The sequence below is a fragment of the Mytilus californianus genome, unplaced genomic scaffold (genome assembly GCF_021869535.1).
Source record: "Mytilus californianus isolate M0D057914Y unplaced genomic scaffold, xbMytCali1.0.p SCAF_5, whole genome shotgun sequence".
Lineage (NCBI taxonomy): Eukaryota > Metazoa > Mollusca > Bivalvia > Mytilida > Mytilidae > Mytilus > Mytilus californianus.
Genome location: NW_026262701.1, coordinates 78,588,301 through 78,828,295, shown reverse-complemented (window position 1 = coordinate 78,828,295; position 239,995 = coordinate 78,588,301). Strand labels below are relative to the sequence as shown.

General features: G+C 32.2%; 5 protein-coding genes, 2 long non-coding RNA genes and 1 pseudogene across 28 annotated transcripts; 5 read left to right on the top strand and 3 right to left on the bottom strand.

Annotated features, from left to right (window-relative positions):
* Positions 1 to 2,714: 2,714 nt before the first annotated feature.
* Positions 2,715 to 5,456, bottom strand: LOC127701529 (uncharacterized). Of its 3 annotated transcripts, none has more exons than XR_007982090.1 (4): positions 5,414 to 5,456; positions 4,146 to 4,593; positions 3,503 to 3,807; positions 2,715 to 3,037 (listed from the first exon to the last, which is right to left on the bottom strand). It is a non-coding gene; the product is annotated as an uncharacterized LOC127701529 (long non-coding RNA). The 3 variants fall into 3 exon arrangements; XR_007982092.1 differs by having other exon boundaries at positions 4,490 to 4,593; XR_007982091.1 differs by lacking the exon at positions 5,414 to 5,456 and adding an exon at positions 5,385 to 5,413.
* Positions 5,457 to 5,549: 93 nt separating this feature from the next.
* LOC127701510 (D-aspartate oxidase-like) lies at positions 5,550 to 41,541 on the top strand. Of its 3 annotated transcripts, none has more exons than XM_052205401.1 (11): positions 5,588 to 5,737; positions 6,986 to 7,197; positions 34,520 to 34,640; positions 35,105 to 35,175; positions 36,932 to 36,997; positions 37,214 to 37,268; positions 38,516 to 38,617; positions 39,046 to 39,107; positions 40,013 to 40,130; positions 40,751 to 40,849; positions 41,311 to 41,541. In XM_052205401.1, exons 2-11 carry the CDS (start codon positions 6,992 to 6,994, stop codon positions 41,434 to 41,436), a joined length of 1,026 nt encoding a protein of 341 aa, XP_052061361.1. In that variant the 5' UTR covers positions 5,588 to 5,737; positions 6,986 to 6,991; the 3' UTR covers positions 41,437 to 41,541. The 3 variants fall into 3 exon arrangements, with proteins under 3 accessions (XP_052061363.1, XP_052061361.1, XP_052061362.1); XM_052205402.1 differs by having other exon boundaries at positions 5,602 to 5,737; positions 6,990 to 7,197; XM_052205403.1 differs by lacking the exon at positions 6,986 to 7,197 and having other exon boundaries at positions 5,550 to 5,737.
* A 7,387-nt stretch (positions 41,542 to 48,928) lies between these two features.
* On the top strand, positions 48,929 to 89,876 carry LOC127701482 (neurochondrin-like). Its single transcript, XM_052205358.1, has 19 exons — positions 48,929 to 49,018; positions 51,590 to 51,698; positions 52,394 to 52,493; positions 52,762 to 52,847; positions 53,329 to 53,393; positions 53,871 to 54,001; positions 54,717 to 54,844; positions 55,503 to 55,568; positions 70,008 to 70,083; positions 71,165 to 71,334; positions 74,772 to 74,957; positions 75,725 to 75,846; positions 79,611 to 80,196; positions 80,655 to 80,778; positions 84,152 to 84,235; positions 86,686 to 86,847; positions 87,389 to 87,487; positions 88,048 to 88,165; positions 89,785 to 89,876. The coding sequence occupies exons 2-19, from the start codon at positions 51,606 to 51,608 to the stop codon at positions 89,825 to 89,827; spliced, it is 2,439 nt and encodes an 812-aa protein (XP_052061318.1). The 5' UTR covers positions 48,929 to 49,018; positions 51,590 to 51,605; the 3' UTR covers positions 89,828 to 89,876.
* A 1,371-nt stretch (positions 89,877 to 91,247) lies between these two features.
* LOC127701474 (zinc finger protein ZFAT-like) lies at positions 91,248 to 117,145 on the bottom strand. 2 transcript variants are annotated; one of them, XM_052205345.1, is made up of 15 exons: positions 117,034 to 117,145; positions 106,419 to 106,579; positions 104,453 to 104,674; positions 102,433 to 102,525; positions 101,450 to 101,581; positions 100,088 to 100,606; positions 98,573 to 99,514; positions 97,264 to 97,815; positions 95,951 to 96,173; positions 95,256 to 95,371; positions 94,585 to 94,864; positions 93,827 to 94,154; positions 92,916 to 92,994; positions 92,302 to 92,381; positions 91,248 to 91,703 (listed from the first exon to the last, which is right to left on the bottom strand). In XM_052205345.1, exons 2-15 carry the CDS (start codon positions 106,564 to 106,566, stop codon positions 91,428 to 91,430), a joined length of 3,990 nt encoding a protein of 1,329 aa, XP_052061305.1. In that variant the 5' UTR covers positions 106,567 to 106,579; positions 117,034 to 117,145; the 3' UTR covers positions 91,248 to 91,427. The 2 variants fall into 2 exon arrangements, with proteins under 2 accessions (XP_052061305.1, XP_052061306.1); XM_052205346.1 differs by lacking the exon at positions 117,034 to 117,145 and adding an exon at positions 116,849 to 116,963.
* An 8,896-nt stretch (positions 117,146 to 126,041) lies between these two features.
* LOC127701511 (acyl-coenzyme A diphosphatase FITM2-like) lies at positions 126,042 to 132,453 on the top strand. 9 transcript variants are annotated; one of them, XM_052205411.1, is made up of 3 exons: positions 126,042 to 127,557; positions 127,733 to 127,820; positions 127,921 to 132,453. In XM_052205411.1, the coding sequence occupies exon 1, from the start codon at positions 126,059 to 126,061 to the stop codon at positions 126,968 to 126,970; it is 912 nt and encodes a 303-aa protein (XP_052061371.1). In that variant the 5' UTR covers positions 126,042 to 126,058; the 3' UTR covers positions 126,971 to 127,557; positions 127,733 to 127,820; positions 127,921 to 132,453. The 9 variants fall into 9 exon arrangements, with proteins under 9 accessions (XP_052061371.1, XP_052061372.1, XP_052061370.1 ...); XM_052205412.1 differs by lacking the exon at positions 127,733 to 127,820; XM_052205410.1 differs by lacking the exon at positions 127,733 to 127,820 and having other exon boundaries at positions 127,821 to 132,453.
* A 3,844-nt stretch (positions 132,454 to 136,297) lies between these two features.
* On the bottom strand, positions 136,298 to 215,669 carry LOC127701499 (b(0,+)-type amino acid transporter 1-like). Of its 9 annotated transcripts, XM_052205385.1 has the most exons (15): positions 215,567 to 215,669; positions 214,137 to 214,211; positions 179,939 to 179,998; positions 166,596 to 166,817; positions 165,148 to 165,249; positions 158,786 to 159,046; positions 157,373 to 157,498; positions 155,919 to 156,018; positions 155,065 to 155,109; positions 154,004 to 154,127; positions 152,502 to 152,605; positions 151,915 to 152,011; positions 150,399 to 150,548; positions 149,625 to 149,793; positions 147,954 to 148,427 (listed from the first exon to the last, which is right to left on the bottom strand). In XM_052205385.1, the coding sequence occupies exons 3-15, from the start codon at positions 179,970 to 179,972 to the stop codon at positions 148,354 to 148,356; spliced, it is 1,608 nt and encodes a 535-aa protein (XP_052061345.1). In that variant the 5' UTR covers positions 179,973 to 179,998; positions 214,137 to 214,211; positions 215,567 to 215,669; the 3' UTR covers positions 147,954 to 148,353. The 9 variants fall into 9 exon arrangements, 7 of the variants coding, with proteins under 7 accessions (XP_052061345.1, XP_052061347.1, XP_052061346.1 ...); XR_007982067.1 differs by lacking the exons at positions 179,939 to 179,998; positions 214,137 to 214,211; positions 215,567 to 215,669 and adding exons at positions 136,298 to 138,177; positions 168,000 to 168,085 and having other exon boundaries at positions 142,552 to 148,427; XR_007982068.1 differs by lacking the exons at positions 179,939 to 179,998; positions 214,137 to 214,211; positions 215,567 to 215,669 and adding exons at positions 136,298 to 137,674; positions 168,000 to 168,085 and having other exon boundaries at positions 142,552 to 148,427.
* Positions 215,670 to 217,657: 1,988 nt separating this feature from the next.
* On the top strand, positions 217,658 to 220,830 carry LOC127701534 (uncharacterized). Its single transcript, XR_007982096.1, has 3 exons — positions 217,658 to 218,124; positions 218,966 to 219,114; positions 220,676 to 220,830. It is a non-coding gene; the product is annotated as an uncharacterized LOC127701534 (long non-coding RNA).
* Positions 220,831 to 225,906: 5,076 nt separating this feature from the next.
* On the top strand, positions 225,907 to 230,993 carry LOC127701491 (uncharacterized; annotated as a pseudogene).
* Positions 230,994 to 239,995: the final 9,002 nt, after the last annotated feature.

Sequence of the window (239,995 nt, the reverse complement as noted above, 5' to 3'; positions counted from 1 at the left end):
TCCATCTGTCGGGTACTTTGTTTTCAATTCGCCACCTGGGCTACCACAACTGAATAAAAAGATCGCTCAGGTCAATTTCTGGTCGCCATGGGCGTCCGTTAAGTTTTTTCCCTGGACATGACCAACAGAAAAAGTAATTTTCAATGCATTATGGGAGCTGATTTATGAAAATGACCCTTATTCAATAGGAAAACATAATCTAACACCTCGTTCATTTATGATGCAAATAAGCTGAATGGCCGAGTGTGTTCAATTTGAAAATAAAAGAGTTAAAATGCAGGAATCGCAAAAACAGATGTTGGACATCAGAGTAATCTCGGCCTATGAGTATGAGTTTTAGGCAATTTGTAGTGGGGAGGGTTCAAGGGAAGCAAATGCTCTTTATAATAATAATAATAATAATAAATTCTTTATTTAAAGAGGGTAAACTCAGTTAGTTACAATAAACTAATCTTCCCTGAGGCCCTCACATACAAATTACAATACAATCAAAAACAGATATTTACACATAGTTAATTTACAGTCAATTAGTCAATGTAATATTACTAACATGATAAGATATAAGGCTGTTCAAGATGTACATGTAGTCAAAAAATCAAATACAAATAAAAATAAAAGAATATACAAATACATTGTAGAAAATATAATCTTATCAGGACTGTGTTAAGTACTTCTTGATACTTTGTTTAAAAGTATAAGTGTTTATAAATTCTATATAATTCTTTAAATTATGCATGTTTCAAAAATTGGGGAAAATTACAGCGTTGAGTCATTTTTTTCAGACTTAATTTAAATAATGACTAATGTAGACTTACCTTCTAATTCTATAAAAAAATCACAACTACTGAACAGGAACAATCATGGTACTTTTTTGTCTATGAAACTACACTATGACATCTGATCTTCAAAACCTACAAACAGACACAGAAATATCATCAAATAGTGAAATATAATATTGATTGCACCTTGTATGGATAGTTCCGACACGTGTTGCATGGGGAGCCCGTTTGTTTACAAATAATAATGTCACGTGATCACGCACTGACCGTCACAAATTTTTATCCTCCGCCATTACTCGTATTACACAATATTACTGTACTTGCACAATTCACAAATGCTTATTAATGAAGATTGAAGATTGAAGACAAATGCATAACCCATTATCTTGCGGACATGCAATGGGAATGTGCACGGTTATCAAAAACTACAAAAATATTGCATGTACAGTTAATGAAGAAGTTATTTCATCAAATAGAAATTTAGATAAGATTTTCACTCATGTCATGACATAAATTGACTGGGTGCCATCGCCATCGGGGATAATTGATAAATGGGATTAAATTGACCGCCAAGAAGGTGTAGATAACCACCTCTGGAGAACCTTAACATTAATAAGTAATACTCACCAAAATTTCTCTATAATTAACGCTATTTTCTGTTGGAAAATTTCAGAAAGATGCTGATAAACTTATTTGGTGACACAGATTATTTTCTTGTTTAGGCGCGAAATATATTCTTACTCTTAATGCTTGACGTAACAAAATTTGTATATAATTATATTTTACTAAAGCTGAGCGTAAATATGCAGAAGCATGACAATACATTAATGATAAAATGTGTAAATATTTCTGTAAAAGAATATAATTTAACTTTCCCAGTATACTTCACTTAGAATTACATTTGAGCGCAAGAAAGTCTCCTTGTGAATAGGCCCTGGGTCGAAGTTCAACATACAATGTATCAACGGAAATTTTTGCGTGTGCTTGCGTTGCTTTACATCGAGGCTACAGCTTTTCAACCAATCGGGGAATGTTTACCTAGGGCATACATCTATTTTTACTGCAGGTTTTGACATGTTTAAACTCGGGATTATAGAAAAATGGAATGTTGTTGGTAAATACAAAACAGAAAATGATGAACACTTTTAGCAAAAGATAAATTGGATCGGGGGTCTGTGAATTCACATCATTTGTACAACTCTCCTTACTCTTGGGAAGCGTGTGCTTTACATCGAGGCTTGCGTTGCCTTACATCGAGGCTTACATTGACGCCATAGTAGTTCAACCAATCGGGGAATGTTTATTTGGGGCATACATCTATTTTTACTGCAGGTTTTGGCATATTTTAATCGAAATTAGAGAAAAATGGAATGATGTTAGGAGATATAAAACAGAAAATTATAAATATTTTTAGCAAAAGATGAATTGGATCGGGGTTCTGTGTATTCACATTATTTGTACAACTCTCCTTACTGATGGCAAAAAATGGAATTTCCGTGACCTAAATGGTTCGCGAAAATTAATATTTTTATATATATATAGTAATCAGGCTGTTAGTTTTCTCTCTGGAATTGTTTTACATTTCTCATTATTAGCCTTAAAGATAAAAGTTTATTACAAGTTAAATATTATTAATGATCCATGACAATGAGGTCAAGGTCAGATAAACCAAGCTAGACAGACTAGTACACCTTACAATCATACCATAAACCAAATAGACATTTATAGACATTTTGTTTATAGTATCTTAGAAGAGGATCCAACATTTGAAACATTCCACTGACTTATGATCCATGAACATGAGTTCAAGGGCAGATAAAACATGCCAGTCAGACATGTAAACTTTACCATCAATCCAAATGATAGCATCTTTGGTGTTCATTATATTTCATTAGGTAAATGTTGTCACTTTTTAAACAAATTGAAAACTCAACACAGTTTTAATCATTTTATAGTTCATAACTTGTTTGTTTTGCACCATTGAAAATATTTACAGCTTTTTCTTGTTCAATGAAGTAACTGTCATCGCTATATGAATTTCATTAATGCATCCAAATTTGATTTAGTCATCATCCACAGCAAATTTCAAAGATCATTCATAGTGCTGAATCTCCTCTCTTCTCCTGCTATTGATGGTAGAATTAGTAAGCAATAGTAGTGTAATGTAATCTAAAGGGCTGGAGTTATAGCTCTGGAGAACATTGTAAATATCAGTATCATATATATACTTCATGAATGGTTCTCTGCATCTTATTTTCCTAAAAAGATATGACACAAGATCAGATTTATTAATTGGAGACACACATTATGTATTTGAAGAATTACTGCATGCTTTTACTCTTTTAATTGCTTGGAATTTGACTATATGAAGCATTAGGTTTAGACTGTTAAAACTGTATATTGATATGTTCCTTTGGTTATTTTTGTAGTTGAGTTGCTGTCTCATGGGACCCCACATCTCTTCAAACAGTGTTAGCTCCATTTAATGATCTTCAAAAAGGTTCATATGAAAGCTAAAATCAAAAAGGTTATCGTGTATAAAAGTGCTTTACTTCTTCCAATTAAAGAGAGGTGTATCAAAATGCATTGAACAAAGTTAAAACATTATATTTTTCATAAAATATGTCTAAATAAAAAAGTTAAAGACTTAAATTATATTAAATGTTTTTATGGAAACTTAAGACAGGACCATATGTATATACATTAATTTCTTAAAGCCTTACAATTTCAGCTTTTAAAATCTTAGGGCATGGAAAGTCTCCTGTCCTTTGACAAATGAAATTATTCTCCTTTAGTTGTCCTTTGACAAATGAAATTATTCTCCTTCAGTTGTTCTTTGACAAATGAAATTATTCTCCTTTAGTTGTCCTTTGACAAATGAAATTATTCTCCTTCAGTTGTTCTTTGACAAATGAAATTATTCTCCTTTAGTTGTCCTTTGACAAATGAAACTATTCTCCTTTAGTTGTCCATCATGTCCATAGATCTGTGGTAACTTTTTGCAACTCCATCATGTAAAAAAGAAGTGCTAGAAAAATACAAGTAATGGAATAATCAATAGTTATAAAATGTAGAATTTTGAGTCACAATTTATCATTATAAATGGTTAATTTTAATAAGTATACAATGAATAAGGTCTCTGTTCTAATTTGCATGGTGGCAAAATAATGAATAATAGCCCACAGCCATAATATTGATGGTTATTATAAACAAATGAAATTATATTCACTCATTGTCAAACATGGTTGTGGTTGAAACAAAAAAAAAAAAATTACATAATTACTACGGTATTATTTCTTTAATCGATAAGTTCATCATAAATATTTTGCAACTTTCTATGATCTAGAATACCAAAATATCACTAACCAGTGAGTTGTGGAATGCATGCTTGTAGAGTTCTCGAAATCTTTTTTTCCCTGGTGGTTCTACAAGAAAACCTGCTGGTCCTCACTATAATTTCTGTTGCAAAATAATAACCAAAGTTGTGACGGTCCTTTAAAAAGTTTGGTGGTCAAATCTTTGGACCACCAGTTTTTCGAGAATTCTGTGCTTGGTTACATTATAAATGATTAAATCAGCTTGTAAATGAAATGAACTATATGTACATGTTGTTATTGAAATTCTATTGGTTATTTCAAAGTCATTTAATCAAGTATAGATTCACCATATCATTAAATTTATCAAAAAAAAGCAACATGCAGTAATTATACCTCTGTTCAAAAAATCTTCATATTCAGCACTCATCAAGTATAATGTCCACTTTGCTACATTCCATTGTTTGTTTTAATTTCTCTTCAAGATGTGCAAAATTGATCTGGAATAAATATTAAATCTTTAAATGACAAAATTGTAACTTTAAAGTAAAGGGACTGTCAACAACAAACAGACATATCTACAAAAAAGTAATGCATGTACTTGAGTTATACAAGGACGTATAACTAACAATATATGTCCTTGAGTTATATAATGCAGTTTTTTTAATTTCTTTAAAGGTAGTTTTAATAAATGAAGTATTTGAAAGTATATTTACAAATGCTCATTACTTCAGATACATGTATATTGACCTAGATTTAAAAATTTAACACATGCATAATTATATAATTTTAAACATGTTTGTACATAAATAATAACACAGTTGCTTGAATTTTAGTGATAAAAATATGATTTTTTTTTTTAAATATTTATACCACTATTTTTTAAAATTTTCTTCATATTTTTATCACTAAAATTCAAGCAACTGTAATAATAATAATAATCATATTAATATATACATTTAAAAATAATAATAGTGTTTTTTGGGGTTATAGAAGCTACCAGTAATTGTCCTGCAGCATGTGTTTTTAGTTGTAATTTCTGTCCTGCCTTTTTAATTTTCACTCTATAAGGTCCTGATTTTTTTATGGTATTCTGACTATTTTAACATAAATAATTTGTCATCCTGCCTTATTTTGCAAATTGTCTCATCCTTCTATTTTTTTACTCAGTCATAACTCCTGTCCTGCCTTTTTAAAAAATTTCATCACAAGTAATGCATATAACGTTATTTTCCGTGCAGAAATCGGAGTGTGTGTTGTATAGATATAAGATATATAAGATATATATAACAGTCTGTAGCTCTTGATGTTACTTCCAACCTGCACCAGGCATGATGCTTGCTACTTCCTCCGTGTGTTTTTGTCTAGTGTTACCGCAAGGGAACCTCAAGTCATGAAAGTTTCCGAAAAAATCCAGCTCGCGTGTTTGCATATTTGGACACGCCTTCGCATTACAATCATTCGAACCGATTGGATCCAGACTCTACATATATGCATATGGAGCGTCTGGATAATCGAGACTACATTGGTGACGGGTAACTCTACAGACTAAAAACTGTTGAAGGAATTATATGTTCTGCATATGGACGCAAGATATAGTTTGAAAGATTTCTGGAACCCAGATTTAAAGTTGAACTGCAAAGGGTTAGTTTTTCTTTTTATTTTATCAAAATATTTGAAATGTTTTTAAGTTTTTGGTGTTAATTTATAATTCTGTGGAAATTTAATTCACAAGAATTTTTCTGAGAGTTTGGGTGAATCATTCCATGTTTTAATTTGTACCAGAAGCCCAAGTTGTACATTTGATTTAATTTAATTCAATTCAAAAGGATTTCAAAATGATCACGATTAAAGATCATTAAAAATCACATTTAGACTATAGATATTAAATTTAAACAAAAAGTTCACCTTTATTTAGAGTAACCAGACGCTTTCTATTCTTAACGGCCCAACATTATAGTTATTACTTAAGCAAATCGTTAAATTAAGATGTATATAAAATCTGATACGGATCCAGGATTTTGAAAAGGAGAGGGGGGGTCTAGCCATCCAACATTTGGAGTAATAATACGAATTATCTATGCATTTACCATGTATAAAGGGCATGCCTTCTCCCTCCCTCCCCCTTAAAAAAGCCACCACGGCAAATTTCAACCTTTACATGTAGCTATACAGTTGAGCCTAAGGGACTACAATCCAAGTATACATCTCAATAACCGAAAATCGAATCATATTTTCAAGTATAATATAATAATAATATATTTATATATATACTTTTTTTTAAACTTTGTTCTTGAATCGAATTTTCATTCATTTAAAAATATAGGACAACGGAGTTGGTGTATGTTGGTTCGATTCCCACCCTATGCATTCATTTATATCGGCTGGTGCAAAGCGGGCAGTTTAGCTTAGTGGCCGCACACTGACTCTGTTGTTCCTATTTCAAAAAAATCAGGCGACCTCGAGTAGGCCTTGCTATCTTTCTTTTTTTTCTTTTCGAATACCAAATACAACAAAACCATGGTATAATTGTGAACATTATACCATAGATAGCTATGGTACAATTTTCGGTTATTGAGATTTATACTCTTGTTGCATTCCCATAGGTTACATAGTACAGCTATAGGTTAATATTCTGGTAAACTGTTTCTCACATATAGCTCTCTATCAGTTCGACATTACGATAATATTGGAATTTTAAACCAACCCTGTTTCTGGACGATGTCCTATCGGGGACAACTGACCAATAGAGATTATTTAAATAGGATATACATTTTCGCTTTCTTTATTTACACTACTTAAAATATACGATACGCTGTACTTTTGAATGTGATCGCTAGTAAGTGAGATAAATCTGCTCTGTGTAAGGAATTACTGTTTTATCATTGAAAGGAAGACATGGATAACAATCGGAGAAAATCGATCGCTGTTTTAGGAGCCGGTGTCGTAGGTTTATCTTCAGCAATCAATATACAGAAACTCTACCCCCGGGCAGAGGTGACCATTATTGCTGACAAATTTAATTCTGACACAACAAGTGATGGGGCTGCAGGAATATTCAGACCAACTAGTATCAAAATTAATGGGGATACGGCAATAATTAGGTAGGTTTAATATTCACATTATTAATTATGTTGACTTTGGCAGAGCACATTCAAGGACAACACAACATTCACTGCACTTGTTGTTGTCTAATTATACTACTAAAACAATTTATATTTATAATCTGCACATGATTAGTGCGTGATCTAGGAGCAAGGTTGATTTCAGATGCTAATCTTCATAATTTTTGAAAAGCGTATGACAACAGTAAATGAAATAGCTGAAGTGACACTATGTACGAAGAAGAATTAAAAAAAAAGGAGAAAAAATGGGGCATCATTTGAACCATAATTTTTCAATCGCATCGTTCTGGTTAAAAAAGAAAGCTAACCACAGCTAGGTTAAAAAAATATGCTTCCCGTGTTATACATTTCTACTGTGAATAATTTCCAACCAAAAGTGTTACACATAATAGGTACAGTTCGGGTTATAATAATTTTATGTATACTGCACTCGTTCTATTTGAGCAGTCAAAATGCGTTGACTGTATATTTCTGTCATATACAGTCACTGACCCGATATGACTTTTCCTCATGAATATTCAAATAGTACAGCCGAAACTATTTTTAATTATTCATGACGACCTCTTCAACCTGTCCTTGTTTCCAATGAATATGTACAACGAAGCAATTTTTGGAAAAGCATATTTCGCTTGTTAATATTTTTTGTTTGAAACCTAGAAATCATTATGTTTATGCTTATTGTTGATATTTTAGACCATACTCAAACGAATTCGTTCACCATCGATTGGTTTCAACAGGTTATGTACATTTCATTGTGCAGTGTTGTATATTTCTCCGCCAGGTATGAGGACTTTTTAAAGGGGGATTTTTCCCGATATTTAAATCGAATAAATAACATTAACACAATAAACAACAATTGAAAATGTTTTTATCTAGATTGCAGTATAAAGACAATAAAAGTGTATTGGCTTGACATATCAACGATATAAGGATTCGGCCCGAAACGGGGAAAAAGCTCGACAGAGCCTCGCATTTCCCCGTTTCTAAGCCTCATCCTTATATCGTTGATATGTCAAGTCAATGCACTATTAGACCTTTTCAACAATTGTCTACACCTACAGCTGAAAACGACTACGACAGGTAAGATGTAAGTGGTCGTCTCAAAGTAGTAATGGTTGTATATAATGGTTACCAGTAACTGAATTGAAAGGATTTATTTGTTGCCTATATGTATTTACCACAACGATATTTTTTTCTTTTTTCTGGTTGTAAACCATTAACTGATTTAAATTCTTTAATTTTATTTTTGAATTGAGTATGAATGAGGGTCTTGATAGGGTTTACAGAATAGACATAAATGGACCAATACTACAGAATCGTGGGGCAAAAAAAATAAAGAATAGAGAAAAATAGGCAAAAAACAAATAAAGAATAGAAAACAATGGGGTGCTAAATTATAAAGAATAGAGAATAATGGGCAAAATAAATAAAAATAGAAAATGGCTTAAAAAGTAAGAGAATACAGAATTGATGGGACCCCATCATGACCCCCATGAATGAATAAAAAGGAGATCTTTAATATTCTATGCAATATTTTTAGAAGATGAGATTAAAGCTACTTTAAACTAGGAAAATGAAAAAAAATAAAAGTAGTTTAAATATTCAAACAGACAATTGTTTTATGTATATTGACATGGGCGGCACATTTCTGTACAAAGGCTTTATTTTTGGACTCAAGATTCCTTCGTAATGTACTTTATACTTAGCAGGGTTTTTTTTTAATTCACTCATACTATGTTCAATATAAATTTGTATTCAGTGACAAGTTGTACAGAACATTTAGATAAAGCGAATGTCCTATTTCATATTTTGGTTATATTTTGTTTTTAATTCAAAAAGCACAAAACAGACTTTGACAATAATGGGAAAAGGCAGACACGGGTTATGGACACGGCACGAATAATGCATAAAATCACACAATGCAACACATAAAACAGATATTTAGAGTTACCGTGTGATCTTCAATACTGTCGGGTAATCATTACCAAGCAGCGAGATCTGATCGGCCCCGACCCCAAAAATAAGAGATCAAATCCAATGCCGCAGCATAATATTGTAAAATAAAAATTCTTCAGAGAAAAGAATATACCAACATATTCCGGGCTTGGAACAGTCGCATAACATATTCGTTGGGGGTTTTACTTATAAAATTAGATCCCTTATGTTTGGTCAGAGGTGAAATAAAAAGACAATTGGGAAGCATGGTGAAACTAGATAAGAGTAGAAAACCGAAGCGTAGATCGACAAAAGGGAAAGTCAAGAAACAAAAACAAATCCGGGGACAAGAGAAAAGGGCAATTTATAAGTTATATGAGTAAAAACTGACACGGCGTGACGCTTAAACGCAAGTGCTTCGACAGGCTATGTAGTACTAGCTTCTGACAAGACACTAAACGTGTTTCTCGTAAATGTTATGCCCGGTAACGGAGAAAATGTATCAATAACAAAGGGACAACTTATAACAGTCAATTATATTTAATATGTACAGGAGTATAGTGAAGATTTGTTGAGAAACGCAACATCTACGATGTCCACAAGTGTGTTTTGGACGCGTAACGGACAGACAAAAGTCTCGTTACAATGTCCTCTCCGTAACTTAATTACTACGGGGATGATAAAATGTAGAGTCAAAAAATAACATTCCAAAAACGAGTTAACGGCTATATATTGGCAAGCGGTGTGGTCTTCCATGGAAAACTCGTACAACTAAATATTAATAATGATATTACCGGAAAAGCAATGGATTCGGATGTGAATAGATTGCCGATATTTTTTTTTTATTTTTTTTTTTTTTCGATTTATAGAATTGAAAGAGAAATGTTTTATAAATAAATGCTTACATATTATAAGTTTTATATGAAAGAAAGGAAAAAAACACAGAAAATCCACAATAGCTATATTTGCTTAATATCCGTCCTTTTTTCAAAATAATACCGTTCAAATCGAATGTGTACGGCGCAGAGCTCCAGATAAGAATTCACAAATTGGGGTTTTTACCCACCATTTTTTTATGTAATTGGGTGATAAAGTTTTTTAATTGCATTATCAATTCCAATTCACCCCTCAAGCAAATATCAAATTGGGTTTTTCACCACAAGCTCCTTAATGTATTGGGTTTTTTCATCAACACAATATTGAATATTTAGGCATGTTATAATCACATTATATCAACCCCAGATGTGTTTCCATCTTAAATGTGTTTCTTTCTTTGTAGAATATGTGCTAGCTGTTTTATTTGGTTTATTCACTGACGAGCAATTGTACATTTAATTTGTGTCCCGTTTTAAACATTCTGTCAGTTTTGTATTTTCTCAAAACTTATGTAAACTGCAGCTGGTGTCACTAGTTGGACAGGAACTAATTGCATGCCTTTCTAGATCCCATATGATCACCCTACAGTTTAATTATAGTTGGGGTAGGTGTGGCTAAGTGTTTAGATTTTTGTGTAATATATGTGAAATTTAGGTGCTGTAAGAAAGTTTTGCCAGTCCTTTCACCTATTTGCCAGATCTACTTTTTAATAAAAATAAAAAGTAGTTTCCAGATTTAAGATATACCCCCAAAACCTTGAGGTTTATAGGCCGTGGATTATAATGACGGAGACCACATTCAACTTAAATTTACAAATAATTCTGCAACATCAAGTAAATAAATGACAATGTTATACTGCACTTGCCAATAAGACAACTATCTTAAGCATCTAGAACAATTAGACCAAAAACAAAGAAAGTGTCAAGCTGCATTGACGTAAACAACGGATATGTGTATTCACTCATCAACTAAAATGAAAAAAATAATATATAAACTGTTTTCGTTTAATTCAATTTACATAAATCTGGGTTAAGTTGTCCCTTATCAGAACTTTTGGTTTCCGATGCTTTCAAACTACATATCATGTCATAATTGATTTGGCCTTTCACTTTTTCCAACTGATTTCGTTCAAGTTTTGACGGAACCCCGTGTTTATCGCTCTAGCAATGTTCTCGTTATGGTTAGCAAACACGCCCGTGCGTTCAATGGCTGCTTCCTAAAATCACTAGCTGAGTCTTGTTATCATCATAACTTTCCCTCAGCTATCAAAAAGAAGCCGAAAACATGCTTCTATTCAATATTTTTACCGGACATTTACTTTCGTTTTAATTCATTGTATGTTATGATAAATCCCGAGCAATTCGAAAAAATATGACAGCATGTCACACGCTAATTGGATAAACGCCGAGAAGATCGAAATGTTTTCATAAACACGTGTACCTTTTGAGCAACGGAAAATTCCACCAGGGACCCATTACAGCTACTTGATGCAGGGCTCTATTTTTAGAACGAAAGGACATTTCCAATTATAAATATTATAAAAATAGATTTCCGCGACGACTGTATTCAAGTAAGGGTAAATAACGCAAACGATAGCGAATAAAAGCGTTAAGAACCCATGTTTTTGGCATATAATTGGGTTTTCTTTTGAATTAATTGGGTTATTGAACCCTGCAATGGGCAATTGCATTGGGTTTTTAATTATTTTTATTGCGTGATCACGCAAATACGCAGCTTATCTGGAGCTCTGGTCCACTACGTATATGTTATGTATGTTATACCTGAAAGATTTTTATCTTTGATACGGCGACCCCTCTATTTTTCCAGTAAACTTTAGGTGTCAATAGTCGGTATCGAGAGTTGTTGAAAAGGTCTATTATTGTCTATGTATTGTTTTCTACACAATTCAATACGGATAGTGTGTAGACCCCCCCTTTTCCTCCTTCTAAAACAAGGGTACCACCACCCACCCCAAATACAGCCGAGAACTGAATGTAAAGTGCTTAACGTCACAGTACCCAAATTGCACCTATTTAGCAAAAAAGCAGCGGAAATCTAACAAGTTTGTTTTAGAGACTAAACAATTTGTATTTTTATGATTTGACATTATGCACGTCTTTCAACATAGCTAATTATATGTAGATATGCACAAAACTTTCACAGTATATATCAACAGATGAAGTATTCACTGGAAAAAGTAAAATCTATGGAAACGTCTCCATGCGACGTCCACAAAAAGTCATCTTTTAAAAATGAGAAAAATAAAATATTTTACAAGCATCAATTTCTTAAAATATGAATAGTAAGCATGGACTAATGTCAAATTGTTCTAAATATTTGAAGAAATAAAACAAAACATCTGTTATACGATTTTTAAGGATGTGAATTTAAGCATGTATAATCGGGGGTTTTCCGGCAATAGTAATTCAAAGACGGAATATCAATACTTTAAACTTTATTAGCAAGGTCCGGACAGTACCAGACCTAAGACCAAAAACTGACTTCAAAATATCATACAAAAGCATATATAAAAAAACAGTATCTATAGAAAGGGATCAGTGTCCAACGGATTAACTTGTCATCGTCAAAGTGATTTCCATTACGACAAATATATATTTAACAATAGAATTGATTACACACAAAGAAAGGTAAAAGGTGAGATAAACGGATTAATAAATTGTCACTTTAGCACTTAAAATATATTGTCTGAATTTGATTTATTTCTAATTCGCATTTGTCCAAATCTTCTGGGTTATATTCGCCACTACTACACCTAAACTCGGTCTCCCGAGTTTGCTGAATTGAGACAATTTTACGTCAGTTATCTTCGTGGGTATCCTCCTTGTCGTTGGCGTTGATGCGAATTGTGGGAATAGTTTGTACGCAAGCTTTCAATTTTATTCTCGGCGATTGAAAGTTCATGAAGCAAATTTTGATGTTAACGTATATCTGGCACGCCTGAACCACTTTTATTAATTAATCTTAGATTATCTCAGATAATTCCGGGTTATCTCAGATAAATTAAGATTATCTCAGCTTAATTCAAATTCGAGAAAATCCTAGTTTATCTCAGAAAATACAGAAAATTCATTATGTGGAGAAATTCCCGGTTTATCTCAAAATATTAAGAAAATCTAGGTTTTTCTGATCGATTTTCAGATAATCCTAATTAATCTCCAGATAATTAATTTTCTCAATTTCAGATAATGAATTATCGCATTTCTCGAGAAAATCTAGGTTTATCTCGGATTCTAAATATACAAAAGAACTGTAACGAGTGTTTTAATTGGACGACAATCCGGCCTTTAACGTTTTACTTTCTCTTTGAAACCATATCACTTCCTATTATTGGGTGAACGGGGATGTGCCAAAATATTGGTCATAATTTTGCGAGATTTTATATAAAAATTATCGTCCTTTTTCAGAGGAGGGGCAACATTCAGCATACGACACGCAATTTTTACTTATATTATTGATCGATCGCTGTGTTATTGTGTCATTCATCACTACTCGTGGTGTGAACATCACCGTTATTGACACCTGGACAAGCGAAATTTGTTGAATCAATTATAAAAACAAGTAATATACAGAACAGGGATGGGCACGATTACTGACAAATGTAATCGAATAATTATCGATTACTTGGAGGATTTTTGTGTATTCGATTAATAATCGATTACTCTGATTTTTGTATGTAATCGATTGCAATCGATTACATTATCAAAAGTAATTACATTACTTTTCGATTACTGTCAATTACATGCTACAAAATTGCAAAAGAATAATAAAGAAAGTTAAAACACAAATATGTTGTTCAACGTATGTATAGGGGAAATTTGGAACTTTATAAAAACAGCATTTAAAGCATTGTTTTCAAATTTTAAGTTGACAGTTGTTTTCTAGATAGAAGCTCTTACTGAGGATCCGAAATATTCAAAAACTCTTGAAATTTTGGTTTTCAACCGGAGTGAGTGGTGATAAAGTTCTTGCAATGACATCACATGGATTCAGTCACTTCTTTATATTTTGCAATTTTTTACTGTCATACTGACTTAAGTTAGGTATTTTGTATTAACTCATTTTTAACTATATTTGAATATAGCTCATTACAATGTTAGAAGTTTCCTCTGAAAAAATATAAAAAAAGTAGAATAATTAACTAGTTCAGCTAATTTCAAAGATGTAAATTTATAATTAATACATGCATGCATGCATTAATCCTGTTGTTTGGATAACCTCCCTAATTACAGGTTATAAAACTGCCAATGGAGAACATTTTATAACCTGGGGCAATATAATGTAAATCTGTTCTTAATAAGACATAATTGAAATCAAAACAAAGTTGGCATCTCATTGATTAGAAATCCTTGATCATCTGATTAGGAAAGACAAGAAGTTTGTTGAGAATTTTTTATGCTCTATTCAAAATTATAAACAATATGTATTTTTAGTGTCAAAATGGGATACATGTATCTACTTCTGAACAAGAATTTCAATGCATAGCCATTGGTACATTGTCAAAAGGATTACTTTCTAATTTTTTATATCATAATATTATGACGAATCAACTGTTTATCTATTCTAGCTAAAATTCCAACTCTTATTGATAAATACGCTTTAATGTCAATGTAGTACAGAACTTAACATAAGACTCATTTCTTATTTTAATCTATTTTCTTTTTTATTGAAAAGCATTGAAGACAGTAAAGTCAATTGTTTCAAAAGCTGGATATACAGTAAAATTTGGTGGGAGATCTGGTTGATCATAATCCAGCTTGAGACAATAGATACAAATAAGGCATTTGATAGACTCTGAAGTCTTATTAATACATTCTGTTTTATATGTACTATAAAGTGAATACATACATATATTCATTTGAAATAGGTTATATTTCATCAAACTATTTTACTAAAGTAATCGAAAAGTAATCGATGATTACATCATCATTTTTGCTGTAATCGATTAAATTACGATTACATGTAATCGAAAATGTCTTCGATTACAGATTACTGTCGATTACTGGAAAAAAATGTAATCAATTACAATCGATAACGATTACAGATTACGATTACCCCATCCCTGATACAGAAGGGCTAATTATATACAATGTACATATACTTTGTACAGTCATACATAATAAACAAATTTGGTAGCATATTTTAATTCATTCAGTCGGTTTTAATTTTTTTAACGTGACAAAGTTTTGTAAAATATTTAATTTTAACTATTGCATTATTTCGTCATTTGTCAGTTAACAAAATAGATAGCACTAAAAAGAAGGCAATTAAGTAATCCAATACACATAATCAAGGATTTGTATAGTGAAATACAAATCCTTGACATAATGCACGATTCAATTATGGAAAAAACAATTATTTCATCATGGTTATTGATTAGACTTGTTTTCAAAATAATTAAATACATAAGAGTTTATATGCCACCAACCTTAATGCGCCAGTTATTAATTGTAGAATATAAACAATACATGTACATTGTCTGAATACAAAATGTGTGTGTACTCGCTAACACGGGTGTCATTCGGTTTATCGAGAGAAATGATCGTGAAAGAATATCTAACGGAGGTCAAGTATTGCGAGACGATCGTGAAAGCTCTGGTACCGGATCGTGAAAGAAATTTAATCGAGAAGACATATGAAAAGTCATTAAATAATCTAATTTAATTAATTACACGGACTAATTTACAACAAAATAAAACTGTCTGTCTCTTTTTTATTTCTCATAAAGCCAATGCATTACATCAGTACAGAGATAACAACAATAACTATTTACAATATATACAAAACAAGGAGAAAGGTTACAGAAGTCACTAGCCAGGAGGACAAACAAAAGTATTAACATTTTTTATGAATAAACAAAGTTTCTTCTGGACTGGTTTCCGTGTACTCGACATAAGTTCCGAGAATTTAAATGTATTATGTCGTTGTACAAAATAGGAGGATAAATACTCTGTACGTTTTTGATCGAAAAAAGTACATTCAAATATATAGTGATATTCGTCACCAATTTGTCGATTGTTACATTGATGGCAAACACGGTTTTCTCTCAATACGTCTTGCCACCTTCCTGTTTCAATCGGCAATTTGTTATTAGTCGTTCTAAATCGACAAAGAACAACGGCATCTTTAAAGTTCAAAATATTAAAATATTCCTCAAATTCCAAGTTTTTCTTAAAAATTTTGTAGTTTATAGCTTTTGACGAATTTTGAATTAGGGAATTCCAATTCTGAAGAAACTGGTCTAATAATCTTTGCTTTATAACAGTTTTTAACCAATCTTTATCTATAAAATTCTGTGTTTCCCATATATATGAAAAACCACAATCTTGAAATATTTTTTTGACAAATAGAATCCATTTAGTCTGCATATTATAATGAGCATTCATATGGCGAGAAAGTTGATACAATATAAAGGAAAACTTTGCTTGTTTGCCGTAATCAAATTTGCCCAAAATAATACTGCTCGAACTTTTATATCTATGTCAACCGGATGGCGACCTAGTTCCCCGTAAACCATATAATTTGGTGTTGAGGATTTCAGATTTAAAAGTAATTTACAGAATTTTAAATGTATCTTTTCTAATACCTCATTATTACTAAAACCCCATACTGTCAAAATGGTTGAACATTATGATCAGTATGTGAGAAAATCCAGTTCTAAAAGTACATAGTTTAATTTACAAAACAACAAAAGGCATATTGCTCCTCGACATTTCAGTGACATCAAAAATGTAAACAAACATGATTTTTTTCACAAATTCCAATAAAATAAACTTGTTCTTCGAAAAAGGGCATTCTATTTGAATGCATCAAATGGTTCTCATAGTTATTTTGTGTAAACATAATCTAAAACTTGGTAGAAAAAGAAATATTTACACAAAATTGATATTTCGGATCGTGAAAGATCACGTACCGGTTTTTGAAGATCGTGAAAAGGATCGTGAAAGATCTAATGCTACGATTCTTCAATTATATGATAATTGATATTTGTTATTGGTATTAAAAAAAAACTAGATTGGCATGACTGACCCGGGTCTCTTTTGCTGGTGAATAGGGCTATGATCATGCAATACCATTGGATCTAATATCTTATAATACCACACAGACTTGGTAAATTGTATCAATACCAGTCCATTTGTCCGTCCTTCATAAGTATTGTTTTTTTATACATTAAGATGTTTTATTTTGTATTTATAACTTTGAATTCTCATTTTTATGCCCAATATTATTTATAAAGCTTACATACCTGTATGCTATAGGGCCAAGGTATTTGGTGTATGGTGTACATGTCTGTCTGCATGTTCCATATATGACGTCAATTGTATTTGATATATTGAATGATAGTAAGATGTCCGTGTCTGACTGTCGGTCAGGGTTCATATACTTTCGACCTCATGTTTCGAATTAATTGGCCAAACATAACTTTTACATTTGTCAGTTTCTAAGGTACTGTAAGCATCGGACTCTTATATTTGGTGTACGGGATTTTTGTAGAGATCTGTATGTCATGGTTCATCTGACCTTGACCTCTTTTTATGAATCATTGACACTTTTAAGAGTATGTGACACTTCTAGTAAAACCCTTAATATTACAGAAGTTCAACAAATATACTATCATAAATAAAGCAGACGAGACATTTCAGCATTTGCGCTCTGGTATTCTTTATTCTGTAATATACAGTTATCTCATTGGAAATCAATCCACATCTGCTACGTTGTATACAAAGATACATATAACAAAATGTTGGTTATCGTTCAATCTAAAAAAAATCATGAAAGACGCTGTTTTTGCTTTAAGTTTTTGGTTGATGGTTAACTTTTTGGTTTAAACGTTGCATACCCATATTATTGGCTAAATAATGGCGGTCTGCTTAATTTGTACTAGTCCGATTCTCATAGCTGAATTTTTCACACTGATTTAGATACGTTTTAAGTTAATTTTTTTTAACTTTAGAGGTAAAGTGTTGAATTTAAAAAACAAATGATAGCTTTCATGTTCGTTCTTATCAAAAAAGTTACAGGCTTCAACCAGTTGCAGGTATATCAAATGGTAAAAGAAATATTGATTTCTGATTATAAAGTCTGATCACGCATTATCTTTCACGATCAAAATAATGCGTTGCCCGATCTATCACGATCAAGTTTGATGAAAAAATCAACAAAATTCAAGGTTTTCATAAACAAATGAACGATTTTAAGGGAAGAGCATACTTTTATTATCATGACTGTACTTTCGGACACAACAAAGATTAAATTTCAAATATATCATGATATATTGAAACATGACCATTATAGGTACAAAAACGTGTTTTTTAATTAATCCCATAGACATGCATTGTGCCTTTTGTGTTTTTTTCATAAAGTACTGCATTTTTTTCTTTATCTTATTGCACAGTAATGTTGAGGAAGTTGAATCATTTTGAGACACATATTTTTTGTTCGGATTTGTTCCGCATTTTGAAAATTCAGCGATTTTTTCACACATTCTGAAGTAGAATTTACATTCAATTACATTCACGATTCGGTACCAGAGCTTTCACGATCGTCTCGCAATACTTGACCACCGTAAGATATTCTTTCACTATCATTTCTCTTCGTTTTGTTTCTAAATCTTGAACCAAAACGTTTTATTCTTACAGGTAAATGTAATTACAGGTGACAAGATTGTCAAAGCTTTACCTGTTATAGTGCTAATATATAACAACTGCCCCCATTAAATGTTCACATAACAGGAAAAAAGTGGGGGCGTTAGGTAACTTCTTAAAAGCTTTATATTTTAGAAGGTGGAAGACTTGGATGCTTCAAACTTTGTATATAGATGCCTCATGTTACGAAGTTTCCGTCTGTAACATGTCCATTGTCTTTTACCTCATTTTCATGGTTCAGTGACTACTTGAAAAAAAAGTTAAGATTTTTTGTAATGATAATTTCTCTCTTATTATGAGTAACATGGTAACTATGTTTTGTATTTGCGTACCTTGAAGGTCCTCATGTCCCTCAGACAGTTTTCACTTGACCTCGACCTCATTTCATGAATCAGTGAACAAGGTTAAGTTTTTGTGGTCAAGTCTATATCTCAGATACAATAAGCAATAGGTCAAGTATATTCGGTATATGGAAGGACTGTTAGGTGTACATGTCCAACTGGTAGGTGTCATGTGACCTTGACCTCATTTTCATGGTTCAGTGGTTATAGATAAGTTTTTGTGTTTTGGTCTGTTTTTCTTATACTGTATGTAATATGTTTACTATAGTTGGTGTATGGAATGATTGTAAGGTGTACATGTCTAGCTTGCAGGTGTCATCTAACCTTGGCCTCATTTTCATGGTTCAGTTGTCAAAATTAAGTTTCTGAGTTTTGGTCTTTTTTTCTCATACTTTATCTTTATTCTCAATAAACTATATACATAGGTATAGAGAAGACATTTATGTACAATAATTACAATAAGACAGAACAAACAGAACTATTGCTCAGACAATATATGAAGTACATTTTAGCCAGGAGCACATATACCTGTGTTGATAATCGTTATAAATTTACATAGTTTAATCAGTTCTGATTTGTGTTTTGAAGACATAATCTGCCTGTATTTAACAGTATTTGCATTTTTAAAATAATAATGAGACATACAATGTTTCCTGTTTCCTTCAAAGTATTATCATTCTAATATGTAATTAAATTCATCACCAATGTTATTTTTATTACATAGAAGACACAATCTATTATTTCTAACTATATCATTCCATCTACCCTGTTCAATAGGGAACTTGTGCCTTGTGGTCCTAAATCTACAAAAATCAATAGACAGTTTGTTCCCAAGAATTTCAAAAATAAACTTCTTTTCCAAAAAAATCTTTAAATAGTTTATAATTAAGTGCTTTTGGTGAGTTTTCAAGCAAAGAATGCCAGACTTGTACAAACTGATCTTTAAGTCTGAGCTTGATGAATGAAACTAATCATTTACAATTCATAAAAGATTGCATTTCCCACACATTGGGGATACCACATTCATTTAAAATAGTCTTTACTCTGTTTTACCATGAAAAATGCACATTGTCATTAATAGACATGTAATAACACAATTCATGTAAAGTATATGATAGTTTTGTCTCTTTACCAGAATTTAATTACCCCCAAAATGAGATCAATCTAGTTTTTATGTCCAAGTCTATAGGATATCTTCCAAGCTCCCCATAAATCATGTAAGAGGGTGTTGATGTTTTCAGACCTAATAATGATTTACAAAATTTTAGTTGTACCCTTTCAATTATCTCATTATTTCCAATACCCCATAATTCACAACCGTACAGTAATATTGATTTTACCATTTTATCAAATAAGTCCAACTGACTACATATAGAAAGATTATGTAGACGGATTTTGAAAATAAATAACTCAGCCTTGATAATCACAAAAATAAATGGTTTGTTCTGTGGTAGTTTGAAAATAAATTACCTGACTTGCAATGTATTGAAAATAAATAACTCAGCAGGTCTAATCGAAAGTATGAGATGGCACCAGATTCTTCATAAATTCATCTTTTTTCCAAAAAAAAAATCGGGAAACACTTCCCATATCTTTTAATAATAAAAGTATAAATATTATTTAAATATACTTGAAATCAAGGCTTCCAAAACGGTCATATATTCCGGACATTTGTATAATGTCCGGTAAAAGTCCGGCTGGGCAAAGCACGAAACGGTCATCTACTTTTTAGTTTTCAAGGCTTTTTTAAGAGACGGTCATAATAATATTTAACATAATTCGCGATCTTTTTGACCCAACCTTTTGCCTTTAACAGCCACACATTTCCGGTCATAAAAGTGACATGATCATTAAGTACTATCAAAACAACCCCTACTTTAATACCTTCTCATTTTAATCAAGGCTAATTAGTTGTCGAACAGCTGAAATTGACCTGTTCAAGTTGAAATGTCAGAAAATTGGTTTCATTTAACTTGAGGTTAATTGTCTCAGGAACACTTACCTCACTTTTATTAAATCAGGGCCGTAACTACATTGAGACAAATGCCTCATGTAGGAAATTTCAAAACCAAACGCTTGTCTCCATATCAAATTGTGTTCACCGTGAGTGCCTTGCAAGAAGCAAGTTCTGTTCTCCCTCAGACGTAGCCCCTGATTTTTCGGGATCAATGTTTCTTATTTATTTGTCTTTTGTTCATTGATTGCCCTTCTGTATTCTGTTAGTGTTGCATTCATTTTGTAATTTAGTAATTTTATTATTAACTTGATCATGAGTTTAAAAAAACACAGCAGCCACAGACTTAACTATGTGAATTACATTTTTGCTTTATCATGCATATTTGTCTTTTGATGTTGTTCCTAGAAACTTAAGTCTTACACTGAATCTATAACGTGATTTTGCCTTGAGACCAAAATATTGTCATAAAATTATTAAAACAGAACTTGCATTTTCAGTTTAAGAAAGGGTCTGGGGAACACTCAGAAGGCATGATTTTGCATCATTTGTTCTATAGCTTCTTGGGCCTTCAGCGGTTCAAAAACCCTTCAAAAAAAATTTTGCCTCGCTCCGCTCGGCGAAACATGTTTGCCAATACTTTTAAAAGAGCCTTAGTTACAACCAAACTTTAATACTGTGTATGTATGCAATACATGTATATGCATTGGGGAATATAGAAGATTCATTTCTGCAGAGGTTAATAATTAATTCTAATTAAATGGTACATAATGACTTGACTATACATGAATTATTTATAATAAACAAATAATTTAAAAATTGTATGTTTTCGAATATTATAAATATAGTTGTGAAAATAAATAATCAGTCCCTTGCTTTAATGAAAATGAAAAATCTTTCTTCAATAGTGCAGAAAATAGATAATCTGTCCTCTTAGTTTACAAAAATAAATAACCGATCCAAAACAAATCCTCCTGCCCCCCCCCCCCCCCCCCCCAGAATATCAAATGGTCGTCCCCTTATGCCCAAATAGTTAAATTCATCAACGATATCCATTTTTTTTTCATTAAAGAAAAATTGAAAATTACATGATGGTCGTCTCCTTGAAAAAACCACGACCTTTGTTTTATCAACATTTACTTTTAGCCTCCATACATCTGTGTAATCTAGAAAACAATCTAATAGATTTGGAGTTCAGTTGCGGATTCGGCCATCAACACAGTATCATCAGCATACAGAATAATAAAAAGTTTTAAAGATATGTCAAGTTATTCTTCAAGCTCTTTTAAGACTGATTTTAGGCCCTCTATATTACAGGTTTGGAAAAATGAATCAAGATCATTCAAAAATAGAGAAAAAAGAAAAGGAGATAAATTTTCGCCTTGTCTAACCCCGTTATTACATGGGAAAAAAATCAGACACGGAATTGTTATATGAAATACATACATGACTTAGTACCTTGATACATATTTACAATAACATTATACATACATCCATTCATATTATTCAAAAGCATTGCGTCTCGCCAAATCGTGTCAAACGCTTTTTCAAAGTCGACGAATGCACAAAATAATGTTTTCTTTTTTTTAATTTTACTAATACTATATGCGATAAGTCTGTTTTTTGGAATTTATCAGCAATAGGTTAACTATATGTAGTGTATTGAATGATAGTATTTAAAACATGACATCTTCAAAATTTCGGTGTTAAAAAATACAGTCTTTAAAAACATATAAACTTTATCAAATACAATAATATTTATTTAATAAACATTTACACAAGCGACGACCAAAGACATCGTTCATCGTTTGTTGATGTAAAAAAGGGAGAAATAGAAACCATTTTGTAAAATTTTTTATTAGAAGGTATAAAGTTCAGAGAGATTTTCATAAATATATTCTTCATGGCCATATATTTCACGGAATGATGATATACTTTTATTACAATTACATATCGAGGTTATCTAGACAGGTATATTATCTGTTTCATCAAACAGCCCAACGAAACATATACCCAAAAGACAGCTGTGCAGTACTTTTTTTTATTGCACCTTTTTTTTATTGCACCGTGTGCACTTTTTGTTCCTCACAGCAAATTAAGATTCATAAAGTAAGAACATTTCTGTAGATTCTTTGTTTTTGTCCAAAATAAGAATTGATAAAGCAAAGCATATATTGACATTTCTGAAATACAGATTTAAAAAAATACTATTTCCTTACAAAACAGTGATTATAAGGTCCTTTGTGCTCTTATAAACTCCTTTGTGGTCCTTTCTGCTACATTGTGTTTTTTTGTGCTCAAAGTATGTCCTTTGTGGTGTTTACGAGACCAAAAAAACATGCTGTCATAGTGTATTGGAATGTCGAAAAATAAGTCTCAGAAAAAAAATCACTGTGTGGGATTCTTTCGTGAATTTGGTTTATAATTTTTAAATGTATAAATGATTTGGTCCATTTTAGAGGTCAATGCCTAACTCTATCTCTACCTCTATTATCATGGCCGACAGCCGGTAATAGTTCAGGTGGTCGTTGTGACAAACCAGACACCTTCTACCTTAATGCTTCAAATCGTTTACTGGTCTTGTGCTATGGGTAATTTTAGATACCATGCATATCTCTACTTCTGGTAACCATAACCCACACGGGAAATCAATAGGACATTCATCGAGTACCATCTATGACTAGAGGACATTCAACAAGTACCTGCTATAGCTTTGGGACATTCACCAAGGAACTGCTATAAATATAGGACATTCAACAAGTTCCTAGTATCACAATAGGAATTCAACACGTTCCTGTTATACTACTATATAGAACATTCAACAAGTATCTACTATACCAATAGGATATTCAACAAGTACATGCTTTAGATATAGGACATTCAACGTATATTTGCCATCACTATAAGACATTCAACAAGTTCCTACTATAACTATTACTGCTCTGTATATCTATCACCACTCTGTATATCTATCACTACTCTGTATACCTATCACCAATCTGTATATCTATCACCACTCTGTATATCTATCACAACTCTGTATATCTATTACCAATCTGTATATATCTTCCATCACTCTGTATATCTACCATCACTCCGTATATCTACCACCACTCTGTATATCTATTTCCACTATATCTATCTCTCGTTTGTATATCTATCAATACTCTGTATATATATCGCCACTCTGTTAATCTACCACCACTCTGTAAGTCTATCACCACTCTGTATATCTATCACCACTTTGTATATCTATCCTCACTTTGCATATCTACCACCACTCTGTATATCTGTCCCCGCCCTGTATATCTACCAACATTCTGTATATCTATCACCAATCTGTATATCTATCACCACTTTGTATATCTATCACCACTCTATTTATCTATCACCACTGTATATCTATCAACACACTGCATATCTATCTTCACTCTGTATATCTATCACCACTTTGTATATCTATCACCACTCTGTATATCTACCACCACTCTGTATATCTATCAACACTCTGTATATCTATTACCACTCTGTATATCTATCACCATTCTGTATATATATCACCACTTCGTTTATAATTCACCATTGTGTATATCTATCACCACTTTGTATATCTATCACCGCTCTGTATATCTATCACCACTCTGCATATCTATCACCACTCTGTATATCTATCACCACTTTGTATATCTACCACCACTCTGCATATCTATTACCACTTTATATATCTATTACCACTTTGTATATCTATCACCACTCTGTATATCTCCCACCACTCTGTATATATATCACTACTCTGTAAATCTATCACCCCTCTGTATATCTACCACCACTCTGTATATCTACCACCACTCTGCATATCTATCGCAACTTTATATATCTATCACAACTTTGTTTATTTATCACCACTCTGTATATCTACCACCACTCTGTATATCTATCACTACTCTGTATATCTATCACCACTCTGTATATCTATCACCACTCTGCATATCTATCTCCACTCTGTATATGTATCACCACTTAGTATATCTATCACCACTCTGTATATCTACCACCACTCTGTATATCTATCAACACTCTGTATATATACTACCACTCTGTATATTTATCACCATTCTGTATATCTATCACCAGTTCGTTTATATATTACCATTCTGTATATCTATCACCACTTTTTATATCTATCACCACTCTGTATATCGATCACCACTCTGTATATCTATCACCACTCTGTATATCTACCATCAATCTGCATATCTATCTCCACTATGTATATCTATCACCACTCTGTATATCTATCACCACTCTGAATATCTACCACCACTCTGTATATCTATCACCGTTCTGTATATCTATCTCCACTTCGTTTATATATCACTATTCTGTATATCTACCACCACTCTGCATATCTATCACAACTCTGTATGATCTATCAAAGTTTACTGACTTTGAACATGTTGAACTAGGTTATAAAATGCTAGTACTATCAGATCGTTCTTTTGTGTCCTATTTATTGGTATATTTTTTTTGTCTGTATTGTGTTGATCTGGCCACCGTTTCACAAAGCCTTCTTAACTTACGTTCACCGTATCATTTTACGATCCGTTTACGTGTGGTTCTACGTTCCCGTTACGTGTGTTTCACAAAGGCATCGTAAAGGATTACTAAGTTGATCGCAAGTTAAGCACTGTGTATCATCGTAAGTGTATCGTAAAACGGAACTCTAGCTGTAAACAGGAGGTGTGAATCGTAGTTTATTTACATTGGAATATGACACACTCTTCTTTCACAGATCGATGAGTCGAGCATGCCGATGAGAGCGGACGTGAAAATGTTTGCAGAGAGAATCCTTCAACATCATTGAAATTGTTTTGCCAAATTGGTTTCATGGATAAATATTGTTATCCTTACATCTTATATTTTATGTTTTGGATTATATTTTTTTGTTGAAGACAGTTTCTGCGGATATTTTCAGGTTTGTTTGAGACATGTGGTCAGATGGAATCCATTAGTAGTTTCCATGTGGGAAACTATCAGACCAATCTATTTGATGTCTGAGGGTTTTAGCTGTTGTTCCCCTAATGGATCGGTAGTTTCTTTCCGAGATACTTTATTGTAGGATTTTCGGCTTTCCTCTACCAGGAATACAGCTGGGCATTTAGCGGTATCGGTTTTGGAATCCTAGTATGTCCTTTCCGGTTTCTCGTTCGTTGCTTTGACATTTGTGCGGCATCCAGGGTGACCTTATCCTTTATTTTGTATATAATTGTTTTTATATTTTGAATTTTTATATTTGTGAGGACGAACGAATCAGGTGTGGGTGTGTTCGTATGTTTTTCATTTGTAGACGAAACACAAGCCTTGTATCTTTGATGGGTTACTTCCTTTGATATTAATTAATACTTTTTTTCTTTGTATCGGAAAATTGAAATAATAGGAGAGTGACGAGACGTGTTTATATCTGATCAAAGAATTAAACGATTTTTTTTTACGATTATTTGATAATGTCTAAAGTTATTATGTAATTTTAGAGGAGATATGATTGATTGATTGCTGTTTTCTGAACGTACAGTGGCAAATATTTCATGCAGATTTATGAGCAAGAGAAGAATTTTCAAACAAGAAATAAGAAGTTGCATGCGTTGTCGTAGAAAAAGAATTAAAAGAAAGTCCAATAAATATAAACAAAACCAGTGTATATAATGTGCGAATCCTGAAATACCATTTTCACTGTATCCGTTATGAATTTCTAATGTAGAATGATAAATAAACAGACGACAAATTCATGATTTTTGAATAGAATAAGAAATAAGATATAATGTGTACTGTTTTTATAAATTCATGATATAGGTATGAGATGCGGACGGGTTTTCATCGCGCCTACAGCCATCCAGGTGTAAAATTGATACACAAATAGATAAATATTAAGAATAATTCACGAACAGAGCGTGCAAGAGATTTAAAAGCAGAAGTTAAGTTTCATTTGCAGAAAAATGTACCTTTTAACATAATTATTAATGTTGTATAACTTAAAACAGGTTTTGTTATTCAGCTTGTTGATATTAAATTAAATTCCACTATGCTGTTTTCGTTATGCGATTCATGTTTTCTGTCGAATAATGATACTAGACTTTAATTTTCACTGTAGGGGCGATTCATTTCTATTGTACATGCGATGCATTTTCACGGAAGGAAATTAATTAATTTTCATCATATAACGTCTCAATTCAGACGACTCTCTAACAAAATTTATGAAGTCAGAAGGATTAATTATATGTGACCCGCCACGACATTTCCAGGCTTATGAAGGTAGAACATCATTGTGAGAAAAACGCTGTTAGTTTAACTATATGTGACTAGCCACTTCCAGGCTTATGAGGGTACATTGTCTAAACTTTGCTTTTTGTATATTTATCTAGAACATTCTGAAGCAAAAATAACTCTGTTATGTTATTATGACCTATTTTTAGCTCACCGGGAGCTTTGGCGTCCGTCGTCGTCCGTCGTCTGTCGTCGTCGTCTGTTGTCGTAAACTATTTCAAAAATCTTCTTCTCTGAAACTACTGGGCCAAATACCTTCAAACTTTAACTAAATGTTCCTTAGGGTATCTTGTTTATAAATTGTATCCGAAGTTTTGATCCATCGACAAACATGGCCGCCATGGCTAAAAATAGAACATAGGGGTCAAATGCAGTTTTTAGCTTATATCTCAAAAACTAAAGCTTTTAGAGCAAATGTGACAGGGGTAAAATTGATTAATTGGTCATGATCTATCGGCCCTGAAATTATCAGACGAATCTAACAACCCATTGTTGGGTTGCTGCCACCGAATTGGTAGTTTTAACAAAATTTTGCAGTTTTTTGTTATTATTTTGAATATTATTATAGATATATATAAACTGTAAGCAGCAATAATGTTCAAACAAAGTAAGATCTACAAAAAAATTCCCTTAAGGAGTTATTGCCCTTTAAAGACAATTTTACACAATTTGTTCATCAAGTTTGCTAACATTGAAAATCTTCTCCTCTGAAATACAGGTGAGCGATTCAGGCTCTTGAGAGCCTCTTGTTTGTAATAACAATGAAACGAATCATTTCGAATACCGACATGATAATGAGACTGTTCGATGACGAATTTTTCATTATCGAAGACATTAATTTATAAAATACAAAATTATTGATTTCTATTGACGCTTAGTAATCTTCAACAGCGTATTTGAATAAAAATTTCAAACGAATTAAATTTACAACATTACAAACAGTTCTTAGTCCTATTTTAGAAAATGTAATTTAAACTTGTTAAAATGAAGTTAGTATAAAATTTGTCAAAGAAAGCTTTTAGAATTCCTTTTTTTTTAAATTTGTCTTTTAACTTAGATTTATGATGCATGTCTCTATACATAGTATGCGACACGTAGCAGTTGTTCTCATATATGCATTTGATACAGTGCATTTATTATGGATATATTTTAGACTCCATTTATGAAAATCTATAGATCAGAGAATTTTGATTTTTTGTATCAATTTAAAATGTAGATTCAAATATTTATAGGTCGTTGATACAGACAAAAAGATCTTATCATGTCAAAATCATGATACAACAGGAAATTTTCATATGCACGGTCTGAACACAAGAATTTACAGAATAAGCACATTTCTTACTGAATAGAGAAAAATGGCCAAAAGAATTACAGAATACAGAAATGTAAAAAAAAACCCACCAACCCCCTTCCCCCCCTAATCCAGACCCTCATACATCATTGTGACGGATAGTTTTGTTTGTTCTATTTAACTGTTTTTATTTTCGAAAAGAATATTTGTACAAGGTGTTGTTAATAAACGGACAATTATACACCATGCTCTCTCAGCCGACGTCGTAATTTCATTTTTAATGAAAGAGTGTATTTAAAAGCTTCTCTCCCTGTGCAATATGATTTATTAAACTCATTAGGCAGATCAATTTTTATGACTACTTGCATAATTGTTTAATCGTATTAAATTCTGTATCAAATTTATATAAATAATAAAAGTTTCAGATCTTTAATATTGAAAACGGGTTAAAATTATTTACTTGCATTAATATTGATATGATAGCATCCAGTTCGTTTTTTTTTTTGGTGTTTTTTTGTAGATCTAAGAAAAAAGCAACTCTGTTTCACTAAAACAATTGACTAATTAAAATTGTCACATGGTGTCTTCTTATGTCGTCTGAATTACAATGTAAGTTATTGATCTGTTATTTATATATTCGCCATCCGTAATTATTATCTAAAATATTTATTTGGCATGCCATACTCGATAGAAGTGCGGACGTGAAAGAAAGCACTCTTCACAAAAACGTGAACGGAGATTACATTTCGATGATTTCGTCATTTATAAAACATAATACGCGAATCTGAAGATCTGTATTAAAATTGAATGTTGACAACGATATCGATCTGTTGGATGTAGAATTTATTATCAAAATAGGTGTTTGTTTAGGATATACCTTCCACGGAGATTACATGCTTAACAAATCTCTGCAGTTTTCAACTTTGTTTAGTTTTCAGGACTGATATATGATTTGGAATAAATGACGATTTTACAAAATTATTTATTGTAACCTTATAAACAAAATTACTTATGGTAACCTTATAATCAAATTTAACTCATATCACACTCTATGTTGTGCTTAATATTTAGTCTTGCTTGGTGTTCTATTCGTTAACGGGAATTACAGGTTTACGAAGAAAACATTATGACGGCCGGAACGATCACTATCGTTGTGCAATATGTACTAAACTTTATAAAAATTAAAAATATGCATATGGATAATAAAGAAATATAAAAATCTCAGATATAAGTATAACAAGCTACGGGTATATAACTCGAAGTCGTTAATTTTGCTTTGTTACGGTGGGACAAATCAGCGTCATAAAATGGGCGCTTTACCGGAGAACCAGTGAGTAGCGCAAAGCTAACAAAACCTGCGTTTCAGGAGTAAGTGCATGGGACCTATTTGTCATGTTTTATATCTGGTTCTATTGCCAATGTTATTTCATTGATACTGTGTCTATCCAGTCTGCATCTGGATATATCCTCGTGTATTGTGTTTTCGACCTACTTACATACAGAGACATATAATATTATATGTCTCTGTAACATATCATGTTTCTGTTCAATATACTTTAGTGAAGGCATTGTAAAGTGAGGTTGGTGAGTATTGTCTGTAATCTCCCCTGACATACTGCTGTTTCTGTGAATTAAAATTAATTGATATTTTATTTTTTTTAGCAAAAAGCTGTAAGGATTGTCCACATTTCCGTATTAAAAATAACTTTAAGTATTACAACTAACCACATGACAGTCATGTGACGTAATGACCGTAAAGTCCTCGGTCATATTTCTAGAATATTTTTTTATTTTTGATAGATTCTTGTGGAAGGTAAAAATAGTTTTATTGAAAAGGTACAAAAATGTGATATCAAATAAAATAACGTAAATACTTTTAAAATTATAATAACTTTACTTGAAACATCAATACCACACGTGGTATTATTTGCTATTGTTACTAAATATAGCAGTCAAATGTGACGTCACACTGGCATGCGCAGCATACGGGAAGTGAAAGTAGAATTAGGTCGAAAACGTAAGACGGTCGAAAACACAATACGAGACGATAATATCCATTTCATTTTCAAAATGATCATACGAAGAAAGTGTGGTTCTAATAGTGAAGAATCTTCTTCGTCTTCTAACATTTGCGGCATCTTGATCGAGAATAAAGCCATCTTAGATATGGTTTAATTCATATTCGCGGAAAAACTACGATCGAGATATGACAGTGGGTATAGCTGTAGTAATCAGGTAATTGATTTTAACACCTGGATTTACGTATTATTTACGCTCATCTTAACTTACGACGGCTTTGTGAAACGGCTGTAAAACCTACGATTTATTTACGATGAACGTACGATGACACGTAGACTTACGAAGGCTTTGTGAAACGGTACCCTGGACTTTTTCAACAAATTTTTACTTTAAGTTCTGACTTCGGTCTTATCCCATGTGTACAGTTTCAGTTTAAGGTATGGTTTGGCACTAGACCTTTTTTAAGCCCCTTCCAAAAATGCATGTGCCTTCCTCCGTCATGACATATTGTCACGGTGTCATTGAGTCTTTCTTCCTGTATTTCATTTTGTTTTTGTTGTAAATATAAATCAGGCTGTATGTTTGCATATTTGCTTTTTATTTACACTCGTTGTTTTGGAAATTAAAAAGAAGATGTGATATGATTGCCAATGAGACAACTTTCCACATGAGACCAAATGACACAGAAATTGACAATAGGAGAAGACGTTACTAAGTTGAAAAACTTGTGTCTAATCCATTTGTCATTTTTGAACAATAAAATCTGTTTAAACTAACAATCATAGGTCACCGTACGGCCTTCGAAGCTAGAATACAGTGTTGCTATTTACTGAAGTTACTCTTAGACTAGTAGCTCTGTACTGTTTTGTTGATGTTGGAGTTCCATAATATTTTTTGACGATGTTGTCCATGTACCATTTTGTAGATTGTACTTCTTGGGCATATGTTTTATAGCGACACGCAACTAGAACTTTGGCTATTTTTCAGTTTAAGTTGTCGTCAGCTAGCAATTTATCTATGCCCTTTTCGGGCTGATTTCAGATGTTGTTCAATAGTCCAAGTACTCGGATATGTAGTTGGGCTTCTACTGGTAGTATTCCGTTTAGGATGTTGATAGTAACATCTGCTTCATAAGTTGGTAATGAGAGTATAAGCTTATTAGTAGCTTTTTCTGGAAGTTTTCGATTAATTCTGGTGAACTTGTTTTTAGTAGTTTTAGCTCTTATCCATAGAGAAGTACTGGAGATACGTAACACGAATGACCGAATGACACTTGGAATGACCGTATGACATATGAAATTTTAATCTTAGTTTAAAGAGTATTTATTAATGAAAAATTTTATAAGAATAAAGTATTGAAATATTACATGAAGTTTTAATCTTAGCACATATATGTGAATTTTAAACATTGATTTATAAATAATAGTACATTAAAAGTGTATGTTATAACTAAAACATGATTTATTTAAGCAGGCAAGTTCATAAAATGTTAATATGATTTCGTGGATACATCTGTTCCTGATTGCATATATACGATCGCTCAATGTGTTCAAGTTGGACTACCAAAGTGGGGCCCTCATTTGTAAAATATATTATAACTCACTGACACTCCATGAATTGAAATGTATTTCATTTAACAGTCAACAAAAATTATTTTAAGTAATAATTTTGCGGTACGTTTTAAAACCGCTCAGGTTTATTTGGAATATGTCATGCATGACCGATGATCATATTCGATACCAATTATCATGTTGATTAGGTCTATACAAAGTTGAAATACACCATTTCGAAGTTCTAATGAGTTTCCTTTTAGAAAGTTATAATCTTTAAAAAAAAAATATCACGCGCCAAGTAAGTGCTAAAATGTAACACTTTGCAATAAATGGATGATAAATTCCTGCACCATATTTTACTCTTTTAATAGAGAAAATTAAGGAAAGAAAAACGGCGCGTGATATTTTTTTTTAAAGATTATAACTTTCTAAAAGGAAACTCATTAGAACTTCGAAATGGTGTATTTCAGCATCTCAGCATTTTTCAAATCCATGGTTAAACGGTATCTAGTGTTAGATAAATTAAGGTTTTCCTCTTTCAAACGCACTATTTCTTTTTCAAAATTTTCAGTTCTACTGGTATGCTCGGCTAACTCATGTTCGATCTTTTGGATTAGCCGAACATGTTGCAAACGTTCCAAATTTAATTCGTCCAAACTGTTCCTTAACATCACATTATCGTTTATTACGGTATCCAATTTTGAATTTTCACACTTGAGCACGGCGATTTCTTTCAGGGAGTTTCGGTGAGACGCTTTTAACTTGTGTAGGTGTTGTTTCGCGGATTCGTCCTGTGTGGAGCACGTAAACGGGGAGAGTTCCTTGTTCTCAAGTTCTTGAAACGGAAATTGAGACATTTGTTTCTTCTCTATAAACTTTCTCATTCGGTCGCTGTCTCTCTGAATTTTTGACTTCGACTTCTTCTTTGGTTTTGGGTTGCTGACAAATGACTTCACGTGAAAATTACACATGCGGGCAAAATGTCCATGATGTCTGCACTTGTAACAATAAGCGTTTATTGCATAACACCGATGGTATGTGAAAACATTCAATGTCTTACTGCAGTATTTGCACAGAAAGTCCAAACAGGTATCTGATTTTCTTATGGGAAACGGATGTCCATTTCTGCAAGGCTTGTAATTCCAAGGTCCTTCCATTCTGTTGCTTCTGAAGGTATTCATTTGCTAGTTTGGGGGAACTAGCTCAGGATCGTGTCGCGGGTTACCTCAACCAATATAAAACCGGGGTTTTTCCGGCTATAGTAATTCAAAGACGGAATACCAATACTTTAAACTTTATTAGCAAGGTCCGGACAGTACCAGACCTAAGACCAAAAACTGACTTCAAAATATCATACAAAAGCATATATAAACAACAGTATCTATAGAAAAGGATTAGTGTCCAACGGATTAACTTGTCATCATCAAAGTGATTTCCATTACGACAAATATATATTTAACAATAGAATTGATTAAACACAAAGAAAGGTAAAAGGTGAGATAAACGGATTAATAAATTGTCACTTTAGCACTTGAAATATATTGTCTGAATTTGATTTATTTCTAATTCACATTTGTCCAAATCTTCCGGGTTATACATGGATGCAATTTGGGAACTCCTCATTACAGAATCATGGATCGTTTGGAGGTCGGTTCAAACCCATTTTTCTATGATTCAATATTGATTCAAAATTAAATTGGTGGAATTATATAGTAAATAAGGATACATCTACAAAATAACCACAGAATGGAAACTTTTGTCTGGATCATAAATAAACGTAGGGGAAAAACTGTCAAAATAGGTGCAATTTGGGTACCCTCACGTTAGAAATCAGAACATCGATAATATAAATCTATATTCACTTTTTATATTTATTCAGCCATTATTTTGCAAGTCAGATTAATCTTTTTGCGATAAGACTTCTTAATTTATGTGGGACACTTAAAGACGTCAAACGAGTATACTGAATGTAGATGTGCAAACACAACTTGTTCAAATATTCCGTGAATCATTTTTTACAAATGTAAGATACTTTTAAACAGCAGACTGCTTACACAATCAGAATGAAAAAGTCCGCCGAACTCAGATGCGGATCCAGGATTTTGAAAGGGGGGGGGGGGGGGCAAACTAGGCAACGTTTGGAGTGGGACATGTTAAAAGTCTATGCATTAACCATACATGTAGCTCCATAAGAGGACACGGACCCCCTGCCCCCCTTAAACCCGCCTCTGGAACTGAAATTCGTCTTGTATTCTCTATCTAATGCAGCAAGTTTCACCCGAACTGTGGGCTACACATTCTGTTAACGTTTTCAAATATAATTGAGTTTCTGTCACTCTTTTAAAAAGGAAGTGGTGTAAAGATTCTTTCAAATGGTACCATAGTATCTGGAAGTCAGAGGAAGCTCCTACGGCAGGAGTGCATCGTGTTGGAGGATATTTGTATGGAAGAGACGAATGTGAGGCCCATGTGAGTAAAATTGCCTCGCTTTTTATCAAAATATTAACGGACGTAATAAATATCCCTTGTATTCTATTGACAATATTAGAAATTGATGACATGGGAGTTGCTGCACTATTAGATTAAAATATAATTCAAAAACAGAAGCATGCATGCTCACGGTATACAATACTAATCGTTGTCTTTCCTTCTTGTGTTATCAAACAGCCCTAGGGATGTAAATATTTCGTGTTTTTGTCCCTATATCACTCCTTATTTTTCTCTAAGTTATGATTGATATTTTTCGTTGCATGGTCCCTGAGACCGAATCAATATTTTTAATGAAAACCAAAGACTACGGTGGGATTACATATAAGTTTGCATAAAAAGGGCGATCAGTATAAGAATGACGATATATATATGATGTCACTATTGACCTTGACTTTTGAATAATTATACTTGAATGTTTATTTTTAATTAAATATTTCTTACAGACACCCCTGTATTGTTATGAGACGAGAAAGTTGTCAAAAGATGAATTAAGCTGTCTTCCAGGCGAACCAAGGTTTGTATTTGTGTAATACAAATAAGATCAGATGTAGGATATTAATAATTAATTCAGGTTATGGGACAAACAGAGACTTAAATGCCTGTATATGTTTAGCACCGGTAACCAAAGGCTAAATTTTGTTGCTAGGTTTCGCTTAATAATTTACGCTCAGTATTGACGGAATAAAAGACTAGTATGGAATATCTCTGAATTGAACAAGTACCCTGTTTTGACATGTTTGCTGCAGGTTAAGGAGGTACAAATGTTTTAGTGCCTATTTTCCGTGTTTTTGTTTCACAAACAGGTAGTTGGTTTTCTCTTTTGAATTGTTTCACATTTTGTCATGTCTGGACCTATACCGTATGAATTTTGCTCATTGTTAAAGGCTGGTCGTTGACCTATAATTGTCCACCTCTTTGTCGTTTTGTCTTTAATGGATAGTTGCATCAATGGCAATCATACCACATTTTCTTATTTCTATAAAAATCCTTATTTTTATAAAAAAAAATCGGAATTTTGATACTACCGAATGGGACTTGAATACTGGATTTCTAGTAATACTATATTATACACCTTACACGGAGGTTACACTAATTTGAGTAGCGAGCTGCACAGAACCAACACTTACGTGTTACGTTAGTGTGAAATCACACTTAGATGATACATAACACGATTTTTGGTGTAAAACACTCAAACACATCGATTTTCTTGAATAGTTGTCCTTAAAATGGTATAACTTTTGGTGTAACATTTTATCCTTTTTTATATGGATAAACGTTGTTTTTCACATATTTTTAATCATTTATTGGCAGACTGAGTTCAGGTTGTCACGGAATAGAAGTTCCTTTATAATATAAGTTCCAAAAGGAAAAAATGTTCTGGAATATTATTTCCACAGGAATAAATATTACAGTATATGTTCCTAACGGAATAAATGGTATAGAATATTTGTTCCAACAGGAATAGATATTATGACATTGTTTATAACAAAGTTTCCAGTGGAACTTCTGTTAGGCGGAACAAATATACGTTGACAAGGTGACTGTTCTATATGACAAACGATGTTTTGCAAATATCAATGTCATCAATAAAATGAAAATATTATTCAGTCCTCCACCGAAGACAATCCAGAACAAAAACAACGCAATTTTCTTTAAAAAGCATATTAAGTTACTGGAGAGACAGATTAATAAAAGCAATTTTGCTTGTTTCTGAATCCTATTTATTTCATGTATCAGAATTGTATACTATGTATATATAATTATATTGATTTATTTGAATAAAATATTGTTTAAACTAAGTTACTTTGGACCAAATTTTGTTGTTTTAGTTTGGAGTATCATTCCTGCTAAAAAAAATATAAAATACTCAAAAGTTGACATAATCTATCAATGTTATTTACGGAGCTGCAATACTGTGAATTATTGTACAGATTTAAGATTTTTTTAATCGGCCCTGCCAGTGAATAATTATGGGGACATTGCCAACACCCCTTCTTTTGGGACTGTTTTAAAATGATAACAGATTTGCCCTGATATGGATGTTAGTCGGCGTCGAATTTGTATTAACTTATAGTACATGTAAGCAGATCAACGAAAATATTTTAAAAAAGATAAACATTGGAAAGACATGACTAGCAAAGTAGACTCGAATAAACTTGATATGAGGTTTGTCAAAATCAGAGACGACTGGTAATCTTATCCATTTGATTTTACAGAATACTAGCTTGTTGTCAAGTTCCTGTGATCAATTTAATTGATTTATTTTTCAGATATGGATATTTTAGCGACACCTTGATGATTGAATGTCGACGGTATTTGCCATGGTTACTTCAGTGGTAAGTTTATTTGCTTTGTTTCTTTTGCATTTAACATGCATTGAATCATTGCCAAATTCAGCTTTTTAACTTCAGTTTTTAATTGAAATGAATTTCTTCTTTACTTTAATCTTATAATGTCTTTCTACTTTACACTTCTAACGTTATGTTATTTTAAAAGTTCTAAACCAGTTTTCAAAATATTGTGTTCGTGCTGAAAAAAACATTGCATTTCAGGTTTCATAAAAATGGCGGAAAAACAAGAGTCGAGAAAATAGAGTCACTTTCACAAGTAAGCTTCCCGTTTCATACTATATGTCATGAATATTTATTAACACGACAAACTTCAGAGCAATATAGAAGTATATATATATATATTTGAACACTTTCAATATTTGTAGAGATATTTATCATATTTATTTATATCAAGGTGTTGAGTTGCAGCTATAGCATCACGAGCCAATTGGTATTTATTTCTACAACAGTCCAAGCTAACATTATCATTTTTTATACAATGATGCCAAGGATAGAAAGATATTGTTTTCAATCTTTCTGCAAACGATATTAAAATCGTGCTGTGTGTGTTAAGTATTTATAAATCATTGTCGATCTTCCTTTTCAAACTATTTGTCTATTTTAGTTGATGCGTCGTTATACACAATGTACAAGTTTACACATTGTCGTCCGTAGGTCTGTCCGTATAACATTTCAGTCGCATTTTTTCTCTCTCAACAACTACAAGTTATAGCTTCTTAATATATTGCACCAAGCCTCTTCTGGGTAAATCATACCTTGTAATACGTTTCAGTGCCTTCGATGTTTTACTTCCTGATTGCCGACATATGATATAAAATTTTCATACTATCTGCAGAATACAATCCAAAACATTGGACAGGAGTAAATTGGTGACCAATGCAAACAATACATCCTCAAAAAGTTGGTGAAAGTCGTTTCAAGTTCAAAGGGCGTGACACGCTTCCTTTACGGGGCATCGGATTTAACGTCCCCATTCCGACCGAACGTGACTGGATGCGATCAATTAAGGATTTCAAACTTTCTGGTCAATCAATATACATTTAGTTATTCCTACAGAATCACACTGTGCCATGACTTTATATAATAAATTTCAGATTCAATCTGGGTTCTGTCATCTTCGCTAGCCAAGGGTTACGCTAGTGGATCGTAACCCTTGGCTCGAAGATGGGGCTCTGTATTGTTCACGATTTATTTCTTTAATTCTGTTTACTAGTGATTTACTGCTACTTCTCCAAGCCTTGATTCAGATACGTTAGTAGAATATATGTCTGCTGCATCAGCCATTTTCATAAAAAAATTCCAAAAATCATTGAAAAAAAAATCACAAAAGTCACGAATTATTCAGTACAACTTTCGATAAATTTTGGTCAAAATGCATTTGGTGAAAATAACTTAAAAAAGTACCTATAAAAGTAATATTGTTTGAACATTTATGTTTCAAAGTTTTATAAACACCTAAGTGATTTCAGATTTTACACCAGTACGATAATTGCGTGATTTCAGATTGTACACCAGTACGATATTTACGTCAACTGTCTTGGACTGGGAGCCAGAGAATTGTTTGAAGACAAAGAAATGTTTCCTGTCAGAGGACATCTCATAAGAGTAAACAATTATAATTTTCTATTAAATTGTTTCGATGAATATATTATATATATGACTTTTATGTAATAACAACAAAGACCATTCTACCGTATGAGCCTGTGTCATTTACATTGTATTTTAAAATAATAGTTTGCTGACTAATTGGAACTCTATAGGACATGAGCGTTGTAATTCTGAGTTCCACATAATTATATTATTTAGTTCCTAAAAATCTGAAAAGAATTACATCTAGACGGTAACATATAAAAGCACCTTATGTTCTCAATTCAATATTTTAGAGAACGAGTAAAGTATTGATGTGAGTTTTATGTTATACAAATAATTAAAAGTGATTTTTTTGTTGAGAAAGAGAACCTGAGACTTCTATAAAGTAGTCTCAGAGTGAACGTATTTCTGTAATCTATTAATCTAAAAACTATGATTATCAGGTGCAGGCACCATGGGTGAAGAATGCCTATTTTTCTGACTCTTCAACATACATATATCCCGGGTAAGATAAAATACCACACTAAGATTTTTAAATTACAAGAATAGTGAGGTCCATTTTCTCTTTATTTTTTTAAATCAAATTATAGCCATGTCGTCCCTTTAATATATACAAACTACAATATAATGGAATTTTGCAAAGACTATAATTTTACATATATTTTCATTGCAGTTTTTTAGATAGCATCAGAGACATATAATACAATTGTATTATATGTCTCTGATAGCATGTTATAAACAAAATCATTTGTTTAATCGAAGGAAGACCGCAACACAATAGCGTACACAAAAAGACGTCATAAGAGGTCAACAATACGCCTTTCATCCCATCTGTACCTTCTTTAGTATACACATACATATATTGAATAAATCGTTGTGTATTACTTGGTATTATTTTGGAAAGCAACATCATACCAGAGACATATAATACAATGTATTATATGTCTCTGATCATACTGACACGGGAATTCATTTGGCTGCTTGGGGTATATGAATACAGGCATGCCTCGTCTGATTTGGAAGAGAAATAAATTGCTAAAAGGGCGTTTTTGAGAATGCCAGTTCCGTTTGCACACGTTGAAAAAAACCCGGGCGTACTATAACTTTCACAAGTATTCTATAGGGGACTTGCTGTAAAGCTTAGTTTCTTCAATTGACTGTATTCATTGCACCAATGTTTTGTTTTCTAGTGACATAGACAATTATTTGACCATTTATAGTCCACCTATTGGTCAGTTGCTAATAATTGTGTTCTCTTCCTGAATGTGCAAAATTGATTGCATCTGGATTCGAAACACGTTTTTTTTTGCATAGACATCAACACGAGAAAAACATTAAATGTAAAATACGTTAATTATACTAATATATCGATTTAAACATATTATATCACATTCTTATTTGTTCATGCAGACAAGACGACGTTGTGTTAGGAGGAACAAGACATGTAGGAGAGGAGTCTTTAGATTATAGTGAAGATACATTTAATGACGTCTTACGCAGATGTTGTCAAATATTACCAGGTCTTAAGGTAAACTCTGATCTTCGTCTCTCTTTCGTTCTTTTTTTAAATTAATACATGTTTTCGTCATAGGCTCTCAGTTAGTGGATACGATTTAATATTGTTTCTTATTAGGACAATACATGTCGCTGTGGTTCCTATCTCTCTACCTTGTATGGTCATTTTGGTAATGAACCGTTAAAGTCTAAACATTTTTGGTTAAGTATCGTTGCATTTCAAGTCTATTTTTACCGTTATGACCGTTATCCTATGATGTATACCATCTTTCTCCTATAGGATTTTTCAGTATACATATCCTGTGGATGAAAAACATTCAAGACCAGTAAATTGATTTTAATGAAACCGTCACAGAATCATCATTACATGTTACCAATTCACATCTCTTTCATTATTTTTTTCGAACAAAATTACTAGAGAATGAATTTGGAAAATATTTTGCTTTGACGACACATGCACTTGTCTCTGACAAAAAATGTTATACTTAGGGATATAGGAATTTTTATTTCAGAGACAAGTGCCTGTGTCTGACGAGAGGAATGGAATGGGTGCTTGGAAAGACGATATGATATGTTGTCTCTGCATTTTTCTACTGAGTGCGGTTTAAATTGACAGTAACTTCTTTTTTACAGAGTGCTCCAATTGTGAAGAAATGGGTGGGAATAAGACCACACCGGACATCAATCCGAACAGAGATAGAACTTAAACAAGTTGACGGTCATATCATGAAGGTAAATCATAAAAAACACGATCGATCAAAACGGATATGCATAAAAAAATGACATTGTAGCATTGTCAACATTTGTAAATAAAAAATATAAATCCTGCAACTACTGATCATTGCAGGACATCATATGGGATAACTCTTGTCCATTATAAAATGTTGGATCAGAACCTTATTTCGTGCGATTTCTTCATAGCTTGATCACACCTCTTTGTTGTCATGATTGAATGTCACATTTAATAATGGAGGTATTAATTAGTTTTAGTAAAGTTATGACTAATTGGATAAAACTAGTTTGTCGAACAGTTTTCTGACGAATTTTCTGATTTTCCACAGTTACTTACACAAATTGCAGTTGATGTCAACAAAGCTCTCTTCAAACTCGCAAATTATACTAACTATATGTTTGGTGCACTTCTATTTTCATCAACATATGCTTCTAACTTATTATTTTACTTCTTCATACAGGTTGTTCACAATGTGGGACATGGAGGAGATGGTGTCGCCCTGAGTTGGGGGAGTGCGATAACTGCTACCAAACTAGTTGCACAGATTCTATACTCCGATGTCACAATCCCAAGATCAAAATTATAAACCAAAGCATATCAAATCTATGTTGTATACAAATAATCTGTTGATAACTGTATTTTTGTTAGAATAAATATTCCTGTGAAAATGAATTTTTACAATTTAAGATAATGTATTGTATTGTTATATGCTAGTATATAGGCTCACATACCGCATACTCACCAATGCACCACCCACAAAAACATTACCCGATTGAATATGTCTATACTTAATATGTACGAAAGACATAACAGTTTACTAGTATACCTGCATGCTAGCTCTCAGTTTTGATGATGAACATTTAACAGATGATTTATATACAGCAAACAAAGAGTTATGTTCAAAATAAAGTTGGAAATTTTGAATGCCTGCATGTAGCTTTTAATCAAGAGATTCAGAGGATTTTTTTCGATATTTCAATAGGTCTAGGTATGCGAAATGTGTAGGATTGTAAATGCATTGCCTCCCTTTGACCAGAAGCTCCAGAATGATTTGGGAAAATAAAATACATTGGAATTAAAGACCAATTCCCAATTAAAGCATCATAGTAAACATAGTTTAAATAGTTCAGGATATAAATTTTGATAAAAATAATACAAACTCCCGCAACCCTTGTAAAATGACACATATCCTCACATAAATGAGACTATCACTGAATTAGCACTTGCCATGAGCAACACATGTGGTGCCACATTTGGAGCAGGATCAGCTTACCCTTCCGAGTCTTACGGTTTTTTGTGGGTTTCATGTTGCTGAGTCCTTACTTTTCTATGTAATGTTGTGCACACTTTTCTGGATTTTCATTGTTCAGTGGCAAATATTATAGCATACCAGTACGAAAACATGATAATGTGTTATGAATAACGAACCCTGCATTGTAAAAGACTGAGACGCTGAGCCGGATTTTTTAACGTGCTAATTCACAAGGTAACAATCAACAGAAAGAAATCAAGACATCGCCTATATAGCGGTGTGTGGAATTAAAGGATAAGGCTAGCTTCTTTTTGTTCTTCTTGAGAAGCTTATATGAAGTCTGTCTCATAGTAAATGGCACACGTTGGTGATTTGAGGAAAACATGGTAATAAAATTGAGAATGGAAATGGGGAATGTGTCAAAGAGACAACAACCCGACCACAGAACAGACAACAGCAGAAGGCCACCAACAGGTCTTCAATGAAAACTGAATGTATTTTGAAAAAAAGAAAGTGTATGAAATAATTACGCATGAAGGTTTTTTTAAGTAATTTATGTTAACGAAATCCCCAATTTTATAATTTAGAAGTTACACATAGAATTCGTTAATCGAGAAAGCAAGAATTCGCTATATACAGACACAGGTAGGGCAAACGAATTTGGAAATATACCATAAGATTAGAGTTTACCTTGTGAAACAGAAATATCCAAATCAAGGAAATGACGTAAAGTTCTTGCAGGTTATATAAGATTTGTTTAACTAAAATTTACTATTGCCCCCTACATACTTTCAATATTGTAACTGTATAAAATGATGGCATAAACAAACTGTATATCTAGTTATAACAGCATCTGCTGAGATGACCCCTACTTAAAATTATTGTATAATCTGTTGCTATAGACCAAATTTCTATAATGTAACATCTCTTTCTGAAATGGCCCCATTCCAATAGTTAAAGTGAAAATTGTTGTTAAAAATCCTGTGTGCTACATTATCTGTTAATACATTTATCTAAAGTAAATGCATAAAACGTTTTTTACCCATATATTCTCTTACTGTAGCATCACTGCTGATACGGTTCTACCTCTATTTACTTTAACAACACTTACTGAGCGATATTACACATATATATACCTTTAGTTACTGTATATATATATGAAGTTTAACAGTGTTGTGGTAGACCTTGTCTCACTGTAAACTTGTTTGCTGATATAGTATCTTCCAAAAGTTAGTTTTAACTGTTAAATATTGCGTCAACACTATAATTTATCTTTGAATATTGTTTTATTGGTATTAATATTGATTGTGTTATCAGTAAATTAAAATCAAACTAAATATCATTTTTATATACATATGCACATTTATGGATCTACAAGCTGTTGATGCCTGTATCTTGGCATTGTACAAGGTCCTGTTTTTCTCTGACTGTTAATGTCGTCTTTACACTAAATTCATTGGACGTTGGATGTGTACTGATTGATATTTTAGTCTTAGATGCATGAATTTTTTTATTAGTTGTTATTGTTATTGGCTTTGAACTAGCTGTCAGTAACTGCGAGTACTCTCAGATCTGTACTTAGTGTCTTTTTCCTGTTGGGATGTATAAGTACCCTGCCACGTCCACTCTGTGTTTTTGTTAGATGTATTTCTGGTTTGTATCAATCTGATGAGTTAAGCCCTTTTCAACTGATTTTTATAGTTTGTTCTTATGTTGTACTGTTACACCACTGTCCCAGGTTAGAGGGAGGGTTGGCGCCTTCAAACTAGTTTAACCCCGCCACATTCTATATCTGCCTGTCCCAAGTCAACTGAGCTTGTAATTCAGTGGTTGTCGTTTGTTGCTGTATATCATATTTGTTTTTCGTTCATTATTTTGTAAATAAATCAGGCCGTTAGTTTTATCGTTTGATTTTTTTTTTACATTTTTACATTTGTCATTTCGTGGCCTTTCATAGCTGACTATGCAGTATGGGTTTTACTCATTGTTGAATGCCGTACGGTGACCTATAGTTGTTAATGTCTGTGTCATTTGGTCTATTGTGGAGAGTTGTCTCATTGGCAATCCTACCACATCTTATTATTTTTTATTTATACTGTATAAATGTTGTCATCTTAATCATCAGTATCAAACCCCCACACAATCGGATACTTAGAACTGACAAAGAACAAACTACAGAAAGGGGGGGGGGGGGGAGGGTGTATTCTATAACTAGTGAAATAAAAACAATTTTGAACGATTTTATGCTAACAAATTATATATTTCCAATTCAGGGGGACGCCCTCTATGCCCTCCTCTGAATCCGTCACTGCCTGGCGTAGAAGACAGAAAATTTAAATCTCCATTAGAACACTTTGTGGAAGAACAAGACCCAGTTGAAAAATATTTACTTTAATTAAATGGTATTAAGTCTATGGGGCCGGATAAAATTCACCTTTTTATTATAAAGACGGTGGTAAATTTTGTTTTCGAAACTTTAACTGTGATATATCAAAAGTCCATTGTAGCTGTAAATATTCCGAAGGAATGGAATGATGTCAGGGTTACACCTCCTTTTACAAATAAATGTGAGCTGGATTCCGGTAACTACAGGCCAGTCAGATTAAGTTCAATTGTATGTAAAACTTTAGAGAATATTATCCGTAAGCAATTGATCAATAATTTAGTTTCAAACAGCTCAATATCAGATTCCCAGTTTGACTTTCGTTCTTGTAGATCGTTTATTTAACAGTTGCCCGACGTCAATGAAGATTGGTCAGTGTTAATGAATAATGGTATATCCTGGGATACAATATATCTTGACTTTGTAAAAGTTTTCGATAAAGTGCCTCATTAAAGATTAGTTATAAAACTGCATTCATACGGTATCTACTTGGTGGTTTTTAACGACCTTGACTGGCTGTTAAGCCCTTGCACGGTCGGTTAATTATCCGTGGATCCATCTCAGGATTGATACCTGATTTTTTTAACTGAAGTAGCAGTGAAAGGCGAAAAATCTGACTGACTGGCAAAATGTTACAAGTAAAGTACCCAAGGCAGTGTATTAGGACTTAATAATATTATTTAAAATTTTATACATCAATGATTTACCAGATGTTAAATTTTTGCAGATGATACCAAAATTTATATGCCAGCGACTCTTTTCACAAAAACTCTTAAGAGTAAAGATACTCGTAAGTCATACACATTTCAGTATAACTTACGATCAATTTTAATCGTAACTTCGGATTTTTGTGAAAAGAGTCGCAGGTGCTACGTTTGCGTCAAAACGCCCAGGCGTACACATGAATTTTGGAAGATTTTTTATTTAAATGAATTAAACGAATTGGTTAAAAGCATATGAGCCTTGTAATTCTTTATTTAATGACTTGTAATTGAAGATAAAAGTGACAAAATTTAGTTTTTAATCAAACGGTATCATATTATATATGTCTGTTCATTTTCTGTCAAAGTCTGAATCATCTGTGAATTCAACTCTGTTTCTTATTGCTAATTTTTAAAGCATTTCGTTATATATAATAATCATATTGACATTAACAATGAGAGTGGGTCTTGGTGGCGGTGTTTGGCAGTCTGAAGGAGTCAACATTAAATATTAATTAAGTAAAGCTTTTATTGAAAATCTTAACTTAGATATAAGATGATGTGGTATGAGTGCCAATGAGACAGCTCTCCATCCAAGTCACAATTTGTAAAAGTAAACCAGTATAGGTCAAAGTACGGCCTTCAACACGGAGCCTTAGCTCACACCGAACAGCAAGCTATAAAGGACCCCAAAAATGACTAGTGTAAAACTATTCAAACATGAAAACCAACGGTCTAATCTATATAAAAAAAACGAGAAACGAGAAACACTTATGAACCACATCAACAAACGACAACCACTGAACATCAGGTTCTTGACTTAGGACAGGTGCAAACAAATGCAGCGGGTTTAAACGTTTTAATAGGCGCCAACCTTCACCCTACATGAAACAATAGTGTAACATCACAACATAGAAAGACACACTATAAAATATCAATTGAAAATTGAAATGGCTTAACTCAATCAAAAGACATATATTAACAAAAACAAGTGAACATACACTGAACAAATAAATTTGATCTATGGCACAATGTAAATACAAAATTAGTAAAACAATGGGGTTAGATGTAAAACAATATCAGAAAGACAACCATAACCTTGGACAAAATGCCGCCAAATAAAATAAAGTACACAGGTAAATAAAAATAATTTTGTTGTAAGGTATACATGGAATACGGAAATAATTGTGTTGTTCCTAGTACGAGAACATTATTTAATTGTAGATAGGTGACTGAGTTCAGATTTAAAGCCCAGTATCTGTTAACTATATACAAGCACCAGGAATCAAATTCCACATGCTAAACTTGAAGAAATATTTTTAAAGCGTACAGGAATGAGATCCATGGAGATTCGAACTTCTTCAAAACAGAGGTTGATCGTTGGATCGTCCGTTAGAGAACTTTCTTTTTTGTACAAAACTTTAAATATGATAAGATAATGCTTGTATCCGTGTGTTTGGATCATACTCACCGTACTGCTTACCATGCCCGTTGCTACACCGAGAAATGCCAATTAATGTAAAGGGAGATATAAAAAAATTTGCTTCGCGTAAAAACAGGAAAATGTCTCTGCTGAACTAATACCGATTTTGTACTTCAAGTATATTTTATTTCTTAAGTATTGAATGTCGATATTCATGTTCTCTGGTTCTAAGATTACGTTGCATATGCAGTGATTTATACAATTCTGGTAACTTTTATTCACAATACTGTACAAATCTTTACAATTGATTGTTTGATAAATGTATATTGATATAAGAAGATGTGGCATTAGTGCCAATGAGATAACTCTCCATTCAAATCTTAATTTGTAAAAGTAAACCATTATAGGTCAAAGTACGGCCTTCAACATGGAGCCTTGGCTACCTATTTTGACTGACGTTTTCTATATTATATATGGAAGCTAAGATACGATATGTGCTTTGAACTTTTATATTACACCTGAACATCTATGAAAATTAATTATTTCATATGTGCATTAACGAAATTTGCGCATAAAAAGCCACGGTGAAAAAATTAGAGGAAGTCAAAATAATTGATAGAATGACAACATTGAAATGAAGACTTGCTTTTTTAAAACTATCTTTAAAATTTTGGATTTTTTTTCGATTGATTGTTTAAGCCCTCATCTCCTTTTAAACATATTTTACAGAAACTGGTTTTGAAGTTCTTCTCTAAAACCAATGATCATTAGATTCCAAACCAACACAGTGAATAAATCAAACAGAAATATAAACATATGAATCTCCAATTGGACAAGTAGGCTGCTATTGATGAGTTTTTGATGACAGAATGGTATCTGTTTCTCGCTAACGCGCGAGCTGCCGGAAGGCTAAGCGCCCCCTGGACCACACTGCCGGGGCTCTGCCCTGGATCCTCTGAGGGGCATGAAGCGACCCTATATTCGGGTGTAAATTTGAAAATGGCATAGCTATGCCACTGTACTTCTGTAAGCGCGATCACTATGGAAGAAATAATCCTGAAAATGCTTATACTATGACCAATGCAGATATCATTGAAGAGGAACAATAAGAAAAGGATCTTCAACGAAATTATTTTTCAAAAGACCTTAAATTTACACGGCATTCTTTAAGTAAAATCAATATAGCCATCGTATTCTTGGTTTGATTAACCGGACATTTAGTTTTAAAGATCAATCTATATTTTTAAAATTATATATTGGATTAGTACGACCATATTTGGAATATGGAAACACCATATTATGATACATGCATTTAAAAAAGAGATATAATTTCTGTTGAAAATGTGCAGATGAGATCAACTAAATTAATTCCAGATACAGTTAACTCTGTTTGCCTCGAACTCGGGTTTCTCGAAATATTTCTCTGATGAAAGATTTTTGACATTTTTTAAACACTTAAGTGTCTACTTCAGTCGATTCAATTGGTTCATGTAAAAGATTTGAACTGATTTGGTCTATAAGACGCTCAAGTTCAAGCTTAAATATGAAAAATCTATCAAACATGCCATATGTAAGTGGCCGTACTGATTCATGTTCAGTCTCAACCTTTATATATGTTATGCATTATCATCAAATACAACATAGATTTAAATATTAAGACTGAACACAAGTGCGGCCACTTCCATTTTAGCCGTCTAAAATTAGCACAAATGCTAAAATTGTGAAGTTTTTAGTAATCTTGCATGAATAAATGATGCTAGAACCTGATGCATGTGCATCGTATTGTCAAAAAACAGCCCATATTTATGTAACAAACGTATTCTTCTTTCCAATAACTAGCTAAAAGTTTACGTTTTAACAAATTTGTGAAAATGCTATATTTTTGGGCCAAAAAGGCTTTACCGGGCCCAATCCTTTGTGCAGCTGCTATGAAGCTTGAAAGATTAAAAGTACTCAAACTTCCTCCTCGGCTAACTTACAGAAGTTGTCGTTGTGATATGATACAAACCTTTGAACTTATAAAAGGATTTGAAGATATAGGTACCGTCAGAGACATATAATATGTATTATATGTCTCTGGTACCGTGTAAAAGATTATGTCTTCAAACTATGATTTTGTCATTTTTCACCATTCTACTAATAGTCATAGTGATGGACATCTAGATATATTTATACTCTTTTTCTGTTTGGTAATTAGTAACATTCAAATAACTAGCATATAAAACTCTGAGACAGAGAACAATAAGTATACGGCCCTCTAAGACTTAACAAAATTGTCGGATATATCTCATATCGTTCCGTCCTCGGTTCGAAATTTATCATACCGCGTGCAGCTTCCGTTTTAAAGTCGAACAGAAGACGACTTTAAAAAATATCTATCTTTTATCAGTTTATTACATTTCTCTTCAGGTAAACTACATTCTCAGCTTGATGTATTTTTACAGTCCATCGTATGTGTAAAATCTCAAATTTATCGTGACCCTCCCTAAAATAGATCATCCTGATGACCCTGTGTCTCAGAAAAAGCAACAGATCAAGTTATACAAATTTTATGTTATAAGCTCACATTTTGGCCTCAAATCACAATTATTTTTACTATTGCTTACACTGCATTTCTTTTTTAAAACAAATTGGCTTTCAAAAATTGCACCTGTTATAACGTGAAATAATGAATTAACCTGCTTACATTGTAATATCCATTATTATTTTAATCATGTTAATAGAATATGCACGTCCCAGCAAAATCCATTGGTGTTTTCTCTCTTCAGAGCTTGGGCCCCAAAAATATTCAAAGGATATAATTTGAGTCTTGAATAAATGCTGAATATTTATATTTCTACCCAACTTTCACTTTGGCCAAATTACTACTTTCACTTTCAACAGTAAACTTTTTCACAATGTTATATTACTACATGTATATACAAACGTTACATGTCTATAGGTACCTGTACCATGTAATTATAATTGATAATCATATGTTATCTGGGATTAGTATAATATAGTAATATGTTATGCCCCAGGTGTAACATATGAAATGCAGTTTCATTTTTATACGCCCGTTTACAGGATGTATTATGGTATACCGTTGTTTGTTCGTCTGTCTGTTGTCAACGCTTCGGACAATAACATCAAAATGCTTTTACCAATTTTCATGAAACTTTGGTGAATTGTTTATATCTATTGACGTAAGCTCTCTGTCAGTTTTAATTAATTTTAGATTTTAAGTTTCCGTTTTGGGACTTTATTCATAAAATGTGGGATTTTCCAGATTTAGGGCAATAACTCAAAAATGCTTTGAGCAGTTTATAAAACTTTGAAGGCTCGTTTATATCTATTGAAATAAACTCCCTTTTGTTTTTGATAAATTTCTGATATGACATTGTGGTGATATGTTTCTTTATTCGTTGACAAATTGTTGAAAACTGTCCATTTTATAATTTCCACACTTTGGACGGTTGCAGAATTTTATTGGTTTAAAAATCGATGCCACAAACTTAGTTAAACATGAAGTAGCCCTCATCATGCTCATAGTGTCAAATTATTCATGTTTTGTGTCAATGGGTACCACTATGTGTTCATGTTGGTTTTTTTTTTGGGGGGGGGGGGGGGAGGAGGGGTCTATTCTAGCAGTGTTCACAGTATTTCTAGTTGATCATCATAAATACATTTAAAGCATAATGATGAGCTAAAAGGGCAACGGGCGTAGCATGTGCTCATGGCGCAGCTCTTTATTATATAAAACCCAACAACACCTTACCTGCAATACACTTATAATTTAATGTCCATTCCTTATCTAATAACTTTATTATTTATAGCATTTTTAATTTTGCTGAGGTCAAGTACTCCTTCCCATTCTTGTGTTTAGGGTAAGCAAATTGTAGGTTGGGAAATAGATGTTTAGCTTGTTTATAATTTTTTCACAAAACTGTTATGGCGACTGCTACTATGACGACACTTAAAAGTCACATCACAATCACAATCTAAGGTAGATAATTGGAAAAACCTGTCTATTTACAAAAGGGGCACAGGAAATAAAGTCACAATGAAAATCAAACTTATATAGTTCATTTGTTGAATTAGATCTTAAAGTAAAATGTATTTTTTAAAAATTTTTTTTAAAGAATTTCATTAGTAATTTAGTAAGTAAATGCAATATTATTTGAAAAAATATTTTTATTTTGATCAAAGTCTCTCTGATCATTCTTCAACAAAGACTAAACTCAATACAGTTGATATTTTTAAATATTAAAGTATAATATATTTTTGACCATGCCAGTGACAATTTTTTTCTGACTCTGACACTCTAGAATCTGATCGTTTTGTCTTTGATTTTTTGAAGTAACATATTGGACAACAAGATCATTGTGATCATGACCTTTGACGGATCTAAAAATAGCCATAAGAGCGTAAAATAACTAAGTCTTTATGTAACTTCGGCACAATTTAATTTTGCATATTTGGTTTCTTCGATGTTAAATGTTTATCTTATCTACATTTGTAATGTGGAAGCAGAATATAAGCTAAATTAAAATCTGAACTACAAAATTATAGGTTTCCCAACACAGTTTTCATGTGATTTTCAAATTCACATTTATTTTTAATGGCGGATTAGGTTGTAAAACGTAGTGATGTCTTTTATGTTTTATAGACTTGTTGTGATGATTTTTTTGTCTTTAAATGTATTATTGAATTTAGATAATATGCATTTTCTATGTGCAATATATATTTAACATATTACATCTATGTTTCTAAATATTCATGTAGGTTGTACCTATGAGATTGGATATCAGTTCGAATAAATAGGGTAATTGATATTGGTTTGAACATGTACATTGTATAACTCATATTAAAGTACAATGGCACATAAAATTGTAGTTCGAGATTCCTTTGGCATCCCTGTGGCCCCTACCAAGCCTGAAAAACAGGCAATTGGATGGCAAAGGAAATGAAATATAGATTATTTATGATATTTTTTTTCAGGATAATTGTCATAACCATGGCAACATCTGATGATAAAAACATAAGAAAAACATTTTCTGTACTTGAAAATGCTAAGACAGATAATGAAAGATTTGCAGCCTTGCTTCTGGTAAGTTTTTTCATACATGTACTATGTGAATATATACTTTTACCTCATCATGCTTTATATAATACATTAGCTATATACATGTAATGTCATTACTTCATATAAGTTGTTTATTAATAATCTTTGAATATTCCAAATGTATAGTCTTGTGTGCATTGTACAATACGGAAAGATCTCTTCAGAGAATTGTCATTTTATGTCAGATAATCAGATGAATTACATGACCCCTTACAAGCAGTTCTTCAATCTGATGAGACACTTAATCTACCCATGTCAAATGTAATTAAAAGACTACAGTACTACTACTATTAAGGTCTAAATGACTTAAGTTGATTTATATGTATAAATTATTCTACTACCAGTAATTAACCTAAGACCTTTGGAGCCGAGTTTTCTTGGTCATTAGGTTGACAACTACTTTTACACTGTATGCTAGCCTATTACCACTGCATGTACCCAATGTATGTTGGGCTGGAGTTTCAGAACCAATTTGTTCACATAAAAAATATCAAGGTTCAACTGATCTACCAATATATGTGCTAGAGATTACTAGTTACTCTCAAATTGTCAATAGTTTTACATGGACACACAGGTCCCCAACCCACCCAAATAAAACTTAATGACATAATTTGTATTGAAATTTGCTTCAGTTAATAAACAAACTAATCATTTTCATAATATTCTTTTGATATTTGTAGTTTGCAAAGACTACCAATGCCAAACAGTTGTCATTGGAAGACAGAAAAAGAGCACTTGATGCCATTGGAGTTACGTTCTTCAATAGATTATTGAAATCAAGTAAGATTGTAATTTTAAGCTGATATGAATTTTTTTTGCCAATGAATGCTAATTAAATTCCAAAATCTGAAAGCTGTCATTTTGTTATATGTATTGGTAAATCAAATAAGCATGAATTTGTCATTTCAGTAAACAGGAGAAAAATTATATAAAATATTCTCAAGAAATTTCATGTTTCAGGTAAATATATAGATAGGGGCTGATTAATAGAAAAATTGATTGCTTTACAGAATTTTTCATTGAATTTAAATGAATTGTTTATTTACAGAAAACATTCCAGAAGATTGTGAAGTCGATGTTTACAGAAGTTTAGCATTGAAAATTCTATCAGGCTTATGTGGTGATAATCAGCTGGTTTGTATTACTAACACATGTACTAAGCTAGGAAAACTGACAATCCTCACAACCAGAAACTGTTTTTACCATTTTTTTTTTTTAACTATAAGTATCTCCTTTGAAAAGCATTATGTGAGATGTTATCTAACTTGCTGTAAAAAAAATGTTGTGAAGATACTTTTTGTTGTTGTTGAATAAAAATAAAGCAGCAAAAGAAAGATTAAATTCATATTTCAACCATTTAAAAATTTCTTTAAAATTGTTTTAAGATACTCAAAATCAAACCAAATTTAAACACACACCAATTATTTTTGAATCTCATTGGTTCAACAGATCCTATTTAATGTCTCTGTATGGCAAACATAAAAAAAGATATGTATAGAAACAAGACTTTTAATAAGCCATATGTGTGATTTTATTTACATTTTAGTATAAGTGTGACAAAAATTGTCCACAAAATACTTTATTTTTTCAATTATCATATTTTATTTTGTTTCAGGTATTAGAATTTGAAGTTTATAAAATCCTTAGAAGTATAAATGACATTATAACAGACAGTGACAGGTAATATATAACTTACAATGTATAATTTCTTCAGAAAAAAACATATTTTCAAGATGTATTATTTTCAGTTGTATTTGATGGGGGCAAATTTTACAGCTCTTCCCAAAAATGGTTGGTAGGCATAGAAATAATTGGCTATTTAGTGTTTAACTCTGCCTTAAAGAAACCCAGAACTGACATGAAATTGAGAATGAAAATTGGGAATGTGTCAAAGAGACAACAACCCGACCAAAGAGCAGAAAACAGCTGAAGGCCACCAATGGGTCTTCAACACAGCAAGAATATCCCGCACCCGGAGGCGGGCTTCAGCTGGCCCCTAAACAAAAATGTGTACTAGTTCAATGAAATTGGACGTCACACTAAACTCCAAAACATATAAATGAACTCAAATTAAAAAAATGTTTCTAAATGTTATTTCATAATTTGAAGTTTTAATTTAAGAATATCATGTAAAAAATCTTTCCTTGTTTTTTCCAGTCAGGAAGATATGATAATAGATTGTTATGATTTACTGTCAGCTTTTGCACAAACAGAAGAAGGTTCTATAAAACTGGTGGATTATGGGACAGTAACTGCCTTGTCTGAAGTAATTACAAAACATTTACCTGGTAGGTCTTTATCGGATCATTCTAGAATAGAATCATTATTGAAACACTTGAATGAATTATGCATTAATAGTTTATACTGGAGATGTTTGCTTAAATACAAATGTAACTTCAAATATTCATAGTGGGACTTAATAACACATATGATAAAAATTCCATATATCTTCCGTTTTACTGTAAATTCATAAATTTTTGAGTGCAATTAACATTTTGATTGTTAAACAATGGAAATAAATGTAAGATTTAATATTGTAATTTTAGAAAAACCCACAGACCATTAATGCTTTTGAAATTTAAAATGCAAGTTTTATATTTGTGAAATCTTTCTCATTGCAATTTTTCACGATTATGAAAACATAGCAAAAAGTTCTGAATTGACAGTCTCTTGAATGTCTGGTGCAAGAGTAAAACATTTAAAAAAAAACATATACAGTACAGTTATCAATAAATTCATCAGAAACGTGACAGAAAAAGGTAGAAATGGAACTGAGTGCTCTCTAAATACATGTAGTCTCTATGAAATATATTCACAACTTTTCTCGACTCACTTGTCTTGTTGAAGACCATTTTGTTTACCTTAGACATTTTCTGGTTTCTGGTCTTTTGTGTCATTGGGTTGTTGTCTCTTTGACATATACCTTACATATCCTTTATTCATGAACACATTTTCTCTATAAAAGTCTGAATATATTGTTACTTTTAATACTTTTTTAAACAGGCTGTGAAAAAGGACAAGTTATCTTACAATCAGTACTACATCTTTGTGGTGATTATGCATGGAAGAAAGATACTCCATCAATGCAGGTTGTATTAGAACATTTCTGTAATCAACTGGAAACTTTTCAGGTATGCATTAACTTGACAAATAATAAAATGAATTGTGGGTATTGATTTTCTGCAACTGATCAGATTGCTACAGTAGATATTGAAAGTGAGAACTAACCTATCATTCCCTCACAATTTTGTTTTAGGCAATTGGCACTTTCTATAAAGCCTAAGACTAAGTAATGTATACTAGTCTGCAAAAGAAAAAGACTGTTGCACCCTCTGAAACAAATTTTTAGCAAGCCAAAAGTAAATTCCTTTAGCCCCAAATGAATTTAGGATTTCTGTTGGTATTACAACTTTTCAATTCATGACCTGTTAACTTAAGAAAAACTGTATATAAAGATATGAAAATCCTACAGTTGCAGTAATGACTTCCATTCTGCAAACCAATGCTGTTATCATATAATTTGTTTAAACAATGCTAATCTTCAGATGAATAAAACAGGATGTATATTTATAAGCATATTAAAGGCCTAAGATATGTTATTTATTTGAAATGAATATAGAAAGACTTTTAGAGTATGCATTTGTTGTTTTTTTAATTAGAGTATTCAACATTTAAAGTGGGCAAGCTTTTTGATTAGACCTTAAAAAATAATATACAGCACATACAATACATTATATATAAAACATCATATTGTTGTTATGTTTTTTTCAAATTGCCTTTATATTTTAGGATGAAAGAAAGTTTGAGCTATGTGCTGTTGTGTCTGGAATAGTGTCATCTTTGCCTAAAGATGTGGTTAGTTCTTATTTCTTAATGTAACCTATAGAAAGCAATGCATCTCTAAGCTTACAAATTAAGTTCTATATGTTCACAAATTTTGAGGAGAAAATGCTGTGCTCTATATTTTATTTGTAAATTATCAAGTAAATTAGTATAAGATTTAAACTTGAAGAAAGAAAATGTGAACTAGATTTGGGAAGGTAATTCATTTCTGTGATTTCAGTTTATGAAGCTGTGTAAAAGGATGTTATTTCAAGTTTCTAAAAGCAAACTTTTTTATTTTAATATTGATTGGTATATTATAAATACTTCTTTTGCCTTATAATTAGATTTCACACAGAAAGTAGAAACATTTAATCATTATACCTCTGGGTATGTTTATTTTTAATCATGTTAAAAATCTTTAGAAGCGCTAGAAAATCATGCAGACTATGACTTTCTTTGAAAAAAGATTAATTGTTTAATAGTAAATTTTCTAAAATGTATTATGTTAACAAAGAATAGGGAAAAACTTTGGTGATATTACTCCTTTATTTTTGCTGACAATGAAAGGTCTTGATACATATGTAGGATAAAATAGGCCCCTTCACGGTTAGTTCGGCCATATTGGATAGGGGGCAGATTTTCATAATGGAGGTAAAAATAGTATAAAAAATACGGGAAAACATCATTAAAACAGAGCAGTTGCTTGGAAACATGCATAGGATTTCCTGTACTATCATACTATTTCCACCTCTTTAAAAAAAATCTGCCCCCTATTCAATATGGCCGAACTAACCGTGAAGTGGCCTATTGTTTCCATTTTTGTTATGTGGTCAAACTATGTAAGGATTTGCTGGTTTCAGAGTGTTCTTTACATATTATCTGTCATACTGTATTCATTTTGAATCAGATTTTTGTGGATCTACAGATTCCAATCAATGGTATTCACCAAAACTTGTTTTAGCATTCAACAAAGGGAGATAATTATGGCGATCAACAGAAAATAAAAGTAAATTTTTTCATCTTTTAGAGCATTCTATGTAAATGATTAAACAAATACATGGTTCTTAAGTTTTCAGTTTCATTTAACAATAAATATTGTAAAAAAATTATTATTGAGCAGTCGGAAAGCACTGTTCACTGGAATTTAATGATGCATGTTTGAAAGTCCTTAATTCATTTTTTATACGACCGCAAAAAAATTTTTGCGAATATATATTGGTATGACGTTGGCGTCGTCGTCATCATGGTTGTCGTCGTCCGAAGACACACTGGTTTTCGCACTCTAACTTTTGTTTAAGTGAATGGATCTCTATGAAATTTTAACATAAGGTTCAATACCACAAAAGAAAGGTTGGGATTGATTTTGGGGGTTATGGTACCAACAGTTAAGGAATAAGGGGCCAAAAATAAGCATTTTTGTAACTTCCAGACATAACTTGTGTGTTAGTGTATGGATCTCTCTGACATTGTACCACAAGGTTCCATATCACAAAGGGAATGCTGGGATTGATTTTGGGGGTGATTGCCTCAAAATTTTAGGAATTAGGGGCCATAAAAGGGGCAAAAATCAAGCATTTTTATATGGACAAATACTTTAGTACAAAACATAATTTAAAGCAGTGTAAGGGAGATAAATCAAATACATCATTTGAATTACCTCCCTTACACTGCTTTTAAACTATGTATAAAGTAATGGTTAATGAACAATTAAGACAATTTAAAACAGTGTAAGGGAGGTAATCCACATACAACGCTTTGATTACTTCCCTTACACTGCTTTTAAATTATGTTTAAAGAAATGCAAATTTATAAAGGAAGACCAGTAAAAATTTCTGCAAATGTTGCATCTTTTTTTTTTTTACAAAAAAATCCATATGAAAGATTTGACACCATATTTTAAATTCTATTATAAAATAAATTAAGTTAGCACTAAAGTAAATTTAAATGGGTAATTATGGTTGCAATTCCATTGGAAATTTGAATTGAGATTATGACCATATCTTGAGGGAAAGAATTGAGGGGGGGGGGGGGGGGTAAAAAGAAATTATGGGGGGTCAATTTTTTCTCATTTCAGATTTCAGAAATTAAAAAGAATTATTCCTCAAATATTATTTTTTTTTCAAATTTCAAATATTGAAAAATTTCAAGAAGTAATCTTTAATTGCACAGTATGGCGCATTAGATTTGTAAAATCTTTGACCACATTTATTTATTTGTTATGCCAAATCTGACCGTGTATTTAGATTTTTAATTTTGTGTCCAGTTTTCAAATTGGTCTACATTAAGGTCCAAAGGGTCCAAAATTAAACTTAGTTTGATTTTAACAAAAATTGAATATATGGGGTTCTTTGATATGCTGAATCTATACATGTATTTAGATTTTTAATTTTGGGCCCAGTTTTCAAGTTGGTCCAAATTGGGGTCCAAAATTAAACTTTGTTTGATTTCAACAAAAATTGAATATATGGGGTTCTTTGATATGCTGAATCTAACCATGTATTTAGATTTTTTATTTGTGTGCCCTGCTATCAAATTGGTTAATATTGAGGTCAAAAGGGTCCAAAATTAAACTTTGTTTGATTTCAACAAAAATTGAATATATGGGGTTCTTTGATATGCTGAATCTAACCATGTATTTAGATTTTTGATTTTTGGGCCCCGTTATCAACTTTGTCCACATTGAGGTCAAAAGGGTCCAAAATTAAACTTAGTTTGATTTTAACAAAAATTGAATTCTTGGGGTTCTTTGATATGCTGAATCTAAACATGTGTTTAGATTTTTGATAATGGGCCCAGTTTTCAAGTTGGTCCAAGTTGGGGTCCAAAATTAAACTTTGTTTGATTTCAACAAAAATTGAATATATGGGGTTCTTTGATATGCTGAATCTAAACATGTATTTAGATTTTAGATTTTTGGTCCAGTTTTCAAGTTGGTCCAAATTGGGGTCCAAAATTTAACTTTGGTTGATTTCAACAAAAATTGAATATATGGGGTTCTTTGATATGCTGAATCTTACCATGTATTTAGATTTTTTATTTGTGGGCCCGCTATCAAATTGGTTCATATTGAGGTCAAAAGGGTCCAAATTTAAACTTTGTTTGATTTCATCAAAAATTGAATTCTTGGGGTTCTTTGATATGCCAAATCTAACCGTGTTTTTAGATTTTTAATTTTGGGTCCCATTTTTAAATTGGTCTACATTAAGGTCCAAAGGGTCCAAAATTAAACTTAGTTTGATTTTAACAAAAATTGAATTCTTGGGGTACTTTGATATGCTGAATCTAAACATGTGTTTAGATATTTGATTATGGGACCAGTTTTCAAGTTGTCCAAGTTGGGGTCCAAAATTAAACTTTGTTTTATTTCAACAAAAATTGGTTTTCGCACTCTAACTTTAGTTTAAGTCAATGGATCTCTATGAAATTTTACCATAAGGTTCAATACCACAAAAGGAAGGTTGGGGGTTATGGTACCAACAGTTAAGGAATTAGGGGCCAAAAAGGGCCAAAAATAAGCATTTTTGTAACTTCCAGACATAACTTGTGTGTTAGTGTATGGATCTCTCTGACATTGTACCTCAAGGTTCCATATCACACAGGGAATGCTGGGATTGATTTTGGGGGTAATTGCCTCAAAATATTAGGAATTAGGGGCAAAAAAAGGGGCAAAAAACAAGCATTTTTCTAGTTTCATGACAATAACTTGTGTGTAAGTGTATGGATCTTTCTGAAATTGTACTACAAGGTTCCATATCACAAAGGGAAAGCTGGAATTGAGTTTGGGGGTAATTGCCCAAAACGTTAAGGAATAAGGGGCCAAAAAGGGGCCAAAAATAAGCATTTTTCTAGTTTCCAGACAATAACTTGTGTTCAAGTGTATGGATCTCTCTGAAATTGTACCACAAGGTTCCATATCACACAGGGAATGCTGGGATTGATTTTGGGGGTAATTGCCTCAAAATATTAGGAATTAGGGGCCAAAAAAGGGGCCAAAAACAAGCATTTTTCTAGTTTCATGATAATTACTTGTGTGTTAGTGTATCGATCTTTCTGAAATTGTACTACAAGGTTCCATATCACAAAGGGAAAGCTGGAATTGAGTTTGGGGGTAATTGCCCTAAACGTTTAGGAATAAGGGGCCAAAAAGGGGCCAAAAATAAGCATTTTTCTAGTATCCAGACAATAACTTGTGTTCAAGTGTATGGATCTCTCTGAAATTGTACCACAAGGTTCCATATCACACAGGGAATGCTGGGATTGATTTTGGGGGTAATTGCCTCAAAATATTAGGAATTAGGGGCCAAAAACAAGCATTTTTCTAGTTTCATGATAATTACTTGTGTGTAAGTGTATGGATCTCTCTGAAATTGTACTGCATGGTACCATACCACAAAGGGAAGGCTGGGATTGAGTTTGGGGTGATGAATCATAAGGGGGTTCAAAAAATTTGGGGGGGGGGATTTTTTGTTTTTTTTCCTTTTTTTTCTTTTTGCTCCTTTTTTTTTCTTTTAAAATTTTCCATTTTAAGTTGGTTATTTCTGTTTTATATTTAAAAGCAAATAATAATGATATGTTAGGAGATACACACCAAACAGGATGTGTAAATTATTATATAGTAAGTATTGTGCAATAGCAAGAAATTTTCAATTGCACAGTATTGCACAATGGCAAGAAATCTTCAATTGCACAGTATTGCGCAATAGCAAGAAATCTTCAATTGCACAGTATTGTGCAATAGCAAGAAATATCCAATAGCACAATATTGCGCAATAGCAAGAAATTGTCAATTGTACAGTATTGCGCAATAGCAAGAAATATTCAATTGCACAGTATTGTGCAAAAGAAGATACTTCATATAAATTGCTTATTTCTTGACCAATTTCAATGGGGTTTTATTCTTGAATTCTTGGGGTTCTTTAATATGCTGATTCTAACCGTGTATTAAGTTTTTGGATTTTGGGCCCCGTTTTTAAATTGGTCCATATTGAGGTCCAAAGGGTCCAAAATTAGACTTTGTTTGATTTCATCAAAAATTGAATTATTGGGGTTCTTTGATATGCTGAATCTAACCGTGTATTTAGATTCTTAATTTTTGGTTCCGTTTTCAAATTGGTCTACATTAAGGTCCAAAGGGTCCAAAATTAAACTTAGTTTGATTTTAACAAAAATTGAATTCTTAGGGTTCTTTGATATGCTGAATCTACACATGTATTTAGATTTTTGATTATGGGCCCAGTTTTCAAGTTGGTCCAAATCGGGGTCCAAAATTAAACTTTGTTTGATTTCAACAAAAATTGAATATATGGGGTTCTTTGATATGCTGAATCTAACCATGTATTTAGATTTTTGATTTTTGGGCCCCATTATCAACTTTGTCCACATTGAGGTCAAAAGGGTCCAAAATTCAACTTTGTTTGATTTCATCAAACATTGAATTATTGGGGTTCTTTGATATGCTGAATCTAACCATGTATTTAGATTTTGGATATTGGACCATAATAGGTGAATGTCCAATTTAAAATTTTTAAGTTCTTAGACCACATTCATTCTGTGTCAGAAACCTATGCTGTGTATAATATTTAATCACAATCCAAATTCAGAGCTGTATCAAGCTTGAATGTTGTGTCCATACTTACCCCAACTGTTCAGGGTTCGACCTCTGCGGTCGTATCAAGCTACGCCCTCCGGAGCATTCTTTTTATTTTTACCCGTTTTTTAAATTGGTCTACATTAAGGTCCAAAGGGTCCAAAATTAAACTAAGTTTGATTTTAACAAAAATTGAATTCTTGGGGTTCTTTGATATGCTGAATCTAAACATGTATTTAGATTTTTGATTATGGGTCCAGTTTTCAAGTTGGTCCAAGTTGGGGTCCAAAATTAAACTTTGTTTGATTTCAACAAAATTGAATATATGTAGTTCTTTGATATGCTGAATCTAACCATGTATTTAGATTTTTTATTTGTGGGCCCCGCTATCAAATTGGTTCATATTGAGGTCAAAAGGGTCCAAAATTAAACTTTGTTTTATTTCATCAAAAATTTAATTATTGGGGTTCTTTGATATGCCAAATCTAACCGTGGATTTAGATTTTTTAATTTTGGGTCCTGTTTTCAAATTGGTATACATTAAGGTCCAAAGGGTCCAAAATTAAACTTAGTTTGATTTTAACAAAAATTGAATATATGGGGTTCTTTGATATGCTGAATCCAAAAATGTATTTAGATTTTAGATTTTGGGCCCAGTTTTCAGGTTGGTCCAAATTGGGGTCCAAAATTAAACTTTGTTTGATTTCAACAAAAATTAAATATATGGGGTTCTTTGATATGCTAAATCTAACCATGTATTTAGATTTTTTATTTGTGGGTCCCACTATCAAATTGGTTCATATTGAGGTCAAAAGGGTCCAAAATAAAACTTTGTTTTATTTCATCAAAAATTGAATTATTGGGGTTCTTTGATATGCCAAATCTAATCGTGTATTTAGATTTTTAATTTTGGGTCCCGTTTTTTAAATTGGTCTACATTAAGGTCCGAAGGGTCCAAAATTAAACTTAGTTTGATTTTTGGCAAAAATTGAATTTGTGGGGTTCTTTGATATGCTGAATCTAAACATGTATTTAGATTTTTGATTTTGGGCCCAGTTTTCAAGTTGGTCCAAATTGGGGTCCAAAATTAAACTTTGTTTGATTTCAACAAAAATTAAATATATGGGGTTCTTTGATATGCTGAATCTAACCATGTATTTAGATTTTTTATTTGTGGGCCCCGCTATCAAATTGGTTCATATTGAGGTCAAAAGGGTCCAAAATTAAACTTTGTTTTATTTCATCAAAAATTTAATTATTGGGGTTCTTTGATATGTCAAATCTAACCGTGGATTTAGATTTTTTAATTTTGGGTCCTGTTTTCAAATTGGTCTACATTAAGGTCCAAAGGGTCCAAAATTAAACTTAGTTTGATTTTAACAAAAATTGAATATATGGGGTTCTTTGATATGCTGAATCCAAAAATGTATTTAGATTTTAGATTTTGGGCCCAGTTTTCAGGTTGGTCCAAATTGGGGTCCAAAATTAAACTTTGTTTGATTTCAACAAAAATTAAATATATGGGGTTCTTTGATATGCTAAATCTAACCATGTATTTAGATTTTTTATTTGTGGGTCCCACTATCAAATTGGTTCATATTGAGGTCAAAAGGGTCCAAAATTAAACTTTGTTTTATTTCATCAAAATATGAATTATTGGGGTTCTTTGATATGCCAAATCTAATCGTGTATTTAGATTTTTAATTTTGGGTCCCGTTTTTTAAATTGGTCTACATTAAGGTCCAAAGGGTCCAAAATTAAACTTAGTTTGATTTTGGCAAAAATTGAATTTGTGGGGTTCTTTGATATGCTGAATCTAAACATGTGTTTAGATTTTTGATTATGGGTCCAGTTTTCAAGTTGGTCGAAGTTGGGGTCCAAAATTAAACTTTGTTTGATTTCAACAAAAATTGAATATATGGGGTTCTTTGATATGCTGAATCTAACCATGTATTTTGATTTTTGGGCCCTGTTATCAAATTGGTCCACATTGAGGTCCAAAGGGTCCAAAATTAAACTAAGTTTGATTTTTAAAAAATTGAATATATGGGGTTCTTTGATATGCTGAATCTAAACATGTATTTAGATTTTTGATTTTGGGCCCAGTTTTCAAGTTGGTCCAAATTGGGGTCCAAAATTAAACTTTGTTTGATTTCAACAAAAATTAAATATATGGGGTTCTTTGATATGCTGAATCTAACCATGTATTTAGATTTTTTATTTGTGTGCCCCGCTATCAAATTGGTTCATATTGAGGTCAAAAGGGTCCAAAATTAAACTTTGTTTTATTTCATCAAAAATTAAATTATTGGGGTTCTTCGATATGCCAAATCTAACCGTGTATTTAGATTTTTAGTTTGGGGTCTTGTTTTTTAAATTGGTCTACATTAAGGTCCAAAGGGTCCAAAATTAAACTTAGTTTGATTTTAACAAAAATTGAATTCTTGGGGTTCTTTGATATGCTGAATCCAAACATGTTTTTAGATTTTTGATTATGGGACCAGTTTTCAAGTTGGTCCAAGTTGGGGTCCAAAATTAAACTTTGTTTGATTTCAACAAAAAATGAATATATGGGTTTCTTTGATATGCTGAATCTAAACATGTGTTTAGATTTTTGATTATGGGTCCAGTTTTCAAGTTGGTCCAAGTTGGGATCCAAAATTAAACTTTGTTTGATTTCAACAAAAATTGAATATATGGGTTTCTTTGATATGCTGAATCTAACCATGTATTTAGATTTTTTATTTGTGGGCCCCGCTATCAAATTGGTTCATATTGAGGTCAAAAGGGTCCAAAATTAAACTTTGTTTTATTTCATCAAAAATTGAATTATTGGGGTTCTTTGATACGCCAAATCTAACTGTGTATTTAGATTTTTGATTTTGGTTCCAGTTTTCAAATTGGTCTACATTAAGGTCCAAAGGGTCCAAAATTAAACTTAGTTTGATTTTAACAAAAATTGAATATATGGGGTTCTTTGATATGCTGAATCCAAACATGTATTTAGATTTTTGTCGAGCCTGCGACTTTTGTCGCAGAAAGCTCGACATAGGGATAGTGATCTGGCGGCGGCTTTTACGGCAGCGGCGTTAGCTAACTTTTTAAAAGCTTTATATTTTAGAAGCTAGAAGACCTGGATGCTTCATACTTTGTATATAGATGCCTTATGTTACGAAGTTTCCGTCTGTCATATATATCCATTGTCCTTGACCTCATTTTCATGGTTCAGTGACTACTTGAAAAAAAAGTCAAGATATTTTGTAATGTTGATTTCTTTCTTATTATGAGTAATAGGATAACTATATTTAGTTTGTGCGTACCTTGCAAGGTCCTCATGCCCGTCAGACAATTTTCATTTGATCTCGACCTCATTTCATGGATCAGTGAACAAGGTTAAGTTTTCGTGTTCAAGTCCATATATCAGATACTATAAGCAGTAGGTCTACTATATTTGGTATATGGAATGATTGTAAGGTGTACATGTCCAACTGGTAGGTGTCATCTGACCTTGACCTCATTTTCATGGTTCAGTGGTCAAAGTTAAGTTTTTGAGTTTTGGTCTTTTTTTCTAATACTATATGAAATAGGTCATCTATATTTGTTGTATGGATATATTCTATGATGTACATGTCAGTCTAGCAGGTTTCATTTGACCTTGACCTCATTTTCACGGTTCATTTCTCAGTGTTAAGTTTTTGTGTTTTGATCTGTTTTTCTTCAACTATAAGCAATAGATCAACTATATTTGTTGTATGGAAGGATTGTAAGGTGTATATGTCTGTCTGGCAGGTATCATCTGACCTTGACCTCATTTTCATGGTTCATTAGTCAATATTAAGTTTTCATGGTTAAGTTTGTTTCATAGATACTATAAGCAATAGGTCAACTATATTTAATGCATAAATTGATTGTAAGGTGTACATGTCTGTCTGGCAAGGTTCATCTGACCTTGACCTCATTTTCATGGCTCATTGGTCAATGTTAAGTTTTCTTGGTTAAGACTGTTTCTTAGAAACTATAAGCAATAGGTCAACTATGTTTGGTTTATTGAATGATTGTAAGGTGTACATGTATTTCTCGTTTGGTTTATCTGACCTTGACCTCATTTTCTTGGTTCATGTTAAGTTTATGTGTTACTTGTAGTAAAGCTTTATATTAAGAACTATCAACATAAAATCAATGGTTAGTAAAGAAGGCGAGACATTTCAGTGTGTGCACTCTTGTTGATTTTGGGCCCAGTTTTCAAGTTGGTCCAAATTGGGGTCCAAAATTAAACTTTATTTGATTTCAACAAAAATTGAATATATGGGGTTCTTTGATATGCTGAATCTAACCATGTATTTAGATTTTTTATTTGTGGGCCCCGCTATCAAATTGGTTCATATTGAGGTCAAAAGGGTCCAAAATTAAACTTTGTTTTATTTCATCAAAAATTGAATTATTGGGGTTCTTTGATATGCCAAATCTAACCGTGTATTTAGATTTTTAATTTTGGGTCCAGTTTTCAAATTGGTCTACATTAATGTCCAAAGGGTCCAAAATTAAACTTAGTTTGATTTTAACAAAAATTGAATATATGGGGTTCTTTGATATGCTGAATTCAAACATGTATTTAGATTTTTGTCGAGCCTGCGACTTTTGTCGCAGAAAGCTCGACATAGGGATAGTGATCCGGCGGCGGCTTTTACGGCAGCGGCATTAGCTAACTTTTTAAAAGCTTTATATTTTAGAAGCTAGATGACCTGGATGCTTCATACTTTGTATACATATAGATGCCTTATGTTACGAAGTTTCCGTCTGTCATATATCCATTGTCCTTGACCTCATTTTCATGGTTCAGTGACTACTTGAAAAAAAAGTCAAGATATTTTGTAATGTTAATTTCTTTCTTATTATGAGTAATAGGATAACTATATTTAGTATGTGCGTACCTTGCAAGGTCCTCATGCCTGTCAGACAATTTTCATTTGATCTCGAGTCCCAAGGGTCCGGAAACAGTCATATTTTCCAGTCATGTCCTAAGATGAAACTTTTTGTCCTAAACGAGTAATTGGGATTTAGGACAAATTTAATTTTTTTACAGAAGTAATTTCGGTCATTTCATTGACTCAATGTTTGAAATCGGATTTCTTAATCGCCATTTTGCACTTGTGATCACTTGTTTTTGTTAATAATCCCTTTCCTGTAATAAAACTGCCACTACAGTAGTTTGATAATCCTGAGGGCCCTTCTAATATCTATATCAATGCCTCCGGGAAACATTGGCTAATGATCGCTAATCACTTTTTACCTGTGGTTTTAATTCACACCTGACAGTGATCACAAGCCCAGAATAATATCTTTAAAACATTAAAGTTCCCTGACAAGTGTATTCATTATTTATTTACTTTTCATCAAAGACAGTCATCAATTCTGATTTAAAAATTAAATCTAAATTTACGTAGAAAAAAGTATTTTTTCATGAGTAACACATGTGCTTTATTTACTATGTAATACGCATGCGTGAAATTGTCTTCAGCAAATTTAATATTTAATCGTAAAATGCAAATTAATTTCATGCTAAATTAAACGAGTGCAACTATTATCTGTTATATTCAAACACTTTTAAAGGTAATAAAATAAAAAAGCCATAAAAAGCCAGTGATTTCCTGTCAATTTGATAAACAAAACAAATCCCAAAAATGAATCCGGAATTATTCGTACTTTAAAATATCGCAAACTTCCGGTTTTAACTTTTGTCAAATCGAAAGAAACGTAAGCAATGTCTGAGAAATTAACCATTTTGAGTCATTAAAATCATTTCAGTTTTAGACTGTTGCCTTCCCTAAACTGTCCTTCATGGTAATGGTAAGACATTTACTTAGTAAATGCGATGAAACAGCAATACAAGTTCGTCATGTTCCTTGATGCTATGAATATAGTCAAGTTGATATCGACAATTTGAAAAGGGGCACCAACTTTTCAAACATCTCAAAATGACCGAAATTGTCTGGAAAAATTTCCGGATCCTTGATCTCGACCTCATTTCATGGATCAGTGAACAAGGTTAAGTTTTCGTGGTCAAGTCCATATATCAGATACTATAAGCAGTAGGTCTACTATATTTGGTATATGGAATGATTGTAAGGTGTACATGTCCAACTGGTAGGTGTCATCTGACCTTGACCTCATTTTCATGGTTCAGTGGTCAAAGTTAAGTTTTTGAGTTTTGGTCTTTTTTTCTAATACTATATGCAATAGGTCAACTATATTTGTTGTATGGATATATTTTATGATGTACATGTCAGTCTCGCAGGTTTTATTTGACCTTGACCTCATTTTCACGTTTCATTTCTCAGTGTTAAGTTTTTGTGTTTTGATCTGTTTTTCTTCAACTATAAGCAATAGATCAACTATATTTGTTGTATGGAAGGATTGTAAGGTGTATATGTCTGTCTGGCAGGTATCATCTGACCTTGACCTCATTTTCATGGTTCATTAGTCAATATTAAGTTTTCATGGTTAAGTTTGTTTCATAGATACTATAAGCAATAGGTCAACTATATTTAATGCATAAATTGATTGTAAGGTGTACATGTCTGTCTGGCAAGGTTCATCTGACCTTGACCTCATTTTCATGGTTCATTGGTCAATGTTAAGTTTTCTTGGTTAAGACTGTTTCTTAGAAACTATAAGTAATAGGTCAACTATGTTTGGTTTATTGAATGATTGTAAGGTGTACATGTATTTCTCGTTTGGTTTATCTGACCTTGACCTCATTTTCTTGGTTCATGTTAAGTTTATGTGTTACTTGTAGTAAAGCTTTATATTAAGAACTATCAACATAAAATCAATGGTTAGTAAAGAAGGCGAGACATTTCAGTGTGTGCACTCTTGTTGATTTTGGGCCCAGTTTTCAAGTTGGTCCAAATTGGGGTCCAAAATTAAACTTTATTTGATTTCAACAAAAATTGAATATATGGGTTTCTTTGATATGCTGAATCTAACCATGTGTTTAGATTTTTTATTTGTGGGCCCCGCTATCAAATTGGTTCATATTGAGGTCAAAAGGGTCCAAAATTAAACTTTGTTTTATTTCATCAAAAATTGAATTATTGGGGTTCTTTGATATGCCAAATCTAACTGTGTATTTAGATGTTTAATTTTGGATCCCGTTTTTTAAATTGGTCTACATTAATGTCCAAAGGGTCCAAAATTAAACTTAGTTTGATTTTAACAAAAATTGAATTCTTGGGGTTCTTTGATATGCTGAATCTAAACATGTGTTTAGATTTTTTATTATGGTCCAGTTTTCAAGTTGGTCCAAGTTGGGGTCCAAAATTAAACTTTGTTTGATTTCAACAAAAATTGAATATATGGGGTTCTTTGATATGCTGAATCTAACCATGTATTTTGATTTTTGGGCCCCGTTACCAAATTGGTCAACATTGAGGTCCAAAGGGTCAAAAATTAAACTTAGTTTGATTTTAACAAAAATTGAATTTATGGGGTTCTTTGATATGCTGAATCTAAACATGTATTTAGATTTTTGATTTTGTGCCCAGTTTTCAAGTTGGTCCAAATTGGGGTCCAAAATTAAACTTTGTTTGATTTCAACAAAAATTAAATATATGGGGTTCTTTGATATGCTGAATCTAACCATGTTTTTTGATTTTTGGGCCCCGTTATCAAATTGGTCCACATTGAGGTCAAAAGGGTCCAAAATGAAACTTTGTTTGATTTCATCAAAAATTGAATTCTTTGGATTCTTTGATATGCTGAATCTAACCATGTATTTAGATTTTGGATATTGGACCATAATAGGTAAATTAAAAAAATTTAAGTTCTTAGACCACATTCAGTCTGAGTCAGAAACCTATGCTGTGTCAAATATTTAATCACAATCCAAATTCAGAGCTGTATCAAGCTTGAATGTTGTGTCCATACTTGCCCCAACTGTTCAGGGTTTGACCTCTGCGGTCGTATCAAGCTGCGCCCAGCGGAGCATTTTATTTTGCCATGGAATAGTTGTAAATATACTGTCTGACTAAATTAATTTTACATTCCATTTATTTTCTATAGTATCAAAATATCAAAAAATTGATTGATTTGCTTGCTGTTTCCTCCACATCCAATAGCAAATACTAAATGCCTATTCAGAAAGAAGGCAAGTCTAACAATGAATCAAAGAAGTAGGGTCTGAAACTTTGAATAGAGTAGAGGGTTGATAGAGGTGGAAATTTTGTTCTATCACATGTCCCCTTGGTATTCCTTAAATAGTTGAAAGTATAGGTTCTTTCTCATGCATAGAGAATAGCACTCTCCTTACTCAGTACATTAGATTTAATGTTCTCAATCTGACCACTATTCAAAAGTTTGAGGCTGCTTATTATTTTAGAAAAGATTTATTATAATAACCATAATAAAATTCTGCACATGGATCTGAGATTGAATAACTAATCATTTATCAAATATTCAGATGTTTTTCTGTAGCAATAAATTTTCAAAAAGATTATGTTCCTCTGACCTCTACGTCTACATAATTAACATAGCATTTGAACCCCATTATACCCTAATGTGGAAAAAACATGGAATTCAAATGTTTACATTGTTTATGTGACTCTTTCAGACACTGTTTTTGCCAAAATTTCTTCTAATTTATGCTGTGAAAAACTAACAAGTTGTGGGCCATATCATTGAAGATTTTTTTAGTCCTAATATTTCGTGTTGTGTTAAAATTTGAAAGAATGCAGTATAGTTTTCAATATTATTAGATATACATGGACATTTTATCAAATGATGATATAAAACAAGACAGAAATGTGTTAACATACTACATGAAAAAATTATTCTGAGAAAATAATATATTATATTATTGAATGCTTGATATTATTTATTTCCAGGCTAAGAAGTCACTACAGAGAACATGGTTTAAATCTTTGGTGCATGCATTGGCAGATATGTTTACCAGTAAATTAGGTCAGTTTATGTCAATGTTTTTGTTTTTCAGCTTGAAAAGATAATGGACCAAATAATTTTCCTGAAAACTGCATTATGTGACCTATAGCTGTTAACATTTATGTCATTTGGTCTCTGGTGGAAAGTTGTCTCATCGGCAAATATACCACATTTTCTTATTATACGCCCGTTTACGGGACGTATTATGGTATACCTCTGTCCGTTCGTCTGTCTGTCGTCAACATGTCCGACATTTACTCAAAAATGCTTTTATCAATTTGCATAAAACTTTGGTGAATTGTTTATATCTATTGATGTGAGCTCCCTTTTGTTTTTTATAAAATTTAGATTTTACGTTTCCGAGTTATGGGGTTTTATTCATTAAAAAAGGGGGGATTTTCCAATTTTTGGACAATAAGTCAAGAATGCTTTCACCAACTTGCAAGAAATTGTGGTGAATTGTTTATATCTATTGACATGAGCTCCCTTTCGATTTTTATAAATTTTAAATTTAACGTTTCCAAGTTACAGGGTTTTATTCATAAAAAAAGGGGGGATTTTCCAGTTTTCGGACAAATACTCATAAATGCTTTCAGCAATTCATATGAAACTTTGGCGATTTGTTTGTATGTATTGATGTAAGCTCCCTTTACATTTTCATAAATTTCTAATATGACATTGAGAATTAATTGAACTTTATTTGTTTATAGTATTGCGCAACAGCACAGTGTATCGAACAACAGCAAGAAATCTTTAATTGAGTATAAATTCAATTCATATAACCAATTTCAAGTTCTTTGACTACATTTATTCAGAAACCTATAATATGTCAAATATTTAATTAAAATCCAAATTCAGACCTGTATCAAGCTTGAATATTGTGTCCATTTTTGCCCCAACTGTTCAGGGTTGGACCTCTGCGGGTGTATCCAGCTGCTCTCAGCGAAGCAGTTTATTTTTATATTGGATTACAATTGTTACCCGAATGTGAAAAAGAAAAAGATATTCAAATATTTCAACATACAATATTATGAAAAGCAATTACAAAGGCACACAACTCTTTCTTGATTTTATTATAATATTTTTGTCATTTTTACCATAGGTCAACCTCAGAGAGACCCTGCCCTTAGACTGGCATCAAGTGTCCTTGACAAGCTAGGTGTAGAAAGTATATTACCACCAAATAGAGATGATTGTAAGCTGTTACTGGTCATAATCCATCTAAGCTGCATAGAAGTTAGAATCTCATTAGAGAATCTTACTCCAGATCAGGTACAGTAAAACTCAAATCGATCTTATCGCTATTTTGGAATCTGTGACACTTGAACAGTTCACATACAATCACTTTTCCATTATTGCATCAGATATTTTCTCTTGCAAAATTTTACAAGAACTTCTGTGATGTTCAGTAGTGGTTGGTAAATAGCATATTAAACTCAAGATCTAAAGATGATCGATCAACTAGGATGTATATAAGTTCAAATGTTTTTGTATAATCTTTCTTCTGAATGGAAAGTGTCAAACAAATGACAAACTGAGTGAATCAGGTGAAAATACAGGTTTGCATAAATATTGGGTAGAAAAAATATTGTATGATCTGATAGGTTTACAATAGTTTTCTTTTTAGATAGTTGTTGAGTTAGTGTCAAAGCTTTGCTTTTAGCTGGAAAAAATATCAACACCTTTTTTTTAGGGGTAGGGTGCAAAGCAAACCTTTGATCAACTTGCTATGTTTATTTGGATGTTTGTAAACAAAAGGTAGGTAATCTGTTTCAGTCTGTTTACTATATACTGGAATTTGATTGGACAATAAACATTAACTTCATTGCATGTCAATTTTTTTTGTCTAATCAAATTCCAGTATATACAAAACAGACTGAAACTCCGCCTACCTATTGTTTGCAAACATCCAAGCAAACATAGCAAGCAAGTTGATCAAAGGTTTGCTTTGCATGCTTTTATAGAAGAGCTGAAATAACCTAATATTTATGTGATTGTGATTTGCTAATATATCTGGTAGAAAAAAGTATTGTATCATTTGCTAGGTTTACAATAGTTTTCTTTTTAGATAGTCGTTGAGTTTGTGTTAAAGCTTTGCTGTTAGTTAGAAAATTGTTCCAAGATTCTAGTATATGATTATTCTCAAAGCTTTCAGAACAACGAAGTAACATTTATAAGTAATTTTTCACCCCATAGAGATCATTCGGTAAAATTTGTTACTGTGGATTCATTTATTTTCTTGGGTACCAATTTTCATGGATGGAAGAAAACTTGCAATTTCGTGGATATTTGATTTCATGGTTTTGACAAGTCTGCATAAATTCCTATAGAAAATTTGTTATTCGTTGGACATTGGAATTCGTGGTTCCCAGGTAACAACAAAATCCACAAAAATTGGTAGTAAACAAATAATAATGAATCCACAGTAGTCTGACATTATACCTATGCCTGAAAGTTCGGGGTATATTGTGATCGTTTTATTTCCTTGTCATCCTGTCACATCTTAAACGACAAAGTATTGGTTGATCGATTCTATTACAATTTTCACACAATATCATGGAGCATAATCAGTCAGGGGCATTACTTAAACAAGTTATTTTTCTTAGTTACTTACATGTATATAGGTAATTTTTGTTTTTAAAAATGATTACAATTACTCAATAAAGTTATTTTATATTTCAATGAAAGCATGGACTAAATATAGTTTTCATGAAATTGTTTATCCTTTTATTACATAAAAGAAAGAATTTATTAAATTTTAGAGGAGTATAGAGATAAAAAGTTACTTTAAAAATAATGACAAAAATATTACTGGAATAAGTTTTTTTATACATCTTTGAAAGAATTAGTAATTACAATTATTTAAGGAACATATGCAATTGTTTTTGGTTGCACATTATCAATTACTTTAAGTCTTAATTAAATCCCAAGTTTCTGTCTATTTATATCTGTCTTCCTTCAAGATTTTCAAGGAAAATGATATTTTGATAGTCCCAAGAGACCAATCTTTGACCAAGAAGCTTCAATATGAAAGATAAGTGCGTCGGGAAGGCAATTAGTGTTTCAGGAGGATAAGTATATACGACCGCAAAAAAAATTTGTGGTCGTATATTGGTATGATGTTGGTGTCGTCGTCGTCGTCCGAAGACACATTGGTTTTCGCACTCTGACTTTAGTTTAAGTGAATGGATCTCTATGAAATTTTACCATAAGGTTCAATAGGTTCAATAAAGGAAGGTTGGGATTGATTTTGGGGGTTATGGAACCAACAGTTAAGGAATTAGGGGCCAAAAAGGGGCCAAAAATAAGCATTTTTGTAACTTCCAGACATAACATGTGTGTTAGTGTATGGATCTCTCTGACATTGTACCACAAGGTTCCATATCACAAAAGGAATGCTTGGATTGATTTTAGGGGTAATTGCCTCAAAATTTTAGGAATTAGGGGGCAAAAAAAGGGGCAGAAAACAAGCATTTTTCTAGTTTCATGACAATAGCTTGTGTGTAAGTCTATGGATCTTTCTGAAATTGTACTACAAGGTTCCATATCACAAAGGGAAAGCTGGAATTGAGTTTGGGGGTAATTGCCCAAAACGTTTAGGAATAAGGGGCCAAAAAACAGCATTTTTCCAGTTTCCAGACAATAACTTGTGTTCAAGTGTATGGATCTCTCTGAAATTGTATTGCAAGGTTCCATATCACAAAGGGAATGCTTGGATTGATTTTGGGGGTAATTGCCTCAAAATTTTAGGAATTAGGGGGCAAAAAAGGGGCAAAAAACAAGCATTTTTCTAGTTTCATGACAATATCTTGTGTGAAAGTCTATGGATCTTTCTGAAACTGTACTGCAAGGTTCCATATCACAAAGGGAAGGCTGGGTTTGAGTTTGGTGGTAATTGCCTTAAATGTTTAGGAATTTGGGGCCAAAAAGGAGCCAAAAAACGCATTTTTCTAGTTTCCAGACAATAACTTGTGTTCAAGTGTATGGATCTCTCTGAAATTGTACTGCAAGGTACCATATCACAAAAGGAAGGCTGGGATTGAGTTTGGGGGTGATGAATCATAAGGGGGTTCAAAAAATTGGGGGGGGGGGGGGGGGGGGTTTCTTTAAAATTTTCCATTTTAAATTGGTTATTTCTGAATTATATATAAAAGCAAATAATAATGATATGGTTTGAATAGGTAAATTAAAAAAATTTAAGTTCTTAGACCACATTCATTCTGTGTCAGAAACCTATGCTGTGTCAAATATTTAATCACAATTCAAATTCAGTGCTGTATTAAGCTTGAATGTTGTGTCCATACTTGCCCCATCTGTTCAGGGTTCGACCTCTGCGGTCGTATCAAGCTGCGCCAAGCCGAGCATTTTATTATATTTCATGGGAATAATAACCAGATGACTATGAAAATTTGTTAAATCTAGTAAAATCTGTACGAATGAACACTTATAAAAATAATATTTAGAAAAGTTACTTATATAAGTAATATTTAATATAGCCTCATTTTCAACATTACTTGTATAGGTAATTTAAAAAGTTACTTGTTTAAGTAATGCTCCTGACTGATAATATACAGGCTTAATTTGTGTACAGTTGTAACCTTTGCCTCTCTGAAAAATTGGGATTTAGTAAAACACAGGGATATCTGATTTCATGATTTCTAGTTTTATTTCTATATGTCAAAAAATGTCATGTTAATGTTTTTTTTCAGATAATGACTAAAGCAGATACTTTAGTGTCCTGTTATAACTTATTAGAATTAATAATTTGTCACATGACCTCTGCTCCATCATTAAAATTGGATGAAAACCAGGTTTTACAGCTTCACTCAGCCATGGAAGGAGCATTTAATTCAGTTATATTCTATCTAAGGGAGCAGTCGGAACTTGAAATACAGGTAAATAACAAATCATATTACTGTGGATTCATTTATTTTTGTGGATATCAATTTTCATGGATTATAAAAAAAATATATTTTCGTTGATACATGATTTCATGATTTGCCAAAGTTTGCATACAACCACCCCATGAGAAATGTTTACTTTGTTTAACATTTGATTTCTTGGTTCACCTATACCAACAAAATCCACGAAAATTTGTACCCAACGAATAAAAATGAATCCACAGTATTTGGATGCACAGAACATATCTTCCTGGAATAACCTTCATCATGTATGATCCTGAGCCAAAGTTTGGATAGCCAAAATATATAAAATGTTTGAGAGCATCAAAACAAATAGACCTAAAATAACAGTCAAAATCACTAAGGTCAGCTTTATCTGAGGGGGTTGCAACATTGGTTTTAGCACAATTACATAGTTTGATGAACTGCAAATTCACACAGTTGTATGTTTTATGCATTCTCATCAAGACGTATAAGTATATTGGGATTTATTTAAACAAAGACATACAGGTATAGGTGGATTAAATATATGAATTCCCAATTTTATTTAATTTTTTACAGTGAAAAAGAAACGCAATGCTTTTTGCATCGTAAGATATGATTAGATGCTATGTATTGGTTGATACACTTGTTAAAAATAGATATTATTACTGGTGTTGTTGTGATGTTTTAATGATAATGTATTAACTTGAAATATCAAAACATAAATGTTTCTATTTTTAAACAGTGTTAGAAAAAAGTATTATCCTGTTTGTTTACAGAGAGTAGATCCCAGTCAAATAGTACTAGCTTCAGTTAGAGTATTAGGATCATGGGTAGCAGAGGAGACTTCAGCTCTCAAAGCAAGAGTACAAGAAATTCTACCTTTTATTCTTAAATTATGGTAAGATGTCAGTAACTAATCCTTGATGCCTCACAGGCATCAATCAAAAGTAATACAAATGCATCCATTTCATTACAAATTTGTTTTGGGTTGCCAGTGACAAATATTTAAGAATATTCTTGGTGAGGACATGGAATCAGTATGAATAAAATTGAATGATCAGAAAAGTGAAGAATTGGGGAAAGAGGGGATAATTTCGACTGCAGCTGGAAATAAGATTGTATTGAGAAGGGTCAGAAATTGAGTTTTGTATAGGTCACAAACAAACTGGTTTTTATACGACCGCAAAAAAATTTTTGTGGTCGTATATTGGTATGACGTTGGCGTCGTCGTCGTCCGGCGTCGTCGTCGTCGTCCGGCGTCGTCCGAAGACACATTGGTTTTCGCACTCTAACTTTAGTTTAAGTGAATGGATCTTTATGAAATTTTACCACAAGGTTCAATACCACAAAAGGAAGGTTGGGATTGATTTTGGGGGTTATGGTAATAACAGTAAAGGAATTAGGGGCCAAAAAGGGGCCAAAAATAAGCATTTTTGTAACTTCCAGACATAACTTGTGTGTAAGTGTATGGATCTCTCTGACATTGTACCACAAGGTTCCATATCACTAAAGGAATGCTGGGATTGATTTTGGGGGTAATTGCCTCCAAATTTTAGGAATTAGGGGCCAAAAAAGGGGCAAAAAACAAGCATTTTTCTAGTTTCATGACAATAACTTGTGTGTAAGTGTATGGATCTTTCTGAAATTGTACTACAAGGTTCCATATCACAAAGGGAAAGCTGGGTTTGAGTTTGGGGGTAATTGCCCTAAACGTTTAGGAATTTGGGGCCAAAAAGGGGCCAAAAAACACATTTTTTTCTAGTTTCCAGACAATAACTTGTGTTCAAGTGTATGGATCTCTCTGAAATTGTACTGCAAGGTACCATACCACAAAGGGAAGGCTGGGATTGAGTTTGGGGGTGATGAATCATAATGGGGGTTCAAAAAATTTTGGGGGGGGATTTATTTTTTTTTCCTTTTTTTTCTTTTTTTCCTTTTTTGTTTCTTTTAAAATTTTCCATTTTAAGTTGGTTATTTCTGATTTATATTTAAAATCAAATAATAATGATATGGTAGGAGATACACACCAAACAGGATGTGTAAATTATTATATAATAAGTATTGTGCAATACCAAGAAATTTTCAATTGCACAGTATTGCACAATAGCAAGAAATCTTCAATTGCACAGTATTGCGCAATAGCAAGAAATCTTCAATTGCACAGTATTGCGCAATAGCAAGAAATATCCAATAGCACAATATTGCGCAATAGCAAGAAATTGTCAATTGTACAGTATTGCGCAATAGCAAGAAATATTTAATAGCACAGGATTGTGCAAAAGAAGATACTTCCTATAAATTGCTTATTTCTTGACCAATTTCAATGGGGTTTTATTCTTGATTTCATGGGGTTCTTTAATATGCTGAATATAACCGTGTATTTAGTTTTTGGATTTTGGGCCCCGTTTTTAAATTGGTCCACATTGAGGTCCAAAGGGTCCAAAATTAAACTTTGTTTGATTTCATCAAAAATTGAATTATTGGGGTTCTTTGATATGCCGAATCTAACTGTGTATTTAGATTCTTAAATTTTGGTTCCGTTTTCAAATTGGTCTACATTAAGGTCCAAAGGGTCCAAAATTAAACTTAGTTTGATTTTAACAAAAATTGAATTCTTAGGGTTCTTTGATATGCTGAATCTAAACATGTATTTAGATTTTTGATTATGGGCCCAGTTTTCAAGTTGGTCCAAATCGGGGTCCAAAATTAAACTTTGTTTGATTTCAACAAAAATTGAATATATGGGGTTCTTTGATATGCTGAATCTAACCATGTATTTAGATTTTTGATTTTTGGGCCCCGTTATCAACTTTGTCCACATTGAGGTCAAAAGGGTCCAAAATTAAACTTTGTTTGATTTCATCAAAAATTGAATTATTGGGGTTCTTTGATATGCCGAATCTAACCGTGTATTTAGATTCTTAATTTTTGGTTCCGTTTTCAAATTGGTCTACATTAAGGTCCAAAGGGTCCAAAATTAAACTTAGTTTGATTTTAACAAAAATTGAATTCTTAGGGTTCTTTGATATGCTGAATCTAAACATGTATTTAGATTTTTGATTATGGGCCTAGTTTTCAAGTTGGTCCAAATCGGGGTCCAAAATTAAACTTTGTTTGATTTCAACAAAAATTGAATATATGGGGTTCTTTGATATGCTGAATCTAACCATGTATTTAGATTTTTGATTTTTGGGCCCCGTTATCAACTTTGTCCACATTGAGGTCAAAAGGGTCCGAAATTAAACTTTGTTTGATTTCATCAAAAATTGAATTCTTGGGGTTCTTTGATATGCTGAATCTAACCATGTATTTAGATTTTGGATATTGGACCATAATAGGTGAATGTCCAATTTAAAATTTTTAAGTTCTTAGACCACATTCAATCTGTGTTAGAAACCTATGCTGTGTCAAATATTTAATCACAATCCAAATCCAAAGCTGTATCAAGCTTGAATGTTGTGTCCATACTTCCCCCAACTGTTCAGGGTTCGACCTCTGCGGTCGTATCAAGCTGCGCCCTGCGGAGCATTTTATTTAATATGCAGTAAACTGTAATCCTTCAAACACATGCCTTTGATTTAATATCCCTAATAAGTCTGGACATGACTATGAGGTGGGTGTGTATTCTGCCAAGCCAAAAGGATGTCAAAAGTTTTTTTTTCTTTCTGTTTGATGGTTGATATTTTTAGTCAGATTTAACAAACCAGTACTGCACATACAATTTTAGGAATTAAAATAACTTCTTTCTACCTATTTCTGAAGTAAAGCCATTAAAAAAACAGATATTTGGATGATTATCTTCAAAAAAACTCTGTGGATAAAAAAACATTGAAAAACAAACTAAACAATCTGAAATTACTTACAAAAAAACATCAAGCCTCTTCACCTATATATATATATATATATTACGGATTACAAATGTGTCGAGTTTTGTGATTGGATAACAACACTGAGATGTCAGTATATATTCATGAAACTGCCAGGGTATATACAATGTTTTTACCCCAATTGGAACCTCAACGTCATCATAACACCTGTTACTATGTGACGTAATCTAAAGCTATACAGAACACTTAAAGAATGTCAGAGGCTCACGGAAGGAATATAATGACGTGCATCCGTCAATAATACGTTTTTAATTTAAAATCACGCAATTTACACTCCAAATACATAAAATTAATGTTTTAAAGTGTTATTATAAATTATGACATGAATGATAAAATTATTTTCACAGCAAATTACAAAATCCTTAACGTATGCGGAAAATATCAGGTTGGGTTTTCACTATATTTGTTGTAAAAAATAGTAAAACAAACATACAAACAGTAACAAGAAATCTAAAAATTTGTTGAAAAAATATTCTTAACGAAAAAAAATGTTTATCAAGATGAAGAAAAGTGCATTTATATGAATAACTCAAAACATTAAGAAACACAAAAACATGTAATGAATATATATACTGCATTGGGAATGTTTAACAAATATCTGGTACAGTAACTGGAAAAATACATTAAGGCAGGGGTAATTCCGTAATATATGTGTTATTCAGGTCTCAGACAGGGTATATAATGTGACATTCCCGGCTTAGGGTTTATATTCCCTGAGCCGTATAACATATAATATATGTTAATATTTTCTCTTTATTTTTTTTTATTTTTTAAGTAAGTGTCAACTGAAATGCACAAAGACTAAGAGACTCTCTCTAAAGAAAAAATCTGTAAAATTCAAAAGTGACACAGAGGATCATTCGGAATCAACTTTATCATCAGAATTGGAGTCTTGTACTATCACTCAGGAAACAACAGAAAATAGTATCATTCCACAAAATGTTGACCTCAGCAAGGATAGTAGTGATAATCATAGGGATATTACATCTGACAATGTCAAAGACTCATCTTCTTATCATGTTTCAGATTCAGACAATTCTGATCATAAATGCTTAGTTAATCAAGACTCATTGAACAGTGATTCCACATGTACAAGTAGTGATGAAATTGAAAAGTTAGAAATAAACAAAAGTGATCAATCTGTGTGTTCTAACTCTAGCAGTAGTGGTATGTCAGTATCAGGGGACATTAATATCCGCAATGTAGATTTGATTGGATTTTTACTACCAGGGTTTTGTCACATGACGGCAGAAGATTTGTCCAGAAAGATTTTATTAGACAATGATTTACATTCTGTTTTATCTCTTTACTTTAAAAATTGTGTTGATGGTTTAGAAGAAAAATTTGAAGAGGATATTTTGGTAAGATGTAATTTTGAGAGAAAAAAAATTCACATGCATATATTTTCAACTATTTTAAATGTATATTCCAAAGTTAGAAAAAAAATCTACTTTATTTGGCAAAAACTGCATTTTATTTTATTGATTTCTGACTGGTTAGTGTCCAGTGGCAAAGTTTTTTAAATGCATCTTCTGAACAAATATTCATGTAGTAAAATATAACAGAGTGATTTTTTAAAGATATAGTGCGAAAATACATGGAGCAAACTAAAGTATAAAAATTTTAATTTAATAGAATACAGTCCTATTCAACCACATATGAATGCCAAAAAAATCAGCTTCAGATACATGGCTTTATCACCCAACCATTTTTTTGTACTTTACTGAATAGCAAACTGATCATCTGAAGCTAAATTATGATTTTAGTCAATTCCCATAGCTTTGTTACATTGACAAATAGATTTAATCTCTATTTACAGAGAAGTATGGAAACTTTATGTGGAGTTTTCCTAAACTTAGTTGTCTTGGAACCAGAATTGATAGCAGAGAATGAGGAATTACATAAAGTTACACAAAGTATATTCAAATGTGCAAAACTTATCAGTAAGTACTGACTAACATTTCAATCAGTAAGTACTGACTAACATTTCAATCAGTGAGGACTGACTAACATTTCACACATAATGTGGATTCATTTATTTTTCATGATTGACTTTGATTTTCATGGGTATTTGATTTCCTGGTTATGATGAAGTCTGCATTAAAGAAGATAGAAAGTTTGTAATTTGTTGAACATTTATATTTGTGGTTTACCATTACCCACAAAATCCACTAAATTTGTATCCCACAAATAATAACCAATCCACAGTAGCAGTTGTAAGATTTTATTCAACGAAACCATTTTTTGTAACTTAAGGATGTATTTAGGTCAGGTTTAGGAATTTTTGTCAGATGTTCGGACTCCTCAGAGTCAAAAAGCCAGACATGGGTATGCTGTTTCTGGCGGTGATGTCAACAATGTATTAGTTTGTGATTAGGTCTACTTTATGGTGAACCACTAGTGGTAGGTAAATGATATTTGGTACGCAGTTGTATTAGCATTGGCACATCTCATTTCCATGGAGATTATTTGGCCCTGCCCCCTCAGTCATGGTCTATTGACTTTGAAACTCTTGCTTAGTTTACATGTTTTAGTTTGTGATTAGGTCAGTTTATGTTGAACCACTAGTGGTAGGTCAATGATATTTGGTATGGAGTTGTATAAGCATTGGCATATCTCATTTCCATGGAGATTATTTGACTCCGCCCCCTTAGTCATGGTCTATTGACTTTGAAACTTTTGCTTAGTTTACATGTATTAGTTTGTGATAAGGTCAGTCCATGAAGAATATTTGGCCCCACCCCCTCAGTCATGGTTTATTGACTTTGAAACTTTTGCTTAGTTTACATGTATTAGTTTGTGATTAGATGAGTTTAAGATGAACCACTAATGTTAAGTCAATGATATTTAGTATGCAAATTTAATGGCATTTGCAAGTTTTGTTTCCATGGAGATTATATAGCCCCACGCCCTCATCATGGTTCATTGACTTTGAAACATTACATAGTTTACAAGTTAATGTTTGTGTTTAGGTTTGTTTAAAGGGAACGACTTATGATTAGTCAATGATATTTGGTATGCAGTTGTATTAGCATTGGCAAGTCTCATTTCCATGGAGATTGTTTAGCCATGTACCTTCAGTCATGGTTCATTGACTTAGAATATTTGCATTACTTATGTGTTAAAGTATTGCTATTTTTAATTTCAACATTTGCATTATCAAAATTACTAAAAGGCGAGACATATCTCTGTGTTAACAGTTTATTTTCTACTATACAGGGTAAAATATTTTGCCCCATAACACCCATTTTTCTTTTCATATAAGACTTCAATAGCTCATAAAAGGTCATTTACCAAAATTTAAGCAAATTCTAGATTTCTTTCAATTTGAGACCTAAATAATACCAAGGCAAATATAAGGTAAAAGCCCAAGTCAGCCTTTTCCTGCCATTTTTATGCCCCCACCGTAGCGTTGGGGGCATTAAGTTTTACCCTTGTCCGTCTGTACGTACGTACGTACGTACGTTCTCTAACTTGAGTTTGCCTCAACCAAATGTTATGAAACTTATACACAATGCTTATTACCACAAAACACAGATCAAGTTTGAATTTTAGTGGCATCACTTTAACCATTCTAGAGTTATGCCCCTTTATAAATGGAAAAATTTCTAAATTTTTAGTTTCTGTTCTCTAACTTAAGTTTGCCTCAACCAAATGTTATGAAACTTATACACAATGCTTATTACCACAAAACACAGATCAAGTTTGAATTTTGGTGGCGTCACTTTTACTTTAACCGTTCTAGAGTTATGCCCCTTTATAAATGGAAAAATTGCAAAATTTTTATTTTCTTCTTAATATCAAGTAATTTTTAAAATTGGAGTTATCTTCCTTTGTCCATGATTTTAGTTGAATCAACTACAATCAATGCTTTATACAATGCAATGTTTAATTTTGACTTCCACTGATAAACACAGATCAAGTTGAATTTGGGTAGTGTCACTTTAACCATTATTGAGTTACACAATGCTTATTACCACAAAACACAGATCAAGTTTGAATTTTAGTGGCATCACTTTAACCATTCTAGAGTTATGCCCCTTTATAAATTGAAAGATTGCAAAATTTTTAGTTTCCATTCTGTAACTTAAGTTTGCCCCAACCAAACATTATGAAACCTATACACAATATTCATTACCACAAAAGTAAGATCAAGTACAAATTTTTTGTTTCCGTTTTCTAACTTCAGTTTGCCTCAACCAAATGTTATGAAACTTATACACAATGCTTATTACTACATAATACAGATTAAGTACGAAATTTGGTGGCGACACTTTTACCATTCTTGAGTTATGTCCTTTTATAAACATAAAAATTGCTGAATTTTTTAGTTTGTCTCAACCAAATGTTATAAAACTTATACACAACCATTCTAGTGTTATGCGTGTTTACAAATAGAAAAATTGCCGAATTTTTCGTTTCTGTTCTCTTCTTAAGTTAGCCTCAACCAAATGTTATGAGACTTACACACAATGCTTATTACCACAAAACTCAGATCAAGTTCAAATTTGGGTTGCGTCACTTTTACCGTTCTTCAGTTATGTCCCTTAATAACTATATGATATGCAAGCGGGGGCGTCATCTGTGTCCTTATGTGGACACTATCCACATTTAAAAAAAATTAAATATCTCAAAAAGGAGCTCCATAACCTATCAATATTTTAGCTTATTAGTATCAGTTTTAAATTCTAGATTTTTAAAAAATTTTCCTTAAGAATATATTTCCTAGGATTGCATTTTGAAAAATTTAATAGCCTGATATTAAGCTCAGCAGACTGTTCTGATTAAGTAGATAATATTATTTTTATATCATCTTTTATTCAGAAATGGCATTTAAGTTTCAAGACCACCTTTGTGGGGAAGCATGCTTATACTGTAGTGAAATTTCAAATATTCACATTTCTCTGAATAATAGTCATAGATATAGAATGTGAATTTCCTGCACATACTGAATTTAACAGTTTCATTAGCCATTTTCTAAAAAAAAAAATATTTTCAGAAAATACATAAATTGGAGTAGATTTTAGCAGGGATGTATGTGATTTTTTGTCTTTTTTTTTTAAACTGGATTAAAGAATAATCTCTATGTGCCAACTTTTCATGAGATAATAAAAATACATAAGTTTTTTTATTTGGAACTTCAGATGTAGAAAATCTTTTGATTCCAAGAAACCAAATTAAATTCAATTGACCCTACTTTGCACATGATATTATGATACTTCAACTGAGAGTTACTATAATTGTATTGTAGAAAAGAGCTAATACACAAGTACAGTCTATTGTCAAATATATCTTTTTTGTTATGTATATGATCAGGTAATAAAGAAGATACTTTGACATTGTGGGCCAATATCATAACTCTTGGTGTATTCTTCCTAAGACAGCAAGCACATGTTAAGTGTGAGTATTGTATTGTATTAATTTTTAGTTGTGAACACTTTTTTTCATATAGAAATGAGATGATGTGATATGATTGCCAATGGGATAACTATCTATCAAAGACCAAAGAACAAGGATGTAAACACTTTAGGTGACCGTATAGCCTTCAACAATGAACAAACACATACTGTTTAAAAGGCCTCAGGCACATGGCCTCAGGATGACTAAATGTGAAACAAAAAGAGAAAATCAACATCCTGATTTATACTACCAAAATGAACACAAAAAAAAACAATTATAGCAGACAGCAACCAATAACAACCATTGGATTACAGGCTCCAAGCTTGGGAAGGCAGTGACTGTCATAAAGAAATATACTGATTTTATATGATATAGAGTTTGTCAGTTTTCCTGCCGAAGGTCGGTGGTTCTCTCTGGGCACTCCAGCTTCCTCCACCAATAAAAACTGACCGCCATGAAATAGCTCATTGTGTTGAAAAGTTTTAAGTGGCGTTTAATAATCACCAAAAATCAATCAAACAATAAGATATGGAGTTTCACTTATTAACCCAGAAAACATATTACAAGAAATGATGGTACTTTTAGCAGAATTCATCATTTTTTACCTTGCTAGTATCCATGCCTTAGATATTAAATCCAAGAAAGCTTCATGATTATAAAATAAGAATTGTACAAAAAACATTGGCATAAAGTACTGAATATGAAATTTGTCCTTGTCAATACAACATATTAGAAGACGTTGCAAAAAGTATTAATCACTAAAAGTGTATGGAATTCCTTATATTTGATTCAAAAACTTAACAAAATCACTTACACTTAAAATAAATACACAATGCCATTAAGGTAATTAGGGCCCCGCTGGATCAGTCTGTCCGTCCGTCTGTCTGTTACAAATTATGTCCGCTCTATATCTAGAGAACAGTTATGATTTCAAAATTTATACTTGACATGTATATAAACCAACACCAAAGGGTGTGTCATAATTTATGGTAAACTTCCTAGGTCAAAGGTCAAGGTCAAAAACTTTGGTTTCAGTTGACAACCCCATGTCCAATGATAAAGATAAAAAAATTTTACCACACATTATTCACAGCGGGGCCCACAGAGATGGCTCCCATCTCAATGATATCTAGTTTTTACTGAAATCCATTTACAAATTTATGAATGAACAAATACATAATCTTCTATAAAACATATTCTGGGCAGTAGATATGACTGGGTATTCTTCTACATGTTATATACATTAATCAAGTATTATACTGCTAAAAAAGTAACATAGAGCAAAGTTTTACCCACACACTGATTGTAAGTAATTGCACATTGAATTCAACTCCTTTGTCATCAAAGTTGCAAGACATGAATTATCACCTTTGTAGTACTTTTATAAAGAGTGTTTGATAGTCATTCACTGGATATTTACCAGTATGTAGGTATATTCTTAAGTAGTAGTCCAAATCAGAATCATGCAAAATCTAAATTTTGTGATACACTTCATGAAGGGTTACAACTGTTTATTTTTGTCAATCAGTTGCAAGATCAGAGCAGATGAAAGCCAGGAACGTTTAATATTTTGCATTTCCTGCCTTACCAGGACAGGTAATTGGCATACATTTTACAATAGATTCTATATGCCATTATTGGAGTTCTCTCCCTCAAAATGAGTTTTATAATGCATTCTATAGAATTTATATCTCACCTTGTAAGGGTCCATTTATAAAAAACTATGTATGAATTTCAACATAACTTAATCTCCTTAATAAGAATGAATTACATTTTGCATGATTCTTATATGAACTGGGACTTACTGGACTATTTATGAATGCATATGTATTTAGATACAAATACATGTCTGTATGTAAATATAAAAATAAGAAGATGTGGTATGATTGCCAATGACACAACTCTCAACAAGAGACCAATTGACACAGAAATTAACAATTATAGGTAACTGTGCAGCCTTCAACAATGAGCAAAACCCATACTGCATAGTCAGCTATAAAAGGCCCCGAAAGGATAAATGTAAAACAATTCAAACAAGAAAACTAATGACCTAATTTATGTACAAAATAATGAACGAAAAACAAATGTGATTCACAGCAAAAAACAACAACGCTCTGAATTACAGGCTCCTGACTTGGGACAGGCACATACAGAATGTGGCGGGATTAAACCAGTTTGAAGACCCCAACCCTCCCCTAACGTTGGACAGTGGTGTAACATTTCAACATAAGAACAAACTAAAGGCCATCAAAGGGGGATAAGAGTCTTTCATGAACAGGTTCCCTAAATACAGAGATTCATTACATACATTTTATTCATAAGAAAATGTTGATATATATTGGATTCGAAATGCCCATTGTTGGCGATTAATGCTTCATAGACAGGTTCTTTAGGCAGGTTTGTATTTATTTATTGATTAATGCATGTTTAAACTACTTTTTCTTTTTCAGATGATAAAGATGATCTGACCAAATTTTTTTCCATGGTTGTAAGCTTTATAAAAGCTCCATATACAAGTTTAACGGTAGACAGTGCAGAAGTTTTATCTGTAGCAGAGTTGTATATACCAGTGTGGGATAGTATATACCAGCTCTGGTATCTATGTATTCAAGGTAAGTAGTATGTAAAAGGATGCTGTTTAGATTTTACAGATCACTCATCTATAGTAAAGTTCTGTAAAGTGAACACAAGAGGGTTAACTCATTCATTCTACAGCTGTCATGGTATAGACCTTGATGCTATTTAGGATTCTGTGACACTTGACATATTGAAATTGTACAACAATCACTTCTCAACTGAGGCTTGTGACATAAAAAATTACAAGGAACGTTTTTGGATATCCAATAACAGGGACTAATAGAGGTAAGATGAACCAGTATTGAAAGATTTATAAAATTGAAAAAAAAAGTCCACAGATTTCACTTTACATTCATCTCTGACAGTGAATGTGGATGTCATAAATTACCTTTATCAAAGTTTTTGGCTAAGATACAGTATAAAGTACAATAGTTTGTATGTTAATTATGTTTGATATGAAGTTTCTGCAGAACCTTAAAAGATAAAAACATAAATGTTTTTTTCTTATTTGAGGTAATATAGTGCATTCTTTAAACAACAGTCCTTATTCACTTGTGCATCATCTTATTTTTTCAGCCACAACATCATGTCTGCCTATGTATCCTACCTTAGTGTATGCCATGATGTCTACAGGATTCTTGCCACATATCATTAGACTGTTAAATAAAGTACATGGTAAGGGCAGATAATCAAGACAATCTTTCTATTTTGAGTAACAGATTGGTCCAGTTTTCCACTCACACTTATGTTGAACTAATACATTTGAATTGTATCAGACATTGGGAAATAACTGACAGTTATATATATTTGTTTGTTGAACACTTTCTTCTATTTTTCAAGGAAGGACTGTTTTCTTTTGAAATTTTGAACAATCCCAATACTTAATTGAATAAGAGATACAATCAAAAGTAAATTTTAACCCTGGATATAGAACAACCGAAAAGTACTTTTGTTTTCCAGATCAGTATTTTAAAGTTGATCACATTTAAACTCAACTAAAGCTCACTTATTTCAGTCATTAATAACTTTGAAAAACAGGGTAGGGCAAAATAAGGGGAGATAACTCACATAATTCCATGCAATTTAATGTGTAACAAAATGTTTACAGAAACTAAGTGATATGATAAAAATTTATCAGGGGTAATATGGCATACTTTTGGTAGGCATAGTTCAATATCTGTTAAAAATGTTTTCACACTGATTCTTATTTATTCTATATATATTAATTTTTTTAGGCAGAAATGTAGACGAGGACACCCTCCTTTGTCTGATTGGTGTTATTACATCATTGGTTACCACAGAGGTCAAAGCTATAGATGTTCTCAGGAGTTGTGGTGGAATGGAATTCTCTAGGTATGCTTTAGATTTTCAAGCTGCTTTGGCTGATATTCTTCCACTGTGGAATTATTTTTATTTGTGGGTTGCCAATTTATGTTGATTTCGAGGGTACATGTGAACCACAAATTTAAATGTTCAACAAAATACAAATTTTCTATAGGCTTCTATGCAGTCTTTCATAAAAACATGAAATCAAATATCTACGAAAATATGACTTTTCCTTAATCCACGAAAATTGGTACCCACACAGGTAAATGAATCCAAAGTATATTATTTAAATAATACCGACCATTAATCACTGACCAAGTTATTTCACTTTGATGGCTGGTACTGAACATAAGTAACATCAATATGGAAAATGGTTTCTTGATGATAACTATTATTTGCTACCATCAAGATAATGTTGTAGACTATAACATTTCTGAAACATGTCAAAGTTACATGTAAATAGAAATATAATTTACAATTTAGATTTTTATCTATTCAGAAAATATGGCTCTTGGAAAAGTATATAGCATATAACTGATTGATATCAAAGTAATGTTATTACCAGGTGAAGTGGCCCATGAGAAATGAATTTTAGGTAATTGAATTATACCCCCACTCACAGAGTGGGTGGTATACTGAAATCACATTGTCCATCTGTTCTACATCCATCACTGTCTTAACATAATTCTCAGATTCTGTATAAAGGAATGATTTGATATGTGGTCTGGAACTCCATAATGTTGAATTATACATGGTAGCTGATTATCAGATCTGCATGCAGTCACTTTCTGTTTGACCATACTTTGAATTTTCATAATACACTGTGCTTGGAATATTTCAGCCCATATTTCACAGCTTTGTATTAAGTGATTTGATATTTGGTCTGAATCTTTATGTATACTCTGCATAGTCCCATGCAACTTTTTAGTCCCCTACCGAAGAGGACTTTAGGTTTGCACTCTGTCCGTCTGTCTGTCTGTCCATCCATCAGTCTGGCAAATCAGTTTTCCACACTTTTTTTCTTCGTGCTTGAAGATATTGATTTAATAATTGGTACATTGTTTTATCATGACAAGTTACAGACCAAGTTCGAATTTTGTTCCGGTCTGAAGATTTTGTGCAGAGTTATGGTCCTTGGACTTAGAAAATTCACTTAAATAATCAGTTTTCCACACTTTTTTCCGTCATTAAAGATATTGACTTGTTATTTGTTATATAGTTTACACCATGACAAGTTATAGATTAAGTTAGCATTTTGTTCCAGTACAATTAATTGTTAACCAGTAGGGGACTATGTATTACCATGCAATACTCTCTGAATTCAGGAGAGACCTGAAAAAATCTGCAGTTGACACCATTTTTCTATTTAAAAATAAATCAATTGCATTGACAACCATGGACAAGGCTGCTTATTTGGAACAGGATCATTAACATGGGGACAGGAGTAACTGTGCTTTACAAATACCAAACCACCTTATTTTGTCAATCAGTGGAATAACAAAAATGATCATTAGGCACAATATATGCTCGTCTATTGTTTAAGACATTATGTGTAACCCTTATTTATTGATGTCTAAATATTTTTTTTGGTTAAAACTCGTTTCTATTTCTTACTTAAGTTAATTATGTTTAATTTCTATTTGTAGGTTGTACAATTGTTCTGAATTGGAGAAGCTCATTGAACAGTAACAGAAGAGACTAAATTTAGTGCTGTGATATTATTAAATTTAGTAAAATGTGCTGGATTTATCTTTAAAACATGTCATGTGTATAAGGGCTATCCAGATTTATCTTTGAAGCATATGTCATGTGTGTAAGGGCTATCCAGATTTATCTCTGAAGCATATGTCATGTGTGTAAGGGCTATCCAGATTTATCTTTGAAGCATATGTCATGTGTGTAAGGGCTATCTAGATTTATCTTTGAAGCATATGTCATGTGTATAAGGGCTATCTAGATTTATCTTTGAAGCATATGTCATGTGTGTAAGGGCTATCCAGATTTATCTTTGAAGCATGTCATGTGTAAAAGGGTTATCCAGATTTATCTTTGAAGCATATGTCATGTGTGTAAGGGCTATCCAGATTTATCTTTGAAGCATATGTCATGTGTATAAGGGTTATCCAGATTTATCTTTGAAGCATATGTCATGTGTATAAGGGCTATCCAGATTTATCTTTGAAGCATATGTCATGTGTATAAGGGCTATCCAGATTTATCTTTGAAGCATATGTCATGTGTGTAAGGGCTATCCAGATTAACCTTTCATTTCTCTGTAAATCCATCCCACTTTGGTTTAGTTGTGTTCTGGTATATTTCTTAGGAGTCCATTCTGGCATGTTTTAAAATAATTTGGCAATAACAAATTCTGTTTTAAGTGCAGCAATTAGAAACATAATTTGGTAACCCAAAATTATTACACTTCATTGAATTTAGTTTAGTTGCATACAGTCTTGTTAGGGCCTCAGTCGCTGAGTGGCCTAAATAATTCATCTAATGTATCACTAGCCTGTTAACACTGAGGTGTTCGTTCGAACCATGCAAATGGTTATATCTCAATTTCAGGTTTGCAGGATATGAAAGTAATTTTCCTTACAGATTAGCATAATATCTATCTAGGAAATATATGAAATTAAGTCCCAAGGGAAAAATTTATTTCACAGTTTCCATCTTAATTGAATGCTTGTTCCATTTAAGTGTAAATTCATTCTGTATTGTTTTGTGAGTCAACTGATCAAAATTAAAAAGTGGATGGTTGCGATCTCAAAAAAACCCTCAAACTCATTTAAATGTCCCTGTCACAATTCAGGAATCTTCACAGTCAGACTTTTGTCATATCTTAATGTTTGTGTGTAATTTAGAGAATTTTGTGTTAATGATAGAACTTTGATTGTTTCTGGTTAATTTTGTAACATTCACAACCATTATAGATCATTTCAAGCTTGGCATATTGTATAGACACCTATTGTGTGTTGCCCTCTAGATGTCTTTTGGTTACCATTGTCATTTGGTTGATCATCAACCACTGATGTCTCATTCACATAAACTCTACATCTCCTTTTATTCATAACAAAAGATATAAAATAGATAGCAGAAAATCAAGAATCTGTAAGTTTGCATTTCCAAATCCGTATTAAGATTTATATTTATTTTCATACTTAAAATTATTCAACAGAATAAATACTATACAAAGCTTAAAAGTTCAGGAAGAACTTGTTTACTCAGCAACAATTGGGAACTATTTTTTTTTATACAAATTCAATTAAACAAAGCACTTTCATATAATTCATCAGAGAGCATTAACATCCACGTCCAAAGGTGAAGGTTCAATTTCTATCTCCTGTAATGGATGACTCTGTACAGTTTGTACTTCCACCATGTTTGTATCATCTACAACCCCATCCTGTGGAGTGACGTACTGAATAACATACTGTTGGTTACCATCCGTGTTGCCATTGGAAACCACAACTTCCTGTCCATCCTGGACAATAATGGAGCCAGGGTTAACAGACAAAATCTGACCATCATCTGACTGTACAGTAAACTGCTGGGGAGCTATAGCACCCTAAAATATAAGTAGTTATGCATTCATTTTCAAATGTACTATTCTGCAAAAATGTCAAGTACTAAGTTTACAGCTGTAATATTGTCATCTGAAAGTATTTATTTTCAAAATGTACTGGTTATAACTTCTTTCAAAGTACCTAAAAAGATATGGAAGCTATGATGTGTTTAGTTGAGGAAAGAATACCTTTCAGCAAGCGACAAAACAAAGAACAATAAAAAGCATTATTCTTTTCATTTATTTGTAATTTCCTTGTTTAGACAGGTTTTTTTTATAAGCACTAACATATATCCTGTCTTCTTATAGGTACCAATTAAAAACAGTACTTAATGAAAATATTAAATATGAAACCTGAAAAAATTAATGCTAATGAATATACAGCTAATATTAAATCAGCAAAATTTAAGTCACTGGTTTTCTAAAAATCTAAACAAGGATGTTTTTTTGTAACATTTGGACAAGAGGCAAAATAATACATGTGATGTCAAATCAGTTGCAGCATGCAGCAGCAGCCTGAATCATGGTTAATCACCTACTTCAATCTATCTACTCCAATCAAACTAGACAACTAGACCAGAAATGTTGATATTGTACTTACTTGATTTTGCATACTGATAATTTGTTGTAGGATATTTACTGCTGATGCTGTTTTCTCGTCTAATAAATCTATTGGGGTATCTTAAAAATAAAACAAACACTAATTAGAGAAATCTTCAAAATAAGGTCATTTTGGCCTGTTATGGGTTTCATATAATGGGATTCTCCTAAATTACACAATATAGCATGCTCACATTTCTGGATGCTCTGATTTGTAGTTTCAAAGTAAAAAAATTCATATATTGTCATGAACATTAAGTGTAAGAATATATAAGTATTCAGTAAACAGGAGTTCATGAGCAATGGTTGTGAAAATCCACCACACTATATAGCATACTCTTAAGAAGCTTTACAACCAAATTTCAGAGGGGTATGATCAGTAGCTCTTAAGAAAAATGTGATGAAAAATTCTTACATGTCAATTAAGCGTAAGAATATATATGTATTCAGTAAACAGGCAGTTAAGCAATAGGTATAAACAAGCATCACACAGGCCATGAAGCTTGATACAAAAAATCAGAAAGCTCTGATTTTTAGTTCCTGAGAAAAATGCAACAAAAATTTCACTGAATGGACAGATGGACTCGGGAGTTAAATAAAAGGTAACTAACTTACCAGCAGTCTGTATAGGCTGTGTTATATCATTGGAAATAGATTCCTCAACTTCAACATTAGCACTATCACACTGTATCACCTGTAGAAGAATACATTATTCATTTGAAGAGCTAAAAAGAGGTAGATGTACACTAGACATCATCTGAATAGATAGGAACTAGCCATTCACAAAACATCACTGAATGCTCAGTTTAAGTGCAGTTTAGAGCTATTTCTGTATTTTATAACAAACTTGTGTACTACTTTAAAGAGTTCTTTACTGTTTTTGATCTGTGTTCATTCAAATATGAAGCTTCTGCTATAGTATGCAGCATTCAAACCATCAATTCAGTCAATCACAGTTTGAAACATATTTGTGTGTTTTTAACATTAAAGAAGTTCAATCTAGGAGAACCAATAAAATAAATGCTAAATGTTTTTGTTTAAATGAAAGAGCTGTTGAACAATTTATGCAACTTGTCTATAATGATGATCAAAAATTTAAAAAGGGGGGAGATACCAAGGAGGAAACAAAACCCAATGTAAAGAGCTAGAGAGTTTAAAGGTATCAAAACATCAATTGAATAATAAATTTATTGAGATATATTTTGTCAAAATCAATGTCCTACTACTGTAAACCAAATAATTCTTGTGATCAATTTATTTTCAAGAGTTGTAAAAAAAAAAAATAACAGTATAAATCATCTGTAAAGCTTGGAATTCTCCTTTAATACATCAAGAAAATTAGCTAATTGCGAAAATAAATTGCAGCAAAGTTGGCTAGAAAGGCATAGTAAGAAATGAAGTATCCAAAAAGATAAGTTGGCCTACAGTATATGTTATCAACTGTCTGATTGACTTAACATAAAATGTGTCCTTCAAAAATAATAGAGTACTCTCATTTGAACTTTAAAATTACTCAATTCTCTCACCTGAACTTCAGAAGAGTTTTGATCAATTCCCTGAATCTGTTGGAACTGGAGATGATGGCGAATCTTCAAATGTCTCTTCAGGTCTGACAAATTACCAAAAAGATAATCGCAGCTGAGACACCTGTATAACTGGGAATCACTCTTTGCTGGTGATTCTGACTCCTTGAACACAAACTGTTCCCCTTTGTGAGATCTGGTATAATGTATTTTCATGTAACCAATAGTGTTGGCAGAATAGTCACAATGTTGACATCCATACCGTTTTATAACATCATGAGTCTCCATATGTCTTTTTAAGTGACTTCTTTGTGTGGCTTCATAATTACATCTGAAATCAGAATTTAGTATTCATATTTTAAAATATTTCAAATTTTAAATTTTTTTTTCGTAAATTAAACTGGATTTAATCTTATTTGCAAAAATAGGTTTTATGAAAAAATAGGTTGAAATGCTTAATATTGTTTAAAACCCTTTCCATAAGTATATACACATACCAGGGTTCATAAAGGGATTCTTACTGTAAAAGTTTTCTGCTAAAGTATATACAAATACCAGGGTTCATAAAGGGATTCTTACTGTAAAAGTTTTCTGCTAAAGTATATACAAATACCAGGGTTCATAAAGGGATTCTTACTGTAAAAGTCTTCTGCTAAAAACCCTAAAAAAATTGAAGATGATTACCTTAAGATAGTGTTGATAAGGCTAAAATACAAACAAACAAAACACATCTACATAATTTTCCACTCATAAGCACTTACTTCATGCATTTAAACATTTTTCCATCTGTATGAGATCTCACATGCCACCGTAGCGCTGTCTTGGATTTGTACGGTTTACCACACTCATTACATGTGTAAGGTTTTTCATCTGTGTGACGTAACATGTGTGCCTGTAGGTTGTTCTTACTACGGCAGGAATGTGGACAGAGAGGACACTTGTAGGGCTTAATACCCTCATGGATCCAGATGTGTTTCTGTAACTCAGAATTGGCTCGGAAGAAAACTTTTTCACAGTAAGGACATTTATATGATCTTCTTCCTGAAACAAAAAAGATAAATATATGGACATAATTCAGTTTGCTAAAAAATCATAAAAAAATTGTCTCAAATCTCTATCTTATAAACTCACTAGAAAAATATTTGACTTAGATTTTACTTTAGTTTTAATTATTTGGAAGTTGTCAAATTAACAGCAATTAAATGCTTAAAACAGTCCTTTTGAAATTTACATGGTATAAAAAGTAGGTAACACAAAGTTGCAAAAATCCTTCCCCAAGTGTCATAAATATATTTTAGCTTATTTAAATGACACCTTTCAAACTTTATATTCTATTATAAAATATAACCATTACTAAATTGAACATAGGTTTTCTCAATATCATATCTTAAAAAGTAACCTTTCTTTTTTCCATACAATGTATTGTACTTACCTAATTTTCCCTGAACTTTGTGCATCTTGACCTTGTTGAGACTGGCAATTTTACAATTATCTTCTTCGGTCATGTCAGGATGTTTTTCTGCTACATGTAACTTAAATTTTCTCATGCTAAAAAAAAATGAACATTTTCACATTGATAAAACCAAAATTTTCTAAAGGAATTAATGACTACCTCTATGGAAACATTTCAAATAGATTAGTTATTCACAAAGATGTTTCTCTGATCTTTTATTTATGTTTGCACAATTATTTGGTCTTAAATTATGATTTTTCGTCTTTTTAATATATTGTTCTTGTCCGACACTATATTTCAAAAGACTTATATGCATGTTCATAAACCAGGGATGACCTGATGCTGGTCAACAAATTTTATTTGTATATTTGGGGAAAAGTTTTTAGTATTTGAAAGTGGTCTGATATATAATTTCTTTTAAAGAGCTTTTATCCATGTTGTATCATTTTTTGTGGATTTTGTGATTAATCTAAACCATGAATACCAAATGATATCCATATTTTCAATAACCAAAGAACAAATGATACCTCTACAAACTATGAACATTAAAATACAAAAAAAACCAAAGACACGCCCTATATTTTTGTTATATACCTTTGATACTTTTTAGTGGGAAGTAGGAAATAATGTTTTAAACCATCTGGTTGAACAATTATATAACTGATTCAACTTACTTGTCAAGTTTCTGTTGACAGAGAGGACATTCTAACCCCATGGCCTCCCCTAGACCTTTATGTTGTATGCTATGGTTCCAGAGCTGTGACCTACTAACGGCCACATATTCACAGTCTTTACAAGGATATACAATGGCTCTGTGTTCCTGTTCCTTGTGACTGTTTAATTCCTCCTTTGTAGCTGCCTTAAATCCACATGTTATACAAGCAAATGGTTTCTCACCTACAAAAGTCAAAGAAAGTACATGTACGATATAGGTGTGTGAATTTATCATATACATTGCACACAACAAGCAAATGGTTTCTCACCAACAAGTCCAAAAAATGATGTATGATACAAGTGTGTGTGTGTGTGTGTATTATAATTTGTTTGATCCAGTTAAAAATCAGTTTTATTGGTTTTAAGTGACTCACTGTGAAACAGAGTAATTGCTAGTGATTAGAAGTTATAACACTCTAATTTACATACATAATTAACATACAGTATTTCAGACTGAAACACCAACAATCACCAGCATTCACTGAATAATCACCAGCAAGAGTGATTTTAGCTGATCACCCTATGTGTATCTTATTCATATCAGCTATTCTACAGGTATATAAATTACACATAAGATGCAATGTATTTCTTCTAATGACTTCTCCAAAAAAATGTTTTTTTAGAAATATTACTTTTGTCCTACTGATACTTCAATTAATCAATGACTTTCCCATAATGCACAATTTCTGCAGTAGACTGATCCATTTCTTTGCCAGCGTGTTAGATCTCATCAGAAATTTTTGAAAATGTTTTATGAATTTGGAACCCATTATTTGACTTTAACATTTTTCATTGATTTTTATTTTTTGCCATGGCATTGTCAGTTTCTTTTCGTCTTATGAGTTTGAATATCTCTTTGGTATCTCTTTTACACAAAAATCAGTATGATTATGAAGTAAATATCTACAAAATTCTATGTTTAATCTATGTATATGGTATACATGAAAAAATGAGTCTAGTGTACTTTAAAAAAGCTTTAGTTGACTTAAAAAACTGCATTTAACTAAAAAATATCATATCTTTCTTTTTAATAATTACAGCCTATCACTATAACAACTTAAAATTTTCTATTTTGAAGTATGAAGTTGGATTGCTATTATTAGTCATACAGTGGGCATAATGGACAAGGTCAAAACTAGTTGCTTTCTTATTCAATAAAGAAGAATCAAAATTAAATACGCGTATATAAGTGCTGTGTAAAATCCAATTTCCATGCAAGACATAAGGAAAGGTACATTTAGGTGTGGCAATCATCATGGAATGTTTAACAAACCTGTATGTGTTCTCATGTGGTTATCAAAATCATTTTTATTATAAAACAGCTTTCCACAGAATTCACACTCTTCATGTCCAAATGTTTCTCTCATTTTATGGAAGATCTGCATGTTCATCGAACTGTATCCTAAACGATCTATTAATTTCTCCAGCTTTTCCGTTTTACTCAGGTTTTTATTGACCTCATCTTCCTCCTCACATTCAAATTCATCTGGGTCAATACTGATATTATCAACCTCACCATCTTCATTATTCCCCTGGTCAGTTTCTATATTATCGACCTCAGCATCCATACTGTTTCCCTGGTCAGGGTCAACATTATTGATTTTGTCACCCTCTGTTTTGGAAGCTTCATCAGAAACATCAAGGACAAGATCTAAATTTAAATCTTTACTAGGACTGCTAGTACTTCCATCTAGATCTTTATCAGAACTGATATCCAGTCCTAGATGATTTCTTTCTATCAATCCTTCAGATAGAACATTGGTTTCAGGTGTAGTACATGTCTCAGTTGTAACATCATTATTTATCACTATATTGTCATCCTTCACTGAAACAAGAAATAAAGAAACATATATATAATTCATAACTGCAGTGAATCTTTTTTAATCTCTCATTACAGCAAACAAAACTATAAATTTTTGCTATTAAAAGATTTGTTTAACCTAGACATCTCATTATACAAAAGGAGCTTATATATTTATAAAATATTTGATGGTGACCCTCAAAAGTAACTCATTGATTGTCTTGGCTTGATGATGATGGATGGCTGTTTAATGTTCAGTGGCAAAAATTATACAAATTCAATACGAGAACAGGTCAATGTAATATGAATATAAAACCTGCCTTGTACTAGACTAACACGCTGAGGCGAATTTTTTACATACTAACATCTACATCATTTGGTGTCTGGTCGATAGTTGATCATTGGCAATCATACCACATCTCCTTTTTCATATAGTTCACAAGCTACACGCATTATTTGTGTCGACCAGTCTTTTAACCAAAGAAGGTCAGAATAAAAAGAGTTCTAAATTAGTTTTCATTCATGTTATGCATATTGTATGATTTTGTCATATATTAATATTCAACATATTTATTGTAAATTCAGAAAACTAATGCAAATCTTCAAAAGGGGGTTGAAATACAACAGTTATTTATTCATCTCAGAAATATGCATGATGAGACTAAAAATGCAAATAAAAAAAAAATTCAATCTGAACCCTGTCACATTTGCATTGTTAAATGCATATTAATTTCTGAATTTACCATAATTATAAATATAGAAGTATGGTAGCTAGTATTACCTATAACATTAGGTGTAAATTCGTTTTCAATCGACCCAACAGAAGAATCATATTTAACAACTTCAGCATTGGTCTCTCTCTGAACTTTAGTTGGAGGTACCTGTAAACCAGAAGTCTTATCTAGAACTATTTTCATTCCCTCATCAGTTGTTTCAGTTTGTAACTTAGTAACAGTTACCTCCCCTGAGGCATTAACCTGTAAATTTGCTATGACTTCAGCAGCTTGTTCTTCTTCCAACCTTTTACTGGAATCTGGAGATATGTATTCTGTATTTTTTGCCACCTCTACTATTGACAATTCTGGTGGAAGATTTACAAATTCCTTTTCATCAGGTCCATACGAGTCATCAGGTTCTGGCAAATACATGCTGTTTTCAATACTCTTTTCAAACAATTCCTCCCACTTAAGACCTTCCACTTCCTCCTTTACATGAACACTGGACAAGTGATCACTCAGTCTAACAGAACTAAGAAACACTTCACTGCATTCACTACATTTGTACAGAATTCTATGTTTCAGGAAATGTTTTTCGAGATAAATTCTACGACTAGCAGTGTAATCACAAAGAAGGCAACTTTGTATGTTTGGTAGATCTTTTATGTCGTGTATGAATAAATGTCGATCTCTGTCAATCTTTTTCTTAAATTTCCGATTACAAACATGACACTGGTGAATGATGGTTGTTCCAGTGTTTTTCCTGCCTGACAAGAAAGTATCCAAGTAAGTCTTTCCTCTCTGTGTACCTATATGATACTTTCGGACATGGTTGATAAGAGATTTGACGGTATTGTAATCCCTCTTACATATATCACACTTAGCTTTCTGGCCGGAATGTGTTGCTTCATGCTCTAATAAATGAGTTTTGTTGACAGACTTAAAATCACAATTTCTACATTTATAAAACTGTCCTGTGTGTTTTCTCATGTGAGTATAGAGATTACCTGCAATACAGAATCAAGATATATATGCCCAGTTATTCTTTTATCAATCAAAACAAATATCAAGTGATCATATCTTATCAGCAGGATAAAAGAGTGAAGTATACTATAACTTCATGAAATATGTGTCCATAGAACACTATGCACCCCTCATACTATCAGATTTCCATGTTCAGCAAACTGTGAGTCAAACCCTAGTTTGGCATATATTTTAAGTTTACATCATAAACATGTGTACTGAGTTTAAAGTTGATGCGACCACAGCTTCATAAGAAACTACCTTTTTTACCTAACCTTTACCCATGATACAGGACAGACTAATGGACAGTTAGAACACACTAGAAAACATTATGGCCCCTACTATCCTATATGGAGCATAAAAATTCAAAGACAATTTTCCATGTAGAAATTAAACAGAAACCAATACCAGCATAGTAATTGTGCATAAAACCTTTCCATAATGGGGTTAAAGATGCCCTTAAATTTCGTAAAAGATCATCATACTATATAGCTACAGTAAAGCAATAACCAAATAACTTCAAATATAAAACATTTTTGTGTTACACATATAATTACCTTTAGAATTTGTAGAATAATTACACTTGGTACATACAAATGGTTTAAGGTCAGTATGAATGAGACAGTGTAGTCTCATGTGGGATAATGTCTTGAAGATCTTATTACACACAGTACAGGTATACAATGACAACATTGTAGAATTGATCCTCGATAGAATAGGTACTTTCTCATTCAGTTCTTGTTCTATCCTAGTCTCAACAAACAAATGGTCCACACAGCTGAGATCAACATTTAAATTTGCTTCAAATTGTCGTTTATCATCCTCATTTTTGAAGACAGGTATATCTTCAATAACAGAAGTTGGTTTGTCTGCATATACATTTTCAACATCTGGATCTGTTTTAACTTGAACTACATTTGTAGTTCTGTTCAATTTACGTTTTTTTCTTGGTTTTTGACGGTCAACCATAACGTCAAAATCTTCATCTTCTGTACTGTCACTACTGACATCTATAGCCATCTCCGTAACTTTGACATCCTCGTCTCTATCATCATCATTGTCTGATTCATCAGGTCCTGAAAAGAAAAACAAAAACAAAAAATTACTTCTTAAATAATTGAACTTTATCAGTAAAATAGAACAAAATATATGAATCAATATCACCAAATGTTTAAACATCAAACATTTTAGCATAGTATCAATAACGTTTTGAAATTCATCAACTTTAGACAAAAAGATGCTCAGTAATGATTGCTAAACATTCAGTATAGACAGAACGAGTTTGAACGACTGATTACTCAATTGTCTAAATATAACATACTTCGGCATGGAATTGGACATTGATACATGTACATTATAACTTGGGAAATAGGCTTTAACTCCGCCACATTCTGTATGTGCCTGTCCCGAGTCAGGAGCCTGTAATTCAGTGGTTGTCGTTTGTTGCTGTATATCATATTTGTTTCGTTCATGATTTTGTACATAAATCAGGCCGTTAGTTTTCTCGTTTGAATTGATTTACATTTGTCATTTCAGGGCCTTTTATAGCTGACTATGCGGTATGGGTTTTACTCATTGTTGAAGGCCTTACGGTGACCTATAGTTGTTAATTTCTGTGTCATTTGGTCTATTGTGGAGAGTTGTCTCATTGGCAATCATACCACATCTTCTTTTTATATTTGGTATCTGAGAAACTTTTATTATTTTGAGTTACATGTATTTTATAAATGTAATAATTTCATTTAAAAAAAATAGTTTTAATACAAACCTTTTCATCATAATAATCTTTAGAAATGTTTTTTTATCAGCACAAAGAATAGATAATAGAAAATATGATTTTATTTTATAAAACAACAATGCAATATAATACTGCTAGTCCTACATGATTAACCAAAATGAAAGTTAAAAGTAAAACTGACCTGAATCTCCAATAGCTTGTTTCTTTGTAATGTCTACATAATCAGATGATCCCATGCACTTGTGTGTGTTAAAAAATCTCTCTTTAGTGAATTTTCTCTTACAACGTCTACAAGTTAATCTGCCATCAGCACCTGAAATATAGGAAAAATCTATGTGAACATTTTAATCTGAGCAATTTTGGCTCAAATTGGCTGTAAACTTAAGCACTTATTGTTGAAATTAAAATGTGAAAATTAAAGTCACAGTAGTTCTGGTTTTGTTTTCTGGAAATTGACTGATAAACTATGAGTGACTATTTTTAGTCGATCAGTCTATGGGTTTTGCATTTGCATCTAATTTTTAATGATGATGCATTGGTGTTTAGTTTCCAGTGGCAAATGTTACGTGCAAATCTGGAAGAAAACATATTCATGTGATAGGAATATGAATGCTGCATCATACTAGTACATCACGCTCATACAAAATTTTAACACGCTTGTTCACAAGATATGTCATCCTACAGAGACAAAATATTCCAACTCTAAGCAGACCAGTTTTGATCAGCAAATACCAATTTGAAGTCTTTGGTTGGACCTAGCCGGGTTTATGAATTTTAAGTCTTTGGTTGGACCTAGACAGGTTTATAAATTTGAAGTCTTTGGTTGGACCTAGACAGGTTTATAAATTTGAAGTCTTTGGTTGGACCTAGCCAGGTTTATAAATTTGAAGTCTTTGGTTGGACCTAGACCGGTTTATAAATTTGAAGTCTTTGGTTGGACCTAGCCAGGTTTATAAATTTGAAGTCTTTGGTTGGACCTAGCCAGGTTTATAAATTTGAAGTCTTTGGTTGGACCTAGTCAGGTTTATAAATTTGATGAATTCTTACATCCATGACAATGTAATGATTAATAAGTACTATCCGTATTATCCCCTATATACTTAAATCAATTTTTAGCCAATATAAACAATTCATATTAGTTAAAATCGCCCTCTATAAGCAAACCTCTTTCTGGAGAAGTTGATTTTTCTTTTTCTACGGGTAGGTCTGCTGTAGGTTTTGATGTCTCTGATTTCTTTGGTCTTCCTCGCTTCTTTCCTATATAAAGATAAAGATCCATTGATTGATTGATTGTTTGTGTTTTAATGCCACTTTCGGCACTAATGGCTTTATTGTGGTGACCCCTTTTCAATGGCTGAGAAAGCCAGAGTGCCGGTATAGAATCACTGACCTTCAGTAGGAAAACTGGCAATCCTTGTCAATTAAGATAGGAGTCAAAAGCATCTGCCATGTGAGGGCTTCCAACTCACAACCTCAGTGATAAATAAAGATCCAAAGACATACTTTGTATTACAGGATCATGAACATTGTCATTTCAACTAAAATATCTACTGCAGTAATTTCAGGCATTAATAAAATTTATTTTGGAAATTCCTCTAAATTTAGCCTGCAAAGGATAGATGATAATACAAACTATCATTCAAATGAGCCAATTTCTTTCCAAATTTGTAATTCTTGATAGGAACACAAATTAATTCCAAGTAATGTGTTAAATTGTACATAATTTTTTTCTTAAGTCAAGAAACCCTTTCTATGACTTCTAAGTTAGAATGTACTCTTATATACAACACATATAGTACACCTAAAATATTTTTTGCATTACATACTTATCTAACAATGTCTAATACAATGCTCCACTGGGCGCAGCTTGATACGACCGCAGAGGTCGAACCCTGAACAGTTGGGGCAAGTATGGACACAAAATTCAAGCTTGATACAGCTCTGAATTTGGATTGTGAATAAATATTTGACACAGCATAGGTTTCTGACACAGAATGAATGTGGTCTAAGAACTAAAAAAAATTTAATTTACCTATTCAAGCCATATCATTATTATTTGCTTTTATATATAAATCAGAAATAACCAATTTAAAATGGAAAATTTTAAAGAAAAAAAAAATCCCCCCCCCCCCCCCAATTTTTTAAACCCCCTTATGATTCCTCACCCCAAAACTCAATCCCAGCCTTCCCTTTGTGGTATGGAACCTTGCAGTACAATTTCAGAGAGATCCATACACTTGAACACAAGTTATTGTCTGGAAACTAGAAAAATGCTTATTTTTGGCCCCTTTTTTTGCCCCTAATTCCTAAAATTTTGAGGCAATTACCCCCAAAATCAATCCCAGCATTCCCTTTGTAATATGGAACCTTGTGGTACAATGTCTGAGAGATCCATACACTAACACACAAGTTATGTCTGGAAGTTACAAAAATGCTTGTTTTTGGCCCCTAATTCCTTAACTGTTGGTACCATAACCCCCAAAATCAATCCCAACCTTCCTTTTGTGGTATTGAACCTTATGGTAAAATCTTATAGAGATCCATTCACTTAAACTAAAGTTAGAGTGCGAAAACCAATGTGTCTTCAGACGACGACACCGCCGCCGTCGTACCAATATACGACAGAAATATTTGTTTGCGGTCGTATAAAAACAAGAATGTGTCCACAGTACACGGATGCCCCACTCACACTATCATTTTCTATGTTCAGTGGACCGTGAAATTGGGGTCAAAACTCTAATTTGGCATTAAAATTAGAAAGATCATATCATAGGGAACATGTGTACTAATTTTCAAGTTGATTGGACTTCAACTTCATCAAAAACTACCTTGACCAAAAACTTTAACCTGAAGCGGGACAGATGAACAAACGGATGCACAGATTGAAAAACATAATGCCCCTAGGTGGGGCATAAAAATCTATATTAAAGCTAAAATAGTGATGTATCCTGTTTTTCATTTTTCATGATAAAAAACATTTCGAGATTGTTTTGGAGCTTACAGTGACAAAACTATGTCAAATATGATAATCTTGATAATATCTTGATATAGTCAGATCAAATATTTCTAACATTACAATACATTTGATACTACTTAGTAACTGTAAAATCAATTTTGTGATTCTAAAATCATATATAAGATAAATCTATCTAAAAATTTTGAGAAAAATTTGAACATATAATACCTGTGTATGGCTTTGCCTGAGCAGGTGGTAATTCTAATACAGAATTAGTAGAATTAGAATCAAATGTTGAGAAAGTCGCATTCTGTAGATCTGTCAGCGTGAAGGTACCATCCATTAACCTTTGTGTTATTTCATCTTGGTCTGTTCCAGGCTGTATGATTATTACCGTCTGTTCTCCAGTGGATTCATTCACAAGGGTGGCTGCATTGTCTACTTCAGTTACTAGAAAAGAAACAATAGTGTATACAAATTGCATTTTTCAAGTACATCAAGTTCAAACTAAAAAAACATACACAAACAATGTCCCATGGTAATGCTTGGGGTAACCTTCTTCGGTCAACTTAGTAACAAGTCAAAATTTAGTCTGTGTATGATTCAGTTACAGAACTAAAAAATACCTAGAAAAAATGTTTTTAGTTTGAGGTTTTAACGATGCTTCAATTCATTCAAGTCCATTTAATAAATGAAATTTTTACATGAATGAATTTAATCTGAACATATAATCAACTGAATAGTTTTTTTGACAGTAAGTGTATAATTGAGAGTCAACGTCTTCCTAGGTTTATATCTTTAATTATAATGATGACTGATACCTGAAATGTATATATACATGTATATATACACAGTACATTATTAAATGATTACTGGTAGTTATCTCCTCTTCTGCAGGGGACAAGTTTTTTACAATACAAAGAAAACTTAAAACAAATTAAAACTGGTCTATAAGAAAATAAATTAAAACAAATTAAAACTGGTCTATAAGAAAATAAATTAAAACAAATTAAAACTGGTCTATAAGAAAAATAAGTCCATCTTAAGGAATGTTCTGTTAGTCTTCTGAACACAGATAAAACTAAATGCATGTAGTCCTATCACAATTTTTCCAATAAAAAGTCTCTACAATCATTTAGTAATGTCTAAATATAGTTCATTGATCAGTTTCTGATTCAGCATTGTTCTATTCTGTTGTATTGCGGCGGCTGGGTATGTGTGGTGTCAATAGCTCCTTTTCCCCAGCTTTATTGTGTGGCTGAAGAAGGGATAGATCATGTGGGATCCAAGTAATAGCAGGCTCATCTGGTTCAGGGCTGTGGTGGTATAACTGGTCCAAATCTAGTTGTGGAGGCTGTTGAATAGTCTAAGTTGCCTGTTTCAGAGTTGGGGTTGTGGTAGGTGTTTCACTCAATGTGGCTGGTTGATTTTGGTTTCTTGGTGGCGATGACGGTACAAACATCTGGGGCACCTGTAGCAGTGTCGTCTTAGAAGGAGTTGGAGATTCCAAGATTACTTCCTGGTGATGTACTGTAGTGGGAGCCATCAAAGTACCTTGTGTTTGGGTGCTTTGTAAAGGAGTGAACTTTCAAAGGTGCTGGCGGTTACGGATAGTAACTCGGCCTGTGCAATCTACACAGATAACATACTGGTGGTATTGCCGTACTTCACTGACAGTTCCTGTGCATTCTCATCTCCTTGGGTGGTTGCCCACTAAGTTTTGTATATACGCATGATCTCCAACCTAGTGACAGAAGGTGGTGAGTGTGTTAATTCCACCGTTCATGTTCCCTCAAATGCCGTTTAGCAAGTGCCATCTATCGATGAGACATCAACTCATTCCATGTTTCGTGAGGAGAATACAATGTATCTTCTCTCATATACACAAACTATAGAGTTATGAATCATTGTTCTAAAATGCAACTTAGTAGGATTTCGCTATGTCCATTAGTCTACTGTTGGGGATCACACATTCTATCTTGTACACCTTGCCAAACATTTCTAGGAGACAAGTTGTTTCTATCAATTTATCCTAAATTGGAAATGAAGATAAAAGGATATTTGTACCAAAATAAGAGAGAAAAACTTAAATGACTATGGGTAAACTGATGGAAAAAGCAAATTGAACATGAGCTGAAGCAAAGTTAATTATTGTATGATTCAACGGTATATCTAAATTTAGATTATTTCTTACTAGTAGGAAATTCTTGAGGTAAATTTGCTTCAATCACATCTGTAAGCTGGCCTTGATTCCCTTGGCAGTCTTTCTTGTGAAGTATAAAAGAATCAATTTCATTAAAGGTCACCTGACAGGTTCCACATATAAAGGTATCCATTGGCATAGTTCTATGCTATCTGAAAAAAGAAAAAGAAAACCATTTGCAAAGCTGCATGAAGACCTTGTTAACTGTAATGGTATTATAGAGTTACTGGAAGAACTTTTTTTCTGATGTTTCTATTGTACATGTAGTTTCTTTTATTTTCTTAGTACCTTTAGTTATTCAACTGATGAAGATTAAAAGAGGGAGAGTTGAGATAAAAAAAAAACCAGTTTTCATCCTGCTAAATTATGATCTTTATGCCTGTCCCATCCAGAATATCATCAGTGTTGTTTTAACTTATGTCAGTACCTACCAGTAAATGTTTTTGTCCTTAAAGGAATTTGATGTGTTTAGGTAGATCTTTGATAATGACATCATAGTCTCTTTTAAGTTTTAAATTTATTCTAAAGTCCTCTCAACTCCAGGCTTTTAAGAGCTTGATATATAAAATGAATAAATATTTGTCTATTGTTGAAGACTCAATATTGACCTATCAATGTCTATTGATTTTTTGTGTTATAAGGTGCCGGTCTTTTTTATGTATACTCTATATCTCCTTTTAATCAACTTTACCGTCATGACTGGGATTTTTTTTTTTATGTGCAATATGTAAAGGATTATACTACATTTACATTGAAGATTCTTCTCGATTCAAAGATAAAATAATTAATTATATAGTCCTTAATTGGACAATGAATGATAGAACTTATACATGTATAAATGCAATATATTGATATTTCTTGAAAGGGATAAATTTAGTAAATAAATATATATCATCAAGGACCGCCCATTTGGGGAGAGCTTTCTGGATAACACTGCAGTCCTGTGCTTCACTGATTGGTAGATACTCTTTGTAATAAATATTTTTTATAAGATGGATCAAAATTAGGTTTAAATTATAAAGGGGCATAACTCTAGAACGGTTAAAGTGACGCTACCAAAATTCATACTTGATCTGTGTTTTGTAGGTAATAAGCCTTGTGTATAAGTTTCATAACATTTGGTTGAGGCAAACTTAAGTTAGAGAACGGAAACTAAAAATTTTGCAATTTTTCCATTTATAAAGGGGCATAACTCTAGAACGGTTAAAGTGACGCCACCAAAATTCAAACTTGATCTGTGTTTTGTGAAAATAAGCATTGTGTATAAGTTTCATAACATTTGGTTGAGGCAACTCAAGTTAGAGAACGGAAACCAATTTTGGGACGTACGGACGGACGTACGTACGTACGTACGTACGTACAGACGGACAAGGGTAAAACTTAATGCCCCCACCGCTACGGCGGGGGCATAAAAAAATAGAATGCTTAATGCACTGAATTTTTTACTACAGGGTTGAAATGTAATAGGGTCAGTGTAGGAGTTCAGTGTGAATCTATAGTGTGTAAATGTAAACAAGGCTGGTGAAGGGCCCAAAATGCAACATGACCCTATGTTTTGATTATTGCAAAAGATGGGCTACATTTGGACTTTAATGAAAGATATATGAAAGCTTCTGATTTCCAAATAAGGTAAACCAGGTATATATTTCATTCAAGAAATAGGTTTGCGTTGAAGACAACAGATTTTTTACTGAAATTACCCCTATAGCCCTGTCCTATTCTGCATGTTCTGTAGGAATTTTGGTGCAAAGCCTCTTTACGTTGTATTTCAGAACACCCTTATATTTTATAATTGGTAATGTGATTCATCTTTTAGTAAGAGTGTTCAAGTTATTTCCTGTTGGCTGCAATCAATTTCTTTATAGCCGAGCTAGTTACTTATATGTTATATAAGTTATGTTTATACATAGTTTGATTTCCATTACACTCAGTAGTCATTATTTTAGGATTTTCCCAGGATTTTTTGTTTTCTTTACTATTGAGAAGAAGCAGATTTATTATCATATCTTAATCAGCTACATGTGAATTTATCAGGTGTTCTTAGCAGGGTGGTTTAATTACATCAGTTCCATTACAAATATACATGTGTTGTTAATTAGTGACCACTTGTGGCATCTGGCTTTCTTTTATCCTTTGTTTGTTTGCACATAAACTTTGGTGTAGTTTAGCTCCTCACATTTAGGAATATCCCATTAAGGGCATCCAATACAGTTTCAAGGGAGTTAACTCTTTGCGCGACGTTAAGCGTTCGAATTCCCACAAAACGTCACTTTCTGCGGGACGTTATGCCTGTAATTTTCCCTAATTAGAACGATATATTGTACAATCGATGCACCAATTTATGTTTCTCATGCATGCTAACTTCTACACCATTAAGATTAGTGCATTTGATTCTAACAGGATAAAAGTTTAATAAAATTATTAGAAATTAAACACATTACTGTTTCTGTTGTTCCTCATTTTTCTGTGAGATCTTCAACAAAATATCGTATAGACGTCGCGTACGGTGTTGGTGTTAGTTTTGGTAACGTTAATTTGACGTTATTTTTCATGCATTGTACAAATAACGGATCATAGCGTCGTAAAAATTTCATTTCGTGCAGCTCACCACATAATTTGTATGAGCTGTTTGCTTGACTTGCTACGTATAGAACCGAAAAGCAAAAGCAGCACATATTTCTTAAAGTGCAGATAAATTATATTTATTAATACAGTATCACCTTGAAGCAAAGATATTTTCTCTTTCTTTTGATTGTAACAGGATATTTTTATTTTTTTTAAACCACTGTCTTTACTGCTGCTTTCTTGTATCCGCTTTTGATAGTTTCTGGATAAAAATGTTATTAGTTGAAGCGTTTATTTCATTACCTGTATTAAAGGTTGAGTATGACTATTGTTGAAAGCAAATTCAAAATTTACAACAACAAACATAATTTAATCTTATTTCTTGCCCGGCGCGGGACGTTTGCGCTTTTTCATATCACATTTGCGCTTTTTTTAATGGAAATTTGGCCTTCAATTCATATAGGACATTTGCGCTTTTTAAATGTGGACATTTGCGCTTTTTGTATAGGACATTTGCGCTTTTTGTAAAGGACATTTGCGCTTTTACAAAAGTTTTTTTATGGTTAAAAGTTAAATAGTCTTTCCATATCACATTCGTGTTTGAACAATTTTGCTCTTGAAAGTTGTCCTGACTGGTATTTCGCCCTCATTTCAAATATATATTCTTGTCTGTATTTCTCAATTCTTGACTGAGACGCCTGTTCATTAATATATCGAATTTTAATGTTATAAACTGTTGTACAATGATAAAAAACCATTGTGACATAGACATTTTTTACCGTACCTGTCTCTATAATCTTATACTTTTATGTTTAAGACTGTGTCAATGTTAACTAGCTAACGACAAATACAAGTTGAATTTATTTACGTATCTCATTAAAATGTAGACGATTAAGTCCCAGGTTAGGGGGAGGGTTTGGATCCCGCTAACAAGTTTAACCCTGCCACATTCTGTATGTATGTGCCTGTCCCAAGTCAGGAGCGTGTAATTCAGTGGTTGTCGTTTGTTTATGTGTTACATATTTGTTTTTTGTACATAAATTAGGCCGTTAGTTTTCTCGTTTGAATTGTTTTACATTGTCATTTCGTGGCCTTTTATAGCTGACTATGCGGTATGGGCTTTGTTCATTGTTGAAGGCCGTACGGTGACCTATAGTTGTTAATTTCTGTGTCATTTGGTCTCTTGTGAAGAGTTGTCTCATTGGCAATCATACCACGTCTTCTTTTTTATATTAAAGTTAAAAAGCGTAAATGTCCAGTCAATTTACTACAGGTGTATCAAAATCAAAATTTAAAGCGTAAATGTCAATAGTGTTTGAAGCGCAAATTCCTATCGTGTTATGTGTGAAAAAGCGCAAACATCCTGTGCAGACTACACGAATGAATTTTATTTTTACAGGACATTCGGTCTGGTAAACAACCTAGCTTTACCAGACCGAATGAAATTTTACCTGACCAATTTTTTTTACATCTAATTGTATATTATCCGACAAAATACAACAATCTTATGACTTATTGTGCCCTACTCCTCTCCAAAATGCACAAAAACAAAATCATGTGACAAAGAGTGTATACATGTATTTTGATGAAAGTTGTGCACAATTGCTTGAATGCATTTCAGTGATAAAGAAAAGTAATGTCACATTTTATTGGATTTTGACATGAAAATTATTTGTGAACAAAAAATTTTGAGTTTCTGTATAAAATATTTCCTGTATCTTCTTTCATTTTCATATATCTTTTGGTTTTCAATTCTAGTGTTTATATTTCATAGCTGTATTTTGTGAACCTGCTTGGATTTTTTTTATGTTTCTATTGTATTTGATCGGCAAACCCGGAAATTGACCTTATCCGTTCCCGGAATCTGATCCGGTATTGTTTATTTCCGGTTGATGGCAGCCATTGTTGTTTTTGTCAGTCAGATATATTTTTACTCGGATTTACACATTACTTGTATGCGATTTTCGGCATAAAGCTAGCGGTTGAACAAAATAAACATCGCTGTCATGAATAATAAAGATGAGAATGAATTTTGAGATCGTTTGGGAATTTTGCCCCCAAAATTGGGAAAAATGTAGGGTTTTTAAAAAAATTCACGAAGAATATAACACCGGACATTCGGACCGGAATTCAACAAAATTTTACCAGACCGATCCATTATTCACCGGATTTGTCCGACGGTCCGACGTATTTCGTGTAGTCTGCCTGTGCCCAATTTGCCATCTGCATATACAAAAGGAAATCTAATCTCAACTATGAACAAGTAAACCGATACAGTATATATATAAAAAATTATAAAAAAAGTTATGGTTTTGCATGAGATATTTTCGACGTAGGGCACTACATGTCAAGTTATACAGAACGTAACGTCAAAACGAGTAAAAAAGCATGATGTGACATTATGACTTGACAAAAGTAGTCGCTGACTGTGACGTTAATACTTTCGACATGTAGTCGAAAATGGATTCAAATAAATTTCTGAAATATATATTTAAATGTTTATATATAGTATTTTTTGTGCTATTGTAATTTCAAAAATTCCCCCGCCAAAACTGTATTATATGACATATCATATTTGTAACAAAATTGTAAAAAACGGCGTTTTGTGACATTTTGACTAGACACAATTAAAAAGCTCGCGTTTATTTTCTTTTTTAATATTTTCCCTTGAAACTTCGACTTATTTCTTTTTTCTTTCACTTGAAAAACATCTTTTCACGTTTAAATAAATTTTCATATCGTAGAAAAGACCGCAAATGCCTATTGTTTTTCATTAGACACTTGACAAATACGCCGAAACGTCAAAAAACGGCAAATGTGACATTTCAACGGATTTGATAAAATTAACAATTTAGGACATAATTTAAACAATATCTAATTTTAGAAGACATAGAAAGTTTTATAGGTATTGTATAATTTTTACACTGAAAGGGTGGATATGTAAATTGTGATTTGAGTCTGCAGCATTCGTTCGAATTTTGAAGAGCTCTTTATGAAATGAGAGATTTGGGTTTTGTGACAGAAATAAAAATTTCCAATTACCATAAATTCTGCCACGATACTTTGAAATATTGTAGCAAAACTTTTTCTTTTTTTTTTCCTTGTCATATACGGAATAAAATGATATATTAATTTCGGAATAATCTATTTGAATTATTTTTTAATATCACTCTTAACTTCTCTCCTATTCATATTTTTTTTTACAATTTTCGGCTTGGCCACAAAACAAAGTGAACTATTCGTTCTGGTCAGACGCGTCCAGTTAACGATTACGTCATAAATAAAACATACGCCATTAACACAAAAGACTGCTCTTTCTAGGGATATAGCAATCTCAAGACGACTGACCCTTTCGGTGTTGCTAATATAATGCATGTCAATTATCATTTTTATTATCATTCATCATACATGATCAAATTTTGATTTGAATCCGATTTTCTGACATTTTATTACAGCGCAGAAAACCAATGATTTTTTTAAAAACTAATACCGAAAGTTTAGGTACATGAAGAAGTAACGGAACAATTTATTCCATTTATTATGTTAAATAAATAATGGTATGCCGCTAATATTTACAATGATACAACTTTTATAAAAGAACAAAGTTCCAATTTCCTCCGCGTTGCACGTATTTTATCCAACAAAATGCAATAACCAATTTTTTTTTTCTTCAAAACTTTTTACAAATATGTTAGAAAAATGGCGGATTGACAGCAAATACAATGCAATTTCCAATATAATTAATATTTCCAAATGGCATAACTCTTTTAAAAAATAGTTGATAGGCACTGATTTTCGAACGTGTCCATACGATATAAATTTTATAAAAATCTGGCAAGAATTGTACACTTGAAAAATTCAATAACCCCCCCCCCAAAAAAAAAGCATTAAATACTGAGGAGAAAGTATATAATAGTACAAGATTATGAATGCTTTAAGAAGTGACTTGCTTTAAAATCGTAATTTGGGAGTTGGGAGAAGAATAAAAAGAAACAAAAACAAACCCAAAGTTATGGAGGATGTATAGGTAACATGTTCAGTCTTCCAGATATTAATTCAACCGTTTTTGCCAAATCAAAAATTCTGAAAAATTCTGAAAAATTTCATGATTATGGTACAATTTCTCTGTCTGGTAGAAGCCTCCTTTAGCAAATTGAAGATTCTGCTTTATAAGATTTTTTTTTTCTGACAAGTTCCGTTTGCAGGAAAAGACCTCATGTAAGCAATGGTAAGTAACCTTTGTGCTGTGATCTAGTGAAAATAAGTATGTACAAGTGAACTTTATAACTGGTTAAAAACAGTAGGAGCCTCCAAATTTTATTCAACTGTAATCATTGACCCGAATAAAAGTTTGATTTTATTAATACATTTAAATTCTTAAAAGTGTTTAAAACGTGAATAAAGGATTTTAAGGGGTATGATAATGAAACAGCAGCCCACCAAACAAAACAAAACAAAAACATCTAGAGGTCAACATATGGTATAAAACAATACACGAGTGTGTACAGTACATGTACCTGCATGTCAAGTTCTAAATTGCCGCGAGTCTTTAAATTTTAAAAGCCGTAAAAAATATCAAGTCCGTAATAACTTGAGATGTTTCTAACTTGGACCACAAACAGAGAGAGGTATTTATGATTCACGATTTTATTTCCGAAAACAATATTACCAATTTATAGGTAGCTCTTTATAAGCAATATTTATGCATCTGAAAAATGTCGCCGATAACTTGCAGAGATAATTTGCAGGAGACGTCGAAATTGTCTGCCAGCGACGTCGTGCATTTTCGCGCTAACGTTGAGGTTATCAAGGGGAGACGCAATTTTTAGGATAAATTGCGTTTATCTTCGAATCCAGCACGGTGACATATATTTTTTATTTGAGATTTGGAGAAAGCATGACAAAATCAGTTAATGTAGAAAAATGTGAAAAATGACATTTTCAGAACTACCCTATTTCCATATTTTTAGGTTAAAAAATATGCCACTTTGAGCATCTTGTCCGCAATGTCAAGCAAGGCTTGGATAATTATATAGTCATTCTTGTAGGGATTTATTTTTTTCCTTATTGTCATTTATCACAGCTTCAGATTGAAACCAATCTTATTAATTTACGACGAAGAATATCTACTCCAAAAAATTTATAACATTGCCTAACTTTTTTACAAAATTGCACAAATCCCCAATTTTCAGCCTCAATTTTCTCGAAAACAAGCACGGTGACCTATGTTTTATTGTGTGTTTTTTGTTATAACTTGCCAAGGCCTACAACATATTTCAAAATTATGAAAATGACATTATATCGAGAAACTGTATCGGATGCCCTTAAGTAGTTGTATATTGTAAACCAGTACATGCTGCCTTTAGTGTCCAGTTTTTTCAATGCAGATTAAGCAGTTAAAAGAATAATTTTTGCTCAAAAAGTGGCTTAGCTAAAAACTTACCTCCCACCAACCCCAACCTTACACCTTCAATATTGCCATGACAGGGGAATCAATCTCAGCACAGTTTATATAAGATTCTTATTGATTTTTCTGTATATGTATATGTTACAAAAGTGCTTAAAAATTTCATTCCAACGCCAGTTCATATCAGTAGATCTCAGCAACCAGTAGTGCAAAAAGTACTTTTAGGAGCTATGTTGGATTGGTGTGATGTCAAGCCAGGGGTCTATACTTTGCTACTTTTCAGTACGCATATGTACATAGGCTGCTGGTTTAGGCATGGATCAGATAAATAACCTCAGCATCTGAAACAAGTCCATCATGTTTGGACATTTATGAAATTTTATCACTGGTTGTTTCAAAAATTTCACTCATCCCCCAAGAATTTCTGGGGATAAACTGTCAAATTTCATACAAATTCATTCCAACACCAATTCAACATCAACACTACTTGGCTTCCTCATAGCCACATACTAGGCTTCCTCATAGCATCATTATAGGCTTCCTCATAACCTCATAGGCTTCCTCAGACATAGCCTCATAGGCTTTCTGATAGCCTCATAGGCTTCCTGATAGCCTCACGCATTTATTTGGAACCATAGATCCAATTGGATTGGTGTGATGTCAAGCCAGGGGTCTTTACTTTGCTACTTTTCAGTACGCACATAGGCTCTTGGCTTAGGCATGGAGCAAAAATTTTAATTTTAGCTGAGTAGATTTGCAATCAATTTCTTTATAGCCGAGCCTTTCATTTTATCAAATTTGATTAAGAACAAAATTTTAACAATTTGTTAGAACATTTAAAACTTTTGAAGCAAACATATAGAAATACTGCCTATGATTGAATGGAATAAAGACAACAGCGAATTTATACACATAAAATTTATCAGGGAACCAGGTGATTGTTATAATTTTCAGATGCTTGGAATGTTGCATAGTCATTCTGCTGAATATTTGTATTTCATTACATACAAGTAGATTTACAGTGCAGTTGGTCGAGGGTAATTAGTAATTGGTGGGTCGATCTGCTCTTTTATTAAAATTATCATAGATGACTTTCATTTTCGTGTATTTTCCCGTTCATTTCCTATGTCACAATGCTTCTGTTATTACGTCATAGTTTAGTTATACACTATTGTTTAATAATGTCATTTACGCCGATTGACCTCAGGTCAGCCAGCATAAGCTTAAGTCATTCATGAAAACAACACATCAAGACTGGTCAATAAAATAAAAGTAAAGAACAGCTGAAATAATTTTGATACTCAATCTTCCAATTAGTTCATTTTCCCATACAAATTTTACCTCAGAATATCCTACGATATGATTTCCCCCTAAATGTCTCCAAGTTAACTGAGGCAGTTTTTTGATAAAAAGAAAAAATTAAAACTTGTCTATTGCAACTAAATGTACAACAAAAATTTTACTCTGATGATTTTTCTGTCAAAAATTTTGTGGAGACCAGCCCAGTCCTAGAGTCATTCCATTCAATCATGCATTTGTTGACATAACTAGAAACGAGTGAACTTATCAAGCAAGAGGAATAATATGAGGCAGGCGTTACCTGTGAAAGGGGACAAAGTCTGTATACATTAGTTTTTTTAATTCAAGCATATTTTAACTTCAGAATCTGTTAAAAAAGAAACAGAAATACGGAAGCGTTTCCGACATTGGTCCTGTTGTGACATCATTTTCAATGTAAACAAAGACACGCTATCATCAGTCATCACGTAACGTTTTTTTTTAATATCAAAGAATAATTTAAATGAAATTGTTATTGTGCTTCTTCCTATATTTTACTAGACTGATAAATATATATTTTACTCAAAGTCTAGTGACAAACGAGACCAGAAGAAAGAAAGAGATTTCTGCGCAGATGCGGGAAACTAAAAAAAGTCTGACAAAAAGTAACAGATTTTGAGTTCATTAGAAGATTGATTTTTTTGTTTTTTTATGATTTTCTACCGTAATTGGGGATTGACTTCGTCCCCATCTTAACAGCCAGCATGCAGCATGGTATAGCAACTTACAAACTCTGTCTCCATAAACCCTAGCTCAGCATTTAGTATTGGTAGTTTGAATATTTCATTGTTTACATTTTCAGGCTTATTTGGTTGGATTTACTTTGATCTATTGTATTTCTCTTTTCATCTACAATTTTTGCCAAATCTCACGCATTTGCTTATGAAAACTTGACAGCCCTGTTATTTGGTAATGCATGAACCATAGAAATAAGCAGAGTACCAATGAGCTCCGGTTCAGAAGTTACCCTGAATAAAATTTTAATTTTGTAAACAGTTAAAACTTTAAGCCCGAAATTAAGGGGGATTTAACCTCCCTACTCAGTACTGTAGCAGAAACTGGTTATTGTCGATTTTGGCAATAGGGACGACTAAGTTACAATGATTCGTACTCTTTCTCAAACAATTCAGCGATGAAAAGTCAATCAACTTTAGATTTAAAATGCAACACATGATGATTCGTCTGCTTGTTTACATACACAGGATCCGAAAACATGCTTTCGTAATTTTTGACAAGTGGTTAACTGAGCTAGCTGTTTTGTTGGCGAATCTATTATAATTATTCAATGTGTATAACCTGTTTTTATTCTTGTAGAAATATTGAGTTTTACATATTCATTTGTCTTGTCTCATCTGTGACTTAAACATAAAAAAATCCTGCTAGGTGACAAGGATAGCGGCTGGCAAATGGCGGCTACATAACATGTTTGATTAAAAGACAGATTATTACATTCCTGTACAATTACGCATGTAAAAAAAACATCAAACCACAGAGCACAAGACAAGTTACTGTCACTGTTAATTAAAGTTTTAAAATATGGAAAAGATTGTTTCTATAATGTTTCAGTTTCCCACTCAAAATTGATGTGTTTACGGTTATAAATAAGTTTCTTGTTTAAAGGGAAATCATACTATTTATACTACTAATAATAATTCATTGAAATTTTGCATGTAGACAGATCATACTTATTAAGATATTTTAGGCGAAAAAAAATTGGGGTCACCGATGTTGTTTTCGAGATATGACGTCATCAAAACTTAAAGAATCGCGTTATAACGAAATATAGAAATACCGCTCTAAATTGTTAAAAAAGACAAACTTATTGAAAAAACATGTTTAACTGGAATAACAAAAACAGTCAAATGTAACTTGTACCTTATGAACATTTATTTGTCTCGGTTTCCTTATTTTTGAAGGCATTTGAACATTTCCCGCCATTTTTAATTGCTATTTATAATAGATTTTTCTTGAAAAAAAAAAAAAATCTACTAATGTTTTTCCCTTCAAACTTCTGCAAAAGTTGCAGCTTCAGGGAAGATTTTAAAAGCATAAATAAAAAAGGGGGTCACCGATGTTTTAAGTCCGCTAAAACGGAAATACTCTTTATTATTGAATTTTGGCGGGAACTATAACCTTTAACGTTATAGAACGACGTTGCTGGCATAACAGCATTTCTTGCAACGTTTGGGTTGAATTAAACCTTTTCACTACAAAATATAATATCATTTTTGAACATTTTGATTATTCATTGATATCTTTATCAATCTATCGAATCGTTAAACATAGATACAATAACAGTTTATTATAAAGTAATTGTCAAAGTTGAAATCATCTCATTTTTTTAATTGCATTTGTTGTATGGGGAAAACGAATGTTTGCCTCATGCCGTATTATAGAAATAATTTTTCGGCTTCCAGATAAAGAATCTTCTACCTAGGAAGACTGAGGGTATCCGGGCTGAAAAGTAACACGTTCCTTTTAGACTGCAGGCAGAATAATTTCGTTACCATAATTTCACTAGTTTGTCCATTCGCACCGGGAAGATAAAACCTGAAATGCTGTGTTAAAAATGCCACAAACTCAGCACGTTAAAAGAAACCTATTTTCGGTAGGAATTTAAAATTGGTTCCGTTATTACACAACGCTTCATAATTTATTCGAACTGTGGAAACCAAATTTTTTTCTGAGTTCTATCATCCCGCACCCATTTTTCATACATCGTTTCATGTTCATTGTACATAATATGTTATGTTCATCGCCTGTGTATTAAAACTTCATGTATTACGTATATTCTATTACCGTTCGATTAATCGCTCAACGTTGGTATGTTATGAGAAATACAATGCATCTGAAAATTTAGAGTTAATTGACAATAAAATACACATCGCCATATTGATATCAGGAACATATAATGTTCCCAGTTGATATGTAATTAAAAAAATCTTTTAATTTGTAATAAACGGATCTAGTTTTTTTTCTTGTTCTGCTACATCTATCCGTGTTTCTGTGGACATGTCGATATATTTTATCTCACTCTAGTTTTTTGTCGAGCCTTCGACTTTAGTCGAAAAAGCGAGACATAGCGATCCTACATTCCGTCGTCGGCGTCGTCGTCGTCGTCGTCGGCGGCGGCGGCGGCGGCGTCCACAAATATTCACTCTGTGGTTAAAGTTTTTGAAGTTTTAATAACTTTCTTAAACTATCCTGGATTTCTACCAAACTTGGACAGAAGCTTGTTTATGATCATAAGATAGTATCCAGAAGTAAATTGTGCAAAAATAAAATTCCTGTTTATCCATATTTGACTTATAAATGGACTTAGTTTTTTCTGCCAGGAAACAATACATTTACTCTGTGGTTAGAGTTTTTAAATTTTTAATAACTTTCTTAAACTATCCTGGATTTGTACCAATCTTGGTCAGAAGCTTGTTTATGATCATAAGATAGTATCCAGAAGTAAATTTTGTACAACAAAAATCAATTTTTCCCGTATTTTACTTATAAATTGACTTAGTTTTTCTGCCAGGAAACAATACATTCACACGGTGGTTAAAGTTTTTAAGATTTCAATAACTTTCTTAAACTATCCTGGATATGTACCAAACTTGGACAGAAGCTTGTTTATGATTAAAAGCTTGTATCTCGAAGGAAATTTTGTCAAAATTTTGTATCTGTTTATCCGTATTTTACTTATAAATGGACTTAGTTTTTCTTCCAGTTAACATTACATACAGTATGCAGTTAAAGTTTTTAAAACATTTATTAGATCCATAAACTATCCTAGATGTATACCAAACTTGGACAGAAGCTTCTTACAATCAAAAGATAGTATCGAGAGAATATTTTTATTGATTTTTTTCCTCATTTTTGTTGAGCCTGTGAATTACAGCAAAAGTAGGCGAGACACTGGGTTCCGTGGAACCCGTGCGAATTTTTTTTATCAGATGACAAATGAGAGTGTGGATAACCTTTGATGTAGAATAAGAGTTCGAGTTCCAGCTAAATTTAGAGTTAAAGTTCCAGTTTTATTTTTAGTTCGAATGTTAATTCGAGTAAGAGTTCTAGTTAAAGCTCGAGTTCCACTTAGAAACTTCCGAGTTATACTGTAAGATAGAATAAATTCTGGTAAGAGTTAAAATTTTGAGATCTGAGATCCGATGAAATGAAAAGAAAGATTGCAGTTTCTATTTTCTGTTGGTGCACCTCTCTTTCTTGAATTGTATATTCTTTTATCACATTTATGTTTCAGTATGGTATAGCCTATATACTTTTTTTTTGCCAAAACTGATTAATGATAGGTAGTTTGAAAAAAACCAATTGATTGTGTGTGCCACTTTCAGCACTCTGCTATATCATGTTGGCCATTTTTTTTTTAAAGAACCAAGGTATCAAGAGTAAATCAGCTACCTTTGTATTAAACAAATGCTTGTCCTTTACAGTCATGATCGGAATCTGACAATCTCCCTATATCACTGTTTGCTGACATGCAAGTGATCACATTGAGTGATCTGAACACGAACCGACATCTGAACTACTAGTTTTTGTTTTCGTTTTTTTCTTGATTTTTGCAAAACTTTCAGTGGCAAATATTACATGAATATCAGCACAAAATTTTTTTCTATATGAGATGAATACTCTTTCACAAGACGGACCTTAATGTGATGGTTACAGATTAGCACTCTGAAAGACATGTTACTCTCCATAAATACATGTGTGTGTGTGTTAAATATTTCTCTTGTTGGAGTCTTGTAAAGCCAAATATACAGTGTGGATTTTTTGTTGTTGTTGTAGGCAGTACGGTCATCAATAGTACAAAAATAACTAGGCATAGTGTTTGATATTCCCAGATTGCTCTTACGTCTAGCGGCCTTATTTTTTAACTTGCTGGTCGTACAGTTCGCTATAATTGACAGTGGAAGAAATACTACAAAATATGATTTTGTTTTGTGCCCAAATTATGTAAGCCTGTACAAAGCATTAAAGGAAGCTTGAGTATAATGTACTATATAATACGGTGCTAAATTTTCTTCGATTTCGACAGACAGCAACCGATGTAAAATTATGTATGCTTCTTTTACAGTGATGTTTAACTGGCGTTATTCTTATATAACGTTTGATATTTCAACAAATATGATTACTCTACGAATCACTCGTGTTCATGTGTTTGTGCCCCCATACCCCCCTTCCCAAAAAAAAAAGAAACAAAGAGAGAGAGAGAGAGAGAGAGAGAGAGAGAGAGAGAGAGAGAGAGAGAGGCGTTTGACACCAAAGGAACATCGAAACTCATTGTTCTTATTTACATCCCTCTGTTGGACAGAAAACTAGAAATTCCGGAAGCTGTACGCTTACATGCTGTTACTCTTGGCATATTGTTATTTTTCCAGTATATTCCCACATACCGCATCCCGACGATACGCTGCCAACAGTTGGGTTACACTAATGACAGGACAATTGCCCGTATTGACCGGATGAGATATAAATAGTCAGAACTTTTTTGTTATTTGATAGATTATTTTAATATTTGAAGACCTTAGAAATATTAGACTATATTTTATAAATATTTAACAAAAAAAAAGTTGACCGGACGGATTTCACACTCGATCACTGATGTACGCTTTACAATATTGAACTGATCGACAAAAAGTGTTACCAGTAATATCTCTTTTGTTTTACAATATTTTTTCATACAACTATAGGAATTCTGCGAGATTAATAGTTATCTTATATGAAAATTTAAACTTCATAGTAAAACAAAATGTTTTTCTAAAAAAAAAAGTTGACCGGACGGATTTCACATTCGCCGATGTACGCTTTGATTATACTGAAATGATCGACAAAAAGTGTTATAAATATCTCTTTTGTTTTTAAATATTTTTTTTTCTTCGTGAAACTAAGAAATCTGCGAGATCAATAAATATGTTAATATAAGAAAATATAAACTTTACAGTAAATAAAAAAAGTTTTTCTACTGACAAAAAAAAGTTGAGCTGACGGATTTCGCTACAAATAATAAAGACCAGATCAACAAAATATGTTGATATTTCTCATATCTAACAATATTTTTCGGTGAAATTAATAAACCTTTAAGAAAAATAATTGTATAAATTGTATTGTAAGTAAATACTCACTCAATTTTAATAATGATAATAATTATATCTTTATTTAAAGAGAGTAACTCATTTGAATTAAACCCAATCGTAAGGTAATTCAAGACCATATCAAGACCACTTTCGGCTAATTTTTTGCCATACATTTTGTCCGTTTCGAGTAGCATTTTCATTTTTTGCACTTAAATCAAAACGTCATTTGCTTTTCTTGCTTTAGTGAACGTCCTTTTGAGCGGGCCGCCATTTTAGAAATTAGCAACCTTTACGACGGACTCGAAACGGCGACGTCATAATACGGTCACGACACTATAGCGGCGCCGAGAGCGATGCGTATAAACAATAGTGTGATTTCCCTTTAATTCGAAAAGTCTTTTTAAAATATATTAAAAAATGTACAATTAATTAATTATCCGCAGTTTATCATCATAGGCGGATTTAGGGGGCAGGGTGCCCGGGCCCCCCTTTTGGGAAACATTTGGTTGATTTATTACTTACCACTGAAGCATGACTGGAGCGGGCCCCCTCTTGTGGGCAGTCAGTGCCCCCTTAATGGATATTTCTGGATCCGCCACTGGTCATATTATGAAAAGGGGTGTCAAGTGGGGGATTCTGCTGCGGTTTTTTTTATTATGGCAAGCCGATCTCATTTCGAAAAAAATAACGGATCTTAAAAACACACCGAAAATTAAACATTACGCATTGAGATAAAAAAAAAACGCACTGAGATTAAGAAAGTTAAGAAAAATACACAATAAGGATTGAAAAGTGGTGAAGGCTGTCTAGAATTCATTTGTACACGACAGGGAAACTTCCATCAGTCGGGCGTGACATTTACCACTACCTCCCAAAGGCTGAATGATTGAGAAGTATATACTAAAAATCGGAACTCTGCACGGGAGGAGAAAAAGGTCGAAAAAATAAAAGGGGACGAAAGCGGACGGGAAGTGGCATTGTAACAGGAGAAATAAGTCCGTTCTGGAAAGGGTAGGATACAGCTGTATCATATTCTCACCTGAAACATCAGAATAAACAATTGCCTTTTTCTCTGATATTCTACTTTTATCGACAATTGCAAAGTTGCATCATAGATACGATTTTTGGTTTGAAAGTTTGACTTATATGAAGTAGCATTAAAAGAACGGGTTATCCCATTTATGGAAAAATATATAAATACTTAACGGGACTTATCATTCTACTGAATTAACTTATATATGAAAAGTTTTACGATCTTCTCATGCATAATTATTAGTTAAACACTGACACTGTACTGTTTTCACATGGCCCTACATCCAGCCGATTCTTAACATTTTTACATTTTCTATTTATATTCATTTCTCCCTTTGTAACCACATTTGAAAACTCAACATATGCTACAAACAACACTAAAAAAAGATTAAACACTGAAAATCATAGGTCTGTTCTATGATCCTTTGAACTATAAACCAAAGAGGAAGAACTGGCTCTCCTTTCTTTGTACTGGATATCAAAATTACATAAGTGTCCTTACAGACAATGTTATATTGCTGGGTCTGCCAAGTGCTCAACAAAACCTCTTTCCAAACTAGTAACGCCAATTTTATCAGCAATCAAAGTCGGGTTTCAGATTTACTGTGAAACAACCAACTCAAGCGGTGGTGTGAATCAGATGTGGATACTAAAAAAAATCCACAGATCTATAAGAGAACATACTATATGAGGCTTTATCCTCTTGCAACAATATAAAAAAAAAAAGACTTCTCTATCCCATACATTAGTATTTCCCAATCTAAAGTTAAAGACAAATTGAAAGAATTAGTCTCACTATCCCTAATTAAAAAGAATGGCCAACGTAGATACAAATAGCTTGTTCTAGGAAGGGATAAATCATACTTTCACAAAAAAAAAACTACTCTGATTCAAAGAAAAGGTTCTCTTAGACTAATATCATCAAGCTGCTTGATTTTTTTATTGGCGACATATTTTTTACGTTTGGAGGACGTGTTTTTCAACAGACAATTGGTATTCATATGGGAACCAACCGCGTGCTCCTCTTTTTGTCGACTTGTTCCTTTATTCATTTGAGGCAGACTTCATACAAGAGCTTCTCAGGAATAATGAACAGAAGCAATCATAATCCTTTGACTTCACGTTCCGCTATATAGATGGTGTCCTCTCACTAAATAGTTCAAAGTTTGGTGACATGTTGATTGCATAAATCCCATCGAACTTGAATTGGTTTAGACTTTACTCTTTACTTGTACAGTGTATTCATATCTTATTTTCAGTTTTTTTTCACCATAATTGGATAGGTTGTAGACTAGAAGTATTATCGCTGCTGAAACCCAAACCTCGGTCTCTACTTACTGTATAAGGTTAGTACACATGTGTTCATGATAATTCTTAATTCAGTATTCAATATCAGGACTGTTGAATACGTTTCATTTGTCGTATACACATCATTTCATGTCGTGTAGTCACCTTGACGGGTGCTACTATTGAACAAGCTCGACAGAAACAACTTACCATTCTGAAAAGTCCAATTTCCCGGTTATCGATAGGGTTCGTGCTGTTCTATGACCAAAGGGTTGTCATGTTGTGTGTGTTTTTTCGACTTGTGGGTTTGATTGCCTCCTTGTCAGCATATTCTGAAACCGGGACTTAATCTTTTCTTTAAGGCGTTTATTTACGGGGCCTTCATCAAATTACCAGATATCAAATTAAATCAAATTGGTTTTATTTCAAGTCGGCAAGTTAAATTACAATGCAATATAAGCTCAGCTTTGTGCGAAATGTTGAACCGACATACATAATAAATAAAAAAAGACATGCATATGATATACAGTGCGTTAAGAAACAATAGGACAACACAAGGCATACAATACTTTACACATACACAGTTGACACATAAAAGGAGTAGCCTAGCATAAAAGCATATACAATTAAGTTAAGCAAGCACATAAATCTGTAACTAAAACTATTAGCACTTAAAATAAGCAAAACTCTACGAAGCAGAACAAAATAAGAAATAGCAAACAAACAAAAAGAAATATGTATTTTAGGTACGCCGCTGCAGTATACATGTATGGTTGACAGTGTGGTCAATATCTGCAGGCAACACAGGAACATACTTTACCACTCCAGCACTATATCATGGACTTAATTTGATTAAAATTTAAGCAGTCTGAATTCTACGGGAAGAGAGTTCCACAGAACTGGAGCAGCATATCTTAAAGATTGTTTACCATACCTTGTTGTTCTCTCTGGTGGTATCTGTAAAAGATTAAAATATCTGAAATTATGTCTATGTTTTCAGTGTTTATTTATTAGGTCTGATAAAACAGTTGGGCCAAATCATGCAAAATTTTTAATTCTCCAGGGCCATTGTTCTTACCCTTCTAACATGTAGGCTAGATAAGTTTTGCCTTGACGTACGGATCCTCATATGCAGAGACATAAATCACAATATACAAATCGCGATATCCTGTCTTGAATTTTTTTTATATTTTCTTTGTGTTGGCAACAGAATACAAGTGCCAAGACAAGGGACAAAAGTTGAAATACGACAACATAAAAATATGAAAGATAGTAAGTTTACTAAGCTTACATAGATTTCTACCAATTCTTTTCAATATATTAATTTGATGAATAGCTTTTTAACGTATTGTTTTAATATGGTTATCACAATTTAGAATAAAATCTATATCTACACGTAAAAGCTTAACTGTTTCTTCGAAAGTTATATCAATATTTCCAATTTTAAAAGAAGGAAATTTATCCGCTGACTTTTTACCAAAAGCAATAGCCTGGGTAGATTATTTTATATTTTTGTACATGCAATTCTTACAGAAAAGCTATTTTTCCTAAGACTTGTTTAAATTATCTTTGGTGAATAATTTTATTGGTTTTTATTCTTGTGCTATGTCTGTTTCTGTATTTACCATTAATTTGAGAAAGCATCATATTTTTATTTAATATCTTATATGCTCTACAATAACTGTATCATTCGTACTCTTCTTCTCCTATATGACCGCGTTGGTAATTTTAGTTTCTTTAGTTTTTCAGGATAGTTAGATTTCTGAAACGTGTATTTGCCGTGTAGCTCTTTTCTGTGCATATTGTACTTTATCTACATACTTTTTAAAAAGGTCTATGCTGAATTATTTTTCATTTATTTAATACAATCTTTCTTTTCTTCAGTACGCCGGTAATTAAAGTCACATGACACAGTGTTCAAAATGGCCATTAACAAGAACCCGCAAGCGAAGAAATCTGAGAGAGAACCATCGAAAAAATCTCTGCCTCCACCAACAAATATCAGTTCATTCATAGTAATTCTGATCCTTACGCTGTGTAAAAAGGTTTTACTGATAGATACAGCTGTGAAAATTGGAATGTACTTGTTGATAGTGATGATCGGATCAGTTATTGCTGACTTTTCAGTTTTACCAAAGTTCTATTTAGCAGAGAAACACAACATATTGAATAGATTTTTTGTCAGAATGGGATGGGGCTGGACCTTTATCCTACTTTCAATGTATATATTTATGACCAGCTATGTATACACACTAGGAAACTTGAAGAATGTACTTAAACATTTGTGTCGCTTGGCAGTTGCAACATTTTGGTGGTATTTCATCACATCAACATTTCGCAGAGTTGAAGAAATTGTAGGTGTCTGTTCAGAACCAACCAAAGGTAGCAAGATGTCTTGTATTAAATCTGGAAAGTTATGGTTAGGATTTGATATATCAGGGCATACTTTCCTTTTAATTCATTGTTTGCTAACAATATCAGAAGAAGTGCGATGCTTTAAAGATTGGAAAAAATTAGGACAGATTTTAACAGAAGATAATGTTGAAAAAAGAAACTTGAAGAAATCTGATGTAGAGAATTCAATCGAGGCATACAATTTACTATCACCATACGTCAAGGCATTATTTACATCCTTGGCTATTTGCACTGTAATTTTTGAATTTATGTTATTGATAACAACTGTTTATAGATTTCACACACTTTCACAGAAAGTAACAGCAGGTTTTATAGCAGTTGGATGTTGGTTTATTAGCTACAGGATCTTAGTACCCAGCAGCTTTGATGTGATAAAGCAATCCGGTGACAGTGTGCTAAAATTTACAAAACTTGATTGATAATTTAAAGTGCCATATTTTGCTTTATTATTTAATCTAACTTAATGAGAAATTCTAAATGAAAAGATCTGTACAATTCAGAGCCCTTCTTCATAGCATGAAAGAAAATTATTTATTATCATGATTACAAATGTATACATGTGTATGTCATGTATGTTTCGAGAAAGAGTATTTAAATTACATTTACTTTTCACTTCTGCTTCCATTTAACCATTTTATTATTTGAATTATATTAAAATGCTTGACAAAAAGCTGAATTTTCAAAGTAGCAATCAGAATTTAACTGTAAATACACATGTATAGCATGTCCATTTATAAACAGACTATGTTTAATTCAACTTTACACATTTATCACTTAATATCAGTTTCTTTGATCAGTATATTATTATCTACATTGTACATGATATTACCCTGAAATTCTTTATCAAAGCCAAATAAAAAAAGGGTAGTCACCTGTAATGCCTGTGAAAAGAAGGAATTTAAAATAAATACATGTATACATGTACATGTGGTAAGTTTGAAACATCCACTTTAGTCTTTAACATGTTTAAAGATGAAAGTTGAAGGTGTGGTTGGACTTAGAAGAGGTTCACCCTTCTATTTGGAGCTAGCTTGGACACTAGCAATGTACATACAGGGTCAAGTGCTTTGAAGGTGTGGTTGGTCTTAGAAGAGGTTCACCCTTCTATTTGGAGCTAGCTTGGACACTAGCACTGTACATACAGTGTTAGTGTTTTGAAGGTGTGGTTGGACTAAGAAGAGGTTCACCCTTCTATTTGGAGCTAGCTTGGACACTAGCACTGTACATACAGGGTCAAGTGCTTTGAAGGTGTGGTTGGACTAAGAAGAGGTTCACCCTTCTACATGTATTTGGAGCTACCGGTAGCTTGGACACTAGCACTGTACATACAGGGTCAAGTTCTTTGAAAGTGTGGTTGGACTTTGAGGAGGTTCATCCTTCTATTTGGAGCTAGCTTGGACACTAGCACTGTACATACAGGGTCAAGTGCATTTCATGCAACACAATGTATAATCATTTATTTATAATTACATATTTATAGCATTACACATGATTTACCGGTAACTGAAGTAAGTTTGGTCTGGAAATAACCAAATACGGTTCAATACAAACGTAAATTTGGCAAATCTTAATTATCATTATGATTATCTTTATTCTTAAGTTGAAATACTATTTCGGTCATTGTTGGTTAATGCTTTGAAGAAAATTGAATAATTGAGCATAATATGGTACAGTTAGGTATTTGTCTTGTTTGTTACTGTTTATTCAGTATTAATTTAAAAGTCAACTGTTGTAAATCCCAAGATTTAGTTGTTTTTTTGTTTTTTTTTACCTTACAATCTAGTGTCAAACCATTTATATTGTTATTATTATATTTTATTTGAAGTTTTTTTTTCTGTTTGAAATGTTTTTATACGACCGCAAAAAAATTTTGTGGTCGTATATTGGTATGACGTTGGCGTCGTCGTCGTCCGGCGTCGTCGTCCGAAGACACATTGGTTTTCGCACTCTAACTGTAGTTTAAGTGAATGGATCTTTTTGAAATTTGACCATAAGGTTAAATACCACAAAAGGAAGGTTGGGATTGATTTTGGGGGTTATGGTACAAACAGTTAAGGAATTAGGGGCAAAAAAGGGGCCAAAAATAAGCATTTTCTAGTTTCCAGACAATAACTGTGGAACGGTGTATGGATCTCTCTGAAATTATACTACAAGTTTCCATACCACAAAGGGATGGTTAGGATTTGCTTTGGGGGAGTTATGGCTCAAACCGTTTAGGAATTAGGGGCAAAAAAGGGGGAAAAACAAGGTTGTCCTGGTTAATGGACAAATACTTTAGTACAAAACATAATTTAAAGCAGTGTAAGGGAGATAAATCAAATACATCATTGAAATTATCTCCCTTACACTGCTTTTAAATTATGTATAATGTAATGGTTAATGAACAATAAAGATAATTTAAAACAGTGTAAGGGAGGTAATCCAAATACAATGTTTTGGTTACTTCCCTTACACTGCTTTTAAATTATGTTTAAAGAAATGCATATTTATAAAGGAAGACCAGTAAAAATATCTGCAAATGTTGCATCTTTTTTTTTTACAAAAAAATCCATATGAAAGATTTGACACTATATTTTTAATTCTATTATAAAATAGATTAAGTTAGCACTATGGTAAATTTAAATGGGTAATTATGGTTGCCAACTCCATTGGAAATTTGAATTGATATTATGACCATATCTTGAGGGAAAGAATTTTTTGGGGAAAAAAAGGGGGGGGGGATAAAAAGAAATTGTGGGGGGTCAATTTTTTCTCATTTCAGATTTCAGAAATTAAAAAGAATTATTCTTCAAATATTTTTTTTTTTTCAAATTTCAAATATTGAAAAATTTCAAGAAGTAATCTTTAATTGCACAGTATGGCGCATTAGATTTGTAAAATCTTTGATCACATTTATTTATTTGTTATGCCGAATCTAACAGTGTATTTAGATTTTTAATTTTGGGTCCAGTTTTCAAATTGGTCTACATTAAGGTCCAAAGGGTCCAAAATTAAACTTTGTTTGCTTTTAGCAAAAATTGAATATATGAGGTTCTTTGATATGCTGAATCTAACCATGTATTTAGATTTTTGATTTTTGGCCCAGTTTTCAAGTTGGTCAAAATTGGGGTCCAAAATTAAACTTTGTTTGATTTCAACAAAAATTGAATATATGGGGTTCTTTGATATGCTGAATCTAACCATGTATTTAGATTTTTTATTTGTGGACCGCGTTATCAAATTGGTTCATATTGAGGTCAAAAGGGTCCAAAATTAAACTTTGTTTGATTTCATCTAAAATTGAATTATTGGGGTTCTTTGATATTCCAAATCTAACCGTGTATTTAGATTTTTAATTTTGGGTCCTGTTTTTTAAATTGGTCTACATTAAGGTTTAAAGGGTCCAAAATTAAACTTAGTTTGATTTTAACAAAAATTGAATTCTTGGGGTTCTTTGATATGCTGAATCTAAACATGTGTTTAGATTTTTGATTATGGGCCCAGTTTTCAAGTTGGTCCAAGATAGGGTCCAGTATTTAAACTTTGTTTGATTTCAACAAAAATTGAATATATGGGGTTCTTTGATATGCTGAATCTAAACATGTATTTATATTTTTGATTATGGGCCCAGTTTTCAAGTTGGTCCAAATTGGGGTCCAAAATTAAACTTTGTTTGATTTCAACAAAAATTGAATATATGAGGTTCTTGATATGCTGAATCTAACCATGTATTTAGATTTTTTATTTGTAGGGCCCGCTATCAAATTGGTTCATATTGAGGTCAAAGGGGTCCAAAATTAAACTTTGTTTGATTTCATCAAAAATTGAATTATTGGGGTTCTTTGATATGCCAAATCTAACCGTGTTTTTAGATTTTTAATTTGGGTCCTGTTTTTTAAATTGGTCTTCATAGAGGTCCAAAGGGTCCAAAATTAAACTTAGTTTGATTTTAACAAAAATTGAATTCTTGGGGTTCTTTGATATGCTGAATCTAAACATGTGTTTAGATTTTTGATTATGGGCCCAGTTTTCAAGTTGGTCCAAGTTGGGGTCCAAAATTAAACTTTGTTTGATTTCAACAAAAATTGAATATATGGGGTTCTTTGATATGCTGAATCTAACCATGAATTTAGATTTTTTATTTGTGGGCCCCGCTATCAAATTGGTTCATATTGAGGTCAAAAGGGTCCAAAATTAAACTTTGTTTGATTTCATCAAAAATTGAATTATTGGGGTTCTTTGATATGCCAAATCTAACCGTGTATTTAGATTTTTAATTTTAAGTCCCGTTTTTTAAATTGGTCTACATTAAGGTCCAAAGGGTCCAAAATTAAACTTAGTTTGATTTTAGCAAAAATTGAATTCTTGGGGTTCTTTGATATGCTGAATCTAAACATGTGTTTAGATTTTTGATTATGGGCCCAGTTTTCAAGTTTGTCCAAGTTGGGGTCCAAAATTAAACTTTGTTTGATTTTAACAAAAATTGAATATATGGGGTTCTTTGATATGCTGAATCTAACCATGTATTTTGATTTTGGACATTGGACCATAATAGGTAAATTAAAAAAATTCAAGTTCTTAGACCACATTCTTTCTGTGTCAGAAACCTATGCTGTGTCAAATATTTAATAACAATCCAAATTCAGAGCTGTATCAAGCTTGAATGTTGTGTCCATACTTGCCCCAACTGTTTAGGGTTCGACCTCTGCGGTCGTATCAAGCTGCGCCTCAGCGAAGCATTTTATTATTTTTATAACAGGCATGTTTGATGTTCCTTTGATATTCTACTTAATTTTTTCTAGTTTTATATAAATGATTTTGAGAGACATTTTCTTTGTATTTATTTATTTTATCATTGTTTATGTGTCCTAGTTTTTAAATTTAAAAAATATAATTTCTTTTCTCCTTTTTTATGAAATAATTTTTTTTTTTTTCAAATCAGTTATGTAGATGAAAATGATAAATATATTAAGTGTGTATAATACTATACATAATGTATAACTGTGATTTAAAGCTAAGACTATAAAGAGTATATGTACAACGCTCAGTTTCAAACACAAGATGTATATACATTACTACCATGTACAAGCTCCTTGTGGCCGCTAGTCAATATTTTTTTGCCAGCCATCAAAGTTCTGCAGACATTCTTGCACTTAATAGCTTTAAACTCCACTGAAGATTTGGGAAATACAGGAATCATCAGCCATCCAAATTTGTTCTAAAATGCTTGTCAGTGTACATTCATTGGTCATCAGAAGCAAATGTAGGAAAGGGCAAGGTGCCCAGCCCTCCTTAATGAGCTACATATATGGTTAATGCATAGACTTTTTACATGTCCCACTCCAAATTAAACGTTGCCTAGTTTTGGGGCCTGGGCCCCCTTTTACAAAATCATGGATCCGCATCTGTTTATTACATTAAATATTTTACATAATGTTTGAAAATACACATGTAAAATTGAAAAAATTTTGTCTGCTTAGGTTTCAATGCATGTGATTGTACTTTTCAGCATAGTACAGTTTTTATGTCTATCTTTAATCAGATTGTGAATTTTCAATGGTATTATCAAACAGTTTGTAGTATATTTGGATGGGGAAAATGTATTGATAGATTGAAAAATTAATGGTGTTGATTGTGAGTTGAGCAAGATGGACCTGAATTAACCTTTTTTTCATAGTTGAAATTCCCTAGCAAGAGGGACATCTTTACTTGTATGTACACAGTACAGTTCTTTAAATCACACCAAAACATTGTCAGTTTGGGGAGAAAAGAAATGAATGTACATACTTTTTGGTTGCTACCTTGGTAAATGCTTACTGTTTTTTAGAGTATTTATTATTTTGTGTTGTAACATTTGTTTATATTATATTTATACCATATCTTCTTTACAGGATTGTTTTCAATAAAAATGGCATTCAAAATATATTTTTGTTATTTTCAAAAAAATTCAAATATTACGTCAAGGAAAAAATTGTATAATTTTAATAAGACTGCAAAAAAATTATGCGGTCGTATATTGGTATCACGTCGTCGGCGTCAGCGTCGTCCGAAGACATTTGGTTTCTGGACAATAACTTTAGTTTAAGAGTATGGATCTCTATGATATTTAATCAAAAGGTTCAATACCACAAAAGGAAGGTTGGGATTGTTTTTGGGGGTGATGGTCCCAACTGTTTAGGAATAAGGGGCCAAAACAAGCATTTTTCTAGTTTCAGGACAATAACTTGTGTATAAGTATTTTGATTGCTCTGAAATTGTACCACAAGGTTGAATACCACAAGTAGAAGGTTGGGATTCATTTTGGGGGAAATTGCCCAAACCGTTCAGGAATTAGGGGCCAAAAAGGGTCTAAAACAAGCATTTTTTTAGTTTTCAGACAATAACTTGTGTTTAAGTGTATGGATGTCTCTTAATTTGTACCGAAAGAAAATTCTCTTCAAATATTATTTTTTTCTTCAAGATTTAAGAAATTGTCAATTTTCCAAAGAAAAAATTGGGGGTCACAATTTATTTTGCTAATTCTTTGTATATAGTCTGAAAACCGATTTACTAAGTATTGTGCAACAGCACAGTGTATTGCACAACAACAAGAAATCTTCAATTGAATATAAATTCAAATCATACAACCAATTTCAAGTTCTTTGACTACATTTATACTGTATCAGAAATCTATAATGTGTCAAATATTTAATTACAATCTAAATTCAGACCTGTATCAAGCTTGAATATTGTGTCCATTTTTGCCCCAACTGTTCAGGGTTGGACCTCTGCGGTCGTATCCAGCTGCGCTCGGCTAAGCAGTTTATTCCTTATGCTTAAATATACTGGTTTGACCTTAGTGTACTCTGGTAGCTGTGGTGGCATAAGAAGTGAATGAAGATTAATAGAGAGGCAAAAAATAAAGGGATAATCAAACTCGTAAGTCAAAAACAAATTGACGACGATATGGCAAAAAACAAAAAACAACCAAAAGGCAAACATCAGTATACAAAACAAAACATAGAAAACTAAAGACTGAGCAACACGAAACCCACCAATATTTTCTTGGTTGACAAAGAAAATGCTATCTCAACTGCACCCTTTAAGTACATGCCACTTTTTAGCTCACCTGGCCCAAAGGTTTTGTTTTGAGCAAAAACTAAAGAAGATAGAGAGAAACAAAACAGACTAAATGATCATCAATATAAGATCCCTTAAACAGAGACTTTTGTCGTGAATTCTATTCTCGTTTACAATGTTGGAGAATGTCCTTTGTTGAATATGCACAAAGATCAAGGTGAGCGACACAGGCCCTTTAGAGCCTCTAATTTTCCCTTTCTATGAATAAATGTGGGGTTTAGGGAGCATCGGTTGGCAGTGCCGACTTTTTACTTGTTTTGAGTGTTTGCAAAGTTTTGATTTTGGTCACCTCCTTACATTGTTCATGACTTATCACTAGATTTGACATTGTCTCAAGCAACATTACAGTTGACACTAGTGAGTCTTAATGCACTAACAGCCATATTTGTCTGTTGATCTAATCTCAATACTAACGAACAAGGAACCTTCTTGGGAGATGATTATTACCCCTTGTTTCTGTCTACAATCATTAGCCTGTTGTGTTTGAGTGTTTTTGTACTCCAGCTTCCTCCACCAAATTAAATTGTCCCCTATGATAAAGCCAATAATGCTTAAGGATTATGTAACCGTTTGTTGTTTCAATGCTAAACATATGGAAATTTTATAAAAAAAATCTGCAGCCTTTCTCCTTAATTGTACTATAATTGACAATTTGATGCTTAATAGATAGAGGATTATTGCATGGAGTGCTAGCAATGATTTCCCTAAAACAAGTATATTAATAAAGATATTGGTTAAAGCAAGTATAAAAATGGATCTTCTCATTCTTATTTTATAGTTTAGTGACTCAGCAGGAGGTTTTTTGGATTGTAAAGGTTATTTAGGACTTTTTTGTAGACAATAAAGGCTAGCACATCATGGACAAACAAGAGAGTAATTTTTGTTTACAATTTTATAACGAAAAACACTGTTATAAAGTCTGTGGGTTTTTGCCAAAATTTTGCTTTATTTACCACCAAATCCCTATTTTCTATTAAATGCTTTAATAATGGATCATTGAACAAATTTGCTTTGAACAACGTTTCCCTTTGGTGTTTGTACAAAATGGCACGTCATTATTATTCTGTATACTTACTGTTTTGATATGGTTGCGCTTTGAAAATTTCGTAATATACAGGCCTACAGAAGGGGTCATCTACCTTAAAGTGGCATTAAATACCATAAAAACAACCACTTGGTTCCTTAAAATTTAGTATGCATCATTGACAGTCATACATCATATAAATCAGTACCTTTCAAGGAACCTTTTAATTTTATTAGTTATAACTGGTTACTAGGAAGAATCCAAGATTGTGAAATTGTTTCCTCCCAAACAGCTTTATTGATCAGCTGATCAGTGCAAAAGTTCCTGGTGACATATACTGATCAGTACAAAAGTATCTTGCAACATATACTGATCATTGCAAAAAGTACCTTGCGACATATACTAATCAGTACATCATACTGATATTCCTTTCATACTTGGTTTATATTCTATATATACCAAATTTTGTTTATCATTCATATAAAAAATAAAGAGATGCAGTATGATTGCCAATGAGACAACTATCCACATAGTTCAAATGATGAAGATATAAGCAATTATGGGTCACCATATGGCTGTCTACAATGAGAAAAACCCATACTGTATACTGTAAAGTCAGCTATAAAATGCTCCGACATGAAAAATGTGAACAATTCAAATGAGAAAACTAAAGGCCTTATTTATATCCTGCTTACCAGTACATTTTGTACTTTGTTACTGAAGACCTGATCCTTTCCAGAAAACATAACCTGACCACTGGAGCAGAATGAAAAAGAGGTCCAGGAAAATTACAAAGGTCACACATTGATGGTTGCAATGAATCCACATAAGGAATAATGCTGATCTGTCATGAATAGGTACTGTGGAACAGACATATCATGAAATTTAACCAGACTACTGAAATTTGAAATTGAGGACAAAACCATATAACATGTGTCAATATTAAAAAATGCAGAGAACAGCATATTCATAGGACACGGAGAAAAACACTTATATTGTCTGGGAGAAGATTTATTTATGGGTTGTAATTGGATTTGAAATTGTTTTCAGTAACTGCAAGTACTCTTAGATCCACACTATGTGTGTCTTTTTGCTATGTACCAATCTGTTGAGTTTTTCAAACTGATTTTAACAATTTGTTTTTATGTTGTGATGTTACACCACTGTCCCAGGTTAGGGGAGGGTTGAGTGCTTACACACATGTTTAACCCCACCACATTCTATATGTGCCTGTCCTCTAAGTCAGAATTGCTGTCTGTCGTATTTGTTTTTCCTCAACTGTCAAAAATCAGGTTGTGGTTTTCTCGTTTTCATTCTTTCACAGTATGTCATGGATGGGCCTTTTATAGCTTGCTATGCCTTGTCAGTTTTTGCTCATTGTTGAAGGCTGTAAGGTGGCCTTTTGTTGCTTACATCTACATCATTTGGACACTAGTGGAAAGTTGTCTCATTGACAATCATAGCACATCTCTTTACTTATATATTACAGTTTTGACTTGGTACAGGCATTTCTTCACAAAGTGGTTGGTTGAATTGATTTTATGAGATGTGCTTGACTTTCTGATGGAAGATTCTCATGTTTCAATTGTAGTGAAATACAGATATAAAAATCAACAACAAACCCTTTTCTGCTATATTTATTAACTTCTTCATTTTATGAATTTCAAAAATAAAGAAGAAATATATAAATAAACATGATCAACCAATTACACACATTTTAAATTAAAGTACATCTTTGTCAATTGTTTTTAATTACAACACGAGTCAAGTTTTTTTCTCAGACTTCTAATATAACTGAATACTTAATAACAATTCCAGTATACAATCAATGGTTACAAGTATTAATGGGTATAATATAACTGAATACTTAATAACAATTCCAGTATACAATCAATGGTTACAAGTATTAATGGGTATAATATAACTGAATACTTAATAACAATTCCAGTATACAATCAATGGTTACAAGTATTAATGGGTATAATATAACTGAATACTTAATAACAATTCCAGTATACAATCAATGGTTACAAGTATTAATGGGTATAATATAACTGAATACTTAATAACAATTCCAGTATACAATCAATGGTTACAAGTATTAATGGGTATAATATAACTGAATACTTAATAACAATTCCAGTATACAATCAATGGTTACAAGTATTAATGGGTATAATATAACTGAATACTTAATAACAATTCCAGTATACAATCAATGGTTACAAGTATTAATTGGTATAATATGACGGTTGAAGCCATTTTCTGAGTTTTGAAGCTGGAACTGCAATGCATGGTTATATTTAGAGCCATACCAAATTAATATGCTGTTCTTTTAATGTTTCCTGTTAAAAATGGGGACAAGCAAGTGAAACATTTATTATATTTTCCCCCTTAAATAGACAAATAACTGAGCAGTTTTAAATATGTAAGTTAAGGACATATTTTAATTTTTTACTTGTTCATTCATAAGATTTTATTGACAGAACAATTCCTTTTTATTTTGTAATTCAGATTTGAAACTAGAGGCTCTAAAGAGCCTGTGTCGCTCACCTTGGTCTATGTGAATATTAAACAAAGGACGCAGATGGATTCATGACAAAATTGTGTTTTGGTGATGGTGATGTGTTTGTACATCTTAATTTACTGAACATTTTTCCTGCTTACAATTATCTCTATCTATAATTAACTTGGCCCAGTAGTTTCAGAGGAGAAGATTTTTGTAAAAGATTACTAAGATTTACGAAAAAATGGTTAAAAATTGACTATAAAGGGCAATAACTCCTAAAGGGGTCAACTGACAATTTCGGTCATGTTGATTTATTTGTAGATCTTACTTTGCCGACATTTATTGTTTTTTACAGTTTATCTCTATCTATAATAATATTCAAGATAATAACCAAAAACAGCAAAATCACCTTAAAATTACCAATTCAGGGGCAGCAACCCAACAACGGGTTGTCCGATTCATCTGAAAATTTCAGGGCAGATAGATCTTGACCTGATAAACAATTTTAATTCGTGTCAGATTTGCTTTAAATGCTTTGGTTTTTGAGTTAAAAGCCAAAAACTGAATTTTACCCCTATGTTCTATTTTTAGCCGTGGCGGCCATCTTGGTTGGTTGACCAGGTCACGCCACACATTTTCAAAACAAGATAACCAAATGATGATTGTGGCCAAGTTTGGTTTAATTTGGCCCAGTTGTTTCAGAGGAGAAGATTTTTGTAAAAGATTACTAAGATTTACGAAAAAATGGTTAAAAATTGACTATAAAGGGCAATAACTCCTAAAGGGGTCAACTGACAATTTCGGTCATGTTGACTTATTTGTAGATCTTACTTTGCCGACATTTATTGTTTTTTACAGTTTATCTCTATCTATAATAATATTCAAGATAATAACCAAAAACAGCAAAATCACCTTAAAATTACCAATTCAGGGGCAGCAACCCAACAACGGGTTGTCCGATTCATCTGAAAATTTCAGGGCAGATAGATCTTGACCTGATAAACAATTTTAATTCGTGTCAGATTTGCTTTAAATGCTTTGGTTTTTGAGTTAAAAGCCAAAAACTGAATTTTACCCCTATGTTCTATTTTTAGCCATGGCGTCCATCTTGGTTGGTTGACCAGGTCACGCCACACATTTTCAAAACAAGATAACCAAATGATGATTGTGGCCAAGTTTGGTTTAATTTGGCCCAGTTGTTTCAGAGGAGAAGATTTTTGTAAAAGATTACTAAGATTTACGAAAAATGGTTAAAAATTGACTATAAAGGGCAATTACTCCTAAAGGGGTCAACTGACCATTTCGGTTATATTGACTTATTTGTAAATCTTACTTTGCTGAACATTATTGCTGTTTACAGTTTATCTCTATCTATAATAATATTCAAGATAATAACCAAAAACAGCAAAATTTCCTTAAAATTACCAATTCAGGGGCAGCAACCCAATAACGGGTTGTCCGATTCATCTGAAAATTTCAGGGCAGATAGATCTTGACCTGATAAACAATTTTACTTCATGTCAGATTTGCTTTAAATGCTTTGGTTTTTGAGTTAAAAGCCAATAAAATGTTTCGCAGGGCGCAGCTTGATACGACCGCAGAGGTCGAACCCTGAACAGTTTGGGCAAGTATGGACACAACATTCAAGCTTGATACAGCTTTGCATTTGGATTGTGATTAAATATTTGACACAGCATAGGTTTCTGACACAGAATGAATGTGGTCTAAGAACTAAAAAATTTTAAATTGGACATTCACCTATTATGGTCCAATATCCAAAATCTAAATACATAAGTTTAATTTTGGACCCTTTTGACCTCAATGTGGACAAAGTTGACAAGGGGCCCAAAAATCAAAAATCTAAATACATGGTTAGATTCAGCATATCAAAGAACCCCATGTATTCAATTTTTGTTGAAATCAAACAAAGTTTAATTTTGGACCCCGATTTGGACCAACTTGAAAACTGGGCTCATAATCAAAAATCTAAACACATGTTTAGATTCAGCATATCAAAGAACCCTAAGAATTCAATTTTTGTTAAAATCAAACTAAGTTTAATTTTGGACCCTTTGGACCTTAATGTAGACCAATTTGAAAACGGAACCAAAAATTAAGAATCTAAATACACGGTTAGATTCGGCATATCAAAGAACCCCAATAATTCAATTTTTGATGAAATCAAACAAATTTTAATTTTGGACCCTTTGGACCTCAATGTAGACCAATTTAAAAACGGGGCCCAAAATCCAAAAACTGAATACAAGGTATGATTCAGCATATTAAAAAAACCCAAGAATTCAAGAATAAAACCCCATTGAAATTGGTCAAGAAATAAGCAATTTATACGAAGTATCTTCTCTTGCACAATACTGTGCAATTAAATATTTCTTGCTATTGCGCAATACTGTACAATTGACAATTTCTTGCTATTGCGCAATATTGTGCTATTGGATATTTCTTGCTATTGTGCAATACTGTGCAATTGAAGATTTCTTGCTATTGCGCAATACTGTGCAATTGAAGATTTCTTGCTATTGTGCAATACTGTACAATTGAAAATTTCTTGCTATTGCACAATACTTATTATATAATAATTTACACATCCTGTTTGGTGTGTATCTCCTACCATATCATTATTATTTGCTTTTAAATATAAATCAGAAATAACCAACTTAAAATGGAAAATTTTAAAAGAAAATAAAATGCTCCGCAGGGCGCAGCTTGATACGACCGCAGAGGTCGAACCCTGAACAGTTGGGGGAAGTATGGACACAACATTCAAGCTTGATACAGCTTTGGATTTGGATTGTGATTAAATATTTGACACAGCATAGGTTTCTAACACAGATTGAATGTGGTCTAAGAACTTAAAAATTTTAAATTGGACATTCACCTATTATGGTCCAATATCCAAAATCTAAATACATGGTTAGATTCAGCATATCAAAGAACCCCAAGAATTCAATTTTTAATGAAATCAAACAAAGTTTAATTTTGGACCCTTTTGACCTCAATGTGGACAAAGTTGATAACGGGGCCCAAAAATCAAAAATCTAAATACATGGTTAGATTCAGCATATCAAAGAACCCCATATATTCAATTTTTGTTGAAATCAAACAAAGTTTAATTTTGGACCCCGATTTGGACCAACTTGAAAACTGGGCCCATAATCAAAAATCTAAATACATGTTTAGATTCAGCATATCAAAGAACCCTAAGAATTCAATTTTTGTTAAAATCAAACTAAGTTTAATTTTGGACCCTTTGGACCTTAATGTAGACCAATTTGAAAACGGAACCAAAAATTAAGAATCTAAATACACGGTTAGATTCGGCATATCAAAGAACCCCAATAATTCAATTTTTGATGAAATCAAACAAAGTTTAATTTTGGACCCTTTTGACCTCAATGTGGACAAAGTTGATAACGGGGCCCAAAAATCAAAAATCTAAATACATGGTTAGATTCAGCATATCAAAGAACCCTAAGAATTCAATTTTTGTTAAAATCAAACTAAGTTTAATTTTGGACCCTTTGGACCTTAATGTAGACCAATTTGAAAACGGAACCAAAATTTAAGAATCTAAATACACAGTTAGATTCGGCATATCAAAGAACCCCAATAATTCAATTTTTGATGAAATCAAACAAAGTTTAATTTTGGACCCTTTGGACCTCAATGTGGACCAATTTAAAAACGGGGCCCAAAATCCAAAAACTAAATACACGGTTAGATTCAGCATATTAAAGAACCCCATGAAATCAAGAATAAAACCCCATTGAAATTGGTCAAGAAATAAGCAATTTATAGGAAGTATCTTCTTTTGCACAATCCTGTGCTATTAAATATTTCTTGCTATTGCGCAATACTGTACAATTGACAATTTCTTGCTATTGCGCAATATTGTGCTATTGGATATTTCTTGCTATTGCGCAATACTGTGCAATTGAAGATTTCTTGCTATTGCGCAATACTGTGCAATTGAAGATTTCTTGCTATTGTGCAATACTGTGCAATTGAAAATTTCTTGCTATTGCACAATACTTATTATATAATAATTTACACATCCTGTTTGGTGTGTATCTCCTACCATATCATTATTATTTGATTTTAAATATAAATCAGAAATAACCAATTTAAAATGGAAAATTTTAAAAGAAACAAAAAAGGAAAAAAAGAAAAAAAAGGAAAAAAAAATAAATCCCCCCCCCAAAATTTTTTGAACCCCCATTATGATTCATCACCCCCAAACTCAATCCCAGCCTTCCCTTTGTGGTATGGTACCTTGCAGTACAATTTCAGAGAGATCCATACACTTGAACACAAGTTATTGTCTGGAAACTAGAAAAAAATGTGTTTTTTGGCCCCTTTTTGGCCCCAAATTCCTAAACGTTTAGGGCAATTACCCCCTAACTCAAACCCAGCTTTCCCTTTGTGATATGGAACCTTGTAGTACAATTTCAGAAAGATCCATACACTTACACACAAGTTATTGTCATGAAACTAGAAAAATGCTTGTTTTTTGCCCCTTTTTTGGCCCCTAATTCCTAAAATTTGGAGGCAATTACCCCCAAAATCAATCCCAGCATTCCTTTAGTGATATGGAACCTTGTGGTACAATGTCAGAGAGATCCATACACTAAGACACAAGTTATGTCTGGAAGTTACAAAAATGCTTATTTTTGGCCCCTTTTTGGCCCCTAATTCCTTTACTGTTATTACCATAACCCCCAAAATCAATCCCAACCTTCCTTTTGTGGTATTGAACCTTGTGGTAAAATTTCATAAAGATCCATTCACTTAAACTAAAGTTAGAGTGCGAAAACCAATGTGTCTTCGGACGACGCCGGACGACGACGACGACGACGACGACGACGCCAACGTCATACCAATATACGACCACAAAAATTTTTTTGCGGTCGTATAAAAACTGAATTTTACCCCTATGTTCTATTTTTAGCCGTGGCGGCCATCTTGGTTGGTTGACCAGGTCACACCACACATTTTTAAAACTAGATAACCAAATGATGATTGTGGCCAAGTTTGGTTTAATTTGGCCACGGAGTTTCAGAGGAGAAGATTTTTGTAAAAGATTACTAAGATTTACGAAAAATTGCTAAAAATTGACTATAAAGGGCAATAACTCCTAAAGGGGTCAACTGACCATTTCAGTCATGTTGACTTATTTGTTAATCTTACTTTGCTGAACATTATTGCTGTTTACAGTTTATCTCTATCTATAATAATATTCAAGATAATAACCAAAAACAGCAAAATTTCCTTAAAATTACCAATTCAGGGGCAGCAACCCAACAACAGGTTGTTCGATTCATCTGAAAATTTCAGGGCAGATAGATCTTGACCTGATAAACAATTTTACTTCATGTCAGATTTGCTCTAAATGCTTTGGTTTTTGAGTTATAAGCCAAAAACTGCATTTTACCCCTATGTTTTATTTTTAGCTGTGGCGGCCATCTTGGTTGGTTGGCCAGGTCACGCCACACATTTTTTAAACTAGATACCCCAATGATGATTGTGGCCAAGTTTGGTTTAATTTGGCCCAGTTGTTTCAGAGGAGAAGATTTTTGTAAAAGATTACTAAGATTTACGAAAAATGGTTAAAAATTGACTATAAAGGGCAATTACTCCTAAAGGGGTCAACTGACCATTTCGGTTATATTGACTTATTTGTAAATCTTACTTTGCTGAACATTATTGCTGTTTACAGTTTATCTCTATCTATAATAATATTCAAGATAATAACCAAAAACAGCAAAATTTCCTTAAAATTACCAATTCAGGGGCAGCAACCCAATAACGGGTTGTCCGATTCATCTGAAAATTTCAGGGCAGATAGACCTTGACCTGATGAACAATTTTACCCCATGTCAGATTTGCTCTTAATGCTTTGGTTTTTGAGTTATAAGCTAAAAACTGCATTTTACCCCTATGTTCTATTTTTAGCCGTGGCGGCCATTTTGGTTGGTTGACCGGGTCACGCCACACATTTTTAAAACTAGATACCCCAATGATGATTGTGGCCAAGTTTGGTTAAATTTGGCCCAGTAGTTTCAGAGGAGAAGATTTTTGTAAAAGTTTACGGACGACGGACGACGGACGCAGGACGACGGACGCAAAGTGATGAGAAAAGCTCACTTGACCTTTCAGGTCAGGTGAGCTAAAAAAGGAAAGAAGAGGCAATACATAAGAGAGGGTGGTAAAAGGTTATTTTCATGCAACGTGTTTTGCCATTTTTATTTCACGTGCAGTCGTGAAAAAGGTTCGTTATTCACCGTGTTTCGTGAAATCGGTAAAAAGATCAACGTGCAAGAAATTTTTAATTGTTTGTTCATCGTGAAATGGCAATTTTATTTCGCGTTCTTCCGTGCAGATACCCCCCCCTCATAAGAATCTGATTTTTTAATCAAGAAAGTTTATGAGCAAAGTAGGTCACGAGAACAATGAATTCATTTGGTGTGACCTAATGCTTAACCATTGCAATTGCTTGAATGACTCATGTTGTAATAAAGAAAAGACAAGCTATACTTCTCATTTACAATCAAATTATAATCCTATAAGCACCTTTGAAATGGCACATTCTTACAATACCTTTCTGACATCACAAATAGTCAATGCAATCATACCATGTAAACATAAAATGCATATTTATTTGTTCAGTTTAATAACATGTAAAACACTCTGAATAACAACTTAAGATATTGCTTCACAACTACAGACTAAGTGATATAAATATAAGCAAATCAAATAATTTACAGTTGAAATAATAAAGATATGCAAATCAAGAGTTTAAATGCCTTGCTTGCAAACTTTGTTTGGTTATTTGCTCAGACATTGTAATTAAGATTGACACCTAAATTAAATGGGTAGGCCAATGATTTGTATAGTGAGCTATAGAATACAGACTGTTACTCCGCCTACCCATTGAATTTAGGTGTCAATCTTAATTACAATGTCTGATTAAACAGCCAAACAAAGTTTGCAAGCAAGGCATTTAAACTCTTGACTTGCATGCTATATTATTTCAACTGTAACTACAAATGTTCTAAGGCATCAAGTATTTGAGAAATAAATTTTGAAGGAATATTTATTATGTCTGCAAATCTTGGGAGCATTTTTGGTTTATTTTTATGTCCCAATATTACAAACAGGCATACACCTTATAATCAGTCACATACCTGGGTAACCATGATTAGTTGGGTTACTTTTCAACTTAATGGTTTCATCAAATTAAATTCAAATTACTGGAAACCAACAATCAATCAATCAAATTGAGTGGAACATTCCTGTGGCATGATTACAGAATTATCTACCACAAGAGAAAAAAATTGTTCAAAGGCTCTTTTCTAGTCTTTTTGTATAGTAAATAAAATTAAGAGAGAAAAAAAAAGTTTTTTCAATAAAAAATATATTTAACAGTTTTGTGTGTTAAAGGAAAGAAACAGCACTTTTAAAATAAATAAATATGTCAGTATGTACAAATACATACAAAAACAAAAACTATACAGAATGAGAAACAATACAAAATCTATAATGAATATTAACAAGGAAGTGATGAATAAATTTACAAGATGGCTCCTACAGTATAACTAAAAAGTAAAAATATATACATAACATTTATTATCATATAAATAAAGATTCAATAATACAACCAATACAATCCAGAGATTCGTTCTTGTATACTTTGTAAAGGAGCATTTACTTTATTTAACAAGATCTTGGAAATTATAAATTATTATCGGACATCCCATCACAGATAATTACAGAACACCGGTACATATGTCGTTTTTTCACTTTCGACTGGCAGACCATCACAGAAATATACAAATATGTATCCAATTAAATTCAACACTCATTGCAGCTACTCGCATGTTCTCTTCAACAACAAAATTTTGATATTTAAACAATACACAGTGGTATACTAGCATACTAAATTTGCTAACAGGGAAAAAACAAGTATCTTATAACCATAATAGAAATTTTCCTAGATTCTTGCACAGCCTTAAAAAAACAGACCACAGCCATGTTTTCATATTTATCACTGGGATTAAACTGGGAATCTTAGTCATCCATACTAATTGGACTGGTAAAAGTATATATATGAAGTTTTAATAGAGAAAGATAGCATCACAATTTTGAAATAAGTTTTCTTTTGTTTTTGGTTCAACTTTCTAAATGCTCATATTTAATTGGTGTATCGTAAAAAAAAAATATGTCCATTTACCAGTAACATAACATTCATGAAAATGGTACACAATATACAACATTCATAAATTTTATTTATATGTACCCTGAAATCAAATACTGTTATGGTATTTGATGATGCTTTAAAATAAATAAACAATCATTAATTAAAGTGTTAAGTCAAAAAAATATCTGCATCTGCATGATGGTGCAACCTACAAATGTGAAGTATATTGAAATACACTGAACATCAGCTTAAACTAGACGGACAGGTCTGATAAAATATTATCCAATATACATTGTCTATATCTTATAAACAACACTTATTAAAACATACTCTAGCTGAGCATACATTTTTGAGCAAGACAACAAGCTAAAATACCAAATGACACTATGAATTAACCTCAAAGTAATCAAGTAAAAGTGTAAACTTTTTCTCAATGTACCATGGTAGTATGGTGTGCTGGTTTACTAGTAAATTATATATGTAAATCGTAACAATGACAAACCCAGAGGTGTAACGATACACTAAACATATTTTTGGTACATATTGCAATAAAATAACCAAAAAAACTGAACTGAACCTTGTTTGGTGAATTGTTACACCACTATGAAAAAAATTTCAATAATAGGGTTACAAGTTGCAAGGAGTGATTAAATGAATTCTTACACATCTTTAAGGCATCAATCAAAAGACAGAATGAATTGTCTTAACTGAAAGGTTTTAATGTACAATAAATTCAGAAATTTTTTAGCGCCTTTCTTATTGCAAATGTAGAACAATAGATAAATTATTTTGATTTCAGGAAATCTGCATACAAATAATATTACCAAAATTAAAAATGTGAGTTTTAATTTTTGTGAAAACTGTGCGTTGCAAATAATGCAATAATAAAAACATTTAAAAAATTTCTGAATTTACAGTATGAAAATAAATATAGAAATAAATATTTAAGAATGAAAATGAGTTTAAAATGGAACAACTTTACCATGTTTTGTAAAGTCTTACAAAATAAAAAATTCTGCTCCAGGTTTTATCAATGGGTTTCTTCTATAAAAGGAAGAAGATTTAAGACAATAGGAATGTTTTATAATTAACAAAGTTTTTTTTTTTATCTTATTCTTACATCCATAAACTTGATATCTTAGTTTATTGCCTAAGAAGAAAAGCATGGAATTTTTCTTCATATAATTAAGACAATGAGAAATCACACTTTGACTGCATATCTGATAACTTTTGGGAGAAGATGAGAACGGAATCTGTTTCACATATTTAGTTTAAACATATGTAAAGAATCTGTATATCAAATACCAATTATTCATAACAAAACACACTAATGTGAAAAAATATCACATTTAGTAAAGATAAAGATTACATTAGTAAATATAAATAAATAGAGATCATTAAAGTATGAATTGATGATTCGAATATATAAATAAGACATTTTATTTACAAATTACAAGTCCATTATGAAAGACTTTAGTTCTAACTTATTAACAAGTAACAGATATAAAATCTAACTTAGACTAAGGTGAGACATATCATGAAAATTCCACTTTTCAAAATGAATGTATGAGGGCAGGATGACTTTAAATATTAGGGCTGTCCCAAAATTTACCCTGTGGGGGATGGAAGGCACTCAAATTAATTAATTATAGGTGGTTGCATTTTCCTTAGAATTTTGTAAGAATTATAAGAAAAATGAAAACTTTTGTTTTATGGGTGATCACAGTCTTAAAAAAAGTGCCTGACATGCCTTTACTGTAATTCTTGAACAGTCCTAATTAGTTGATGGTCCTTGCATAAAAATTTAATATTCAGAAAAATCCCTGTGTAATGCTGGTATACATTAAATATGCTATCTTATCATGGAATAGTTGCATAGTTGCCAATTTGCCTCCCAAATGTGCTATTCAAAATCCCTTCACTAAAAATATGTTTTATCTATCATAGAAAACTTCTGCAGGTTGGCAATTATGCATTTATTTTGATAGAATGATCACTAAACACTGCTTCTGTTCAAATTGGAATGATAAATTATATATCAAATTAGTATAACTGTATCTGATATCAATAAAAAAAAAGAACCCAGAGAATGGCATGAATTTTATGAATATTTACTCCCAATTAAAAAATAAAATCTTCATTTCAAAATTAAAATATATAAACCATACTTAACAAAATATTTTGACCAAAGTAATAAATACAATGTGAAAATAATTGCAATATTTTCCACAGAGGAACTTTTTGCATATTATATTCATGATACTAACACATAACCATTCTTCTGGTCAACAATTTTAATACAAAAATACTGTTTAAAGACAATACATAATTTGGAATTTACTTCACAATGAAGGATAGATGATCAATGATGGCTTGAGCTATAAACAATGAATATGTACTTACTACTTAATTGAAGCCTAATATTTACACCTTACACTTTAATCCTAAGGCAATGGTTTTTAAAGATTCTCTCATATAGGAAAGGCTAAGCACACAATTTTTAAATTTTTCATATACATGTTTTCACATATATATATTTTTTTATTACTTTTTTAATTCTTTATATTTTTTTTTTTTTTTTTTTTTTTTATTTATTTATTTATCTATTTATTTTTTTTTTTTTTTTTCATTTTAAATACTTTTTTCTTTTTTTTTTTTTTTTATAAACTTGTTAACAACAACAAACAGGATATTAAATACAAGCAAGAACAAGCTGAGAGAGAAAAAAAAAAATCTAACTTAAATATTGGATAAAAATATCACAATAATAACAAATATAATAAAAACATTTAGTTAGTACTATATATTTCAAAACACTATAAAGGCAAATGCCCGCACTTTCCATGGAGAGATTCCCTTTAAATGCATGGGACATGCTGCCTGGTCTCTATCACAGTTTGTAAGAGAAAATATACATTTAAATAAAGCTAATTAATAAATGTACTGTTTATCACAATCATTCTACAATGTCTCTATCGTATCGACTTGGCGCAACACAAAATACCATCTGGAAAAGGTAGGTCACATGTCCTGAAAAAGAGAGGAATTATCAAGTACACAATTTAATTTCAAATTCATGGTCAATCTAGCAGAGGTGTTGTTAGATTTATGTAATAAGATTGATTTAATCGATGGAATGGATGGATCTTCACGTCCTGCGAATGTGAAGATGTTATTAAGATTTGAATGTGACGAAAGACACACTGTGCAGGATTTTTTCATAAGATAATACAGTGTTAAAAATTATTCAGAATTCAATTCAATAAGTTTTTGATCTTATTGCCAAATGCCATACTCTTAACAGATAAGCCGCTCATACCAATTTCAAAAGTTTTGTTTGGCTGAGGGCATCAATTTCTTCGTGCCAATATGATATAAACATATTGGGAAGAAACTATGTTGTAAACATTGTAGAGTAGGATGATCTTGGAATTGATTATATCCCTTGCTCCCATGCATTCATAATCTTCAGAGAAACCATTACTTATAAGCTGTTTAAATGTCAAATCTGATTAAATAATTGATTACGTTCCTAACTTTATACACCGTTAGGCAGATTAGAGAAGGTTTTTTAAAGGCCATAACAAAAGGGGGCTTATTTCAATAGATATAAACAAGCCACCAAAGTTTCATGAAAACTGCTCAAAGCTTTTTTGAGATATAGTCCAAAAACTGGAAAATCCCCCTTTTTTTTTATGAATAAAGTCCCTATACTCCAAAACGTAGAATCAGAATATTTTTAAAATCACAATGGAACTTATGTTAGTATATATAAACAATTCACCAAAGTTTCATGAAAATTGCTCAAAGTATTTTTGAGTTATAGTCAGAAAACTGGAAAATCACAATTTTTTTCATGAATTAAATCCAATAACTAGGAAACCTAAAATCTTAAATTTATAAAAATCAAAAGAGTGCTTACGTCAATAGATATTAACAATCTACCAAAGTTTCATGAAAATTGGTGACAGTGTTTTAAGAGTTATTGTCTGAAGTGTTGACGACGGATGGAAAACGGTATACCATAATACGTTCCGTCTTTAAAGACAGGCGCATAAAAATGTGAAATAAATTATTGCTATATCAGGAAATGCTACACACAAATAATGCTATTCAAATAAAACGCTGGTTTTAATTTTTCGGAACGCTATACTGTAGTGATTTTTGCAAAATATAAACATTGCAAAAAATTTATGAATATATGATACAATCTTATATTATACTTACGCATAAATGATAATTCTTTTTTGTATACAACAAATGGCACATAAAATATTAGTCCACTAAACATAAATATAGATGCATAGAGAAATTCTATCCTAGGGTTCTGTAGAATTGGTGCTAACACCAGGTAAAAGGAGCACAGTAATACTATAATTGGTATTATAATGGGTACCTGCAAAAGAAAGACTGATTGATTAGTGCCTGCTTAACATCCAGCGGCAAATATTACAAACATACTACGGACAATAACATGATAATGAAATATGAATATATCCTGCTAAAGTGCCTTGTACTACACCACAACGGGGAGTCAGACTACCTCACATAGTATCAGCCCTTAGGGAGACATATCACACTGCTCAAAAGCATAATTCTGACTCCGAGCAGAAAAATCAGAACTCTTACACCTAATTGTTGTTTTTCATTTGTGGTTCTTAAATTCTAATCTATGCAGTAGTCCAATATCTCAAAATTTTGTTTTAATGAAAGTCATTTAGAGTATTTTTCACTTGCAACAGGGGAAAATATATGTCGGTCTTACATGCTGGGAGAAAACAGATGATTATAGGAGTGGAAACTACTATGACATCCTTTGGTTTATACTACATAAATATAAAAAAATAAGAAGATGTGGGTTCGACTATCAATGAGACAACTCCCCACCAGTGACCAAATGATGTAGAAGTTTGTAACTATAGGTCACTGTACAGCCTTCAACAATGATCTTTATGCCTATATATAAAACTAAATACATTTCATACATCACTGTAAGCTTACTTTATATGGTCTGTAAGCATCCTTCTGTGTGTATCTCATGACAATAAGTGCTGCCATTGTTAGACCATAAAACATCCAGGCAGCAAAACTGAAGAAGTCAATCAATGCAAATATGTCCCCCATCAATACTAATATACAGGCTAGTAATGTCTGAAATTGTAAAGTAAAACCAATAAATAATATTATATCTACATTAACAGATTAGGCAAAATGATCTTCCCATCTTCATGTCAAATTTGTCTTCAACAGTTTCCTGAACCTAAAAGTCTTTATAAGTTACAACATCCATAATTATAAATCTAAATTCAAAATATTCAAATTTTATCAAAATTCTGATGTGTTGAGTACATTTGACTTTTTACCAGTCAATTACATTGTTCTGAAGTTATATTGCTTTCTAACGTTAGAATAATAGAATGCTTACAATTATGAAAATGATGAACGTTTTTCACCAATTTTATGGGCTTTCTACACAAAGGTTCTCCTAATTTGAAATTCAGTATTATTTCAGAAAAAAAAATTGTAAGGGGTTCCACCAAAACCCTGTGTCTCGCCTACGATTGCTGCTGTCAGTGTAAAAGTGTAGTGTTGACTTAAAAAGTGAGTTCATTTATCAGTAAAATACAGATTTGAAAAAAAAATTAAAATTTTTTCTTTAAATGCTATTTCTTGGTCTTGAAGATGTCCAAGTTTCATTAACAATCCATGAAGGTTTACCATGTAAAAAAAAAAAAAAATCCCAGACTGTCTATAAATGTTAACTGTAAAAAACTAAGTCCATCTATCAGAAAAATACTGAAAATGAAAATATTTTTCAAAAGTTTGCTTCAGACATTATCTCTTAATCATAAAAAAAGTTCTGCTAAAGTTTCATAAAATTCTATAAATATTTGACAAAGTAATTGATGTGTAACAAACTTTAACCCTAGACTGTATCTACTTGTTAACTGTAAATCAAACTAAGTCCATTTATCAGTAAAATACGGAAAAATGAAAATAAATATTTTCAAAATTTTGCTCTGTATACTGTATTTTGGTCATAAACAAACTTCTGTCAAAATTTCATCAAATTCCATGAAGGTTTGACAAAGTTATTGATGTCTAAAAAACTTTAACCTCAGACTGAACCTAAATGTTGACGCCGCGGCCAACAGAATCTAGGATCACTAAGTCTCGCTTTCGCAACATAAATGTAGCAGGCTCGACAATAAAAGGGATAAATGCATTATTTTCGATTATCACTAAAAGTTCAACAAGCCAAAGTTGTATGCAAAATTTTACCAAAATCCGTGACATAGCCCATTTACTGTAACTTGACCTTAAATAAAAAAAAAAATAGATAAAAACACAAAATCTCTACTAAAGTATTTAGACAACCTAAGTTATTATGATGCGTTAAGTTTAGTACTGTCAAATAAAATCAGGACAAAATGTTCTTTAATGATATGAAAAAAATGATTATTGACCATAAATAAAACACAACAAAGTTTTCTGAGTATACACATGTAATACTTACTGATACTACTAAGGATGGAAGAGGAGTGAATTGTCGTGTATGTACAAATGATAAAACTTCTGGTAGATGACCTTCTCTAGCAGCAACAAACATAACTCTGTAATTAAAAGGGTAAGACTCAACAATAAATTTAAAACTGTAATATAAAATTTACTTTAATTGTAAATAAAAAAATATTCAAAAATCATATCTTTATTTAAGTTTTTTGTACCCCCCTCCCTATCTAATTAAAATTAATGACGTAATAAAACTATTATTATTAAGAAAAAAGGTATAAATGTGTTGAAGATTTTTTGGGAAAAATGTTAAAATAAAGAAGAAAAAAAAAGGCTGACATGAATTTACTCAAAACCTTAATCAATAACTTAAGGGGAGTTAATATCGTTTCAAGGGAGATAACTAGTAACACTATAATGAATGCAACATCATCATGATAAAGATGGATGTTGTCAGAGGTACAAGAAAAGATTAAAAAAATCTTTTTGGCCAAGCTGCATTATTTTTTTATTTTTACAATCAATGAACTATTTATTTTCTTTTTGAATCCCAAACTTTATAAAAAGTTTGCACAGAAACTTTGCAGTTACCTTCCTCCTGTAAAGCACGACCCATTAGCAGCACCAAATGTAGAAAATACAACAGATAAGGGAATAATAAATGCCATAACACCAAGAACTCTGTGTCCCCATGTCTGAAAATTAAAAACATAAATTCATTGAGAAAATACAAATATCCATTATGGGACATTTTTGATGTAAGCTTCTGTACAAAGTAAAATACAACAACACGAAAAAATAATGAGCTGTGGGACACTTTTTCTTTTCTTTTTCTTCAGACAATGACATTAAAATATAAAGTTTAATGAAACAGGTGCCTTAAAAAAATTCTGATTTTCTAAAACCAAGTTACAGTAAATTTGTGTAATATGTTTAACTTACTTTTAGACATTTTTGACACTTTTACTTATTATGTCTGTTTGTTTTGCTCACACCTTGTTGTCAACATAATGGAAATCTATGCAACTGTCATACAAGTAAGAGGTTTAGCTAGCTATGAAACCAGGTTTAATCCATTATTTTCTACATAAGGAAATGCCTGTACCAAGTCAGGAATATGACAGTTGTTTTCCATTCTTATGATGTGTTTGAGCTTTTGATTTTGCCATTTGATAAAGGACTTTCCGTTTTGAATTTTTCTTGGAGTTCAGTATTTTTGTTATTTTACTATTTACATATCTAATAAATCATACATGTACATATTTAAAAATAAACCAAACTAGACATCATTGAGATGGGAGCCATCTCTGTGGGCCCCGCTGACCTTGAACTTTGACCTAGGAAGTTGTACAAACATTATGACACACCCTCTGCTGTTGGTTAATATACATGTCAAGTATAAAGTATGAAATTATAACGGTTCTCTAGATATAGAGAGGACGCAATTTGTTACGGACGGACAGACTGATCACTATAGGGCGACCCGCCACTAGGCGGGGCCCAAATAATAGAAAATGCTTTAAAATTAGATTATTGGAAAGTTAAAAGTTTTCACAACAGCATAATCATCCCTTTATTTCACCTTCAGGTAAATTTGTTTTTTATATTAAGTGTATTAGTCCTTTAGATAAAGCTTGTTCCTTTTTAGTTACAACTTTTATATTGTCATATTATCTTTTGCCATGTAAAGATGAGCTATTTTTGGAATGACAATGTAAAAATCAGTAATGTGGATCTTAATTTTCTTTTCCACAATTCATGCAGAGTTTTAGGCACCATACTGCTATTTGTGCGCCATTACTGGACATCATTGATGTTCCCGTAAAAACGTGACTTCAAAAGAGAAACTGAATGGCACCACAAAGGCAAAATTGATTTTTGTGAAGTCAATAGTTCAAGTGTTACAAAATCACATGGTTATGTGTGGCAGATTCCCAAATGAGGATAAGGTATACTGTTATATATTTTCCTTACCATGTGCATATATGTGCAAATAATTTAAAATTTAGCATTTTTTGGCTCAAAATTCTGTTGAATTGTTGAAGAAAAAATATGTAAGTAGAGTGATAACTTATAGATTTTTATCTGCTTACCGTAGCAACTGCACTTGCAGATAATAATTCTGCTGGTGACAATACTGTTAGATATGATACATTGGTGAGTATATAACATACAGTGACTAGAGGTATACCAATCATTATGGCTCGAGGTAGATTTCTATAAAAATATATCAATGTAGTATATAAAAGTCATAGTGTATATAACATAAGAGTAAAATGTGGTGTAATCATCTTAAAAGCAACAACAACCTACCAGGGACGTCATTAGAAGGTAAACTTTAAATAAGTAAGTAAGCAAAGCGAAATTGCTCATTTAAGCATACAACAAAAGAACAGTCCAATCTTTATTTTAAGATACAGACTCATTTTATTTCTAATCCAATCAATACGATGCAGTCCGGTAAATCCGCCAACATAAGGCTCTGATCGTACGTATTTCTGCTTAATTATATACAAATTGTATCAAATTTAATATAAAAGGATTCACTGACAAATCAATTTTGAGTAGTTCCATTTCCCAAAAAAATATCTGAAATAAATTTTAAAATCATAAATGGGGAATGTGTCCATGAAAACCAGATTGCTGAAGTGGAAATCAGGTGAATTTGACACATAGACCTGAATTATTGACACATAAAACTTGTTTTACCTATAAGCCCCTAATTGAATTTAAAAGCTGCAAGAAAATTGGTTTTGGGAGTAAAATGCTGTGTTTCTTATTAAAAATTGTTACAGGTCCAATGGAATATGTGGCAATTAACTATTATTTTACATAAATTTTACAAACAGGGTATTTTATCTATGAAATTTTTTTTTCTGTTTACAGGAAATTGCAGAAAAATTTCAAGCATAAGATGTTTTCTATTCATTTCACCTTCTTTTGGGATATAAAAGAAATCCAATATTCAACTGAAATGTAAAGGGTTGATGGACTTTTGAGGTACATTTGCTAAAGAGTCAGTAACAGATAAGTCAGGACCACTGACTTGCCCTATTTTCATCCCTTTAATGACATTCAAAAGACTTCAATTTATGAGCTGAAAATTCAAATCAAAATACATTGAACTGTGATAAAGTTCTTACACATAACTTACTTGTAAGGATCCTTTAACTCTTCTGTGACGTAATTCAAATTATTCCTTAGAAAAAAAGCAATATAAACACTTAAGCATATTCAAATAACATATAATTTATTCAAATAACAAATAATTTATCAAAATTAAATATAATTTATTCAAATAACAAATAATTTATTAAAATTAAATATAATTTATTCAAATAACCTATATTGGTTTGTAATATTAAATCAAAACTTCAAATATACTTCAAAGAAATATGTTGTGTATTGAAATATAATTAAAACCCTTTCTAATGCAATACAGCTTTCACATTAAGTCTGCAGAAGCCTAGGATGATTCCAATATATAAAGCCATATACACAGAAAATAAAATAACCTGGGTAACAAGACTTCATGAAACTGCAGAAATTTCTGCAATTTGTATTCAATTAATAATTGATTTACAAAATCTTTCAGTTTTCAAGTTCATACATGTAGGTACAATTATAAAATTGATAAAAAAAGTCAAAATTCATTTGAGGTCAATAAAATACTGCAAGTAAAATGTAGATCTGGACATTCTGAACATTTTGCCTGAATCATATTTTCTTTATCTATTTCTGATTTTTCGAGATATTAAACAAATTTCCTGCCTTTTACTGTTATGTTCTATTTTTAGCCAAGGTGGCCATGCTTATTGCTGTAGCTGAATAAGCTAAAAAGTGAAACTCGATATTGGTTTCAAAAAGATTAAAATACCATTTTTCTAAAATTTGATTAAGCACCAACTCATTCAGTTTTTTTTTCTGTGTTTTAATTAGTTCCAGAACAGTTATCAACTCAAGTTTGTTGCACTTTCCTGGTTGTCAATGTTTAAAAATTAAACATACCATCCATCATATGCCCAGAGTCCATCGTAAAATGCTAGAGCTATAATAGATGGTGAAGTTTGCGATCCTTCAAACCCTGACTGTAAATACTCTGTTTCACCTAAAAATTAAACAGCTTATTAGCTTCAGATGACTATTACATTTCAATACATTGTCAAAAATCTTACTATAACTGTTACTTAACATACATGATCATACATTAAATAAAAATATATATAGCATTGCAAACCATACAATTTAAGAAATGCACTTTGAGTTGAAAGACACACTTGCAGACCAAAAACATGCATGAAATTTCATATGACTGCTTAATAATCTTCTAATATCTCATATGATGATGATGATGGAAGGCTGTTTAAAATCCAGCGGCAAATTAAATGCATATTCAGGACTAGAACATGTTAATATAATATGAATATTAACCCTGCTTTGTTCAGACTGACACAATGAGTTGGATATATAATGTGCTGGTTCATAAGGTAACATTCTGCAGGAAGACATGTCTCCCTATGCAGACTCATTATTCTGACACTGTGCCGACCAGTCTTTGCTCTTACTCCTTTATGCCGTGTGTTAGCAGAGAAGCAGCAAATACCAAATTTAAATCTTTGGTTTGAGGCAGCCGGGGTTTGAACTCTCAAACTTTTGCACTCAAGGCAAACACACTACCACGAGACCACCAAGGAGGTCTAACAATATCTCATACCAAACAGCACCACCATCAGAGTTATTTTCATTCTAGGGCTGCCAGACTACTTGTATTGTCAATTTTTGATCTAAAATTTGTTAATTATCCATTTTAACCACAAGTGACATTTCTTGCAATGCCAGTTATTGCAGGACAGCAGACTAGTTAAATTTCTTTTTTTCAAAGAAAACAGCATTTTTTTGTGTTATACAAATATCCTGTGTTACATCTTATAAAAGTATGAATTATTTATTCTGCCATACTTTGTTTGCAGAATATCAAAAGTTCAAAACGACACTGTTATTCTTACCTCTGGCAATCATAACAGCACCTCCCACTACTATAACCACTATTCTTAACTCTGGCAATCATAACAGCACCTCCCACTACTATAACCACTATACTTACCTCTGGCAATCATAACAGCACCTCCCACTACTATAACCACTATAGTTCTTACCTCTGGCAATCATAACAGCACCTCCCACTACTATAACCACTATACTTACCTCTGGCAATCATAACAGCACCTCCCACTACTATAACCACTATAGTTCTTACCTCTGGCAATCATAACAGCACCTCCCACTACTATAACCACTATAGTTCTTACCTCTGGCAATCATAACAGCACCTCCCACTACTATAACCACTATAGTTCTTACCTCTGGCAATCATAACAGCACCTCCCACTACTATAACCACTATACTTACCTCTGGCAATCATAACAGCACCTCCCACTACTATAACCACTATAGTTCTTACCTCTGGCAATCATAACAGCACCTCCCACTACTATAACCACTATAGCTATCAGTTTGGTAATGGTGAAGAAATTCTGTACTTTGGTCGCTAGTTTTACACTATAACAGTTGATAAAGGATATGGTTACTGAAAATAGATAAAAGAAATTGAAATTACTGTTAAAATATTTAACACAACAGTATAAATTTCACCTCAAATGAAAATTTTTGTATTTTTATAGTATCTCATTAAGAGTTTTATCTATTAAAGTCAGCATATTTGTTTTCCAAGCACTGCTCTGTTATCAGATACAGTATTTACCAAATATAGTGCACGGTTTGAAGTTACAGAAAAGTGTAGGAGCTTCTAGTGTCTCGTTGAAATATACCCCGGCAAGTCTCCTTTCATTAAAGTTTTTAGCTTTTGACTTCTGACATATCATGAAATTGAGAATGGACTTTGTGTTTTTCAGTCATTTTTGATCTATTCATAATATTCATCATTACAAATTTTGATATACAGTTCTCTATTTCTTTGAAAACTAGTTCCTTAAAATTTTACTACAGTAGGTGATCTTAACCTAGAAAACATCCAAGGTATTTTACAAGTTGATAAAAATATATTGAAGAACCTACAATTTGTCTCTAAGGAAAGGAGAAGGTATGATAAGGCATCTTTTTTGGCACTTTGAATTAGCAACTAAAAAGGTATTATAAATTTGTCAAATAACCTTAGTGAGTCAGGTATCAGTACATAATATAGAATATTTTTTGCATGATTCAATTTTTTTTCGGCTTAGCCAAATATAAGGGGAGAAAACTCAGATAACCTAACTTTTATAAAGGAATGTTTTGTACATTTTCCTATTTTGTTTTGTGGCAAGAAGTCCTGTGACCCTAATTTTAATTTTAATTTTCTGAAAGCACATTATAAGGTCTATCTTCTCAAAATTCATTTAAAATTCTATCAATTAGTTTTCTTTCTATTCACACAAAATTGGTTTTCCATTTATAATCTATACAAAATATGACAATTTTACACAACCTGTATCTTGAAAAAAGGCTCAGTGACCCATCCTCTTATTATATTTTTGAAAAAGGCACGATATAAAATACACTTTGGAAAAGCATTAAAAAATTTTATCGTTTTTAATTTAGATCCCCCATCTACCTTAATCAATAAAATCAACATTATTTTGACAAGTGAAAAATTTAACTATTTATTGCAGTTTTAGGGGCCATACAATGGATCTTTTATACCTCCTCCTTTCGTCTTTATTTTTTCTTGTTAGATTTTTTAAACTCTGGAGTCTCCCATAGATTGTCAGGCTTGTCCATACCTTATATAATTAATCTCAATAACTCTAATTTCTGCTGCAACCAGCTTTCAAGGAGGCTGAAATTCAGACCAACTCTACCCAATCTTTGAACTTACACAAGCATACAATAGCTACTAATTTAACTGCTGTGCTTGATGGTCCACAGGGGAAAAATGGCTCTACAGCATACAGTCCAAAACTCATAGCAACCACCCCAAATAAAGCTGGTTTCAATATTAAGACTGAGGTCCAGGCAAATAAAAAGGCTGGTACTGGTCCAAGGTTCTTGTGGAGTGGCCCAAATGCATCTTTGAGGTATGCATATTCAGCACCAGATTTAGTGATCATTGTACCAAGTTCAGCATATGATAGAGCACCTAAAATAGAAAAAGGTTTTTTGATAATTTTGATTTAAACATATACATACTTGTCAGTGATTTATAGAATTTGGTTTGCAGCATTCACCAATTTTGAATTTGAAGTGAATTTTTTCATTAACATCATCAATTTTTCATAAGAATTTATGAGATTTTGCAATAAAGTTTTTCAAAACCACCATCTTTAAAATGTGACATTAATTCAGAGCTTCTTTGAAATAGTGCATTTTAATATTTAACTTAAAGCATTTTTGTTAGGTGCAGGCTTGACCAGAAATAAGTGCTTGTGATAATCAAATATTCCAATGTGAAAGTAAGTATATAGCTTCAAAAATTAAAAGTGAAAGTAGACATCCAGCTATTAGTGTCATACCAACATTTTAGATATTTTGGCCAGGGATTATTGTTAACACAGTTTTTAAATATGAATATGTTACATAGTGCAATGAACAGATCAGAAAAAGTGGGCTGCTCCATTATTTTCCATGTGCGGAGGGCAATATGGCACTCAAAAGTGAAATTGACAAAATTTGTATCAAAGGTGCAGTGACATGTATGTCTCTCCCCAAATAAGAAGGCAGTAGACGGCTACCTCCAGGAGGACAATATGTCACTACGTTTAAAACAGATATGGCAGCCAGTAAATCACACATGAGGTGTATTTGTATACACATTTAGTTTAATGAATTTTTCTTAAATCATAAGTTTTGAAATGATACTTGTACATTATCAATTTTCTACAACTCATTTTTTTTCTTTCAAAATTATTCATATTTAGATATGAATTCAATTTAAACCTCATTTTGATGAGCAGTTTATTTCAATTGTTTTTGAAAGGAAATTTTCTTTAATAGAAACTGCAATTTAAACTACATGTATATGTTCATGGTAAAGTATTACATAAAATATGATGTGTACTGGAGTAAAAAAAAAGTTTAAAAAAAGCAAAACTAGGAAATCATTAAATTTGTTAAGAGTATGAGCTTTTAACTGAAAATAAAATGAAGTATTGAAGTTTGTGTACAAGTTATATAATTATTTCCATCAATCTTAAATCTTTAAGAAATATTAAACAAAAATTATATAAGTGTGAACTGGCTGTTTGACATCCCAACAATGTCTCTCCACAAAAATGGAGGGCAGGGTGGAATGATCAACAATCTGTTATAATTTACATAGTTTTAAGGTCCCTATCATTATATGCCATGTATGTCTCTCCGTATTAGGTAGTTTGGATTAGCCCTAACCTGGAATAAGAATTCATTTATCATTAAACGATGATTTTCTATAATATAACATCTGCTTCCACTGCCTTGACTCTTCTCCAACATGTGGACTGTTCCTCAAAGATCGCCAAGGAGGGCAAACTGGCATGTTTAAAAGTATCAAATCAATATAAAGATGGGACCATTGGGCTCTGTTTTAGGTGGCATTTTTGTCTCTCCAATAATTCCAGGAGGGCTAAATGCCGACCCATATCCTAACAGCCAAATATTGGGCTGGGGATCAAGACCATATGCCAGAATTGTCTCTCCAAGATCTGTTTGGAGGGCGAACTGGCAACATCACCTAACAACACAGCAGCGCCACGTGTCTCTCCAAGAGATATCAGGAGGGCAAGATGGCACTCTGTTTCTTCAACTACCTAATACATTTGAAGGACAAAAATTGTCATTTATTAAACTTTAAGATATGATAATCTGCCAAATTCATAGTTTTCTTAAATTTTTCATATCCCTACTTCAAAAATTATGAAATTTACCAATTTTTCTGCAACTAAAAAAAGTGGGAAATAAAAAAGGCAAAACAAATTATAAGTAATGCCCTCTTTATCCCGGTAAAATGTAAGAAAATAACAAAATCTGTCCTTCATCACTGAACAATAATAGCAAGATCAGTTATATAGCAACACTGCTGACATAGGCAAAGATAAATAATAAAACATGTAATTAAGTGTGGGGTTTAAAAAGAAAATAAGTTCTTCTCAAAGTAATTTAAGCACTTGTGCACAGGAAAACTGCAAAATATTCTCAGTCAAGGTTAAAACAACATATAAGGAAACTGGATTTTAACATAAAACAAAACATTTTACTTTCAACTGAATCAATTCAACAAATCAAATATAAAAAGTTAAATTTTGTATTTTTCACTTCTCTTTGCCTTCCTTTTTTAAAACATTTGACATATTTTCTATCATTCTTGCGTTTAAGTTAAAAGCCCATTTCACCTAGGATTTCAATGACTATTTTATCTCTTATCATAGCCAATGAAACCATTATATGTCTAACAATTTTCTTTCTGGTTTTATTGCCAAAATATCATATTTTTTATGTATCTAAATCAATAAAGATTAAAATTCTTTCTGCACATTATCAGATCATTTTCAATTTTAATCATATGTACACTGATACATTTGACTAACAAAGAGATACAAGTTAGTTTCAAATAGTCAATCTGCCGACATACAAGTACTGTATTAACCCAAGAGATAAGAGATACACATGGGGTATTAAAACTGATGATCAATCTGCTAAAAGTTGTATGGCTAAGAACTAAATCCTATATGTGCAAGTTCACCCTCTAAATAAAACACTGGGTAAGGAAAAACAATCTGTTGTTCGGCACCCAGAAAGACAAATCTGCATGCAAAGTTACTAATCTTGCTATTGTTGTTGCATTATATGTAAGAAAGGGGAGACAACTCTATTAAGGGATAAATTCCATAAAGAAGGACCAAGGGGAAGTAATTTTGAGTAAAACTGTCACCGTGGCCAAAATGGTGACTTTTATTTTCTTAAGAGAATTAGATGGCTATGCCATGTTTGTCTCTCCAATGAGATGGTTTTGGAACAGTCCCCTTTTCCTGAAAGAAAGGGAACTGCTGAGATAATTATTGACCTAACTGATTCAGGTTTTAAGTGCCCCCAAGAGTTCATGCAAGCTGTTACAATTTTAGATATTATACAGCAGGATACTCAATATTATATGTAAGTTCTACTACGAATGAGTACAAACTGTATCCTACAGTAAGCCACCATGTGCATACATTTTGTTCTATTCTACCACCCCTGAATCAGTTTCTGCACAAATAATAAAATAAACTTGTGACAGCTCTTTGAGTTGTCGTCTGCAACTGGCTCCAGCTGTCCTACTTACATCTGGAAAATCAGGTGATTTCCTGGAGACAGCCAATCATCAGCCACCTGTGTGCAAGAAAATATAATCAACAACAAATTTTAGGCGGGGAGACTTATGTTGTCTCCCCTTAACAAACAATCAATAGAACAACACAATATTTCAATAAAGGAGTAAAATGATTTTATCTTTATTTTCAAGAACCAAAATCCTGAACACTGAATGATATGAAATAAATATTTATAGATGTATTGCTTTCACGAAATCCCAAACATCCCCACTCATAAAAATGGAAGTCTTGATGTTTGACAGATGAAAAATCAATAATACCCATACCATATCAATTTCAAATACTGAAAAATATTATCAATCTCAAACTAATCATAAATTCACTGATCTTAAAATAGTTCAAATAATGTTTATGACAAAACTCCTTCCAAAATAAATTTCTTTATAATCACAAATTTTCTTTTATCTATCTTTTGCATTAAAAAATTGTCTTGAATGAACTTGTCGGAAGTTAAGTAATTAATCCAAGTGCCACGTGTTACAAAAATACAGATATGAATTGAAACAGTTACATGCCTCAATATACAAATGTTTAACCTCATAACATCAAAAACAACAATAAAATTCTTAGATGTATATATGCAATTGAATCTACATACAAAAGAAAACAATAAATAAAACCAACAAAATAATCAAACCTGGTCTAATCATTTTAACACTTCTTTTCCCTCTTAGGACACTACAAACTTATTCCTATATGAACTATTTCCCAATAAAAAATATTGCTAAATACGAAAGCAGCATGATAGTATACAGAGTAGAGAAACACATTTTGATGCTTTTACCTTTGAAATAATTAAGAACTGAAGTCAACAAGAATGAAAAATTTAGTGGCACTTAAAAGAATTGGTTACAGGCGATAGTTGAGCTTATATTACTCATGAACAAGGGAGACAACCCTGATAAGATCATGAAATAATCCCATTGCAGCAGAAACCCCTCCTCCAAGACCTATCTACAAAAACTGAAAGTATGTTACAGTGAAACAGGTGTTTTTTCCAGGAATTAACCTTACATTTACACACATGTTACCTGTCAGTACACAACTTTGCTTAAAACATCTGATATTTTCGTAAATAGTTCTGAACAGAATTATCCACAATCAAGAAAACTGGTAAACACCTGAATTGTTTTACATTGAAAGTTCAGAATAAAGTATCTTAAACAAACTTTTGTTATATTTTTCACATATATATTGCCTTGTGAACAAATATTTGGAAGGGGGATACAGCCTGCTGAAAGTTTTGTTACCATTTGGAAATTAATTAATGAAAATAATGCTGAATAAATTTTGTGTGTCTGAAGCACTTTCCTGGATTTACCTTCATTAAGAACCCTCAAACTGCAACATTTGAAAGCCATGGATTTATTAATTTGATAATAATCCAGTATAAAAATAACATCAAGAAAACAGAATTTAACATCCAAATTCCCCCTTTTATCATTATTAAACTGTCTGTTAGATATTTAAAGGGAAATGTACTTAAATAATATGTAGATCAGAATTAAAGGGATAATATATCAATATGCTGATCAACAGACATTCCACCATATATGAACTTAATATTTTCATAAATAAAATACCAAGAATGTAATAAATTCATAATCGATCTAAAACATATACAACAGCTGCAAAAAACATTAAAAATACATGTACTAATTTGAGAACACTTTTTCAAATAGATGTATAGAATAAGCATGAAGAACTCATAATCAATGAATAATGTTGTAAAAACCATTTTTTTTAAAGGATATTTTTTTAATATATTTGATGTATGTTAAAATCTTTCACTTAAAATTTTTAAAGCAAGAAGAAGCTAAAAGCCTGTATGACACTGAAAAATTTCTAGCCATAGATATCCATCCAAATATGAATTATAAAAATATTTTTGAAGTCTCTATTGATTCATAAAGTAAATTATGAATATCAGTGAAGGTTAACTCAAGTATTAATCAAATTTTCTATAAAGATTTTTTTTTAAAATTCAGTTCCAATCCATTCAACGTTTTTTGTGTTGTGTTCTTTTTTCTTACTGAATCACTTGCCAAATAAACAATATATACTAATATGTATTTTCATGATTCAATTTGGATATAAACAAAATGGTTTTTTCCAATTCGTCTTAATGCAAATGAAAATGGTAAAAATGATTGACGATTCTTTGAAGTTATGTGCAAACAATTTTATTTTTGTAATTGAATGATACAAACCAAGCATTGGTGTAGTTAAATATTTCAAACTCACACACTATTAATTCTTTTAACAGTATAACAATATCAGAATAAACAAATGCATTTTAACTCTTAACAAAATATTTAGTCTGAATCACCATAGCTCTTTTTCTGATTCACTAGATACCTTACATTACCATGACCAAAGCATGTATCAAAAAGCTCTTGGACCACCATGCAATCTCAAGACTTCCTATTTGTGTCTTGAAAACTACATTTGAATATCTTAAAACATAAGTTTTGCAGTGAAACGCTGTAATTTCAATTCTTTCCATTCAATTCTATGTGAGGGTCTCAGCGAAGCATTACACTAAATGTACTTGTTATCAATTCCATAAGCATACATGCCTGTTTATTTGTTTTTGTTTTGTGCTTTTTTCCCCTGATTAATATGATAGAAAATTGTTTTGTAAAGCCTGCAGGCTAAATAATTTGTTTCCATTATATACAAAACTCCTGTTACAGAAATGCAGCCCCCAAACCTAGACCTTCCATAGAAGCTCTTGACCAATCTCACCAGAATTCTTTCAAAAGTACCTCAAATCTGTATAAATGGTAGAATTTTGTTCACTTTTTTCCTACAAAGCAGTAATCAATAAGCATAAAAGAATTCTGTTTTGTTTGGTAAGTGAGGGAAAAGAGAAGCCAACAAGTTATATACCTACCCATAAGAGCTAGGACACCACATCCTAGCCACACCACAAAACTCAAACCCACCGATCCTGTGCTCATTAATACACCTTTGGGTGAAATAAATATTCCTGAACCTGCAAACAGAAATTAACACAATTAACTTTCTTCTAAGCTAGACTGAAACATCATTTTTTTTTCAGGACATTTTTTTTAAATTGTATTAACTACATATGGGGGCACCAACAAAGCAAGAATTTAAGCAAAAAAACAAAACAAAGAAAGACAAAGACAATAAAAATGCTTCACTGAGCGCAGCCGGATACGACCGCAGAGGTCGAACCCTGAACAGTTGGGGCAAATTTGGACACAATATTGATGCTTGATACTGTCTGAATTTGGATTGTGATGAAATTTTTGAAATAACATAGGTTTCTGACACAAAATAAATGTGGTCAAAAATCTATTGTGTAATACTGTGAAATTTAAGATTTCTTCTTGAAAATTTTCAAAAAATTTGAAATTTCAAAAATTTGGAAGAAAAAAAGTATGAGCCCCCCAAAAAAATTGGAACCCCCTTTGAGTAATTACCCCCAAACTCAATCCCAGCCTTCCCTTTGTAGTATGGAACCTTGTAGTACAATTTTAGAGAGATCCATACACTTAAACACAAGTTATTGTCTAGAAACTAGAAAAATGCTTGTTTTTGGCCCCTTTTTTGCCCCTAATTCCTGCATGTTTGGGGGTAATTACCCCAAAACTTAATCCCAGCCTTCCCTTTGTGATATGGAATATTGTGGTACAACGTCAGAGAGATCCATACACTTACACACCAGTTATTGTCCGGAAACTACAAAAATGCTTGTTTTTGGCCCCTTTTTGGTCCCTTATTCCTAAACTGTTGGTACCAAAACCCCCAAAATCAATCCCAACTTTCCTTTTGTGGTATTGAACCTTCTGGTAAAATTTCATAGAGATCTATTTACTTAAACAAAAGTTATTTTCCGGAAACCAAATGTGTCTTCGGACGACGACGACAATGACAATGACGATGCAGACATCATAGCATTATACGAACCCAATAAAATTTTTGCGGTCTTATAAAAAGACAAAATATATTGTTTTGGGCAAACACATATCTTAATAAAATGACATAGCAATAGACAGCCCCCACCTAAAACACTATATAATCCCTTCTTAACTGAAGTCCTAAATCTTGACCAGGACTAAAGATAAAGCTAAAGTTAGACAAGCTTTTTTGAAAGATAATACTTAATATTGATAAGTATTGAATAATTTTGACAGGGTTCATTACAATACACATTGGGAGTCAGGATGTCAAAAATAGGTCAGTATACGGTGTTGACAGGGTTCTGTCTAGGTAGTATATATTTCAATGCGCAAAATACAACAGGACTATGAAATTAGTTTGGTTAAGTTGGGGTTTGATTTTTCAGTGTTATTATGGTTTACAATATGTTACCTATCATTGTTCCTACGATTAATGCTACTCCAGACATGAGTCCCATTCTTTTCTTCAGTGCCACGCATTTGTCTTTTTCTTGGTCAATTAAAACACTGTTATTATTTACTGCATCTTTCACATCCCCTATAACACCATTTGATAGCCCATTTAATCCTGCAAAACTTTCAAATAACTTTTTGGTATCATCTTTGCTAAAATCTGCCATGTCTTGATTATTCGCTGAAAAATAAATAAACTTGTCACAGATAAAAGCTCCTAACACTCACTTCTCCAAAGAAATAACTGGTAATATAAAACCTTTGATGCAATTATATTTCGTAACAGCTGTAAAACTAATACCATTGTAACAAGTTTCATTTTTAACATTTTCATGCGAAATATGTATTGATTTTTTCAGTAAATTATGCTCATTTCCACAAGATAAGTATCAATTTATATGTTTACTTCTTAAAACCAATTTGACCCCTGTTTGCATTTTCAAAGCTTCCAGTTTCAAAAACTAAAGCATTCTGGGAAACATTTTCAAAAGCTTTAGCCTAAGCATGATTGGTCAACTATGTTAACTATTTTTATTCTGATGTACAATTGTACTGTTATTTTTATTCTGGTGTACAGATTTACTGATATTTTTACTCTAGTGTACAGATGTACTGTTATTTTTATTCTGGTGTACAGTTGTACTATTATTTCTATTCTGGTATACAGATGTACTGTTGTTTATATTCTGGTGTACAAACAAAGAAGTCTATTCGGTTTAGAAATGACAAATTGTTACTGACTTTGTGTTGAACAGAATTTAATTTGTAGAATAGAGTATGTCAGAACAACTGGTACTAGCTGGCCTTAATTGATAATACTGAATAACGCTGTACATGTTTTATTTAATCTCTCAAATATGATGTTCAAGACATTAAAAGAAGGACCTCAATGTAAAAATTGACATCTAACGCAAAGCAGAGATCCGAGATCTAGATGTAAATGAGTATAACCCCAGGTACACCCCCCCCCCCCCCCCCTCATTGCATTGGAAAAATATCTACATCAGTCATATGTAAACTATAGAAATAATGTTTAAATAAATCATTGTGCTTTTGTGTGAATATTACACTAGTCCTTCTGTATGTATAGCAGAATTATTTATCGAGTGGTGAAACACTTTTGATCTCTGATTGTACATGTACATCAATAAGACAGCAAAAAAAAAAAAAAAAAAAAAAGAAAACTAGAGGTCAATATTCCTCCTTCAACAAAAGACAAATGGTCTATAATATATGTCTCTTAATAACCTCCATTCTAAAATGGTGGTGAATAAATATAACAGAGACTTCCCAAGATCTACCTGTAATATCAAATTCTCACGATGACAAAAAATATTAAAATAAAACTACTGCAGTAACTTACTGAGGTTCCTGACTTTGATGGCTATTGATGGTAGCACCATTTTCCCAAAATGTATTCAAAATGAGCATACCAATAACAATGTATTATCTCAAGATGTCATGAAAATAAAATATCAATGGTAGAATGTAAGATGTCAATTCAGACAGTTCTAAAAGAAATATAAGAAAGCATTTGTCTCCACATGCCTTCAAAAACATAACTGAACAAATCTATGCAATAAAAGACAATATTCCAATCTAAAAGTGCCATTAAGACATTCCTGTGAAATCTCTTATACCAAATCAACATAATAACAAACAGAATTCTTACAACAAATCAATCTCTGTAAGACGAAAATATCAGCCAGTGTAATCATCGAAACTATTGGCTTCAAGGAAATATCAATAAACAGTGCTCAATTTCTATAAAGACTGCTATTTTTGTAAATTCAGAAATTATTGCCAGGTTTTTAATAAATGCCAATAATGGGACTACCAGTAGATAAGACTAGGTGATTATCGCAATAATAATTACTCATAATCTGATACATATATCTGCATGAAGCTTTTCTGAAATCGCAATAATTAATCTAGCATTTTTTTGTTCAGTCTTTAAAAAATCGCAATAATAAATGCATGCAATAATTTCTGAATTTGCAGTATGAACCTACCTGTTTATCATGGATACAATTCCAGTTTGATCATAAAACAAGGACTATCATATAATATTTTGGATGGATTATACTTTTATAACACGATTCTATGGTCTAGTAATTAAAGAAAAAAATTATGTAGGAGTATGTTGGGATGTAATGACATAGTTTTTGAAACCTGTAAAATTTATTCCAAACCTTAATGCAGTAAATCTCAGTAGGGTCCTTTAATAGTACAAAAAAAAAAGGTAAAAAAATATAAATTTTTAAGCTAAAATCGTAAGAGGTGACTTTTATCTATTAGAAGTACAATAAAGTAAGACATTAAAGCTTAAAACAGTTTGGTTTTATGGACCTATTAAAATTGGTCAAGACAAGCTAAATTCAGGTTTGAAAGTCTAGTTAGTACACTTAAAATAAAATTAAAAGCTCAAAGCAGCAAAGTAGTTTAGGTCTAATTGCATGTGCCCACTGAAATGATATAGGTATGAAATAGTATGTGATACAAGGAAACTAGCAATCCAAAGATTGCATGCAATTTCATATATGTTTATATTCTTGTTATCCTTTCATTTTTACAGTACTTTCTTCTCAAACAATACAGCAGTAGTGTATTAGGGGAAGAATAAATCCATTGTAATATGGTTTCCTATGTGAAAATTTATTCTAGAAAGCAGGTATATTTACTTTGGATGATATATTAGCACAAAGTGGGTCAATTTGATTTCACCAACTAAATATAATAAGTGTGCTGTCAATCTTAACATCTTATCTTTAAATTCATAAATTTCATAACTTTTCACATGAAGAATTCTGTAATGTTTCTGACTTTTTTTAGTAATTACTATAATATTTATATTTACTCTAGATTGAGGAATTGTACTATTGGCCAAGTGCATACCACTTGGAAATATGAATAGCTACTTGTACTTGTACAGCAGCTGTGCTGGTTATATATAAACATATGTGATGCAGAAATCACAAATCAGACATTTGTGAAATTTCTTGATTTTGTGATATTGAACAAAAGCAAAGTCCTTTAGAAGTTCAAACATCATTGACAAGTCTTGAGTCTTAAGACAAAATAAGTGTCTGGTTTACAAATTTATAAGCATGGTGTCCTTGATGAGTTTTTAGTATCCATGCTCCCCATAACATATTGGTAATTAAAATGCAACTACAAAAATTGCAGGTTGTGTCCAGGGTGCAGATTGCATTTTAATTTGAAAACACCAAGTGGAGTTAAGTCACTTTAGTTATACTATATGTGGATGCCCCTCCCCAACGTTTTATCACAGTGGCATAAAATCACTGGTTGATTGAATTTAAGTGTTAAACACTACTTTCAGCACTATTGCCTATTTCATGATAAGTTTTTATTGGTGGAGAAAGCCTTGTCAAAAAAGATTAGAGTTGAAATTCACCTGCCACGTCCCGGGTTTGACCTCACCTCTTTGTTGACAGGCTAGTGATACAGTACATAAACTTCTTAGACTGCTTGGCCACCAAGGCAACTGAATTGCTCACTAGGCAAAAATATGCCAATTGTGATATTTTTTGCCTTATTTTTTTCTTAATTTCTTTAGAGGGGAAACAAATGACTAATTTTCAAATACAAAGCTATTTGATTCCATTCAAGTTCAAACATGGTAAAATTTTTTTTTTTTGCAGTAAAGTATCAAATATTTTGTTTAAAAAAAATCTTCCTTAAGGAGTCCTAAATAAATCAAATGGTCCTCAACATTGCATTTATTAGAATATTAAAGATCTTTTAAATATGAGATGTAGCTTTGGTTTCAATTTGTTGTTCAGTAGATGTCTTATAGACACCCTTCATCACCTTTTTCCGGTACAAAAAAATAATGAAACTCATATAACAAATATAAAAGCAATGATGCAATACCTTTTAAAAGACCAAACCAGTACATTTTGTATACATTTTCAATTTCCTAATTAAACTTAATTTACTTTCCCATGGTTTTAAGACAACCGCAGCATACTTCGGTATCCATCCTGATTATTCTACCAGCTTTACCATTAGGTGTCGGTTCACTCGATGTATACTTAATTTAATGTTTAAAATTTAAATTGCGTACTTATTTTAAATTTAAAAACATCTTCAAAAGGGAAGCATTTTTATGTCAAGCTAATAAATTTCAGTATCGAAAAAGCTTAACTCAATTTAGAATCAGTGCTCATCAGTTAGCTTTTAAGAAAGGTAGATATAAAAAAATCGACAAAGATAAAAGATTTTGTGGGCAGTGTAAAAATATGCAGGTTGAAGACGAGTTTCATTTTTAATGGAATGCACTGCATATGAAAAGGAACAGAATTTTATTCTTAATGAAGCATGCATTCAATGTAAAAACTTCCCTTATATTTCAAAGTATGAACAATTTACTTGGTTAATGTCATGTGAGTCTGAAAATGTTAATATGTCAGTGTCAAGATTTATAAGTACTTATTTTGAAATAAGAGAAAATTGCATTCCAGTAACTATCTAAATATACATGTAGTAGTGATGTAGTTTATTTATTTTTATGTATTAGAGAGGGTTAATATTCTATTTTATTTATTTTCAAACACCATCTGGTATGGAGTATAGTTATTTAATCATTTATTTTTAATGTAATATATCTTAATAAACTGCTTTGCTGAGCGCAGCTAGATACGCCCGCAGAAGTCCAACCCTGAACAGTTGGGGCAAAAATGGACACAATATTCAAGCTTGATTCAGGTCTGAATTTGGATTGTAATTAAATATTTGACATATTATAGGTTTCTGAATAAATGTATTCAAAGAACTTGAAATTGGTTATATGAATTGAATTTATGTTCAATTAAAGATTTCTTGCTGTTGTGCAATACTTAGTAAATCTGTTGTCAAACTATAAAAAAATAAAGTTCAATTAATTCTCAATCTCATATTAGAAATTTATGAAAATAAAAAGGGAGCTTACATCAATAGATATAAACAATTCACTAAAGTTTCATGAGAATTGGTGACAGCATTTTTGAGTTATTGTCCGAAAACTGGAAAATCCCCCCTTTTTTTAATGAATAAAACCCCATAACTCAGAAATGTAAAATGTAAAATTTATAAAATTCTAAAGGGAGCTTACATCAATACATACAAACAATTCACCAAAGTTTCATAAGAATTGCTGAAAGCATTTTTCGAGTTTTTGTCTGAAAACTGGAAAATCCCCTTTTTTTATGAATAAAACCCTGTAACTCGGAAACATAAAATCTAAAATTTATAAAAATCGAAAGGGAGCTCATGTCAATAGATATAAACAATTCACCACAATTTCTTGCAAGTTGGTGAAAGAATTCTTGACTTATTGTCCGAAAACTGGAAAATCCCCCTTTTTTTAATGAATAAAACCCCATAACTCGGAAACGTAAAATCTAAATTTTATAAAAAACGAAAGGGAGCTCACGTCAATAGATATAAACAATTCACCAAAGTTTTATGCAAATTTGTTAAAGCATTTTTGAGTTAATGTCTGACATGTTGACGACGGACGGACAGACGGACGGACAGACAGACGGACAGAGGTATACCATAATACGTCCCGTAAACGGGCGTATAAAAATTACTGTATAATTAATACTATATATATATATGTATATACTCGGAAACGGGCCCTTTAATTGGATTCAATAAATATTCTTATTCTTATTCTTAAACCTCAGTATGGGGGGAAATATTAAAACATTCATTAAAATAAGTTTAAGAAATATTGTTTTGTAAAAATGAATATTTGAAGAACTAGTTTGCAAGCCTTATAAAATTAACCTGTTTCAAAACTTACCAATCAGAATAATACATCTTTTCACTTTCCTTATTTGAATTTTAGAGTTCTAAGTGATTATGTTAATCAAAGAGCCACATTTTAAATAAAATGCTATTAAATCCAAAATATATAAAACATTAAATCACAAATATTCCAACTGAAAGTGATTTTTTGCTTAGGAATGATTAATCAATGCTTACGTAATCATAATAAGACTTATCTAAAGATCAATAACATTATGATTTAACGCTTTACACAACAATACATATTACCACTTTATGTCACTTTCATGTTCTAAGCTTTTTTTTCATGCATCACATATCACAACAACCCTATCCAAACACGTACATGAGATAGATTGGAAGAGTTCCAGATTCTGTTATTATAATAATACATATCTCCTCTGCTGTAACCGGAAGCTAAGACTCTGCAAGACTATGCGTCTGTTTCCTCTTATATTACTAATTATTGGGAATCGTGGGGGAATAGGAACATCTCAATTTACCTTTATAACATCAATACTGCTATTTCATACAACATTTAGAATATTGTATTCATTAAATAATCAATTTTTCAGCTTTAAATAGCTATAAAAGTAATAATTTATAATGACAATAGAATGTTTTCAAATTTCAATACACAGGATTTAAGTTTGGCCAAGAAAGTAAATACATTTAATTTACTCTCCATACAAATTAAACAAATCAAACAAATTATTTCTCCATGTTAATAAGATTCTCACCATACAAAAAAGGTTAACTATACTTTATTTAAGTACTTGTGCACTAGGAAAAGTTTGCATCATACATTATCTCTTAATCATAAAAAAGCTTCTGCCAAAATTTCATAAAATTCTATGAAGGTTTGACAAAGTAACAGGCTGAACTAAAATGTTGCTGGGCTGCTGCCGTCTAGGATCTTGCTTTTGCAGCATAAGTGTTGCAGGCTTGACAAAAAGGATAGGAACCCTTGAATGACCTGTTTGTGTTCAATTGACCTTGAACTTTAAATCTACTAATGTCCTAAAGTATAATTAACTGTAAAATTTGAAAGCAACACACATGAACAGAGCCTCAATAGTACGTCTTTAATGAATAGACAAAGCATTCTTAAATGTAGATGTTTGAAGTTTCCATGGCAACCTTTCAATAAACTGCCTATTTAGTTATATCTGCAAGCACTTGTGAATGTTTTCTATAATCAAACTTTAAATTGCTGTAAAATATTTGAAAATTATAATTTTGATTCGTTTCCATAGTTACCTATGAATAGCCTATAAGAATGGAAGAAAATACATATGACACGATTTTTTTTATGTAAACCCTAATATAGTCAGCTATGCAGTATGGATTTTGCTCATTGTTGAAGGCAGTACAGTGACCTGTAGTTGCTAATTTCTAATTTATCTGATCTTTGGTGGTGAGTCATCTCATTGGCAATCATACCACATCTTCTTGCTTTTATATTGAAAATAAAACATAAAGGCAATAAAAATCAATTACTAAAAAGTTTCCATCTTGACAACTCAACTAACATCTGAACAGGTACTAAATATAAACTTATGGAATTTCCACAACACTGCAATGGAATTGTTGAAGATTTGTGTGTTTGGAGCTAACCTAAGGATTGCACAATCAATAACAGCCTTATATTTTTTTTTATTTTTCTAGGTTTCTTAACAACTCCACAAATTATATAATCATTTCAATGAAAATATTTCCACTATCATTGTTTCAGTAACTCTTCCTTTTAAACACTGTTGCTGTCTTTTATCTGTAAGTACAGGGTTTTATTGTACCCTTTGACTTAACAAATACAATGTCTTTGACTTAACAAATACAATGTCTTTGACTTAACATATACAATGTATTTCACTTAAAAAATACAATATCATCTATTCCTCGACTTTTATACAGTATATGCACACAGGCAGGGCAAACAATTCTCCGAAGATCAATATCTAAATATTCCCAGGAACTGAGTATTATCACTTGAGGAATGGTTCTCAAGTGATTTTATTAGTTTTAGATTGGAACAAATGAAATTAGGATGCTCCCTGAGGACGTGATTCAGTTTTAAGTCTGATGACCTTAGAATTGAATATATTGATTACATTTTTAGTCTAAATCTCTGTAATTCAATAACATTAAATTTTCCATACAAAAAAAATTTTATACTGAAAAATTCTACTCTATTTGATTATATATAAAACTGTTTTCAATACTGCCAGAAAATTTGAACCAATCAGTATGTGAATATAACAACAAAATCTGAATTATTAAAGCATATAAATTTCTCAGCATCTCACAAAACACTTTCATAATTGTAGTAACTCTTTTCTATATAGTTTATCAATTATTATTCTACAACTATACAAAAATACTTACTGTTTTTGATCTTCATTATAAATCCAAAGTCTTTATCACAAACACATGCAAGTCCTAAACACAATGTGTATACTGAGACAAGAGAGTTTTATGTTTTGTGACTAGGTATTAAAATAAAATCGGATAAACTTTATAATCCTCAAATATAATTTTTTAACAATACATGATTTAAATTGTCCTCAGGTGATAAGGTCAATGGTATTTGACCTCTACGTCTTTTTCTTATTGAATTAAAAAGAAGATACTGAAGGAGCAATATATAAACAATAAGTCAAAGCAAAAGAGAAAACACCAAATACCATGGCCAAAAGGAAAATGATGAAAATACAAACAGCAGTCCTCAAAACATTATACAGAAAACTAAATTGAGCAACATCTACCCCACTAAACTCAGGGCGTGATCTTCAAGAATCCAAGGAAGGTTAAGCAGTTCAAAGTTAAATATGATGGCTTCCTTTGAAGCTTTAAATTTTGAAACCACTACATATTTCCACTACTGCATGAACATGATCAAAAGTACCTGGATTAAAAAAACAATCTCATATATTTGATGTCAAACAGACTCAATAAAGGTTAAACACATGATAAGTGGCCATCCTTTCATCTGTACATGTATGTACACCTTTGTAGGACTAATAGTCATGTTATTAACATTACAAGAGAATCATGGAGAGAACATGAACCTTTTTCAACTTCTAATTGTTATGAAATAAAAAGTTTGTGGTAACAGTTAGGTTGAAGGCCAAAGGACTCAAGGTCATATGACATGCATAAAAATAAAAACAATTAAAACAATTAAAACAAATTGTTCATAGAACAATTGAAGGTCTTTCCACATGATGATGACATTAGTGTTTTGATAAGAAAAAAAAATAAGAACCAGAATTGATTTTACCTTGAAATGAATTTAATTTGAAAATTATTAAAATGTATCTAAAAATATCTCCATCACCTTTCATATAAAAATTTAAAGAAGCAAACATCTAAAATATATGATTGATAAAAATAATTTCAGAATAACTTAAAATGTCTTGTCCATATATATTTATGAAGATTACTGAAGTGTTAGGCTTTTAAACACCATAAAGTATGCAAAACTATCTGAACGAAACATCAAATAATTCATACTGTTTCATAGGACTAAACCATTTGAATAAATTGAATAAATATTTACCAGTAGTTGGTCAATATTTTAAATATGGTATATTGTATATCAAATTATTCAGGATTAATCCATGAAAAATTATATCTGCAAAGCTTAATTTGTTGAAATGTTATGTGTATATGATAATCTGGGATTGCAAACAACAATAACATTAAACATTCCTTTACACAGATCTTTCTATAGGAACTCACTTTTGCGATACAACAATATTTACACAGATCTTGCCATAGGAACTCATGTTTGTAATACCACAAAAACAATCAAATCATATAGAACATTTTTTTGTTTTATTTAATTGTTTAGCAAACATATCTTACAAAAACATTCATAACATAAATCAAAAATAAAATATATAGATAACTTAAAACATCTTTCCCCCATTTTTTGGGATGAGCTGAGAATATTGAAGGGATATGTTGTGAAATTTAACTACTAAAACAGTCAAATTTTGATATTTTCACATATTTTCTTCAACTAAAGCTTGACACTAGGTACTCAATGATCTCTTTGTGCATTTCACAATAGAAAAAAAATTAACCAACTTTGTTTGAAATTATTGTTATATCTTAAGCTTTTCCTTATTTAAAGAATAATGGCAGATCTTTGATTGTATCTACATAGATATAAGAAGATGTGGTATGAGTGCCAATGAGACAACTCTCCATCCATTAGTCACAATTTAAAAAAGTAAACCATTATAGGTCAAAGTACGGTTTTCAATGTATTTAATCTATTCACAACTTTTATAGAATCTGAACAATTTAGAGCTTGACATATCATATAAACACCTGTCTATTGTTGAAGACTGTATTTTGCCCTGTAGACACTTTTTGGTTATTTTTTGTTGTTGGGTTGCTGTCCCATTGATGTAAACTTCAATCTTTTTTATTCATAGAGAAGTGTGGGAGTTTTCAAAGACAAGAGAATTGTGTTTCCATCTATTTGCCTGTTTGTTTAATCCAATAATGGAGATAAAAAATTTACATTTTCTGTAATATCTCCTGTTTTTATAATTAAATCAATGCTTTGGATATCACTTTAGCATGATTACATATTTCAAGATTACAAGACATAATTATTAACAGTCTTATCAAATAATATAGGGTAAGTTTTGGAGGAGTTCCAAGTAAAAGTCAGCAGTTCAATACAATTCATGGCATATGGCAGAGATACATTGAAAAGGAAGAATTTGAGCACATATTGTACTTTGTAGTCAATATACAAATGAAAATCAATTTTCAGTTTAATTATACAGTCCAATCCAAAGACCGGTTACCCACTCCCAACTCATCAATTCATATTTTTTTTTATTTAGAGCAACACTTCAAAGAAGATGAACAATGCATTATGCATCCAAAATGAATACATGGACATTTACAACAGACAAAGATTTCAAAATATACAGATTAGTCTCTTATGCTACTCAAGAATTTCCAAAAAGAAAAACTGTAGCATTGGTATCAGTTATTTAACTTACAGAAAAGATACAGTTATTATTCCCTTTAAAGCATGCTTCTTGATCAAATAATCCAACTTTTAGCAAAGAAAAGTACACCCCAACTGAGTAACAGAACTGTGGATTTTTCGTCCCATGAAACAATGATGTTAGACAATCCTATCCTACCTTTGAAATAGTAATCTTCTCATTAAACAATATCCCTCTTAGGCCTTTTATATTACAGCTATAGCACTGTAGTAATACAAACAGTAGATTACATGGGCTATAATTTCATTGATGATTTACCTATTTGATGACTATTTCTTGTCTCTTTAATCACAGGTGATTTCAACAATGATCCATATGGATCCAGCAAAAACTGATGAAATACGAACTTTAACCTTGCACAATGACACAAGGGATGGGGGAAGATTGACGTAACTAATCACACTTACACTAACAGGACGTTTGACATTAAACAAAACAGGATTGTACTTTAATGATCTAATGGTTTATTTTCCCAATGCATACATGAAAATCTCAAAACAGAAGTTGATCATGCAGTTCTTTAAACACTGATAAATTAATCCATTTATATCCTGTTCATATCTCAATTCAAAACATCAAAATCTTTTATCTTCTCTCCTGCTTAAACTAAAACATTGTATAAAGGCTCAGTAATCAACAAGGAATTATATATTATGTATTTCCTGTTGACAACCAGACTACCAACATCCATAGACTAGGTCTAGCAACAGCTTAATATCTGGACAGTATTAAGACTTTCTACTGAATATTGTAAAAGTACATAGAACACAAGTTTTAGTAATGTTCTCTATCGAATAAACTTCAAAAAAAAAGAAGAAAATAAGCTGCAAATTGGCGAAACGTCTTAAAAAACTGGTTTAATTTATACTACAATAATGTTATATGTGTTCCCTATTAGAATTTTGAAATAAGAATACAAATTGTTCAGATTATGTGATGTGCATATAATCACCAGCTTGATTTTGGAAAAGTACTTATTTCTAGAAAATCTTTAATGATTAATAATTTGAATTTTAATGGAATTTCTAAAACACCAAATGTTACATCCTATCATGAAATTGATTTTTCTCAAAAGCAGTTGTCTACATTAAATTTATATTATTACCTGTCTTTCTAATTGGCACTTGTAAACTTTTGATATTTCCTATCTACTTTTAACTTTCTTATACTTTTTATCTCCTTTACAGGTAAGTATACATGCTTTAATACATACATAAATCTTTCTAAGCTTTGATAAATGTTCAGTATGTTACTTTTGACGTGATTGTCCTTTGTACCTGAATGACATACCTACGTGCATTTCTTCATGCAAGGACAGTCTGAGGTTGAGCATGGGCAAAAGCTGAAGTTAATATTGATTGAAGGAAATTGACCTTATAATCAAATTACTGACTGCAGCCATTAATTCCCTATTACTTAAATTGTGTTTTCCCTTTTGAGATTATTGCTTGATTCAAAGCTTTATTTAAATAGAGATAATTATTATTTGTGTATTGACTTATAAATTTTCTGATGAGTTCCTGGCTAAAACTAATAAAGAATTGTAATCATATCAATTTATTTCTCCTTAATCAACATTTGATGCATGATCTTACGTAATCACAATGGCTGCTTCAAAAAATATATTACATATAAAATTCCAAATCCTTCTCTTGCTGAATGTCTAGCAACTGATCTACTAAGAGTCTAAAAAATGTAGGATTCTTTTTCAATTATTAAAATTTTTTATATTAGTAAAAATTTGAAGGTTTTTGGAAAATGGCCCTAGTGGGAAATAATTCGGGGGGAAATGATCCTTTCTCTTTCACCAGAAACTAGAGAATGCATGAGAAAATGCACAAAAAATAACAGAAAACTGACACAACCAAGGTTTCAGTGACTTTCAGAGCAGACGGCTAATCTTTATAATGCTGTAATGTATAAGTATAAATATAACTAGTTAACTTAGGTCAACTAAGGTCACAAGGAACAAAACAAGGAAGTCAGCTTATATTTATAGTATATGTATAGGATGTGTGTAAGTGTTCTGATAAAAGTATTCTAAAATTATCAAGTAATTTCATAGAACTTGATTATTAAGTAGAGGCTGAAATTTGGAAATTCAAAATACTTTTATTGATCATGTATAATTATAATGACTTATCAAAAATTATATCAAAAATTAATTCAGACTTTACAGTCAGTTTTCAAACAAAAAATGGTCTATCTGACACAACACTTTTATACTGAAAAAATTCAAGATAACAGGTTGTCAGTGGGACTAATATAGGTTCTCAGAAAAAAAAACAATATCCCACCCCCAAAAAATGAGAATGAAGAATAGAACTAGATATTATTTGTTTCAAATTTAACAAAATGCAAACCTGTGCCATTCAAAATTAATGGAAAAGGTCATTTTCTTTCCCTCATTTTGCCAATTAATATTGAAGAGATTTTCTGCAAAGAAAAGTAATTATCCAAGTGTACTCACCTTTCTTGTAGCCAATACCAAGTGGATCTTTCATGATGTTCTAACTCTGTGATAATCACTCTACAATAAGAAAGTATAAAATAACTACAGCCTTCTCTAACATAACATAATATAACAAATCTATGACAGCTATTGTCAAGTGACGTCAATGATGCAGTACTTGCATCAATGAAAATAACATTTGTTTTTTGTTATATAACTTCTCCTACTTTTTGTTAAGTTTTCACCTCTGCTTCAATTTAATGCAGCATCAGATTATAATTGAAAGTCTGACATTCTATAGGATGCTAATGTCAAATCAATTTGTTTTGAAGAACAACAAAAAATATGTACCAAATGACATCTCATTATCATATAAAAAGATCAAATTCTGAAATGTCATCATAAGCTGAATTTGGTAATATAGTCAATATAGCTTATAAAAATAAGGAGATGTGGTATGATTGCCAATGAGACAACTATCCACCAGAGTTCAAATGAAGTGAATGTAAGCAATTAAAGGCAACAGTACTGCCTTCAACAATGAGAAAAACCCATTCTGTATAGTAGGTTATTAAAGGGCTAACATGGAGTGATTCTAACAAAGTGAGCTGGATTTACTGCCAAGAATAGTGTGTACTAATCTAAACTTTTCAGCTATTTAAGTTGGTACCAAACACCTTGACTAAAATTAGTTTAGCTCGTTTAATTTTCATAAAATTTTTACAAAATATTTACTTTGACCTTTTGACAAAAATATGAAAATTTCAAAAAACTTGACACACTTTATCTGATAAATTTCATTGGAATATTATATAGCAGTTTGACAAACACTAATTTTGATCATTGAGAAGCTTAATATGTCCTTAACAACAGAATAAAATGTTCAGCTGATTTTTACAGAGTTATCTCCCTTTAGTGTTATATGCCACCTTAATTGCTCATTTTAAGTTACATACAATACTAATCTCATTAATTTGAGGACTAAACAGTAATAAACTGCTTCCTCTGTGTTCCATTTCATTCCCAAAATTTCTAGGAAAAGAGAGAGTTGCCTAGTATTCACTGATTTATGTAAAATGGGTCGCATTGGGGTCTAAGCGTGATGCGGGATTGCCGATTTTTTGTAAGCGTGACACGTGAAAGTCAAATTATTGTGCCGTGAAAACGGGAAATGAAGTCTAGCGGGATAAGGGAAATTACAAAAAAATGAGAATTGCTAACGTACATAGTGTAAGCGGGATACGGGAATCTGACAAAACAGTAAGCGGATCCGGGATCAGAACCCCCCCCCCCCCCCAAATGAGACCCCCTGTAAAAGTGATATCATTTACCAGCTAAAAATGCAGGTTTAGGTCAGTCAACCATACCAATGAAATGAAAGAAAAAGGGGTGATTTTCAATACAGTTTGCAGTTATCATGCATCACAATAAAACTAAAACAATATTTCTCTTCTAAAAAACAATGATAGATTGAATAAATGTTGTTTTTATCTGGAAAAGATAAAGTTCAAGTTTAAGGACAAAACTTTGTCCTTAAACTGACCTTTCTCAATAAATTTATACTTCTGACAACACAAAATAATAATTACTTCTATGTAAAATAAATGAACACAGCTGGTTTTACATCTATCTTTGGTAACTAATATGACCAGCAGCCCATAGTATCCATTACATGTTGCTATTGATATATAAAGTTTATATATGGTAACAGGATTACAAGAGAAATCCAAAAATAGTTGTTTATATGAACTGTACATGTCAATAAACAACTGAAACAGACCTTGTAAATGTCAGCTACAACATTTACTAATATCAAAGTTTGGACACAAAAACATTTGTCTCCTCATTTCCTCCTGTCCAAACTACATGGGACTTTAACAACCAATAGAGCCGCATAGATTGTGTAGAGAAGGTGGCATTGTTTCTGGGTCTCTATTCACTTTCTTTGTGTAAATACACTGAACAATTCCACTTGAAACTTACAGAAGTTCATCAATTCATGGAAATTTACATTTTCCATTGATACAAAGGACTTTTTATTTATTTTATTTGTCAAAGTGAGACAAAATAATTGTTGGACGAAGGTATGGATTGACAAGGCCAGAGCAATATAGTACCACTCCTATAATAATAATGTTATCACTTGGTATAGACAGAAAGCACGTAATTTCATTGATTGAATTATTTTCTTTTAGCTTATTTTTTTTCTTTCATGCCTTAAGACTCAATAGTCTAGGACCAGCTCTACAACCCAAACTGGTTACAATGGCTGATTGTGCAAGGAACCAGCTCTACAACTCAAACTGGTTACAATAGCTGATTTGATTGTTCAAAGAAGAAAATGTGATCACAAGCCAAATTAATAGATTCACACTAAACTGTGGAAGCAGTATATATATAATTTACACATGGTATGAAGCAATTCTGTCAAGTTTTATTAAGTTATAATCTAAATTAGACACTGACAAACTTTCCCATATGTAGAAATATTATCAAAGTTCGTGTTTTTCTACAGGAAATACACAGTATCATTTTTATTAAAAAAAAACAGTATAAGTGTATCACAACATGAGAAATGAAGTAAATGCTGTAAAATTTCATTTTATTCCAATGTTATTAGTGTAGAAGATTTTGATTTGTCATTGAACTTTCACTTTTGCAGAATTGATTAACTCAGTGTTTTGCAATGGGGAAACTCCTGAAATCAATTTTCTATTTTAGACAACAGACACACTGATGAATAGATTAACAGGACAAACACAGTATGCCTACTCACATTTAATGTAGTATCGACATATTGAATCATATTTTTTATCGATAATTCTTGCTTTAATTGGTCACTGAATCAAACTGTTTATGAACCTTATATTGCTTAATGATGAAAGCACTACCATAAATGTATTTGCTTTAGAAACTTGAGACATTTGGTTGTGTTTACCAGTCTGATTGATTTAAGGAGGCTGGCATGTTGAGATTGTACTAAGCAAAACAGTTTCATTTATTTATATTGAAAATTTATGAATCTTTGCCTGTATAAGAAAAGTGACCTTTGAATATATTGAGGTTCAGAATTAATAGGTATTACTGTGACCGTGGGACAAGAGAATGACCCATCAAGACAAGTTATTCTTTTTACAAGGTGACTTTTATAGCAGGTTTGACTGTATTTTTCTATCTTCCCACAAAAATATCAACCATTCAATTAAAAATTGGTTCAAAAAGGTTCAGATGCAGATTTCAGAGGAGAAAAAATTTTGTAAAAGTTTACAACTACGGACACCTATGACTTTACAGTATAATTGTAGAACTGCATTGGATTTCTAAAAGTACATTATGCATATAATATTGCAGTTTATAGAATAGCAGATTATCTTAGTCAAGGGAATAACAATGTTACAGTGCAAGATAAGAAAAAAACATCCATCTATTCATCTTTGATTAGACTAATAAGTTATGCAATTTGTATAAGTTGTTAAAACAGTAGACCTGCTCTAGATTATATAAAGCGGTTAACTTGCTTTATTACACATGATTTTGTAAGGTGTCATAACTGTAGACTTGCTTAAGATTATGAAGCAATAAATTTGCTTTATTACACATGATTTTGTAAGGTGTCATAACTGTACACTTGCTATAGATTATGAAGCAATAAACTTGCTTTATTACACATGATTTTGTAAGGTGTCATAACTGTAGACTTGCTTAAGATTATGAAGCAATAAATTTGCTTTATTACACATGATTTTGTAAGGTGTCATAACTGTACACTTGCTTTAGATTATGAAGCAATAAACTTGCTTTATTACACATGATTTTGTAAGGTGTCATAACTGTAGACTTGCTTAAGATTATGAAGCAACTAAAGAACCTTAGTGAGCGTGCTCACATACCCCACGTCCCCACATTGTCATTGGAGAAATAAAATAAGTGTAAGAAAAAAAAATTGTATCAGAAAAAAAAATTGAATCATATAATTTCCTGTCAATATGCACATCTACATAGTATGTCCTTATTATCTACACAGTTTCATGAAATTCTGTTGTGTGGTTTGAGAGGAGTTGCAATGACAAAAGGTTGCAGTAGTATATTGGGCAAATAAGTTCAAAGGGGCGTAACTCCTGGAAAAAAAATTGAATCGTAATTTCCTGTCGATATGCACATCTACGTAGTATGTCTTTATTATCTGAAAAGGTTTCATGAAATTTTGTTGTGTGGTTTGAGAGGAGTTGCAATGACAAAAGGTTGCAGTAGTATATTGGGCAAATAAGTTCAAAGGGGCATAACTCCTGGAAAAAAAATTGAATCCTAATTTCCTGTCAATATGCACATCTACGTAGTATGTCCTTATTATCTGAAAAGGTTTCATGAAATTCTGTTGTGTGGTTGGAGAGGAGTTGCGATGACAAACTGTTGCAGTAGTATATTGGCAAATAAGTTCAAAGGGGCGTAACTCCTGGGAAAAAAATTGAATCATAATTTCCTGTCGATATGCACATCTACGTAGTATGTCCTTATTATCTAAAAGGTTTCATGAAATTCTGTGGTGTGGTTGGAGAGGAGTTGCGATGACAAACTGTTGCAGTAGTATATTGGCAAATAAGTTCAAAGGGGCTTTACTCCTGGGAAAAAGAATTGAATCGTAATTTCCTGTTGATATGCACAACTACATAGTATGTCCTTATTATCTAAAAAAGTTTCGTGAAATTCTGTTGTGTGGTTTGAGAGGAGTTGCGATGACAAGAAACAGGACTGACGGACTGACGGACAGACGGACGGACGGGTCAAAAACATTATACCCTCCGCAACTCGTTGCGTGGGGTATAATAAACTTGCTTTATTACACATGATTTTGTAAGATATCATAACTATTCACTTGCTTTAGATTATGAAGCAATAAACTTGCTTTATTACACATGATTTTGTAAGGTGTCAAAACTATAGACTTGATTATGATTATATGAAGCAATAAACTTGTTTCAGTACACATGATTTTATAACATGTCATAACTGTAGACTTGCTTAGGTTTATATGAAGCAATAAACTTGTTTTAGTACACATCATTTTGTTAGGTGTCAAAACTAAAATATAACTGTTAATTTGGAGTGCATTTGTTTCGAACCAGAAAATTTGTCATCAATGACTATCGTTTAGTAGACATTAAGCTGCTAGAAACAAATGCATTGTTTAATGACCTTTATCAACCCTGTTTAGTGAGACAGATATAGATTACATACACACACTATAAACCAACAGGTAAAAGTGCAGGAAATGAATGACCAGGACTTAGCTAAAACAACAGGTGCTCATAATTAGTTTAACGAAAGATGCAGAAACAAATGCATCGTTTATACCTCTCAATGATAAACAATCAACAACTACATGACTATTTTGTGCGTACATCGTTTATGTGAACGATGTCAAAGTTAACCAACAAATGTAAGAAAAAGATGTATTAAACGACCACGAGTGGAATCAAATGGGCTCTTGGTCTTAATTATATGAAACTGTATACTTGCTTTAGAACATACGATATAATGGAAAATGCTCAAAATGTTTTCTATGTAATTTTGTGTATTTATTCTCAGAGCATTGGGACAAGTCATGCTAGAGGCTGCATTATGATCCAAATAATTTTTGCACAAAAATTTTACAAAACATGTCACTATGTCCTTTAAGCATCTGCCCTTGCAGACTCCTGCATTTGGATAACTGCATAATAACCTTGTCCATGTGCATTAGCCGCGAGGAGGACTATTATTATTAAGTAATCCTTTTTGAGTTTATGCTTGTGTTGTAAAGTGTTTAAATATTCATATTTGTGTGTATTTGCTTGCACCTGCCCATGGTGACTCCTGCACATGGACAACAATATGATTAGTTCATATGCATCAGCCACGACAAAGGACTTAAAAGCAATTATCTGTAAAGACCAAAATTAGCTGGAAATGCATGGTTACAGATTTTTTAAATTTATACATAACAAGAAATGATTGTAACAGGATGCTGTTACGAAGTCTCCCAAACGAAGCTCCCATAATTCGTAATTCCCAGGGTCGCCTGACATTGGGCAACGTCCAGTGAAAATTGGTTTGGTCCAGTAAAGTTATATGCATTAGTGATGCCTGGGGACTAACCTTGTATATCATTCAAATCATCTTGGCATGACAAACCAGAATATATATGGTTTAGGGGTGGGGATCTCGACCATTTACAAGATACTAGAACATTGGGGGTGGGGATGAACCCCTGGGGACTGGCCCTATACGTCATTCAAATGTTCATTACATGACGAACAGGAATATATATGGTTTAGGGGTGGGGATCTCAACCATTTACAAGATATTAGAACTTTCTCAAATGGCAGGGGGTCTGGATGACCCCTGGGGACTAACCCTGTATATCATTCAAACCATCTTCGCATGACAAACCAGAATATATATGGTTTAGGGGTGGGGATCTTGACCACTTAGAAGATATTAGAACTTTCTTAAATGGCAGGGGGTGGGGTGACCCCTGGGGACTAACCCTGTATTTCATTTGATGTGCTTTATCATGACAAACCAGAATATATATGGTTTAGGGGTGGGGATCTTGACCACTTAGAAGATATTAGAACTTTCTTAAATGGCAGGGGGTGGGGGTGACCCCTGGGGACTAACCCTGTATTTCATTTGATGTGCTTTATCATGACAAACCAGAATATATATGGTTTAGGGGTGGGGAACTCAACCATTTACAAGATATTAGAACTTTCTCAAATGGCAGGGGGTCTGGATGACCCCTGGGGACTAACCCTGTATATCATTCAAACCATCTTAGCATGACAAACCAGAATATATATGGTTTAGGGGTGGGGATCTTGACCACTTACAAGATATTAGAACTTTTTTAAATGGCAGGGGGTGGGGGTGACCCCTGGGGACTAACCCTGTATTTCATTTGATGTGCTTTATCATGACAAACCAGAATATATATGGTTTAGGGGTGGGGATCTCGACCATTTACAAGATATTAGAACTTTCTCAAATGGCAGGAAGTCGGGATGACCCCTGGGGACTAACCCTGTATATCATTCAAACCATCTTAGCATGACAAACCAGAATATACATGGTTTAGGGGTGGGGATCTTGACCACTTAGAAGATATTAGAACTTTCTTAAATGGCAGGGGGTGGGGGTGACCCCTGGGGACTAACCCTGTATTACATTTGCTGTGCTTTATCATAACAAACCAGAATATATATGGTTTAGGGGTGGGGATCTTGACCATTTACAAGATATTAGAACTTTCTCAAATGGCAGGGGGTCGGGATGACCCCTGGGGACTAACCCTGTATATCATTCAAACCATCTTAGCATGACAAACCAGAATATATATGGTTTAGGGGTGGGGATCTTGACCACTTACAAGGTATTAGAACTTTCTTAAATGGCAGGGGGTGGGGGTGACCCCTGGGGACTAACCCTGTATTTCATTTAATGGGCTTTATCATTTAGAACATTTTCAATTAAAAAGATTGTGTCTATCACAAACGGTTTTCAATTTATAATCATTTGAAAATTAAAAAAAATAAAATCCCATAGGGTTCTATAGTAAAACCCTCTTTTCTTTTTGCCCCTCAAAGTACCCCTTTATAAACCCCATTGCACAAACAAAACCCTGATTGCACCACTAGACATGTTAGTCTAACATATTGTGAAACCCTAAGTTAATCTGACAAGCGGTTTTGGAGAACGGGTGCGGACAAGTTCAAATTTAAAAGCGGCGGAAGAAGAATAATAATAATTAAAAACCAATTGTTCAGAGAACAATTGAAGGTCTTTCCACAAAAAAACATGTATTTTAATATGAAAATAGTAAAATTCGTTTTAAAATGTCATTTCCAGCTTCAAATGATAGCTTATTGTACGCTGATTCCAAAAATATATGGTTTCTATACAATACTTTTTAAATAAGGGAGATAATTTGTTACTTCCTGTTTGAAAAATGTTACTTCCGGTATTATTCAAACGTTTAATTGACACTGATGCCAAAAATATCTGGTTCTATAAATTTGTACATTAATTAAGTACAAAAAAAAGCTACTTCCGGTTTACACAAGGTCACTTCCGGTTGGCTTTTCTAAGGTTAAATGGCTTGAAACCTAATGCAAAAAGTCCCATGGATTTATCATGTATACATATGAGGTAAAAGCAAAGGTCAAAATCTAGAACGTCAATTTAACCTATGACCTTGAGCTCAATTTCAAGGTCATCAACCAAGGACCTAAGATCAAAAGACCCTAGGACTTAATTATATTTGGTTCATGAGTTATATCACCATATGCATATTTTTAAATAAAAGAGGGGAGAAAACTCTAATTTGATGTAAGCGTACCCTTTAAACCGATATGTATGTTTTACGACATGTCGCAACAAACAATTTAGTAAAAATATGTTGTCGATATCTTATATCGTGTTTGAAAAGAGGTGAAAATAAGCCAAAATCCAATTTAATAAAATGCTTCGCTGGGGCGCAGCTTGATACGACCGCAGAGGTCGAACCCTGAACAGTTGGGGCAAGTATGGACACAAAATTCAAGCTTGATACAGCTATGACTTTGGATTGTCATTAAATATTTGACACAGCATAGGTTTCTGACACAGGATGAATGTGGTGTAAGAACTGGAAAAAATTTAATTTACCTATTATGGTGGAATATCCATAAACTAAATTGTTTGTTAATTTCAATATATCAAAGAATATGTAGAATTCAATGTTTGATGTAATGTAATAAAGTTGAAATTTGGACCGTTTTTGTTCAATGTGGACCAATTTGGTAACATGTATAAATAATCAAAAATCTAAATACATGGGAGCCCATTTAAATACATCATAAAGGTATTAAAATAGAAAGTGACATCATAGTCATGGCTAAAAATAAACAAAAATCCTTAATCAGCAACATTTAAAGTAATATCTAAAAATAAAATTCCTTTGTAACCATAAAAGCCCATTTAAATACATCATAAAGATATTAAAATAGAAAATGACATCATAGTCATGGCTAAACATAGCAAAAAACCCTTAATCAGCATCATTTAACAGTAATATCTAAAAATGGAAATTACATCATAAAGGTATTAAAAAAGAAAATGACATCATAGTCATGGCTAAAAATAAACAAAATCCTTAATCAGCATCAGCAACATTTTATAGTAATATCTAAAAATAAAATTCCTTTGTTACCATAAAAGCCCATTTAAATACATCATAACAGATATTAAAATAGAAAATGACATCATAGTCATGGCTAAACATAGCAAAAACCTTCATCAGCATCATTTAACAGTAATATCTAAAAATAAAAATTTCTTTGCAACCATAAAAGTAAAATAGAAAATGACATCATAATCATAGCTAAAAATAAACAAAATTTTTTTTTATTGGCAAATTTTAAATGGAGTTTATTATACTAAAACAATAAATTTGCAACCATAAACATGATAAAACCCCATTTAAACACATCATAAAAGTATTAAATAATTCAACTACATCATAAGGCTATAAAAATAAAAAATGACTTCATAGTCAAGGCTAAAGGTAAACAAAAAACCTTCATCAGCAAAATTTTATATTGGCAAATTTCCAATGAAGTTTATTACACTAAAATTGTTGGCAAATTTCCAATGCATTTATTAACAATAAAGTTATTGGCAAATTTCCAATTTACATAATTTAAAAGCAGTGTAGATGAGATATTTAAATGAGTTTGAATTACCAACCTTACACTGCTTTTAAATAATGTTCTTTACTCAATTATTTGTCTATTAAAATGGAAACCCTTGTTTTTTAACCTTTTTTCCCCTTATTCCTTAAACATTAGAGCCATAACCCCCCCCCCCAAATCCAATTATTACTTTCCAATGTAACCTAAATTTCCAATATACATAATTTTAAATTTCAATTCCTCATGATATATAACCGTATCATTATTATTTTCTTTCATATATAAATCTGAAACAACCATCTTTAAATGGAAAATTTTAAAGAAAAAAAAAGGAAAAAAAAAAAACCTACCCCCCACACATTTTTTCAACCCCCTTTTGATTCATCATCCCCCACCTCAATCACAACCTTCAATTTGTGGTATGGTACATTGCAATACAATTTCACAGAGATCCATACACTTGAACACAAGTTTTTGTTGCAAACTAAAAAAATCCTTATTTTCGACCAATATTTGGCCCCTTATTCATAAATGTTTGAGCAATTAACCCCAAAACTCAATTCCTACTTTCTCTTCGTGATAAAAAATAACTAACTTAAAATGTAAATTTTAAACAAAAAAAAAAGGAAAAAAAAAAATTACCCCTTTTTTGACCCCCGCCCCCCTTATGATTCATCACCCCCACCCCCCTTTCCCCCCAAACCAAGCTCAATAACAGCCTTGCCTTTGTGGTATGGTACCTTGTAATACAATTTTAGAGAGATCCATACACTTGAACACAAGTTATTGTCTAGAAACTAAAAAATGCTCATTTTAAACCCCTTTTTAGGCCCCTTATTACTAAACGTTTTGGGCAATTACCACAACACTCAATTCCAGCTTTCCCTTTGTGAAATGGAACCTTGTAGTAAAATTTCAGAAAGATCCATACACTTACACACAAGTTATTGTCATGAAACTAGAAAAATGCTTGTTTTTTGCCCCCTTTTGGCCCCTTATTCCTAAAATTTTGAGGCAATTAACCCCAAAATCAATCCCAGCATTGACCCTTTGTGATATGGAATCTTGTGGTACAATGTCAAAGAGATCCATATGCTTACACACAAGTTATGTCTGGAAGTTACAAAAATGCTTATTTTCGGCCCCTTTTTGGCCCCTAATTCCTTAACTGTTGGTACCATAACCCCCAAAATCAATCCCCACCTTCCTATTGTGGTATTGAACCTTATGGTAAAATTTCATAGAGATCCATTCACTTAAACTAAAGTAAAGTGCGAAAACCATTGTGTATTCGGACGACGACGCCGGACGACGACGACGACGCCAAGGTCATACCAATATACGACCTCAAAATTTTTTTGCGGTCGTATAAAAATGACCTTGACCTTTGACCTTGACCCTTTTTTTTCTTATTTTTGGACCAAGGACCTCAAATCAAAAGACCCTAGGTCCCTATCACTTATGGTTTACTAATTACAATTACATTTTACTTATTTTAAATACAGAAGGGGAAATAACTCTCATATAGAGTTTCTGGACCGCTTCGGTCAAAATTATTCTTAAGATCCTGAGGATATAACGAACAAATTGGAGACATAAATTTGTCATAATCTTTTATGGTTGCAAAGGAGATGCGTACACAAGAAAAACAGTGTTTGGGGAGATAACTCTTACAATAAAAAGTATTCGGCTAAACAGGGTCAGTTTCAAAATTGCAATAACTGTTCGATATCATACACAAAAAATCTAAGCGACATCTTGCGAAACAAAAAAGCACCGTCAGAAAAAAGTGGCGGAAGAAGAAAAAAATAATAATAATAATCAGAAGAAAACCAATAGGTCTTTCCACAGAAAAGTGGAAAGACCTAATAATAAGAACTGAGCAAAAACAATAAGTCTTCCCAAACTTCGTTTGGAAGACTTAAATATGAAGGACCTCCTAATATATATTGAATAAAATGCTCCGCTGGGGCGCAGCTTGATACGACCGCAGAGGTCGAACCCTGAACAGTTGGGGCAAGTATGGACACAACATTCAAGCTTGATACAGCACTGAAATTTGGATTGTAATTAAATATTTGACACAGCATAGGTTTCTGACACAGAATGAAAGTGGTCTAAGAACTTAAAAAATTTTTAATTTACCTATTCAAACCATATCATTATTATTTGCTTTTATATATATAAATCAGAAATAACCAATTTAAAATGGAAAATTTTAAAGAAAAAAAAGGAAAAAAAAATCCCCCCCCCAAATTTTTTGAACCCCCTTATGATTCATCACCCCCAAGCTCAATCCCAGCCTTTCCTTTGTGGTATGGTACCTTGCAGTACAATTTCAGAGAGATCCATACACTTGAACACAAGTTATTGTCTGGAAACTAGAAAAATGCTTATTTTTGGCACCTTTTTGGCCCCTTATTCCTAAACGTTTTGGGTTATTACCCCCAAACTCAATTCCAGCTTTCCCTTTGTGATATGGAACCTTGTAGTACAATTTCATAAAGATCCATACACTTACACACAAGTTATTGTCATGAAACTAGAAAAATGCTTGTGTTTTGGCCCCTAATTCCTAAAATTTGGAGGCAATTAACCCCAATATCAATCCCAGCATTCCCTTTGTGATATGGAACCTTGTGAAACAATGTCAGAGAGATCCATAGACTTACACACAAGTTATTGTCATGAAACTAGAAAAATGCTTGTTTTTTGCCCCTTTTTGGCCCTTAATTCCTTAAATTTGGAGCCAATTACCCCCAAAATCAATCCCAGCATTCCCTTTGTGATATGGAACCTTGTGGTACAATGTCAGAGAGATCCATACACTTACACACAAGTTATGTCTGGAAGTTACAAAAATGCTTATTTTTGGCCCCTTTTGGCCCCTAATTCCTTAACTGTTGGTACCATAACCCCCAAAATCAATCCCCACCTTCCTTTTGTGGTTTTGAACCTTATGGTAAAATTTAATTGAGATCCATTCACTTAAACTAAAGTTAGAGTGCGAAAACTAATGTGTCTTCGGACGACGACGCCAACGTCATACCAATATACGACCACAAAAATTTTTTTGCGGTCGTATAAAAACATAACTTTGATTTATTAAAACGCTTTGGTTACCATGGAAACGACACTGTACTGATTATGCCCATAATGGGTCCTCTATTGGAAATAAAATTTATCTAATGATTTTGTAAACTGCAATAAAATGTCCTTTTAAAAATTTAAACCAAACCAGCTCCAAAGTCATAACTATGTCAATGTCATTATAACAAAACAGGACAGCTCATGACAAAGTGCCAAGGAATGATTTACTAATAAAGAAAGAAACAGAGCATTAATTCATGGCCTAATTATTGGTTTGTATGGTGTCTAGTTTAAGTACCCCTTAGTGTGAATTAAATGACAAAAACTGATTTGATATGACATTAAAATGAGTTTTGAATGTTGACAGATTCTAATCTTGTGGAATAATAACTAAAATTTGTATAAAATTGTGTAAATACTGAAAAAAAAAACTCAAATTAATATATAAGTGCAGTATGAAAAAACAAAAATCTTCCTTGACTTTGAATGTTGTTGTGTAATTGATGTAAACCTAACAGACCTTTTATTCATATCAATATCAACAATGAAATAATTGATCATTCAGTAAACAGGAAATCTTTGTCATTTATATATCACAAAAACAAGAAAAAGAAAAAAATGAAACAGTGTTTAACACATGAGGCCAAACAAGATAATACGTGTGTTTCCACTAACATGCTAAGGGGTGGTAGGTAGGGAAATATATTTTTTCCCCAAAGGTTTTAACTTGTTTCAAGAGTCTGTCTTTAATAGTGCTTGTTCAAAAATGACCAAAAGATCTTTATGGTAGGTAAGGTGTTGGAGTGGAAAAAAACATTTATAGGTCGGAAAGACAATAAGGTAATAATCTGTCTTTTTTGCTATTTTGTCTTGTCTGTAATATTTTTCATATGATCGAAAAAAAACTTTTTGTCAGATTCAAGCCTACACTGTATGTACCATAGGGATAAAATGTTACATTCCTGAGTTTAAATCCATGAGCAATTCATTTTCCCAAATAAGTTACAGATTAATTTTCAGAAATAAGATTCTAAAGTAAAATTTAATCGGTCTATTGTTAAATGCCATCTATTTACAGAGTCGCTTCTAGATTAAATTCAGAGTTAAAAATTGTAATCTTTGACTGTATCATAGGAATTTCCATTTTCCTGTACCAAGGGTTACAATTTGGTCCCCTCAAGAAGAGGGGGAGCCATATCATAACCACTGGCTAGCAAAAGATAAGAAAATTCATTGTGTAATGAAATAAACAGCTGTGCCATGAGTGCATGATATGCCTGTTGCTTTTTCAAAGAATAAAGTTCCATAACTCCTCAATGTCAAATCAGAAATTTATAAAAACTAAAAGGAGGTTATTTCAATAGATATAAACCAGTCACCAAAGTTTCATGAAAACTGCTCAAAGAACTTTTGAGTTATTGTCTGAAAACTGGAAAATCCTCCTTTTTTAATGAAAAAAACCCATAACTCAGAAACGTAAAATCTAAAATTCATAAAAATCGAAAGGGAGCTCACGTCAATAGATATAAACAATTCATAAAAGTTTCATGAAAACTGCTCAAAGCTTTTTTGAATTATTGTCTGAAAACTGGAAAATCCCCCTTTTTTAATGAATATATAACCCAATAACTCGGAAACGTGAAATCTAAAATTTATAAAAATCGAAATGGAGCTCACATCAATAGATATAAACAATTCAACAAAGTTTCATGAAAACTGCTCAAGGCATTATTGAATTATTGTCCGAAAATTGGAAAATCCCCCTTTTTAATGAATAAAACCCCATTACTCAGAAACGCAAAATCCAAAATTTATAATAATCGAAACAGATCTCACATCAATAGATATAAACAATTCACCAAAGTTTCATGCAAATTGGTTAAAGCGTTTTTGAGTTATTGTCTGACATGTTGAAGACGGACGGACACTACAACAGTATACCATAATACCTGTAGACAAGCGTGTAGACAAGCGTATAAAAATGCTTTCACCAATTTGAATTTATAAATCATTAGACCAGTAATACTAATACTGGCTGTTCTTGTGCTAATCTTGAAAATATCTTTACAAGTAAAACTCTCATTTCAATATTGTCAATCAACTGAATTGCTTCATACTTTCAAGTAGACATGATATTAAAAACAAGAAATCATTGCTATATTTATAGGAGTAATTGAGCCAATAAACTTACGTCATCCAATAAATTGGATTGTTGTTTTTACTATATTTGTTTTCTAAGAAGTCAACTTTCTATTATTGATTTAGTTCTACTTTTAATGATTGAAGGTTTCATTTTTGTATTGCATCATATAACACATTCTTGATAAGTACATATTCCTCAGTAGTGATACTCGACCTACAAAAGTCTGTCAATATCATCAACTAATAAATGTTTTATAACTTATTCAAAAATTTTATCTGATAACTAACATTTTTTTTTAACTTTATCAATAATTCTATCAAGTTATTAAAGGTCACCTTGGAAAGAAACATTAAAATAGTCAGCCCTATTGCACTCATACAATGAGTGTACAAGGAATGATCAAACCTAAAGAGTGGATTTCAATACATTTTATAGTATCACAGATATTATTTCTTTTTATGTCCAAACAAACTCCTCCTTTACCGTATTGGTCTACCATCACGTAGGCAAAGAATTGTCCTATTGAAGAATGTTTTACCTGTCATCTAAAAGTAATAAAAGTATATTATCCACACTTTTGTTTGTGGTTTTATGATTAGCTACATACTGTTGATCAGATTACCTGCACGTAGGCAGATCTTCAGGGCTAAACTTTTGTTAACAGACTGACTGAAGACATCCAAGGCATTTGTTGAGAGAGCTTCAACCAGTGGCGGATCCAGAAATTTTCATAAGAAGGGGCCCACTGACTGCTAAAGAGGGGGCCCGCTCCAGTCATGCTTCAGTGATTCCCTATAAAATCCACCAAGTTTTTCCCACAAAAGGGGGGGCCCGGTCCACCTGAAAAACCCTCTAAATCTGTCAACACAGCTATGATTCTCTCTACATGTTAAGAAACCTGAACTAAAACAACTCTTTGGAAGAGACATGTTTCCCAACAATTTAGATTTCAAGTGAAAATATAAATTTTCCACTTTGCAGACCTTCTAAAGTTAGTCCACTTTTCAGTACCTATGTAATCAATTGATGTTTTGTGAACTTGTTTTAGCCAATTTCAAAATTTGATGCAAGTCAATCAACAATCAATAAGCTGTTTATTTGTACTTTGTACGATGCTTATGTCCATCTTTCCCAGGTCAAACATTATTTTGGCCCTTTTTCAGAGAAAAATAGGCCAGAATTCTGAAAATTCATCCTATTTTGGTCATGTTTTTAACCATTTGAAGTGCCTGTATCATTGATATCATTTTATATAAATATCACTTGTATTAAATCCTCTATATGATCCCCAAGATATACCCCATCACCTTATTTTTATATAAGATCTTTGTAATGGTTTCAAGTTTCAATCTAAAATGATCACTAGCCTGAGGTTACGAGTTTGAACCATACTCATGGCAAGGTGAGTTCGACTCTTGATTTTTATCGACTAGGATTACCTTTTTTCCTGTGGATGTCATGGTTCTCTCCGGGGACTTCAGATTCTGTCACCAATAAAAACTAACCACCATGATGTAGCTTAGTGTGTTGAAGGTGGTTTTAAATACCAGCAATCAATCAATAATGTAATCGATTGTTTGGTTGAACATATTTTTTTCAGTTTGATCATTTTATCATAAATGTTCAGATAGAATACATTTATATTATACCTTTTATTTTTTGTACAATCTGATAAATACATATTTTAATATATCTGCTTTTGCTAGTGGTGGATACAAGGGGGGCAAAGAAGGTGTACCCCCACAAACCCCACCCCTCCTTAGATTGAAAAATATATCATTTTTAGAAGAAAAATTTTTGAATTCAATTTTCTGGAATTACATCAACTCTTTCAAAATTCCTGGTTGCTGTAATTCAGTGTTTACAATTTATACAACACATATGTTACATCAATCAATAAAATATTTTGAATTTGTTTACATACTTTTACCATTAGTCATATCTGTTCATAAAACTGTGTAGAGAATACACTATCATGTATATTAAAGGAATCTCATATATTTTGTTGGATTTTCTTATATATTTAAAGCACCGCAGTCACCAGGTCTCATAGTAGTGTGCTCACCTCAGTGTTAGAGGTTTTGTGTTCTTCCCCCAGAAAGGTTGACTTGAAAATAAGAATAAGAATATTTATTGTTCCAATTAAGGGCCCTTCATGGACAGCATGACTATATGCACATAAAACAATTCACTATTTTTTTTTTACATTTAAATGAAATATTAAATGTTCATAGTCATAACTGCATGTTCTTAAAACTGTGTAGAGATATTAAAGGAATCTCATATATTTTGTTGGATTTTCTTATATATTTAAACCACCGCAGTCAGGTCTCATCGTAGTGTGCTCCCATCAGTGTTAAAGTTTTGTGTTCGACCCCCAGCAAGGAAATTCTTGATGCTTCTCCACCAATCATGAAGCATTTCAATTAGGAGTAAGAGCAAAGACTGGTTGGCTCTGAGTCAAGATAAATGCGTTAGACTGTTACCCTGTGAGCTAGTATGTTAACTGTTATATGTGAACTAGTATGTAAACTGTTACTTGTGAACTAGTCTGTTAACTGTTACCTTGTGAACTAGTATGTTAACTGTTAGTATGTTACTACCTTGTGAACAAGTATGCTAACTGTTACCTTGTGAAATAGTACGTTAAAAATTTGGCTCAACTTATCTGTTTTGTACAACACAGCATTCATATTTGTATCTAGTCTTGATATGCATGTAATATTTTCCAATGGACGTTAAATAGTAAAACACTAATCAATCCATTTTAATCTTTTGAAACTTGCAACTGGAAATTTTATCAACAACATTTCAGTTTCATTTTAATCTGGCTATTCTTGATCAATATCTTTACATTTCCTCTAACTTGTTCCTGACTATTGAAATTATGATAAAATTATAGGAAGATTAACTTTTTTAAAACATTTATACTAAGACCAGTCTTTACATACATGAACTAAATGCCTTTTTTAACGTGAGATTCAAATTTTATTAAGGGTTTTATTAATTACTAGTTCTTCTTTCAAATGATCTGGTTAATAATAAACCCATCGCATAAATACTGAAATGTGGCATGATTACCAATGAGAAAACTATCCCCCAGTGTCCAAATGACGTAGATAAATATGCCCATCCTACGTCATAAATTTCTCAAGCAATTCTTTTAAATGTATCTTTTTTTTCAATATAGTTTTGGTTATTTAAAATCTCTACTGATTCAACGTCCTTGGGGGACTAATAAAAGACGAAATCATTTCTAAAATCTAATTTTACTGCTCTCAATATACATTTGTGTGTGACTACCTTAACATGCGGTGGGAAAGAGAGATAGAGAAGGCATGCTAATGAAATATGATACAGAGGATATAGATGATTATACTATTTACAAACATCATCTCCGAGCACCCCTGTGATTCCGGTATGATATGTACTGAACTACGTTTCCAACAACCATATGCAAATCAAGTTTCATGCCCAACTTGACTAGAATTGGGGGCATAATTGATACGTATCATAAAATTATAGCCTAATTAATAAAGATTAAAATCCATATTTTTTTTAATTTATTTATGGTGAACCAGTGTTCTGGGGTAGCTGGCAAATTAACACTTTTCCAATATTTCCTTTCATTGATATAAAGGTGTGTATTAATTATGTAAGAATTGGAAAGGGGTGTGGTGCCTTTAACATATCTTACCTGCCTCCTTACAGCCCACAAGCACTAATTAACTATATAATAATAGACCTACCTTGTTTTCTTAATTTTTTCAAATTAATGAATGATATTATAGTACAAATGAATTAAATTAACACATTGTGAATTCTATATTCAACCTTAACCTTTAAGGATTGCATCAGATCTTTAACCCCTGTCAGTTTTGAGGAATGTCAAATTCAAAACATATGTTCCCATTATATACTTGGAAAATAAATAAAATTTACTGAAAAAAAACTTACCATAACATGTAACTGTTCATTTGTCCTCTACATATATTGAAACCTTGACAAACAATACTAACACTCTTACACAGACGAGATAGATAGCACACACAAAATATCTTTGTAATTGGCAGGAATGGTTAACAGACAAATCAATACTCATTGCTATCAAACAACCATTAATTGATCAAAAACTATACATACATGCTAGATACCATTGTAGCTGGCATTTAAATTTCTTTTAAAAGGGAGCTATCATATTTCATAATTTCTTAAATGAAAATTTTGTTCCATTGAAAAAATTTTAACATGTTTTTATATATATCAAATCTAAGTGTTACATTTAATCATTGACCGATACCTTACAATTTTCACATCTGCCTTTTTAAACAGCAATGTATGTCTTCCTTAGTTTCTATATCACACTATGTTATTGAATTGAATTGAAAAGGCATGCAAAGTATGTCAAAACATTACATGCTGTCATATCTGTTAGGTTGATTGAGGTATATTGTAATAATAAAATGTCCATAATATGATTGGTTATAAAACATAAATATATATTGTGTTTTAAATGAACCAATGTTTGATATACCCTATATAGTTTATGTAAAATACAAAATAATCAAACATATATATTTTACCTACCTACCCACCTAAAAACCTACTCTATTTTTTGTCTGCATGGAAGCAGGGGCCAAGTGTGTATATTGTTTTGGCCTAATGGTCTAAGTCCCATAATTCAAGCAATTCACATATTGATAAACAATCACACTATGTATGAAAGCTAAGAATAGTTATGGTCTCATAGGAATGTCATTATGCAAAAATGGCCAGTCCTGTGACCCCTGCAAAATTTGACAAAGCAAACTGAGCTATCAAGCAAACTGGTTTACGAAAATAGTGTTCACAAGGTGTCCTTATACTACAACAGATAATAAAATGGTAAAAGTCTCCCAACTATAGCAAAAATTGTCAAAACAACATTAGGGTTAGCATAGTATTACACAAATTGACCACTAATGATACTAAGTAATAATAATAATATTGAAAGTTTTCAGGCAAATTAATATTCATAAGGTGTCATCATGCTACAATATGCCATAACTCTTGTAATTAAATGGTCAAATCAGAATTGTGGTATTGTATGATCAACTATACAGGATGACAAACAATTATACTAATATAAACAACCATTCCGAGAGTAAAGCATGGCAATACATAGTCCCCTACAGGTTAAAAATTCATTGTACTGGAACAAAATGCTAACTTGATCTATAACTTGTCATTGAGTGAATTTTCTAAGTTCAAGGACCATAACTCTGTGCAAAATCATCAGACCGGAACAAAATTCGAACTTGATCTGTAACTTGTCATGATAAAACAATACACCAATTACCAAATAATTATCTTCAAGCATGACGAACAAGTGAAACAGTGAGCTACTGCTCACTGATGATACCCCTACCCAAATATTTCGGTAAACAGGAAGTTGTTGAGTGATGAATCTGAAAACGCATCACACGGTAGAGATGACTTATATAAACCCTGAAACCAAATTTCAGAAATCCTTGTATTGTAGTTCCTGAGAAAAATGTGACGAAAATTTTCAACTTGGCTATTGTGTAAAATGATACAAGTGTTCGGTAAACAGGAAGTTGTTGAGTGATGAATCTGAAAACATATCACACAGTATAGCTGACTTATATAAACCCTGAAACTAAATTTCAGAAATCTTTGTCATGTAAGTTCCTGAGAAAGATGCGACGAAAATATTCATGGGACAGACGGACGGACAGATGGATGGACTGACGGATGGACAGACTGACAGATGGACAGACAGACAGAGGCAAAACAGTATACCACCACTTTTTTAAAGCAGGGTATAAAAAAAAGTGCAGAAAACTGATTATTTGAGTGAATTTTGTAAGTCCAAGGACCATAACTCTGCACAAAATCATCAGACTGGAACTAAATTCTAACTTCATGATAAAACTATATACTACCAAATCAATATCTTCAAGCATGAAAAAAAAAAGTGCGGAAAACTGATTATTTGAGTGAATTTTCTAAGTCCAAGGACCATAACTCTGCACAAAATCATCAGACCAGAACAAAATTCGAAGTTGATCTGAAACTTGTCATGATAAAACAATACACCAAATATCAAATCAATATCTTTAAGCACAAAGAAAAAAAGTGTGGTAAACTGATTTGCTGGACTGATGGATGGACAGACAGACGAATGGAGTGCAAACCTATAGTCCGCTTCTACTTGTTCAGGAGGGGACTAATTAGAAGATGTAGTACGAGTGCCAATGAGACAACTCTCCATCCAAGTCACTATTTATAAAAAGTTAACAATTATAGGTCAAAGTAAGGCCTTCAACATGGAGCCTTGGCTCACACCGAACTGCAAGCTATAGAGGGCCCAAAAATGACTAGTGTAAAACAATTCAAATAGGAAAACCAACGGTCTAATCTATAAAAAAACGAGAAACAAGAAACACCTATGAACCACACCAACAAACGACAACAGGTTCCTTAGGACAGGTGCATAAAAATGCAGCGGGTTTAAATGTTTTAACAGGCGCCAACCTTTATACTAAGTATGAGTAAAGGGACTTATTAGGAGGAATGGGAATGAAAAACAGTCCTACTAAAAACCATTTTTGTTAATTTGTCTCTGATATATTTTACAGATTTTTTGATGCATGTCTTTGGACTGACAGGAGAAATGACTGCAACATTGGACCTACATGCTATCTACATTATTATTGTTCAGTGAAGAATAACTATTGAGAATGATGCCGACTGTCACTACAATGTTATTGCAACAAAGGAATTACTTTCTTGTTGCCCATGCTGTCATAGCAAGAACTACTTTCCATTAAGCCTATATTAATTGTCATTTAAACTAATAAAATGAAGCTCTAACAAAAGCATGGCTACATACACATATATTTACCTTAAGAAATAGGATTGGTAATATTCAATATCTTCAACTTTCCTATAGCAAATAAAATTTGTTTGTTTAGGTACTTATTTCATAGGCTACTTATTGTACATTTTTTCTGGACCTTATCCAGCATTCAGTTAAAATATGAACTGTTTTTTCTCCCCTACAGAGATATGCATGCAATAAGCTTAAAATGCTCAGGTACAAAGTGCACATAATGCCAGACAGATGGATTTAAAGCCTTTCAATTCTGTAGAAATTCATTTACTAATTTATGACGTAAAGGACTAAGAAATTTACAAATACTGACATACCTCTATCAAAGGCCTAATTTATGTATCCATGGGATAATAATATATGGGTTAAATCAGATTATCAAAGACAATGTCATTATTTGGCTTATATTCTTACAGGTAGTTTGAGTGTAATGTCCTTCTATGTCCTTGTATAACATAACATTATTAATCAGACATCTAATATTTCATAGACCACTAATTGTATTCTTTAAAAATATAACAGTAACGTGTCAAAGATACAAAGGTATATAGAATAATGGAATTTTAGTTTTTGATACTGACTTGATCAGCAAAAAATTTCAAGCCCAGCTAGGTTGAGCTGATAACCCAGCTGATGAAGTTAGTTTCACAAAATAATTTGCAATTATTTTTATTATTGGCTGTTTGACTTAACAATATGTTTTATGGTTGAGAATGTGAAATAACATGAAATAGTTAGTAAAACTATTTTTCTCTTATTTTTCACTATTTTCACATTTCCCAACCGATTGTGATAAAATTGTTCTCCCCAGTAGTGAAATAACTGTTCTCGGCAAATGATTGGTCGAAATTTCAATTATGACGTCAAAGTTTCTTACTTTTTTCTGAATTCCCTATTGTGATGTCATGAAAAAAGGCGACCATGCCAGATGACATCACATATAAAGAACACAACTTTCTGCAAATCTTTGAAAAGGAAGAAATTGTCTCAAAATCATTAGAGAAACAGATTCCACCACTTTATCTCGTGTATTACGATATTTCTCCACTATCAACAGTTAAATTTTAAATATTTTAAAAGCTCGGCAAGCCTCCCATTTTAAATTTGAAAATTTAACTGTCTCTAGTGGAGAAATATCATAATACACTTGATGCAGCAGTGAAATCTTTATTTATACATACATAAAGTTAAGATAATTGTTCAGTGGTAAGAATGAAGTCACATTCATTTCATTGATAAATCGATGTGGAAAGCTCACTACTAATACTACCACTTTTAAGTATTCAGTAAACAGAAAGTAATGTTGATGAGTGATGATTGTGAAATCATTCTATAGTAAAGAGCTCCAATAGGATATTTGCCTGAAGAGGAAAATTTATTGATTTTTGTTGTTTAACATACAGTGGCAAATATTTCATACAGTTTTGTATGATGATACATAACACACAAAAACAATAAATGTATCATAATTAAAAAAAAATAGAATAAAATATTGTCTAAGAATTTTTTTGGTCATTTTAGCCTCATAATCATACGTTAACGTCTTTCCTGTTTTCCTTTTTTACCATGCTGCTAAAACAATAGATGTTAAGGCTCATCTTTGAAGTTGAACTTTATATCAAATTATTTGTACTAAATTTTTATTACAAAATCAATTTTCTTCCCAAATTAGAATTAAATTTTAGTCCCTTGACATTTGGAATAAGACAGTTGCTGTAAAAGAAATTCAATCAGCATTCCTAAAATCAATTACTTTATTAGGCAAATTATGTGTGGTTCCTTGTGAGATAATAGTACTGATTGACGTTCATATACATCAGGGGAGTTATACCCTCCACTTCAGCTATAGGTTATACCATTAAATTTCATGGAAAATTACTTTGAAAATCATAATAAAACTAACAGCAAAGACTGAAAAACTAACATGAATCAAAATACATGTTGAGTGTACATCAATGAGACAGCAACCCAACAAAAAAAGACATTCTTAAGGCCAAAATAAAGACTTCAACAGTTTTTTGCACCTATCGTTACAAGGTCCATAACAGGTAATAAAGTTCTAAGTCCAACAAAATATTGAGGTTATTTAACCAGAATTGATGGCTGATATTCAAATACTTTTATAAAATCTACATCTAAAATATATACTATAAGATATTTTTTATGTAACAAATGGCAATGTGTAGTATAGGATATTTGTTATGTAACAAATGGCCAGTGTGGAAACTCTAGATTTGATATATACATAAAAACCTACTGATTTATGCAATGATACAGATAAAGATAAAAATATACCAACATGATCATTGAAATCTTATTGACAAATATTTCAGTGCAACAAATAACCTTCATCAGTGGCAGTCCTTTCTCAAAATGTAATATAAATGTTGAATATGACTGACAATGTTGTACTGTTTTCACTCCTCACAGAAAGTATAGTAAACATCCATAATACAATATTTCCTTTCTTCTCTTTTTTATCCATATTGTCTTTAAAATCTTTAAATGCAAAAAAAATTTCAGACACCAAAGCATGGACCGGTACATGTACTACAGAGAATTTTGCCGTTTTGCTAGAAAAACCAAAAGATGTATGTTGAAGGAAATAAAGCAATTCCTGATAAAACATAAAAACACCTACACTTCCAACTATTGATGGCACAGAGTCAACAAAAACAATAATACATTAACACACTCAATAAGATTAGGTAGAGATTACCAATTTTGTTATTATCAATATTACTAAATCAATTCTCATTTGTACTGATCATTCCATACACCAAATATAATTGAACTATAGCTTATAGTATACTGGAAACAGACCAATCCATGAAAACATAATATTGACCAATGAATCATGAAAATGCTGTCAAGGACAAACTTTGCCAGTCAGACATGTACACATAACAATCATTCCTTGAATCAAATATATTTGACCTTAAAGCCTATAGTATCTAATTACTGACTTAACCAAGAAAACAAAACTTTAACCAATGAACCATGAAATGAGGTCAAGGTCAGATGAACCCTGCAAAACAGACATGTGCACCTTACAATAATTCCATAAACCAAATAAAGTTGACCTATTGCTTATAATATCTTAGAAGAGGACCTTACTACTGAAACCTAACACTGACCGATGAACCATGACAGTGTTCTAGCTACAAAGTTTGAACAGGGCACAATGCCCACCTTTTTTATTAACGCCCGTTCTTTTTTTCTTTCGTTTCTTGGGCCCCCTGCCTTTTTAATCGCACAATTTGCTTTTTCTCGGATGAGTTTTGTTGAAATGTTCGTCGCCATTTTTTTCCCTTGTTGACAATGCGTAACGTGCCACCTATAACTAATCAGCACAAAAATTTGCATAAAAAGTTTCTACCTTGACTATCCATTGATTTCGTGATAAGAATTAAACTGAGAACTTAATTAAGGCCAAATAAATTTTAAATCATTATTTTCACAATGCCGACTCGAGATAGACTCCTGAAAGATAAAACCAAAAAGAATGCTAGCCAAAATTAAATTCTGACATCATCCTTTACTATGTACATGATGTAAGTGGAAATTATTTTAAAAATAAATGGGGAATGTGTCCTGTCCATGGGACACAGATGATGCCCCTGCTTGCATATCATATAAAGTTATAAAGGGACATAATTGAAGAACGATAAAAGTGACACTACCCAAATTTGTACTTGATCTGAGTTTTGTGGTAATAAGTATTGTGTATCAGTTTCATAACATTTGGTTGAGGCAAACTTAATTAAGTTAGAGAACGGAAACGAAAAATTCAGCAATTTTTATACGACCGCAAAAAATTTTGCGGTCGTATATTGGTATGACGTTGGCGTTGTCGTCATCATCCGAAGACACATTGGTTTTCGCACTCTAACTTTAGTTTAAGCGAATGGATCTCTATGAAATTTTACCATAAGGTTCAAACCACAAATTGAAGGTTGGGATTAATTTTGGGGATTATGGATCCAACAGTTAAGGAATAAGGGGCCAAAAATAAGTATTTTTGTAACTTCAAGACATAATTTGTGTGTAAGTGTATGGATCTTTTTGAAATTGTACTACAAGGTACCATACCACATAGGAAAGGCTGGGATTGATTTTGGGGTAATTGCCTCAAAATTTTAGGAATAAGAGGCCGAAAAAAAGCATTTTTCTATATTCAGGACAATAACTTATGTGTAAGTGTATGGATCTTTATGAAATTATACTACAAGGTTCCATATCACAAAGGGAAAGCTGGGTTTGAGTTTGGGGGTTATTGCCATAACGTTTAGAAATTTGGGGCCAAAAAGGGGCAAAAAACAAGCATTTTTTTAGTTTCCAGACAATAACTTGTTCAAGTGTATGGATCTCTCTGAAATTGTACTGCAAGGTACCATACCACAAAGGGAAGGCTGGGATTGAGTTTGGGGGTGATGAATCATAAGGAGGTTCAACAAATTTGGGGGGGGGGGGGATTTTTTTTTCATTTTTTTTCTTTAAATTTTCCATTTTAAATTGGTTATTTCTGATTTATATATAAAAGCAAATAATAATGATGGTTTGAATAGGTAAATTAAAAATTTTTAAATTCTTAGACCACATTCATTCTGTGTCAGAAACCTATGCTGTGTCAAATATTTAATTACAATCCAAATTCAGTGCTGTATCAAGCTTGAATGTTGTGACCATACCTGCCCCAACTGTTCAGGGTTCGACCTCTGCAGTCGTATCAAGCTGTGCCCAGCGGAGCATTTTATTTCATTTGTAAAGGGGTATAACTCTAGAACAGTAAAAGTGACACCACCAAAATTCAAAAAAGATCTGTATTTTGTGGTAATAAGCATTGTGTATAAGTTTCATAGCATTTGGTTGAGGCTAACTTAAGTTAGAGAACAGAAATGAAAAAAATCAGCGATTTTTCCATTTGTAAACAGGCATAACTCTAGAACCAAAATTCAAACTTGATCTGTATATTGTGGTAGTAAGCATTGTGTATAAGTTTCATAACAATTGGTTTAGGCAAACTAAAGTTAGAGAACGGAAACCTTTTCCATTTGTAAAGGGCATAACTTAGAGAACGGTTAAAGTGACACCACCAAAATTCAAACTTGATCTGTGTTTTGTGGTAATAAGCATTGTGTCTAAGTTTCATAAAATTTGGTTGAGGCAAACTTAAGTTAGAGAACGGAAACCGACTTTGGGACGTACGTACGGGTGGACAAGGGTAAAACTTAATGCCCCCTCCGCTATGGCGGGGACATAAAAAAGTTTATCATTTTGAAATCTTTTACTTCACTTAACTTAACTCCACCAAATTAAAGTTTTGCCACTGAGCACAGCTGAGGTTGAGAGAGTATTTTCTCATGTAAAGCTGATCAAATGTGATCATAGAAATAGGCTCAAGCAATCAACACTTGAGAACTTGCTACATATCAAAATTAACTGTCATAATGACTTTGTTCAATTTTGGACAATGTTGTAACAAAGTTTTTTAAAGTCAAACAGAGAAGATTGTGCCAAAAGAATTGAATTTTATTACTCCATTTTAACTAAAACTTTATTTTACCATAGTGCCTGAGTTATATAGAGCATTTTGTTTTTAATGTTATATAGAGTATTTTGTTTGTAATGTTATGTACATATGTATTTTATGACGTATGCTAATAAATTATGAGGCTTAAATAATTGCCCTTTTTTCAATGATATTTATGCGTGAAATTGCCCTTTTCTGACTAGTACCCTGCCCTTTTCAAATCCTGGCTAGAACACTGCCATGTAAATGAGATCAAGGACAAATGATACCTGCCAGACAGACATGTACACCTTACAATCATTCCACACACCAAATATATACACGTAGTTGACCTTTTTGCTCATAGTTCATGTATTAGAAATACAGACCAAAACACAAAAACTTAACATTGACCAATAAACTGTGAAAATGAGGTCAAGGTCAGATAAAACATGCCAGACATGAACATTTTACACTCAAGGGATACACCAAATATAGTTGACCTATTGCTTATAGTATTAAAAAAAAGACCAAAACACAAAACTTAACATCGACCAATAAACCGTGAAAATGAGATCAAGGTCAGATGAAACCTGCCAGACATGTACATCTTACACTCAATCCATACACTAAATATAGTTGATCTACTGCTTTACAGTATCAAAGAAAGGGACCTAATCGTGTAACTTTAACCTTGATCACTGATCCATGAAATGAGGTCAAGGTCAGACGAACCCTGTCTGAGGGATATGCAGATCTTGCAAGGAACCCATATACCAAATATACCAGTAGTTATCCTATTACTCATTATAAACTATAAATTCACATGATAAAATAAATGGAGAATGTAACCATGGGACACAGACCCCCACTTACATATAACATTATAAAGGGACATACAATGTAACTAGAGAACTGTAAAAGTGACGCCACCAAAATTCGAACTTGATCTGTGTTTTATGGTAATCAGCATTGTGTACAAGTTTCTTAACATTAGGTTGAGGCAAACTAAAGTTAAAGAATAGAAACTAATTTTGGGACGTACAGACAAACAAGGGTAACACTTTATGCCCCCTCCGCCACAGCAGGGACATAAAAAAACTAAACTTATTTCCAAGCAGTCACTGAACCATGAAAATGAGGTCAAGGACATAAAAAATATAACAGACGAAAACTATGTAACATTTGGCATCTGTATACAAGCTATGAAGCCTCCAGGTCTTCTTACCCTCTGTATTATAAAGCTGAATACAACTAGTATGCCACATCAGTCAACGAAAAGGGGTTTCCTGGTGAAGACTTCATACTTTTTCGTCTAAATCTTAGCTAATACCCCTTTAAGAATTTCACCTAAGGTATTTGTCAGCTAGTCTGAGGTCAATGACTTAATTGCACACCTGTGAGGGTGCATAATCTTAGACCAAGGGGTTTAATAACCTGAGAATACTTTTATTAATAAATATTCTGACCAAGCAAATGAAACTTTTCACCTGTAGTCACTATTCTTTCAGCGAGGATAAGAGTTATACCCTGAAATTCACAATTTTTATGACAAAATTCTGTTTTGAAAAATGAAGTGCCACTATTTTGTAAATAACTAGATTGGCAGTCACTTCGAATACCAATTAATTCATAATATACTCATTTTGAAACATCTTATCCTTTCAATTACAAAAAAAAAGATAAATACCAAAATTATTTGATTAAATTAGCAACTTTAAATGCACAACACTCAGGCCATATTAAGTATAAATGAGAAAATATTTGTTTCCCTAACCACTATTCTAAGCCATCAAGCACACAATTTTTGTCAATGAGACAGCAACCCAATATCAAAGTAAAATAAAAAGTTTGTTAATGAATTTCGTATCAATAAATTAGCCATCAAGTTTATAACAAAAACTGACATATATGATACATTTATATTTGGGTGTTAGACCGACCTACAGGTGCTACAATAAAAGATGACTTACATAATCATCATCTTACATGTAACTTCTGCAGATTTATGTATCATATTATAAGTTATACATATTGCATAAATCTAAGTCAACCAAAGATTTTATGTCAAGGACTATGTTATAAATAAACTTCAATCAACTTCTCTTCAGCAATAATTTTACTCAGCACAATGCGCAGAAAAAATAATGATTATGACCGATATTTTTTGTTGTTGAGAAATAGAGATTTGCAAGGTTATCTGGGATAAAAAACAAATCCCCTGAGTCTAATTGCTTGCCTTGAATGCATACACTATCTCATAAACATGTTTAACCCTGCCGCATTTTTGTGCCTGTCCCAAGTCAGGAGCCTCTAGCCTTTGTTAAGTCTTGTATTATTTTTAATTTTAGTTTCTTGTGTGCAATTTGGAGTTTAGTATGGCGTTCATTATCACTGAACTAGTATATATATTTGTTTAGGGGCCAGCTGAAGGACGCCTCCCTGACCTTCTGCTGTTGTCTGTTCTATGGTCGGGTTGTTGTCTCTTTGACACATTCCCCATTTCCATTCTCAATTTTACTAATAAACTGCTTCGTCTAGCGCAGCTGGATACGACCTCAGAGGTCCAACCCTGAACAGTTGGGGCAAAAATGGACACAATATTCAAGCTTGATACAGGTCTGAATTGGATTGTAATTAAATATTTGACACATTATAGGTTTCTGACACAGAATAAATGTAGTCAAAGAACTTGAAATTGGTCATATGATTTGAATTTATATTCAATTGAAGATTTCTTGCTTTTGTGCAATACACTGCTGTTGCACAATACTTAGTAAATCTGTTTTCAGACTATATACAAAGAATTAGCAAAATAAATTGTGACCCCCAATTTTTCTTAGGAAAATTGACAATTTCTTAAATCTTGAGGGAAAAAATTGACCCCCCCTAAAAAAAATTTTATCCCCCCTTTTCCAAATATGAAGAATTCTTTTTAATTTCTTAAATCTTGAGGGAAAAAAATTTAGACCCTTTTTAGCCCCTAATTCATGAACGGTTTGGGCAACTACCCCCAAAATGAATCCTAACCTTTTACTAGTGGTATTGAACCTCGTGGTACAATTTCAGAGCAATCACAATACTTATACACAAGTTATTGTCCTGAAACTAGAAAAATTAATGTTTTGGGCCCCTTTTTCCTAAACGGAAGGGACCATCACCCAAAAAAACAATCCCAACCTTCCTTTTGTGGTATTGAACCTTTTGGTAAAATTTCATTGAGATCCATACACATAAACTAAAGTTATTGTCCGGAAACCAAATGTCTTCGGACGATGTCGACGCCGACTAATAGTGAAGACTGTATGTTCCCCTCTAGATGTCTTTGGTTTATTTTTATCTTTTGGTTGCTGTCTCATTAATGTCTTCACCCACAACTCAGATGTCTTTGGTTTATTTTTATCTTTGGGTTGCTGTCTCATTAATGTCTACACCCACAACTCAGATGTCTTTGGTTTATTTTTATCTTTGGGTTGCTGTCTCATTAATGTTTACACCCACAACTCCTTTTATTCATAACCACTGTATTCATTTGAATCAAAGTGATACTTATCAAATTTGCTGGGCTCGAATTCCTTTCATCAGCATGGCCTAATTATACAAATACTGCTTGGAAATAAAATGCTTGTTATTTAATGTCAGAGTGCCAAAAAAATCTTATTTTTTCTTTGCACTCTATCAATGACTACTCTTGAGTGTTAATTATGCCTATAATACTGTTGTGAATATATTAGCTTTTCTGTACCTTTCCATTTTTCATATAGGTAAATGTACCATACGTTACATAACATTTAGTTATTATCAATTACATCATTGTCATTAACATTTATTACAATATTTCTTAAGTTATAACCAAAATTTTCCTGTCAGATGAATCCAAAAGTCTAAATAACCACAATTATGTTCTTTAATATTCTAATTTTTCTGTACAAAATGTGACCATAAAACCATAAAACTGAGGTCACATCATCCATTTGACATAAATTTTGAATAAATCACATCTTCATGTGTTTGCTGATTAAAATTTCATGTTGATATCACATTGGCATCATAAAAAAAAAACTACATTTAACCAAAATTTAAATATGAATCTTCAACACATAAATTGTTGTCACTTAACAATGGATATTTTATACCTACATTCAAGGATTTGTATAGTGATATATATATACAAATCCTTGCTACAAAGTAGGTTTGAATTTACTGGGTTACTGTTACAGTTACAGGGAATTTTCAAAAGTTTTATGTAAAAATGAGGCTTTATAGATATTTTTTACCGTTAAAGATTATTGAAAACTTTCAATACTAACAATTGTTGTTTACATGCTAATAATTCTGATCTATGATTTGAAAATAAATTGGGAATGTGTCCATTGGACATAAATGATGCCCCTGCTTATATATCATATAAAGTTATAAAGGGACATAACTGAAGAACAGTAAAAGTGACCCTACCCAAATTTGTACTTGATCTGAGTTTTGTGGTAATAAGTATTGTGTATACTATAAGTTTCATAACATTTGGTTGAGGCTAACTTAAGTTAGAGAACGGAAACGAAAAATTAAGCAATTTTTCCCTTTGCAAAGGGGCATAACTCTAGAACAGCAGAAGTGACACCACCAAAATTCAAACTTGATCTGTATTTTGTGGTAATAAGCATTGTGTATAAGTTTCATAACATTTGGTTGAGGCAAACTAAAGTAATAGAAAGGAAACCAACTTTGGGACGTATGGACTAAGGGTAAAACTTAATGCCCCCTCCACTACGGCGGGGGCATAAAAACTAGAAACATTAAAGAGCTGTCCATCACCTACGTCTATGTGCCTCTTCAACAATGATTACTTTCCAACATTGTAGACTAGAATATAATAATTCATATCAACTATCTTTTTTTTGTTGATCTTGTATTGCTGATGATTTGTTCTTATAAACTCTTACTGATCTTTTTTTCTACATAAAGTGTCTATCTAACTATTCATTCAAGAGCAACAACTCCAAATACTGAGTCTACTGACAATTTCATCCCTTAGAATTAATTGTAGATCTTGTCTTCCTGATCATTTTTCCTTTGTAAAATATCTATTTATCTATTACAGTTTTTAAGATATTAGCTATAGATAGAGACACAAAAAAAAGAGTGTCATTAAAGGGCAATAACTCCAATAAGAACAGGGATCTCCATGGATGAAAATTTAACGATGGAGAAACTTTCACCATGACAAAACCACATGATAGAAAGTATTTCATTCCTTTATTTCTATGTAAGGAATGGTGAACAGACTGATATATTGCTTATTATATTTATTTCATTATAGAATAACCAATAGTTCATTGTCATTTATAACAATTCCAATGTCAAGCCTGCATGGCTCCCCCTTAGTCAAGAATGACCACAAGCTGTCCTTCAGGTTCCCAAGTCGTTTTCTTGCTATTTTGGTAATCCTAAAGGACTTAAAAATCTTGAGGATATTTTTTTCACTATCAAATTCAGAAGTCATGAACAGGTGATTTAACCATTTGCAGCATCAACAACAAGAAGTTTCGTACCCGTTTTGTAAAACGTTGAAGAAAGATTTGGAGGGCAAGCGTTTACAACTTAAATGGTTTTAATGACTTTAAATTGCAAATTTCATAGTAATAAGACTATGCAACATGCATCTTTCGATTCCTGAATGTAAACCGGATGTATTAATTCGATTGTAAATTACAGAATGAATTCGGAATTATGATACGAAATTTCTTCAGATTATGAAATTGCAGTTAATAGTCATGCATTTACTTTTAAACTTGTAAAGTGATTCAATATAATAGATATTTTTGTACTCCTGTTATTTGGCATGAAATTATGTTCTGTTTTACGTCTTATTTTGTACTCATTTAAAAAGGGTGTTGTTGATTGCACAAATCAATATAAAAGCATGTGTTCGACTTGTTAAACTTTTTTCTTCGTAACTGGATTTAAAATTTATTATTTAATCTAAATTTTCATTAGCATTTGCTGAAACTTAATTAATTAAATAATACAATAAATCGTCTATCATGATTAAGTGTACACCTGTCAGATGTGTCAATCTACCTGTACAAGTGATTAGCGATCTTTAGCGGGATATCCCTTAGGGCTTTAAAACTGTCATCAGGAGGACCCTTTGGATTATAATACAATAAGGGTTATGCAATTACATGCAATTGATTATAATTGCTAACAAAAATGGCGGCGGCTAGCGAAACGAATAAAAATTTGGACATTGGCGCGGATAATTTGACGATGACGGAATATAATTTAACGATGGCGGAAGATATTATAACAATGGCGATGCGCCATCATAAAACAGGTCATGGAGATCTCTGAAGGAGTCATCTGACAAATTAGGCCATGTTAACATTTTGTAGATCTTATCTTGCTGATCATTTTTGCTATTTGAAATTTCTCTCTTGACATTTTTGTAGATCTTGTCTTGCTATTTTGCTATATAAAGATTATCTCTATCTATTATAATTTTCAAGATGATAGGCAAAAATCTTAAAAATTCGTAAAATTCATCATTTCAGGACAATAACTCCCATAAGATGTCCGAAAGTTTTAATATAAAAGAACTGTAGGTAGATCTTGTCATTCTAAACATATTTGCTCTGTCAGATTTCTCCATTTATATAGCCATTTTCAAGACAATAGACAAATCTTGCATTTCACCCTATGTTCTTTTTTAGTCATTTTAGCCATGGTTAAATTTGGCCCAGTATTTTTAGAGTAGATTTTGTAAAAGTTAACAATGATGGACACCAAGTATTGAGAAAAGCTTACTTGGCCTTTTGGGCCAGGTGAGCTAAAAATGAACCATACAATGTCTATCAACTTAAGCTCACCGTAAAACTGGTATTTGCTTGAATTCCACAACAAATCTCTGACAGGTTGTATGATGAATAAGCCTCAATTTGAGTCTGTAATTTTAAAAAGGAAAACATTTATATATTTTTTATTGACAGATAACTATACAAGCAAAAGGATATTTGATATAAGAAACTTATTTTTGACATCATAAGAAACCATGTGTATTGTGAACAGCTACTGATCACCACATATATATATGCAAAGTAAAATTTTCTCAAGAGCTGTCATTATTTAAAAAAAACAATTCTTGCACTGGAAGATCAACAAGACAATGTCAGTTGTTGAGTTTAGAAATGCAGCAGCATCCATACTACGTCACTAGTTAAATAATTTCCTTGAATTTTACTTTGAAGAACAGAATCATATATTCTCTTAAACTGAATTTAATTTCGGTCTGTAAATGGACTGTGATAAAAACAAATTAGTGACTGTAAATTGATTTTAATTTATATTCTAAACATGTCATTTAGCATGAATTGAGTTGATATTGCATTTCAGAATTTCAAGTGCTTGTATGTTTTACAAATATATAGATACAGATAAAGTTCACTGAAAAAAGGTAACGTTTCAACCCACTCAGAATTTTTGCACCCTTTTCTGGGGAGTCTGAACACTGAATGTTATCTCAGTCTAGTTCTACAGCAGAATGCATCGAGTGTGTAGGTAAAGGTAATATCTTTGGTTAGCTTGCTTGCTAGCTGAACCGTGAAGTCATTATTTGGTTAGGTAAACTACCCTCCTTTAAGAGTAGACTAGTCCGACAGATAACCAATCTATCTGTTTTTAGGACTAGACTACTCGGAAAGAAGTGAAGTATACCTAACATAATAATGACTTCACGGTTCAGCTAACAAGCAAGCTAACCAAAGATTATACCTTTACCTTCACACTCAATGAATTCTGCTGTAAGTAAAATTATGGGGATCAACAAAAATCAAAATATAAAATAACCTCAGCAGACGTCATGACCATTTGGACTAAAGTTAACTATCAGTCACACTTTTTATATTTTATCAATCTTTGTCATGATGACAGGGTAATCTCTCTTGTGAATTATTCTCTCTTGTAAAATTATAATCACTAATGTAGTTTCTCCGTTGTACTTTAATATTGTAGGTGGCGCTTTATTAATAAAGGGGAAAAAAATGATAAAAAAGTATTTAGAAAAAATTAAAATTTAAAAAAAAAAAAAAATGTATAATCAGGTAATTGAATTGACATGAAAAAAAAAATGAAAAAAAACGTCTATTAAATTATCCACTAAAACGGTTTATCATTTTATGTATAACTATCATATACGTCCTTGATTTTATGATCTTTTTTCATGTTTTATAGTATCTAAATTATATCTGCTTTGGAACTTCAATGCTGTATTTCAATCAGTTTTAATTTGATGTCTTATTACCTTTCAAAGTGAAAAAACAGGTATTATGACAACAGACTAGGACTAAAATATATAGTTAGTGTAGTTGTCCCAGCAACTTGGAATGATGAAATGTTTCCGCAACTCACTAAAGATATAAGGGGCACCTAAGGAAATATCTGGATAAAAGTTACAGCAATGTGAATGAGTGTGTCGAAAAGTATTATTTTTATTTCAAACAACTACCTAAACAAGAAACAACGTAACTAAAAGATAAACAATCTATATAGTTACATCTATTTTTTAATGATGTAAGCGACAGTTTACTATTTTAGAAAGTATTTTTCATACCCCAAAAATTCAGAAGAGTACTGACCATATCTAAATCACTACTTTTGAGATACACAAAATATAGTGCATTGATCATAATGTTCTAAACATCCTATCCAGAAATTCATCAATGAAATATAATGCTCTGGAGTCGGTTTCACAAAAAACTTAACGACTAAGATTGATAGTATTATTAAAGTATACTGAATAATTTGTTCATAACTTAAGATCAATCTTATAGTCGTAAGTATTTTTGTGAATTCGACTCCAGATATTCAAGTTACGAAATGATGTTATATTTGTCAGCAAATTACATAAATTGTGCAAGGTGCAGGAATCTAATATTTGTTCTAAGAATACCAATGATGTTATTGTTAAAGTATAATCTTTAAAATTGTTGGAGTTATCTTCCTTTGTCCATAATGGTAGTTGAATCAACTACAACCAAGCAATGTTTAATTTGACTTCCCATTGTTAAATTAAAGCAAACTTTACCCTTGTAAGTTTGATTTTAATTTATCATCATACTTTTCGGTAATTAGATATATACAAATGTGGTGGAAATCATATGCTCTTTTATTATGTCCATGAAGTTTTATGAATATTCCAAAAAGAAAAGAAAAATTTGAAAGGTTTTTATTGAAGATCTTAGCTTGTTGAAGGTCTCTTAGTTCTATTCCTTAGTAGTATAAACTAAAATCGACCCATCTGCCTTTTATTCTCCATTTTGGAGCATAAACTGGCTGTGTTTAAGTAGAGTGTAATGGGAGTACCTTCATGACGAATAAAGGTAAAAATTCTTTCCAAATGACGTTAACGGTAATTTTTGGTGCATGACGATTAAACATACACTTTCGATAAAAAAATTGACTGGTTTTGACGAATCACTTTAATTTTTTTCCAAAATATAACAATAATAATTTGAGCCTTCTGACGAATCACGATAAGAATATTTTGACGAATCACGGTAAAATTTTAACCAATTTGACGCTAACGGTAGCCGAATATGACCGTTTGACACCTGGCGGTAAATGGCATTCCTACCCTCTAAATGAGGCCTACTGTAATGATACTATGTCATATGAGGCAGGTGATTCCTGTGAAAGAGGACAAATTTCTTCAGTATTATTGTCATGATTTTTATTGGTAATTAATCTGATCTACAGATTTGCAAGAAATCCTATGCACTACAACATTGAAGCCTTTGTAAACAGGGTATGTGCAAGTGCAAATGTATTTAAAAAAGTTAATATTTTGGATACATTACATTTGTAGTGTATTGATTTTCTAACTGTTATTAAGGCCTTAATTCCTTCCAGTTAAAAACATATATTTGACAAAAAAATCAGTTGCATGCATGGATGAATATTCCCTATGGTATTGCCTTCTTGATTGAAACCTCAAGCATTCCTCAAAATTTATTTTGTCTTATAATTATTGCCTTCATGGTTGGATTGAATAACAAAAATGTTATAACACATTTCTGAAACACAGAAACCTTCCATGTGCTGGTCATTAGATATAAGAAGATGTGGTATGAGTGCCCATGAGACAACTCTCCATCCAAGTAAAAATTTATAAAAGTAAACCATTATAGGTCAAAGTACGGTCTTCAACACGGAGCCTTGGCTCACACCGAACAGCAAGCTATAAAGGGCCCCAAAAAATACTAGTGTAAAACCATTCAAACGGGAAAACCAATGGTCTAATCTATATATAAAACGAGAAACACTTATGAACCTCATCAACAAACGACAACTACTGGACATCAGATTCCTGACATAGGACAGGTGCAAACAATTGCAGCGGGTTTATGCTTTCTGCTCTCTGGTCAGGTTGTTGTCTCTTTGACACATTCCCTGTTTCCATACTCAATTTTATATTATGCAATTATATGTAATGTTATTTATTCTCTCAAGAATATTGTTACATCCCTTAAAAATGCATATTTTATTGTATTGGTACATGTAGAGATAAATACTCCAAAAAAGTTAATGCATATATACAGTTGTATGTCATGTATGTATATTTTCCTTTCTATAGGGTTGTAATTACACCACTTTGTTAAATACCAGATTAAATTACCATACAAAATCCTGTCATGCTAAAACAGAATGTTTAGAAAAATGCCAGATTTGTGGTAAAGTATACCCAGCAGACAAGAAGTTCAAGGATCATGTTTATGGAGTCCATGGAAATGATAGGATGATAAGACTGTAATGTGAAATATGTGGGCATGTCATGAAAAAAGCTGGGATGTACATGTAAAAGTAAGTAGTTTTGAATAATTTTTTTTTGATTGAGACCATATAGGAATAAAACAGATTTCTTTTATACAAACATTCTATGCAGCACATTGTTCAACTCTGTAAAGTAGTGCATTTAGTTATTTTTGGGGTTAAAAATAAGTTTAAAGAATATGAAACACTCTTGGGAATTAATTAATTAATTATATAAAAAAATGAGCACCAAATATATTTTGCAGATCTGACAAAGAAATATTCTTTAAACTAGAGATTTTTTTCAGAGCAATACTCATTCAATTCAAGAGTTTTCAGAAGCATGCTACTGTGGATTCATTTATTTTTTGTGGGTACCAATTTTCGTGGATTAAAGAATTCTTTCATGTTCGTGGATATTTAATTTCGTGGTTTTTGACAATGTTTGCATACAAGCCTATAGTGAATTTGCCATTCGTTGAACTTTTAATTTCGTTGTTAACATATAACCACGAAATCCATGAAAATTGGTTCCAACGAATAATAATGAATCCACAGTAATTGATTAATTTAAAGATAAATCTTTCAGATAAACATGATAAATGGGCTAACAAATTGATAAATCACTTTTGTCTTATGTCAATTTTATTATGTTGTGCCTAGCATACATGCATCCTTTTATACACATTTTGTATTATTATTTGACAACTTCTCATTATGAATATATTGATCCCTTAATCCATGTTAATTTCATATACAAAAAAATTAATATAAAGATGTGTTACATGTGATCTACATATAATAATTTTTATCAAATTAAAATTATTTTTACTGTCTATGGATCTAGGAGAAAAGATAAACACCTTTCATCTTTTTAGTATGGTCTTTTAAGTGCCACATGCTTGCTAAACATGATATTGAAGAGAAATTGCCAACAGTTCTATGCCATTTATGTCCTAAAGAATTCAAGCAACAGTTTGTATTGGATGAGCACTTGTTAAAAGTCTATAAACAAATCCCTCCTGGAAGAGAGAAAGTCATGTAAGTAAAAGCTTGATTATTTTGTGTTAAACCTTTAAGTGATTAGCGTTAGAGTAAGACTAACTGTAGTTTAAGATTCAAGACTTCAATCCTCTAATTTACGTTAACCCCCTTTTTTATTCCAATCTTTAATATATGTTATCTGTTACAAAACCCATACTTTAAGATACTTGTGCATTTCCAAAATGGCATTGTTCTTTAAAAATCAAGTTTACAACAGTCAAGGAAAAAGTAGGGAAATATAAGGATACATAAGACTTACTGGCAGACAACTTGCTTATGCAACTGCATAGCAATCTAATTGCTTCAATTTTTTTTTTTGCAGTCATGCATAGTATATTTATATATAGTATTTAAAGTAGGGATGGCAAAAAAATACATAAAAAAATGTGTACAGGTACTCATATGCTTGTAATTACTTTAAAAAACTTGATTGTCATCATCAGCATCATGATATGCAGATACTTTTTAAAATAATTGTATTCTTTTGTTTATTAGTGTTTTCTGTAAGATTTTACAAATAGTATCATTTGTTTATATTTTTGTAATACTTTACATTCCATAAAATTTTTAAGCAAATCTGCAATAATTTATAATTTACTATAGTGAACTGCTTAACTATGCTAAAGTTGCAAAGTCAATAGACCATGAGAGAGCAGGGACAAACTAATCTGCATGGAAATGTAAGATGTACCAATGCTTCTACAAATACATACTTAATATCATTGACTTACCATTAATGGTTCCCCTCAAACTTCATCACAAACTTAAACATATATTAAAGATTGGAATAAAAAAGGAGGTTAAAGTAAACTAGACTAAGCCAACAACAGATGAATTCAGAAAACAAACTTTGTGATAACTGAATGGCTTTCAGAAATAATCAGGTGCTTTCACTATTTAGTATCCTCTACAATAACTATTGAATAAGCATATATAATTAGATTTTCTTTTCTTTGATTTGTTTTTTGGTGTTTTAACGCCACTTTTGGGCTATTTCGTGGCGGCCAGTTTTTATTGGCAGAGGAAGCCGGAGTGCCCGGAGAAAACCACAGACCTTCGATAGGAAAACTGACAATCCTAGACAATTAAGATTGGAGTCGAGTGCACCTGCACGAGCGGGGTTCGAACTCACAACCTCAGTATTGACTGGCTTGTGATTACAGTAGAAACTACTTAGACCACTCGGCCACCGAGGCCCCTTTTCTTTGACACAGCAGAAATAATAGTAGAATTAATTGTTTTTTTATAGATGAAAAAAGTTAAATCTAGGTTTTCAGGGGCATAAACAAAACATAACTGTATGCTTGTGTTTCTGTTACCTCTGAGGTTTGATTTATTTATAACTCCAAAGTGGAAATAACAATTTATAAATTTGGTGCATTTAAAGATGTCCTTTAGACAGCAATCTAGCAAAGTAGATTATAAGAAAATGAAAATCTAAAAGTCCTTGTATGTTTTAAATAATGAGTTCAAGCAAAATTTTTGTAGTATCATTTATGTCTTTTTTAATCCTTTTAAACAATCAGGTACTTTTTATCATTATTTGTTTTTATTTCAGTTGAACCAGGAAGCAGTCCTAAAGTTCCATGTCCAATTTGTGGAAAAATGTTGAGAAACATTAGAAAACATATCTACAAAATGTCCATGGTAATACTTTGTTAGGGAACGACCATTTAACTTCAAGGGGGGTTATGGTTTTTTCCTAAAAAAATATTCTGAATCCAGATTTTCCCCATAGCTTATAGTGTTAAATTTTGAAAAAAATAATTTGATTGATTTCGTCGAAAAACTAAAAGAAAATGTTCGAAAAAAATTTTCTGACTCAGACAAAAAACCATACCCCCCCCCCCTAGAAGTTAAATGGTTGCTCCCTTACAACACTGCAGAATATAGGAAAAGTTGAAAATTTTAGCCAAGATATTAATAGTTTGATGTTCCATTGAGGGTACTTAATTTTCAATTAAGATTGCATACTAGTACAATATAATAACATTGATTTGGCAAATAATGAATTTCATATAGGAGATTGAGAAACTAATTATTCATTTGCACATGGTTAGGAGCAGTATTATGTAGCAAAAATGTCATGCAGTTTAAAAAAAAATAAAGGAGTTCTGGAGACATCAGCTTTACAAGTTGTATATTTTTGGACTGTGAATACAACCTTTCAATGAAATTGCAAATGCAAAAATCTTATCAAATATGTACACATAATAAGGAACAATAATACATTTGAATTAATTAAACAGTATAAGACCTGCCAAAAAAAAAATGAAGGAGATTTCAAATAAAGTTTATCTACAAATGAAACAATCTACACATATCCCCAAACATCAGTTTTTGGTGGGGTTAGTGTTGTTCAGTCTTTGGTTTTCTATGTTGTTTTTGTGTACTGTTGTTTGTCTTTTTCTTTTTTAGCCATGGTTGCGTCAGTTTATTTGACTTATGAGTTTGAATGTCCCTTTGGTATCCTTCGCCTCTTTTTTAGAGCTCAGAAATAACAAAACACAGAGTAATTTAATATACTGCAAGAGGTTTAGTGCAAAATGTGTTGTTTTTTTTTATATTTCAAAGAAAGGGTGAAGAAAACTTGCATTATTTTTTCAAATTTGTCATGTGTCAGAATTCTCTGTTCATTTTAGATGAAAAGAAAGAATGTCCTTATGATGATTGTAATTTTTTATGTGCTACAAAGAGAAATCTGGACAACCATATCAATAACATGCACACAAACAGAATAGAAGTATGAACTTGATACAGTGTATTATTGGTTCACCAGGCAGCATTCAGCTGTTGTGACACATAAAGATCACACCTTTGATCAAATCCCCAATTCCTTAAATATGGCTTGACAGAATTCAACCTATATAAAATAATGAGATATTGTATGATTGCCAATGAGATAACTACTGTTAATTTAGAAATTATTGCGTGCATTTATTATTGGGATTTTGTCATTTTAGACTAAAATGCGATTTTAATTTTTGCGATATTGAGAAAAATCCTGTTTAATTCATATAAAAAATTTCAAAATGCGAGTTTAAATTATTGTGATTATAACCCTGTCATATTTTTCGTAATAAAAAAAGCATTGCAATAATTTCTGAATTTTCAGTATCCTTCAGAGACCAAATGAGGTAGATGTCAGCAACTATAGGTAATTGTAGGGCCTTCAAGATCGACATTGAACATACCTATCTATGAGCCTGTTTTGAGCTTACAACCAAACATTTGACAGGCTAATGATCACTGTAGACGAACTTCTTAGATCACATGGCCACTGAATTCCCTACACTTATCTGATATTGTAAACAATTTAAATATTTTTAATATTCATGATTTACAATGTTTTCTCGATTTTATTGGCACGGAAAGTCATGAATTATGGTCAGATGGGTGACTTTCAAATAAATAGCCAATGACCTTGCCTGCTGCTAATTACATCCATAATCAAGCCCTGTGGAACACAAATTTCACACAAAAATGAATGTGGCGGTAAAATTTTCTCTTCATAGAAGGAATTATTCATCCTAAGGATGTATAGTTACAAAATTATATATGATTGTAAAAAAAAGGGGCAGGTGCAATTTTTATATGTCTTACAAAAGTAACTTAGTATATTAAAAGGAATTTTAAAGTTGTATGATAACTCTATAAATTTTACTCAATGGCGTTTAAGTTTTCATCAATAAAAATGTGTATTGTTTATGCAAAGTAAAAATCTTAAGTAAAGATCAACCTTTAAAGATTTTAACTTTCCAACAGAATACTTCAGATTTACCAATAAGAAAAACTCTCTTAGAAAAACTGCAACCTTTTACATAGGAAATCTAGATGGGATACACAAGCTCTGGAATATCATATCTACGAAGAGATATTTACTCCATTTGCAAATGCTAATGGAATGCAATTACATTTGTATCAAAAAGATAACCTCACAGTCATGAGTGGGAAAAATTAATGATAAATGATCGCTTTCATTGAGGCAGCAACCTAATGGCACAAATTGTAAAAGACATCCAAAGGTCAACAAATTTTTACACTGACCTTCAAATGTATTTTATCATTAGATATTTTTATCCTAAAGTTAGAATGAAAATAATTTTTATCATAGTTAAAATATGAAAAATGTATATACTATAACTGACAGCTTATTGTTACTGTAAATTCAGAAATTATTGCGTGCATTTATTATTGCAATTTTTATACGACCGCAAAAAAATTTTGTGGTCGTATATTGGTATGACGTTGGCGTTGTCGTCATCCGAAGACACATTGGTTTTCGCACTGTAACTTTAGTTTAAGTGAATGGATCTCTATGAAATTTTACCATAAGGTTCAATATAACAAAAGGAAGGTTGGGATTGATTAGGGGTTATGGTACCAACAGTTAAGGAATTAGGGGCCAAAAAGGGGCCAAAAATAAGCATTTTTGTAACTTCCAGACATAACTTGTGTGTTAGTGTATGGATCTCTCTGACATTGTACCACAAGGTTCCATATCACAAATTGAATGCTTGGATTGATTTTGGGGGTAATTGCCTCAAAGTTTTAGGAATTAGGGGGTAAAAAAGGGGCAAAAAACAAGCATTTTTCTAGTTTCATGACAATAACTTGTGTGTAAGTCTGTGGATCTTTCTGAAATTGTACTACAAGGTTCCATATCACAAAGGGAAAGCTGGAATTGAGTTTGGGGGTAATTGCCTAAAACGTTTAGGAATAAGGGGCCAAAAAGGGGCCAAAAATAAGCATTTTTCTAGTTTCCAGACAATAACTTGTGTTCAAGTGTATGGATCTCTCTGAAATTATACTGCAAGGTAACATACCACAAAGGGAATGCTGGGATTGATTTTGGGGGTGATGAATCATAGGGGGGTTAAAAAAAATGATATGGTTTGAATAGGTAAATTAAAAAAAATTAAGTTCTTAGACCACATTCATTCTGTGTCAGAAACATATGCTGTGTCAAATATTTAATCACAATCCAAATTCAGTGCTGTATCAAGCTTGAATGTTGTGTCCATTCTTGCCCTAACTGTTCAGGGTTCGACCTCTGCGGTCTTATCAAGCTGTGCCCAGCGGAGCATTTTATTTAAAAATTAACAAAAAAAGCGAATTTAACTATTGCGAATTTTGGAAAAGCTACATACAGATATATGTATTTGATATCAGAATGCGAGTTTTTATTATTGCGATACTCAAGTAGTCACGTTATTCGCATTAATAAAAATCTCGCAATAATTTCTGAATTTACAGTAATTGATCATCCCAAATAACCTCTTAACTGTTGTCACATTCCTGAAAAAGTACAGTTATTAGTCCCCTACCGACTTCGGAAGGGGACTTTAGGTTTTCACTCTGTCTGTCTGTCTGTCTGTCCATCCGTCAGTCCGGCAAATCAGTTTTCCACACTTTTTTTCTTCATTCTTGAAGATATTGATTTGATATTTGGTTTATTGTTTTATCATGACAAGTTATAGATCAAGTTAGCATTTTGTTTCAGTACAATGAATTTTTAACTGGTAGGGGACTATGTATTGCCAGGCAATACTCACAGAATGCTTGTTTTTAATAAAAAATAGTATTTCCTTCTACACCCTTACACATAAGCCTTCATTTGGTATGACAGCCACAGATAGTTCAGAAGCCTTCAATCTGAAAAAAAAGCCAGATAGATAAAGAAGGGACAAACAAAAATCATAAGTGGAATAAAAATCAGCAATACTATGGCAAAAAAAGCCCAGAAAAAACAACAATTTGACAAAGTAGAGTATACAACACAAAAACCTGAGCAACACAAACCTCACAAAAAACAGAATGGTTTTAGGTGTTTGGGAAAGGTACACAGATTCTACTTCATATGTGGCACCGTTGTGTTTCAAACGGCAAGAAGAAATTTGATGAAAGGTCTTATTCACTGATGTCTCTATCTTTGAAACAATGTGCAGCACAAACTCTAAACTTCAGGGGATACATATAATTCAATATAAAAATGAACACAAATATAAGACTCCAGTGGCAAAAAATACAATATAAAAAATGAACACAAATAAAGACTCCAGTGGCAAAAAATACAGTATAAAAGATGAACACAAATAGAAGACTCCAGTGGCAAAAGTTAATCATTAATCGTTCTAGAGTTATGCCCCTTTACAAATGGAAAAATTGCTGAATTTTTCGTTTACGTTCTCTTTAGTTTGCCTCAACCAAATGTTATGAAACTTATACACAATGCTTATTACCACAAAACACAGATCAAGTTTGAATTTTGGTGGTGTCACTTGTACTGTTTAGAGTTATGCCCCTTTATAACTTTATATGATATGCAAGCGGGGTATCATCTGTGTCCCATGGACACACTCCCTATTTATTTAACATTTACAAAACATAATTTAATATATATTTTTATACCCCATGCAACGAAGTGGTATGGGTCGGTTCGCCCTGGGTCCGTTCGCCCTGGGTTCGTTCACCCTGATAGTCCATTCGCCCTTGGTTCGTTCGCCTTATTTTTTTTTAGAATATGTATATGTTACATTTATGAACGAAAATAAATATTTATTAAAATTTATATATATTTATCCCAATTTATGTATATCTATCAAAAGTTAAATACAGAATATTTGAAAAAAATTATATTAATTAAATTCTTGGCTGCACTTTTTTTAAAATTTATAATTACTTTTAAATACTGTTGATTGAATTTTGATTGCTGATTAGGTATAATTTGATGTCTTTGATATCACTGATTGTTGTATGAATTGTCTTTGGTGGATTAATAATGAAAATAACATTTTTCTCAAATAAAATAGTCAGCTTGGATGGGTAAAAGGACTGATGTACAAATTGTAAGGCATGAAAGGGAGATTATTATCTCAGCTGGGCTTCATTGATCTCAAGTGTGTTTTGACAAATTTGTTATATATGGAAGTGGATTATGGAACCGCTGCATTTTTCCATAAACTATGGTACAGTACATGTGTATTTCGTGTGACAGAGAGGTCCGACCTCGTCAACATGCAGTATCGTGTGACGTATGTGATAGAAGGCAGCATAGATTATGTGGCACTGGTAAGTGTTTCAATTTATAAATATAACATTTTGTTGTAACTATCATCCTGAAAGAGTCACTCTAAATAGACTTAGCTGAGAAAAAATACTAGAATAACAAGCGTTGTCTATATGAAATATAAATAAAAACTATCTTCTTGAGACATATCATTGATAGTAAATTTAAGATGTCAATTGAATTGTTTAAAAATATTATATCATGTGCAAACCGATATTTCAATTGAAATATATATACTATATATGTTGTCTTATCTTATCTTAATATAGCTCATTAATTGTTGATATTTATATATATGTATTATACATATATATAAATATCAACAATTAATGAGCTATATTAAGATAAGATAAGACAACATATATATACATAACTACGTTAATATGAAAGTTCTCATATATTGTTCTAGTACTATGTAGATTTATAAAAAAAATATCATATCAATGTAAGGGTCACTCCTCCTGGTTAGTATGTAATTTGTTTATATTGTTCACATGTGCTTATATTTGATATAATTGAATTTTAGGTATAACGCTGCAAGCTTACAAAGACGCCAGACATGGCAATGACCTACAGTTCATTTGCACACCCTGTGAGCAGATCAACTGGCCAGCACCAGAACCAGAGCCAATAGTTGAGCCAGCACTAGAACCAGTAGTTGAGCCAGCACCAGAGCCAGTAGAAGTACCTGCACCAGAGCCAGAAGCAGCACTCCAGCCTTACCAACCAAATGCTCTAGATGGTACTTTTGACATAGGGCACCGTAATGCTGATGATCAACCAGAACCCATGGACACGTAAGTCTACTTAAACAATCATATATAACTAACTGCACACATAAGATATCAGGAGATGTGGTATGAGTGTCAATGAGACAACTCTCCATCCAAGTCAGAATTTTTATATTTAAAGCATTATGTACGTATTATTAATTTCTGGTCATTACATATTCGCATTGTGGTATGATGATTAATGAGACAAACAGACACTGATAACGAATTATAGAATTAATGTCTTTTACTGACTACCATAACGTTTGAAGAATAACCATTGTCTTACTATTTTAGATCTCTGAATGCAGACCCTGACCTGCCTGACGAAATATTGGAAGACGACCATGTCATCAGCTACAAAGTGTTAGAGAAAGGCAGTAAATGTGGTGGGCGTCTGTTGGTTGCTAGTAATGGTTACACATTTGGAGTAAAGGTACACATATAATAAGATATATCAATTCATACGTATGGGTGTTTAATTTCTAGAAAAGAAAATATTGTTAGCAAAATTTATATATTATAAATCTGTTTGTGAAGGTATAGAAAAATACGATTTGTTCATTTTAATACTATACAAAAAGTTATAAATTAAATCGGTAATGTAGGCGTACTTGTGTAATCAACAAATTAATAATTGGATTAACAAGCAATCACCTTCATAATTGGATTAATCGTTATTTTACACCTTATTAATGACAGTCATTGATTGGTATATTAACATTATGTAATCGTAAAAGATTTGATTTGCGTTAATGAAATTATGATATTACATGAAATATTACATTGTCTAGTAATTATGACTTAAATACTGATTATGCAAACAATTATATTTTTTGTTATATTTCAGAATGACAACAAGAAGTCAACACTCTGGACATGCAGTGTCCGTTCAGCACAACTACGTTGTCACGCTACTGTCAGCCAAGTTGGTGATCACTTCAGACCAGGCATCCAGAACCACATCCACCCATCAGACCTTAAGTTACCAATTTACAAGGAAATGTCCGCAAAGGTTAGTAAAAATATTTTTTCAAGTGAGTTTTAAGTCATGACATTATAATTTTTTTCTAAATGAAACTTGAAATATTTTTATCAATCCATTCAACACTATCTAAAATATTGTTTCATTGACATCATTCTTTAATATAATTCAACATGCAGACATCTTATCAGGTATTTCACATCCAATTTTCCATTCTCAATTTCATTGTGCTATTCGTCATTCAAAAATAGTTTCTAGTATGATTTACATGTTCGTATCCATTTTAGATTAAGCAAAAGATCTCAGAAAACCCTCAGACCAGAGCAATGGAGGTTGTGACAACAGTAGTGACTACAGACATACCCAGAGAACAACGCTTCCTTGCACCAAAGCAGAAACACCTAAAGAGGACAGCCAACAGGTTCCGATCTGCCAACCGCCCTGATGATCCAGTTAACCTAGACTTTGTGGTATTTATAATTTAATGTATTATTTTTGTTTGCTTAATAGATTTCTTGGAACATTCGCATACTCAATGAAAAAAATGTATATGTAAATTTAATTTTTAATATGTATCATTAAAAAAGCCAATACCAAAGTCAGCTATAAAAGGCCCCGAAATGAAAACAATTCACAGAGAAAACTAACGGCCTAATTTATGTACAAACAAATGAAAGAAAAACAAACATACATACAGAATGTGTGTTCATATAACTTATATAGTAATGAGTTGTTTATGTGTTCTTCATTCTAATTTTATTGTTATTTTTACAGCTTGACGTAGACTTCCTCAAGTGTGATGACTTTCTGGTTGCAGACCTACGTGTTGACCAACAGAGACATCTGGTTTTTGCCACAGACTTCCAACTCAACATGCTGAAACACGCCAGCCGTTGGATTATGGATGGGACATTTAAGGTAGGTCAACTTAGTCTTAATCCAATATGTATGTGTTTATAATGTAGTTGTACTTGAGAGAGATATATTATCAACGAGAAACAAACTAGCCACATACCATTCAGCATGGAATAATGTATTGTATGGTGATACAAGATTAAAAAAAATCTTTATACTTTATATGTTTATGCAATTGTCAATATTAATGCTAGTTAGACTTCATTTTAATATTTTGTGTTTTATTTTTTCAGATTGTTAAAGCTCCCTTTAAGCAGACCGGCCAGTTGCTGAGTATAGACGCCTTCATTTTGAAGGACGGTCAACGGAAGCAGCTGCCCTTAGCCTTCGCACTGATGTCAAGGAAGACAGAAGCAGATTATGTTGCTGTATTACAGTCCCTTAAAGACCGTATGGTTGATACAGCTGTTGCTCACTTTGTGGTAGACTTTGAAGTCGGTAAGTGTTAACAGATAAAACAATTTTTTTACAATCAATCTGGTTATTCCGACAAATAAAAACACCTATCCTAATAATGTGCATTTCACCGTATGGTGTTCAACAATGAGCGAGAGGAATACTTTTTATTGGCTAGCAACACAATTTATAACCTTATAAGAAACACAGTTGTAGTCTCTGTTTTATTCATACCAAAATATTTATAAAGATAATTATTATATATATATATATATGTGTGTGTGTGTGTATTAAAGTAATATATTATTGAAATCGATAGAACTTATCATTTTATATATATTTTAATTGAACTGGTTTAATTGCAGGTGCTTGGCTTGGTATCAGACGTGTTTTTCCTGGTGTCAGCATCAAGGGTTGTGTCTTCCATTGGACTCAAGCTGTTTGGAGAAACGTCCAGGAATATGGTTTGGTGAGAGGTATCGACATCAGCAAGCTGTCCATCTTTACATCCGTCAGCTTCTGGCATTGCCATTCCTGCCTTCGATGCATATCAGGGAACCTTCAACACACTCTGTGACCGTGCCAACACACCTCAGCTACAGGAACTGGTTGCCTACATCGACCGCCAATGGTTTCACAACGCAGTCATCAATGTAGCAGACTGGTGTATCTTCAAAAGGACTGTACGCACTAATAATGACGTTGAAGGTATGAATATTTGTAGTCACTTTTTATATTTAAACAATAGATATCATGAAGTATAAAGTGGTATCATTATCAATGAGATAGATCAAAAATATCATTAAGTAGGATATATTTGACAAAGAGAGAGCTATGCAACTTTAATTTTTTAATTCATCGTATATATAGATATAAGAAGATGTGGTATGAGTGCCAATGAGACAACTCTCTATTCAAGTCAAAATTTATAAAAGTAAACCATTATAGGTCAAAGTACGGTCTTCAACACGGATATACTGTATATCTTTACTTTTGCGCAATTATATATTTTATTTCATATTATTAATTTTCTTTAATTTTTCAGGTTGGCACAACAGGATCAACACTGCAGCCAAGCACGCAGGTGTTCCGTTCTACGTCCTAGTTCCAGATCTTATGACAGAAGCTGAAGTCGTCGACTACAGTGTCCGTGCCGACGACCTAGAGCGGGACATTCATAGGAAGTATACCATCCTTGAAGAGAAGATTCAGACGGCGTGGGACCAATACATGGACAGTGTGATAACAACGACCCACTTCTTGAAGGTTATTGCCAAACTTTACAAGCCATCTGACAACCCACTTGACAACGTTCAACCGCTGCAGTAAAGAGCAAGACTTAGAACTTTGAACACTTTTCATAAGTACAATCAATAGCATGAATGTTTAATATTAGTGCTCCTTGTGTATTATTAATGAACTTTATTTATTAAATCATGATGTGTAAATGTAAAGTGAATGGATGTCGTCTTTGTATGTTTTAGTTCTCTTTAAAATAGTAGTGTTATGACTAAGTTTAAGATATTTGGTATATCATGGTGTATAAAACTGATAAATGTACAGCAGTGTGACTGCGTTTTTGGTATTTGTTTTGCTAATAGTAATTCAATTTAGTGCTTTTAAATATTCGTTTAGGAAATAAATGTGTGTGATGTGCAGTTCGATATTGATCTTGTTATAACTGTTAATGAATGTTTTTATATTGTTAAAATGTATCAATAAAGATAAATACATAGATAAATCAGTCTTCAGTTGTTTTATATTAAATTCACAGAAACGTATTTCCTGGTAGCAGCTAGACAACATAATACATCATAAATGAATATTCCTCGAAATTGTAAACAGATTTCAACATATTCAAATACATAATGATAACTTAGTCTTCAGTTGTTTTATATTAAATACCTTGTTGTCCTGAAATTCACAGAAACGTATTTCCTGGTAGCAGCTAGACAACATAATACATCATAAATAAATATTCGGCGAAATTGTAAACAGACTTCAACATATTCAAATACATACAGATAACTTAGTCTTCAGTTGTTTTATTTAAATACCTTGTAGTCCTGGAATTCACAGAAACTTATTTCCTGGTAGCAGCTAGACAACATGATACATCATAAATAATTATTTGACAAAATTGTAGACACACTTTAACATATTCAAATATAAACACACAATGCAACATATATATAATAAAATAAAAAACAGGGCGAACAAACTCAGGGCGAACAGGTATTAGGGCGAACGAACTCAGGGGGAACAGGTATTAGGGCGAACAGGTACTAGGGCGAAGGGACCAGGATTCCAACGAAGTTGCAGAGGGTATAATGTTTTTGACCCGTCCGTCTGTCTGTCTGTCCGTCCGTCTGTCAGTCCATCAGTCCTGTTTCTTGTCATCGCAACTCCTCTGAAACCTCATAACAGAATTTCATGAAACCTTTTTAGATAATAAGGACATACTATGTAGTTGTGCATATCGACAGGAAATTACGATTCATTTTTTTTTCTAGGAGTAATGCCCCTTTGAACTTATTTGCCTCAATGTACTACTGCAACAGTTTGTCATTGCAACTGCTCTGAAACCACACAACAAAATTTCATGAAACCTTTTTATACGACCGCAAAAATTAAAAATTTTTTGGTCGTTTATTGGTATGACGTAGGCGTCGTCGTCGTCGTTGTCTGTCGTCGTCCGAAGACACATTGGTTTTCGCACTCTAACTTTAGTTTAAGTGAATGGATCTCCATGAAATTTTACCATAAGGTTCAATACCACGAAAGGAAGGTTGGGATTGATTTTGGGGGTTATGGTACCAACAGTTAAGGAATTAGGGGCCAAAAAGGGGCCAAAAATAAGCATTTTTGTAACTTCCAGACAATAACTTGTGTGTAAGTGTATGGATCTCTCTGACATTGTAACACAAGGTTCCATATCACAAAGGGAAGGCTGTAATTGATTTTGGGGGTAATTGCCTCAAAATTTTAGGAATTAGGGGCCAAAAAAGGGGCAAAAAACAAGCATTTTTCTAGTTTCATGACAATAACTTGTGTGTAAGTCTGTGGATCTTTCTGAAATTGTACTACAAGGTTCCATATCACAAAGGGAAAGCTGGAATTGAGTTTGGGGGTAATTGCCCGAAACGTTTAGGAATTGGGGGCCAAAAAGGGGCCAAAAATAAGCATTTTTCTAGTTTCCAGACAATAACTTGTGTTCAAGTGTATGGATCTCTCTGAAATTGTACTGCAAGGTACCATACCACAAAGGGAAGGCTTGGATTGAGTTTAGGGGTGATGAATCATAAGGGGGTTCAAAAAATTTGGGGGGGATTTTTTCTTTTTTTTTTTTTTTTCTTTTTTTCCTTTTTTTTTCTTTTAAAATTTTCCATTTTTAAGTTGGTTATTTCTGATTTATATTTAAAAGCAAATAATAATGATATGGTAGGAGATACACACCAAACAGGATGTGTAAATTATTATATAATAAGTATTGTGCAATAGCAAGAAATTTTCAATTGCACAGTATTGCACAATAGCAAGAAATCTTCAATTGCACAGTATTGCGCAATAGCAAGAAATCTTCAATTGCACAGTATTGCCCAATAGCAAGAAATATCCAATGGCACATTATTGCGCAATAGCAAGAAATTGTCAATTGTACAGTATTGCGCAATAGCAAGAAATATTCAATTGCACAGTATTGTGCAAAAGAAGATACTTTGTATAAATTGCTTATTTCTTGATCAATTTCAATGGGGTTTTATTCTTGAATTCTTGGGGTTCTTTAATATGCTGAATCTAACCGTGTATTAAGTTTTTGGATTTTGGGCCCCGTTTTTAAACTGGTCCACATTGAGGTCCAAAGGGTCCAAAATTTAACTTTGTTTGATTTCATCATAAATTGAATTATTGGGGTTCTTTGATATGCCAAATCTAACCGTGTATTTAGATTCTTAATTTTTGGTTCCGCTTTCAAATTGGTCTACATTAAGGTCCAAAGGGTCCAAAATTAAACTTAGTTTGATTTTAACAAAAATGGAATTTTTAGGGTTCTTTGATATGCTGAATCTAAACATGTATTTAGATTTTTGATTATGGGCCCAGTTTTCAAGTTGGTCCAAATCGGGGTCCCAAATTAAACTTTGTTTGATTTCAACAAAAATTGAATATATGGGGTTCTTTGATATGCTGAATCTAACCATGTATTTAGATTTTTGATTTATGGGCCCCGTTATCAACTTTTTCCACATTGAGGTCAAAAGGGTCCAAAATTAAACTTTGTTTGATTTCATCAAAAATTGAATTCTTGGGGTTCTTTGATATGCTGAATCTAACCATGTATTTAGATTTTGGATATTGGACCATAATAGGTGAATGTCCAATTTAAAATTTTTAAGTTCTTAGACCACATTCATTCTGTGTCAGAAACCTATGCTGTGTCAAATATTTAATCACAATCAAAATTCAGAGCTGTATCAAGCTTGAATGTTGTGTCCATACTTGCCCCAACTGTTCAGGGTTCGACCTCTGCGGTCATATCAAGCTGCGCCCTGCGGAGCATTTTATTAGATAATAAAGACATGCTATGTAGTTGTGCATATCGACAGGAAATTACGATTCAATTTTTTTCTAGGAGTTACGCCCCTTTGAACTTATATGCTTCAATGTACTACTGCAACAGTTTGTCATCACAACTCCTCTGAAACCACACAACAGAATTTCATGAAATCGTTTTAGATAATAAGGACATACTATTTAGATGTGCATATTGACAGGAAATTACGATTCAATTCTTTTTCTAGGAGTTACGCCCCTTTGAACTTATTTGCATCAATGTACTTCTGCAACAGTTTGTCATCGCAACTCCTCTGAAACCACACAACAGAATTTCATGAAACTTTGTAGATAATAAGGACATACTATGTAGAAGTGCATATTGACAGGATATTATGACTCAATTTATTTTTTTTATACAATTTTTTTTTTCTTACACTTATTTTATTTCTCCAATGACAATGTGGGGACGTGGGGTATGTGAGCACGCTCACTAAGGTTCTTTAATTTTTTCAGTTCACCAAACCATACAGTTGTCATATTTGTGATCATCAGTGTAAATTACAAGGAAATTTGATGAATCATTTAGCTAAAAAACATGGCATTGTGGAGATGACTATAAATAGAAAACGTCAGTTGGCTTTAGTAACTGGTGTAAACTTTCCAATAACAGTGACAGGAAATGCTTTAAAAGACGCATGTACCAGTGATGATGAGGATAAGAATTTTTCATGAAACCCTCATTTAAAAATTTTTCAAAATGTTTAATTAAGAAGTGGTTATGATGCTTTTAAGATTAAAAATAAGACTGTTAGTTTTCTCGTTTGAATTGTTTTTACATCTTTCATGTCCAGGGCTTTTATAGCTGACTGTACGGTATGGGTTTTCCTCATTGTTGAAGGTCATATGGTGGCCTATAATTACTAATATCCATGTCATTTGAACTCTGGTGTCTAGTTGTCTCATTGGCAATCATACCACATCTGCTTATTTTTATATAGGAGTAACATGATACGAGGTCTTATGTCTATTTTTTCAGCTTTTATACATTGGTCATTAAATGTGTTCATAGTTAAATGTGTTCATAATATTCAAATGTACTATTCAAAGAGGAGTAACTGCCAGTTTCAGAAATAATACATGTGTTGTGTAAATACAGCATATAAACTTTAACTTTTACAAACATAAATCTTAATTCTTATAGTTGAGTTTTTTTTAATTCAACTTTACACAACAGAATCACAGCATATTTAATTCATTTTACATCTTTTACCATTATCTTACCTTCTTCCTGCAAAGTAGCAAAACTTGACTTTCAGAATAAAAGATGTTTTTCATCATTCAGAGGATAGATACACAAATATCAGTAACAAGTAGAAAAATACCCTCTTTTCATTGGTAAATCGAAAGAATCAAAAGTTTGAGCTTATTATGCTTAATTGTTATGAATACCCCTTTGTAAAATGAAATATCCCCAAATTCTTTCTCTTCAAGAATATTAAAACAACTGAGTTTCTGATTGAAATGATAACTGAACAGTATGATTAATGATACACATGGTACTGTTAAGCTTGAAATAATTTAAGGAAAAATGAAATAAACATAACCAGAAAAGTTGCAGTTTGGTACATAAAAAAGTAGATTTAACAGTCCAGAAAATGCATGCAACTCTTTAATAATAGTATAGTAGCCAACAAAAACAGAGGTACAATAAAACAGAAAGTGTAAGCTATATCAGAACGCAGTTGAAGATGAACTACATTTTCCTTTAAAATGTCCTGTTCTGAAAGATTACAAGATCTCAACATCTGTCTAATTTAAATTCTAAATTCTAAATTCAAAAATTTTTCAAAGTTATTTGATGAGATGAAATTTGTTTAGATTCTTTCATCTGAAGATTTGATTGTAACTTCAAACTTATCTAAATTATTGCACTCCCTTTTTGAAGAATGAAAGCAACTTCTAGAAAATATCAATGAAGTTTAAAAAATAGAAAAAAAAAAAAAATCGATCAGGAGTTGTCTCCCATAGGTCTATGTCTATAAATTGATGAAGAAAACATATTTTCTCCAGGTCACAGTGGCTTCCAAAAGACTTAATGTTTTGTCAATAAGATTGTTTATATGATACTTTGGTTTTTGCCAGATTTTTATAAAATTTATACTATAGGTTAATATCAGTAATATCTCGGACAAGTTCTATAATGGTGGACGATCAACTTTTTATGCCCCTGCCGTAGCGGAGGGGGCATTAAGTTTTACCCTTGTCCGTCTGTACATATGTATGTACATCCCAAAATTGGTTTCTGTTCTCTAACTTGAGTTTGCCTCAACCAAATGTTATGAAACTTATACACAATGCTTATTACCACAAAACACAGATCAAGATTGAATTTTGGTAGCGTCACTCTAACTGTTCTAGAGTTATGCCCCTTTATAAATGGAAAAATTGCAAAATTTTTAGTTTCCATTCTGTAACTTAAGTTGCCTCAACCAAATGTTATGAAACTTATACACAATGCTTTTTACCACAAAACACAGATTAAGTTGAATTTTGGTAGTGTCACTTTAATCATTATCGAGTTATGCCACTTTATAAATCGAAAAATTGCAAAATTTTTAGTTTCGGTTCTGTAACTTAAGTTTGCCCCAACCAAACATCATGAAACCTATACATATTCCCTTAAAACTCAGATCAAGTACAAATTTGGGTAATGTCACTTTTATCGTTCTTGAGTTATGTCCTTTTATAATGTTGTATGCAAGCGGTGGCATCATCTGTGTCCATGTGGACACATTCTCTATTTTAAAGGAGTTATGCCCCTTGGAAATATTAGATTTATGGAAAATGGCTTCGTTAGCGCTCTCACGGGTACAATTCTTGCCAGATTTTTATAAAACTCATACTATAGGTTAATATCAGCAATATCTCAGACAAGTTATATAATGGTGGACGATCGACTTTTTTTTAAAAAGAGTTATGCCCCTTGGAAATATAAATGATGTGCAACGTGGGGGACATTGAAACTCTATTCTTTTATCATATCTAAAAAAAAAAGATAAATAGCACCCTATCAAAGATTGTTTGCAGGAACTGAAAGCAAACCCATAGTACATAACCTACAGATAAAGATAACTAATCGATAGCTGGACATTTTTACTATATGAATAACACTACCTAAAAATGGTGGGTGTGAAATACAATCTTTATTGAATCCTACAGTGGCACACTGGCATAGGAGCAGTAGCAGAAAGTGGGGGGCAAAGGTATGTCTTTTTTGGCTAAATATTGTTGAAAAAAAATGAAAAAGAAAGAGGACACTGACTAACTCCTTCACTATAAGACTATAGAAAATCCTTTTTTTTATAGAAGTTTGCTCCCGCTTCTCCCTCTACAGTCCAATCCTACATAAGGAATCACACTTCCCACATATCTCCTCATATTTGGGATAAGATTTAGTAAAATATGTTACCAATTTATGATATCTATATTCCTTTTAGTGATGAAAATATTACATTGATTGACATATCTGAGACATATTGGAAACATGCATGCTATACAAATAAAAAATGTAAGCTATAGGATGGAACCAACATCAAGGATAGGAAAATTTACAATGGGGAATGAAAAAAAGTTTGTTTTAAATTTTGGAATGCAGAGTACATTGAGAAATAATAATATCAAGGTCTAAACTAGAGGCTCTAAAGAGCCTGTGTCGCTCACCTTGGTCTATGTGCATATTAAACAAAGGACACAGATGGATTCATGACAAAATTGTGTTTTTGTGATTGTGATGTGTTTGTAGATCTTACTTTACTGAACATTCTTGCTGCTTACAATTATCTCTATCTATAATGAACTTGGCCCAGTAATTGCAGTGGAAAATATTTTGTAAAAATTTACAAAAATTTACAAAATTTATGAAAATTGTAAAAAAATGACTATAAAGGGCAATAACTCCTTAAGGGGTCAATTGACAATTTTGGTCATGTTGACTTATTTGTAGATCTTACTTTGTTGTACATTATTGCTGTTACAGTTTATCTCTATCTATATTAATATTCAAGATAATAACCAAAAGCTGCAAAATTTTCTTAAAATTACCAATTCAGGGGCAGCAACCCAACAACGTGTTGCCTGATTGGACTGAAAATTTCAGGGCAGATAGATCTTGACCTAATGGACAATTTTATCCGGTCAGATTTGCCGTGTTTTGGTTTCAGAGATATGAGCCAAAAACCGCATTTTACCCTATGTACTATTTTTTAGCCATGTCGGCCATCTTAGTTGGTTGGCCGGGTCACCGGACACATTTTTAAAACTAGATACCCCAATGATGATTGTGGCCAAGTTTGGTCAAATTTGGCCGAGAAGTTTCAGAGGAGAAGATTTTTGTAAAAGTTTACGGACGACGGACGCAGGACGCTGGACGCAGGACGCAGGACGACGTACGCCAAGTGATGAGAAAAGCTCACTTGGCCCTGTGGGCCAGGTGAGCTAAAAAGGAGATCAGTGCTTTCATCATAGGACAAATTTAGATCAAATTCAGGTTGATAAACTTCAAATGAACATTTTTAAAGTTCAAGATGGTAATTGCAGAGAATGTTAGTCTAAATAAAGGTTTTGACGAAAAGGTCTATCAAGTACTGTTTCTTTACATCTAAGGGCACGTTAAGTCCCTTTTAAAATACCTATCACAACCACTTTAATAAAATGAAGCACATGACAAATGGCTTTATTTATTACTCGCTTGAGTACCACTGAAGAATCATTGTCGAAATGTGCATCTGGTACAGTAAAATTGGTACTTTTAATATTATTGCATGATAAATTAGTGTATATTTTTAAAGTTTTTTTTACTAAAATAAGGAAATTTAAAAACAGATATTGTTACTATGATTTATATTGAAAGACTTCTATCAAATAGATCAATTACTTTTCGATAAGATTATGGGGTAATATAATACAGAGTAGAGAAATCACAACTGTCAATAAAAAGTCAAACCAGGGAGATTGTATGCAACCGCCTTGGTCAAGTTGACTCAAATGGATGTTTAACACTACAGAAATAGTTTGATACTGCTATAAAGATAAGCTTTTACAATATTGACAATAAGTTCCTTTATTGTTGATAGAGCACTAGTCAGAAGAAACGAAATATATTTGTATATATTTTGTAGTACATTGGAATCAGATTTAAATTGAAATTTGTAAGTTTTCTTGTGTAATTTAAGATTTCAATACAATACTTGTGGTGTTTAGTAGCAGCTTTCAATTCAGTCATTTTTGAAACATGTTCATTGACATTTTTTTCTTTGGTAGTAGTAGGTATGAAAAACAAGAACATGTAATCTCAGTATGGTATTTTTATGAAACAAAATCATTGTTGTTGACTGCTTTGTTAGCTAGTTAAAACACAAAACTGTTTCACAGAGTACTATAGTATAGGATTTTTTTAAGTCTTAAAATTGTCTAAGTAGAAAGATTTTGAATAAAGTTACTTTTGAAATGTAAAATACAACACTCAACCAGGACGATGCATAATTTGAGAAAAAAATATCCACAGATTGTTTATCAGCTTTCTCTCCTCTGCACCAACCTTTACAAAATTCTTTCCATTTAATTTAAGAAGGTGGCTGATATTTAAAAAAAAAATGCCATGTGAGCTTTTGATATCACTTGGTGTCTGTCGTTGTTGTCTGTCCTCCATTGTGAATTTGTATGATGTCCGTCACCGTAAACTTTTAAAAAAAATCTTCTCTGAAACAACTGGGCCAAAAGTTACCAAATTTTACCTAAATGTTTATTAGGTATATAGATTAAAAGTTGTTTCCTGGGATTTGATCCATCAACAAACATGGCTGCTGTTGCTTAAAATAGAACATACAATTTGGCTTGTATCTTAAAAACTAAAGCAGATAGAAAAAATCTGACACAAAAAATTATTTACTGGTCAAGGTTTTGAAAATGTCATTTTTTAGTCAATTTCAAGTTTTTGGCTATTATCTCAAAAACTAAAGAAGTTAGAGATAATCTGCTGGTCATGGATATCTCTTACGGAATTTTCAGAAAATCATCCTGCCCATTATGGAATTATTGCCCCTGAAATGTCAATGTTTTGCCAATTTTGCAGTTTTTGGTTATTTTTCTTGATAACTACAACAAATAGAGAGACATTTTAAACAGTAA

Bases quoted from the DNA above. Each gene is read 5' to 3' on its own strand.
- LOC127701510 (XM_052205401.1), top strand. From the start codon at position 6,992: ATGGATAACAATCGGAGAAAATCGATCGCTGTTTTAGGAGCCGGTGTC. The intron at 34,641-35,104 runs GTGAGTAAAATT...TATTTCTTACAG, and splicing joins GAGACGAATGTGAGGCCCAT to ACACCCCTGTATTGTTATGA. The intron at 38,618-39,045 runs GTAAACAATTAT...TATGATTATCAG, and splicing joins TCAGAGGACATCTCATAAGA to GTGCAGGCACCATGGGTGAA.
- LOC127701482 (XM_052205358.1), top strand. From the start codon at position 51,606: ATGGCAACATCTGATGATAAAAACATAAGAAAAACATTTTCTGTACTT. The intron at 70,084-71,164 runs GTCAGTTTATGT...TTTTTACCATAG, and splicing joins TATGTTTACCAGTAAATTAG to GTCAACCTCAGAGAGACCCT. The intron at 86,848-87,388 runs GTAAGTAGTATG...TTATTTTTTCAG, and splicing joins CTGGTATCTATGTATTCAAG to CCACAACATCATGTCTGCCT.
- LOC127701474 (XM_052205345.1), bottom strand. From the start codon at position 106,566: ATGCCAATGGATACCTTTATATGTGGAACCTGTCAGGTGACCTTTAAT. The intron at 95,372-95,950 runs GTAAGTTGAATC...ATTTTTTTTTAG, and splicing joins TGTCAACAGAAACTTGACAA to CATGAGAAAATTTAAGTTAC. The intron at 92,382-92,915 runs GTAAGTTAGTTA...TTTATTTTTAAG, and splicing joins ACAGCCTATACAGACTGCTG to ATACCCCAATAGATTTATTA.
- LOC127701511 (XM_052205412.1), top strand. From the start codon at position 126,059: ATGGCCATTAACAAGAACCCGCAAGCGAAGAAATCTGAGAGAGAACCA.
- LOC127701499 (XM_052205385.1), bottom strand. From the start codon at position 179,972: ATGAAAGATCCACTTGGTATTGGCTACAAGAAAG. The intron at 154,128-155,064 runs GTAAGTTATGTG...ATATTTTTATAG, and splicing joins GAGTTAAAGGATCCTTACAA to AAATCTACCTCGAGCCATAA. The intron at 150,549-151,914 runs GTAAGTATTACA...TTACAATTTCAG, and splicing joins TTCCATCCTTAGTAGTATCA to ACATTACTAGCCTGTATATT.